The 288,358-nt window shown below is 44.4% G+C and overlaps 1 protein-coding gene across 6 annotated transcripts; it reads right to left on the reverse strand.

The window, feature by feature from the left end:
* Positions 1-50,762: 50,762 nt before the first annotated feature.
* ARHGEF37 (Rho guanine nucleotide exchange factor 37) lies at positions 50,763-223,569 on the reverse strand. 6 transcript variants are annotated; one of them, XM_077265757.1, is made up of 16 exons: positions 210,464-210,612; positions 176,991-177,233; positions 176,726-176,835; positions 149,176-149,385; positions 134,203-134,407; positions 132,729-132,852; positions 132,495-132,639; positions 110,140-110,348; positions 105,104-105,234; positions 96,630-96,734; positions 96,021-96,131; positions 92,693-93,022; positions 83,308-83,436; positions 71,635-71,830; positions 66,193-66,392; positions 50,763-51,945 (listed from the first exon to the last, which is right to left on the reverse strand). In XM_077265757.1, exons 4-16 carry the CDS (start codon positions 149,178-149,180, stop codon positions 51,718-51,720), a joined length of 2,118 nt encoding a protein of 705 aa, XP_077121872.1. In that variant the 5' UTR covers positions 149,181-149,385; positions 176,726-176,835; positions 176,991-177,233; positions 210,464-210,612; the 3' UTR covers positions 50,763-51,717. The 6 variants fall into 6 exon arrangements, with proteins under 6 accessions (XP_077121872.1, XP_077121869.1, XP_077121866.1 ...); XM_077265754.1 differs by having other exon boundaries at positions 210,420-210,592; XM_077265751.1 differs by lacking the exons at positions 176,726-176,835; positions 210,464-210,612 and adding an exon at positions 223,419-223,569.
* Positions 223,570-288,358: the final 64,789 nt, after the last annotated feature.

Raw genomic sequence — 288,358 nt, forward strand, 5'->3', positions numbered from 1 at the left:
AGTGTGGAAATTGTCTTTTTGTCCATCCTTCATCGTTTGTTCAATAAAAGTTATTTTTCCCTGTTGGAGTACAGCTGCCTTCCGGACCCTTATTTGCCTGGACTGCTCTGAGCAGAGAAAGAGAAGTAACCTATGGGGAAAAGCTGTGTTGGTCCTGTCTTTCTATGTGCAAGAGACCGGGGGTGCTCACTGACCATTTGCTCAGTGGACTCTGTCCATGTACTGTGCCTTTAAACAACTCGCCACAACTACCCCCAGTCACCCTTGTTACAAACCCCACACAGCCTCCCTATATACACTGCATGTCGCCCCATAGCCTCCCCATGTGCAGCACGTCACCCCCATATGCAGCACCATGTGCAGCATGTCGCCCCCATATGCAACACCATGTACACCATGTCGCCCCCATATGCAGCACCATGTGCAGCATGTCGCCCCTATAGCCTCCCCATGTGCAGCATGTCGCCCCCATATGCAGCACCTTGTGCAACATGTCGCCCCCATATGCAGCACCATGTGCACCATGTCACCCCCAAATGCAACACCTTGTGCAGCATGTCACCCCCATATGCAGCACTTTGTGCACCATGTCACCCCCATATGCAGCACCATGGGCACCATGTCACCCCCATATGCAGCACCATGTGCAGCATCTCACCCCATGTGCAGCATGTCACCCTCTTATGCAGCACCATGTGCAGCATGTCATTCCCATGTGCAGTACCATGTGCAGCACCATGTCACCCCCATATTCAGCACCATGTCACCCCATGTGCAGCACCATGTCACCCCCATGTGCAGCACCATGTCACCCTCATGTGCAGCACCATGTCATCACCCCCCATGTGCAGCACCATGTCATCACCCCCCCATGTGCAGCACCATGTCACCCTCCATTTGCAGCAAAATGTAACCCCCTATATGCAGCACCATGTCACCCCATATGCAGCACCATGTCACCCTCCATGTGCAGCACCATGTCACCCTCATGTGCAGCACCATGTCACCCTCATGTGCAGCACCATGTCACCCCCCAAGTGCAGCAAAATGTCACCCCCCCATGTGCAGCACCATGTCACCCCCATATGCAGCACCATGTCACCCCCCATTTGCCGCAAAATGTCACCCCCCATGTGCAGCACCATGTCACCCCCATATGCAGCACCATGTCACCCCCCCATGTGCAGCACCATGTCACCCCCATATGCAGCACCATGTCACCCCCCATGTGCAGCACCATGTCAACCCCCATGTGCAGCACCATGTCACCCCCCATGTGCAGCGCCATGTCACCCCCCATGTGCAGCGCCATGTCACCCCCCATGTGCAGCACCATGTCACCCCCCATGTGCAGCGCCATGTCACCCCGAATGTGAAGCGCCATGTCACCCCCCATGTGCAGCACCATGTAACCCCTCATGTGCAGCCCCATGTCACCCCCCATGTGCAGCGTCACGTCACCCCCCATGTGCAGCGCCATGTCACCCCCCATGTGAAGCGCCATGTCACCCCCCATATGCAGCACCATGTCACCCCGAATGTGCAGCACCATGTAACCCCACATGTGCAGCGCCATGTCACCCCCCATGTGCAGCGCCAAGGCCCCCCTCCATGTGAAGCGCCATGTCACCCCCATGTGCAGCACCATGTCACCCCGAATGTGCAGCACCATGTAACCCCACATGTGTAGCACCATGTAAACCCTCATGTGCAGCATGACACCCCATAACCTCCCCATGCCCACCCAAACACATGAAAAAAAAGACCACCTCATACTCACCTCGGTCCCGTTCCCCAGCGCTCTGCTTCTCTTTCTGCCTCTGGTGCGCTGACTCTGCAGTACACAGCTGACGCGATGAAATAACATCATCGCGTCAGCTGTTTCACCCTCTGATTGGTGGAGGAAGTGGCCGTAGACCCCTCCTCCACTAAAGGAGTCAGCGCAGATGGAGACAGTGAGCGGGCGGGCATGGTGCGGCCCATGGACCTCTGTTTCCAGCCCCACGGCTGTCTAGGTCTGCAGGCCGCTCTTTGCCCAGGTCTGCCATAGATGACAGAAGAGGAGTACGGAATATTGAGTGCAGATAATTGGAAGACCACAGAAATGACATTGTTTGATCTCATCATTTACATTATTTCTATACTATGGAATGACTGTTGCATGATATACATGTGTTGTTATTCCTGTACTGCGACATCATTGTCGGCGTTTTTGCGCTGTGACATACAATACTGTGCAAAGTATGATCTGATTAAGATTTCTCTTTTGTTCAGTCATTTTGTATCTTGCTAATTGATAAAAGGAAGCGACAGTTCTCACACTTCTACATTTTATAACATTCTTACTTTACTGCATTTTTTACAGACCTGTCTAAAACTTTTGCACAGTAAATATGTATTGTACAGTATATTATTCCATTGTTGTGAGAATGCATGGTTCCTGAGCTGTAATCAGGGCATTACCTACAGATCTACATTAACTTTCTAATGGATTCCTGTCATTGTTTATCAGAGATTCCCTTAGCACCTTGCCTCCTATCCAAATACTCCGGCAAAAAACTCAGAGTGGTTTGTTTTTACCCCTGACCATAATCAAACAGGACTCATGCTCCATCCTCCACCATCAACTCACCCTCCTTGACTAGTAATGGTTCTGCTCGTGCGGTTACATTTTAGGGGGTAGTTACCGTAAGCTCTTAATTTGCTTTATTTTTAGTAAAAAAAAAAAAATACCATTACCATCCCATTGAAATCTGGAGAAAACAAATGCATCAGGAAAATATATTCTTGTAGATTGCGAGCCCTCGCGGGCAGGGTCCTCCCTCCTCCTGTACCAGTTGTGACTTGTATTGTTTAAGATTATTGTACTTGTTTTTATTATGTATACCCCTCCTCACATGTAAAGCATCATGGAATAAATGGCGCTATAGTAATAAATAATAATAATTATTGGACACTAATGTTACATTGGTGATTTGCACCGCAGTAACTAGTATGTACTCATACATACATACAACATAGTGAACAATACATAACAGTCTTAAAGGGAATCTGTCAGCAGGTTTTTGCAGTTTAATAGGAGGGTGACATGAAGTAGGGGCTGAGACACTATTAGGCTGTCTGCAGTTGTTTCAATACAATGAGTGTTTTATCAGCAGGAAATGATTACTGTTTGGACTACAGCTCCTGTACATCCTGGTCAGACTCCGCCTCCACCACCGATTAGCAGCTCACTGTTAATAGACAATTTACACAGAAAGTTGTGGTGTGGGCGGCATTAGCTTTCTGAGCTCTGCTACATGCTATATCTGATTGTTACTGCATCCAGTAACCTAAGTGATACATTGCTGGAATCGTGGACTCTTTTCCTACATTAGTAGGTAGTAAAAAATTGCTGACAGATTCCCTTTGACCTTTGAAAAACTCGCAGGAGAACTGAATGTTCCAGCAATTAGTAATTTTCTTTCATTTATTCAGAATAACAAAGGATTTGTGAAAAACGTTGACTTAATTGTGGTATTTCTACAACCTCTAGATACATCACGCAGAGTCATAAAACAAGGCCAGCTGAACCTCATGGCCGAAAGACAGGACTTACAAGAACAGCCTGTGTTTACTTGAACTTTGATCCACATTCCTCAGCTCGGCAGGACATCAAGAGGGCCATAGCAAGAGGGAATGGGGACCTGGCGCTGTCACTCATTCTGCAGGCCCGTACATTGGAGCTGCACTATCTGCTTACACTAAACTACACGAGTGACACCTACATATGCACACTATCTGATAAGGTCCTTAGGAAAGGGTGGGAGACAAGTACCATCATCACTGTTTTTGATATTGGAGAGATATTTTGAGACCTAGTATCACCAGCTTGTCACTTCTTGAGCTGTGAAACATGTATCAGCTTCATACCCTGTCCCTGGTAAAGATAAGTGAACACAAGAGCCAAGAATATTCCAGCCTTACCCATGCCCTGCGATTGGCAGACGTCCCTTGGCATAAATAAATATAGCGATTTATTTCTGAATCGGTGACAAGATGGTGACTTAGACAGCACATTTTCATAAACAAATTAAGATTCTGACATTTTATCGGGACGGAACTTACAATCTGAGAACATTCTTCTGATGAAGGACATGGCTACTTTAGGGATGAGTGAATATTAGTGTAGTGTATCTTCTGCTATGTGACCTTCAGGCCTTTGTATTTCTCTCTATGAAGTTCATCAGTTTGTATGTGCGTTGGGAATTGACATGTGTAGTTGCATGACCTTTATTTGGTTGCTTACTTCCATAGAGAATACCTGCAGTTTACTGTGTAGTCTACTTGACCTTCACAGAGGAACATGATGTCTCTGCTGTGGGTAAATCCCAGTGTCACAGCTTGTAGACTGTATGTTCTGAAGACCTTGCCAGAGAATGGACTCGGACGAACAAGAATCCACAAATAGCAACGTAACTGTACCTGGACATCCACATGGGAATGGGCTGGAGGTCAGGATGCCGATGAGAATCGTTATCGCCTGACAAGTAAAAGATGAAGAAATGCGTCTTCATGTATTTCTATACCAAGCTGTTATACTGTTTAATTTCTGTTTAATGTCACAGAAAAGGCCTGGAATTGGCAAGTCTTTAAATAGGGAACAACAGTAATAAGCTGCTATTTGACATTGCGTTTTAGCAAAATTACATCATTTAATTAAAAACAGAAAAAAATGCAGAATTCAATTTTGCATTATTCAGGCTGTGTTCACATATTGTGATTTTTTTTCTTTTTCAAAATAACTGTTAATCCACAACATTTTTACTGCAATTTTGAAAACAAACTGGCCACGTCATGAAATAATGGCTGCAGAGCTGAGTAAAACCGATTGTTTCTTTATTTCTCCTCTCAGTTGTATAAATATTAGCTTTCAAAATTTTGCTGACAATTTCTGTTAAAGTTACCAGAAATCTGTCTATCAGGACATGTACTGTCCTACATGAGGTGTACCAATCATAAGCAGGCAGCGTCATGTAGAGGAGAGAAGAACACACCTTCCTGATCACTGCATTCACTGTGTAGAGAAACAGCACAGCTAAATTATATATCATTCCAAACACTTCTAGATCTCATCTCACGGCAGTCAGTGTGGGGGGAGGGTGAGAACTAACAGCACAGTGAGAAGAGATGTGAAGGTGTTACAGGACTCTGTTGTGCTCTATGTTTCTGCCTGCTTATGATTGGTCAGCCTCATGCCAGTGAAGAAGTACACTCCCCCAGAGGCTACAACTTACAGTCTCTTACTGTAGATTGTAAGCTCTCACGAGCAGGGTCGTTATATTTTTGCTATGAATAAATATATATAGATTATTATTATTATTATTCTTGAAAAAGATGCTGTGTGCGCACAGCCTAAAGGCAATGCTTTTTTATTTTTAAAAAAACCTTTTTAGGCCATGTAAACACTCACTTTTTTGTGCAGAAAATTTTCTGCATTGAACATTTCAAGCAAAGGTGATTTATTGAAAACTCCTGCCCACTCTGCGTTTAAAAGAGCCATTGAACTATGTATTTTTAATGTGTTTTTTTCCTATAGGCTTCTATAAGGAGCATGAAAAAATCAGGAGATTGATAAAAGCATTTGTGCACCGAAAAAATCATAAAAAAAACACTGTTTGAAGACTGCATCAAAAACTCATCCAAAAAGAAAACCAGGTCAGAAGCTGCACTTAAAGAGAGACTCTTCATTCTGAGTATGAGGGCTCCTTCTCACTTGCGTGAAATACGTCCGAGTCTCGCATGGTAACACCCGGCTCTGCCGCTGGCACTTGGGAGCGGACATCCGAGTGCAGCCCGATGTTTTACTCACACCCATAGACTTGTATGGTTGTGCGTGATCCAATCATCGATGGCTCTCCCAGCATGCTGTGATTGTTTTCTCATACCAAATCGGCATTAGAAAAAAATTATATGTCAATATGAGCAAGCCCTTAGTGGGTGACCACCAACTCTATGATTTATATCCAGTACTTATTTTATATGCTCTGCCTCCTTGGCACTGCTGTCACACAGCAGAGGGTTGAACTATGTCTTGCCAGGAAGGTGGTAGATGTCAGTTGTTACAGGATGTTGTACAGACACAGTAGCTCAGTCGATGGGTTGAAAAAGTCATTTATCGATATGCACAATCCCAACGCATTTCACACCTGGACCGGCTTATACTGTTTTCTAGAAGGAGCCGCCGGCTGCAGCTGTTTAAATTACCTGAGTGGGTCACATTAGTTGTGCACTCAGCACAAATACACCAAGTTAGTGTTTCACTTTAACCTACATCCCCCACATTATCTCCAGGTTGATGCCCTATGTGAAAGGGCACTTCTTTTTGTTTCTTTCATATAACTCTATGATGTAGATATTCTAAAAAAGAACAATGAATATGAACTGTACTTGTGAGACAGCCACGGGAGTATTCGCACATCGTGGTAAAAACGCCATGCCACATTTCGTACCAGTTCAGCTTATCAAGAGAAGAGCTGGGAATGGCGAGAGGTTCGCAAGCCTCCAGTTAAGTGGTCATAGATTACTGACCTGGCCCGATGGACTGGAGTCCTGCTTCACTCACTTTTTAATACATGTGTAAAATCTGTATTTAGTGAAGACAGACTTTCCAATTACCGAGATGGAGATGATGTTGAGGGCTCATAAATTTCTATGGAGATTGGAGGAGTTAGTAGAGGCAGACACAGATATTCTACTTCAAGTTCTCCTGAAATGGCAGATACAATTGAAAATATGATCTTTCTTCTTTTTAAGCTGTATTCAGCGTATCTGCTCCAAAATCTTCCTCCAAATACCTCGAAAACTCTTCCTATTAAATTCTATGGGAAATCCACTTTGCTGTTCATATGAGGAATTTTTGGAGTGTTTACCTGAAGAGGTCCTCAAAAAGGCCTGGTGGAAAAAAACAATTGCATGTACCTCCTTTGAAGCAGCTCTTGATGAAATCCATTCCAAACTAGGCACTACATGCCAAATAAGCTTTATGAAAAAAATCTCGTTCAAAAACTTCTTCAGATGATTCAGAAAAAAATAAAAATTCTTCCAAAAATTCAAGAAAAAGAAGAATTTCCTGAAGCGGTTTCTATTTGAAAAATATGTTGGATTTGCAAGCTTCAAAAAAATTATGTATGAACATAGGCCTTGGGTATAGCGCTCTCTTTTGCTGGGCTATACCCTGCAAAAAGGATTGTTTCTGTGCAAAAATGTGTAAATAGAACTAGGGCACATAAGTGATTATCTGCAGGCTCAGGCTGGGGTGACACTTGAGAGTGCAATGCGAGAAACTCGCATCAATACCCGGCACTGCCCCGGTACTCGGGACCAGAGAGTGTGGATGAATGTATTTCTATGTACCTGAACACTCCGGTCCAAGTGCCGGTGGCAGTGCCGGGTATTGATGCGCGAGTTTCTCACATTGCACTCGCAAGTTTGACACCGGCCTAAAGGTACCGTTACACTAAACGACTTACCAACGATGACGACCAGCGATACGACCTGGCCGTGATCGTTGGTAAGTCGTTGTGTGGTCGCTGGGCAGCTGTCACACAGACAGCTCTCTCCAGCAATCAACGATCAGGGGAACGACTTCGGCATCGTTGAAACTGTCTTCAACGATGCCGAAGTCCCCCTGCAGCACCCTGGTAACCAGGGTAAACATCGGGTTACTAAGTGCAGGGCCGCGCTTAGTAACCCGATATTTACCCTGGTTACCATTGTAAAAGTTTTTTAAAAAAACACTACATACTCACATTCTGATGTCTGTCACGTCCCCCGGCGTCCACAGGGTTAAAACTGCTTTCGGCAGGAGCGCTGGTAATGCACGCGCTGCTGCCGAGAGCTTCCCTGCACTGAATGTGTCAGCGCCGGCCGTAAAGCAGAGCACAGCGGTGCTCTGGCTTGCACTGACACATTCAGTGCAGGGAAGCTCTCGGCAGCAGCGCGTGCATTACCAGCGCTCCTGCCGAAAGCAGTTTTAACCCTGTGGACACCGGGGGACGTGACAAACATCAGAATGTGAATATGTAGTGTTTTTTTTTTTTACTTTTACAATGGTAACCAGGGTAAATATCGGGTTACTAAGCGCGGCCCTGCACTTAGTAACCCGATATTTACCCTGGTTACAAGTGAACACATCGCTGGATCGGCGTCACACACGCCGATCCAGCGATGACAGCGGGTGATCAGCGACCAAAAAAAGGTCCTGATCATTCCCATCGACCAACGATCTCCCAGCAGGGGCCTGATCGTTGGTCGCTGTCACACATAACGAGATCCTTAGCGGGATCGTTGCTACGTCACCAAAAGCGTGACGTTGCAACGATATCGTTATATGTGACTCAGCCTTTAGACTGGCCCACAGGGAAATCAGAGAATCCTCTGGTAGGCCCCTATGAAGGAGTTTTAATGAGTAGTACAATATTACACTTGATTCACAATTTGCATAAAAAGGTATCATTAAAAATCTAACCATATTAATATTATGTAGAAGCAAAAGTTAATTTGGGTACTAGGGTCAGATTATTTTTGCATGTAGCTGGACAGTGGGCCCCAAGAATCAATGTTACTGGTAGACCTTTGCCACCACAGACTGGCGCTGATTATGCGCTATAGGTGAAAGCACGCCTAGGTATTCCTGTTGTACGTTGCAAGTTGAACATTTTATGAAACATCTTCACTTTGATATTCAGATGTCAGTGATTTTTCTCATTGGCTATAAATGGACAGCTTTTTATCGGTATTTTGTCAGTTTTAACCATCCGTGATTTATTCGTTTTTTTCGTATGTAAAAAAAAATTATAGAGGTTTCTCCAGCTTCAAATAGTCAGTTATAAAAAAGGGCAAAACATCTGGATGGCACCTTGGTGCTGTCCAATTTTTCACATTTTCCTAGACTTGTATCGGCGAGTTTGGTTTGTGACTCGGATGTAACTTGGACATGTCTCCATGTTTTGGTGTGGACCACTTAGTCTGCAAGAAGACACAGATACATGAACAGCTCCATAGGCAATAGTAGGCATGAGATCGAAAAACACTGATAGAACCCGCACTTGAAAAACTGATGTGTGAATGAGGCCTAAAACAAAGTTCTCCTGTAGAAATATCATGACACCCTATTACAAATCATATGATTCTTGCCCCTTGGCCTCAGCCTGTATTTTATCAGTGAGTTATAAAGTGTGTGACAGACATGACTGGGCTGTGTGCATATGATAACATATGCTGCAAGTTTTAACACATATTCAACCTTTGGCCCAGTTGTTTCACAAGATGTCATCAGACAGAAGCACGAGGCTTTAACACAAGTTATTAAAGTAACAAAAGTTAAACGGGAAGGAGACATACAGTCCCAAGCCATAAAAAGAAAGCAAAAACTTCATTTTCTGAAGGATACCTTTGCTATTAGTTATCCTGCCATTTGCCCTGAGGCAGCTAAAGGTGTGCTCATACCGAGATTTTTTTTGCTGAGTTTTGGGGGCAGAAACATTCCAAAAACCACAAGGAGTAAACGGAATGGAGAGTTGGAGTATGTTCAGGTTGATTCAGTTTCAGCCTGAAAAACCTATAAAAAAACATTAAAAATAATGAGCCTAAGCAATTCTATGTAAAAACAACTTGCTGTACACATGTTCGGGCTTTTGAACTTCTTTTAACTACATAAGATTTCTAAAAAGGCTATGTGGTTAGGCTGCGTTCCCACGATTAGTATTTGGTGAGGTTTTTCACACTCCAGATTTTCTGCACCTATAAGGCCGGCGTCACACTAGAGAGTTTTACGGACGTATGAGAGGCGGAAAAACTACGCATTGCATATGGACCAATGTTTCTCTATTGGGCAGCTCCTATCTGCCGTATGTTTTGCAGCCGTATTTTACGGGCGTAGAAAATCGCAGCATGCTGCGTTTTTCAGCGTACTGTGCAAAAAATCCGCCAATGAAAGTCTATGGGGCAAGAAAAATACGGATTACACACGGACCATCAGTGTGACTTGCGAGAAATGCGCACCGGTGTTCTATAGAAAAGCCGGTAATTCAGCGCGGAGTACAGTAAAATCACACTGACAGGTTAGAATAGAATAGAGAAAATAAATGTCTACACATAGTATACCGTAGGTATATATATATATATATACACATATATATATATATATATATATATATATATATATATATATATATATAGTATCAAAAAAGAAGGCAGCACTCCATTATTTCCAAAAGATGCAGGGTTTATTCAGACCCACATATCAGTGCCAGTGCGACGTTTCAGCTCTACTGAGCTTTTCTCAAGCCCTCAAGGTGAAATTCAGCTCTCCGCCAGTTTCTGCCATGGGGCATGAAGTTACCCCCACAACCTCGGTCTTCCGGCTACCGGAATTCTGCACTTTAACGTGGAGGAAGCTCAGTCGCAGCCTCCCTCCAGCACTTTACTCTCCTTTGCTTCTCTTCCCTGTCAGTCACAGACTGCACTTGTCTCGTTCCTTCCAGGAGCTGCAGCACCTCACGTGGCTGCACGGCCCCAGCTTTCCTCTAAGACTCTCTCTGTCTGCTTCCACTCTCCTTTCTCTCCTCTCACAGACTAACTCCTTCCCTGTCTCTGACAGACTGCCTAACTCCAAGCCAGAATATATATTATCTAGGGAAGCTCCCCTGAAACCGGGTTCAGAGCTCCCCTTTATGGCCTGGAGTCAGAACCGTGTTGCATGTGCTGAATACCTGTTAAACGGATCCTTCCTCGCTTCCAAGCATGACATCACTCTCCGCGTGAGGAAAGCAATGCCACTGTAACAACCGGTTACCTGGCGTCTTACATGTTCGCAATAGAAATTGACATGTTGCAGATTTCAAACACGCGCCATAGGTCAGTTTACAAAAAAAAAACAAAGAACCAGAGAAAAAGAAGCACAGTGGGTATGAGATTTTGATAAATCCCATCCATTTTGCTGGAACTGTAAGACGCTGTGTTTTTTTGTGCTGCAAAAATGTGCAACGTAAAAAACTCACCAAATATTCATCATAGGAACTTAACCTTTAAAGAAGTGATTTGTCCATTCTTCTGGCATATTCCATTTGGAAGATGCTTTGTACTTTACAACACAAATTGAGGGAAAGCTCAAAAGACACCCAGATGTTTTTCTGGAAAAAATGACCAGAAAGCAACAGTAAAAAAGACTTCACAAAAATTATTGGAAAACCCTCTAAAAAAAACACCGTCAGAAAAAAGCTCAAGAAATGAATAAAAAACATCATGAAAGACACTTCAGGAAAAAATCCAGAGTTTCCTGAAGCATCTTCTGCTTAAAAAACTCTGCCATCTTGCCTGAGTTTAAAAGACGTCATATGTACATAACTTTGAAGCATGTGCCCACGGTGTCACTCAGACATGGGCGCAGCCACTGAGATTTTCCATGGGAAGCAGCTTCAGGAATAAGCCATTAGTAGTTTTACAGTAGTGTATGTGTCTGGTAAAACTCAACGGCTGTGCTGGTGTCTAAATGACACCATGTGCAAATATCCTCAGGGTATGTACATATAGGGAGGAGAGCCAAGCTAACAGTCTCTCCTGTGCGTTTGGGTCGCAACCGTTGGGGCTGTCTCCAGTGTTTCAGGGGGAAGAGATTGCTGACCGGAGCAGTTCAGGGCACCTGACTGATGGGGGTGGGTCCGACATAAATATCAGTTTGAGCGGGAAGACGGGACACTTGGCGGGGAACGAGCTTGTGAGTAGTGAGACGGTTAACTCCCTCTCCACGGACCCATGCCCGCTAGCTGTGCCTATACCCCCAGCTAGCCAGACTGCCAACACATCCTACTCTCAGCCCAGAGAGACTTCTACACCGGGTAGAGACCAGGATAGAGTACGCACCTTGGCTCCACTCACCACCGTGGAGGCATCGCTTAGTCCCATCCTTGCGGTGCCTGCTGAGGACCGGCCTATGCCTGTGACTGTGTCCGCTGGACTGTGCTTCTACTGCAGCCTTGCCTACTGAACTTTCTGCTTCTTCTTCTGTGCTCCGACCATCACCTCTATGCCACCGTGTGCCCGGATCAGGAGATCACGTGCAGAAGAACCCGGAGGATTCGTCGTCACAAGGAGAAAGTGCATCGCTCATCTGCGGGACCGGATCGGAGACATCTCGCGCCGCCTGCGGCACCACCGAGGGATCTTCCAGCCGCCTTCCTCCAGCGCACAGAAACTGATAAGTTAACCTGTTATATTCTATTGCATTTAACTTTCCCCCATCTTCCCAATCACATCCTTTACCCCCCTGCTTGTACCATTACTGTTCATATATATAAAGAACCTATTCACCCTTGCTCTGCCTCCTGTGTGTCATTGCATCATATGCACCTGCTAGCATCCTACATACACTCACAGTTTTTTGAAGAGTTTTTGGAGCAGAATCTGAGCAGAAATTGAGCAGTAACTCTCCAAATCCTTCTCAAAAACTCAAATCTCCTCACAGTTGAAGGTTCTGCTCAGTTTTCGCTCCCAAAACTCTGCCAAAAAGACTCCATGTGCATATATCCTAATAAGCTTTAACATCATCATCCCTCGTACCTCCAAAGCAGCTCACACTTATCTAGGCATGGACTCTGAGTGTGTCCTGTGGTTTCTGGCATCAGAACTTTAGCATAAAATCCTTTAAGTCCAGTAAGTCGTGAAGTGGGACCTCCTCTTATGTACTAGTACATTTCACAGATGCTTGATAGGATTGACACCTGAAGAATCTGTAGTACTAGTCAACACATTAAACTTTGTAATAGTTTTTAAACTATTCCAAAAAATTGTTTGCTGAATTTCAGGGTGCAAGGGCAGACATGCCACTTACTTGTACTACTGGTTCAGCTGCACATGGGCGCAGTCATAGTACATGTGTACAGGACCAGTGTTGGGGTCAGGCACATGAGGCAGCTGCCTAGGGCCCCCAGGGGTCCCAAGCCAGTGGCATGCTGCTAATAGTAGCACACCACGTGGCCGCTACAGGGTCCGTTAATAACATGGTCCCAGCACCACCCCCCACATCGCACATTCAACTTATCGGCAAAGTAGTGATGGAGGAGAGGGCATCAGATGATGCTCCATCCCCATCATTCCCCTCTTCTTGTAACTAAGCTGGCATGCAATGACTGCATTATACTGCGTGTGTGGGGGGGCTGCATTATACTGTGAGTAAGGGGCTGCATTACACTGTGTGTGGGGGGCTGCATTATACTGTGATTGGGGGGCTGCATTGTACTGTGTGTGAGGGGGCTGCATTATACTCTGAGGGAGGGCTGCATTAAACTCTGAGGAGGGCTGTATTATACTCTGAGGGGGCTGCAGTATACTCTGAGGGGTCTGAATTATACTGAGAGGGCTGCATTATAGTCTATGAGGGGGCTACATTATACTGTGTGTGTATGGGGCTGCATTACACTGTGCGTGGGGGGCCTGCATTATACTGTTTGTGGGAGGCTGCATTATACTGTGAGTGGGGGGCTGCATTATACTCTGAGGGAGGGCTGCATTAAAGGGGAAAAAAAAAACAATGATTTTTCATTCCTTCTCTCCAGCGAACGCTGCTGGGAAGAAGGAATGAATTCCGGCTTCAGCACCCAAAGCAGGGGACAGCGCTTACTATAGCGCTGTCTCCTGCACGGTCCGTGTGGTACTCAGTCGGCACACGGGCGGCACACGGCTGCCGCACGTGTGCCACACTGATGTGCCACGTGAGCACATGGACACACGGACACGGATAACTCCGGTACCGATTTTTCCGTTACCGGAATTATCTGGACGTGTGAGACTGGCCTGAAGCTGTAAGAGTGAGCCACAGACTACACTGTTGTTCATGACAGATTTTTTCTTCCTAAAAGGTTTTTGCTATTCTTATTTATAGGTTCATTATACGCAGATACGTATGCATATACCAGTACTTTATGCGCAAAAAAAATTATAACATTTTTCTTCTATAAAAATAGCTGTGCAAAAACAACTGCAATAATTGCATTTTTAATACACTTTTTAAAAAAATAAATGTCACAACACTAACTACCACAGACACTTTTGATATCCCTGTAATCGAAACAACCTGTACAGTACAGTGAGCACATTGATCCTGATTCATCAAAACTTGTACACCAGAATTCTTCGACGCTATGCTAAAATTTTGTGACGTTTGGAGGTCTCGTGCCATTTTTGACTAGTTGGGACTATGGGACTAGACAGGGCATGGCAATTCTCAAATTCATGATGAGCAGTGGTGTTCCTTATGCCACAAACCCAGTCAAGAACTAGAGCAAGTCTGGGTCACCCAGTCGGAGTCTAACGTAAGATTTTTTGTAGAGGCACATGCCACAAACGCACCACGTTCTTTAGAATGCTTACACCTCTTAATAAATAAGGAGTATCTAACTCCCCTTTATCAAGGCTGGAGTGAAAAATGCTGGTCTTGACTAATCGGGGCCTTAATATATGGTGAGTTGTAAATAGAGTAACTAAAAATGGTTCCATTGTTTTGGTATTTTTTTTATTCAACCCATAATGAAACTTAAAATACATGGTTGCCATGGCTTTAAATGTTGGAAGTTGAAAATAAATTCTTCTGGTTTTCTCAAGTGCAACATGAAAATTTCCAAATTGCGTCATACCGGTGAACTAATCACTGTCTACCAGGAGACCTGCCAGTTTGGAGATCCTCTGACCTAGTCGTCTATGTTATCATTTGGATTTGTGATGTCTACTCAGATCTTTACACTTTCCCATTTTTCTTCCTCCCAACATATGAACTTTAAGAACTAAATGTTGTTGAGAAATACACCCCATTCCTTCACAGTTTCTATTTCACAAGTTAATGAATGTCATTAACTAACCTTGCTATGGCGGACTGGTGTATATGTATATTTCAAGGAAATGTCTGATAAATTAAAAAAATGTACTCATACAATATTCAGAATTATATACTGGTTTACTGCTGGAGGCTAGAGGTGCACAAGTCTTGCAGTTCTACCTCACCCAGCAGCCACACCTTTTCATGAAAACATCTTGTACCCTTTCTAATAGCTACAAAATATTGAGCTTAGGAACTTCACGATCCGCCCTGATTAGAATAAGCTTGTTGAAATAGCAGTTTAAGTACTACACAATGTGTAGGGAATATCTACTGTAATTCCAAAGGCAGCTGTTTGCGTAAAACATTCTTATTTTTTTTACTTTGTATTTTTTTAATACATTTTTTTCGTAATGTAACTATTTTATTACCCTAGGCCTAGCCCTAACTTCAACACTGACCCTGGCCCTAACCATAACCATAGAGAAAGCACTCTTTTTAAATTTTGGATAGATCTCCCAATAGTCACCTGTCTTTCTCCTCACAAATGTGAGAAGAGATTCATACAGTGAAACACCCATAATTCAATATTTGTGCTGCCTGTGCTGATCTCAGCAGGAGAGATGAGTCTGTCATTAACTGCTGTGCTCTGAATAGGCAGCAAAACATATGCCATTACATAGGGCAGAAAAGTGGCTCAGTGGTTAGCACTGCAGTCTTGCAGCACTGGAGTCCTGGGTTCAAATACCACCATGGACAACATCTGCAAGGAGTTTGTATGTTCTCCATTTGTTCGCGTGGGTTTCTTCGCAAATTCCAAAGACATACTGATAGGGAATTTAGATTGTGAGCCCTAATGGGATCAGTGAGGTTACTATATATAAATGTATAGAATAGGATGGCCAGAGGTATAGCTAGTAGTGTTGAGCGATACCTTCCGATATTCAAAAGTATCGGTATCGGATTGGATCGGCCGATACCGGCAAAATATCGGATCTCGCCGATCCCGATACCAATACAAGTCAATGGGACACAAATATCGGAAGGTATCCTGGATGGTTCCCAGGGTCTGAAGGAGAGGAAACTCTCCTTCAGGCCCTGGGATCCATATTCATGTAAAGAATAAAAATAAAAAATATGGATATACTCACCCCTCCGGCGGACCCTGGACCTTAGCGATGTAACCGGCAGCCTCCGTTCCTAAGAATGCAGAGTGAAGGACCTTTGATGACGTCGCGGCTTGTGATTGGTCGCGTGACCGCTCATGTGACCGCTCACGCGACCAATCACAAGCCGCGACGTCATCGCAGGTCCTACACTCACTGCATTCTTAAGAACGGAGGCTCCCGGTTACACCGCTGAGGTCCAGGGTCCGCCGGAGGGGTGAGTATATCCATATTTTTTATTTTTATTCTTTATTTTTTACATGAATATGAATCCCAGGGCCTGAAGGAGAGTCTCCTCTCCTCCAGACCCTGGGAACCATACACTGGGAACTTCCGATTCCGATTTCCGATATCACAAAAATATCGGAACTCGGTATCGGAATTACGATACAGCAAATATCGGCTGATACCCGATACTTGCGGTATCGGAATGCTCAACACTAATAGCCAGAGATTCAACTCAGGGAGGTCAAAACATCCGAGTGGGCCTCTAAGCGGTAACCCTTTTTGCAACTGTGGTGGCACAATGATATTACTGCCATATGGTGACCATATAGTGGTAGATACCAGTGCTGCAGAACATACAAGTGATTATAGTACAATTACAGATATTGAATTACAACTGACATTCTTTCTGATAGAGTCATTCACTTTTCCCGTTTTTTCCACCTGGCCCAGACAGACATGACATCTTCTCCAGCCAGGACTCGTCTGCAGAGATTACAACAAAGACACATCTGACTTCTCAAATTTTTAGCATCGTCCCCATCTATTCCCAACCTGCACAATCTCTTTATCCTACTGATTCCAATACTGAGCCGCTGCTGCCATATGTGTCCCTATTACTGTAACTGCTGTTTGGCAGAATAACAGCTCCTCTTCCTGCCCCAAATAATGATACCCCCCCAGTGTACCCCTTATATCATAATGCCTCTTTTGTGCCCTCTAGATGGTAAAATTGCCCCCTAGAAAATATTAATGCCCCGTGCAAATGCCCTCCACCCTTTGCCCCTTTGACAGCCACAATACTCTGAGTGCCCCGATAACAATTCCTCTAAAGTGCTCACTTAACATTTAATAATGTCCACTGAGTCCCCAATGTACAGCACCTCTATACACAGTATGGTGGGCCCATAGCTCACCTATTCACAGTATGATGGGACCACAACTCCGTTATGCACAGTATGATGGATTTGCAGCTCCACTATACACAGCATGATGGGTCCACAGCTCTGCTATACACAGCATGATGGGTCCACAGCTCCGCTATACAGAGTATGCTGTCCCCATTACTCCCCAAAGACACAGAATAACGACCCCCACAGAAGTCCTCACGCTGTATAATGGCCCCCACAGTAGAACCCACACTGTATAATGGAACCTAACAAATTCCCCACACTAGCCCTCAAACTGCATAATTGCCCTTGCTTTAACCCCCAAACTGTGTAATGGCCCCTACATTAACTTCAATGCTGTATAATAGCCCTTACATTAGCCTCCAAACTGTATAATGGCCCAAGAATTAGCTACTACACTGTATAGTGGACCCCACAGTAAGCCCCAAACTGCATAATGGCCCTCACATAGATATTAAAGTAAATGCATTGCCATAATGGCGCTGGTATACTACTTTAATACATACCTTCAGTGAAGAAACCCGTAGCCTGGTTTTTATAAAATTCATCATTAGAAGTTTTGGTTTCCTGTGGAGCAGGACTGTGGGTAAGGTCTTTGGCTCTGTCATGGCTCCTCGGCTGTCTATCTTCTTCCTCATCTAAATTCTGCCCCTTTGTTGTCCTAGCCACGGCGGCGCTTGCACAGGTTATAATAAATCATTGAGAGCTTTGTTCTCTCACTGGCCACTGGGCAAACAGACATGTGGCGCTCTAAGAAGTGGGTCAGTGCAGTGGAGTCCTGGCTTTTTTGAAAGTGCTGGGTTAAACAACATTTTGCACTCCTGTAGGAAGATGGATTGGGCTAGTGGACTCTCTTACGTGTCCGGGCAGGAACTGTCGGGGAAATGGCGCCTGTGAGTGGTTCAACCGGACATTATTTCAAATGTTGAGAACTTTGGTAGAAGATCGGAAAGCCCGGTGGCCTGAGTATGTAGCAGTGTTGGTGTGGGTATACAACAATCGAGTACACCGAACCACGGGTTATACCCCCTATTCCCTCTTATTCGGCCGTGCAGGAAAAGGAATTACTGAGTTAGAGTTGGATCCACAAGAGGACTACCCACGGACGGGGGTGCCCAGCTGGGTTCGAGAACATCGTCATCACCTGCAGACTTTACATTGGTTGGCACACACCAGGCTTCAGGAGTTGGAGTATGCTGAGAGAACTCCGCCGCGGGCAACAGATCTTCAGGTTGGAGACCGTGTCTTAGTGCGAGAAAGATGTCCTCAAGACAAACTGGAAAATCGGTGGGAAAAGGATCCATGCTGGGTAAAGTGACGAGTCAGCTTCGAGGGGCCTGTGTATTAGATGAGATTCAACCTGAAGGAGAAAGAAGCTCTCCTACTCGGATAGTTCACCGGAATATGCTTTGGCGTTGCCTATCGAAAGATCATGTACGAGTAGGAGAGGTACCGGAGACTTTTGAGCCAGTTCCCACTGTGGTTGAGGAAGAAGAGGATGAGGAGAGTGAAAAACAAAGACCCGGGGTTCCCGAAGAATCTGATCCAGAGAGTACAGACACACCATTGCTCCCTCCTATGCAACCTAATTCTGCCACTCAAGGGGACTCCACTACTCCTTCCAACTTATGACGCTCCAAATGAACAACAGCTGGCAAACCTCCCAATCGTTACGATCAAGAACATTTCATTTGGCAGCAAAATATATGAAAGAGAGGAAGATGGCCACGTGTTTCACAAGATTCCTCGCCTGTGGAATGGCGAGCTAAAGGAGTAGGGGAATGTAGGAAGATGGATCGGGCTACTGGACTCTCTTGCGTGTCTGGGCCGGAACTGTTGGGGCTGCCATTGTTGCCGGGGGAAGGACTTTCTGACTGGAGCAGGCCTTTGCACCTGACTGTTGGGGGCAGGTCTGATATAAAAGAGACTGAGCACGTGGGAACAGGGCTTTTGGCGGGTACCCAGCGACAAGAGAAGGTTGACTCCCTCTCTGCTGACCGACACCAATCAGCAGGCCCGCGTTACACCCTTCGATTCTTTGCTCATAGAGACTGTGTATCTAAAGAGACTATTTCCCCGCAACCCTTTGACCTTGACAGTATTAACCGGTCTGTACCGCTGACAACTGCCGACACACAACGCAGTACCGATCCTTCGGTGCATGCTGATTGTAGTAGCGAGACCGCGGCCTCCACTCCGGGACTTTGCACATCACTTGTGGTGCTTCAGACCTCCCTTTGAACAGCACCTCATTCCAGGACCACGAGACCACTTGTAGGAAGGCCAGGAAACTTCGACGCTGGGCAAAGACAGTGTTTCACTTTCCTCCAGGACTGGCTCAGAGACTTCTCGCGTCACCTGCGTCACGCGTCACCTGCGGCACAATCATGGGATTTTCCAACCTCCACCATCCAGGAACCAGAAACTGATAAGTTAACTCTTTTTTTGACCCTCTGTTATTACGCCATTACCGTTAACACTTTGTGGTTCTATATACTCTCACCCCCTTACTCCCTGCGTGGAGTATTTACTGCTGTGATAACTTTATATAAGAAACCCGTTAACTCTTGGCTCTGTCTCCTGCTCGTCACTGCATCGTGCGTACCTGCTAGAACCCTACACTCCCATAGAATTGAATACATGGGACAACCGCCTCAGCAGCTCCCCTCCATGTTTTGTCACTATCAGACCCATCTACTATATAATTGTCTAAAGGGGTACTTCCGTCTTTCTGTCTGTCCTTCTGTCTTTCTGTCTGCAATTTCCGTCACGGAAATCCCGCGTCGCTGATTGGTCTCGCCAGCTGCCTGTCCTGGCTGCCACGACCAATCAGCGACGGGCACACAAGAATTAGTCCCTCCCTACTCTAGTCCAGTCACTGCCCAGAGCCCGCTCCATACTCCCCTCCACTCAGCGCTCACACAGGGTTAATGGCAGCGTTAACGGACCGCGTTATGCCGCGGGTAGCGCACTCCGTTTAACGCTGCTATTAACCCTGTGTGACCAACTTTTTACTATTGATGCTCCCTATGCAGCATCAATAGTAAAAAGATCTAATGTTAAAAATAATTTAAAAAAAACAAAAAACCTGCTATTCTCACCTTCCGTCGAGGCGCGCGCGGCTGTCGCCATCTTCCATTCCCAGAGATGCATTGCGAAATTACCCAGAAGACTTAGTGGTCTCTCGAGACCGCTACGTCATCTGGGTAATTTCGCAATGCATTCTGGGAACAGAAGATGGCGGCAGCCGCGCGCGCATCGACAGAGCTTCCGTGGACAATGGAGGGTGAGTATATAACTATTTCTTATTTCAATTATTTTTTTTAAACAGGGATATGGTGCCCACACTGATATATACTACGTGGGCTGTGTTATATACTGTGTGGGCTGCGTTATATACTACATGGCTGCTATATAGTGCGTGGGCTGCGTTATGTACTACATGGCTGTTATATACTACGTGGCCTGCGTTATATACTACATGGCTGCTATATACTGCGTGGGCTGCGTTATATACTACATGGCTGCTATATACTGTGTGGGCTGCGTTATATACTACGTAGGCTGCGTTATATACTACATGGCTGCTATATACTGCGCAGGCTGCGTTATATACTACATGGCTGCTATATACTGCGTGGGCTGCGTTATATACTACATGGCTGCTATATACTGCGTGGGCTGTGTTATATACTACATGGCTGCTATATACTACGTGGGCTGCGTTATATACTACATGGCTGCTATATACTACGTGGGCTGCGTTATATACTACATGGCTGTTATATACTACGTGGGCTGCGTTATATACTACATGGCTGCTATATACTGCGTGGGCTGCATTATATACTACATGGCTGCTATATACTATGTGGGCTGCGTTATATACTACATGGCTGCTATATACTACGTGGGCTGCGTTATATACTACATGGCTGCTATATACTGCGTGGGCTGCGTTATATACTACATGGCTGTTATATACTACGTGCGCTGCGTTATATACTACATGGCTGCTATATACTGCGTGGGCTGCATTATATACTACATGGTTGCTATATACTGCGTGGGCTGTGTTATATACTACGTGGGCTGCGTTATATACTACATGGCTGCTATATACTGCGTGGGCAGTGTTATATACTACGTGGGCTGCGTTATATACTACATGGGCAGTGTTATATACTATGTGGGCTATGTTATATACTGTTTGGGCTGTGTTATATACTACGTGGGCTGTGCTATATACAGCGTGGCTGCTATATACTACGTGGGCAATGTTATATACTACGTGGGCAGTGTTATATACTGCGTGGCCACTGTTATATACTGCGTGGCCTGTATTAACGCATCGGGTATTCTAAAATATGTCGAGGCCTGTGCTGTATACTATGTGGTTGCTATATACATACATACATACATATTCTAGAATACCCGATGCGTTAGAATCGGGCCACCATCTAGTCTGATGATAAAGAGACATTAATTTTGGTGCGCAATAATTTGTGTGTCTACAGAGAAATTAAGAATTTATTATCTATTCATAACATTTCTCCTGTTTTCTTATATTTGCCTCACAAGTGACCACCCATATTCCTACTTCACTATTTTGTGACCCTTGAAGGCTACTGTTAATCTTAAATGTGCCAGTCTTAAATTCTCAAAAGTGTATAAACCAAGGGCTACCAATAATGCCTGTCATAGTTTGCTCACAGTGCCCTTACAAAATGCAAACCACACCCCTAGAATCTTCGGACACACTACCCCCTAGACACACTGTCTGTTGTGAATTCCGTTCTCGGGCTCCCTCCTGTGGTCGTGAATGGTACTTTGGTGAGTTCTGTCCTTGGACACCCTCTGGTGGCTTTAAGTGGAACTGCTGATCTTTGAGGTTGGCTTTCTCAGCTGCCCTCGTTTATTGCTGCTGCTGGCTTCCCTATTTAACTCTGCACAGGTCGTTAGTTCATGCCAGCTGTCAATGTCTCAGTACTGGTTCAGATCTCTCTTGGATTTCTCAGATGACCGGTCTACTCCAGCAGAAGCTAAGTCCTCGCTAGTCCAGTTGCTGTTCATTGGTTTTTGAATATATTTTTCAGTACATGCTATGTTTCTAGTCCAGCTTGCTATTATGATATTTCCTTGCTAGCTGGAAGCTCTGGGGCTGCAGAGCTGCACCTCCACACCGTGAGTCGGTGTGGAGGTCTTTTTGCACACTCTGCGTGGTTTTTGTAGTTTTTAATACTGACCGCATAGTTCCCTTTCCTATCCTCTGTCTGTGTAGAGAAGATTCGGCCTCCTTTGCTAAAATCTGTTTCATTCCTGTGTTTGTTACTTCCTCTTAACTCACAGTCAATATTTGTGGGGGGCTACCTTTACTTTGGGGAAGTTCTCTGAGGCAAGGTAGGCTGCTATTTCTATCTTTAGGGGTAGTTAGCTCTTAGGCTGTGAAGAGGCGTCTAGGGAGAGTTAGGTACACTCCACGGCTATTTCTAGTGTGTGTGATAGGATTAGGGATTGCGGTCAGTAGAGTTACCACTTCCTCAGAGCTTGTGCAGCGCCCCAGAGTCCTGGTCGTTGCAGTACTGTGGCTCCGCCACTATGGGGAGCTACGGTGCGTCCGATGGCACTGAAGGAGTTCATCTGATCAGGTATCACAGACACCAATACATTTCACAGCTGGGCCTCCGGGGGGAGCTAAGGGTGCTATTCATTAGGCCACTCCCCACCATAGTGGGTAAACTGGGGGTCTGGCAGGAAGTTAGATGAGAAAGCTGACTGGATTGGACGAAGCAACACCTAGTGGCAGAGGGTGTTGTGGAGGAAGAGACAGTAGGGTCTCTGTCAGGGGTGGGATCCTGACAGAGGCTTGGCATTGAAAAGAACGTAACGGGTCCGCGCCAGCTCCGGGAAGCGGCGGGACCCAAGAAAGGACTAGAAGCGAGATAGATTGTGCTGAGTGAGAAACGAGATCAAGCAATAGGAGAATACCAGTAGGGGTCGTGCTGTAAGACCGGAGCAACATCCTACTGAGGCGCACTACCGGTGGCCGGAACGCCGAGGGAGTATTACAATAATCAGCTTCAAGCAATACTCTAAACAGCGGCAGGACAGTCAGTTTAAGGCGGGCTGTCTAACATATATCACCTATGAAGTCTTGGGAGGCAATTGCGGGAGAGGGGCGTCTCTAGGGTCCCGGAAGAACTCCAGGCCTATCCGACAAACGGGTGCCGTTCTAACTGTAACATCAGGAAGGGACGGAAGATTAGAAGAACATCATTTAATCGAGTTGTGAGGGAACTTAAGAAACAGACACAACGGTTGTGGGGTACTTTCCGTAAGCATAGCAGGGAAGGACTACAACACATAGCGCTAAGAAGGAAGGCACCGATTTCCACCTGTGAAGTGAACTCTGGAGGTGCCATTGGACCGGCCGGACTTGCGCAGCCTGGTGAACCATATTCTGGACTGAGGACTCAGAGATCTCCAGTAAAGAGGTAAAGAGACTGCAACCTGGTGTCCTCGTTATTTACCGCGACCTGCACCCCACAACTGCACCACCAACATCCACATCTAGCATTGACTGTGCGCCCCACAGCAGGGTCACGGACCGGGGCCTAGCCGCCGTGACAACCCTAGGAGCAGAGACTCAGAGGCCCGGTACCGGGTACCCCTCGGCCCTGCGGCGGTGGGGGCGCTACAACTTGGCGTCACGAACAGGATCTACTTAAGCCTGAAGAATCAGGTCATGTGTGCCTTGGAACTGTAATTTGTTGTGCTTGGACTGTACTTTATTGCAAAGACTGTGCTGCGCCATTTACCGCCAAAATCCGCCGCCATTGCAGCGCTGAGGAGAGCGCAGGAGAAGAAGAAGGGCGTGGAGTAGGCGTAGGCAAGCTGGAGAGCGCGAACAATAATGGCTGCCCAGTCTAAATATTGCTGCATCCTAAGGGCGGGCCCGTCGACAGGAGAGATCCGCCTCTTAATCTTCTATGGCGGGCGAAGACCGAAGAAACGAAACTATGACTCAGATGAGGTGGAACTGGAGACCAGGACAGGCCTACAGAAAAGGATGGCTCCGCATCGACCCCCGTCACCAGCGGATTATTCTGACATGCCTCCGCTGGAGGATTTGGATCCTTGGGAGCTGCCGCTGGAGCATCCCGGGCCTGGACGGTCCCCGACTCATACGCCTTCCCCAGGAGGGGCTACCGCAAGTGGAGGTACCCAGTGCCGCGATCCCCGGGATGGCCACCTCACTTCTGCACACGACCCGGTCACTGCTGCGACCGGTGGCGCCCCGATGTCCCCGCCGTCTAGCACCAATGCACCGGGGGGGCATGACCTCGGGCCCTTCCCCTGGGGGGAATATCGGAACCATCTAATCGCAGAGTTCCAGCGTGAAGTGGAGCGGGAGGCGCGAGGTGAGCTGCTGGAGGGCTCCTTGCCGAAGTGGGGCGTGGTGGTTGTATACCTGCCCCAGACGGGAAAGGGCTTCGTGCAGGAGATCGGGACTGCCCTAAGAGTCCGCATCACCCGGGAGGAAGTGGAGCCCTGCCTGAGTGGAGACGGCGCCAAGTCCTTCCTGAAGCCGGGGGATGTAGTCACCTACCGTCGGCACCTAAAGGGGAGCGGATGGTGGGCTCGGGACATGCAGCGCTGCACTGCCGTTCTGGCAGTATCCCGCACCGAGGGGGAGGAGCTTGCCGCTGAAGCCGCCGCTGCCGCTGCTGCTGCTGCTGCCAGCATTATTCATCGGCCCACACAGACCCTCATTGCAGCGCACGACCTGGTCGTGCAGGAGACCCGAACCCACGGGGTGCACCTGGCCGCGGGAGTGAACTTGGAGACCGACCTGCCTGGGCCGCAGAGGGCCACCTGCCAGGTAAAGCCTCGGTGGGGGCTACCGAAGGATGAGTAAGCATGAATGCTTTAAGAAAATGTAAATAGTTCTCCGTTTGACTGTTTGTTTACTGTTGCTGCTAAACCCGTCCAGGGTTAATTCCTTATGGATCCCTTTGTTGACCCGGGATCCTTGTTGATTTGTTTACTTTTCTTCAAGTTTGCACAAGATTGAAAGAACTGCAGTAATCATGGACCGTGCATGATACAAACTTTTTCCTGTATATAGTTTGCACCTTCTTAAAGGCGCTTCCTACTGGTTTTACTTAAAGACTCTTTGCGAAGATACCGCACTGGAACCTTTACTGAGTATGGACTGGTAGCTTGAGGAGATACGCTACCTCATAGAGACTTGGTCCCCTCTTAAAGGGGATGTTCATTTGTTACGCTTGAGCTGTGATATTGCTTTAAGACAGGAAGCAATAATGTCCTGATCAAAGGAAATGATGATAATGTTTATATGAGAAAAGTTATATGTGTTTAATTAGTTAAATGTGAAAGAATACTGATGATGTGCTCTGAGAAGTAAAAGGTGAAAGATAGAAGAAGGATGCAGTGGGCCCGGAGAGATAGATGGGGTGTCCAGCATGCAAGAAAGGAAGAAAGATAATGAGAAGGCTTAATGTTCGATAGAAAATGTTTTGATAATGCTGATAGAAAGTTAGGATAGAAGGTAAACCCTGAGTCCTCATAGGAGTCATGTAGAGATGGCTCAGTGCTCTTAAACTGAAAGTAATGTTATGTTCTATACTGTGTATAGTAGTTGAAAAGGCAGTAGGCCCTGGCTGAACGGGGCGGTCCTGTAACAGAAAGGAGAGGCAGTAGGTCTGGTGCCGATAGGACAGGTGGTCCTGCAGATTGAAAGAAGGAGAATGAGAAAGTTAAAATGCCTTATAATGTGATTATAGGAAGGTCTTTAGTGGATAAAGAGTGTAAGTCCTTAAAGGCAAAGTTAAATTATTGTTCAACAATTTTGCACTTAGTAGAATACCCGGTTGGGTAACAGGAGTTATTTATAACCTGTAATTTATAATGTTAACCATGTTTGTAACGTTCAAGTGTCCTCACCTCCCATAAAGGGAAGCTCTGTTCAAATATGCTTATTGTTATTGCACTCAACAAAATTGTATGTCTTTTTGCTAACTTGTATTGTTGTTTTCTTCCCAGTCCCGGAGTACTGTGTTTAACCAGGGGGGAGTGCAGCGCCCCAGAGTCCTGGTCGTTGCAGTACTGTGGCTCCGCCACTATGGGGAGCTACGGTGCGTCCGATGGCACTGAAGGAGTTCATCTGATCAGGTATCACAGACACCAATACATTTCACAGCTGGGCCTCCGGGGGGAGCTAAGGGTGCTATTCATTAGGCCACTCCCCACCATAGTGGGTAAACTGGGGGTCTGGCAGGAAGTTAGATGAGAAAGCTGACTGGATTGGACGAAGCAACACCTAGTGGCAGAGGGTGTTGTGGAGGAAGAGACAGTAGGGTCTCTGTCAGGGGTGGGATCCTGACAGAGGCTTGGCATTGAAAAGAACGTAACGGGTCCGCGCCAGCTCCGGGAAGCGGCGGGACCCAAGAAAGGACTAGAAGCGAGATAGATTGTGCTGAGTGAGAAACGAGATCAAGCAATAGGAGAATACCAGTAGGGGTCGTGCTGTAAGACCGGAGCAACATCCTACTGAGGCGCACTACCGGTGGCCGGAACGCCGAGGGAGTATTACAATAATCAGCTTCAAGCAATACTCTAAACAGCGGCAGGACAGTCAGTTTAAGGCGGGCTGTCTAACACATATCACCTATGAAGTCTTGGGAGGCAATTGCGGGAGAGGGGAGTCTCTAGGGTCCCGGAAGAACTCCAGGCCTATCCGACAAACGGGTGCCGTTCTAACTGTAACATCAGGAAGGGACGGAAGATTAGAAGAACATCATTTAATCGAGTTGTGAGGGAACTTAAGAAACAGACACAACGGTTGTGGGGTACTTTCCGTAAGCATAGCAGGGAAGGACTACAACACATAGCGCTAAGAAGGAAGGCACCGATTTCCACCTGTGAAGTGAACTCTGGAGGTGCCATTGGACCGGCCGGACTTGCGCAGCCTGGTGAACCATATTCTGGACTGAGGACTCAGAGATCTCCAGTAAAGAGGTAAAGAGACTGCAACCTGGTGTCCTCGTTATTTACCGCGACCTGCACCCCACAACTGCACCACCAACATCCACACCTAGCATTGACTGTGCGCCCCACGGCAGGGTCATGGACCGGGGCCTAGCCGCCGTGACAACCCTAGGAGCAGAGACTCAGAGGCCCGGTACCGGGTACCCCTCGGCCCTGCGGCGGTGGGGGCGCTACACTTGTCCCAGGTTTTTCCATTTTAACCATCAGGTCATTTCGGGTGCTCCTAACCACCAGGTCCATAACAACTGTCCCAATAACAGTGACAGAGACACAGTGCATTCCATGAGCATCAGCAGGGTCGGGACAAGGTATCTCAATGCCCTAGGCAGATGAAGCTTATGGAGCCACCCCCCCTGAGAGCCTTCAGCCCCCAAGTACAGAAAATTCAGAGACTAAAGGAAACAGGATCCCTAACACACCCACCCCATCCCTCTGATGGGTCAGGTAACAAGCTCTGATGACCACTCCCACTAGAATTGTTACATTTTTAATAAAAAAAAATACCAGAAGAGTAAAAAAAAGTGGTGTACATTAGAGGTGAGGCTAAACAGGAAGTGGGTTTTCAAAGTTAGATATAGAATCATTCATTGTTTGAAGACCATTTACACACTAACCGGGACAATTAGCGATATTCATCCCTGACATCCTATATTTTAAATGTCAGACCAAAGGACGGTCATGAAAAGTAACATAACTTAATTATAATGGATTTTTTCAACTAAGGTGTCCAGCATTTATCCTAATGAAAAGAAAACAGATCCAATTATAGATAAAGGAATATGTATATTTGTTTTTATGTCCGTCATTCGATAGATACAGTTTGCAACAAAACTGATGGTGGTTCTCATGCAATATTCCTGTACTGATCTTAGCTATGATGCAATTTTATATTATTTATATATTATATTTTGACATATTATTTGTTTTGGTGCTGAATGTCTGTATTACTGATGACGCTGGTGATATATTCATGTAGTGATGATGGTTCTGCTGCTGTATTCATCACCAGAACTATCATCAGTACTTGAATATGAAACCAAACTCATCATCAGTACATAAATAGAACACCAGAGCCAACAATAGTACATAAATGTGGTATCTTAAATATATGTAACTAGAAACACCATAGTACATGAATAATGCACTAGAACTACCATCATTACATAAATATGACACCAGAACCATCATTAATAGATAAATGTATCACCAGAACCACCATCAGTACATGAATACATGAATACATGACCAAAACCACCATCAGTACATTAATTCATCACCAGAACCTCAATCAGTGCATGAACATATCACAAAAGAAAGCCTCCATCAATAAATAAATTCAACACCAGTACCATCATCAGTACATTTATACATCACTAAAGCCACCATCAGTACATGAATACATTACAAAGCTTAGTACAGCAATCAATTGTAATACCATGTCAGGATTGTCCTACTATTGAATGTCATAGTCATTGCACAGTGGTTATTCTTCCATCACTTGGGTCATGGATTTGAATGTGCCCAAAGACAAGATCTGCAAAGAGTTTGTATGTTCTCACTCTATTTGACTGTTCTTTTTACTATTATTTTTATTCTCCAGTTTCTTCCAACAACTCAAAAATAGACTAAGAGGTTATTTGGCTTCCAATGAAATTATGTTGCTGCTATACAAGGAATGGGAATAAATAATAAAAAAACATAATGATGTTTTCTATTTAAATGCTGCTAAAAATAGAAAAATTGAAGAGTTACATTCATTCACACAGTACGAAGCCACCTAGTGTTCAAAGTGTATAGCAAACCACCAAAAAAGCCAAATGCTGGTAGATACCCAAGTTCAGTCACTTTCCCCACAGACAGTTGTCTGCATGGTACTCGTCGTTTACTAGCCTGCTTGTCACGACCATTTTATCTCTGGTCAGATAATGCTAATTAGACTCTGATCAGTGTTTGATTGTAGTGGGATCTTTTTTTCTTCTGAGATGGAGAGAAAAACAAAAGGTTCTCCACCCTCCCCACTCTGTCAGTCTGTGAAAATCGGACCGCACTCGGATGGGTACGAGTGCTATCCATCAAAACAACTGATAGCACTCGTCTGATTTACATGGTCGTCCGCAAGAGCCTTAAGCTGGGTAAGGGATACATTGTTAGCTGCAAGATGGGGAAGAAGACTGATTTATTCAGAGCTCACCCCCTGCAACACAGAATAGCAGCAGTCCCTATAGAGACACATCAAAAATGAACAAAACTTTACTTTTATGTTAGAAACACTGCAAGTTATTTTACATCAGCTAATAAGAGCATTTATTAGCATATTTCAAATTACACAAAGTTGCGGCATCCTACACATTTGCCTATATTAGATTTGGCAAACGAGGAGACACATGACAGAGGGCCAATAGTCGCACGTGCATACATAAAAATTTGCAACTAAATGACAATACTTGCATAAGTATTTGGAAATTTACAGACTTCTATTAATCAAATTGTGTTTTCTTTCAGATTTACTGCCTTAGTGAACTTCCAGCACTTAGTGTATTTCCATGGAGGGAATACAAGGGAAACTGCATAGGCTGCCTAATTGTCATTTATTTTCTTTCACCTTCCAATAGCCAAGGGGAGGATAAATTGGCCAACCTTGAATTAAGACACAACAGTTTTCCAACTAAGAAAAATCATTCCACTAGTCAAGGAGCAATTAACAACAGCCTGTCGGGTAAGGTCATTTATTCAGTTTAATAATTGCCGTTGTAAATAAGTAGCTAAAATGACATGGCCGGGCTACACTATCACCACAAGCAAAACAAATTAAAATGCTAATTATCCTGTCTACATTTTGGTAGGGACAATGTGGGGGAAATAAGTCAAAATGTCCTTCCTACTAGTTTAAGAGGCAGGGTCACTTAATTCTAGATTGACCAATGCATGGGTGGACATACTATTGGTGTGGCCTGGGCAGCTTCCTACTCCAAAGCAGCAAGCAACATCTGTAACAGACACGTTATTCGACTGTTTTTGCACAGGGGCTCTAATATGTCTGTGTCCGCCCCTTGACAAATATACTGAGATGTACAGTAAAACATTTTTCAAAGCACTACCAAAAATTCTGTTAAAGTGTTTTTTTTAAAATGAATAGTGTTCTCAAAAAAAGTAGTCAATTTGCATAATTTATGATGAAACTGCTCTGGATAAGTGAGTGATAGTCTCAAAGAAGTGCTCTTTTGGAGGGGTTTCATTTTCCATGTAACCTCTACATATGACCACTTCTTTTAGAAAACTATTTGTTGTTCTACACGGGATTTACAGATTTTCTGTTCAGTCAGTTCTATCAAATATTATTCAAAGCAATTTTTGTAGTCAGCTCAAAGACATTTAACTATATAACAAAGGTATATGATATTATGGGAATTATGGGGCAAGTGAAGGGGGTTAAGACTTAAGTACATCCTGCCAGAGGCAAATCTAAGTAACACCGGAGCCAGCATAAGTACATGTATATATCTCCAGAAGCACCATTACAACGTGAATACAACACCCGAACCATCACCTCTACATTCATACAGAACCTGACCTACCATCAGTACATAAATACATCACCTGGACCACCTTCAGTACATGAAAACATCTCCAAAATAAATATCAGTACATGAACATAACATCAGAAGCATTATGTGCACATGATTAAATCACCAAGACCAACATAAATACAGCACCAGAAACACCTTTAGGGCAGTAGTCTCAAACACACAGCCCACGGGCTGCCTGCGACCCCTGAAGCTGCTTCACGCGGCCCACAGGCACAATAGACCCATTGGCATCCCTGCCGGGTTCAGGGGGCCGGCGACAGCAGCGTTTTATTTTAGCTGAATGTGCATCCTTGGATGCACATTCAATTGAAATATTGTACCTGCTATGGATGGGAAGGTGTGGAGAGCGGCAGCGGCATAGCTGCGGGTCACAGGAGGCAGGAGACGGCTGCCTTGGCTAACCGAGGGGGAGGACCAGGCTGCAGGTGACTGTATTGAGCCGGGTCCAGAACTGTCGAGGCTGTGTCCCAGGGGAGTATGGAGCGGGCGCCGGGCACTGACTGCAGGGGAGTAGGGAGGGACTAATCAGACTGTGCCCGTCGCTGATTGGTCGCGGCAGCCATGACAGGCAGCTGGCGAGACCAATCAGCGACGCGGGATTTCCGTGACGGAAGTTGCCGACAGAAAGACGGAAGTACCCCTTAGACAATTATATATATATATAGATACTGTACTTGTGGAGTCATATTACCATCAAAAGTAAAAAGTAAGCAAATTATATTCTGTTGCATATAAAGGAGGTTTGTCACTATTCTATACAATGTTATTAATGTTCATATCTAATTATATTTGTACATTTTCAGCGTGTAAACCTTTCTTTCTTTTCATACACTCATATGCCATAGACTAGTGTCCTAAGTTAACAGAAGTTTTAACGGCTGCTGATGTCATGAAGCTGGCAGAGTTCCAGCTGCTCTTACAGAAAATGTGTGCTGAGCAATGCAGTTACGCAGGTTACTGAGACACAGTGGCACAAGCAATATTATTAACCTCTCTAGCCCGAAACTGATCTAAGACTGTAGAGGATAAAAATCATTGTGGAATGACTAAAGAATAACCATTATTTTAATTTATTGTATTTTTTCATAATGCAATAGTACAAATGAAAATAAGAAGCTTTGTGATATATCCTATTTATTTATTTTACTCATTTATATAGCGCCATTAATTCCACAGCGCTTTGCAGACATTATTGGCACTGTCCCCATTGTGACTCACAATATAAGTTCCCTATCAGAGTACCCAGAGGAAACCCACACAAACACGGAGAGAACATGCAAACTCCTTGCAGATGTTGTCCTTGGTGGGATTTGAACTCAGGACCCCAGCGCTGCAGTGCTAACCACTGAGCCACCGTGCTGCCCTATCAAAGAAATGTGCTTCTTTCTCCAGAGGTGAATCTAAGTTTTCCAGCATCTGGTGCAAAAATTCAATATTTAGAGAAAAATTACAGAGAGCAGGAGGAAGAGAAGGCACATTACCATGATTCTGAAAATTACATATTATATGTCATGTGATGATTGCTGGAATCGCAAATCAGAGACGAATCCTGACAGTGAGTATACTAGACACTGTTAGAATTCGGTACTACAGTGATAATTTTATAATTAATGCTCCTAACATTATTTGAGATGTATTAACCCTTACATTGTCAGACAACACAATATTTTATTAACATAGCCATAACACGTTATTTGACAAGTTATGGATTGCTATAACATTTCCTAAATACAGCATCACAACCACCATCAGTACATAAATACATTCATAAAACCACCATCAATGCAGGAATAGATCACCAGAACCCCCTCCATACAAGAATACTTTACCAGAACCATAATCAGTACATGAATTCAGCATCAGAAGTTCAATCAGTACATTAATAAATCACCAGAACCTCAAACAGTACAGAAATACACCACGAGAAGCACCATCAGTACAGAACAACATACAGTACGAAATTACTTTACCAGAGCCACTATCAATATAGAAATTTATCACCAGAACCATCAATGGTACACAAAAATATGTCAACAGAACCATCGGCACTGCAGAAATAGAGCATCACAAACACCATCAGTACAGGAATATATCACCAGAATCACCAACTGTACAAAAATACATCATCAGAACCACCATCAGTACAGAAATTTATACCCAGAACCTACGTAAGTGCATGATTACATCACCAGAACCATCACTAGTACATGAACACATCACCAGAACAAATATCATTACAGGAATACATTGTCACAACAGCCACAAGTACATAAATTCACCACTATAACCACCAACCAGCAGTGTAACTACTGAGGAGGCAGAGGGGGCAGTTTTCCCAGGCCCTGTGCTCAGAAGGACCAACTCAGAGCTACACACCACAAGCCAGGCCTGCACAACATGCGACCCACAAGAGTATCTCTTGCAGCCCATGGCTGGCTCCCTTTTCCCTTTATTAAGATGTATTCACATTTCTCAGGCACAAATACATTTGAACAACACTGTAGCATCAGGACAGGTGTAGAGGACCGCTCAACATCTCCCTGCCCTGACGTGGAGTGGCATGATGAGGTCAGCACATTGCTGACCTCATGACTCTGCCACTGTGATCTCTGTCCTGCAGAGGCAGCAATGATGCATCGGAAAAGTGAGTGCACATTATGGGGCAGTGGGGAGAATTGTGAGAGAGCAGCATGGAGGTGGAACATATGGAGATGTTGGGACCGTATGGAGAGGAGCGAGCATTGGGGACAATATGGAGGAGTGGGGGACTATATGGCGAAGTGGAGAGCATTATGGAGAGGTGGGAGCATGGGAGGACCATATGGAGAAGTGGGTGTACAACATAAAAAAGTGCGGGGACAGTATGGAAAGGTGTGAGCATAGGGGACAATATGGAGAAGCGAGGGAACAGGATGGAACATTGGGAACATAGGGGACAATATGGAAAAATGGGGGAACAGGATAAAGAATTGGTAGCTTGTCAGGACCTTATGGAGAAGTGGGAGTATGGGGAAATTGTATGGAGAAGTGGGGGCACAGTATGGAGAAGTGGTAGCATGAGGGACAATATGGAGAAGTAGGTGGACAGGATGGAGAATTGGGAGTCTGGTGGTACAGTATGGTGTGTTGGGGTAATAGTATGGAGATGTGAGGACACAGTATGGAGAAGTGTGTATGGGGACAATATAGAGAAGGGGGGACAGTATCGAGAAGTTGAATTCATGTACTGATGGTGAATCTGCTAATGGATTCATGTACTGACAGTGGATCTGTTCATCTACAAATGTAGCAATCCATAACTGATCAGAGGTCATCACCCGAGTGAGGCGGTCACCTTTCTGCCACTGTCAATCTACTGGGGCCATCACCCTGCTGAAGCGGTCACTCTGCAGAGTCCACCACTTGCTACCACAATCACTCTGCTGCCACTGCTACCCTGCAGCCGAAGTGGGAAAGGTAAGCGCCTTATAGAGCCGAAGGTTATAGGGATATTGTATATGAGGGATGTTAATGTGAAAGTACAGTATTGTGTGGGCAGTATGCAGAGGATGAAAATTGTGGTTCTAGTGCTGTATTCACCTATTGAGGTGGTTCTTGCACTACATTCATTTACCAATAGTGGTTCTGTTGCTACATTCATGTACTTATGATGGTTCTCATGCTGCATTCATGTACGGACAGTGGTTTTGCTGCTGCATTTATTTATCCACAGTCACTCTGGTGCTGAATTCATGCACTGATGTTGGTTCTCGTGCATCATTCATATACTGATGTTGGCTTTTGTGCAGCATTAATGTGCTGATGGTGGTTCTCGTGCAGCATTCATGGACTGACAGTGGTTCTGGTGAAGTATTCATGTACTGACAGTGGTTCTGGTGAGGTATTCATGTACTGACAATGGTTCTAGTGCTACATTCATGTACTCATTGAAAACAGGAAATATTTGGAGTAAACTAGAACCAAAAAGTATTGAGCCAATATAAAATAATGGAAGGACTTTATTAATACAAATTTCAAAAAAACTGACCATCACATCCAAACATGGATTAAGTGTAAACAGGTGATGAACCTAGAGCCACCAAGTCGTATAAATACAAACAAAAAAGGCAGCACTCTGTAGCGCCATAGCATGCAAATATGAAATATGACGGTCAGTTTTTTGAAATTTGTATTCATTAGCCTTCTGACTGAGCACTCCGCTTTTTAGCCAAAGGTGTTTTAATTACAGCAGGACCACTACCCATCCACAAATAGAGATTTTAGTCTAAGAGAGGACTCGCATTAGGTTCCCATTCAGATGAAGACTTTATACTAAGAGAGGAATGACAGTCTTAAGTCCTTGTAAAAGAGAAACGCCTTACCATGGCTACCAGGTACACATGAACTGGCCAATTTATGCGCTAAGCTTTCTTAATTTTTCATATTTCTAGTGCAGTAATGCAATTCAATTTAATATTTCATATTTGCCTGCTACGGTGCTACAGAGTGCTGACTTTTTTATTTGAATGTACACTACCGTTTAAAAGTTTAGGGTCAGACAATTTTGTGTTTTCCATACTTTTATTAATCAAATGAGTGGCCAAATGAATTGAAAATCTAGTCCAGACATTGACAAGGTTCCAAACAAAAGATTTTTATTTGAAATAATAATTTTCTCCTTCAAACTTTGCTTTCATCAAAGAATGCTCCCTTTGCAGCAATTACAGCATTGCAGACCTTTGGCATTCTAAGTTAATTTGTTGTGGTAATCTGGAGAAATTTCACCCCATGCTTCCAGAAGCCCCTCCCACAAGTTGGTTTGGCTTGATGGGCACTTTTTGTGTACCATATGGTCAAGCTGCTCCCACAACAGCTCAATGGGGTTGAGATCTGGTGACTGTGCTGGCCACTCCATTACAGTTAGAATACCAGCTGCCTGCTTCTTCCTTAAATAGTTTTTGCATCATTTGGAGGTGTGCTTTGGGTCAATGTCCTATTGTAGGATGAAATTGGCTCCAATCAAGCGCTGTTCACAGAGTATGGCATGGTGTTTCAAAATGGAGTGATAGTCTTCCTTATTCAAAATCTCTATTACCTTGTACAAATCTACCACTTTACCAGCACCAAAGCAACCACAGACCATCACATTACCTCTGCCATGCTTGACAGATGGTGTCAGGCATTCTTCCAGCATCTTTTCAGTTGTTCTGCGTCTCACAAAGGTTCTTCTGTGTGATCCAAACACCTCAAACTCGGATTTATCTGTCCATAACACTTTTTTCCAATCTTCCACTGTCCAATGTCTGTGTTCTTTTGCCCATATTAATCTTTTCCTTTTATTAGCCATTCTCAGATATGGCTTTTTCTTTGCCACTGTGCCCTGAAGGCCAGCATCCCAGAGTCACCTCTTCACTGTAGACGCTGACACTGGAGTTTTGCGTATACTATTTAATGAAGCTGCCAGTTGAGGACCTGTGTGGCGTCAATTTCTCAAACTACAGACTCTAGTGTACTTGTCTTGTTGCTCAGTTGTGTAGCAGGGCCTTCCACATCTCTTTCTACTCTGGTTAGAGCCTGTTTGTGCTCTCCTCTGAAGGAAGTAGTACACACCGTTGTAGGAAATCTTCAGTTTCTTGGCAATCTCTCACATAGAATAGCCTTCATTTCTAAGAACAAGAATAGACTGTCAAGTTTCACAAGAAAGTTCTTTTTTTCTGGCCATTTTGAGAGTTTAATGGAACTAACAAATGTAATGCTCCAGATTCTCAACTAGCTCAAAGGAAGGTCAGGTTTATAGATTCTCTAATCAGCCAAACTGTTTTCAGTTGTGCTAACATGCTTGCATAAGGGTTTTCAAGGGTATTGTAACCATCCATTAGCCTTCTTAGGCTGGTTTCACACTTGCGTTTTGATCTGCAGCGTTTTAGCGCTAAAAAACGCATGCGTTTTTTTCTATACTTAACATTAAAAAAACGCATGCGTTTTGTTAGCATGCATTTTGACGCGTTTTCGGCAACGCATGCGTTTTTTGACGCGTGCGTTTAGTTGCAGAAATGCAACCTGTAGTAATTTCTAGCTGCGTTTTTTTGCCACAAAAAAAGCATGCGTTTTTTCGCGGCAAAAAAATGTATTGCTGTCTATGTAAACGCATGCGTTTTTAAGCACATGCGTTTGCTTGCGTTAAAAACGCATGCGTTTTTATAGAAAAACACAAGAAAACACAAGAAAAAACAAGAAAACCCTAACCACAAGAAAAAACAAGAAAACCCTAACCCTAACCCTAGGGTTACTAGGGATCCTAACCCTAACCCTAAGGTTAGGATCCCTAGTAACCCTAGGGATCCTAACCCTAACCCTAGGGATCCCCTAGGGTTAGGGTTAGGGTTAGGGTTAGGATCCCTAGGGTTAGGGTTAGGATCCCTAGGGTTACTAGGGATCCTAACCCTAACCCTAGCTATTTCTGTTTATAGTGGGTTTTCTAGTTGATTTTGATGATTGGCAGCTGTCACACACTTCTTAGCATGCGTTTAAAAAACGCAAACGCAGGAAAAAACGCATGTAAACGCTGCAAAACGCCGCGTTTTTTTCTGCATGCAAAAACGTATGCGTCTAAAAAACACGGCATTTTGCCGCGTTTACATGCGTTTTTTCACCACATGCGTTTTTTTAAAAAACGCTGCAGATCAAAACGCAAGTGTGAAACCAGCCTTACACAGTTAGCAAACACAAAGTACCATAAGAACAATGGAGTGATGGTTGTTGGAAATGGGCTTCGATACACCTATGAAGATATTGCATTACAAACCAGACGTTTGCAGCTAAAATAGTCATTTACCACATTAACAATGTATAGAGTGTATTTCTGAACCATTTAATGTTAGCTTCATTGGAAAAAAATTTGCTTTTCTTTAAAAAATAAGGAAATTTCTAAGTGACCCTAAACCTTTTAATGGTAGTGTATACGAGTTGGTGACTCTAGGTTCAGCACCTGTTCACACTTAGTCTATGTTTGGATGTGACGGTCATTTTGTTTTACATTTAAATTCCAAAATGTTGTCATGAAAGGTAAGAAATTGTCATATGAGCGTGTCGATATGACTCACATAGAATCATAGAATGTTAGAGTTGGAAGGGACCTCCAGGGTCATTGTGCCCAACCCCCTTCTTCTTTTCTCCATAAGTGAACAACTGCCTTTTTTCTGTGCGCTGGATTCATTTTTTGGCCCATTTATCAATTTTAAGTCCTTCCTGATATTGGATGAAGAAGTGTGTGCAATGTTATGTCTTGGGCCTGATGCTATTAACCACTTAAATGCTGCTGCCAATATCTGGTAGCCAAAGGCTGTCATTAGCATGTGGTTTTACAATGAATTGCCATGGTTTTACAGAGTTTTTGGTTATTTAGCCACATTTTCGAAACTGAACAAATGGGCTGTAAAACTATGTGTTTCACGCCATTCTCAACCCTTTCTGTAATCTAATACAACATGTACAGGCAACTAATGGCGCTCTATAAAATGAAGTGCGGGCTGTAGGAATCATTAAGGAAGTCCCACAAATGGTCTCGCACTTGGGGAATCCAAATCTGCCAAATATGATCAGTCAAAGAAAAATCAAAAAAATCAGTCTCCTTTTACTGGGAAATGCAATAATGAACATTTCTCACTGATGGAACTGGATGGCCCCTTATACACGTTTCTCAGTGACTCAAATGAAAGAAGTGATCTGATTAATGTCCCCTGCACCCTGGTGCCTTTAGTGATCATGGCCAGATTTAGATTAATCAAAAGTTAATCTGAAAAGGTCACAGGTAGCACAAAATGCACCAAATGTACAGAAATACATTGATTGTACTGTATACACCTGCCTTTAAAAACAACATGTATACAGAAAATAGAAGATAATTCAGCCTGAAGTTTCAGCTCAGCAGCTGCAATATTTGGAAAGTCCACATCATAAATCTTCCATTTGCAGATATATTTTTCTAGGTAGCAAACTGTGATGTTTGGTAGATATTTTGTCATATGTTGGACAGCGGCTGTCATGTCAGAATGCAATGTACAGTGACAGCAAGTGACAGCCTGCCACAACAAATCCACAAGCAATGTTCGTTTCAATACTTAAATAAGCAATTATAGACAGTCTTCTGTATTTCTACTCCCAGAGGCAACAGGACAAGCACTACATATGCAAACGACTTTATAGGCGACATTTCATGGGTCCGATTTTACATGTGTTAATAAAAGTAAAACTTGAGATTGCGTGCAAGGACCAATACTATGGCTTCTCACACTGCGGCAATGTCATCCCGTGGTGACCCACGGAGGCTCTGGGCTTCCACAATCCTCATGCAGCCATATCAAACTCAACACAGTGCCATATCGGAAGGGCATTCTTCCCTAAAATTAATGGTGTCATTTATGTAGACCCTGCTTATCTTAACTTAGCTTAAGTAGTTGTCCAGTTCAATAGTTCAAACAAACTTGTAAATGGAATCTTTCAGCAGGTTTTCCCTCCCCTCCCCAAAACTATTTATATGTGCATGTAGCTTTATCACAGCCATGTCCAGCAATACCTTTACATGTCCAATCCATTTCTCCTATACCAAGAAATCAGCATTTGAATTGATATGCAAATTAGGTTATAGATCTGAAGCCTCTGTCACTCCAGCTCTATTCCCCGCCTCTTCCTGCTTAACTGATGATTCTTATGAATGAAGTGACACAGCATGGAGGCCCTCTGTCAAGGAGGAGGAGGAGGCGGCACTGTGTGGGGAACAGAGCTGGAGTGACAGAGGCCTCAGGTCTATAAATAGCTCTTTAGCCTCATTTGCATATCGATACAAATACTGATTTCTCTGTATCGGAGGACTGGACCGGACATGTAAAGGTATTGCAGGTCTACATGAATATGTACATAAACATATAAGTAATTTAAAGCTTGAAATCCTGCTGACAGATTCCCTTTAAGGGTATGTTCACACGTTGCGTTTTTCCATGGATTTTGGTGTGACAAACGCCGCATTTTACTGTCCTTGCTAAGTGAATGTCACTTCTGAAATCTCATGCCCATGTTGCTTATTTTAAAACGCATGCAACAAAGTTATTTTCCTGCCGAGACACTTTTTTGATGCTGAAATGTATGTAGCAAATACAAAGTGAGCACATACCCCAAGTTTAGAAGAAAACTTGCATATTTACAACATTCCAGAAGCCAAAACCAAATCACTTAGGCCCAGATTCATCAAGGCTTTTACACAAGAATTCTGGCGTAAAAAGCTTTAAAAAGCCGTAATTTTTTTCTGCAACTCAAGAGCCAAAATCCGTGCTACTGGGCTACCAGGGAATACCCCCAAACCTCCCAAAAAACCTACTGTGGACTGAGGCTTCCTAAACCCCTTTTTTGCTGTGGTTAGATGGAGTGTGCAAGTAAAATAGGGACTGCCGGATAGAGTGAACTTGGCATGAGCTTGTATGACGTCTTCCGTGAAATCAGTGGTATTAGGCTCAGCCATCTGCTGCCCTCAGCGACTTCAGCACACGAGCGAACCTGGTAATGAAAAGCAGTTGTCCAAACCACAACGTCCCTTTATTCATGTTAAAATGTATAATATATATATTTATAGTCAAAGGCCTAAAGGTCCACTAGTTAAAGACCAACCTCGGTGAGCCTAGCCAGAGACTATCACAGAAGAGATGCGCCAGGGTCTCTTTACACTTTTCTGTCCAGCTGTAGTTTTTCTTTTCCTCTTGATCAGCCCAGGACAAGGGATCCCTGCATGAGAAGGTCTGCAGATTGTATTTGTTGGGATCAATACTTGAATGCACATAGCTCTATAAACACGAGCCCTCAGCATGTAGAATAAATGAGCAAATATTGATTTTCCTTCAGCATGTTGGGGTGTTTGCAACTCCTTCACATCAGACCATGGTTTCTGCTTTGTAAAAACAGAACCTTTTTATTATCAAAACATTTACTCTGTTGGCCGCTGCTAAATCTGCGTTCTGCACCAAGCGATTGCTGCCACGGAATTGTTTTCACTAGCAAACCATCAGCCAGGAATATTTGGCTTTAATCTGGTGCCCTCTGCTGGATAATCTGGTAGTCAGCTGTTTCTTGTAAACTGCATTAATAATCTTTATTTATATAGCAGAAGTTTACAATTCAGTGGGTACATGTACACATAGAACCAAACAGGTGAAGCTCCAGATGATATGCTCCAGGTGACAACCAAAGAAATTTTACCTTCTTGTAGCAGATGAACAACACACTGGGTTTGTCTGCTAGAAATACCATTTCTGAGGCGCCCTCCAGAAAGGAGCATGCTATCTTCTGCTGCGATCCACGTATGTATGATGGCCAGCATATGAAGCATGGGGAGTGCGGGCGAACATGGGTTCTGAGTTTTAGAGTTGATTAGTAGAGGAAGATGCGGTGTTAAACTCCGGATGTCGTGGGAAGCAAGTTGAAATTCTGGATGTGATTATTGCACCTGTCTTATTTTTAAAGCACATTAATGCATTCACACATCCATATATCATTGACCATATGTATGGACTGTCTCCAGATCTGAACTTGAACACCTTATTTAAAGTCATGTCCGCGAGTGTTGGCACCCTTGAAATTGTTCCAGAAAATGAAGAATTTATCCCAGAAAATTATTGCAGTTACTTACACATGAAGAGAGCTGTCTGAGGACTTGAGAACCAAAATTATTGAGTAATATCAACAATCTGAAGGTTACAAGTCCATCTCCAGCGATCTAAATGTTCCTTTGTCCACGGTTTGCAACATAAACAAGAAGTTTACAATACATGGCATTGTAGCTAAATTTCCTTGGATGTGGAAAGCAGAGAACAATTTATGAAAGGTTGCAATGCAGGATAGTCAGGATAGTAGATACGTCAAGTTCCAAAGAAATTCAAGCTGTCCTGCAGGCTCAGAGTGCTTCAGTGTCAGTGAGAACTATTTATTGTCATTTTAATAAAATAAAATGCTATTTAGGAGACCATGGAGGTCCCCAATGCTGGCACAGAGACATAAAAAAGAAAGACTGCAGTTTGCCAAAATGTACATGAGTAAGCCAAAAGTACATAATTCTACTGTTTACCAAAAATGGAATGAGGCATACAAAGAAAAGAACACAGTACCTACAGTCAAATACGGAGGAGGTTCAAAGATGTTTTGAGGCTGTTTTGCACTGGGAGCCTTGACTGTGTGCAAATCATCATGAAATCTGAAGCGTACAAAGGATTTTGGGTTGGAATGTAGTGCCCAGTGTCAGAAAGCTGGGTTTGTGTCCAAGTCATGGGTTTTCCAGAAGGACAATGACCCCAAACATACTTCTAGTAGCACCCAGACATGGATGAAAGCAAAGTGCTGGATAGTTCTGAAGTGGCCAAAAATGAGTCCGCTTTCAAATCCAACTGAACACCTGTGGAGAGATCTTAAACTTGCTGTTGGGAGAAGGCACCTTTCAAATTTGAGAGACCTGGAGCAGTTTGAAAAAGAAGAGTGATACAAAATATTCCAGCCGAGAGATGTAAAAAGCTTGTTGATGGTTACAGGAAGTGATTGCAGTTATTTATTCCAATACTAATTTGAGGGTGCCAACAATTTTGACTGGATCAATTTTTGGGGTTTTGTGTGAAATAATGTTCAATTTGCCTTTTTTCTGTTTTTGGTATTGTTCCAAAGGAAATAAACATGCGCATAACAAAACATGTGTATTTGCAATCATTTTCTTGGAGAGATACTTCATTTTCTGAAACAATTTGAAGGGTGCCAACATTTTCAGCCATGATTGTGTATATACCTGTGACACTGTCAAGTTGGGGTAAGGAGTAGTGATGAGCGAGTACACTCATTACTGGGGTTTCCCCAAGCATGTTCAGGTGATCTCCGAGTATTTGGGTGTGCTCGGAAATTTAGTTTTCTTTGCAACTGTTAGACAGGCTGAATACATGTGTTTGTTATGGAATTCAAACATGTGTTCAGCCTGTCTAGCAGTCAGTAATAATGCAGCTGCGGCGAAGAAAACAATCTCCGAGCACATCCAAATACTCGGGAGATCACCCGAACATGCTCGAGAAAACCCGAGTAACGAGTACACTTTCTCATCAATAGCAAGCAGCCCGGCAGACAATCCATGTATCACACATGGAGACATGGATGTGTCAATGCGGCATTAGAATAGGATGCATGCACCACATCTGCCGGATGGTTAAAAGAACTGTCACATGGCCAACGATGCAATGACAGAAGTGCCTCTCAGCTCCTAATTTAAAACTGGAAGGCACTTGATACCCCTTTAAACTTTGAGGACGTGTTCCCATGTTGGATAAGCACTGTGGTTTCAATTCATCAAAGCAAACTGAATTCTGCTTTGAAAAGACGCAAAATTTTGGCGCCAATTCACGACTGGAGTAAGATTTCTGGTATGTCGTACACTACTCGTCTGTGCACTACTGATTCATCTAAGGTGAGACTAAAGAGCATAAGACTCCACCACGTAACCGAATAAAAGTCAGTAGAAAATCTCCTGCACTAATGAATCAGGACCTTCATCTTCACCTCTGTGTGGTTTGGGGCAGAAAATCTGCTGCATTTAAGTTCAAGCAAAGCAGACGTGATTGGAAAACTCATGCCTTCTCCAGCTACAGATGCTTTTGAACTCTGCGTTTCTGGTACATTTTTTTCCCTGTAGACTTCTGTTTGGAGCCTGAAAAAAACACATGTAAAAATGCTGCACTAAAAACAGCATTAAAAAATGTTGCATCATATCTGCATCAAAAATACATCAAATAGGGTGAAAAAGCAAAAACACACACTTTTGGGTATTTTGGTGCAGAAAATAATGTAGTAACAACTGATCGCCTTGGGGGACACATTTTGAAAGGTAGGTGGATAGTGTACTACGTAAAACCAAGCAAAGTTATTAATCAGATTGAGAAAGTAGCTATACTTTATTATGTGGTGAATATCTATGGTATATTTGGAGCGCCCCCAGACGCAGGGCCGCGGAATACTCGGCACGGGTCTCTCTGTCTCAGTTCTGGGGTTGTCACGGTGGCTAGACCCGGTCCGTGACCCTGCTAAGGGGCGTCCAATGGAAGTTGTGAGTGGTGGTGCGTGGTGCAGGTCGCGATGAATAACGAGGACACAGAATTGCAGTCTTTACCTCTTTACTGAAGGCTTCAAGGTCCTCAATCCAGAGTACGGTTAACAGGGCTGCAAGAGACCGGCCGTTCCGATGGCACCTCCAGAGTTCCCTTTGCAGGTGGAAATCTGTGCCTTCCTTCTAGCGCCTGTGTGTTGTAGTACTTCCCTGCTGAGCACCACGGGATAGTCCTCACAACTGTTGTGTCTGTTTCTGATGTTACTTCCCACAACTTATGTCTGTTCTGATGTTCTTCTCCGTCCTCCAGATGATATGGATAAGACGCATCCGTATGACGGGAAGGCCTGGCATTCTTCCGGGACCCTAGTGTCGCCCCTCTCCCACAGTTGCCCCCTATGTCTTCTTAGGTGATTTTGGTGAGACAGCCAACCTAAAATCAACTGTCCTGCCTCTGTTTGAAGTATTGCTTGGAGCCTAATACTTCCTCGGCGTTCTGGCCACCGGCTATGCGCCTCAATAGGATGTTGCCTCGATCTTACAGCACGACTCCTATTGGTGTTATCTCCTTATTGCTGCGATCTCGTTTCTCACTGCTTCACAATAAACCTCGCTTCTTGTCCTTTCTTGAGATACCGCTGCGATGTAGTGCAGGCGCGGTTCCTTAACGTTCTTTTCTGTTCGCTAGGCCTCTGTCAGGATCCCACCCCTGACAGGGACCCCCTGAATCTTCCCCTGCAACACCCTCTGCCACAGGATGTTGCTTGGTTCCAACTCGGTCAGCTTTCTCTCTAACCTTCTATCTAACCCCCAGTTTTACCAGATTGTGAGGAGTGGCCTAATACATAGCACCCTTAGCTCCCCCTGGAGGCCAGACTGTGAAGTGTATTGGTGCCTGTGATACCTGGTCAGGTGAACTCCTTCAGTGCCATCAAACGTACCATCACTCCCCTTAGTGGCGGACCATCAGTACTGCAACGACCAGGACTCTGGGGCGCTGCATATATAACTAGTTATCTGGCAGTAGTATGCTTACTCTACGGTTAGTAAAGAGAACGTGACTGCTGTCGCTCAGTTAATGGCAGTCTGTACAGTACACTGTATAGTTGTAATAGTATGCAGGTACTGAGTGTGTCACCACGGAACAGACAGACCAACAGTTGAGGGGTTTATTAACAGGAATCAGGTTCTCCTCGCAGGGAGGAAGCAGTGGAATATAACTAACAATATAACAGTGCAAAAATAAGGGAGTCAAACAGTGTAACAGTAGAAAGCGGAATTTCTTGAGAAAAGAACACTTATCAGTCTGATGAGGACTTGCTTGAAGGGTCGTCTTCTCCAACGTAGGCACCGAGATACAGCGGCACTTGTCGTCCCTCTGTTGTCCATGAGCTGAGTAGTCTGTAGGAACCCGCTGCCTGGGATTTCTGGAGTTAATGTGATATACACCGGCTGAGTCTAACTTTTACAGCACAGCCTATCCCAGGAAAACAATGGTCAGTTTATTATTAAGTCTCTCAACAGGAATCAAGGGCTCTGCACTGGTACCTTGGGTACCAGGGGTCACAGTCTCTGCCTGGGCCACTGTCTCCGCACGGGTGTCAAGGTGCCCCTCTCCAGTCACAGCAGAGTCTGCTTTCATGTACTCACAAGATGCAGTCTTTTTGGGCGATCGCCCTGTATTTGTCCTCTGACCAGGAGCTCTCTCTCTTTCCCGGAGTGCAGCTGCGTCCTGCTCTGACCGCTGCTCACGCTGCTCTGACCCTAGCACACTACTGTGGGAGGAGTCGAGGTTTCCTCTGATACATTGGTAGCTTCAGACACCAGCCCTGTTTCTGGGTTCCCTGGGAGAGATTGGGAGTCTTCCTCATCTTCCACATCAACATTAATCACTGGCGCAGCCAGTGGGGGCGCTGGAGCCAATTGGACTGATTCAGGATCTCGAGACAAACATGGACGCAACATATTCCTGTGCCGTGTGTGGGTGGGAGTCCCCTCTTCTGTTTCGGGCTGGACCTCATAAACGGGAAACCAATTGCCAAGCCACCGCTTCACTCGGTACGGCCTTTTCTCCTACCGGTACTCTAGTTTGTTGTGTGGGCGCTTTTCCCTCTCTAAGACTCGGTCTCCAGGCCACAGGGCTGTCCCCTTTTGAGGAGCTACCTGGGATGCTCCAATTCTGGCAGCCGGTTCTGCACTAAACGTTGAATTGTCCGCAGCCGACGACGATGTTCTTGAACCCAGGAGTACACCCCCATCCGTGTGTAGTCCTCCTTGGTTTCCAGCTCCAGCTCTGCCAGCCCCTTTCCGGGTCGGCCAAAGAACAAAGAGTAGGGGGTGAATCCGGTGGTGCTGTGTTTCCGATTGTTATACGCCCACACCAATACAGGGTCGGACTCAGTCCACTTTGATTCAAATGCTGAGGACACTGGAAGAGGACCAGAAGGCAGAGTGCAGTTAAATCTTTCACAAGCCCCATTCCCCTGTTGATGATAAGGGGTGGTCTGGGACTTATCGATTTTGTGCAGCTCCTCCATCACTCTTCCGAGGAAGCAGGCCCCTTGGTCAGAATGGATGCGCTTTGGACACCCGTACACCTGTATGAAGTGTTTGCAAATTGCGTGAGCAGCAGACTCGGCAATCTGGTCCCGCGTGGGCGTCACTACGGCAAAATTAGTAAAGTGGTCTATCATCACTAAGCAATGCTATTAGCCTTGGTGTGCTGGTCCAATTGTCAACTAATCTATTGCCAGTAGGTCCATGGGGCCAGAAGACATCATCGTCTCTGTGGGAGCTTGTTGTTCTGGTGGTTTGACCAGATCACAACTTCTGCATTGCTGACATACTTTCTCCACAATGTTCCTTAAGTGGGGATGATAAAATAGGCACTGTAACCACTGGAAAGCTTTTTCTGGCCCAAAGTGTGCTCCTTTCTCATGTGCTTCCTTAGCCACCTGATCTATTAAGGACGAGGGAATCACCGTCTGCCATACAAGACTGAGTTCTGTTTGCAGGAATACCTTCCGGTACAGGATACCATCTCGCAACTGGAGCCTCTCCCACTGGCGTAGCATCTTCAGTACTTCAGGTGACATGGACCTCCTCTCGTGCCGATTGGGCATTTGTTCAGACACGACCCACCTTCTCAACTGAGATAGCCCCGGATCCTCCTGCTGCACTCGGACCCACTCATCGCGGGGCTGCTCCAACAAATTCACACAGGCCTCTTCCTGTTCAGTTTCCTGCTCGCTGCCACCGTCCTTGCAGTCTCTCCAAAACCTGGAACCTCCACATCTTCCAGTTCCTCATCCTGGCTGGGTGCTGGTTTGTGATAGTTTACTCGGGAGAGGGCATCCGCATGAACATTCTCAGCTTTTCTTTTATATGATATTCTGTAATCGGAACTTGGCCATTCGGGCTACCCAATGTTGTTCTAGGGCCCCTAACTTGGCATTCTCGAGATGGGCCAACGGATTGTTATTGGGGTGTACATGAACTTCTGAGCCAGCCAGATATTCCACGAACTTCTCAGTCATTGCCCACACCAGCGCCAACAACTCCAGCTTAAACAAACTGTAGTTTTCTGGATTCTTTTCCGAGTCATGCAAAGACCGACTGGCGTATGCGATGACGCGCTCTTTCCTGTCCTGCATCTGCGATAGTACGGCCCCGAGGCCCTGCAGGCTCCCATCAGGGTGCAAGATGAACGTCTGTGTGAAGTCGGCGTAGGCCAGCCTGGGGTCTCCGTCAAAGCCTTCTTCAAAGCCAAGAATGCCTCTTCCTGACGCTTCCCCACTGTATGTTCCTGTTTTTGGTGCAAGAGGGCACTCCCCTTAACAACTCCTGGAGTGGATTAGCAAGGCGGGTAAAGTCTTTTACGAATGGTCTGAAGTATCCTGTGAGTCCCAGGAACGCACGCACATCTTTCACAGTTTTTGGAGTTGGCCACTCTTGTACCGCAGCAAGCTTCTCCTGGGAAGGCCTCACCCCCTCAGCAGAGACAACGTGTCCCAAGTATTCAATCTCGGTACGGAACAGGTGACATTTCTGGGGTTTCACATTCAAGCCGTACTTCTGTAGCCGACTCAGAACCTGCTCTAGTCTCTGCAGATGCTCCTCGAAGGTGGGGGCAAAGATGATATCATCCAAGTAAATCAAAGTGGCTTCAAAGTTCAGGTCTCCCAGACATCTCTCCATGAGTCGCTAAAATGTTCCTGGGGCGTTTGCTAGGCCGAAGGGCATCCGGTCGAACTCATACAGTCCCATCGGAAGGATGAAAGCAATCTTGGCTCAGTCTTGCTCAAACATGGGCACCTGCCAGTAGCCGCTGGCCAAGTCTAACGTGGAGAAATATCTGGCATTCCCTAGTGCAGTCAGGGACTCCTCTATCCTGGGCAGTGCGTATGAGTCTCGCACTGTGCAAGCATTGAGCCGGCGATAGTCCACACAGAACCGCAAGGACCCGTCTTTATTTCTCACCAAGACTATAGGGGCAGCCCGACTGGAATTTGCCAAACTACATGTTGACAAGCCACAAAGCTTCTGGGAGAATATCCTATGGACAGATGAGACAAAAATGGAACTTTTTGGCAAGGCACATCAGCTCTGTGTTCACAGATGAATAAATGAAGCATATCAAGAAAAGCACACTGTCCCTACTGTGAAACATGGAGGAAGCTCTGTTATGTTCTGGGGCTGCAGGGTACAATGAAATCTCAAGAATATCAAGGGATTCTACAGAGAAATGTGCTGCCCAGTGTCAGAAAGCTTGGTCTCAGTCGCAGGTCATGGGGCTTGCAACAGGATAATGACCCAAAACACACAGCTAAAAACACCCAAGAATGGCTAAGAGGAAAACATTGGACTATTCTGAAGTGGCCTTCTATGAGCACTGACCTAAATCCTATTGAGCATCTATGGAAAGAGCTGAAACATGCCATCTGGAAAAGGCAACCTTCAACCCTGAGACAACTGGAGCAGTTTGCTCTTGAGTGGGCCAAAATACATGTAGAGAGGTGCAGAAGTCTCATTGACAGTTACAGGAATCGTTTGATTACAGCGATTGCCTCAAAAGGTTGTGCAACAAAATATTAAGTTAAGGGTACCATCATTTCTGTCCAGGCCTATTTCATGAGGTGTTTTTTTTTTTTTTTTTTAAATTCTGTGGAAGTGGAGCGCCCCCATGGGGCCGTGGGGTACTCGGTACCGGATCCTTCGGTTCATAGGGGGATGTCACGGTGGCTGACCCGGTCCGTGGCCCTGGGACGACCATCTAAAAGGGAAAGGTCTTTAAAGGGATAAAGTTTGTATTCGTGACGCCACCTGTGGTATTCGGTCAGGGTGACAGACACTGCTTTAAGGGGTCTGCTGGGGTGATGTTATGGCAGCTAGATGGTATACCTTCCCACAGGTGAAGTATATCCCCAGGGCTTCCCGGTATGTAGATGGTGGATGGTGAGAGGCGCAGAGAAGAACGAGGATACAAGGTTGTAGTCTCTATCTTTACTGAAGACTTCAGCATCCACAGTCCAGGGCACCAGATCACAGGGCAGGCAGACTCCAGCCGGTTTGGAGGCAAGTCCAGAGTCCCCTTGTCCAGGTTGAAATCAGTAGCCTTCCCTTGCGCTGCAGTGTTGTAATTCCTTACTGCCTAAGGCTTCACATAAGGTCCTCACAACTGTTGTAGATGTTATATCTCTCTCTGTCCCCCAGATAGGATAGGACAAACCCATATGACTGGTGGCTTGAGGTGGTTTATAGGGACTCTATCATGCCCCAGCTTCTAAGGGGTGCCACCGTGCCTCCTGGGTGTAGAGTGGACAGGTAATGTGAAATTAGCTCTCTTGCCGGTCTCTGGATCAAGGCATAAAGGTCGGTACTCCCTCGGTGTTCAGGGTACTGGGATTCTGCACCTCAGAAGGAGGCAGCCTGTGTAGGGCTGGTCCCCTTCTGGTATCCACTCCTTTGCTACGACTTCCTTGCATGCTCGCTGCAATACAGTTCTGCCTTCGATATCTCTTCCTAAGAGTTGCAGCTCTGAGGGCATGCACAGCTCAGTGTCCTTCTCCTTTGTTCTCTGACAGGATCCCACCCCTGCCAGGGACCAACTAACTGAGCGGAGCTCAGCCAGCAACTGACTAACTCTCCCTACAGGCGACCAGTTTTACCTATGTGGGGAGTGACCTAATAAATAGGAGCAAGAGCTCCCCTGGTGTCCTGGAGTGTGAAATGTGTTGCATGTTTGTGATACCAGGATGCAGTTATCCTTCTTTGCCTCCAAACGTAGCATCACTCTCCCCGAGAGGAAATCAATACCACTGCGACGACCAGGACCGTGGGGCGCCGCAGAAGCATGGTTGAAAAGCAACGTCTGACTTTCATTTGTTCATTTTCATAGATCTTTTATTTATTACTTTTGTCAGAGTCAAGTTATTACTGTGACCATTGTGGGTTTTTCTGTCATTAAACGAGGGGTACCAACAATTTTGACCACGTGTGTATGTCCTTGTGTGTTACATCAATAACCTTCATGTGGCAGAGCTGCGTACACTTTACCAGGCACAATTTAGTTATTTGACTTACTTACATAGCACCATCTAAATTCTCTATCACTATGTCTTTGGCGTGTAGGAGGAAACCGGAGAACCCAGAGGAAACCCATTCAGAATATAGATGTTGTCCTTGGTGGGATTTGAGCCCAGGACCCCAGCGCTGCAAAACAGTGCTAACCACTGAGCCACCATGCTGCCCAGCAAATACACTGCACCCTGTGCGTATGGTGTCTGGTCCTGGGCTTCTTCATAATTACAAAGAGACGATATAATATCAGAAACAAATGAAAAAGGTCAATTCAGACACAGTGTAAAGAAGTATTTATTAAATTGCCAGCCAATAACGGGGTTGTCAGGGTTAGAAAAATATTAGGCGCTAGGCACATCTGGATCATTGCTCAATCTGGGAAGATCAACTTGCTTATTTTGTAGTTATACCTCCTTTCGGATAACCTCAATTGTACAACATTTTATTAAAATTCAAATTACAAAGCCATACAGGTTTGTCAGCTTAGGAAGAGGAGTGCAGAGAGTAACTTAAGTGTAACTTATAAAGTCCAACTATTCACAGCACATGCTTAAAGGGAATCTGTCACCAGGTTTGCGCTACCCCATCTGTGAGTAGCTTAATGTAAGGGCAGAGACCCTGATTCCAACATGTCTCATTTACTGAGCTACATGCTGTCATTTTGACAAAATCACTGTTTATCTGCACCAGGTCTAGCAGTTCTCTGAATGCTGAGCTCTGTATAACCCCGCCCACACTATTGTTTGGTAGCTGTCTGCGTATATTGTAGTTGAACAGAAAGCTGCCAATCAGTGATGGGGTGGGGTTACACAGAGCTTATTTATATGCCTGACTACCTGGCAGTAGGTATACTAGTTCTCTAGTGATAATCTCCTGCTGATAAAACGGATTTTAGTGAAACTACACTAAGCAGCCGAATAAGTAACACATCACTGGAATCAGGGTCTCTACATGATGCTGCTCTCAGATTAGTGACAAAAACCTAGTGACAGATTCCTTTTAAAATTATTTGCAAATGTTAACATTACATGGCGTGTCCTATTTCATGATGCAGAGGATTATATAGCAGAACACACAGTATTATGTTTGGTGTTTGGTTACATGATAGTTTCTGCTTACGTCACATTAAACCAGCGGCATCCATATATATGTTATTTTTTTAGCAATCAGAGATCCAATGATTTCTATTCGTGCACCATAGTAAATCTGCGGAGATGATCGTTGGAGTAGCTTAGCTGCTGTGTGTGCAATTTCCTAATGATGTCCTCCGGAATAGTTCTTGCACAGGTATTCTCACCAGGTAGCTGGAAGGTACGTAGCCCTTTTGTCCTTTCACTTCTACCAAGCTCCACTCTGGACTTCCATTCTTATCATGTGGCTCCAATACAGTCACTGGCTCCCCCTCGGTAATACTGACCTCATACTGGCTGCGAGCTGTAAATGAGTACCCTGCAACAATCTGAGGAGCATGAAATAACAATTAATATTTGGTGATATTGGATATTATGGAGAACTGAGAAAACCATACTTGTGTTACTACATGTAGATGTGGTTGGAAAATAATATATTACTATCAATTATCTTACCTTGTAATTGGGTTTAGTCATTTAATAAAAAACAAAACACTTTTTGACTAGTTTTAAATGTCATAAAAGTATATTTTTATAGTGTTTTTCCATATTAGATATTTTTTTCAATACTCTCAGTAATTATTTTGGGGTTTTTTTAGCTTAAAAACAATGGATTCTCACCTCCTGACACCATTCCAGTGACATTTCCAGAGCGTGACATGATGTCTCATGTGCCAGCTACAACCAATGAGCAGCTGCTTTTAGCGGCAGCCATTACTATTTCGTCAGAGCGGAATTGCACCGATACAGGAAGGGAGTATCCATTGTTTTTTTTATTTTAATAGTGGTCCTGAATTGATTAAGCTGGGGATGTGCAGTAGTGGACAACCCATGTAAGAATTGATATCTCTTCTTTAGAACAGACTATTAGTATGAGATCAGTGGGGATCTGATACCCGGGACCCCTAAAGTCAGAGGACATCTACTCCAGATGCAGCAGGATAGAAGCAAAGTGAAGGCGAAACACATAGTGCTGACTATTTCATACTAGTGAATTTAAACCAGGGCCACAATTTTACCCCACCAGTCCTGCCAAAGGAGTAAATAAACTAAAAAAAAGAACACACAAAATCAACCACAATTTTTTTTTAAAGTAAATTTTTATAATTGTTTGTGAGCATCCAGTGGTAAACTTCAGCATTTATACTCCAAAATAGGTCATGTAGTGCCAGGTCTATGTGCTGCCGAGAGCGAACATCTTTTGGGCAATCTAAAAGATTATTAAATCCTACTAACGAGTGTTTTTCTCACTTGGATGATCGGCCGCCTGTATGGTTATCATGAAACAAGCATTCCTTGGATCACTCATTCACAATCATGCAGTTTAAGATTATGATGGTACCAAGAAGATTATCTGTCATTCAAATATGAAAACACTCACGACAATGGGAAGATAGCACGAATGTGCTTTGTGTGCATGACTCAGCTTATCGCCCCTTCTATGTACAGTACATCACACGTGGTACAGTAAAAATAGGAATATAGGTAATGAATAGCCTTAATAAAATCTGTTTCCAAATTTGTGAAGTAGCAACTATAAAAGGAAGCAAGTATTTATTGTAAAAACAAGGCACAAAACAACAGGCTGAGCAACAAAATGACCTCAAATACATTTCTTAAGTACATAACACTCCTTATGACTGTCTCCAGTCATCAGCAAAAACCTTTTACCTATCGTACAAAAAAAGAACCGATAACCTCAAGTACAAGGGCAGACACCGATCACCACAAGTACAAGGGCAGACACCGATCACCACAAGTACAAGGGCAGACACCGATCACCACAAGTACAAGGGCAGACACCGATCACCACAAGTACAAGGGCAGACACCGATCACCACAAGTACAAGGGCAGACACCGATCACCACAAGTACAAGGGCAGACACCGATCACCACAAGTACAAGGGCAGACACCGATCACCACAAGTACAAGGGCAGACACCGATCACCACAAGTACAAGGGCAGACACCGATCACCACAAGTACAAGGGCAGACACCGATCACCACAAGTACAAGGGCAGACACCGATCACCACAAGTACAAGGGCAGACACCAATCACCACAAGTACAAGGGCAGACACCGATCACCACAAGTACAAGGGAGTACACCGATCACCACAAATACAAGGGCAGACACCGATCACCACAAATACAAGGGCAGACACCAATCACCACAAGTACAAGGGCAGACACCGACCACCACAAGTACAAGGGCAGATACCGATCACCACAAGTACAAGGGCAGACACCGATCACCACAAGTACAAGGGCAGACACCGATCACCACAAGTACAAGGGCAGACACCGATCACCACAAGTACAAGGGCAGACACCGATCACCACAAGTACAAGGGAGTACACCGATCACCACAAATACAAGGGCAGACACCGATCACCACAAATACAAGGGCAGACACCGATCACCACAAGTACAAGGGCAGACACCAATCACCACAAGTACAAGGGCAGACACCAATCACCACAAGTACAAGGGCAGATACCGATCACCACAAGTACAAGGGCAGACACCGATCACCACAAGTACAAGGGAGTACACCGATCACCACAAGTACAAGGGCAGACACCGATCACCACAAGTACAAGGGCAGACACCGATCACCACAAATACAAGGGCAGACACCGATCACCAGTAGTACAAGGGCAGACACCGATCACCACAAGCAGGGGTGGATTAAGGGTAGCCAGGGCCCCGGACTGTTCAGACACTGTGGGCCCCCCCGGTCATGTGACGGGGGTCATGTGACGGGGTCATGTTATACCTGAACCAGATTATTCCAGAAAAATGGCCGGGCCCTACTCTACTGTAATATATACAGCCCAGTATGGACAAAAGAGGATACGATCTCCTCCACACGCTCATAGCAATGTGTAAAGCGTATCAAAGACAACAGATATCGTATCACCAACCTATAACAAGGACACTCCTGCAAACATAGATAAATACCATAGAAAACAGAGTACACGTCCAAACCTTTGTTGTAAAAAGGATATAAAAATACTTTTTATTGAACACAATTCATATATATGTAACAACAGAGTAACAAAAAAAATAAATAACGATTCAATAAGGGAAAATTGGAAACACTGAAAAGGCAGTGATAGCCCAGAGGTACAGCTGCAATTATTTCATATGTAAAGTGCAAAGTAGTGCATCACAGACCCAAGGTAAGAGAGGAACAGCGGGTGCCTATCATAAACCCTATAGTAGGGCCAACGTCAAGATAGCAAGCATGTATCGTGCACTAGATGCCACCACCCACATCCTCCGATCTTACCCATCGTGCAGAGTACCAGGGATCACTGTCCACACCCCAACGCGCGTTTCGCGTTAGGCTTCGTCAGGGGGCAGTGCTGTATAGTGTGTCAGACCAGTTTATATAGGGTCAGAGATCCTCCTTCATGTGCCACAAATTGCGGCGCATGTCCGACGTCGGTCGCACCGGGAACTGCATCACCCACTGCGCCCATCATGGCGCCGCGCTCCATACTGACGTCGCACCGACGTCAGTGGAACGCAGACGTCACTAGCGGGCGCCGCAGCGATGCCCCAGGATACAGACCGCGGCCGACATGCGCACTGTGGATACTAGTAGGACACCTCCCATAATAACGTAATTGCGTCGCATGTCCGACGTCGGCCGCACCCGGATAAACACCGCCAAAGGCGTCCACCATGGCGCCGCGCCCCACACAACGCTGGACCGACGTCAGTGGAACGCAGATGTCACTAACGGGCGCCGAGGCGATGCTCCAGGATGCAGACCGCGACCGGCATGCGCACTGAGGAGGCCAATAAAGTACCTCCCATAAAGACGTGACCAAGAGGTAAGTAACGCCCAGCAAACAAGACCAGCCTCTAGCGAGAGTAAATGACCAAGGGGAAAAAAGGAAGAAGAAAGTGCATAACTGAACAACACAATATCCGATTGACATGTTTAAGCCATAATGAAAAAACATAAGTCCCATAGAAATAATATATATAAATATATACAAATGCATATATACATGTACGAATAAATATATGTGCACACAAAACAAAATATATGATAATGCCATAAAGACAGACATTACCAAAACTGGTATAGATAAAGCAGCACGAGACAGAAGTGAGAAAGTGCATCACATAGTGCAAATTAGGGCTTTTATCAGTCCCCTAAATCATTAAATAGAACACAAGTGACATCCATAAATACAGATAATAAATATAAAGTGCAATATGTGATAGAACAATGAGAAAATATAAAATAATCCCCGTGAATCATCACAACAGGCAACGATGGAGGGCCTCCCTGGGATCCAATCCTAGAACTTCACACGTTTTTTTCCTTATCCAGAGGATTCATGATATTCACACATACTCAATACAAGACAAGAAGCTGATAAAAAAATAATATACAAAATTAATAAAAGAAAGACAATTAGTATGACACAACTAACAAACACGAAAAATAAAAACCAATCTGGAACTGGTACACTATAAGAAGGAACTAAAACTCAATTGTTCATTTAGCCCATATGGGGCCATAGTATTCAGCAGACTGATCCACCTGCATTCGCATTGAGCCAATTTCTTTTTCAGATCACCCCCCCTGATGCCAGCACACACTTTATCAATGCCCCAGACCCTCAAATACTTCGGGTTGCATTGATGATGAGGGCAGTACGACCTTCGTGGTTTACTACGCGGTATGTACTTGCAAGTTGATATATGTGGGCTTAACATCAAGAGAATTGCGGGTTCGTGTACGTGAGCATATAAGAGACATTATAGGTGCTAAGGACGTCGAGGATGTGGACAATTTAAAGCCAATACCGAAACATTTTCGCCTTCATCATCAATGCAACCCGAAGTATTTGAGGGTCTAGGGCATTGATAAAGTGCGTGCTGGCATCAGGGGGGGTGATCTGAAAAAGAAATTGGCTCAATGCGAATGCAGGTGGATCAGTCTGCTGAATACTATGGCCCCATATGGGCTAAATGAACAATTGAGTTTTAGTTCCTTCTTATAGTGTACCAGTTCCAGATTGGTTTTTATTTTTCGTGTTTGTTAGTTGTGTCATACTAATTGTCTTTCTTTTATTAATTTTGTATATTATTTTTTTATCAGCTTCTTGTCTTGTATTGAGTATGTGTGAATATCATGAATCCTCTGGATAAGGAAAAAAACGTGTGAAGTTCTAGGATTGGATCCCAGGGAGGCCCTCCATCGTTGCCTGTTGTGATGATTCACGGGGATTATTTTATATTTTCTCATTGTTCTATCACATATTGCACTTTATATTTATTATCTGTATTTATGGATGTCACTTGTGTTCTATTTAATGATTTAGGGGACTGATAAAAGCCCTAATTTGCACTATGTGATGCACTTTCTCACTTCTGTCTTGTGCTGCTTTATCTATACCAGTTTTGGTAATGTCTGTCTTTATGGCATTATCATATATTTTGTTTTGTGTGCACATATATTTATTCGTACATGTATATATGCATTTGTATATATTTATATATATTATTTCTATGGGACTTATGTTTTTTCATTATGGCTTAAACATGTCAATCGGATATTGTGTTGTTCACAGTTATGCACTTTCTTCTTCCTTTTTTCCCCTTGGTCATTTACTCTCACTAGAGGCTGGTCTTGTTTGCTGGGCGTTACTTACCTCTTGGTCACGTCTTTATGGGAGGTACTTTATTGGCCTCCACAGTGCGCATGCCGGTCACGGTCTGCATCCTGGAGCATCGCCTTGGCGCCCGTTAGTGACGTCTGCGTTCCACTGACGTCGGTCCGGCGTTGTGTGGGGCGCGGCGCCATGGTGGACGCCTTTGGCGGTGTTTATCCGGGTGCGGCCGACGTCGGACATGCGACGCAATTACGTTATTATGGGAGGTGTCCTACTAGTATCCACAGTGCGCATGTCGGCCGCGGTCTGTATCCTGGGGCATCGCTGCGGCGCCCGCTAGGGACGTCTGCGTTCCACTGACGTCGGTGCGACGTCAGTATGGAGCGCGGCGCCATGATGGGCGCAGTGGGTGATGCAGTTCCCGGTGCGACCGACGTCGGACATGCGCCGCAATTTGTGGCACATGAAGGAGGATCTCTGACCCTATATAAACTGGTCTGACACACTATACAGCACTTCCCCCTGACGAAGCCTAACGCGAAACGCGCGTTGGGGTGTGGACAGTGATCCCTGGTACTCTGCACGATGGGTAAGATCGGAGGATGTGGGTGGTGGTATCTAGTGCACGATACATGCTTGCTATCTTGACGTTGGCCCTACTATAGGGTTTATGATAGGCACCCGCTGTTCCTCTCTTACCTTGGGTCTGTGATGCACTACTTTGCACTTTACATATGAAATAATTGCAGCTATACCTCTGGGCTATCACTGCCTTTTCAGTGTTTCCAATTTTCCCTTATTGAATCGTTATTTATTTTTTTTGTTACTCTGTTGTTACATATATATGAATTGTGTTCAATAAAAAGTATTTTTATATCCTTTTTACAACAAAGGTTTGGACGTGTACTCTGTTTTCTATGGTATTTACCTACTCTACTGTAACCTATTAAATATTTGTTAAAATATGCAATACAATTTAGGTATATTTTGACCAATATCACAAACAAGGAACAAATACCACCGAACCATGACCAGACCACAAATTACAACCACAGTGATCGAATAATATCACATACAAGGAACACCGCACCAAGTCAAGAACACATATTACCACCACTTGGTGACCAAACAGCACATACAAGGGACAAATACCACAACACCATTTCCAGACCACATATTACCACCACATAGTCACTGAATACTACAATACTGATCAGTAAAAAAAACAAAAAAACAAAACACAATACTATCACCATAAGTGCCAGTATTCACAGGAGATCTGTACTTAGTATGCAGTGTCTGTGTAGAGGTAATACAGAGATCACTGGTGGTATTATACACAGGAGCTCTGTATATAATGTATAGGTAATACAGTGATCACTGGTGACATTATACACAGGAGCTCTGTATATAGTATACAGTGTATAGTGTCAGTGTATAGGCAACACTGACTCACCAGTGATGTCTCTAGGTGAAGTCCTTCATCTTTCATCCAGCACAGACCGCCATCATTTCTTCCAGCCAGGACTCATTTCTGCAGGAAATAACACAGTTATCTCGAGCTCCGCTTGCAGAACACATTACTTAATTTTTCACAACTTCTACATTACACCACATGAAAAAAAAAAGGCGACAGTGTCACTCTACACAGTAACGGACCCCCCCCCCCCATTTAAAACAGTATACTCAAAAAATAAAATAAATACATCACTGCAGTAATAATATCCCTTAATTAGCCCCTATGGTAATAATATTCCCCATCCTGGCCCCGTTTATTTAATTCCTGGCTCCAGCCATATGTTCTCCCATCCTGCCCTCATGAGTATCCATTCTACCCCATATGATCTCCCCATCCTGCCCCATCTGTCTCCATCCTGCCCCATGATCCAATCCTGCCCCATGTCTTTCATTCTGCCCCGTCTCTCCAATTATGCCCCGTATCTACATTCTGCCCATGCCTCCAGTCCTGCCCCCAGTGTGTCCAGCAATCTGCCCCAGTATGTCCACCATATTGCCCCACTGTCCAGCAATCTGCCCGTGTCCAGCATTGCCCCCAGACAGTGTGTCCAGCAATCTGCCCCAGTGTCTGACTCCAGCATATTGCCCCCAGTGTGTCAAGCAATCTGCCCCAGTGTGTCCAGCATTGCACCCGACAGTGTGTCCAGCAATCTGCCCCAGTGTCTCCAGCATTGCCCCAGTGTCTCCAGCTATCATCTGCCCCAGTGTGTCCTCCAGCATTGCCCCCAGTGTGTCCAGCAATCTGCCCCAGTGTCTCCTCCAGCATTGCCACCAGTGTGTCCAGCAATCTGCCCCAGTGTCTCCAGCATTGCCCCAGTGTGTCCAGCAATCATCTGCCCCAGTGTGTCCTCCAGCATTGCCCCCAGTGTGTCCATAGTATATACATCACATAGCACTCAGCCGTATTCTAGGCTAGTGTGAGCGCCGACTAAGGGTATGTTTCCACGTTCAGTAAATGCTGTGGATTCGATGCTGCGTAGAGCCACAGCGTCCAATCTGCAGCGTCCAGCATAGTGGAGGGGATTTCAAGAAATCCCGTCTCCACTATGTGTGTACAGATGCCCACGGGTTCCCTGCGTATACGCACGTGCGGTGCGCCTTTATAGACATCAGTATGTCTATCTTGTGGAGACGATCAGTCTCAGCAAGATAAATATCACAGTCTAATTTATAGGGTACAGTGATTCCACACGGTTCAGTGAACACATCTGGAATCACCGCGTGTACAAAAGTCGGCAGCGCGGACATGTGCTGTGTCCAAAGCGCTGCCTAAGGCCATGTGCACACGCTGCGGATTCCGTTGCGGAATTTTCCACAGCGGATTTGATTAAAGGGAACCGGTCACCTGAATTTGGCGGGACCAGTTTTGGGTCATATGGGCGGGGTTTTCGGGTGTTTGATTCACCCTTTCCTCACCCGCTGGCTGCATGCTGGTCGCGATATTGGATTGAAGTTCATTCTCTGTCCTCCGGAGTACACGCCAGCGCAAGGCAATATTGCCTAGCACTGGCGTGTACTCCGGAGGACAGAGAATGAACTTCAATCCAATATTGCGTCCAGCATGCAGCCAGCGGGTAAGGAAAGGGTGAATCAAACACCCAAAAACCCCGCCCATATGACCCAAAACTGGTCCCGCCAAATTCAGGTGACAGGTTCCCTTTAAATCCGCAGTGCAAAAAGTACTGCAGATTTATCGCGGTTTTTTGTGCTGTTTCCACAGCGGTTTTAGACACCTGCGGATTTTTAATATGGAGCAGCTGCCAAACCGCTGCGGATTCCGCACAAAGAATTGACATGCTGCGGAAAATAAACCGCAGCGTTTCCGCGCGTTTTTTTCCGCAGCATGTGCACAGCGATTTTTGTTTTCCATAGGTTTACATTGTACTGTAAACGCATGGAAAACTGCTGCGGATCCGCGTCAAAAACCGCAACGTGTGCACATACCCCAATCCTGAACGTGTGCACATACCCTAATCCTGAACGTGTGCACATACCCTAAGAGCCTTTATTCCCCCTGCAAGATACAGTGCGTGTGATACGTATGATAGATATCTATACACAGTGTGTGGTGATGTGACATATCTCTGGAAGGTGAGCCTATTCTTCAGCTATAAAGCCGGATGCACAGTGTCCTACTGACCCCCTGCAGAGAAGGATGAGGCTGCTGTGTCCCATCTGCCCCCTGACAGGACTCAGCAGCTCCAGTCTGAACGTTTTTCAGAGCAGTTTGGAGAGACACCTGTGGGAATCTTCAGAGAGCGCTGCTGTGTCCTGAGGGGCAGAGTGGCTAGGCTTCTCTGCAGGAGGTGGGGGAGGGGGTCACCAGCACAGACTGCGCTGTGCTCTTATCTCCATCTATAGACAGGGGTCAGGACATAGTAATCCTCAGTGAGCGGCTCCTGTGCTGATAGTATGGACAGCGGCCAGCTCACCGATGATGCGTCTGCTGCAGGGACTGGACTGCTGCAGCCTGTCCTCACACCGTCCATACACCTCACCAGTGTCACCAGCACATGCATTGCTCACACACTCACCGGGGGCTGCGCTGCTCACTGACTGTGGAGAGAGAATGCTGCACGGAGCCCGCGCTCAGCAGGGAGCAGGGATTGGACGGTGGAGTCCCGCCCTCCTGTGGCTCAGCACTGGCTGCTTCAGCACAGCCATCTGTCACAGTGACGCTCCTCCTCCTCCCTCCTCACATCGCTGCGGCTTATGAAACTGACGGGGGGGGGGGCCCATAAACCAGTAAGGGACGAGTATAATAATGCCCTGACGGCGGCGGCCAATCTGTGCGGTAGCCCAGGGCCCCCCCACACCACTGGGCCCTGGGCTACCGCCCAGATTGACCCTCTTATAATCCGCCCCTGACCACAAGTACAAGGGAGTACACCGATCACCACAAGTACAGGGGCAGACACCGATCACCACAAGTACAGGGGCAGACACCGATCACCACAACAAATACAAGGGCAGACACCGATCACCACAAGGGCAGACACCGATCACCACAAGTACAAGGGCAGACAACGATCACCACAACAAATACAAGGGCAGACACCGATCACCACAAGTACAAGGGCAGACACCCATCACCACAAGTACAAGGGCAGACACCCATCACCACAAGTACAAGGGCAGACACCCATCACCAGAAGTACAAGGGCCGACTGTTGTGGATTCTGTTTTTGGGCTCCCTCTGGTGGTTACAGCTGGTACTGGGTGACTTTGGTGGGTTGCGGTCTCTGGTTTCCACCTGTCCATCAGAGGCTGGGTGTTTCCTATTTAACCTGGCTTTCCTGTCATTCCCTTGCCGGCTATCAATGTATCAGTTTGTCTCTGTTACCTTTGCTACCTGCTCCTAGGCCTTCAAGACAAGCTAAGTCTGGATTTCCCTGTTTCATGTTTGCTTTCATGTTTTTAGTCCAGCTTGCAGATATGTAATTCTCTGCTGCTGGTTGCTCTAGTGGGCTGAAATTACCACTCATGTACCATGAGTTGGCACATGAGTTCAAGTAATTTCAGGATGGTATTTTGAAGGGTTTTAAGCTGACCGCGCAGTTCACCTTTTGTATCCTCTGCTATCTAGCTTAAGCGGGCCTCATTTTGCTGAATCTGTTTTCATAACTACGTTTGTGCCTTCCTCTCATTTCACCGTCATTATATGTGGGGGGCTGCTATTTCTGTGGGAATATTTCTCTGGAGGCAAGATAGGTCTGTGATTCTTCTGATAGGGGTAGCTAGATCTCCGGCTGGCGCGAGACGTCTAGAGTCCCCCCAGGAACGTTCCCCGGCTGCTGTTAGTTGAGTGTTGAGGTTCAGGATCGCGGTCAGCTCAGGTTCCATCACCCTAGAGCTCGTCCTGTTTCTGCCCGTGTTATGTGTTTAATTCCCTGCCATTGGGAACATGACAGCCGACACCGATCACCACAAGTACAAGGGAGTACACCGATCACCACAAGTACAGGGGCAGACACCAATCACCACAAGTACAGGGGCAGACACCGATCACCACAACAAATACAAGGGCAGACACCGATCACCACAAGTACAAGGGCAGACACCGATCACCACAACAAATACAAGGGCAGACACCGATCACCACAAGTACAAGAGCAGACACCGATCACCACAAGTACAAGGGCAGACACCCATCACCACAAGTACAAGGGCATACACCGATCACCACAAGTACAAGGGCAGACACCGATCACCACAAGTACAAGGGCCGACACCGATCACCACAAGTACAAGGGAGTACACCGATCACCACAAGTACAGGGGCAGACACCGATCACCACAAGTACAGGGGCAGACACCGATCACCACAACAAATACAAGGGCAGACACCGATCACCACAAGTACAAGGGCAGACACCGATCACCACAACAAATACAAGGGCAGACACCGATCACCACAAGTACAAGAGCAGACACCGATCACCACAAGTACAAGGGCAGAAACCCATCACCACAAGTACAAGGGCAGACACCCATCACCAGAAGTACAATGGCGTACACCGATCACCACAACAAATACAAGGGCAGACACGATCACCACAAGTACAAGGGCAGACACCGATCACCACAAGTACAAGGGCAGACACCCATCACCACAAGTACAAGGGCAGACACCGATCACCACAAGTACAAGGGCAGACACCGATCACCACAAGTACAAGGGCAGACACCGATCACCACAAGTACAAGGGCAGACACCCATCACCAGAAGTACAATGGCGTACACCGATCACCACAACAAATACAAGGGCAGACACGATCACCACAAGTACAAGGGCAGACACCGATCACCACAAGTACAAGGGCAGACACCCATCACCACAAGTACAAGGGCAGACACCGATCACCACAAGTACAAGGGCAGACACCGATCACCACAAGTACAAGGGCAGACACCGATCACCACAAGTACAAGGGCAGACACCGATCACCACAAGTACAAGGGCAGACACCGATCACCACAAGTACAAGGGCAGACACCGATCACCACAAGTACAAGGGCAGACACCGATCACCACAAGTACAGGGGCAGACACCGATCACCACAAGTACAGGGGCAGACACCGATCACCACAACAAATACAAGGGCAGACACCGATCACCACAAGTACAAGGGCAGACACCGATCACCACAACAAATACAAGGGCAGAAACCCATCACCACAAGTACAAGGGCAGACACCCATCACCAGAAGTACAATGGCGTACACCGATCACCACAACAAATACAAGGGCAGACACCCATCACCACAAGTACAAGGGCAGACACCGATCACCACAAGTACAAGGGCAGACACCGATCACCACAAGTACAAGGGCAGACACCGATCACCACAAGTACAAGGGCAGACACCGATCACCACAAGTACAAGGGCAGACACCGATCACCACAAGTACAAGGGCAGACACCGATCACCACAAGTACAAGGGCAGACACCCATCACCACAAGTACAAGGACAGACACCGATCACCACAAGTACAATGGCGTACACCAATGTTAAAACGTTATTTTATTGTTGACCATTAAAAATAAGAGGAGTAAAAATAAAAAAGACATTCAGAATGGAAGATAGGAAGCGGGTCTACGTGTTTCGAGCAACCACTCAGTCCTAATAGTTGCCAATAAAATAATGTTTTAACATAACTAAATTCCTGTGAATGCTAAATTTACCTCTTTGCTGCAATAATAGAAGAATATACCTCCCAACGTTTACATATAGGGAGAGGGATATGTATTGTGGCATTTACACAGTAATTGTCCCCATATTGAAGTCCCTTTGAATTTTTACCCATTCCAATACCCCTTTCAAGCCTTATTAGAGTATGGTGCCCTCAAAATGCCCTTACACACAGGGGTGATACCTCAAAGTGAATTTCCCCCACAGTATCCCACACACATACAGTATGATGACACGACACTACCCTCAACAAATTAGATGCCCTCACAATGTCTTACAGTGCCTCCCATAAATTACAATGCTGTCACAGTGCCCCCAACATTATCTCATATCTCTAGTGACCCCCAACAAAGTATAATGCTCCCAATTGCCACTCAACACAATATTATGCCCCCATCACAGTATGATTCCTCTAAAGTGCCCCTACACATAATATGATGATCCCATAGTTCCCAACTCACAGTACAATGGCCCCCACTGCCCAACACATAATTTAATGGCACTACACAGTATGATGGCCCATACAGTCTCCTCACACAGAATGATGTATTGCACAGTCCCTCCACACAGTAGGATGCCCACCACAGTATGATGGCCTTCACACTCCCCCACACACAAACAATATGATGTCCCCACAGTCTCTCCCCACACATTATGATAGCCCCCACAACCCTCCGGCCAGTATAATAGCCCCCAAACAGTATGATGACCCTCACTCTGCAGAGTAGGATAGCTCTCCCACACAGAATGATTGCCCCTCCGCTAATGACATCATAGTGCCTGCTGCACTAAGACTGACACGACTCTCTGGCCACCACTGGATTCAACTATACCTGTATATATATTATATTATATATATATATATATATATATTATATTAGATATAATATATATAATATAAATACACATACAGACACTGTTGAAATTGAGACATCGGGCAGGGGTCTTGCAGCACTTCCAATCACTTAATATTAAGTGATTATTATTAATTATCTTGTTACAATCGGTTGATATATATTAGGTATCAAAAGAAGAATTAGTTCTTGAAGCTGATTTATTGGATGCAATAAAAAGGCTAAGCAGAAACCAACTACTGATCAACTACATGTTTGTATATTGGTGGTCTTTTCATACCCAGACATCAATTCTGATGAGCATAGAATGATTGGTAATAGCTTGTTCTGTGTGCATGAATATCATTGCTCCTGGTAGTATATGTCCTGGACCGACTAAACGGAGCGGTTTTCTCCAAGTCTGTAATTAATTGCCTATTGGAGTAGATGGATTCATAACATAAAGGGCCTGGAATAGTGTATGGCTGACTGGGAATCAGACTGCTGGTGCTTGTCTTGTATAGCACACACAGACAATACAGCCAAGGTAGCAGAAGTCTATGGACTATCATCCAGCTGTATTTAGATCTGGATTTGCCTTGGCCCACATGCTGTACACTTTACATCCACTGGGTGGCCACATATAAACATATGTAGCAAATACATCTTATGTGAATTATAAAATCAAGGGGGTTTTTTGTTTGTTCTGTTTCAGGCTGGTAATCTGGCACCACATATTTTAGAATATGTTGCAATAAAAAGTAAAATTAAAGAAAGGTACACCTGTACACCTAGCTTCAGACATAATGGATGTTACCAAAGGTAAGGGTTAACCATGGAAAATATCCTCTCGACATATCTGACATTAGTAGACTCCGCTCACCTGGAAGGCAGTACTGATATCCGGGACTGGTAAGGACGTTGGATATGGGCACACGGGCGCTCCAATGGAGTGTCTCCTTGTTTCTGACGTCTTCACTGTCAATAGGGAACTTTGCGTGCATCTTGGACTTTGGGAACGTGCAGGACTGTGTGCTTCTTGGTAAGGCTGTAGTTTGCTGCACAGAACGTAACCCCTTGATCCTGTTGTAAAAAAAATGAAATTGCCCTAATAAAAGTCTGAGCGGATATTTGTTCTAAATAGATATTATTGGCATTAATAACTGCATAAATACCCTGTATGTAGCCCCTTTTCTCATGTACAGCACAATGGAATTAATGGTGCTATATAAATAAATAATAATAATAATAATAAATAACAGCAACAGAAAAACAATAAAACAAACATAGTACAGAACTAAACATGCGCCTGTGGTCATTTACCTGTGCAAAATTTTGAGGCAAAATTAAGTACAGCTTAAAATACTTTACTACGGTACTTGCAGGGGCCGACACGTCATTGGTATTGGGGTCCAAGAGGTCGGGGTGCCCAATTCCACCCCCAAAGCAGCAATGAGCTTGGGTCATAGCAGAACTATTGGACTGCAAAGACCCCATATTCTGTTCTTACACAGGGGCCCTTTTCTGTGTGTGTCTGCCAGTGAGTACTTGGTACAGCGACAGCCATACTTTTTAGGCCGAGATTGGTATTGCAGCCTAGCCATGGTCAGTACTATTACATTCTATATGCAATGGAGTTTACCAGCTGCACAGGCGCTCGGCCATGCAACTAGAAAGGTAGCTCTGATCAGTGAGAACTAGTAGCACACTAGGGGTGTACTTACTTCTTAGAGAAGATTCTAGCTAGAGTACAGTATGCGCGGAATGGCAGCCATACCGATTTGTGCAGTAATAAAAACTCTGCGTGCCTCTGTAATTCTCCCATAATATTTTGCAATAAATTGACAATTTTTTCTATTTTCCTTGTTAAAGGGGTTTGTCTCTACATAATCAGTGCTGGTTAGTCAGTATCAGACCGACACGCCCCCATCTGGCAACACCCGATTGCCAATTTTTCTTTTTTCCTCTTCTAGGAGGAATAACTGGGGAACGGCACAATGTAGGACCCTAAGATAAGATGCTTCAGGATTATTATGTCATGGATAGGCCTGTCAGTAAGGATGACACGTACGCTTCTCTTGATGGCAATCTTAGACATTGTGATGGTGAACAAAAGGCGTGTTTATGCCTATATACCTATTCATACCAACTGCAATATAAAGCAGATTTTTATTTTTAGAAGTGCTGATATTTCATAATTCACCTATCCGAGATGACAAATCAGGAGCTTGCGGATTGTCTTCATGGACCATGAAAAATGACAGTCGAAATGTCAGTGGGCCATGATGACACCCTTGTCACACGCAGTACTTGTGCTGACCTTTATTGAAATCATTGGCTTATTAATCAAAGCCTAGAGCCAGATCTGCTTGACCTTCTCGTGTGAGCTCTTTGTGTCATCTGACAGGTATCTATCCGAGTTCGGTGTCTATTAACGGCAGTATAAAAATATACTTGAAAAGAGCGGTCAGATGAGGAATAATGGTGGGACAAATATAAAGACACATCCGCTCCTTTCCTCTCCATTGTGAAAGTTCACATTAGATAGGATTTACTTTAACCACGTCAAGACTGAATGCTTAGGGCAAAGACACCAATTCAGCTTTAGGAATGACATATCCTAAAAGTAGCTTTGTTCTTCATCAAGTGTGATGCCTCCTTTTTGTTTTATACACAGTAAAGTGAAACATTTTCCAATTAGGGGTTGTTCGTGTTTAATACAGAAACAATAGGAGTCATTTGTGAAAATCAGATCCAGAAATAGTGTTTGTGAAATGACCAGCGCTAGTTAATAGACTCATGGGAAGGAAGAGGACTATATATCTGGTGCCAGCTATTGGATGTAGCAATCCTAAGAGTCAATATCGGTCTTTTCACAAGCCTTGCCATATGACTTAGGATAAGAAGCCAAACCGGAAACTCCATGTGCAGACACGTGTTTCGGGGTTTTGCCCCTCCTCAGTGCAAAGCGGAAGATCTGTAGAGACACATCATGCACAATGTGCAGGTGTCTAATACATTATGCAAAGTATGACAGAGTGGTCCATAATGGACCTGAGCCCTGCTGAAGTTCTTAGGCCAGTGGAGTCCCTGATGTGGCAGACAATTTTTAACATGTAACATATAAATTAAATTACTAAAAACAAATTATAATCTAGGAACCTCAATTATGGATACGTTCGCGATAGGAACCTCCTTCACAAATTCCTGCATTATTTTTTCTAGCAAAGGGACAAATACCATGACATGACAGAAACAATGTTTTAGTCCGTGGGGCACATCAAGTGCTGTTTGTGACTGTTACGCTATGGATCAGAAAATAAACAAATTCTAGGTAAATTAATCTTCCCTGTTTACACAAATAAATTTGCTCAAAAATGGGGAAACAGCCCATGTATAATTGTGATTACTACTTTGATAACAGATTATTAAAAGGGAAATAAATAAAAACAAAGTCAAACTCTAAAAAATAAAATGAATAGTAGATTTTGTTTGGAGATCCCCTTCTTCTACATCCTGAAATATTATTTATCTATGTCAGGTCTCCCCTGTGTGTTCTTCCAGTTCATGGCACTATAGTCTTTGAAAAGACTCATTATCTACAAACTAGATGGAGGCCCGATGCTATCTCATCGGGAGGGTGGTAATGTCATGATGGGGCAGGCTTTACAGCGTTGAGAATCTCTCCCCCCATGTGCTCACCCACCTATCCACTCTCCCTTTCCCCATGTGCTGACTTCTCCCGTCTGTGCTCTCTTCTTTGACCTGTCTACCCCATGTCCTATCCTCCTTTTCTGCTGTCTCTCTCCTTCCTGTGCTGTGTTCTCCCCTCATGTGCTGTCCCGTTTGAGCCGTCTCCCCCCTGTGCTCTGTCTCTCTCACCCCTGTGCACTTTCTCTCTCCCCCATCTGCTGTCTTCTCCTCTCATGTCATCTCTTCTTTGACCTGTGTACCCCATGTGCTCTCCCACTTGTGAGCTCTCTCTCTCGCTCTCTCCACCACTGTGCTGTCTCCTTCCCTCATGTTCATTTTCATTGGCCTACTTTTTAGGAGGAGCCATGTTGGCGTTGATATTTGCTTTTTAAAGGGGTTTTCCCACGAACGAAAGTTCATTTTAAAGGGAACCTGTCACCACGTTTTTGGAAGATGGGATAAAAATAGCGTTAAATAGGGGCAGAGGTGGGCGTTACATTAGTGTGTGTGTTATGCGTTTATTACCCACCTAAGTTGCCGAAATAACTTTGCAAAGTCTCCGTTTTCGCCTGTCAATCAGGCTGGTCAGGTCGCATGGGCGTTGTCTTCCCCCAGATTTGGCGTAGTTTTCCGTTGGTGGCGTAGTGGTGTGCGCATGCCCAAAGTCCGGAATCCTCTTCCAGGGGATTTAAAATAGCGCGGTGTTCGTTATTGCATTGGTGATCGGTGGGCGCGGCCATCTTCCTTTGGCCGCGCGTGCGCAGAAGCGGCGCTCTGCTGGCCGCGGCTTCAGGAAAATGGCCGCCGCGATATCCATCTGCGCACGCGCGGCATCCCGCGGCCATTTTCCTGAAGCCGCGGCCAGCAGAGCGCCGCTTCTGCGCACGCACGGCCAAAGGAAGATGGCCGCGCCCACCGATCACCAATGCAATAACGAACACCGCGCTATTTTAAATCCCCTGGAAGAGGATTCCGGACTTTGGGCATGCGCACACCACTACGCCACCAACGGAAAACTACGCCAAATCTGGGTGAAGACACCACGCCCATGTGACCTGACCAGCCTGATTGACAGGCGAAAACGGAGACTTTGCAAAGTTATTTCGGCAACTTAGGTGGGTAATAAACGCATAACACACACACTAATGTAACGCCCACCTCTGCCCCTATTTAACGCTATTTTTATCCCATCTTCCAAAAACGTGGTGACAGGTTCCCTTTAAAATTTGTCTGTGTCTGACCATGTACAGAACATACCACAGCTCCTGGGCAGGGGAGGAAGCAAAAGTCATTACTGACATTAATTACAGCAGGAGATTGCAGAGGATACATTTTGTGAGGTAAAATATCATTTAAAAACAGTCAGTGAAATATTTTACCTGACAAAATGAATCCTCTGTGATCCCCTGCTGTATTGTCAGTATTGTCTTTTGCTTCCTCCCCTGCCCAGAAGATGTGGTATGCTCTGTACATGGTCAGACACAGATAATTTTTAAAATGAACTTTCCTTCGTGGGAAAACCCCTTTAAAAAAGCAAATGCATGGCAGCCAACTGGCCTAATCTCATAGTATGACTATGACCAATAGGCTGAAAGCCAGCACGTTGCAATACACATATATTTAGCCATGTAGATTAATACTAGGCAGTGACCACACATCCCCCATGGATGATAGGTGTGAGTAGTTGCTCAACAGTGTTTTGCCTCCATCTATTATCACTGGGGCCTGCACCATCCTACAGTATATTGGTACTTTGACCAAGTATTGGTAAGTATGCCTTCATTTATTCTGGTTTTTTTTTTTTTAAACTAAGTACATCCTCTTTGCATTCTAAAGGTTCTGTTAATCAAATGCCCTTGATTAATTGTTCATCAGCAAGTGTGACCACCTCTATAAAAGCCTAAGTTTTGGCAGTTTGCTTTTTGTGACTATTTAAAATGTGTCAGCACAATGCTAAGAAAAGACATCAGCTGTTGCTGTCAATCAGTCTGGGAAGAGTTATAAGGCCATTTCCAAACCCTTTGGAGTCCATCATTTACAGTAAAAATGAATATTTGCAAGTCAAAAACATTCAAGACAGTTGACAATCTTCCCAGGAGTGGACGTTGTAGTAAATTTATCTCAAGGGCAAATTGTGCAATAGTCTAGTTGCAGCTCATACTCCAAAGGTCTCAGTTATCAAGTTAAATGTTCAAGACATTGTAAATGTCACGCTGTGACTGTATGTAATTAGGGAAAGGGGCCCTGCACCATCCATAGATTTGAGGCCTTAACTATCCCTGCTTCCAAAGATGCCTCTAAAGGTGAGGAGGTTTGGTCCACCAGCCTTACTGTTCTCCTGGTAGGCCTGGGACAGATATGTTGGTGTATAAACACGTAAGTCAAACTGGTAACAAAAAACAACTTGCATACAAAAACACTCACCAAAGGTAGAGAGGAATATAGGAAAGGATAGTACAAACCAAATAGGAATTGGATAACGGAGAAAGCATACATCCCGTTCTATTGTTCCCGGACTTCTTGGTGACTGTATCATTTGCAGTAGGAGGACACACATTATTTGTAGAATTATTAGACTGTATATGATGACAAACAACTTCAGATACACTTTAAACTCTTTATTTGACTGTACCTCCAGTGTCAACCAGCCATCTGTTTTTATTTCCGCTGACGTCTGCAAATTGGATGACAGCCACCACGTCACCACGACTGAGTGTGAGTTCCATTTCACGGGTGCTTTTCACAGCGCTCATCACCTGGTAAAGCTTATTAGGACTATAACTTTTCAATAGTTGCTGAATTTGACGTTCAATGACTGGAATGTGCTCCTAATACAGGGGAAGCAGAAATAGTGCAACTTAAAATAGTTACCATTTTTTATTCTTATTAAAGTTAGTATAATAAAAAGACATTAAAGTAATAATCAGACATGAAAATAGTTAGTAGGATAATTAATCCCAGAACACATCAGTTATTAAGGATTTTAGTTGCAGTATTTTTTCACAAAATAAATCTATTCATATAAAGTGGTGTTTCGTTGTTCAGCAGTTGAATGAATGCTAGAAAAGGTGTCCTTTTGGCCAAATCAAAAATGCAGTCAGCGACACTTTTCTATATGATTGTATGCAAAGAACCCAGTACAGTATAATTTCTAGTATATTTTTACTTCAATGGAAGATGTATGAAAGTGTATAGTCATATAATCAATTACATTAGGAGGTCCTCCTGGTTATCTCTAATATAACGTTCAACTGCGGCACAAAGCTAGCCTTAAAGGGGTTTTCCAGGTTTGCGGTTCAAGTCTACAACGTGGACAGTGTGCGCTGTGAGGATTCTCTGGCAACAGGAGCAGCGGGTCATGTGACCTCAAGCATGCACTTTGCATGCTTCCAACCACATTTCGACAAGAAGTGCACAACCTCACTCAATTAACTTGAATTAAGCAAGGCTACGCCTATCTAGTCGACACGTGACTGCATGTATGCAAAGTTCATATTTTCGGTCCCATGCACATCCACTGCCGATGCCTGCGAATCATGACAGCGTGCACACTGAGCACTGTGAGGATTTACCTGTCTACAGTGACAGAGTGACTGTAGACTTGAACCCCAAGCCCACACAGCCCTTTTAAAGGGGTATTTCTATCTGCACAGATGAAGGTTTTGCAATTTACTGCTTATTATAATTTGAAGGAGATAACAGTGCACGCCAACGATCAAGCAGTGCTTACAAGCTTAATAGAAAGAGCTCTGTGCATGTTTGGCCCCATTGCTAGATAGCAGTGGTCATCAGTCACAAAGTCAATGAGCTATATACAAAAGAAAAGTGTTAAATTCACAAGAACAGCTACAAATTTTTAAATGCTTTATTTTACAAAAAATGTCCAAAGATACAGCTGTGTGAGGATAGGAGTAACCTTGTATATACAGTATATATATATATATACACATATTTATTTTAGATAGATATTGGATGGATAGATAGATAGATAGATAGATAGATAGATAGATAGATAGATAGATAGATAGATAGATAGAGACATTCACACCAAATATAGAAAGAATTGTGTGATTGTCCCATGTATCGCCTCCTTCATAATCCTTAGTTGCTGTGGTGGCTATTGATTATGGCATATAAGGAAAGAATTAGAGATTTCTCTAACATGCGGGTTTCTGTTGTTATGGCCAAGTATCACCACCACCGAGCTCCCATTGTTGATTGCATAAGTACAGCTTTGGTAGACTTGAGCACCGCATGTCAGAGGACAGGCTCAAATAGCATGGTCAGTCAGTCTAGCTTGGGTCATAAGTGAGCATCATGACTTTTTTCGCTAGAATTTTGACAAGTGTCAGGTTGGTGCCATTATACTGATTAAAATGATACCTTGGTCGATGAAATCCGTCTTATGGTTGGTGTTTAATCTTTATATTCTATGTAAATACTGAAAAAAAAAAAACCCTTCTGCATGCAGCGCCAGCCGTGACACCTGAGCTGCAGCATAATTGCATGAGTACTGTGTTTATAATTAATGTGCTTGAAGTTATCCTGATATTAAAAAAAAAATAATAATAATCCTTTTGAAAATACTGCCCGCCGCACCTGTGCAGTAGCAGCCATCAGTGTATATAGAGATGATCCAATAGCAGCTTTTGTGCAGGCACCATCTTGGAAGAGGATTTTTTGTTCTCTAACAAGATGGCGCCTGGGCAATAGCATCTATCGGATCACCTCTACATACACCGATAGCTGCTACTGCGGGCGCCATTTTCAAATGGATTTTTTTTTTTTTTTTAATATCAGTGTGGAGATCAGACTGAAAGAATCCATTGTGTCTTTCTCCTGAGACATCTGGCTTATATCAGGAAACTTAAGCAAAGTTGACATTTCCTTTTATGGACGCATTCCTTCTTGATATTGTAACCTTTTACCTACATACCAGAAACTGTACCTTATCTCTAGTATAGACTGTTTTTGTAAAAGGATGTGAAATATGAGCGCTTGTGCGCATGTCTGTAAATGAATAACTCTTTTCTATATAAAGGAGGGGTAGAGCCCAGTGAGTCAGACGTGCTCCTGGGCTTCCCCTGTATATGATCACACAACCTTTTGTGCTGCGTGTCATTTTACTCGGATCCCTACCTCTAGTAAGCCAGGGACTGAGAAGGACTTAACATTTCTTTGGTGCACCGAACAGGGACCCGAGGTGAGAGTATTTGCTCGAGATTTACCTGCGGATACGGACAACGGAGATCTGGGATAATGGACGGCAAATGAACTGAAAAACCTGGCCAGGTAAGAGACATTATTAGTTCTCTTTTATCTGCCCTGTATTATCCGAAAGATCTCTATGAGCCGTGTCACGCTGGGTTAGTCTAGTAGTGAGTAGATACCTATAAAACTCGGGTTACCATATTGTATAGATTTATGAGTCCTGTCCCTGGCAGTGTGTGAACAGTGTGAAGGTTGTGGTATGTTGTGAAAGAAGAGCAAAAGTGCGTAGAAAAATAAGCCGAAATAGTTGGGGTATAAGCCTTATACACGGAAGTCAGCCTAACTGGGTCATGTGGTTGCGTCCTTCTGGGAGACCTCCACCCATGCTTGACTCTCATTAAGTGCTTAACCTCCTTCATTTCTGGATAAGGTTTGATAGAATGAGCCCAGGACGCGGTTTCATGAGCCTGGGACAAGTATGCTAACTGACACAGAAAGTTTTGTGATCTGTATGGTGTTGCTGGGTCTGTTTGCGTGTATAATAGCACTTAAGTACGTTCTGCACGTTAGGAAGAACGGAGCAGACAAGCCTTTCAATATTTTAGCTCCCTAGGAGAGAAGGCAACGAGACATCACCATAGAGTAAGTGATTGTCCAAACGTCACCTGGGGTAGAAATAGCTAATATTGAAAAAGAAAAATGGGAAATAAACAGACAAAAACCGTCTTAGGACAAGTGGAAGCAGCAGATATCATACAGGAAAGATGTGGAAAGACAGTCAGAAGTCAGATTAGAAGGGTAAGAGAAAAATTGGGAATTTCAGAAGCACTTATGTTCAGTACAGAATGGGAAAAACTGAGTAAAGAACGAGGTGGAATTATCAAAGACAATGGGTGGGAAGAAATCATACATTGTATGATAGAGGTCTCAAAAACAGCTAAAGAGGAGAATTGGAAGTGCGATCCAGACACTTCCAAATGGATCATGGGGAAGGGAAAAAGTTGTGACATAATCCCGCCACCTTACCTAGATCCAAAAGCCCAATCATTTGTACCATCTGGAAGAGCAGAAGGAGGAAAACAATTTCCAGCCTTGTATCCCAATCTTGGTGGGGTAGGAGGATGGGAATGTTCACACTGTGGACAACAAAATCCAGATTGGAGAAATGATTGCCTAGCCTGTGGTACACCTAGATATGGCGCTGTACTTGCCCCTGTTAGGGTAGTACCAAGACCCTTTAGGGAACCTGGTGCTGACGGGGTAATGGGAACTAGATATCATCAGACCCGACAGTATTTTCCATGGTCTCCAGCCGAGGGTATGTCCCTCCTGCATAATGCGCCTGATCCCACTCAATATCCTATCCGATTTGCACAATACATACAACAAATCATGCAGACTCATGCTGGGGTCTGGGCGGACGGGGAAGAATTATGTAGAATGAAAATGTCCCCCGGACTTTTTCAGGAATTATTGACACACCTACAGCCCAATAGACCAGTGGCAGAAGGGGGTGCCTTACAGACAGAAGCATCAGGTACCCAGTTCACAGAGGCATTAATAATTTTCATGAGAGGAAAACAGAGGGAAAGGGGGTCTACAGGTGTGATTATGCAGAAATTTGGGCAAAGTATTGAAGAATATAGTCAAGAACTAGAAAATAGCTTTAGGGATGAAGGATTGGATTTGACTGATGCTTCAGTAAGGAGACTTTTTACAAAACAATTAATAGAGGGGCTAGATCCGAAAATCTGAGAAAAATTTAAATCCTCTACTCCAGATTGGAGAACAATTGAACAACCAAATATTGTGAAACAACGATGTTTAGGAATAGCCATGGATATGAGAGAGAATCGTAAGCCTGTTAGAATAGCACAAGCTAATACAGGAGGAAGAGTGAGACACAATTTTCCTTGCCACTACTGTAAAAAGCCAGGTCATTTTCAAAGAGAGTGCAGGAAGAAGTTGGCAGATATAAAGTCAGGCAAATTTGTTCCCAGAAATAACCCTCCCCAAACGGACAACCAGCAGAAATCTACCATCATAGATGGTCCCATACCAGATTCAGATTGACTCGATGTGTTACAAACTTCCCTACCAGCTAGAAGACCTATGATACAGGTGAATGTGGGGGGGAGAGAGATTCCATTTTTGATAGATACAGGTGCAACTTCCTCAATTTTGAATCAAGATTTTCTTCCGAATCCGGAAGATATTTCAGAACAAACAACTTTTGCTGAGGGTTATGATGGGGTAATTCGAACACTGCCATATACTGTGCCCCTAGAGGTCTCATTAGGACCTAAATGTTTTGCATCCAGATTTTTGTATGCCAGAGGTGCCCCAACATGTCTGTTAGGAACTGATGTACTAAAGAAATTAGAAGCTAACATCAATTTTAGGGAAGATGGCACAGTTATGCTGACTATCCCTGATGATGCAGAATCATTAGAACAATATGTCAGAATTCAGGCTTTTGAGGATTATACTGAAGAAAAAGAGTACACTACAGATCTAGACCTCTCAATGATCCCAGAAACACTGTGGGCACAGGGTGACACTGATGTGGGATTATTGCATATTTCTCCTGTAAAATTATCTGTGCAACCAGGAACTGTTCTCCCACAGCTCAGACAATACCCTGTGAGTGCCCAGCAGGAATTAGCGATTACAAAACAGATAGAGGGATATAGAGAGAAAGGAGTTTTGGTAGAGATACAATCACCTGCTAACACTCCTCTGTATCCAGTCAAGAAGAGAACTCTTGATAAGGGTTCTATGCCCAAATATCGTATGGTACATGATCTAAGAGAAATAAACAAAGTTCTAGATCCAATCACCCCAGTTGTACCCAATCCTCATACGTTACTATCACAGATACCAGCCAGTTCTCAAGTATTTACTGTAATAGATCTTTCAAATGCATTTTTCTCGGTTCCTTTACACCAAGATAGTTGGCATTTGTTTGCATTTACATTTAAGGGCAAACAGTTGGCGTGGACACGCCTTCCACAGGGAATGATACACTCCCCTACTCTTTATTCAAATGCCCTACAAACAGTTCTTCAAAGGTTTGAACCTGAACCACAGGTAGTAATTTTACAGTATGTGGATGACATACTACTTTGCTGCCCAGATCTAGAAACCGCAGAAAGGTCCACTGTAAGTTTACTATGTTTTCTAGAAAAAGAAGGGTGTAAAGTGAATAGACAAAAGCTACAAGTTTGTCAGACCAAAGTGGTCTTTCTAGGTCATTGCATTTCTCAAGGTAAAAAGCATCTTACACCTCAAAGAACTGAAGCAATAAGACAGATGAATGAGCCTAGAAATCAAACAGCTACGAGCATTTTTAGGAATAGTGTCTCATTGTAGACAATGGATTATACATGCCAGTCAACTAATGCAACCACTGTATGACTGTGTAAAAAGTGAACCTTATTTGTTGACAAAAGAAGGTCAGATTTCGTTCCAACAATTAAAAGATGCCCTTGTTTCAGCTCCAGCGTTAGGGCTACCAGACTACACCAAACCATTTCAGCTTATGGCTGCAGAAGTTGATTCTCATGCTACAGGAGTTCTTACCCAGAAGCATGCAGGGAAACAAAGACCAATTGCATATCTTTCAGCAAGGTTAGATCCCGTAGCTAGAGCAGCGCCAACCTGTGTACGTGTAGTTGTTGCTGTCTCACTATTGTTGGACAAAGCATCAGAAATTGTCCTAGAGTATCCACTCACAGTTCAAACTACGCATGATGTTTATGGGATATTAAACCAGGTCCAACCAAAACACATTTCCATGGCCAGACATTTGCGGCTACAGTGTTCTTTGCTGCTCCCCTCTACTATCACATTTGCAAGGCTTCAGACTCTTAATTTAGCAACACTGCTACCTCTCGAGTCTGAAGGGGGGAATAAGGACACTGATCCACACGCAAATTTTTTCCCTACAGACACACATGATTGTACAGAGCTCATTTTACAAGAAACGGCAGGCTTACCCAATGTATCCGAAACACCACTTCAAAATCCAGATTTAGAGCTGTTTATAGACGGTAGTAGGTTTGCAGATGACACAGGTAACTTCCATACAGGGTATAATAATAATAATAATAATAATTTTATTTATATAGCGCCAACATATTCCGCAGCGCTTTACAACTTATAGAGGGGACTTATACAGACAACAGACATTACAGCATAACAGAAATCACAGTTCAAAACAGATACCAGGAGGAAAGAGGGCCCTGCTGCTCGCAAGCTTACAATCTATGAGGAAAAGGGGAGACACAAGAGGTGGATGGTAACAATTGCTTTAGTTATTTGGACCAGCCATAGTGTAAGGCTCGGGTGTTCATGTAAAGCTGCATGAACCAGTTAACTGCCTAAGTATGTAACAGTACAGACACAGAGGCTATTAACTGCATAAAGTGTATGAGAACATGATGGAGGAACGTGATTATGTTGTTGTTTTTTATTAATAGGCCACACAGGGATAATTAGGTTAATGCGTTGAGGCGGTAGGCCAATCTGAACAAATGAGTTTTTAGTGCACGCTTAAAACTGTGGGGATTGGGGATTAATTGTATTAACCTAGGTAGTGCATTCCAAAGAATCGGCGCCGCACGTGTAAAGTCTTGGAGACGGGAGTGGGAGGTTCTGATTATTGAGGATGCTAACCTGAGGTCATTAGCAGAGCGGAGGGCACGGGTAGGTTGGTAGACTGAGACCAGAGAGGAGATGTAGGGTGGTGCTGAGCCATGGAGTGCTTTGTGGATGAGGGTAGTAGTTTTGTACTGGATTCTGGATTGGATGGGTAGCCAGTGTAATGACTGGCACAAGGGTATGCAGTTGTGTCAGAATCTGAAACTCTCAAAGCAGAACCACTTCCACCAAAACAGTCTGCACAAGAAGCAGAACTAACAGCATTGATCGAAGCGCTAAAAATAGCTGAGAATCAGACAGCTAATATATACACTGATTCTAGGTATGCACATGGTATTGTGTTTGACTTTGGAGTAATCTGGAGAGCTAGAGGTTACATGACAGCGTCAGGACAACCTGTAAAACATGCTTCTTTGATCAAACAGATCTTAGAGGCTGCACAAGAAACAAAAGAAGTAGCAGTAATTAAGGTAGCTGCACATGTGAGACTCGACACTAGGGAATCTAGGGGAAATGATAGGGCTGATAAAGCAGCCAAAGCAGCAGCAGTCAAACCCTTACAACAGGTTCATACTGTAAACCTCACAGAAAATACTGAAGATAGACTGAGACAAGCACAGGAAGATGCAGGAGAAGAGGAGAGGGACAGGTGGAAAAAGGAAGGGGCAGAAGAACAAGCGGGAATTTGGAAGAAAGATGGACTAATATGTCTACCTAGAGCCTGGTACCCGATTGTAGTTGGTGGACTACACCACCCTACTCATGTGTCTGCAAATGCAATGACACTACTGGCAAAGCAAGTCTGGTTGGCTCCAGGTTTTGGCAACTACGCAAGAGACTATTGTGCTGCATGCGTTATATGCCTGGCACATAATCCCGGACAGACAACAAAGACCCCTATGAAGCACCACGTCCGACCTCTCTATCCGTTTCAGCGATTACAAATAGACTTTATCCAGCTGCCAAAAAGTAATGGGTATGAGTATGTGTTGGTGTGTGTGGACATGTTCTCAGGGTGGCCAGAGGCCTATCCAGTTCGGAAGGCTTCACCTAAAAACACTGCTGTAAAGCTAGTTGCCGAACTGATACCCCGTTACGGTCTCCCTGAAGTGATCGAGTCAGATAGGGGTACTCATTTCACTGGAGAAATATTTCAAAATGTACTGAAAATGTTGGGTGTTGAAAGTCAGTTACACACTCCGTACCATCCTCAAAGTTCTGGTAAGGTGGAACGCATGAATGGAACTTTAAAATTAAAAATACAGAAAGCCATGGCTGAAACAGGAAAGCCTTGGACAGAATGCCTTCCACTGGCCCTTTACTCAATACGCAATACCCCAAGGGGTAAGACTAAACTGTCTCCATATGAAATTTTGTTTGGCAGGACTGCCAATTTAGGATGTTATTTTCCACAGCAACTTGTGTTAAATATTGAGTCATTGACTTCTTATGTGCAAAATCTTCAGAAACAATTAACTAAGGTGCATGCACAAGTTTTTGCTTCCCTTCCAGATCCTGACAACACAGAAGGAAGTCACAAGTTGGAACCAGGTGATCAAGTCCATGTAAAAAGACACACCAGAAAGGCTCTAGAACCAAGGTTTGACGGACCCTTCCAAGTCCTGTTGACAACACCTACATCAGTCAAGCTTGAAGGAAAGGCATCATGGATACATGCAAGCCATTGCAAAAAAAGCAGTATAAACTCATGATATTGATGTTAATAATGATAACCTCAACGGAGGCGTGGGATAGACTGAATTCTCTAGCCCCTTTGAACAATAGATTCGTACAACATCATAGAAAATTAGTGCATGACTTGTTAAACAATACACAAACCCTGACAGATTGTTGGATCTGTACCCATTCACCGGTATCAGCCATAAGTATACCTTTTCTAGCAGTTCCCGTATCAGCAGAAGAAATATTCGCTTGGCCTAATTGTTCAGACAACCTGGCCAACAACCAAACTGGTAATGCTAGGCTGTGGAATACTACAATCGCCATACCAATTGTGGGATGGGTAGAATTTCCTTGGTGGCAGGGTAATCTTTCAGGGACTAGTACACGTCTACAATATTTAGCATTTAATGGAGGAAAATGGGTACCTAGGAATAAGACTGGATTAACTAATTTAGGACAGGTCCCCACAGAAAATCTACAGCTCAGTTTCAGTACAACCGCCGATCCCTCTGATGCTTTCAAACCTGTAGTATTGGAAAGATACATACACAATAGAAATTGGGAACATTCTGAGTTGTTCCCTCAAGGTAATGCAAGCGATTGTACAAGCAAACCGGGGAACCTGGTTTGTAATGAATCTGATGAGTATGTCAATGGAATGCCTGTATGTGGGAATCCCGCAGCCGGGTACTGTAGCCCCTTGGGACAAAAACCCTCTTGGTGTATGCTTCAGGATGTATCTAGATTTGTGGATTTGGCTCACAGATTGGTATTGCAGCACTCAGCTCTATGGGATCTGCCTGAAGGTACATTTTGGATATGCGGAGAAGGAGCATATAAATGGCTTCCCGTAGGTATAAAGGGTACTTGTACATTAGGACGCCTAACCCCAGCTACATTCATAATTTCAAATAAACAAGTGAATATGCAAGCCGTGCCCAAGCACACACTATATAAAAGAGCTGCAGATAACTCACCACGTCCCTCGGGGAGGCCACATATAGTACAAATGGGAATTCCTAACAAAATTGCTAGTACCATTTTTTATTTATCCTATGTTAACACAAATGTGGGATAAATTAGTTAGAGCCACGGATTATTTAGATGATCAGATCTGGGATATATTGGATATACTAAACACTAGTATAGCTGTACAGAATCAGCTTATAATAGTCGTCAACCAACATACCCTGGTATTGGATTACCTAACTGCCTCACAAGGGGGTATGTGTCAAATCATCGGACCCACCTGCTGTCATTATATAGACCCGAATAGTACTATGAGTATGACATTTAAATTAAAGGACGTACAACGACTCAGAGATCAGTATGACAAAGATAATGACCAGAATAAGGATAGCTGGTGGTCAGATACCTTTTCTTTTCTTAACCCAGCCAACTGGTTCAGAGGAATCGGTGGGTGGGTTGCTGGGATTATGCAGAGCATAATACATATAGTTATGATTATTGTAGTCATATACGTACTATTCCAGATTGTGCTCAAGGGTATCTCAGTATGCACAGATAAACTTTGTGTAATAGATGCAAGAGTATAAATTTTTTTTTTCTTTATTCTTATGTTATCCTCTAGTGATTCTAATTAATATTACCGTACTAATTTTTGTTTTTATATTTTAGTATACTGCTAAAGAAGAAAATAATTTGCGATAGAAGAATTAATACTAGATTTGATTCTCTTATTAATAATATAAGTGTGTGCATGTGTAATACCAAAAATAAAGGCTTTGTCTTTGGCCCTGTGGTAATAAAAAAAGAATATGTCAAAGGGGGGAATTGTGGAGATCAGACTGAAAGAATCCATTGTGTCTTTCTCCTGAGACATCTGGCTTATATCAGGAAACTTAAGCAAAGTTGACATTTCCTTTTATGGACGCATTCCTTCTTGATATTGTAACCTTTTACCTACATACCAGAAACTGTACCTTATCTCTAGTATAGACTGTTTTTGTAAAAGGATGTGAAATATGAGCGCTTGTGCGCATGTCTGTAAATGAATAACTCTTTTCTATATAAAGGAGGGGTAGAGCCCAGTGAGTCAGACGTGCTCCTGGGCTTCCCCTGTATATGATCACACAACCTTTTGTGCTGCGTGTCATTTTACTCGGATCCCTACCTCTAGTAAGCCAGGGACTGAGAAGGACTTAACATCAGGATAAACTCAATCACATTACTTATAAACACAGTACACATGAGATTATGCTGCAGCGCAGGTGTCACGGCTGGCGCTGCATGCAGAAGGGTTTTTTTCAGTATATACATATAATATTCATTATATAAACTAGGGAGCAGGTCAGTGAGGGATCAGTGACCTATCAGAAGCCATACACATGAATACCTAAGCAGAGCCCCATATGAAGACCCACCATAGGTGCCCCTCAAGCACGGGCATATCATTAACTCAAAACTGAAAATAAAGATTAAACAACAACCACAAGACAGATTTCATCACCCCAGGTATCATTTTAATCAGTATAACGGCGCCGACATGACACTGTGTGTAGGTAACTGTGCACAATCCTGATGACAGGTTCCCTTTAAGGACAGCGTTTTGGTTTTTATGGGTCTATGAATGACATAGACTGACCCCAATGTACATATTAGAAAATCAGATACAACAAATAAAAACTAAAGTTGCAAGTGCGGCCATTTTTAAACAGTAAAATGTCGCACATGACACTGATAATAGTAATTCGAACCTTAAATCAGAACATTTCCATGTTGAAGTTACCTGTGATATTGGGACTTGCAATGGCTCATGAAAGCTTTTTGTGAATTCACTGATCTGTGAAACGGAATGGTGGATACAGTCTTCAACCCATTTCCTAAACTGTGGTTCAGGAGCTGTACTGCACTGCATCTGTAGAGGAATAATATAATGCATTCATTGAAATTGGTTAAAATAATATACATGCTAATTATAAAAATAAAATATATTCTTATCGATCATACTTGTTTCGAGAAATCTCATCTAAGAGGCTAAAACATCAACATCAAATGAACCCCTCTGATAATCAATATAATTGGCACAAATATGCAGTGTTAAATTAAGAATAATCTTTATTTTTATATAGCGCTAACATATTCCACAGCGCTTTACAGACATTATCATCGCTGTCCCCAATGGGGCTCACAGTCTAAATTCCCTATCAGTATGTCTTTGGAATGTGGGAGGAAGCCGGAGTACCCAGAGGAAACCCACGCAAACACGGAGAGAACATACAAACTCTTAGCAGATGTTGTCCACGGTGGGATTTGAACCCAGGACTCCAGCGCTGCAAGGCTGCTGTGCTAACCACTGAGCCACCATGCTGCCCATAAATTGTTAAATATTAGAATTTTTGTAACATACTAGTGGACTTACCAGTTTAGATCAGGTCTATTTGGTTTAACTGTTTGTTGGTTGTGTGTGGTTAAACTTTGTTTGCTACCGATATAAAGTTAACATTTCTGAGTTGTTATGCACAGAAATGTTACCGTATATCTCAAATGTGATACCCTGAAGAGATTTAAAGAATACTTTTAAATTCCTTTTTTTGTGAACACTTGAAGAACAGTACGTCCTAGAAAGTCATAACCTGGAGTAAAACCTTCCAGAGCTCATGATTTACTGATGTTGCAAATTTGGGACTGATTGATCTTTCTGTTTAGCCATAAATTAATATTTGAGTCTGTATTACAGTTTTTGTGGGGGTTAACATCTACTTGTTTAGGGAGGCAGAACAATACCATGCTACCTACTCACCAGTGTCGCCGAGAGCAGCGCTGTACAGAAATGTACAGGGTGATGTGGGCTGTACCATCAATGGAAGAGTCAATGAATGAAGCCTGTGCTCAAATTACTATTTTAGAAATAGGCTTCTTTTCACAAAACTAATCTTGACACTCAAAACCCCTAAACAAATGACCTTTTATTATCGGTATGGTATTTATTTATTACTAGATGGTGGCCCGATTCTAACGCATTGGGTATTCTAGAATATGTATGTATGTATGTATGTATGTATGTATGTATGTATGTATGTATGTACAGTATGTATGTATGTCGCGCTGTGAGTGGGGGTTAAATTCAGCGCCAATATCGCTGATTGGTAGCGCCCGGCTGGCCGATCAGCGAAGCATGGTTCAATTCTGGTGCCAATTCGCGGCCGGACTGCGCCTGTCGCTGATTGGTAGCTCACGGCCGGCCGCGACCAATCACTGAATCGGTGTTTAAATCCCGTGCCAATATTGCTGATTGGTCGCACCTGGTCGGCCGCGACCAATCAGCGAAGCGTCGTTTAAATCCCGCATCAATTCACGGCTGGACTGCATCTGTCGCTGATCGGTCGCAGGATGTTGGGGGTTCGGGGCGCTGGATGTCGGGGGTTTGGGGTGCAGGATATAGTACAGCCACATAGTATATAACACAGACAGCCACGTAGTATGGAGCAGAGCCACACAGTATGGAGCAGAGCCACACAGTATGGAGCAGAGCCACACAGTATGGAGCAGAGCCACACAGTATGGAGCAGAGCCACACAGTATGGAGCAGAGCCACACAGTATGGAGCAGAGCCACATAGTATGGAGCAGAGCCACATAGTATGGAGCAGAGCCACATAGTATGGAGCAGAGCCACGTGGTATATAGCAGCCACGTGGTATATAACACAGCCCACGCAGTATATAACACTGCCCACGTAGTATATATCAGTCACGCAGTATATAACATAGCCCACGTAGTATACAGCAGTGTGGGCACCATATCTCTGTTAAAAAAAAAAAAAGAATTAAAATAAAAAATAGTTATATACCCACCCTCCGGCGTCCACCGATGTGCGCGAGCGGCGAGGCTGCTGCCAGCTTCCATTCCCAGTGATGCATTGCAAAATTACCCAGATGACTTAGCGGTCTCGCGAGACCGCTAAGTCATCTGGGTAATTTCGCAATGCATCTCTGGGAACGGAAGCTGGCGGCAGCCTCACCGCTTGCGCGCATCGGTGGACAGCGGAGATTGAGAATAGCACCATTTTTTCTTTTTTTGTTTATTAACCCCTTCATAACCTTGGGATTTTCCTTTTTCCGTGTTCGTTTTTCGCTTCCCTCCTTCCCAGAGCCATGACTTTTTTATTTTTCCGTCAATTTGGCCATGTGAGGGCTTATTTTTTGCGGGACGAGTTGTACTTTTGAACGACATCATTGCTTTTACCATGTCGTGTACTAGAAAACGGGAAAAAAATCCAAGTGCGATGAAATTGCAAAAAAAGTGCAGTCCCACACTTGTTTTTTGTATGGCTTTTTTGCTAGGTTCACTAAATGCTAAAACTGACCTGCGATTATGATTCTCCAGGTCAGTACGAGTTCATAGACACCTAACATGTCTAGGTTATTTTTTGTCTAAGTGGTGAAAAAAATTCCAAACTTTGCTAAAAAAAAATAAAAATAATAATAATTGCACCATTTTCCGATACTCGTAGCGTCTCCATTTTTCATGATCTGGGGTCGGTTGAGGGCTTATTTTTTGCGTTCCGAGCTGGCGTTTTTAATGATACCATTTGGGTGCAGATATGTTCTTTTGATCGCCCATTATTGCATTTTAATGCAATGTCGCAGCAACCAAAAAAACGTAATTCTGGCATTTCGAATTTTTTTCTCGTTACGCCGTTTAGCGATCAGGTTAATGCTTTTTTTATTGATAGATCGGGCGATTCTGAACACGGCGATACCAAATATGTGTAGGTTTGATTATTTTTTTATTAATTTATTTTGAATGGGGCGAAAGGGGGGTGATTTAAACTTTTATATTTTTTTCACATTTTTTTTCACATTTTTTTTCACTTTTTTTTTTTTTTACTTTTGCCATGCTTCAATAGCCTCCATGGGAGGCTAAAAGCTGGCACAACACGATCGGCTCTGCTACATAGCAGCGATCATCAGATCGCTGCTATGCAGCAGAAATGCAGGTGTGCTGTGAGCGCCGACCACAGGGGATCAGCTGCCGAGGATCAGTAACCATAGAGGTCTCAAGGACCTCTATGGTTACTATTCAGAAGCATCGCCGACCTCCGATCATGTGACGGGGGTCGGCGATGCGCTCATTTCCGGCCGCCCGGCCGGAAGCGCCGGTTAAATGCCGGTCTGCGTTTGACAGCGGCATTTAACTAGTTAATAGCGGTGGGTGAATCGCGATTTCACCTGCCACTATTGCGGGCACATGTCAGCTGTTCAAAACAGCTGACATGTCCCGGCTTTGATGCGGGCTCACCGGAGCCCTGCATCAAAGCAGGGGATCTGACCTTGGACGTACTATCCCGTCCGAGGTCAGAAAGGGGTTAAATATTTTTAACATTATATCTTTTTTCTATTGATGCTGCAGACTGTTACACCGCGTTGTGCGGTGGACGCTGACCGGGGGGAGTATGGTAGGGGCACCGACTGCAGGGGAGTAGGGAGCGGCCATTTCGCGGCCCGCGACCAATCAGTGACTTGGGATTTCCATGACAGACAGACAAACAGACGGAAGTGCCCCTTAGACGATTATGTATATGGACTAGTATTTTTCAACCTCCCTTCCTTCTTCTTTCCCCTACTCTACTTCCCTCTCCTTTGTCCCTCCTTTATTACCACTCATCCTTCCTCCATCACGCTTTTTCATTATTTTACCTTTCTTTTTTTTAATGGTCCATTTCCGCCTGCCTACCTAGCCTTTCTTCCTCACATTTATCAACACATCCTCTCACCAATACTTCCTCTTTTCTCTCCTTCCTTTTTCCCTACCCTGTCTCTTTTCCTCTGTCTTTCTTAGACTTCCTACCTCCCATTCTCAATCCCTCTTTTCTTCAATCCTTCTGACCTTCCTCTGTCCCTATCAATCCCTCTACCACCTTTTCCTTCTTTCATTCCTTTCTCTCAGCTTTTCTTTCCTCTCCATTTCATTCCCATCCTACTCCTGCATTCACCCTCATCCATACTTGTTTCTTAGGCTGCTTTCACACATCAGGTTTTTTGTTTCAGGCAAATTCCGGATCTTCCGCCAAAAAACGGATTTGAAAACCGGAGAAACCGGATCCGGCTTTTCCCCCGTTGAATATTATTGGTGCCGGATTGCCCAGCGTTCCTTCTGGTTTGATGCCGGATCCGGCGGCGAGTCGATTCCGGCGTCTGGGAAAAACGTCTACTGTAACGTTTTTGGTCTCCGGCGAAAAAGCCGGAAAGTCCGGATCCGGCCTTTTGCAACAATGCATCTCAATGGACGCCGGAAAGTGCCGGATCCTGAAGAAGTCGGATCCGGCGGCCGGATCCGGCTTTTTACACTGAGCATGCTCCAAAAACTATGGTCAGCCCCCTGGACTATATATAAAGCAGGGCCATGAGGCCTTCATCCATTTCCAGACAAAAAGCAGAAGAGCCAACACCCTGCCAAGACGGAAGGAGCCAGAAACCTGCCAGAGAGCCTGCCACAGAGCTGAGAGCCAACCACAGAGCCAGCCACAGAGCTGAGAGCCTGCCACAGAGCTGAGAGCCTGCCACAGAGCCGAGAGCCTGCCACAGAGCCAGCCACAGAGCCTGCCACAGAGCAGAGAGCCTTCCACAGCCTGCCACAGAGCCTGCCACAGAACGGAGAGCCTGCCACAGCCTGCCACAGAGCTGAGAGCCAGCCACAGAGCCTGCCACAGAGTTGAGAGCCTGCCACACAGCTGAGAGCCTGCCACAGAGCTGAGAGCCAACCACAGAGCCAGCCACAGAGCTGAGAGCCTGCCACAGAGCAAAGAGCCTGCCACAGAGCCTGCCACAGAGCAGAGAGCCTGCCACAGCCTGCCACAGAGCCATGAGCCTGCCACAGAGCTGAGAGCCAGCCACAGAGCCTGCCACAGAACGGAGAGCCTGCCACAGCCTGCCACAGAGCTGAGAGCCAGCCACAGAGCCTGCCACAGAGCTGAGAGCCTGCCACAGAGCTGAGAGCCTGCCACAGAGCTGAGAGCCAGCCACAGAGCCTGACACACAGCTGAGAGCCTGCCACAGAGCTGAGAGCCAGCCACAGAGCCTGCCACAGAGCGGAGAGCCTGCCACAGCCTGCCAGAGCTGAGAGCCAGCCCCAGAACCTGCCACAGAGCGGAGAGCTTGCCACAGCCTGCCACAGAGCTGAGAGCCAGCCACAGAGCCTGACACAGAGCTGAGAGCCTGCCACAGAGCTGAGAGCCTGCCACAGCGCTGAGAGCCAGCCACAGCGCTGAGAGCCAGCCACAGCGCTGAGAGCCAGCCACAGCGCTGAGAGCCAGCCACAGAGCCTGCCACAGAGCGGAGAGTCTGCCACAGCCTGCCACAGAGCTGAGAGCCAGCCACAGAGCCTGCCACAGAGCTGAGAGCCTGCCACAGAGCCGAGAGCCTGCCACAGAGCTGAGAGCCTGCCACAGAGCTGAGAGCCAGCCACAGAACCTGCCACAGAGCGGAGAGCTTGCCACAGCCTGCCACAGAGCTGAGAGCCAGCCACACAGGTTGCCACAGAGCTGAGAGCCTGCTACAGCCTGCCACAGAGCTGAGAGCCATGTCTTCGGGGAGCCCTCCTCATCGTTGTCAACGCACAGAGGTAAATATGAACATAAGTTCTCTTGCTCCATCGTTGCTGAGTGTGAGTGTGTGTGTGTGTGTGTGTGTGTGTGTGTGTGTGTGTATCTATAATGTATTTTTTAATCTTTCATCGTAGGAAGCTGATGAAGCTGACTCCACAGTAGAAGAGGTGCTCTCCGAAGAAGAGGGAAGGTTGTGGAGAAACACACGGAGAGGGCTCACAATTGGTATGTATCTGTCATGTATTGTGGAAACACACCCTACACTACACACAAAACATAACACAAGATACAACACAAGATACAACAAAACACATAGAAACTGATACTTTCAAACCTCACACAACACATACAAAACATATAGATCACATGGCACACAACACATAGAATGGCTACCAATAAGCACATAATTTTTTTCATTTTTCTTCTAGAGTTTGGAATCTGGTGCCCAAGCAAGAGGTCCTTCCAGTGGCTCCCAGGGTCGTCGGCGTAATTCTCGTGGCGGCCGGCGTCGTGTAGGTTTTTTATTTTTGGGGGGAGGTTAGCAATGTTTCAAATTTGGTGTTAATTTTCTTTCCCCCTTTTCAAACAGGTTTCACAGCGTGCTCAAGATTCAGATGGTGAGGAGGTCGGCCTTGATATTGACCTCCTCATCAATCTTGTCAGAGACAGGGAGCCGTTGTTGAACATGGGTGACCGCCGCCATGCTGATCTCTCAGTGACCCGTCGACTCTGGGAGCAAATCTGTCGCGAACTGATACCGAGGTGGGAGGACCTTGATGATCGGGCCCAGATTAAAGAACGTAAGTATCCTCAGTTCAGTTTTGGTGATGCATTCCAAAATGCTGTTTCTAAACAATTGTCTTTCTCCTTTAAACAGGTGAGTGGATTGTGAAAAGGTGGCTGTCGATCAGGGATCGCTTTAAGAAGGAGTTCAACAAAGAGATGCGGGCCCCGAGTGGATCTGGAGGACGCAGGAGCACGTACAAATATGCAAGGGCCCTGTCGTTCCTCAGGTCAACGATGGTCACCCGAAGGTAAATATTACCCACCACATGTTTTACATGTCTAAACCTCTTTTGCTCTTTCAGCCAGGTCCATGCAATGACAGTATACTAATATTTTGTCCATCCCCACCACCAACCCATTCCTCTCTGCACACTCCCACTGTCGAAGTGTCCCTATCCGACAGCCCCTCCAACAGTATCTCCACCCCGACGTATGAAAACCTTTATTAAACAACCAAAAAAACATACAGGTAACTAATGTTTAATAAAACTTTTTGGTTTAAAACTCTCTTCATTAGGGACAATTACAATTACACTTTTGTTAAACAAGGTTTATTGGTAACAGATAAAGTACTTTGAGTACAACCCAAACAGATGCACATCTTGGATAAAAATTAAAAACAAACAGGTACCCAACATTGCTAAAAGGTAAACCCAAAGAGGCACACAACATGGGTAAAAGGTAAAAAACAAACAGGTACCCAACATTGCTAAAAGGTAAAAAACCAAACTAGTACACAACATGGGTAAAGGTAAAAACAACAGGTACACAACATGGGTAAAGGACAGTTATTACTAGGTACATACAAAGTGTTTAAACTCTCTCATCCTGCCAGTGTATTCTTCCTTGGGGTGAAATGAAATATTCTGCAAAGTGATCCCGTATTCTGGAAACTGTGGCAGAACTTTTGTATGTCTGGTTGCTATAATCCACCAAGGTGGTTTCGGAAGAGTGGTCCTCAATGGAAAGCTGTTCCTTGGATATAACATAATTGTGTAGGACAACACACGCTTTCACCACCTCATCCACAGTGTCTGTCTTCAAGTTAATGGATGTCAGTAGAACTCTCCATTTGGCAGTTAGGATCCCAAACACACACTCCACCATTCTCCTTGCACGTGTGAGTCTGTAGTTGAAAATTCTTTTAGTATTGGTTAATCCACGGCTGGAGTAGGGTTTCAAAAGATGCTCGGAAAGCTGAGAAGCTTCATCCCCAACATATACAAATGGCATTGGTGGCTCAGAGGTTTGAGGAAGTGGTCTTGGGGGGGGGGAAATTGAAAGGTTTGTCCATATAAATGCCGCCCCATAGAAGACAGTTTGAAAACTTGCGAATCATTAGAACGGCCATACGCCCCAATGTCCACCGCTACAAATTTATAATCCGCATCAGCAATGGCCATCAGCACTATGGAAAAGTACTTCTTGTAGTTGAAATACTGAGATCCAGAACCAGCCGGTTTCACAATACGGATGTGTTTCCCGTCCACCGCACCCAAGCAATTGGGAAACTGGCACTCTTCCAGGAATCTGTCAGCTACTTCCAACCATGTCTGCATTGTGGGATGTGGAATGTATTCTTCATGCAGAGAGTCCCACAGTGCACGGCAAGTGTGCCTCACTATTCCTGATATGGTTGAAATGCCCAGTCTGAACTGAAAATGTAATGAAGACAGGGATTCACCAGTTGCTAGGAATCTGTGAACAAAAGCAAGGCAGAAATTACTGCAAATTCAAAATATCAATCAATGAAAGTGCGCTACAAGAGTAGATACAAAAAGAATGCTTACCGGAGAGTGACCATCAGACGCTCAGCCGGGGTTATGGAGAATCGGCAATAGGTATCACTCCTTATCAGATGTTCAACCCGCTCCACCAATATATCAAAGTTCTCCGCTTTCATCCGAACATAGCTGAAAAACTTGTCAGGGTCACCTCGAAGCTCCATATACAAAGTGGAAAAGACTCCCCGGGTCATTCTCTGTGCCGTGATGGGGTGGATCCACAAACGGCGTCGTCGCAGACGCATGACACGCTGTCTCTCTCGCTCTTTCTCAATAACAATTGCTTTCAATCGATTCGCCTCTGTGATGAAATCCACGTTATTCTGCAGAATCTTTGCAATAATGCCGTCCATCTTGCTCTGTATCTTGCTCCTCTCCAACTCGTCACAGATGTGGGAACACTGTATATATAGTTTTACGCCGGCCAATCATCACCGCCTTTCAGGGGGCGTTTTTAAAAGCCAGATACGTAAAAAAACGGAAAGAAAACCGGACGAACCGGATGGCAACTGGATGAGATGGATCTGGTTTTTCCGTCTCATCCGGTTTCCTGAAAAAAAAAACCGGATCCGGCGATGCGGCGCGACGCCGGAAACGGCATCCGGCAAAAAACCTGATGTATGAAAGCAGCCTTACTTCTTTCTTTATCTTTTTCAATTTCCTGAATTCAGCTGTTTTTGCCTGAGACAATAGAACTATACATGGTACAGAGTGAAATGAATGTAGTGGAATTCTGTATATGCAATCCACAGAAAAGCCCGCCCTTCAGAATTAGAGATGGCCATTGTGGTGGCCCTCAGCTCTGCCCACCCTACCCATCTCAGTGCAATGCCTACCCTACCCATCTCAGTGCAATGCCTACCCTACCCATCTCATTGCAATCTATAGTGGACTTTTGAATACACTATTGCTCATAGACTGTATATTCTGTATAAAAGCAATGAGTCTATGAGCAATATACTGTATATTTTGCTTATATTTATTTATTTTTATTACCTGAGAAGAATGTTCTTCTGCTGCAAAAGATCCTTGAACAGCCAAATCTTTCTGCACAGCAATGAAACTGAGGAAAATACTATGAAGCAACTGATAGGACAGCTGGATGCAGCTGGGCAGCTCAGACAACAGCATGGAATGAATGGTCTTGTATGTGTTCACTATGTCCTCCTCTTCCCATGTCATCTTTCCAGTTTCACTGTGCCTCTCCTCCAAATTCTCATAGTCTAAAAGTTTATCCATTCTCTTCCGGATCAGGTTCTTTGGTCCCCTTAAGTATTCTGAAAGGTTACTCAGAGGCTGCAGAACCATTATTTGCAGTCTACTTTTCTGTAAGAAGAAGGTGATATCAGAATTTAGAGAACAAATTGAATAGAAAAATGAATCAAATCATGTTCTCATACAACAATTTACATATACAATCATCAGTAAGTGAAGCTACTAAAAATATTACAATTATCAAAGCAAGTCCTATAATGCTGAAGAATTGTCATACACTAGCAAATTAGAAAAGGTGAAAGATTTCTAGAATTTGATGAAAGTGCTGATGCCAGACTCCTCTGGCAGAGGCTTATTATTGAGTGCCAAAGGATCGGCTGTTGTGGAGGACATTGCTGGAGTTGGTGGGGCTATTCTAGTGAGAGCCTTTGCTGGATTCCTATCAACCTGGTAAGAAACAGGAAACAATGACTGCCGTGCTGAGCTCGGAGAGTCGAGTTGGGATGGACCACTTTGGCGATGCCCAGGAGGAGCTGCAGTGTAAGGCTAGTTTCCACTGAGTTAGAAGGGTTGACAGGTTCATTCTGTTGCATGGCTCTTTCCAATGACTAGGAATCCAAAAGGAGGGAAGTCCTGACCTAGTGGTGTGGATGCTATGTGACAACGGACAAGTTAAAGATTCCCAACTCACATCAGGACTACAAGATCCCAGATACTTTCAGTTGCATCACATCTAATGTAGGGTACTTAATTATATGTACCAAATGTCCAACTGGGGGATCTGTATGTAGGTGGGACAGGACAAAAACTTAGAACAAGGATAAATTGTCATTGCCACAGAATAAAAAAAATAGATCTACCTAAGGTCAAACATTTTTATAACTCTGATCACAGCATCATAAACATGAAATTGCTGGTATTGAAATCTAACTTCACATCCCAAAGAGAGAGAAGAATCTGGGAGTACAAACTTATGATGACCTTTGACACATTCAGAGCAGGAATGAATTTGTTGCATGTATTAATTTCTTTTTCATCCATTAAGGAATGAACTGCTCAGACTTTTTGAGGGCATCACAACCATGGATCAGACCTTAATCAGGAAAATAAACAATTTTCCCACCACACTCCTTATCTGTGAACTGCTCCAATATTTACGGCCACAACTGTTTCTCCCTGTCCCATATTGATAGTTCTGATTCACGTCACTGGTCTTATTTACTCCATTATTCCTGTGTCTTGTTGTGTATAAATATATGACTTTCCAGATTTTGTGTTATGCTAAGCCTGATGAAGAGACCCTGAGTAGTCCCGAAAGTTTGTTATTTTTTAGCATCTTTTCACTTAGTCATTAAGAGGTATCAACAACTGAGGACTCTCAAATTTTAACATTTTTCTACACAAGATTAAAATCTGTGAGATGCAGTTGTGCTTATGGTAGGTAATGCAGTCTCTCGAGTGAGACTTTTGTTGAGTGAAGAGCAGATAGGAACAGGAGAAAGTAGTATTGATTTTGTTATAGTTTGTTCAGTTAAAATTTGCAGGGTTTGGGCCAAAATGCCTTGTGTATGTTTTTTTGCAGTTGTACAGTAAAGTTGAATTGTGCACACTTGAAGAGTAACTATAGTTGTAATTTTTATATCATAAATCAAAAGTGCCCATGAAAATAAGCGACTTTGTAATCTATCTTATCAGAGAAATCTGCTTGTTTCTCCTCCTGGACTGATCTTTCATTTTTAAAACGCTCAGTAAAAATCGATGCAAAATGTTCAGTGATTTTTACATTAATGACATAGGAGGTGACAGTTGGTTTTATAACACTCTATATATAAGAAAGGGGAGAGGATGAAGGATGAGCTGTTTCTTCTCCTCTTCACTCCTGTCTACATAGAATATTATCAGTACCAACTGCCATCTCTTATCTCAGTAATGTAACAATCTGTCTTCACTGAATACAAATTTTACCTGTGAATTGATAGTTTCGAGAATGAATGATCAGTACAGGAGAAAGAAGAAATAAGCAGATTTCTCTGATAAGATATATTACTAAGGGTACCGTCTCACAGTGGCACTTTGGTCGCTACGACGGCACGATCCGTGACGTTCCAGCGATATACATACGATCTCGCTGTGTCTGACATGCTACTGCGATCAGGGACCCCGCTGAGAATCGTACGTCGTAGCAGATCGTTTGAAACTTTCTTTCGTCGCTGGATCACCCGCTGTCATCGCTGCATCGGCGTGTGTGACGCCGATCCAGCGATGTGTTCGCTTGTAACCAGGGTAAACATCGGGTTACTAAGCGCAGGGCCGCGCTTAGTAACCCGATGTTTACCCTGGTTACCATTGTAAATGTAAAAAAAAAAAAAATACTACATACTCACATTCCGGTGTCTGTCACGTCCCTCGCCGTCTGCTTCCCGCACTGACTCTGAGCGCCGGCCGTAAAGTAAAAGCAGAGCACAGCGGTGACGTCACCGCTGTGCTGTGCTTTACGGCCGGCACTCACATAGTCAGTGCGGGAAGCTGACGGCAAGGGATGTGACAGACACCGGAATGTGAGTATGTAGTATTTTTTTTTTTTTTACATTTACAATGGTAACCAGGGTAAACGTCGGGTTACTAAGCGCGGCCCTGCGCTTAGTAACCCGATGTTTACCCTGGTTACCCGGGACTTCAGCATCGTTGGTCGCTGGAGAGCTGTCTGTGTGACAGCTCCCCAGCGACCACACAACGACTTACCAACGATCACGGCCAGGTCGTATCGCTGGTCGTGATCGTTGGTAAGTCGTTTAGTGTAACGGTACCCAAAGTTTCTTAACTTCACGAGTACTGTTGATTTATGATATAAAAAGAAAGCAATGGTTACTCTTAAACTCAGCCGTGTAGGGAGAAGGGGAATAGTTGTGAGCTGATCACGTTGAGAATGTGTGTCGGTCCATTGCAGTGAAAGATACAAGGCGCATGTGCTGAGAATTACCTTCCATTTAATTTTTCTTTAAACTCAGTGTTTATCTTCTTTAAAGGGGAACCACCTGTGCAACTGCACTCACCAAGCACTTTGCTCTCCTGTGACTGAATGACTGAGCCTGAGACCTAGGGTACTTACATAAGTTGGGTAAATGCTGTTGCAGAGTTCTAGAGTATAGCTGTTCATTGGGTGGACTGATCCTTGCAGGAACTCTACAGGATAGGTCTCTGGCTGGATATGAAAATATGCCTTGAAACAGGAAAAAGATGTAGGTAAGTAGTGAATCATGGGAAGTATAATTATATTAACTGTCAGACAAAAAACAAAAATATAACAAGGTCAGTAAATACGAGATGAGCAAATGTACATATATGTGTCCATAGCAGAGTCTTTTTCTGTCTCAGCCCTGTCATGTGGTCGAATAAGTTGATTTTTGTCTGTATGATCCACCCTTCTAATATCAAATACAGAATTCAATAAGTGAATAGATTGAAAAACAGTACAAAGTATATACTATGGAAGGAAAGAGTCCGACGGCTGTATAACTCAGATGAGGATAGCAACTTAATGCTCAAACTGGCCATCGGCTCTCCCGACCCAAGCATGACTGCATATATTTCTATGCAAATGTCATGTTAGGGTCGGGTGAACCGACAGCCAGTCTGAGCATTGTGTTGCGATCCTCATCCAAATTTTACAGCTGTCTGACTCTTCTCTAACAGTTATCTACATGTAATCATCACTCACCTCCACATTCTTCACATGTAATACAAGGTTTTCTTCCAATCGGCTAACAGCAGCAGCCAGGGTATGAAATCTTTCAGCCAGTCTGTCAAACTCCTTGTCTTTGCTCTACCATAACAAAATATAAGTTTAATAGGCAGCAGTGGATAGAAACACATATGTTTTCTACATGGCACAAGTGTGTTAAACCAAACTGGGTTATCTGGGTATAGAGGATCACTGCGTATTGTGAATCGCAGATCTTCCATTTAACCTGTGTATTTGGATCCTGTTTTAAATTAATTTGGTTTCCTTTGGTGCTGAAGAGGTTAACAACCCATTTTATGCTGGTCAAAAACATGCAGCTCCTTTTCAGCTTCTGAACTGGTTGATAACTCTTCCTTTAAAACCTGGCCAGGCCCTCTGTGTTCTGCCAGTGAAAGAGCTGCTTCCTTGCTCTTTGGAGACGCTATGCTAGATAAGAGTTCGTTGCTGCTATTGGAGATTTGTCTTCCTGTGCTGTGTGCTTAAGCTAAGTGTTTTGGAGAGAAGTTGTAGAGGTGTTCTGTTGAACGTGTGTGTTTAACTCGTGGTCCTTGTTCCCATTTATTTTATTCCTCCCTGTCCCTATCCTCCTTCCTATTATTGCTTAGTGCGTATCCCTCTTTTGTCTTGTGGCTTGTTTACATTACATTTTTGTCCCAGGCTCCACAGGATGGGGGATGGGACAGACAGGAGGGGATTAACAGGAGCATAGTGAGGTCGAATAGAATCATAGAATGGTAGAGTTGGAAGGGACCTCCTGGGTCATCTGGTCCAACCCCCTGCTCAAAGCAGGATTCACTAAATCATCCCAGACAGAGGCCTGTCCAGCCTCTGTTTGAAGACTTCCATGGAAGGAGAACTCACCACCTCTCGTGGCAGCCTGTTCCACTCATTGATCACCCTAACTGTAAAAAAGTATTTTCTAATATCTAATCGGTGTCTCCTCCCATTCAGTTTCATCCTATTGTTTCTAGTCTTTCCAGTCATGGCCAAAAGTATTGACACCCCTGCAATTCTGTCAGATAATACTCAGTTTCTTCCTGAAAATGATTGCAAACACAAATTCTTTGGTATTATTATCTTCATTTAATTTGTCTTAAATGAAAAAACACAAAAGAGAATGAAGCAAAAAGCAAAACATTGATCATTTCACACAAAACTCAAAAATGGGCCAGACAAAAGTATTGGCACCCTCAGCCTAATACTTGGTTGCACAACCTTTAGCCAAAATAACTGCGACCAACCGCTTCCGTTAACCATCAATGAGTTTCTTACAATGTTCTGCTGGAATTTTAGACCATTCTTCTTTGGCAAACTGCTCCAGGTCCCTGATATTTGAAGGGTGCCTTCTCCTAACTGCCATTTTTAGATCTCTCCACAGGTGTTCAATGGGATTCAGGTCTGGACTCATTGCTAGCCACCTTAGAAGTCTCCAGTGCTTTCTCTCAAACCATTTTCTAGTGCTTTTTGAAGTGTGTTTTGGGTCATTGTCCTGCTGGAAGACCCATGACCTCTGAGGGAGACCCAGCTTTCTCATACTGGGCCCTACATTATGCTGCAAAATTTGTTGGTAGTCTTCAGACTTCATAATGCCATGCACACGATCAAGCAGTCCAGTGCCAGAGGCAGCAAAACAAAACATCAGGGAACCTCCGCCACGTTTGACTGTAGGGACCGTGTTCTTTTCTTTGAATGCCTCTTTTTTTCTCATGTAAACTCTATGTTGATGCCTTTGCCCAAAAAGCTCTACTTTTGTCTCATCTGACCAGAGAACATTCTTCCAAAACGTTTTAGGCTTTTTCCGGGAAGTTTTGGCAAACTCCAGCCTGGCTTTTTTATGTCTCAGGGTAAGAAGTGGGGTCTTCTTGGGTCTCCAACCATACAGTCCCTTTTCATTCAGACGCTGATGGATAGTAGGGGTTGACACTGTTGTACCCTCGGACTGCAGGGCAGCTTGAACTTGTTTGGATGTTAGTTGAGGTTCTTTATCCAACATCCGCACAATCTTGCGTTGAAATCTCTTGTCAATTTTTCTTTTCCGTCCACAGCTAGGGAAGTTAGCCACAGTGCCATGGGCTTTAAACTTCTTGATGACACTGCGCACGGTAGACACAGGAACATTCAGGTCTTTGGAGATGGACTTGTAGCCTTGAGATTGCTCATGCTTCCTCACAATTTGGTTTCTCAAGTCCTCAGACAGTTCTTTGGTCTTCTTTCTTTTCTCCATGCTCAATGTGGTACACACAAGGACACAGGACAGAGGTTAAGTCAACTTTAATCCATGTCAACTGGCTGCAAGTGTGATTTAGTTATTGCCAACACCTGTTAGGTGCCACAGGTAAGTTACAGGTGCTGTTAATTACACAAATTAGAGAAGCATCACATGATTTTTCGAACAGCGCCAATACTTTTGTCCACCCCCTTTTTTATGTTTGGTGTGAAATTATATCCAATTTGGCTTTAGGACAATTCTTTTTGTGTTTTTTCATTTAAGACAAATTAAATGAAGTTAATAATACCAAAGAATTTGTGTTTGCAATCATTTTCAGGAAGAAACTGAGTATTATCTGACAGAATTGCAGGGGTGTCAATACTTTTGGCCATGACTATACATTGTGACAGGCCTTGAGATATTTGTAGGCCGCTACTAAGTCTCCTCTCAGTCTTCTTTTCTGCAAGCTAAACATTCCCAAATCCTGAAACCGTTCTTCATAAGACATGGTTTGCAGACCGTTCACCATTCTGGTCGCTCTTCTCTGAACTGGCTCCAGTTTGTGGATGTCTTAAAATGTGGTGCCCAAAACTAGACACAGTATTCCAGATGAGGTCTGAACAAAGAGGACTAGAGGGCAATAATGACTTCGCGTGATCTAGACTGTATATATCTGTTAATACAACCCAGAATTGCATTTGCCTTTTTTGCTGCTGCATCACACTGTTGACTCATGTTCAGTTTATGATCTATTAGTATACCCAAGTCTTTTTCACATGTGCTGTTGCTTAGCCCTATTCCTCCCATTCTGTATATGCTTTTTTCATTTTTATTGCCCAGATGTAGTACTTTGCATTTTTCCTTGTTAAAGGCCATTCTGTTGGTTGCTGCCCACTGCTCCAGTTTATTTATATCTTTTTGAATCCTCTCTCTCTTCTCTAGTATTAGCTATCTCTCCTAACTTTGTGTCATCGGCAGATTTAATCAGTATACCCTCAATTGCTTCATCTAAATCATTGATAAAGATGTTGAAGAATACAGGGTCCAGGACATAACCCTGTGGTACCCCACTTGAGACATTCTTCCAACTGGATGTGCAGCCATTTATGACCACTCTTTGGGTCCAATCACTAAGCCAGTTATGAATCCACCTAACAGTTGCCTTGTCCATTCTATACTTAGTCATTTTTTCTATAAGGATGGTGTGAGATACTTTGTCAAATGCTTTGCTGAAGTCAAGATATACTATATCTACAGCATACTCGGGCCTCTCTACCAAAAGTGCCTTTGCCCAACAGCAATTTTAAGATCTTTCCACAGGTTTTTAATGGGATATAGATCCAGACTCATTGCTGGCCACTTCAGCAATTTGATTCCATCCGTTTCTGGGTGCTTCTTGAAGTATGTTTGGGGTTACTGCCCTGCTGGAAGATCCAGGACCTAGGACGCAGATCCAGCTTTCTGACGCTGGATACTGCATTGTGCCCCAAAATCCTTTGGTAATCTTCAGATTTCATGATGCCTTGTACACAGTCAAGGCATCCAGTGGCAGAGGAAGTGAAACAATCCAAAAAGATCTTTAAACCTTCATCATATTTGATTGTAGATATTGTGTTCTGTATCTGTGATCTTGACTGTATGCTACTGTTAATACATCCCAGAATTGCACTTGCCTTTTTTGCTGCTGCATCACACTGTTGACTCATGTTCAGTCTGTGATCTATTAAAATACCAAAGTCTTTTTCACATGTGCTGTTGCTTAGCCCTATTCCTCCCATTCTGTATATGCTTTTTCATTTTTATTGCCCAGATGTAGTACTTTGCATTTTTCCCTGTTAAACACCACTCTGCTAGTTGCTGCCCACTGCTCCAGTTTGTTTATATTTTTTAGAATCCTCTCTCTCTCTTCCCTAGTACTAGCTTTTCCCCCTATACCTCCTTCTTTGTGCAAAGGGGAACAGGAGGAGCAGGGCCAGAGCCCTGCAAAAAGACCTCCAGTTGGCCACTAACATCCATGTGTCTGCTCAAACTGTCAAAAACAGATTCCATGAGGGTGGTATAACTGCCCAATTTTCACAAGTGGGTGTTGTGCTTACGGCCCAACACCGTGCAGAACGATTGGCATTTGCCAGAGAACACCAAGATTGGCAGATTTGACACTGGTGCCCTGTGCATTTCATGGACGAGTGCAGGTTCACACTGAGCACATGTGACAGAGTCTGGAGACACCGTGGAGAACGTTATGCTGCCTGCAAAATTCTCCAGCTTGACCTTCAGTGTGTCAATGGTGTGGGGAGGCATTTTTTTTGGAGGGCTGCACAGCCCTCCATGGGCTAGCCAGAGGTACCCTGACTGCCATTATGTACCGGGACAAGATCCTCAGACCCACTATGAGACTATATGCAGGTGCAGTGGGCCCTGGGTTCCTTCTGATGCATGACAATGCTAGGCCTCATGTGGCTGAAGTGTGTCGGCAGTTCTTGCATTATGAAGGCATTGATGCTATGGACTGGCCGGTCCGTTCCCAAGACCAATGAAACACATCTGGAACATCATGTTTTGTGCCATTCACCAATGCCACGTTGCACCACAGACAGTCCAGGAGTTGACTGATGCTTAATCCAAGTTATTGAGGAGATCCCTCAGGTAAACATCTGCCACCTTATCAGGACCATGCCCAGGCATTGCTGGGAGGTCATGGAGGCATGTGGAGGCCACACAGACTACTGAGCAACATTTCCGTGTCTTGAGGTATATCCACTGAAGTTGAATCAGCTTGAAATTTGATTTTCCACTTTGATTTTTAGTATCATTGCAAACCCAGACCTCCATAGGATATTAATTTTAATTTACATTGATCTGAGCACAGGAACAATGTCCTAGATTTTGACCAGACTGAGTCTCAAATAGCATTTTTTAACTTATAACATAAAAGGTTGGTCACTGAATCACTTCACCTTGTTCTTCAGAAATGCTACAGGGACCTTTATTGTGTGTTTTGGATCACTCATGTTTGTAAATTGCACACCTACCATGGACACGGTGTGATGGTAGCATCTTCTCTTTCAATATTGAGCAGAAAATCTGAATTCATGACACCATCAATGAAACGTAGCTCCCTGACACCATGAGCACTCTTGGAGTCCCACATACGGACCCTGCCACCACTATATTTCAATGTAGCCACCATGCATTTAGAAAAAATGCCTGTCTACCAAGGGCATAGTGATGGTAGAATCTTCTTTTTCAATATAGAGGAGTACATCTGAGTTCAGGATACGATTAATGAAATGTAGCTCCCCAACACCAGAAGCACTTATGCAGCCTCACATAAGGATTGTCACCACCATATTTCCCTGTAGGCACAATGCTGTTTTCTGAATTAATTTTTCTATGCATGGTGCCAATAGTGGCATAGGCTGCATGAGTGCACCTGGTGTCAGGGAGCTACATTTCATTGATGGTATCATGAATTTAGAGTGTTCTGTGTTTCTCTTCTCCAGTCTCAGCTTGTACTTTGGCTCCCACTTCTCAGATGGCTCTTTCTCCTGTTTTAAATGTACTGATGCTTGACTGCCTGCTGTGTGGAAAGCAGACAGGGTGGACAGGGCTGAGGGCAAATCAGTTTGCTATTTGCCTGCTAGGTCAAAAAAGATCCTGGAGACTTGCTACAAGGTAGCGTTAACATGTGAAATTTCAGTTTGTCTTTAACCTTTCTGCCTCAATAAAGAGCAGCTATCGTTTTAACTTTTATTTCCTAAACAATAGTACACATGAAAGTGTCATCTCCCATCTCAGTGATGGGAAAGTTTGTCTTCAATGAATACAGTTTTACCTCAGAATTGAGAATTTTGATCATGATCAATCTTGTCAAAGAAAGAAGCAAATGTTTCTGATAAGAAATATTACAAATGTGCTTATTTTCATGTGTACTATTGATTTATGAAATAAAAATTAAAAAGACAGGTATGCATTAAAGGACTGATTCTGTAAGAATTTACTTATTGATATGCTCTCTCTTTTGCCAGCTTGATGATGATCTGATGATGGATCTGATGAGGACAAGAGCCATCAGTTTCAGAGATATCTGAATAAGCATTTTTGCTAACATGTTAGCTGAGAATCCTATTGGGAAATATTAGGTTTTTTTACATCACTTGGCCATTGTTCTGGATGCTTATAACAATTTTAGTGGTTCACGTAGATTTAATTAAGAAGAGAATTTCCACCAAAATTAACTGTGTATGCATCTTAGCTTTGGCGCTGCTCAAGTATGTTGGCCTTTGGCTGAATCTGATGGTTCCCAACAGAACCCCAAACACCAATCTACATGTAAGTATAGCCAGCAAGTGAGGTAAGTGAAAGGTGAACATAGAAAGCCCATCTCAAAAAGTGATAGGACAGAGTCAAAAGGGAAAATGAAAAACAGTGGGAGAGAAGCCAACTAAGAAAGGAAAACTAAAAACAAAAGAAGCGATCAGTATTTGAACGAGACAAAATGGACTGTAGCTCATCAGAGAGGGAAACCAATCATGGAGCAAAAGGTCACCGGATAGGATCCCAAATCCGAGCTATGACAAATTAGCTTTTATCTCTCTGTCTAATGGCATTCCTGATGCAATGACTTTTGGCATTTTTTCCATGAAATTTGATGTGCTAGTAAGTAGTATCACTTTTGGATTGCCAGTAAGGTTGTGGAGAATTATGAATTTACTAGAGTTATTTCCAATGGTTGTTTCTATTTCCCTTTAGGGTCAGCATTTGAAAAACAGGAACTTGTTGTAGGATAAAGATAACAAAGGGGAGATGTTTGCGATCATATGTCTTTTCTTTAAATGTGGTTTGGTTTTGGATTTATTATGCCATTTTGTATTGTTGTGTCTGCAGTTGAGTATTTAGTTTAAAACTGTGCACATTTTTGGTTTGTCCAATGAGAAGCCCTTTCATATTTTTAATTTGCCAGATTCCAAGAGCTGGTACTTTGGACCGATGTGGTGGGGGAAACTTGGCCACAAAAATCGGTAAATATGGTCATAATGATTCAGTTATTGCAGAGATCTGTTGATCTGGTTATTATCATGCTTGGTGCAGGTGGTATAATTTTGTTTCCAGTCTTCATTTTCTCTCCTTTTGTTGTGGTCAAGTACTCTGCTTTGGCATTTGCCATTGTTTGTTGGATGTTGGTGGGACTGTAATTTATTCTTAAACTGCTTGCAATCAAACTATTGAAGGGTTATAAAAATCCAATTGTTCGTTAGATAGCAAATGCCCTATCTCTGCAGAAATTTTGCTTAATCTATTGTGTATAAATAGTCTAGTCTGTTCTTCAGATTATGAGTATTTTTTTGTTTTCTACAGTCTATGGGTCCATTTTATCAAAGCTTTTATGCCAGCATTATAGCTTAAAAAGCTTTGAAAAACCACAGGTTCTAGGTTGTGCTGCAACTTTTGTTGTTCTCATGCCATTTTTGCCAACCTCCAATAAAGTAGGTGCGGCTGAGGCGGGACGGCTGTATGGCCATATGAATTTGACAAGCTGCAGCATTTGCTACTCCCCAAATCTTACCCCATCTGGGATGATCGGTGCAAAGGTATGTACACGCCTCTTAATGAATTAAGAGCATCTGATTTCATCACATCTCATCAAGGCCGGGGTGAACAATGCTTATTTTGATGAATCTGAGACTTTGTTTTTATATTCTTTGAGGCTCTGAGAATTAGGGAGTTGCTTCCTAGAAGCCATAGGGATTCTTCTGGCTTCTGGTATGTTTTTTTTCTTTTGTTTGTTTCCTAACTATGTGAAGTTTGTTCTCCACAAATCCAAGATGGATGAGTCGGGAAGAGGCACTTGAATATGATTAGGTGCAGTTCTCAGTTGTCCTGTCTGCCTGTTGAGTATGTGTCAATCTCTTTTGGTGATTGGGCCTCCGACTTGCTTCATATTTTTTAATTCATGAGAATGATTTCTCTTTAACCAAATTCCAATTTAGGTTATTTCTTCCTAAAGCCATTTTGGAACTGGGGGTTTTAGTCTGAATTGTTTTTCTTCACACTCATTTAAAATTGGTGAAACAATGGAGACCTTTCACTTGAGTTTCAGCTAATCTGATATTCAATCCTTGGTAAGATGAACGTCATATTGTTATATGCTACAGTAAATGCTCAACCGTCTATGCTGTTTATTTAAGGATTTACTTACTTATGTGTTTGAATTAGTGGAAACAGGGTTGAAAAGTCTTACCTTGGGTACAATGCCAGCCTCTTGCTTTATAAACAGACTCACACGTTGAGACTTCTTAGATATAGTACGAGTGTTCAGCGTTGAGACCTTTTCCTTTATAGTCCGCTGGTCAAACTGCAGGTACTTTTTGGCTGTTTCAAGAAAAAAAAAGAAAAAAAAAAAAAAAAAAGGAGGATAATGGTTTGTACATAATATTTGCTCCTATAATTCAGTCACAGTTTTGGTAAATGGAAGCTACAAAAACTAATGAGAAACAAGGAATTTAAAAACTTTACTTCTCATTAAGTTGAGCTATAAGGGGCTGCAGTCATAGTTGTAACTGGGCCCCAAAGCCAGAGGGCCATTGTGTTACCCATATCGCCTCTGCATGAAAGTGAGGATGCTGCATAAGAAAGTGAAAGAAAGCCTGCCAATCTGTTAGGGTCCTCTACAGAGCGGGTTGAATCCCTCAGGTTTGGAGTGCCTCTCACTTCTCTTGGGATCTGCTACATTTTTTAGAATTAACACTGCAAACTCCAGACATGGGAACACTACATTGTCTAACCTTCGAGATAAGACCGAATACATCATTCTAGATGTAGAAACATTCAATCTTTTAGTGTATATATAAACAGTCATTTCAGTTACACGTTGAAAGGTGTAAGAAGTTTGTTGATGGTTATAGGAAGCGATTGATTGCAGTTATTTATTATAAGGCTGTGTGTGCACGTTGCGGTTTTCTCGTGCTCTTTTCGCGTTTTTTTTGCTATAAAAACACATAAAAACGCATACATTATGCATCCCATCATTTAGAATGCATTCCGCAATTTTTGTGCATCCCATCATTTAGAATGCATTCCGCAGTTTTTGTGCACATGATGCGTTTTTTTCCATGAAAAAAAACGCATAGCCGTAAAAAACGCAGCATGTTCATTAATTTTGCAGATTTTTCGCATTTTTCCCGCTATGTAATGCATTGGGAAGCTCCGGGAAAAAAACGCGTCAAAAACGCACAAAAAAAAAAAAGTATAAAAAAAACGTGAAAAAACGCATGCGGAGTTCTTGCAGAAAATGTCTGGTTTTGCTCAGGAAATTTCTGCAAGAAATCCTGAACGTGTTCACATAGCCTAAAGGATGTGTAAAGGGTGTGCAACCAAATATTAAGTTGAGGGTGCCAACAGTTTTGTCTGGACCATTTTTGGGGTTTTGTGTTAAATTATGTACAATTTGCCTTTGTTTCTTTGTGTTGTTCCAATACACAAATGAAATAAATATTTGTATAAAAAACATTTGCAATTGCAACAATTTTCTGGGAGAAATACTTAATTTTCTGAAACAATTTAAAGGGTGCCAACACTTTCCGCCATGACTGTACACATGTAGAAACAGATCATTTAATGGCTAGAGCTAGAGATGTATGTGACTTTTGTAACAATAATTTATAATAATAAGATTGTAAGTATTCACCCTCTTGGCATTTTTCGAGTTTTGCTACCACACAACCTGGAATTTCACAGGTTTTTTTCAGGGTTTGCATCAGTTCATGGAAAGAACATGCCTACAACTGTGAACATTTGGTTTTCTTTCTATTGTGAAGCAAATAGGACAAAATAATTGAAAACTTCAGTGTGCATAACTATTCACTCCCTATAGTCAGTACTTTGTAGAGTCTCCTTTTGAGGCAACTGCAGCTTCAAGTCACTTTAGATAAGTCTCTATGAGCTTTCCATATCTTAACACTGGGATTTTTGCCCATTCCTCAACGCAAAATTGCTCCAGCTCCTTCAGGTTAGATGGTTTCCTCTAGTGAACAGCAATCTTCATGTCTGATCATAGATTCTCAATTGGATTAAGGTCTGGGCTGACTAGGCCACTTCCAAAACATTTACACGTTTCCCCTTAAACCACTTGAGTGCTTCTTTGGCTTTATGCTTTGGGTTATTATCTTGTTGGAAGATGAACGTCCGTCCCAGTCTCAAATCTCTGACAGATTGAAACAGGTTTTGCTCAAGAATATCCCTGTATTTCTCACCATCCAGTTTTTGTGGACAGCCCTCTCTTGACATGTTTGCTGTGGTACCATGTTTGTTTGTTATATTTGATGATAATGGATTTGATGGCGCTCCAAGGAATCATCAGAGATTAGGATATTTGTACTGTTTGCTGAGTGTTGCCTCTTGCATAATGGTGTTGCAGCCTGTGTGTCCTTTCAGGAAAGGTGTGTATATACTAAACAGACCATGACCTTTAGATTGCAATAAGGTTGACTTAATATCACTAAGCATGTGATTTATAAAGGTAATTGCTTGCACCAGAAATTTTTAGGGACTTAATGGAAAAGGGGCTGAATATATATGCACGTGCCACTTTTGAGTTAATTGATCATAAATTTAAGCCTACATTTTTCTCACTTCACCAGACTATTTAGTGCTGATGCATCACACACAAAATGGATTACAAAAACATTTAAACACAGGTTGTAATGTAACAAAATAAGCAAAAAGCCAAGAGGGTGAATACATTCGCAAGCCACTGTGGAAGGTGACGGCAACCCTGGCATACTATGCAGACACGTTTTCCTCAGCATTGCTCAAGGTGCGCTAAGCGTCAGTGGAAAAAAAAAGTCGCTTCTAGCAGAGGATTTCATTTACTATATGGTCATGCTCAAAACTTATAACTCTGCATTTCATCTGGCTAAACAATCCTACTTCACCACCCTCATCACTTCACTAGCTAACAATCCAAAATGAGTTTTTGAAACCTTACACTTCCTCTTGAGCCCTAAAGCACAGGCCTCCATCACAAACCTCAGCAGTGATGATATACCCACTCATTTCCTATAAAAAAATTTTTAAAAAAATCAACCACATCCAGAAGGATAATTTTGTCAAATCTCCTCAGTGCCTGGATCCCCTTCCCTGCTGCACTTCAAGCTCATTTGCAATCTTTTAGCCTGCTACAGAAGAAAAAGTTACCTGGCTCCTCGCTTCTTCTTGACCTACAACCTGCTACAGTGACCCTATTCCTTCACATCTCCTGCAGTCTCTCTCACCATTTGTCAACACTCACCTAACTAAAATATTTAACCTCTCTCTTTCTTCTGGTATCTTCCCTCCTCATTTAAACAAGTCATCATAATAACCCCTTTACTAACTATAGACCTGTTTCTATTCTTTCATTCATCTCTAAACTCCTGGACCACTTGGTCCACTCCCGTCTAATCCGCTATCTCTCAGATCACCCTCTTTTTGACCATCTACAATCTGGTTTCCTCTCTTCACATTCTACTGAAACTGCCCTTACTAAATTCTATAGTGATCTATTAACAGCTAAATCCAAAGGTCACTGCTCCCTGCGGATTCTCCTGAATCCTTTGCTGCATTTGGCCAGTGGATCATTAGCTCCTCCTCACTATGCTCTGCTCTATCATGCTCAAGGATACAATTCTCTGATGGCTCTCCTCTATCCTCACTGACTGCTCCTTTACTATATATTTTACAGGCTCTTACTCCTCTCCTCATCCCCTGTTTATTACAGTTGCTGGATCTGAAATAACAAGCACTTTTTTACCTATTGTGTCCTCCCCATTTTCTTGTAGATTGTAAGCTTGTAAGCAGGGTCCTCACTCCTAATGTCACTGTTGAAACGGTCTTACCTTGTATTGAATTTATTGTATGTGCTGCGGAATATGTTGGCACTATACAAACAAAATTATTATTATTTTTACATGTCCACATACTGGCTCAGTCCCATTCCTTCTATGTTAATTGCAGCCATAAGACTTTTTGACAGACCACCATTAATCTACCGTTACTTAGTCTTGATGTTAAGTAATACGTAAAATACACTAGTGTCCAGCGAATATAGGGAGGAGTTCTAATAACTACTGGCAGACCAATGAGCCCTGTTGGGTGGCCGGTGGATAGTGAGTCAAAATGAAAAAATTAGATACTGCTGTGCTGATAGATTGCACAAATGGAAAAGGAACAATTGGGAATAAAGGGACAAGTACATGAGTATGTAGATATGTGATGAACAGTGAAACAAACATGCAGATGAGAGCAATACACAAGTCCTACTTCCAGTAGTGTAAAGTAAATCTTAGTGCTCCGGCCAATAGCGTCCCTGGTAACCACTCGAGCCGAAGCTGGGAGATATTTCCTGACACTAGCTAAGACCGTCCCGATTGTGTACGCCCTGTCACTGGTAGAATGGCTTAAGGCTGTGTGCACACATTGCTGATTTTTCACGTTTTTTTCGTGTTTTTTCCAAGATAAAAATGCTATAAAACCGCAAAGATGCAGCATACAATATGCATCCCATCATTTGAATGAATTCCGCATGTTTTGTGCACATGATGCGTTTTTTTCCACAAAAAAAACGCATCGCGGTAAAAAACGCAGCATGTTCATTAATTTTGCGGGGTTTTTTGCGGAGTTCCCACTATAAAATGCATTGGGAAATGTCCGGAAAAAAACGCACCAAAAACGCAGCAAAAACGCATGCAGATTTCTTGCAGAAAATTTCAGGTTTTTCTCAGGAATTTTCTGCAAGAAATCCTGACGTGTGCACATAGCCTTAATGTTTTGTTTTTTTTAAATTATAAACAGTGTTTACTAAGTACCCGATGTTATTTATATGCACTAATAACTAACTTTTTACTTACTCAGAGAAGGCTATGTTCTAGTTTCTCTCTTAGGTATTGACATTATCTCTTCACAGACCATTGAACATCTTCGAGGGCTGGATATACTAGGTGAGCCCACTTCTAAACTTTAACTTTATGAATATTGTCATATTTATAAAGAATTCTTTTTAATCTATATAATAAAATGTAGGGAAAACGATTAGCTCCTTTCCACCTCTGCCTTGCAGCTCATCTTTAGTACACATTTCTAACCCACATTGAGCACTGTATTCTCCCAGGAAGGATTTAGCCAAGTATAACATATGCCAATATTTTAATATAAGATACCTTAAAATATATAATTTAGGATTCTACAATCCTTTAAATTTAAACCATTTCATTAAGTGTCATTTACTAAAACATTTCTCACCAACTTCTTTGCGTCTCTTATTCTCATTGATGTTGACATTCACCTCCTTCATGGTGTCGTGGGCTCTCTGCATTGCATCTCGTGAGTCTTTGTCCTGTGCATCTGTGCTCAAGATATTCTTTAGTAACAATGGATACTTCATGATACGTTGTACAGGCATGACAATGTAGAAGCTGAGATCTGTGTATTGTGATGATGATGATGGACTCCTTTGTGAAATAAAAGAATGCTGTTAGATTATAACATGGTGCACATGTAGAACAGTAAAATTACATAACTGTGACTTTTAGAAGAGTTATAAAAGAAGCAAGTTTATTCCAAACATTGTTACCAACAAAATACATGTTTGTACAGATAGTCATTTTCTAAAGATGTCATATAATGGACAATAATTAAAAGACGAATGTGCATGACCGATTGCTCAGAAGATAAGGTAAAAGCATTATCTGTCAAAAGGTTCACGCCCATGGAAGGTATGCAGATGTTACCATATGGCCATTTGGCATTTCACCTGTATCATTGTGCTTCCCTCACCAGCTGTGCACAGGGAGAATGTAAAAGGTTACTCGCAAAATAAGTTTGAACTTACTAATTGCTGGGAGTCTGACGGCTGGTATGTCCATCAATCCTGAGAACGGGGCACTGGAACCAGCTCTAGAACCCCATCCTGAATGGAGCGGAGGTCCACATGCTTATTCTCCACTCTTTTCATTTTTTATAGGACTGATAAAAATAGCAGAATATTGTGCTTGGCTACAGCAGTCCAATAAACAAAGATTGAACCAGAATTCACCACCACTTCATTCAAGATGAAACTGCAGATAGGATTTCATAAGGATTTAAGGAGAATATGGAGTTATGGTATGTCCTAGCCACACACCGGTTACATTTTCAAGATCTCTGGAATGGGTCGAACCCCATCCAGTATCTCGATCCGTTCTAGAACCGTAGGGCGGAGAGGTAGGCAGAGTGGCTAGTAGAAGCCTGGTAGTGAAGCCATGTTTGGTCTCTAAGTGTAACGGGGGCCCAGCTGCATCCGATGGCGCCAGAACCGCCAAACTATGACCTTCCATTGGGAAGTTATGATCTTTCAAAGATGTTGGGAGATTTAGCTACACACCGCCAGGGGAGGGGGATATAAACCATCCCAGGGGTGGGAAAAGGAATGACAGACAAAAAGGATAAAGGCTTGTGGAAGGCCATGTGTTCTCATGGTCATGCTTGCTCTTCACTTCTACAGGGAGCCACGTCGAGTAATGTGCTGAAGGACCTGGAACTAGCTGGATCCCCACACACCCATGCGGCCCAACACATGGTCGAACATCAAACTGGTAACTGACATATTTCATCTGCTTATACTTTTGTACTCTCTCCTGTATTTGCATATTTGACCATTGTATATCTATAGCCATTGCGTATATAGTGTTTTCTCTAGTGTGCCCTTAGGGCGATTAAATATATAATTTAACCTTGGGCTGTTCTTTTATCTAGGTCCACGATTCCACACATCTGTGCTCTCCATTTTAACTTGACATGCTACCAGGGCTGGTTTCTGGCCAGATATAATCCCGTTAACAGACTGGGTTTATAACTAATGAGGAACTGGTTGCAGTCCTACTGGGCTGATAAGGCTCTGTTTCACTGGTGTAAGTGAAAGAGGCCTCTCAGCCTGTCAGGGTTGTCAAAGCATGTTTTGCCAAGTCAGTGGCTGCATGGGCCACATTCTCTCTGTCTCCGAACCGCTCAGGGCCCATGTGGACAGGGAGTGTCTGTGTAAAACTGTGCCAAGAAAACCTTAAGTGTCTCTAGGGCGTGCAGAACATCACATTGATGCAAGTGGGGAAACCATACCGCGTGATCCCTCTGACATAATAGTGACATCAGGAGGGGTGGCGAAGTTTAGGTTTATCACTGCAACTATTGTTGAAGCCCAAAATGGAACATCATATATATCTAGACTAATCTCTGAAATTTCGTAGTTGTCACGGAGGATGACAATTTCCTTCAATCTTTACATAGTTATTACTCTTCCATACATTTATCTAAAAAGCAGTGCCTACCTCAAATGAAGCTATCTAAGAGTTCCTAAAAAACATCCCAGTAATGCAATTAGCAATTGAAGATAGAAACTTAGTAGAAAAGCTTCTAACTTTAGAAGAGTTTGTACTTCAAGAGGTTCAAAATGAAAAGGCCTTGGGTTTTGACACAATACCAGGGGAATTTTTTAACATGTACAGCGACATATTACCTTAATTGCTAAATGTCTTTGAAAAATCAGTTAAAACTGGACCTCTTCCACAATCCATGAAGGAAGCTGTAATAATCATATTAATACCTGTCAGTCTGATCCCGGATTCCAGACCAATCTCATTTCATTTCAATGAATGTCAAATTACTGGCAAAAGCATTAGCCAACAGACAGTTAAAAGTAATTACCAAAGTGATTAATGACAACTAGTGATGAGAGAGTACTCCTTGCTCGGGTTTTCCATAGCATGCTCGGGTGACCTCCGAGTATTTATGACTGCTCGGAGATTTAGTTTTCATTGCGGCAGCTGAATGATTTACAGCTACTAGCCAGGCTGAGTACATGTGGGGGTTGCCTGGTTGCTAGGGAATCCCCACACGTAATCAAGCTGGCTAGCAGCTGTAAATCATTCAGCTGCCGTTATGAAAACAATCTCCGAGCAGCCATAAATACTCGGAGGTCACCCGAGCGTGCTCGGGAAAACCAGAGCAACGAGTACACTTGCTCATCACTAATGACAACCAAACAGGCTTTATGCCACACAAGTCAACATCAGTTAATTTGGGGTTTACAACTAAGCTCAGAGTCTATTGGGTCCAGAGAAGTCTTTTCTCTTGACGCTGCCAAAGCTTTTGACAGCACAGAGTGGAATTTCCTGTGGGCGGTCTTCAGAGGCATGGGATTTGGTGATAAACTTATTTCATATATCCAACTCTTATATGTATCCCCTAGGACGAAACTCAGGGTAAATTGTTGCGCATCAGGGGCGTACGCGATGGGGAGAGAAACCAGACAGATGCCCCCTGTCGCCCCTTCTCTTCGTGATAGACAGAGCCATTAGCTTGTTTAATATAAGCCTCTACTGAAATAACCAGCTTCGGTTGTGGGTCACTGGAGATGAGAATCTCTTTATATGCGGAAGACACTCTTCTATTTTTAGGAAATGTGGTCTCCTCCATTTTTCTAGCAATGAGCCTTATTAAAATATTTGGAACTTGGCCAGGATTGTCAATTAATTGGGATAAATCAGTCCTCATGCCCGTAGATCCCTTACCAACAGATTTATCCCTGGAGAATACTTTGATACATGTAGCAAATACTTTAAAATATCATGGGGTAGTGCTTATCGCCAGGACCCAGGAATATTATTCTCTTAGCCTGGCTCCCAAATTACTAATATTCAGAACTAAAATAGATACTTGGTGTCAACTTCCAATGTCAGTAATCGAGAGAGGCAATTTGATCAAAATGATTCTCATGCCTCAACATTTATATCTCCTACATAATACCCCAGTATTATTTATATTTTTTATATTATTTATTTTATAAAATGCATAGCTTGTTCAGAGAACTTACGGTATATTGAAAAAGAAACAAGCAAAAATTAAACTAGAAATCCTGCAGAGAGGAAAAGATAATGGCAGATTAGCTATCCCGAATGCCTGGATCTATTTCTTGGCCTCACAAATGCAACATAGTTTCACAGTTGGGGAAAAACCGAACACTGTGGGATATCATGTCAACTACTTAGAGAAGGAACTAAATGGAAACTGCCAATGTCAGTATTAGGCTGGGTTCACATTGCGTTATGGCAGTCCGTTAATGCTGCCATTAACCCCTATTATCGGGTGCATCGCCAACATATGCCATAATGGGCATGCGCTAGCGATGTGCCATCATTCTGTGATGGACCCTTGGATGCGGGCTGCAGCATTTCCGGGTCCGTCACCGCTAGCGCAGATAGAGCATCTGCGCTAGCACGATTGCATAACACGATCTTTTTCGGTACTTGCGTTAACGCTGTCCGTTTAACGCATGCGTTAAACGGACTGCAGTAACGCAATGTGAACCCATCATTAGACATGAGTCCCCCTCAAGAGAATGTACCAAACTGCCCCACACTATACCTAATATATAAAGTGTGGGGAAGAGGCAAGAATATGCTGGGAATTGGTAAACTCAAACTACACACCTCTATGGTATAACTACAACATGCCAGAGATATAGTATAAGCTAAATGGCTTCAAAAATTGGGAAGATAGGAGTTGTGACAAAAGAAAAATACCCCTAAGTAAGGAAATATTTAAAAACTTTGAACAAATAAGAGGGGGCTACAATCTCACTCACAAAAAGGTTTTATTCATTTTTGCAAATAAGTCATGCGTATAATGCACAATTTAGAGTAAATGACATTATTATAAACACTATAATTCATACAATACACTATAATTCATACTATATGCCCCCCTTTGCTGCTGGTGGGCACTTGCCCCCCTGGGTCACTATATGTCCCCCTGTGCTGGCAGGCACATGCCCCCCAGTCACAATATGCCCCCTTGTGCTGGCAGGAACATGCCCCCCTGTGTTGCTGGCAGGCACATCCCCCCCCAGTCACAAAATGCCCCCCTGTGCTGCTGACAGGTACAGCCCCCCGGTCACTATATGCCCCCCAGTGCTGCTGGCAGGTACAGGCCCCCCCGGCCACTATATGCCCCCTGTGCTGCTGGAAGACACTTGCCCCCCCTGTGCTGCTGGCAGACGCATGCCCCCCTGTGCTGCTGGCAGACACATGCCCCCCCTGTGCTGCTGGCAGACACATGCCCCCCCTGTGCTGCTGGCAGACACATGCCCCCCCTGTGCTGCTGGCAGACACATGCCCCCCCTGTGCTGCTGGCAGACACATGCCCCCCCTGTGCTGCTGGCAGACACATGCCCCCCCGTGCTGCTGGCAGGCACATGCCACCCCCCCCTGCTGCTGGCAGACACATGCCACCCCTCTGCTGCTGGCAGACACATGCCCCCTCTCTGCTGCTGGCAGACACATGCCACCCCCTGCTGCTGGCAGACACATGCCCCCTCTGTGCTGCTGGCAGGCACATGCCCCCCCTGTACTGCTGGCAGGCACATGCCCCCCCTGTACTGCTGGCAGGCACATGCCCCCCCTGTACTGCTGGCAGGCACATGCCCCCCCTGTACTGCTGGCAGGCACATGCCCCCCCTGTACTGCTGGCAGGCACATGCCCCCCCCTGTACTGCTGGCAGGCACATGCCCCCCCCCTGTACTGCTGGCAGGCACATGCCCCCCCCTGTACTGCTGGCAGGCACATGCCCCCCCCTGTACTGCTGGCAGGCACATGATAAACTAACAAACACTTAACTCACCTTTCCCTGATGGCTCCATGCTCACAGCTCCTCGGTTGCGCTTCCTGTTTCCCAGGCATCGGATCATGTGACCTGGGCACACAGTGATGTCATCACTGTGCTGTGCCGATCACATGATCCGATGCCTGGGAAACAGGAAGCGCAACCGAGGAGCTGTGAGCATGGAGCCATCAGGGAAAGGTGAGTTAAGTGTTTGTTAGTTTATCATGTGCCTGCCAGCAGCAGGGGGGTATGTGTGTTCTGTCTCCACAATCCAATTTGTTCATACTTTATTTATCTGTGGTGCTTTGGCTCCCTCTAGCGGTCAGAGTCATGTTGACAGTTCTATTTTTCTGTTTTTGTATTTTCCATGTCTGATGCTCCTCCCCTTTGCAATGCATTGTGGTAGCTCAGCCTACATTTCCCTCCATTTTCCTTCACTTCCTCCAGTTTGCTTTCCAGGAAAGACACTTGCACTTCATCCCCCTTGCGATTGCATTGCCGGTATGTCTTTTTGCTCTCTGTAGATATTTCTGCTCTATATTAGCCTAGCTTAACCAGTTGCACTCCTAGTTCAGTTACTAGCTCTCTAAATGTCATGCATAACGTTTATCATGTGTAGTATGTATTTGTTCTATACCATGTACTGATTCTATGTATATCATTGTTCACAGTTTCACCGCATCAATATACCACTACGTTTAATAAAGCACAGACTCAACCACAGTCTCCTTATTGGACCCCGGTATAGCGGTTTAGCTGACTGGATAGCTACGTGGGCCTGTCTCATTTAGTGAGGACAGAACAGTGAAACGGCAGCCATCCAACTAGTGGGATTCAAGTCACCGGCTACTCAGAGACTAAATACAGCTACAGCAATCTCTGCACAGCCAAGCACTTTCCCAAGACACCATGTCTCACAAATCGCATAGAACAAGATCTGTTACTTCCGTCTCCTCAAAGACAACATCCATCAGCAGCGCGGTCGCCATTGCCCGCGCAAATGCTGAAGCCGCCAAAATACGAGCGAGCTTTGCTGACCAAGAGATGCAACTTAAATTAGAAAAGGCACGCCTAGACGACCAAGAGAGAAGGACGCAGATAGAGAAGGCACGTGTGGATGCCGCCTTAGAAAGCCTAGCAGCAAAAAGGGAAGCTGCCGAAGCAGAATCACTAGAAGCCGTACAAAACCCCAAGCTGCATAGCCAAAGCAGTATGTCGAGTCTGGAGTTTCCACTGCAAGACTCACCACAACGTACATCTCAGTATGTTAATGAACTTCCCGATCCAAACTATAACCCTGAACCAGTATCAAAACAAGAATACGACGTCTCCAGCGAAGTGAGCGAGAGTCATCACGAGGCTCAGCTCCAGGACAGAAACAAACTCGAAAACGTGAGGCAAAACAACTCTGCTAATGACTACCTTGCCCCTCACCAAGTAACCAACGTGGATCACCCTGCTGACACACCGTACGTCAGACCAAAGCAATACGACACCGGCTGGCGCCACCCTGAGGACACTAACAGGTACGAACACACCTCACATCACTATCAGGGCAATCCATCACCAGCATACTCTGCTGACAACCAGTTCACAACAGAATTTGCCAAGTTCTTCACACGACGTGAACTGGTTGCCAAGGGACTCATGAAATTCACTGACAGAGCTGAAGGTTACAGAGCTTGGAAAGCTTCCTTCCAAAATGTCACTAGAGACTTGGGGCTACAACACAGGGAAGAGATAGACCTGTTAGTCAAATACCTGGGAGAAGAGTCAGTCAAACACGCAGTAAGGATCAGAGACATTAATATAAACCGCCCTGAGTCTGGCCTCAAACAGATCTGGAAAAGGCTAGATGAGTGTTGCGGCTCAGCAGAAGTAATAGAAAGAGCCTTGTTCAAAAGAATTGATGACTTTCCTAAAATATCTAACAAAGGTCTCCAGAAACTTAGAGAGCTAAGCGACCTACTAAAGGAAGTCCAAGTTGCCAAATACGAGGACGACCTACAGGGACTTGCATTTCTCGACTCAGCCAGAGGTGTTAACCCTATAGTCCAGAAGTTGCCCTACAATCTACAGGAGAGGTGGCTCACACATGGTTCCACGTACAAATACAAACACAGCGTTCCATTCCCTCCCTTCTCCGTTTTTGTAGACTTCATACACCAACAAGCGAGAATTAGAAACGATCCCAGCTTTGACTCTGCAATGCCATATGCCACACCATCACCACCTGCAAATCCACGCAGAACATCTGTGGCAGTACACAAGACTTATGTTTCTTCTTCAGGTTCTAATTACAGGTCTGCTGACTGCTCCCAATCAGAGACAAAGGTGCAGGACCCTGACAAGCAGTGCCCACTTCATCAGAAGCCTCATCCTCTCCTGAAATGCAGAGCCTTCAGAGGAAAATCTATGCCAGATCGCAGAAGCTTCCTGAAAGAGAACGGTATCTGCTACAAGTGCTGCTCGTCCACAACTCATCTCGCCAAGGACTGCAAGGTCAGTGTAAAATGCACAGAATGTGGCACCACAGATCATAACACCGCTCTACACCCTGGCCCAGCTCCATGGAGTACACAAAACACGCCAGCTGACAGTGAGCATGGCGGGGAGGAAAGGAACACTGATACAGCTACGCCACAGATCACTTCACAATGTACCGAGGTCTGCAAAGGGACAATAGACAGTAGGTCCTGTTCAAAAATATGCCTCGTCAGTAGTGTTGAGCATTCCGATACCGCAAGTATCGGGTATCGGCCGATACTTGCGGGTATCGGAATTCCGATACCGAGATCCGATACTTTTGTGGTATCGGGTATCGGTATCGAAACAACATTAATGTGTAAAATTAAGAATTAAAATAAAAAATATTGCTATACTCACCTCTCCGACGCAGCCTGGACCTCACCGAGGGAACCGGCAGCGTTCTTTTCTTAAAATGCGCGCTTTTACTTCCTTCCGTGACGTCACGGCTTGTGATTGGTCGCGTGCCGCCCATGTGGCCGCGACGCGACCAATCACAGCAAGCCGTGACGTAATTTTCAGGTCCTCAATGCCTAATTCTAGGCATTCAGGAATTTAAAATTACGTTCCGGCTTGTGATTGGTCGCGTCGCGGTCACATGGGCGACGCGACCAATCACAAGCCGTGACGTCACGGGAGGCAGGAGACGCGCGCATTTTTAAAATTACGTCACGGCTTGTGATTGGTTGCGTGCCGCCCATGTGACCGCGACGCGACCAATCACAGCAAGCCGTGACGTAATTTCAGGTCCTGATGCCTATTTCTGCATTGAGGACCTGAAATTACGTCACGGCTTGCTGTGATTGGTCGCGTCGCGGTCACATGGGCGGCACGCAACCAATCACAAGCCGTGACGTAATTTTAAAAATGCGCACGTCTCCTGCCTCCCGTGACGTCACGGCTTGTGATTGGTCGCGTCGCCCATGTGACCGCGACGCGACCAATCACAAGCCGGAACGTAATTTTAAATTCCTGAATGCCTAGAATTAGGCATTGAGGACCTGAAAATTACGTCACGGCTTGCTGTGATTGGTCGCGTCGCGGCCACATGGGCGGCACGCGACCAATCACAAGCCGTGACGTCACGGAAGGAAGTAAAAGCGCGCATTTTAAGCAAAGAACGCTGCCGGTTCCCTCGGTGAGGTCCAGGCTGCGTCGGAGAGGTGAGTATAGCAATATTTTTTATTTTAATTCTTTATTTTACACATTAATATGGATCCCAGGGCCTGAAGGAGAGTTTCCTCTCCTTCAGACCCTGGGAACCATCAGGGATACCGTCCGATACTTGAGTCCCATTGACTTGTATTGGTATCGGGTATCGGATTAGATCCGATACTTTGCCGGTATCGGCCGATACTTTCCGATACTTTCAAGTATCGGACGGTATCGCTCAACACTACTCGTCAGAGTATACCCGAAGGGCCATAGAGACCAAGCTGTAAGACTGTATGCTATCTTGGATGATCGGAGTAATCGATCCTTGGCTAGATCAACGTTCTTTGACCTATTCAACATCAAAGGGCCAAGCACTCCCTACTCATTAAAGACGTGTGCAGGTACTGTGACAACAGCAGGCAGGAAAGCTACTGACTACCAAATCGAGTCATTAGAAGGACAATTCTGCCTACCGCTACCTACAATCATCGAATGTAACCAGATCCCAGACAACAGATCTGAAATCCCTACACCAGATGTAGCAATCCATCACGCTCACTTAAAGCGAATAGCACACCTTATACCGGAACTTGACCATCAGGCCCAGATAATTCTGCTGTTGGGGAGAGATATCCTGCAGGTTCATAAAGTGAGACGTCATATCAATGGACTCCACAATGCTCCCTATGCCCAAAAGCTAGACCTAGGATGGGTCATAATTGGCAAAGTATGCTTGGGACGCATGCATGCCCCATCTTCTGTGACAAGCATGCTGACAAATACATTGGAGAAAGGACGACCATCTCTGTTTCAACCTTGTAACAATGAGTTCCATGTCAGGGAACTGCCACACAGCATCCAACTGCCCAATCATTTAATAGACTTTACTCACGACAGCAGTATAGTGTCGGGAAGCTATGAGGATCAGTTAGGGTGCACAGTCTTCCAGAGAACTAAGGACAACTAAGTGGCAATGTCAGTAGAAGACAAGTTGTTCTTAGAGGTAATGGACAAGGGACTCGTTAAAGATGAGACCAACAGCTGGGTCGCACCTCTTCCCTTCAAAACCCACAGACCACGTCTACCGAACAACAGAAATCAGGCATTACGACGTTTTTCCTCTCTCAAACGTAATCTGAAAAAGAAACCAGAGATGAAAGATCACTTTTTCTCCTTCATGTCAAAGATTTTTGAAAACTGTCACGCAGAACTAGCTCCCACTCTCAAAGACTCTGAAGAATGCTGGTTCCTACCCATGTTCGGAGTATACCACCCTAAGAAACCAGGCCAGATCAGAGTTGTGTTTGATTCCAGTGCTAAATTTAATGATGTCTCCCTGAATGACGTTCTACTGACAGGACCAGACCTCAATAACAAACTGCTGGGTGTACTTATGTGCTTCCGCAAGGATTCCATTGCCTTCATCGCTGACATCCAGCAAATGTTCCATTGTTTCCTTGTGAGAGAGAGAGAGAGACAGGAACTTCCTAAGATTCTTCTGGTACAGAGACAATGATCCTACTAAAGAAGTCACAGAGTATCGCATGAGTGTGCACATCTTTGGCAACAGTCCTTCCCCTACAGTCGCCATTTACGGACTCAAAAGGTCGGCTCAGGAAGGAGAAACAGAATACGGAGCAGATGTCAGACGATTCATAGAAAAGGACTTTTATGTCGACGACTGTCTGAAAGCCATGCCTTCAAATGAGACTGCCATCAGTCTTCTCAGGAGAGCCCAGGACATGCTTGCCTGCTCGAACCTTAGGCTTCATAAAATAGCCTCAAACAGCCAAGAACTCATGGAAGCGTTCCCTTCTCAGGACCTATGTAATGGTATCAGAGACCTGGACCTGGGGTCAGACCCCGCACCAATGCAACGCAGCCTCGGGCTTCTCTGGAATCTACAGTCAGACACTTTCACCTTTCAGGTCAGCCAAGAAGAAAGGCCTTTCACACGTAGAGGCGTCCTTTCTACCATCAACAGTCTGTACGATCCCTTGGGTTTCGCAGCTCCTGTTACTATACAAGGCAAGGCCCTACTAAGAGACTTAACTAGGAAAACATCTGACTGGGATGCACCTCTGCCACCTGATAAGAGGATCCAGTGGGAAGAGTGGAAGAACTCGTTAGGGGCACTCTCCAACCTGAATGTGCCAAGACCATACGCCCCTGTGCAATCTACCGAGATACAGAGCCAAAGACTGTACGTATTTGCAGATGCTTCCGTCAAAGCAATTGCCGCTGTTGCCTACCTCAAAACCGTAGACTCCAAATGTCAGTGCCACATTGGTTTCATTATGGGAAAGGCCAAACTCGCACCACAACCAGAGCACACTATACCCAGGTTAGAGCTTTGTGCCGCAGTCCTAGCTGTTGAGTTAGCAGAGTTCATCACATCCGAAATGGATATCGACCTGACACAGGCCAAGTTCTACTCAGACAGCAAAGTAGTCCTGGGATATATCCACAACGAAACCAGGCGATTCTACGTTTATGTCAATAACAGAGTGCTACGAATCAGGAGATCAGTTCATCCAAAGCAGTGGCATTACATACCCACGGACCAGAATCCTGCATATCAAGCAACTAGAGCAGTTGATGCAAGTCGACTAGGAAGCACAACGTGGCTCTCAGGACCAAAACTATTGTACATTGAGGAATGTTTTCCAGACACCTTTGAACTAGTAGGAGAGGACTCAGATGCTGAAATCCGCCCTCAGGTGTCTACACTTCATACAATGACCTCTGTTATCCAGCTTGGATCTTGCAGGTTCGACAGATTCTCAAGTTGGAAGTCACTTACTCGAGCTATTACCTGCCTGACTCCTATAGCTCGCTCATTCAGGGCCACCAGAACTTGTGGAGCAGAAAAATGTAAAGGTTGGCATCTTTGTAAAAATACCTACATTACCTCCGACTTAGAGTTCTCTAGAAATCACATCATCCTCACTGTTCAAAGGGAAACCTACTTTGCAGAAATCCAATGTCTTATTAACAAAGCTCCAATACCAGTGAGCAGCGTATTGAGAAAACTCGACCCATTCATCGACAACAGCGGCCTACTCAAGAGTAGGAGGCCGACTCAAAGAAGCTGAGGTGGAGTTTGTGGAGAAATTCCCTCTTATACTTCCCGGAAAATGTCATGTTGCCTACCTAATCGTACAACATTACCACAATCTGGTCAAGCGCCAATGGAGACAGGTACAAAGTCTTGCAAATACTTTCTGGGACAGGTGGTGCAAACAATATTTGTCTACCCTGCAGCCACGTACGAAGTGGCAATCTACTAAACCTAATCTGAACATAGGTGACCTTGTTCTTGTGAAAGACTGTCAAATTCATCGGAACCAGTGGCCACTTGGTCTAGTTACTGCAACGTTCCCGAGCAAGGACGGCAACGTCCGCAAAATTGAGCTAAGGATGACCAAAGGGAATGAACCCAAGACATTTTCCAGACCAGTATCTGAACTGGTCCTATTGTTGCCTTCAGAAGAAAGGAGTAGTGACATCCGTTGATGTCAGACGGGGAGTGTTCTGTCTCCACAATCCAATTTGTTCATACTTTATCTGTGGTGCTTTGGCTCCCTCTAGCGGTCAGAGATATGTTGACAGTTCTATTTTTCTGTTTTTGTATTTTCCATGTCTGATGCTCCTCCCCTTTGCAATGCATTGTGGTAGCTCAGCCTACATTTCCCTCCATTTTCCTTCACTTCCTCCAGTTTGCTTTCCAGGAAAGACGCTTGCACTTCATCCCCCTTGCGATTGCATTGCCGGTATGTCTTTATGCTCTCTGTAGATATTTCTGCTCTATATTAGCCTAGCTTAACCAGTTCCACTCCTAGTTCAGTTACTAGCTCTCTAAATGTCATGCATAACGTTTATCATGTGTAGTATGTATTTGTTCCCTACCATGCACTGATTCTATGTATATCATTGTTCACAGTTTCACCGCATCAATATACCACTACGTTTAATAAAGCACAGACTCAACCACAGTCTCCTTATTGGACTCCGGTATAGCGGTTTAGCTGACTGTATAGCTACGTGGGCCTGTCTCATTTAGTGAGGACAGAACAATGTGTCTGCCAGCAGCACAGGGAGAGCATATAAGAGTGACTGGGGGCAATATCCATGATGGGAGTGGGGGGGGAGATGCAGGCACATGTAATATTCGCTGCTCCCCTGTGAATCAACTTGGCACAGGTCCGAGGTAATGGACAGCAGGTGCAGTGAATATTACATGAGGCTAATGAGCGGGAGCACAGCACCTCCTGCTATCTCAGCAGCCTGCAGGCAGCCCACCCCAGCCCCCTGACACCACTCCAGGGCCGCCCCCCTACTCTACAGCACAGCACACAGATTCGGATTATAAGATGCTCTCCCCACTTTCCCCAAAAAATTTTGAGGAACAAAAGTGTGTCTTATAGTCTGAAAAATACAGTATATTTAAATAAACACCCTTAAAAAAATGGATAAAGATATGGGAACAAAAGTTAACTACTCCAGGGATTGCATTGGAAAGCCTTCTCAGAAACACTGACCATCTGTACATTTCTTTGTCATAAATCTAAAAAATTTCTTAACTCATCTCAAGTCCCTAACTCACATACCAAAATTGTTAGATTTGGGTATAAACCAACCCGAATATAAGCCAATGCACCTAATTTTACCAGAAGAAAAGGGGAAAACTTATTGGCTCAAGTATAAGCCTGGTATGCATGGAATCCTCATCCCTTTCCTGGTGTGCATCGCATCCTCATCCCTTTCCTGGTACGCATGGCCTATTCATCCCCATCCGGCGCACTATGTCCCGGAAGTATTTCGCTGTGTTCCGGGACATAGTGCGCCGGCGCATGCGCACTAATGCTTTTCGGCTTTGCCCGCAGTTGGGCAAAGCATACTGCGCGTGCGCAAGGCAAGATTGCTTTGCGCAGGCATGTACTACAGAGGACAGAGAATGAACTTCAATCCAATATTGCGGCCAGCATGCAGCCAGCGGGTAAGGAAAGGGTGTATCAAACACCCGAAAACCCCGCCCATATGACCCAAAACTGGTCCCGCCAAATTCAGGTGACAGGTTCCCTTTAAGTAGCGGGCACACTTCAGAGCCCAGCAGCTGCAGGAAGCTGGGTGCTGTGGCTAACAGCGTGTCCACTATTAACCCCTTCCCGACATGTGACGGTATAGTACGTCACATGTCGGGACCCCCGCTTTGATGTGCGCTCCGGCGGTGAGCGCACATCAAAGCCGGGACATGTCAGCTGTTTTGAACAGCTGACATGTGCCCGCAATAGGCGCGAGCAGAATCGCGATCTGCGCGCGCCTATTAACTAGTTAAATGCCGCTGTCAAACGCAGACAGCGGCATTTAACTACCGCATCCGGCCGTGCGGCCGGATATGAGCGCATCGCCGACCCCCGTCACATGATCGGGGGTCGGCGATGCTCCTCCATTGTAACCATAGAGGTCCTTGAGACCTCTATGGTTACTGATTGCCGGTGGCTGTGAGCGCCCCCCTGTGGTCGGCGCTCACAGCACACCTGCAATTCTGCTATATAGCAGCGATCTTATGATCACTGCTGCATAGCAGAGCCGATCGGGCTGTGCCTGCTTCTAGCCTCCCATGGAGGCTATAGAAGCATGGCAAAAGTAAAAAAAAAAAGTTTTTAAAAATGTGAAAAAAATAAAAAAAATATAAAAGTTTAAATCACCCCCCTTTCGCCCCAATCAAAATAAATCAATAAAAAAAACCCAACCTACACATATTTGGTATCGCCGCGTTCAGAATCGCCCGATCTATCAATAAAAAAAAAGCATTAACCTGATCGCTAAATGGCGTAATGAAAAAAATTCGAAACGCCAGATTTACGTTTTTTTGGTCGCCACGACATTGCATTAAAATGCAATAACGGGCGATCAAAAGAACGTATCTACACCAAAATGCTATCATTAAAAACGCCAGCTCGGCACGCAAAAAATAAGCCCTCCCCTGACCCCAGATCACGAAAAATGGAGACGCTACGAGTATCGGAATATGGCGCAATTTTGTTTTGTTTTTTGCAAAGTTTGGAATTTTTTTTCACCACTTAGGTGAAAAATAACCTAGTCATGTTAGGTGTCTATGAACTCGTACTGACCTGGAGAATCATAATGGCAGGTCAGTTTTAGCATTTAGTGAACCTAGCAAAATACAAGTGTGGGATTGCACTTTTTTTGCAATTTCACTGCACTTGGAATTTTTTTCCCGTTTTCTAGTACACGACATGCTAAAACCAATGATGTCGTTCAAAAGTACAACTCGTCCCGCAAAAAATAAGCCCTCACATGGCCAAATTGACGGAAAAATAAAAAAGTTATGGCTCTGGGAAGGAGGGGAGCGAAAAACGAAAACGGAAAAAGCTCCGGGGGTGAAGGGGTTAAAGAGAAATGAATATTCACTGCTCTCCACTCCAATGGGCATGGAGAACAGTGAATATTCATTTATCTTTAGAAGCGGGCACAGGTGTTAGTCACAGCAGCCGGCTCATGTCTCCTATGACTTGCTGCTCCCCCTCTGTCTTTTAGTTGAAAAAAATACCGTATGTGAGACCCTCACTCAAGTATAAGCTGAGGGGAGCTTTTGCAGCATAAAAAATGTGCTGAAAAAACTCCGCTTATACACGAATAAATATGATAATTATATGTAAATGCTATAATTCTTTTTATTTTAATGCAATACACAAGCAGTCACATGATATTCATTTATATTTGTATTCATGTATGTAAATTGTAGTAAGCCAAGGATAATACCTATGATGAACATTAACATGAATCATTTTTTATTTGGTTCTCAATTACCTGGGTTTTTTTATTTGTGTGTTTGTTTTAATTAGTTTTGAAAAAAACAATTCAAATGTGAATGTATCTTGATACCTTTCACAACAAAAAAAACCATTTGATTGAAAAAAGAACTTGCTTTATTCTTTCTTTGGTGTTTCGCTATTTACTTTACTCATTCTGGGATCTTTCCTTTGTTCAGCACACTTCTCTTCTTTTAGGTAATTCACACACTGTTCTGCCCTCCAGTTCTTTAGTAAGAACTTGAAGACCAAAGTCTTGCAATTCAAATATCCTGTGTCTCTAGATACAGTACATAGGAAATAATGACCATTTGCTAATCCTCTGAAGCTTAGGGTATGGGAGCTGAGGTGCCATGTTTCACACGGCCAGCAAAAGCCCCTTTGTTGTACAAATACAATACAATACAAATACAGTTTGTCATTCTGTCAACTAAATCTAACTTTACACAAACCAATCCGAATAAACGGAAGCAAAATGCCAGTATAAAATTTAAATACTTTATTGTAGACAATATTTAATAACAAAAAATGCAAATATTAAAAAATGAAGATACAACTGCACAATACAGCCGCTTTACTAGGTGGCACATCCCTTTTGTATCCTAGCTGTCACCATTAAGTTGACGCCCATTAGGCTAGACACCATATATACACTAGAGATAATAAATCACTAATAAAGTGGCTCATCTCAAGCCTACAGAAAACTCTTATGGGTTCACTTTTAAAAGATTAGTGTGACTGTCAAACAGCTATACATATGATGCTAACAATAAACATAGATAGTTACTAATAAATAAATACCATAGAATAAAGTGCAAAGTGCTACCATGAAAACTGTCACATATCTTATATCAAATCTAGCAGGGTAACAAAAGATCCCGTATAGTTATAATGTGACAGTCTCAAATTATAATAAAATATACTGTGCTCAAATCAAGGCAAATGCCAGAATATAGTCACATTGTGACAGACACATAAAATGCATAAATTCAGAAAAAGCTGGAGCACACGTCTCCAGGGTAACAATAGCAGCAACCACATATGAGAGCAGTCTAAATGAGTAAAAGGTGGAAGGGTATACGACCTAGTATAGCGGCGTGGGTCCCCGACGCGCGTTTCGCGTTAAGCTTCTTCCTGGGGGTTTCTTACCGTTAGAAACCCCCAGGAAGGGGTACTTAAGAGCCAAATATGTGCCGCGCGATGAATTGCTGTATTCTGCTAAAAAGAGCATGAAAACCATTGAACAGCAAAATGTGGTAAGATTTATTTCCACTTACAATGGTGAATGGTCCACTATGAGGGAATGTCTCCAAAAACATTGGAGCATTCTCCATAGTGATCCATTGCTCTCTAAATGCCTGACAAAATGTCCCTCAATGACCGCAAGACGTAGTAGAAATCTTAAGGATCTGTTGGTGTCAAGTCACTATGTTCCCAAGGTAAATATATATAATTTCGGATCTGGTGGGCCACCTCATGGCTGTTTTCCATGTGGCGATTGTGTCTCTTGTCAAAATGTCTGTCGCATTGCTACTTTTGAGTCAGCGGATGGTAAAAATTTTTTTTATCAATTACCATATAACCTGCAATACCACTCAGGTTGTATATTACGCTGTATGCAGCTGCCCTAAGATCTATATCGGTTTAACGTCTCGCCGTTTGGGCACCCGTACTCGGGAACATGTGCGTGACATAATGGCTGCTGCAAATGTAACAGACATGACACAATTGAAAACAATACCACGCCATTTTCGACAGTTTCACGGGTGTAACCCGAAATCCCTCATGGTACGTGGAATTGATCTTGTCCAGTGTGGTAGTAGAGGTGGAAATATCAAGCGCATTCTGGCACAGAGAGAATGCCGCTGGATTACCACACTGGGCACAATGACGCCCATAGGCCTTAATGAAGCGCATGGATTCTCCTCTTATCTTTGATAGAGATATATATGCTTATTCTTTTTCCTGTAGTCCCCACCATGCCCTATCAGTTTTTTAATTTTGTGTCTTTGTCTCATACATTTTTTAGTGTGTTCATCATCCTGACTGTGTCCATGTGACGTCTGTTTTTGTTGACACTAATATGAAGATGAAGTGGGATTGAAATATTTATAAACTTACCCCTGAATTAAGGAGTATAAAGATCTGAAAGTGGACAATATACTGTGGCGTGTTCTGAATGCATAAAGTTATCAACAACAGTTACCGTAACAATAACCAACGGAAGACTTGTTATATATTGCTTCATTCTTCATCGTCCTAAATGTACATGTTGGATATTGTGTCACTATGTGTGTCCTCAATTGCGGGATTTCCTATGTACATCGTTGGGATATTTTATACTGTGGTTATTATTACCATTTACTATTGTTCTTTTCACTAATTTCGCAATGAGCACACCTCTTTTTATTTTTCCCCTGCCCAGTTCTCCTCTGGTCTGTGGATCTCGGTCTTGGGGTGGAGTTTATGGCCGAAATCCATTGCAGGACCATAGGGGTTGGACATTGGGGTTTTAGTCACTAATATTATTCATCACGCATGCGCATTATTCGGCGTTATACAAAGGATTATAAGATTGTTAATAGTTTTTAATTTAACGCACTGTTGCACTTTTCAGCACTGTCACTTTATACTTACATGCCGGCATGCGGTGCTTACTGCGTTCTCGGCCTCCCCTCTGATGGCGGTCCCGTGTCATGTGTTGTGGGCATGGCGCCTGCCCGCTCACATGACCGGTGTCGGCATGGTGGAGGTGAGGTCTGGGACGCATATAGTGGGTTCTGCATGCGGTTCACGCATGCGTAATCACCGTTTTCACCTGGTCACATGATCGGATGTGACAACTATTTATATGGGACTGAGATCTTAATTAAGCCACGCCCCCTGAGGAAGCGGTGACGTTCAAACGCGAAACGCGCGTTGGGGTATGTGACTGGGATCCGGACGGGACCTCTACTTCATTCCACATGGGTAATTAATATCTTTATTTGTATCATGTGCACTTTGGCTCCTGGCTACCACTGTAGCATTCATGCATGCGTTTATATTACTTAGCCAGGCTGCCTGACATAGGCAGATAGCTTTAAGTGCACTTATCGACAGCACATTTACTGCATGTTTTAGGGATTTAGTGTGCTATTGTCCCGTACTGGTGCTCTCAGCTCACCATTGTAACCACAGATTTAGTCACTTTACTGTTACTTTGTTGTAAATGGTAATATTTTATTCATGGCATTGATGTGCCTTCAATAAATTTTGTATTTGTTAAACTGTTTTTGGCATTTTTTGACTCATGGTTCTCCGATTTGTGCATGTCAATGACTGATGATGGCTGATGACAGATGTACATTACCTAAAACTAAAATTTCACCCTGAGGATTGACAGGGGTCCCAATATTAACCCCTTTACCCCCAAGGGTGGTTTGCACGTTAATGACCGGGTCAATTTTTACAATTCTGACCACTGTCCCTTTATGAGGTTATAACTCTGGAACGCTTCAACGGATCCTGGTGATTCTGACATTGTTTTCTCGTGACATATTGTACTTCCTGATAGCGGTAAAATTTCTTTCATATTACCTGCGTTTATTTGTGAAAAAAATGGAAATTTGGAGAAAAGCTTGAATTTTTATGCAATTAAATCACAGATATGTCACACAAAATACTTAATAAGTAACATTTCCCACATGTCTACTTTACAACAGGACAATTTTGAAACCAACATTTTTTTTTTTAGGGAGTTATAAGGGTTAAAAGTTGACAAGCAATTTCTCATTTTTACAACACCATTTTTTTTTTTTTAGGGACCACATCTCATTTGAAGTCATTTTGAGGGGTCTATATGATAGAAAATACCCAAGTGTGACACCATTCTAAAAACTGCACCCCTCAAGGTGCTCAAAACCACATTCAAGAAGTTTATTAACCCTTCAGGTGTTTCACAGGAATTTTTCGAATATTTAAATAAAAATGAACATTTAACTTTTGTTCACAAAAAATTTACTTCAGCTCCAATTTGTTTTATTTTACCAAGAGTTACAGGAGAAAATGGACCCCAAAAGTTGTTGTACAATTTGTCCTGAGTACGCCGATACCCCATATGTGGGGGTAAACCACTGTTTGGGCGCATGGCAGAGCTCGGAAGCGAAGGAGCGCCATTTGACTTTTCAATGCAAAATTGACTGGAATTGAGATGGGACGCCATGTTGCGTTTGGAGAGCCCCTGATGTGCCTAAACATTGAAACCCCCCACAAGTGACACCATTTTAGAAAGTAGACCCCCTAAGGAACTTATCTAGATGTGTGGTGAGCACTTTGACCCACCAAGTGTTTCACTATAGTTTATAACACAGAGCCGTGAAAATAATTTTTTTTTTTTCACAATAATTATTTTTAAGCCCCCAGTTTTGTATTTTTCTAAGGGTAACAGTTGAAATTGGACCCCAAAAGTTGTTGTCCAATGTGTCCTGAGTACGCCGATACCCCATATGTTGGGGCAAACCCCTGTTTGGGCGCACGGGAGAGCTTGGAAGGGAAGGAGCACCGATTTACTTTTTCAACGCAGAATTGGCTGGAATTGAGATCGGACGCCATGTCCCGTTTGGAGAGCCCCTGATGTGCCTAAACAGTGGAAACCCCCCAATTATAACTGAAACCCTAATCCAAACACATCCCTAACCCTAATCCCAATGGTAACCCTAACCACACCCCTAACCTTGACACACCCCTAACCCTAATCCCAACCCTATTCCCAACGGTAAATGTAATCCAAACCCTAACCCTAACTTTAGCCCTAACCCAAACTTTAGCCCCAACCCTAACTGCAGCCTTAACCCTAGCCCCAACTCTAACCCTAACCCTAGCCCTAACCCCAATCCCAACCCTAATGGGAAAATGGAAATAAATACATTTTTTTACTTTTTCACTAACTAAGGGGGTGATGAAGGGGGGTTTGATTTACTTTTATAGCGGGTTTTTTAGCAGATTTTTATGATTGGCAGCCGTCACACACTGAAAGATGCTTTTTATTGCAAAAAATATTTTTTGCATTACCACATTTTGAGAGCTATAATTTTTCCATATTTTGGTTCACAGAGTCATGTGATGTCATGTTTTTTGCGGGACGAGTTGACGTTTTTATTGGTAAAATTTTTGGGCACGTGACATTTTTTCATCGCTTTTTATTCCGATTTTTGTGAGGCAGAATGACCAAAAACCAGCTATTCATGAATTTCTTTTGGTGGAGGCGATTATACCGTTCTGCGTTTGGTAAAATGGATAAAGCAGTTTTATTCTTAGGGTCAGTACGATTACAGCGATACCTCATGTATATCATTTTTTTAATGTTTTGGCGCTTTTATACGATAAAAACCATTTTATATAAAAAATTATTTTTACATCACTTTATTCTGAGGACTATAACTTTATTTTTTCTTTGATGACGCTGTATGATGGCTCGTTTTTTGCGGGACAAGATGACTTTTCAGCGGTACCATGTATATTTATATCAGTCTTTTTGATCGCGTGTTATTCCACTTTTTCTTTGGCGGTATGATAATAAAGCGTTTTTTTGCCTTTTTTTTTACGGTGTTCACTGAAGGGGTTAACTAGTGTGACAGTTTTATAGGTCGGGTCGTTACGGACGTGGCGATACTAAATATGTGTACTTTTATTGTTTTTGTTTTCTTTATTTAGATAAAGAAATGTATTTATAGGAACAATGTTTTTTTGTTTTTTTTGGAATTTTTTTTTTTTTTTTTTTTACACATGTGAATATTTTCTTTTTTTACACTGTAACATTGCCCCGGGGGGGGGGGCATCATGTTATAGTGTAAGATCGCTGATCTGACACTTTGCTGTGCACTGTGTCAGATCGGCGATATGACGTGCACAGCTCCAGGCTTCCCGGCGCCTGCTCTGAGCAGGCGCTGGTAAACCACCTCCCTGCAGGACCCGGATGCCGCGGCCATTTTGGATCCGGGCCTGCTGCAGCGAGGAGGAGGTAAGAGACCCTCGGAGCAACGCTATCACATCGCATTGCTCTGGGGTCTCAGGGAAGCACGCAGGGAGCCCCCTCCCTGCGCGATGCTTCCCTATACCGCCGGAACACTGCGATCATGTTTGATCGCAGTGTGCTGGGGGTTAATGTGCCGGGGCGGTCCGTGACCGTTCCTGGCACATAGTGCCGGATGTCAGCTGCGATAGTCAGCTGACACCCGGCCGCGCTCCCCCCGTGAGCGCGGCCGATCGTTATGACGTACTATCCCGTCGAGGGTCAGATAGGCCCAGGTCACCTCGACGGGATAGTACTTCTAAGGTCAGAGAGGGGTTAAGGTACCAAATAAGGAGTACATGGTATACCCCATCATCAGACAACACCTCTACCTACATTTTAAGGAACAAGCATACAACCATAATGATACATGAGCTGTAGATATACTCACGATTTGGAACTCAGTGCATCTCGGATTAGTTCAGCTACATGTATCCCTTGGTAGTGTTGCAGCAGTGATGTAGCTCTGGTATATGTATAACAGTACACCGTGTACACAGTTTCCATATCTTTGCTGAATTCCTGAAATAGATTTCCTGAAAAAAAAATCAGAATGGATGCGGAGAATGTACATTAATTAATACGAGTTCTCCAATATAATGAATGATTTCATTCTGCTACTTACCAATACGAGTAAGCTGGTTTGGCTGGTCATTTTCTGTTTGTTTCAGTTCACGCAGAAATGATTCATGGACTATAAGGATTTCATCCAGATTGGAGAAAAGACCCATCACATCAATATCAGGGATCTGACAGAACACAGACTTAATTATTTTCCATTTGTTTTAGAATAATTGGTCTAAACATGGAACATTATTTCTAGGGGAATTCCGACAAAAATTTGCAAAGAAATATTTTTCTCTGTGTGTTAAAGAATAACAATTGCTAAGGACTCTTTCTGAAGAATCTCCTAAATCGTTTAAGTCAAAAATTTGTGATATACCTATGTATATACTTACATTTGTATACACATATCTATATTAAATTATCAATGATAACCTAATATTATGCTACAATCAGAGGTAAACAGGTTCTCCTTGAAGTAAGAGCCTATCCTACAAATATGACATAAGAAAGGTAGTTATATGTATCTCTTTAAAGGGTATCTGTCATCAGGTTTTTGCCACCTAATCTAAGTGTAGCATAATCTAAGAGACCCCGATTCCAGTGATATGTCACTTACTGAGCTGCTTATTGTAGTTTTCATAAAATCTGCTTTATCATCAGCAGATTATCATTAGAAGACTAGTTAACCCGCTGAGAGGTAGTCAAGCATATTCATGAGCTCTGTATAACTTCGACCCCACCACTGACTGTCAGTTATGCACATTATACAGAGAAAGCTGCCAATCAGTGGTGTAGGCTGGATTATACAGAGCTCAGCATTCAGAGAAAGCTAGATCCGCAGCGGATAAAACAGGGATTTTATCAGAATGGTAGAAGTAGCCTAGTAAATAATACATCACTGGAATCAGGGTATCTGCTCCTACATTATGCTGCTTGCAGTTGGGGGTAGTAAAAACCTGGTGACCGATGGGCCTTGAAACATGACCAGGGCTAAATCCCAGGGTATAAACTCTTCTACAGATACAATGGCAGCCTCTCTTAGGTGGTACATACAAGATAGTTTATTTGGTTCTGCAAGACATAACTTGCATAATATCAGAAGTAAAATTCTTTACATTTCGTAGGACGATTCTGTAAAAGTAGGGAGATCAGTCATCAGAAATGAATGAATGGAATTTGAGCCACAATAAACTGATTAAATCTATAAACTCCCATAGACTTCAGTGAACATTTCATAACAGAGCCAGACTGAGTGTTATGGACCTCTGGTTTTGATGAACTGAGTGGTCCAGATTCTCAAAACTAAAATGTTATTTCAGATATGTGAAAGGATCAATACATTAGATTGTCTAATGTATACAGGTCTCATGAATGTCCCTCCATATCAGATATCTAGAAAGCAAGCATCGGCCATTTTGGATTTGAACATGCCCTATTTTTCATTACCAGAGATGTTGATTTCTCCGATTCCTGTTTCCTCACTGCAATAAATTTACAAGTTTAATATGACGAAAAAAGGGGAACACACATACCTTCTCCAGTTTAGGCTTAATTTCTGAAGTTAGAAGACGCAGATATGTAACATAAGACAATTCTGAGGAAATCAGCTCTTCAACAGCAGGTTGAACAATTCTCAAACCATCCACCTCATCGTATATAGGCTCTTCACAAGGTGGGATATTTTCATATATTCCATCACTTCCTGATGGATCGGGGGTATCCATGTCGTCAAAGGACCTAAACAACAAACAAACCTCTAATTACAATATCATATGATATTAAAAACAACTAGAAAAAATGAATAACGATTATTAATTGGGAAAATAATAAAAGAAATGTATTAAATATGTGGCAAGTGGTCACTGATTTTATTTATCGGCATCAGACTATAGGGACTGAAGAAAAGTGCACACCACAATTTTCAGATTTACAATTTTTTAAATATGTAGAGAACCATATACCGTACCATATTTTTGGACTATAAGACGCACCTAGGTTTTAGAGGACGAAATTAGGGAAAAAAAATTGAAACAAAAATGTGGTCAATTCTGTACTTAATATCCCCTATCTTGGTATATATGGTCCCCTCATCCCCATTCTGATATACATGGCACCCTCATCCCTACCCTGGCAAGAATGATCGCCCTCATCACTATCGTAGTATGCAGGGCCCCCCATCTCTTCCTAGTATGCAGGGCCCCCCATCTCTTCCTAGTATGCAGGGCCCCCATCTCTTCCTAGTATGCAGGGCCCCCATCTCTTCCTAGTATGCAGGGCCCCCATTCCATCCTAGTATGCAGGGCCCCATCCCTATCCTGGTATGCATGGCCCCCATCTCATCCTAGTATGTGTGGCCCCATCCCTATCCTGGTATGCAGGGCCCCCATCTCCTAGTATACATGGCCCCATCCCTATTCTGGTATGATTGGCCAACACCCCCATCCTGGTATGCATGGCCCCATTTTTATCCTGGTATGCATGGCCCCCATCTTGTCCTAGTATGCATGGCCCCATTCTTATCCTGGTATGCAGAGCCCACATCTCCTCCTAGTATGCATGGCCCCCACCCCCACCCTGGTATGCATGGCCCCCATCCCCACCCTGGTATGCATGGCCCCCATCTCGTCCTAGTATGCATGGCCCCATCCTTATCCTGATATGCATGGCCCCCATCTTGTCCTAGTATGCATGGCCCCATTCTTATCCTGGTATGCAGGGTCCACATCTCCTCCTAGTATACATGGCCCCATGCCTATTCTGGTATGATTGGCCCCCACCCCCATCCTGGTATGCATGGCCCCCATCTCGTCCTAGTATGCATGGCCCCATCCTTATTCTGGTATGCAGGGCCCCCATCTCCTCCTAGTATACATGGCCCCACCCCTATTCTCGTATGATTGACCCCCACCCCCATCCTGGTATGCATGAGTAAGAGGGTGGTGCTGTTATGGACAGTAAGGAACACGCTGTCACTTTAAGAGACTGCACCCCCTTGTCTGGCGTGATGGAATGTTCTACTTCTCCCCTGCAATAGATTGTGTTAATGAGCTGGACTGTGCAGAGGGTGGGGGTGGAGCTTGTACAGCGCTTGTGAGCTGAAGCTGCTGCAGACAGAACTTTGTGCTGTTTTCTGCAAGAGAGGACCCACAGCCTGTAACGGAGTGGACTTGTGAAATCTGACAGACTTTTCCAGGTGCAGCGAGAGTGGCTGTCCTGTGCGAGTTTGAGAAGCCACGAAGATACAGAGAAAGGGATCTACAGTTTCCAGGAGCACCTCCACGACCCAGAAGCAAGGAGAAGACCACGTTTCACAGAGCTGGCAGAAAGCCGTGCGCACCACCGTACTAGACTGTTGGGGGCCCCTGGGACTGGATCTGAGTCCCCAACATCACCGTGAGTTTGTTCCCGTTTTGTGCACATGTTAGGGCCTAGTTTAGGCTTCAATAGTCAGTACACGGGAGCCGTGAGGCCTGCTTAGTAAAGGCCAGGGAGGTTATACGTAGAATAGCATCATTATTTGCTTATTGTTTGCATTTACTTGTGTGAAGTATGTTGATTCTGTAATAGTTGGAGCACCGTGCTATTTTACGGACAAGCTAAATAATATAACTCTTGTAAATGATCTTTTGCCATTGCATACCCGTTTGCATCTTCCTCATCCACTTCATTCCTTGCCTTACAATAAATCTACCCTTTGTTGTTTGCACCTCATCTTGTGTACGGTAGTCTTCCTGCACCGTGGTGGTCCCCGGCCATCGCTTCACATGGCCCCCATCTCCTCCTAGTATGCATGGCCCCATCCTTATTCTGGTATGCAGGGCTCCCCATCTCCTTCTAGTATACATGGCTCCATCCCTATTCTGGTATTATTGGCCCCCACCCTGGTATGCAGGGCCCCATCAGAAAACATTAACCCCTTCATGACCCAACCTATTTTGACCTTAATGACCTGGCCGTTTTTTGCAATTCTGACCAGTGTCCCTTTATGAGGTAATAACTCAGGAAGGCTTCAACGGATCCTAGCGGTTCTGAGATTGTTTTTTCGTGGCATATTGGGCTTCACGCTAGTGGTAAATTTAGGTTGATAATTTTTGCGTTTATTTGTAAAAAAAATGGAAATTTGGCAAAAAATGTGAAAATTTCGCAATTTTCAAATTTTGAATTTTTATTCTGTTAAACGAGAGTTATGTGACACAAAATAGTTAATAAATAACATTACCCACATGTCTACTTTACATCAGCACAATTTTGGAAACAATTTTTTTTTGCTAGGAAGTTATAAGGGTTAAAATTTCACCAGCGATTTCTCATTTTTACAACGAAATTTACAAAACCATTTTTTTTAGGGACCACCTCACATTTGAAGTCAGTTTGAGGGGTCTATATGGCTGAAAATACCCAAAAGTGACACCATTCTAAAAACTGCACCCCTCAAGGTACTCAAAACCACATTCAAGAAGTTTATTAACCCTTCAGGTGCTTCACAGCAGCAGAAGCAACATGGAAGGAAAAAATAGACATTTAACTTTTTAGTCACAAAAATGATCTTTTAGCAACAATTTTTTTATTTTCCCAAGGGTACAAAGAAAAAGAAACTGGACCACAAAAGTTATTACACAATTTGTCCTGAGTATGCCCATACCCCATATGTGTGGGGGAACCACTGTTTGGGTGCACGACAGGGAAGGGAAGGAGCCCCATTTGACTTTTTCAATGAAAAATTGGCTCCAATCTTTAGCGGACACCATGTCGCGTTTGGAGGGCCCCTGTGTGCCTAAACATTGGAGCTCCCCCACAAGTGACCCCATTTTGGAAACTAGACCCCCCAAGGAACTTATCTAGATAAGTGGTGAGCACTTTGAACCCCCAAGTGCTTCACAGAAGTTTACAACGCAGAGTGTTATGATCTGGTGGCCTAGGAGCAGCATGAGACGTACTCTGGAGAAGGTGGTACCTGTACTGACCGCAGACCCTGAACTTAACACCGCAACTAGAAGTAGCCGTGGAATGTACCCATCACTCCCTAGACATCTCGACACAGCCGGAGGACTAATTACCCCTAAAGAAAGAAACAGGAAAACTATCTTGCCTCAGAGAAAATCCCCAAAGGATAGACAGCCCCCCACAAATATTGACTGTGAGAGGAGAGGGAAATAACATACGCAGACTGAAATCAGAATTTAGCAAAGGAGGCCACTTCTAGCGAAATAGAAAAGATAGGACAGAGTACTATGCGGTCAGTATTAAAACACTAGAAAATATCCACCACAGAAAATACAAAATCTCCACATCTAACTAAAGATATGGAGGGTATATCTGCATCTCCAGAGATACCAGCTTGGATGAACAAATCCTTATATAGACCAAGCTGGACAAGACAAAACATGGAAAGTAACTTGAACGATCAGGCCCACAGCATGTGGACTGCAAAAAACAAAGCCAGAACTTATCTTTGTTGTTTGTTGAAATGAACAGCAAGCAAGAGAGACCAGGCAGGGAAGTGAATCCTCCAGGAAACAATGGACAACTGGCACTAAAGGGTCAAGCAAGACTAAATAGCCCAGTCAGAATTGCAATAAGTGGACACACCTGATGAATGCTGCGATCCAAAGACAGCAGCACTACCACTTATAACCACCGGAGGGAGCCCAAGAGCAGAATTCACAACAGCAGAGCCGTGAAAATAAAAAAATATTTTTCTTTCCTCAAAAATCATGTTTCAGCAAGCAATTTATTTTCTCTAGGGTAACAGGAGAAATTGGACCCCAATAGTTGTTGCCCAGTTTGTCCTGAATATGCTGGAACCCCATATGTGGGGGTAAACCACTGTTTGGGCGCACGTCGGGGCTCGGAAGGGAGGGAGCACCATTTGACTTTTTGAACGCAAGATTGGCTGGAATCAATGGTGGCGCCATGTTGCGTTTGGAGACCCCTGATGTGCCTAAACAGTGGAAACCCCTCAATTCTAACTCCAACACTAACCCAAACACACCCCTAACCCTAATCCCAACTCTAGCCATAACCCTAATCACAACCCTAACCCCAACACACCCCTAACCCCAACACACCCCTAACCCTAATCACAAGCATAATCTTAACCCTATTTCCAACCCTAGCCCTAATTCCAACCCTAACTCTAATTCCAACCCTAAGGCTATGTGCCCACGTTGCGGATTCATGTGAGATTTTTCCGCAGCATTTTTGAAAAATCCGCAGGTTAAAAGGCACTGCGTTTTACCTGCGGATTTACCGCGGATTTCCAGTGTTTTTTTGTGCGGATTTCAACTGCGGATTCCTATTGAGGAACAGGTGTAAAATGCTGCGGAATCCGCACAAAGAATTGACATGCTGCGGAAAATACAACACAGCGTTTCCGCGCAGTATTTTCCGCACCATGGGCACAGCTAATTTGGTTTTCCATAGGTTTACATGGTACTGTAAACCTGATGGAAAACTGCTATGAATCCGCAGCAGCCAATCCGCTGCGGATCCGCAGCCAAATCCGCACCGTGTGCACATAGCCTAATTCTAAGGGTATGTGCACATGCTGCGGAAAACGCTGCGGGTCCGCAGCAGTTTCCCATGAGTTTACAATTCAATGTAAACCTATGGGAAACAAAACGCTGTGCACATGCTGCGGAAAAAACTGCGCGGAAACGCAGCGGTTTACATTCCACAGCATGTCACTTCTTTCTGCGGATTCCGCAGCGGTTTTACAGCTGCTCCTATAGAAAACCGCAGTTGTAAAACCGCAGTGAAATCCGCAATAAATCAGCAGCAGTTTTGCACTGCGGATTTATCAAATCCACTGCGGAAAAATCTGCAGAGGACCAGAATACGTGTGCACATAGCCTTACCCTAACCCTAATTCTAACCCTAGCCCTAACCCTAGTTCTAACCCTAACCCTAGTGGAAAAATAAAAGTAAATATATTTTCTTCATTTTATTATTGTCCCTACCTATGGGGGTGATAAAGTTCATTTACTATTTTTTTATTTTGATCACTGTGATAAGGTTTTATCACAGTGACCAAAATGTACATGGAACGAATCTGTCGGCCGGCAGATTCGGCGGGCGCACTACGCATGCGCCCACCATTTTGGAAGATGGCGGTGCCCAAGGAACAGACGGACGGACACCGGGAGGCTCGGTAAGTATGAGGGGGGGGGATCGGAGCACAGGGGGGGGATCGGAGCACAGGGGGGTTCGGAGCACAGGGGGGTGGGAACAGGAGGACGGGGGAGCGGATAGGCGGGCGGAGGGGAGCGGAGCACAGGACGGAGGACTGGGGAGGAGATCGGTGGCAGATCAGGGTTTCCAGCCAATGTCCGATGGTATTGCAGCATCGGCCATGGCTGGATTATAATATTTCACCACTTTTCAGAGGTGAAATATTACAAATTGTTTTGATTGGCTGTTACACTTTCAACAGCCAATCAGAGCGATCGTAGCCATGTGGGGGCAAAGCCACCCCCCCTGGGCTAAAGTACCACTCCCCCTGTCCCTGCAGATCGGGGGAAATTGGAGTTAACCCTTTCACCCGATCTGCAGGGACGCGATCCCTCCATGACACCACATAGGCGTCACAGGTCGGATTGGCACCGACTTTCATGACGCCTACGTGGCGTCACAGGTCGGGAAGGGGTTAAAAAATCAAATCATTACATTTACCTTCCCAGCCCTCCCTCACAGCATCCTGCTCTGGTGCCAGCAGCCGCTTTATGCTTGTAAGCACTGCATGGCAGAGACGTCATGCGCTGCTCACAAGCAGAGCACAGCTGCCGGAATACTCACTGCTCTGCACAGTGTCAGTATTTTATCTCAGTGTGTATAAGCCAAAATCAGGAGTGGAAGAATCAGAGGAAAAGTATAATAGAAACACGTCACCACTTCTGTATTTATCACCCACTCCTGGTTTTGGCTTACAAATACTGAGGTAAAATACTGACCAAATACTGGTATTGTGAACGTGGCCTCAAACGGATAGCACTCAGATGACACATAGATAGCGTCCATGTACTCTGTTTTTTTTCACGGACCTACTAGGTGAGTTTGATAGGATCCAATATGGACACGCCTTTTTTTAGTGGACACTCAGTCTAGGAAAAAAAACAGACATACGAACAGCCCCACAGAATATAATGAGTATATGTTATACAAAAGTGAAGGTCATAAGAAACCCATAGACTATATATCCTTAAAAATATTTTTTATTTAAATAATTAAAGTAATGTAAAAAAATAACGCTTCCTATCAAAATGTGCATTGGGGCGGCGGAGACACTAACAAGTAACATTACATACTCGTAAGTACAGGTGCTTCTCACATAATTAGAATATCAAAAAGTTAAGTTATTTCAGTTCTTCAATACAAAAAGTGAAACTCATATTAGATAGATCACTCTGTTTGCAATGACTATTTCAAGTATTTATTTCTGTTAATGTTGATGATTATGGCTTACAGCCAATGAAAACCCAAAAGTAGTGTTGAGAATTCCGATACCGCAAGTATCGGGTATCAGCCGATATTTGCTGTATCGGAATTCCGATACTTTTGTGGTATCGGGTATCGGTTATCGAAACAACATTAATGTGTAAAATAAAGAATTAAAATTAAAAATATTGCTATACTCACCTCTCCGACGCAGCCTGCACCTTACCGAGGGAACCGGCAGCGTTGTTTGCTTAAAATTCACGCTTTAACTTCCTTATGCGAAGTCCCGGCTTGTGATTGGTCGCGCGCCGCCCATGTGGCCGGGACGCAACCAATCACAGCAAGCCGTGACGTAATTTCAGGTCCTTCAGGATTTTAAAATTACGTTCCGGCGTTGTGATTGGTTGCGTCGCGGTCACATGGGCGACGCAACCAATCACAAGCCGTGACGTCACGGGAGGCTGGACACGCGCGCATTTTAAAATGCGCGCGTCTCCTGCCTCCCGTGACGTCACGGCTTGTGATTGGTTGCGTCGTCCATGTGACCGCGACGCAACCAATCACAACGCCGGAACGTAATTTTAAAATCCTGAAGGACCTGAAATTACGTCACGGCTTGCTGTGATTGGTTGCGTCCCGGCCACATGGGCGGCGCGCGACCAATCACAAGCCGGGACTTCGCGTAAGGAAGTTAAAGCGCGAATTTTAAGCAAACAACGCTGCCGGTTCCCTCGGTAAGGTGCAGGCTGCGTCGGAGAGGTGAGTATAGCAATATTTTTTATTTTAATTCTTTATTTTACACATTAATATGGTTCCCAGGGCCTGAAGGAGAGTTTCCTCTCCTTCAGACCCTGGGAACCATCAGGGATACCGTCCGATACATGAGTCCCATTGACTTGTATTGGTATCGGGTATCGGTATCGGATTAGATCCGATACTTTGCCGGTATCGGCCGATACTTTCCGATACCGATACTTTCAAGTATCGGACGGTATCGCTCAACACTACCCAAAAGTCATTATCTCAGTAAATTAGAATACTTTATAACACCAGCCTGAAAAATGATTTTAAAACTGGCCTACTGAAATGCATGTTCAGTAAGTACTCTCAATACTTTGTCAGGGCTCCTTTTGCATCAATTACTGCATCAATACGGCGTGGCATGGAGGCAAAAAGCCTGTGGCACTGATGGTGTTATGGAAGCCCAGGTTGTTTTGATAGCAGCCTTCAGCTCGTCTGCATTGTTGGGTCTAGTGTCTCTCATCTTCCTCTTGACAATACCCCATAGATTCTCTATGGGGTTAAGGTCAGGTGAGTTTGCTGGCCAATCAAGCACAGTGATACTGTTAGTTTTAAACCAGGTATTGGTACTTTTGGCAGTGTGGACAGGTGCCAAGTCCTGCTGGAGATTGAAATTTCCATTTGCAAAAAGCTTGTCGGCAGAGGGAAGTATGAAGTGCTCTAACATTTCCTGCTAGACGGCTGCGCTGACTTTGGTCTTGATAAAACACAGTGGACCTACACCAGCAGATGACATGGTCCCCCAAACCATCACCGATTGTGGAAACTTCATACTAGACCTCAAGCAGCTTGGATTGTGGCTTCTTCACTCTTCCACCAGGCTCTGAGACCTTGATTTGCAAATGAAATGGAAAATTTACTTTCATCTGAAAACAATACCTTGGACCACTGAGCAACAGTCCAGTTCTTTTTCTCCTTGGCCCAGGTAAGACATTTCCGGTGTTGTCTATTGCTCATGAGTGGCTTGACACAAGGAATGCGACACTTGTAGCCCATGTCCTGGATATGTCTGTGTGTGGTGGCCCTTGAAGCAATGACTCCAGCAGCAGTCCACTCCTTGTGAATCTCCCCCCAAATTTTTGAATGGCCTTTTCTTAACAATTCTTTCAAGGCTCCGGTTCCTTTTGCACCTTTTTCTACCACACTTTCTCCTTCCATCCAACTTTCCATTAATATGCTTGGATACAGCACTCTGAACAGCCAGCTTCTTTAGCAATGAACTTTTGTGGCTTACCCTCCTTGTGGAGTGTGTCAATGACTGCCTACTGGACATGTGTCAAGTCAGCAGTCTTCCCCATGATTGTGGAGCCTACTGAAACAGACTAAGGAACCTTTTTAAACGCTTAGGAAGCCTTTCCTGGTGTTTTTTGTTAATTATTCTAATTTACTAAGATAATGACTTTTGGGTTTTCATTGGCTGCAAGCCATAATCATCAACATTAACAGAAATAAACACTTGAAATAGATCACTCTGTAATGACTCTATAATTATAGGAGTTTCACTTTTTGTATTGAAGAACTTAAATAATTGAACTTTACGAAGATATTCTAATTTTGTGAAAAGCACCTGTATATTACCTGTATCCAGGTCTATTCTGTCTAAATTCACTAGGGAATTTAACCTCTTCTATTACTATGGGATAGACTTTTGAAACACAGGTGTATTATACGTGGACCTTTGCAATTTGTACCTATGAGTGTTTATCCCTGCAAAAATGTTCAGCAGCCTTTGTGATACTACGGTCTATTCACCCAATTATTTAAATAAAAAATATCTTACAGGAGATATATATATACCCTCACTTTTGTGTAACATTTTATGAGTTCTTTTCCCAAAAATCTGTTTCCTTTCATATGGGTAATTCTGTCATATAATGGGTACATGTCCTATCTGTGAAAAACAACGATGGAACATGTACATGAATGAGGTCTGATTAAGAAAGTGAGAAAGTGATATGTAAGTGGCCTCCTTGTGCACATGCAACTTTCTCTTAGGCAACGTTCACATGGCCGCTGAATTTTTTGGACCACTTAATCCTCAAAATTGAGGCTGTGACTGGCTATGTGTGTAGATCCATATGGGATCTGCCCACTATTTAGATGCCCTAGTTTGGTATATATAAATCGGTCCAGACTAGAGCATGCTGTGATTTTTTTCACATAGATCAAAAATACGCCATGTGAATTACAGGATAAGTTATGAATATGTTGGATATATCTGGATTAAATCGATTTAAAGTGTTATATCTTGTTGCACTGCCATATAAGAGAGAATGTCTATGCTTTATTAATGTCTCCTTGAACCATTTTGAAGCTGTGAGACAAGGAGTACCTGGGGCTGTAAACTATTAAGGCCGAGATTATTTTGATAATCAGGTCATTTCTTACTGTCTCTTTAAGGGAAACGTATTTAAGGGGGGTGGATCTTGCTGCTCTGCAACAAATGTTACACATGGTCACGTTCACTATATATGTTTAGGTTTCTGGAGTGTGGACACTCAGAAGTCGTCAGTCGTATGACCATTGGTGTGCACAGTACGTGGAAAGCACCTATTCTGATGTGAAGTGCTAGGACTCTACAGTATGTCCATTATGGGCTTACTGTGCTTTTGAATTGCTGCACACCTACATACAGTGGGGGAAATAAGTATTTGATCCCTTGCTGATTTTGTAAGTTTGCCACTGACAAATACACGAACAGTCTATAATTTTAAAGGGTAGGTTAATTTTAACATTCAGGGATAGACTATCAGAAATAAAATCCCCCCCCCCCAAAAAAAAAAAAAAAAAAAAAAAAAAACATTGTATAAATTACATAAATTTATTTGCATTTTGCAGTGAGAAATAAGTATTTGATCCCTCTGGCAAACAAGACTTAATACCAATTATTATTATTAATTTTTGAGCTTAGTAATCACAATGCTGATGTCACTTGCAGATGCGCGCATTGGTGGTAAGTGCTCATGTGGAGCTGAAGACACCGAAGATTTAGTGTAATGGAGGGAAGATTTAGCGTGGGGGTAGATTTAGTGTGTGGTTGGGGGGAGATTTTATGTGGGAAGATTTAAAAATGTATGCAGACACAGTATGGGGAGCGAGGGGAAGAATGTATGCGGATACAGTATGGGGAGAGAGAGTGATGGGATGGGTGCAGACAGTATGGGGAATGGGGGGGGATGTGTGAGGAGGCAGTATGGAGAGTGAGGGGGTAAATATATGAGGCGACAGTATAGTTAGCTGGGGAGATGTGAGAGGAGATGGTATGAGGAGAGAGGGGGAAATGCATGAGGAGACTATTGAGGGGAATAGTGTGAGGAGACAGTATGGGGGGAGAAAAGTGTGAGTGGGCACAGAATAGAGACTAATTAGTGTGTGGTGGTAGCATGGGGGACAGTGTAAGGGCACAGCCATGAGGGGATAGTAAGCCAAGGAGGCGGGAATGTGATGAGGGGGAAACAGTATAGAGACTGAACCCTATAGGGGGGACACTGTGTGAGAGGACGATGTGAAGAGGGGGCCCAGTATGGAAAGTAGAGGGCAGCGTGGAGTACATGTACCATAAGGGATAGTGTGGTGGTAATATTCTGTGCAGAGAATAAAGTGAGGGGCAATTATTTAGGGGCTCAGCATAGGGCAGATAATTTTATTCAGGAATATTATTATGACACTGCTATTAGTAAAGGTATCATGTGGGGAAGTCTGCGGAAAACTGGAGAAGATGCAAGTCTGGAGAGACGAGCTGTGGATGGAAAAAGTCATCATGGCGTCTGGACAAGATGAAGAAAAGAAAGCGAATTACTCCAATCCGAGACAACATCATGTATCAGGTACCTGGATATACACACGCGTGGTCAAAATTGTTGGTTGATGTTCCTGTGACTACAGTTGCACATATTATTCAGAAATTTAAGATCCATGGGACTGTAGCCAACCTCCCTGGATGTGGCCGCAGGAGGAAAATTGATGACAAATCAAAGAGACGGATAATACGAATGGTAACAAAAGAGCCCAGAAAAACTTCGAAACAGATCAAAGGTGAACTTCAAGCTCAAAGAACATCAGTGTCAGATCGCACCATCTGTCGTTGTGTGAACCAAAGTGGACTTCATGGGAGACGACCAAAGGAGGATACCATTGATGATAAAAATCTTAAAGCCAGACTGGAATTTGCCAAACTACACGTTGACTAGCCACAAAGCTTCTGGGAGAATATCTTATGGACAGATGAGACAAAAATTGAACTTTTTGGCAAGGCACATCAGCTCTATGCTCACAGACGGAAAAATGAAACATATCAAGAAAAGAACACTGTCCCTACTGTTAAAACATGGTGAAGGCTCTGTTATGTTCTGGGGCAGCTTTGCTGCATCTGGCACAGGATATCTAGAATCTGTGCAGGGTACAATGAAATCTCAAGACTATCAAGGGATTCTAGAGAGAAAAGTGCTGCCCAGTGTCAGAAAACTTGGTCTCAGTCACAGGTCATCTGTCTTGCAAAAGGATCTTGACCCAAAACACACAGCTAAAAACACCCAAGAATGGCTAAGAGGAAAACATTGGACTATTATGAAGTGGCCTTCTATAAACCCTGACCTAAATCCTATTGAGCATCTTTGGAAAGAGCTGAAACATGCAGTCTGGAAAAGGCAACCTTCAAATATGAGACAACTGGAGCAGTTTGCTCTTGAGGAGTGGGCCAAAATACCTGTTTAGAGGTGCAGAAGTCTCATTCACAGTTACAGGAATCGTTTGATTGCGGTGATTGCCTCAAAAGGTTGTGAAACAAAATATTATGTTAAGGGTACCATCATTTCTGTCCAGGCCTATTTCATGAGTTTTATTTTTATTTTCTATTCTGTGGAAGCATGGTTGAAAACCAATCTCTGACTTTCGTTTGTTAATTTTCATAGATTTTTTTATTTATTAAATAAATGTATAGTTATTTGCGCAAATAATATCCCTTTAGTGTTAAAAAATCCCAACGTTTCAGATATATAGCCACTCAGAGCAATGCTTCAAGATCATACCAAAAAATACACCTTAATACTGGATAAAGTCAGGTATTATACCTTACTGGTGAATAGGTATCCGTAGCTCTGGAGTGGCAGTTGTGATGAGAAAGAGAAAGCCGTCCGGTTAAAGCGGGCTTCTGTATGTAAATCTTCCTGAGCGCTGCCCCGGCCGGTGGCAGATGCTCCACGGCTCCTGGCTCCCACATTGCGCCAGCGTGTAGTCGTGTAGTGCAGACTCTCTCCATGTCGTCAGCGGTCATGTGGTAAACCTGGGGCGTGTATCGGACCAATACCTTCTCCATTTTTACTTGCGCCTCCTATTACTTATTTTGGGACATTTTTTTTTATTTATTACTACGTTTGTCAGATTCAAGTTATTTCTGTGACCATTGTGGTTTTTTTTCTGTCATTAAATGAGGGGTACCAACAATTTTGACCACGTGTGTATGCTTTTTGTGACACTGACTAATTCCCATATTTTTATTTATGTTAGGTACATTAAAGGGGTTGTCCAAGTTTGTGATGAGTCTGCAGTCATTCTATGTGACTGCAGACTTTTGAATTCTCACAGTGCGTACTGCACAATATTAGGAATCTCAGGTGCCGGTGACTTGCATACATGCAGCCATGTGCCAACTAGACATGTGTGGCCTCACTCAATGAAAATGACTTGAGTGAGGTCGGACACATCTAGTCGGAATGTGGCCAGAAGTATACAAATCACATATTTGTGCTGATATGACCGTCCACTGAGTGACTAGAAACTTTCATCTCAAACCTGGGAAAGCCCTTTAATAATAAAATGAAACCCTGTAGCATGCCAATCCTAACAGTGGGTAATATACTCACTGTTAGGCCGGGGTCACACTTGCAAGTGTGATGCGAGAAACTCGCGCGAGTCTTTCGCATCAATACTCGGGACGGAAGTGTGCGGCTGCATAGAACTACGTGCAGCCGCATGCTCCTGTCCTGAGTGCTGGCGATATTGTCTGGTATTGATGAGAGTTTCTCGCATCACACTCACAAGTGTGACCCCGGCCTTAGAATTCAGCTCTGATTGCAGGCGCCATCAGGTTCACATGGACACTTCACTCATAAGTGATTTGAACACTAAGGCTATGTTCACACGTTGCGTTTTTGCTGTGTTTTTTCCCGAAGGCAAAACCTGCTCTCTTGGCAGTAAAGAAGCTTCTTACAAAAAGCAGCAGATTTTGTTGAGTTTTTGCTGCGTTTTTATTGTCTCTTGTGCATGTTGATAAAGTTTAGTGCCCCCCAAAAATATGATGCAACTTCCTTAGGTTATTGTCCCAAAACACAGCAAAACCGGATACCTACACTTAAGTTCTTGACCATTCTTACATTGCTTTCTGTGGGTGCAAAAACAATGCAAAAACTCTGAAAGTAGTGACATGTTGCACTTTACAAAAACGCAGCAGTTTTCCAAATCAGTCAAGAAAAAAATACTAATGTGTGTGCCTGAGATTTCTGAAATCTCAAAGCCTTTACTGGTACTGTAAAACGCTGCTTAAAATCTAATTTAAAGAATGCAGCAAAAACGGAACATGTGAATATGGCCTTACTGTCACGTGACAATTAGCTTCTCTTACGGCTTCTCTCAGTTTTTCCCTGAACATTGCGAGAATTAGGAAGAGCAGCTCGTCGGCAAGTGACTAAGTGGGCTAATCACATATGTGCTTCAGGGGGGTGCCAAACTGAATTACTGCCGGAAAACCTAGATAAACCTCTGAATACAGGACTAGTTGTCTTGTGCCTTCTGGTCAACTGCCCTGTTTAATCCGCCCCCACCACTGATTAGCAGCTTACTGTTAATGTACACAGGAAACTGCTAATTAGCGATGTGGGTGGGGTTATATAAGGCTCAGCATTGTGAGCTCTGCTAGATCTGCAGCAGAGAAAATTTTGATTGTATCAGTATGACAGCGTGCATACCAGCAGGTGACACATGACTGGAATCAGAGTCTCAGCTCCTACATGCTGCTCTCAGATTCCATAGAAAAATCTGCTGACAGATTCCTTTTGACTCCTAGGCCACTACTCTCCTGTAAGAAATCGTCTTAGAAATCATCTTATCCTCTGATTTTATAGACAGTTCCAATATTTCTATCATAGCCAGCTGTATTTTATAAGTGGACATAATTGTCATATTCTAAATCAACAGGTTCACAACTGACAGTGTAATGTGAATAACATGCAAGTACCATACTACTTTTAATGCAAATCTTCAAGCTTGGAACTTACCACATATCCAGACAACTCGATGTCTCATCAGTGTCAGCATCAGTCACAAATACAGAATCATCATTTTTCTGTTCAGTAAATGTGTTCACTTCATTTACAATATCGTCATCAGATGCGGATTCATGTCTGTCCCAAGTCAGGATTGAGGACGAAGAATCATCAAAACTTCTTTCAGTACTTGACTGTGAGCTCAGTGAAAGGGCAGGAGGCCTGTGAATGTAAAGAATGGCTTTAGAGAGTTTTATAATATTATAAAGACATTGATTAGAAACCTTTTTGTTTTTCCATTGATACTACAAACATTTAGATATAAAATTTAACAACAAAACCCCACTCAAAGTAAATGTGGGAAAGCAAGAAGAGATCCAAAGAATATAGTAAAAAATTATTATTTTTAATCAAATACTGTATATCAAAAACTTTTAATATAAAACCAAAAATGCCATTTGGCATGGCCCCTTACCAGCCTTAGAATACCAGCCCCCAGCTGTCTGTTTTAGCTTCGCTAATAGTCAAAAATGGACTCCACGCCATTTTTAAAAATTATTTAAATCATTAAACAATACAGCATGAGGACCCTTCTATTCTCGATAACCAGCCTTGATGAAGCTGACAACTGAGGGTTGCAGCCCCCAGCTGTGAGTTTTGCCTGACTGGTTATCAAAAATGTAGGGGAACCTATACCTTTTTTTATTATTATTATTCATTTACAGCACAGGTGCCCTCTGATGAATACTCCCATCACTGCTCTCATTGTTATTAGCAGCAGCAGACGTCAGCTGATGGGAGCAGTAGTGCCATCAGCTGACGCCAGTGACTGAAGGTAAACTTTATACCTCCGATCACAGCTGCGGGCTCACGTGTTCTTTTGACAGTCTGGGAACCGCAGCTGTCTGGCAGATGGTGATGATTTTACCACCGATTAGAAGCGGTGTTTGCCACGCTGTCATGCACATGACAGAGTAGCAAACATTAGATGTTCGGGCCCCCCATTCAATTGAATTGGGTCCAAGTTTGGGTTCCTTGTCTGGGTACTGTTCTGGTACCCTAACCCAAACTTTATGTAACTGATCGGCCAAACCCGCCAGACCCAACATACAGGTGTCTGCCCATCTCTGTACACTACCAATGCAGAAAGGGCAATTTTCCTTCTGTCCTCGCACTGTAAGGGCTTGTTCACATGCTGTGCTCTGGCTGCATTTTTTCCACGCATAAAAAGTGGAAGTGATTTCTGAAATCTCATGCACCTGCTGCATATTTTTTCATTCTGCATTTGACCCATCAAAGCATGTTTTGTTTTAAATCTGCAGTATGTGAATTCTCTCAGCATTTTTGCTATTTTTTTACCAATTCAATTGAATAGCAAAAAAAACACAAAATACACAAGTAAAAACGCATCGAAACTGGTTGTAAAAACGCACTTATTTTATGCATTCTTTTCCTGCCAAAACTCTGGATTTCGGTACAAAAAAATCTACTGCAAATACAAAACGTGTGCGCAAACCCCAACACAACGTAGAAAGAGCACTGGATAACATATACTAGGCATGTAATAGGTCTGCATTTTCTTGACATTTTCTCAATAAACATTGGGTAACCAAAACCCAAAATTGTAGTGTTGCATACCAGGTTTGATGTTAGGTGCGTTGGAGTAAGGTGCACCAAAATAATTTAGAGGTGCATGCTTCTTAATAAATTAGGCACACCATACAACAGTCTCTGCCAGAAATATAACTACAGCCACAGGCTAGAATATATTTGGCACAATTTATGCCACTTTTGTTTGGCAAATTTTCCTTAATTTAATGGATGGTCTTTACCCCACACCTTCCAAACTCCGGCCAACTTGGCTGAGCCGGCCGGGACTGGCAACAAATGCTAAAAGTCACAAAATAGGTGAAAACTACTTTTGATAAACCAGGGCTACAATGCAAACAGAGAATTATTTTTTTCGATTATCACTTTGCTAGATCGCCAAGAGGACTTTGGGAAAGAATATGGACAATTTCTGGTGAATTTATTATCCCTCAATGCATGTATTTTTGGTTAAAAATAATTTTGCTATCGAGTTTGATAAAATTTTGCCTTCTATAGCCTCTTTGCTGCAAGGCCTATTGCCAGCTTCATAATGAGTTAATTAAGACTTCATCAGTGAGCTTACTTTGTCAGAAAAGTTTATAACTTGTGTCTTCCTTCTAAGCTGCTCTGAGCTGATTTTTGTCCAGAAGCCAAGTTCAACTTTAAAACTGTAATAAATCAGCTGGGAGGAGCACAGAAAAAGGCACATAAGAGTTACAAATTCTCAGTTCAGAAAAAGATCAATGACAGATTCTCTGTTAACCTACTGTGCAGTCACCAGTATACAGTGCAACGCAGAATCTGTAGAAGGCAAACTGTGCAAACTTTTAACACAATTTCAAAAATACAGTGTGTCCGTAAAGTCATGGTGCACTTTTGACCAGTCACAGGATCTATTTATAGTTTACATTTTGGTTCCCTTTCTCTGGCCCAATCATATCAGACCTGTTCGTGAGGAGCGATAACAAGAACCAATCAAACAACACAAACTCATTTAAGCTGATGCTGAGCCCCCAGTCAGATTAACCCCTGATAAACTGAAATCTGATTAATACACTGCCAGGTCTGTGACATCATGCAACCACAAGCTTATACCAGCTGTGTGGTTTTCCATGCCAGTCGAGATGTGGACAGTACAGAGGAAAGTTCAGTGTGTTCTGTGGCTCACTAAATTGGTATCCGTGACCAAAGTGCTACGTGAATATCGGCGCGTTTATAACAAAGCGCCACCACATAGGAATAACATTACAAGTCTGTAGAGGCTATACGGGATAGCTACCTAAGGAGCCCTAAAAAGTCTGTGCGTGTGCTCAACAATTACACCTAGGCAAGACTAGAGTTCATAAGATGTTAAAGAAACGTCTCTGTTTTACGGGGTACAAATTGCGGCTGTTGCATGCTATCAAACCGGCAGATACACCCAAACGATGCGCGTTTGCTACAGATATGCTCCATGAAATCGACAATGATGCAAGATTTATGCAGAAGATTGTGTTTAGCGATGAGGCGACCTTCCATATCTGTTGGCATGTTCATCGCCATAATGTCCGAATATGGGCTGCTGAACATCCTCATGCCTACGTTGAGTATGAACATAACACCCCTAAAGTGAACATATGGCTTGGCCTGATGCATGATAAGGTGATAGGCCCATTTTTTTTGCTGAGCGGTCTGTGACAGCAAACACGTATTTTGAGATGTTGGAATTGTATGCAATGCCACAATTTCCAGAAGGTGTCATCTTTCAACAGGATGGCGCTCCTCCACACTATGCCACCATTGTTCGTGAATTTCTGGATAGAACATTCCCCCGGTGGTAAATAGGCAGGGGTTCTCTCAAGCCATGGCCACCACGATCCCCGGATCTGATTCCCTTAGACTTTTACTTTTGGGGTTACGTGAAGCAACATGTGTACTTTGAATGTATCAATGACATTAATCACTTAAAACAGAGAAACACAGAAATTATTCACTCTGTTACAACAGACGCCCTTACCCGTGTGTGGCAAGAACTTCACTATCATTTGGATGTGTGTAGGGCAATAAATGGAGTCCACATTGAACTGCACTGAATAGGTATGAAACTGGGAGAGTCTTTTTTTATTTGGAGCAGATTTCACATTTCTATACGTTTTTGTTGCTTTCCAGTGACTGGTCAAAAGTGCACCATGACTTTACGGACACACTGTATTTTTAACTGAAAAATGCATGCATATGCATAAAAAGGTGTCCATATCCTTTAGTCAATTATGTATTTTGATGTATTGACCTAGAGACAAGTGATCTTAAAGAAGCACTACTCCTATCAAAATATTTATCCTCTTAATATATTGTAGTAATCATATTATATAGCACTGTGTACATACAATTGCTCATTTTATCTTTCTACCCAGATAATTTTTCTCTTTTCCATGATCACCTGATTAACTGACTAGCTGAATCCTCCTAAGTTCTAGATAGAAACAGGAAGCCTGAAGAGGGGGATGACTCATGCAGGGAAAATAAACTTCCTGTTTCCACACAGAGCAGAGAAAAGTGAAGAATTAACTGGGTAGAAAGTGCCATATGATATGATGATTGCACTATGTTGATAGGATAAAATCATTGATGGGAGTGCTTCTTTAAAAGGGTATTTTCATGTTATTAAATTGCGTTAGTTAGACTGCAAGAAAATAAGCAAGTTTAACTTTTTCTACCTGCTGTTGTTCTCCTGGTGTGAGAGCGTATATCTTTCATAGTGTACAGCTGGTTTCCATGCCAGAAATCAGGAAGTAAGGAGACTGTTAGGAGACTACATAGATCTAAACTGCTCAAGAGACAATTAAGAATACCCCTGCAAGTAAATGTGCCTCTGTGGGATTATAAAGGGAGACTAAACTCATGATGTTTTCAGTATAACAAAGTTTTTGCTGTTTTTTTAAAAAAAACAATTGCTGGATTTTACAATTATATTTAGAATCCAGTCATTAGCTGTACTTTACTTATTGTGTCTATGGAAGCGATTTGCTTGCATAAATAAATAACAGTGCATCCATTATATTAAGTGTATGAAATAGGAAAGTACTGTATGTTTCTATGGAGTTATATCTGCAGAGTGCAATATGTTGTGCTTACACAGCAGGAATGTCTTTGTAACACAATGTCCTTTGTTAGTACTAACATAAAAACAAAATCCTGTTCCTAAATTTTCGAACACCTAAACAATTCTGGTTCCTGATTTGTCTAACTCTTTAGAAAGAACAAAGCAGTTCATAGAGGTCATTGTGGTCAACAAATCCATGCTCTTCCGCATAAAACAAGTGTTTGTTGATGTAGCAGCAGGCATGTAACATCACAAGATTCTTTTGTCTGCCCTAAGACTCCACCTTTCCCCTGTTTTATTATTTCAATGTCATTATTTAGGACCTTTAAGGAGTTCTTTTGCTAACGATATTTCCTAACACTATGAGCAAACAACCACGCTGACGCCTTCTTTATGTCAAACATTTTGTGGCTTTCGGTATTTTTATTCAAATGCCATTTTAGAACACAGAAAGAGGAGTCTGACCCAAACTGTCACGACTCAGCTGTCGGGTGACTTGGGACCATGGGATCTTCCCTGTCCCTAACACTAGGGGGGTGCCCTAGCTCGCCCTATTCCCCAGGATACTTTTAAAGGTGAAGATGCTGGGGCCGCCACCCTTGCCTTATGTCCTGAATCAGCCCTCCATCTGTTCTCTTCCCCCACCCAGGGAAGAGGGGCGCTGTTGTGCACCACAGTACACCAACCCGACAATCAAGGCTACACGAACAAGGGGTAACTGAAAATACCAGGCATACAAATATTCACTCACATATAAGAGAGGAATACACTTGGAAATGGAGGATGGGGCAAGACTAAAGTAGGAAGGGGTAAGGGAATTATCACAGCAGCCACAGATAACTCCTCCAAACTCCTCATATAAACACCTCTGCTCCAAGCCATGCAGCATAGCTAGCTCTGACATGGGTTTGAATTAGGACCCAGATTATAAAGGGGATAGGAGAGGTTAACCAAGCTCAGCTGAGAGCTCCGACTCTCAGAGCTCCCAACATGGCCAATTAACCCCTGTTCTGCCAAAAGAAATTAACACCATTTAAAAAGTAGCTGAAGTGCTTCTTTTCAGCGCAGGAGTAGGAGCAATCAGACGTTGTGGTCTTCTGTCTCCTCTCTGCTGTGGTAACCCCATGACACAAGCACAATGCAACACTCTCTGAGTTTGGGCCCTGCCTGCCCCCAGATCCAACTGCTTGTATCCAGGTCAGCCCTGCTGCCTGCCATGATTGCTCCTTTAACTCCATGTAGTTGCTAGCTCTCCATTTTTTATGACACTCATGATTGCCCAAGCCAAACATCCATAAGCCAGTAAGCGAACAGAACTTGAAATCCCACTTGGACCCATTAACTGAATATTTAGCATCAATCCCTTAAACTATTTAGCAGCTCCTGTATCCAAAATACAGATCATTCTGGACCTTGGTTCCACTGGTATCAGTTCTTACACACATTGTGCACTCACATGCTTTACAGTCATCACTGAAGAAAAAAGGAGATCTTGGAAATGCTGAGTGTGCGGTCTGCAAACTTCCACAGTACAAACATCACGTAATGTAACACTTATATAACGTCACAAGAACAACACTGGGTTCTTCAGTTCGGTTTTACAAACAAAACTCAATTTGCTAATGGATCGCCTCCAGTCGCAGGGCAATGGGGCACCCGGTACCGGGTCAGTCTGTCTCGGTTCTGGGGATGTCACGGTGGCCCGACCCGGTCCGTGGCCCTGCTAAGGGGCGCCCAATCAAAGGTGATGAAAGTTTGTCAAGTGTTCGTGACGCCACCTGTGGTGTTCGTTCAGAGTGACCGACGCTGCTAGGGGTCCGCTGGGGTGATGGAATGGCAGCTAGATGGTATACCTTCCCACAGGTGAAGTATGTCCCCAGGGCTTCCCAAGATGTGTGAATGGTGGACGTTGTAAGGCGCAATGAATAACGGGGACACAAAGGTTGCAGTCTCTTTACCTTTTACTGAAGACTTCAGGGTCCACAGTCCAGAGCACTGCTCACAGGGCTGGCCGAGTCTGGCCGGTCCGAAGGCACATCCAGAGTTCCCTTTGCAGGTGGAAATCAGTAGCCTTCCTACTAGCGCCTGTGTGTTGTAGTACCTCCCTGCTGAGCACCATGGGATAATCCTCACAACTTTCATATCTGTTTCTGATGTTCTCTCTCCGTCCCCCAGATGGTATGGATAGGACGCACCCGTATGACGGGGTAGGCCTGGAGCTATTTTATAGGGACCCTAGGGACGCCCCTCTCCCACAATTGCCTCCGTTGTCTTCATTAGGTGTAAAGGTTGGACAGCCAACTTGGAATTAACTGCCCTGCCGTAGTTCAGAGTAAAGCGTAGAGCCAATTACTCCCTCGGCGTTCCGGCCACCGGCTACGCGCCTCAGAAGGATGTTGCCGATCTTAAGGCAGAACTCCTCCCGGTATTATCTCCTTGTGCTGTGATCTCGTTTCTCACTTCTCCACAATATACTTCGCTTCTTGTCCTTTCTTAGGATGCTGCTGCAATGAGGTGCAGGCGCAGCTCCGTAACGTTCTATCTCGTGCTAGGCCACTGTCAGGATCCCACCCCTGACAGGTCCTCGCTGGGTCTCCCCAGTCAGCTTTCTGACTAACTTCCTATCCGACCCCCAGTTTTACCCGAGTGTGAGGACTGGCCTAATAGATAGAACCCTTTGCTCCCCCTGGTGGCCGGAGTGTGAAGTGTAGTGTGTGACTGATACCTGGTCAGTTGAACTCTTTTAGTACAATCAGACGTACCATCACTCCCCCTGGTGGGAGAGCGACATTACTGCAACGACCAGGACTCTGGGGCGCTGCACTAACTTGACCACAAATGACAGAAAAAAGGGTATCACAAAACTAACTTTTTATCTAAAATGTAAAATGCTGCAAAATAGGTTGTCGCTATAGAAATAAAATATTATTATACATTTTCCAAAACTGTGGCAAACAAAAATAAATGTATGTAATGTGTAGCTCACCAATCCCCAAGGAAGTGTTCTTAGTGTCCAGGCGCAGTTAGCCAGGTGGGAACCAAGGAGACTAGTACTATTTATGGTGGACCAGGGAGACATAGATTGGTGTGGCGTACCAGAAGTCAGAGCCTTCTCATCATGTCAGGCAGGGTGATGATGCCACTTAATTATGCTGCCTGTGTTGGGAGCAAAAAGATAACAGACTTGTTTAGTTCACACTCGGAGGAGCAAGGCGCAGAGTGTAGAGGGCTGGAAATTAAAAGACCCCACTGAACCTCGTGCCACTGGAGTGAGTTTTAATGTTTGATTTGCCACAAATATAAAATGGTAGATATTGTTAAGTGGGGCACTGAGATGGAATATTTTTAAAGGGGGGGTGCAAATCGAATAATAGTAAATGTAGATGCAAATGGGGGAATATTGCTGAGTGGGGATATGAATGGGAGAATATTATTAATTGGGGGCATAACTGGGGCAATATTAGTAAGTTGGGGTGTAAATGAGGGAATAGTAACAAGGAGGAGTGAAAATGGAGTAATATAAGTCAACAGTAGTGCAAATGGAGGAATATTATAAGATGGGGGTGCAAATGACAGAATATTACTACCTGGGGGCATAAATGGTGGGATATTGCCGATTGTGGATGCAAATGGGAAAATATTTCTACCACTACTGTGTGGGGGACTAAAAACATATTTTAGAACAGAAGTGGCACTATCACCGTTCAGGGGAACAAACACCATGGGAAAGCAGAATCAGCATTACTACCATATGGAAGGAAAGGAAACTACTACAGTGTGTACAAAAGATGCATTATTAATATGTAGAGGGCATAGAAGCAGCATTAATTCTGTGTGTAGGACACAAATTACAGCGAGAACATCACTGGTCAGATTTATCTGTACTAGTGATGAGCGAACGTGCGCGCCACTGCTCGTTACTCGCCCGAGTATCACTATGCTCGGTGTACTTGCCGAGCACTTCCACGATTATTCGGCGGTAACTGGTGTCTCAGTTACATAGTTACATAGTTATTAAGGTTGAAGGAAGACTTTAAGTCCATCTAGTCCAACCCATAGCCTAACCTAACATGCCCTAACATGTTGTCTCCACCCAGCATTTTTCGCAGACTTTAGAGACCCAATCACGCTGCAGGGATTGTCTGCCAGGCCATGAAACGCCGCAGGCATCTTTGTTGTGGTCGCGCAGTGATTGGCTTGGCCGCACAGCATCATCCCGAGTATAAGAGACCTGGAGCCGCCCTGCTCGCCGCATTCAGCTCCAGATTCAGCGAGAGTAGGGAGAGCTGCTGCCGAGATAGGGTCAGAATCGTGTTTTTTTTAGTTAGTGTAGGTCTGCAACTCTTAAATCCACAACTCCTGAGGAACCAACAGTCCTTTTTAGGGCTAATTCGTGGGTCCCGATATTGCAGCGCTAGGCAGGCAGGGCCCAGCATATTCACATCAGTGCAAGGCCTGCAGGCACTGTATGTGCGTATATTGCTCCCACTGCATCTCTCCCAAAGCTCCAGAACTGTCTGCTGCTTCTTTACTATACACCTGGTTCCTTTTATTTTTTTTTCAAAAAAATCCCCCCCCCCCAAAGAAAAAAAATACAGTGTGTTCTGTCAGACTGAGGCCTGTATAAAAATCATAGCTTGTCATGCATACGTAGCATAGTTGTGTGTGCTAGCCTTGTGCCACTTTTTTTTTTTGTGTTTTAAATTCACCAAAGAGGGCCTCATATCTGTGTGCTCCAAGTTTTGGCATTTTAGGCCGTTTTGCCACTGTTTTTGCTGTTTTGCTGTCTGCTACTCTAATTATATACAGCACTATTTGGCATTTAAAAAAAACAAACAGGCCACATATTTGCTAGTGTGGTATTTCCGTGACAGCCCTCATATACAGTACAGACCAAAAGTTTGGACACACCTTCTCATTTAAATATTTTTCTGTATTTTCATGACTATGAAAATTGTACATTCACACTGAAGGCATCAAAACTATGAATTAACACATGTGGAATTATGTACTTAACAAAAAAGTGTGAAACAACTGAAATTATGTCTTATATTCTAGGTTCTTCAAAGTAGCCACCTTTTGCTTTGATGACTGCTTTGCACACTCTTGGCATTCTCTTGATGAGCTTCAAGAGGTAGTCACTGGAAATGGTTTTCACTTCAGAGGTGTGCCCTGTCAGGTTTAATAAGTGGGATTTCTTGCCTTCTAAATGGGGTTGGGACCATCAGTTGTGTTGTGCAGAAGTCTGGTGGAAACACAGCTGATAGTCCTACTGAATAGACTGTTAGAATTTGTATTATGGCAAGACAAAAGCAACTAAGTAAAGAAAAACGAGTGGCCATCATTACTTTAAGAAATGAAGGTCAGTCAGTCTGAAAAATTGGGAAAACTTTGAAAGTGTCCCCAAGGGCAGTTGCAAAAACCATCAAGTGCTACAAAGAAACTGGCTCACATGAGGACCGCCCCAGGAAAGGAAGACCAAGAGTCACCACTGCTTCTGAGGATAAGTTTATCTGAGTCACCAGCCTCAGAATTCACAGGTTAACAGCAGCTCAGATTAGAGACCAGGTCAATGCCACACAGAGTTCTAGCAGCAGACACCTCTCTACAACTGTTAAGAGGAGACTTTGTGCAGAAGGCCTTCATGGTAAAATAGCTGCTAGGAAACCACTGCTAAGGACAGGCAACAAGCAGAAGAGACTTGTTTGGGCTAAAGAACACAAGGAATGGACATTAGACCAGTGGAAATCTGTGCTTTGGTCTGATGAGTCCAAATTTGAGATCTTTGGTTCCAACCACTGTCTTTGTGTGAGGCAGAAAAGGTGAATGGATGGACTCTACATGCCTGGTTCCCACCGTGAAGCATGGAGGAAGAGGTGTGATGGTGTGGGGGTGCTTTGCTGGTGACACTGTTGGGAATTTATTCAAAATTGAAGGCATACTGAACCAGCATGGCTATCACAGCATCTTGCAGCGGCATGCTAGTCCATCCGATTTGCGTTTAGTTGGACCATTATTTTTCAACAGGACAATGACCCCAAACACACCTCCAGGCTGTGTAAGGGCTATCTGACCAAGATGGAGAGTGATGGGGTGCTACGCCAGATGACCCGGCCTCCACAGTCACCTGACCTGAACCCAATCGAGATGTTTGGGGTGAGCTGGACCGCAGAGTAAAGGCAAAAGGGCCAACAAGTGCTAAGCATCTCTGGGAACTCCTTCAAGATTGTTGGAGGACCATTCCCGGTGACTACTTCTTAAAGCTCATCAAGAGAATGCAAAGAGTCTGCATCAAAGCAAAAGGTGGCTACTTTTGAAGAACCTAGAATATAAGACATAATTTCAGTAGTTTCACACTTTTTTAAGTATGTAATTTTACATGTGTTAATTCATAGTTTTGATGCCTTCAGTGTGAATGTACAATTTTCAGTCATGAAAATACAGAAAAATCTTTAAATGAGAAGGTTTGTCCAAACTTTTGGTCTGTACTGTATCTGCGTGCTCCAAGTTTGGGCATTGTAGGCCGGCGGACCACTTTTTTTGCTGTCTGTTACTCTACTTATATACAGCACTATTTTGCATAAATTAACTTCACAAAAAAAAAAAAATTGAATACAGTCTGTTATGTCAGGCTGAGGCCTGCCTGGTGTTTGGGTTTGAAAAATCGTAGAGTTGCAGACATACTGATCAGATATTATTTCGCTACTAATAAATATATTTGTGTTGAGCATTTGAAATAGTGCAGTAACATAGTAACATAGTTAGTAAGGCCGAAAAAAGACATTTGTCCATCCAGTTCAGCCTATATTCCTATATTCCATCATAATAAATCCCCAGATCTACATCCTTCTACAGAACCTAATAATTGTATGATACAATATTGTTCTGCTCCAGGAAGACATCCAGGCCTCTCTTGAACCCCTCGACTGAGTTCGCCATCACCACCTCCTCAGGCAAGCAATTCCAGATTCTCACTGCCCTAACAGTAAAGAATCCTCTTCTATGTTGGTGGAAAAACCTTCTCTCCTCCAGACGCAAAGAATGCCCCCTTGTGCCCGTCACCTTCCTCGGTATAAACAGATCCTCAGCGAGATATTTGTATTGTCCCCTTATATACTTATACATGGTTATTAGATCGCCCCTCAGTCGTCTTTTTTCTAGACTAAATAATCCTAATTTCGCTAATCTATCTGGGTATTGTAGTTCTCCCATCCCCTTTATTAACTTTGTTGCCCTCCTTTGTACTCTCTCTAGTTCCATTATATCCTTCCTGAGCACCGGTGCCCAAAACTGGACACAGTACTCCATGTGCGGTCTAACTAGGGATTTGTACAGAGGCAGTATAATGCTCTCATTATGTGTATCCAGACCTCTTTTAATGCACCCCATGATCCTGTTTGCCTTGGCAGCTGCTGCCTGGCACTGGCTGCTCCAGGTAAGTTTATCATTAACTAGGATCCCCAAGTCCTTCTCCCTGTCAGATTTACCCAGTGGTTTCCCGTTCAGTGTGTAATGGTGATATTGATTCCTTCTTCCCATGTGTATAACCTTACATTTATCATTGTTAAACCTCATCTGCCACCTTTCAGCCCAAGTTTCCAACTTATCCAGATCCATCTGTAGCAGAATACTATCTTCTCTTGTATTAACTGCTTTACATAGTTTTGTATCATCTGCAAATATCAATATTTTACTGTGTAAACCTTCTACCAGATCATTAATGAATATGTTGAAGAGAACAGGTCCCAATACCGACCCCTGCGGTACCCCACTGGTCACAGCGACCCAGTTAGAGACTATACCATTTATAACCACCCTCTGCTTTCTATCACTGAGCCAGTTACTAACCCATTTACACACATTCTCCCCCAGACCAAGCATTCTCATTTTGTGTACCAACCTCTTGTGTGGCACGGTATCAAACGCTTTGGAAAAATCGAGATATACCACGTCCAATGACTCACCGTGGTCTAGCCTATAGCTTACCTCTTCATAAAAACTGATTAGATTGGTTTGACATGAGCGATTTCTCATAAACCCATGCTGATATGGAGTTAAACAGTTATTCTCATTGAGATAATCCAGAATAACATCCTTCAGAAACCCTTCAAATATTTTACCAACAGTAGAGGTTAGACTTACTGGCCTATAATTTCCAGGTTCACTTTTAGAGCCCTTTTTGAATATTGGCACCACATTTGCTATGCGCCAGTCCTGCGGAACAGACCCCGTCGCTATAGAGTCCCTAAAAATAAGAAATAATGGTTTATCTATTACATTACTTAGTTCTCTTAGTACTCGTGGGTGTATGCCATCCGGACCCGGAGATTTATCTATTTTAATCTTATTTAGCCGGTTTCGCACCTCTTCTTGGGTTAGATTGGTGACCCTTAATATAGGGTTTTCATTGTTTCTTGGGATTTCACCTAGCATTTCATTTTCCACCGTGAATATCGTGGAGAAGAAGGTGTTTAATATGTTAGCCTTTTCCTCATCATCTACAACCATTCTTTCCTCACTATTTTTTAAGGGGCCTACATTTTCAGTTTTTATTCTTTTACTATTGATATAGTTGAAGAACAGTTTGGGATTAGTTTTACTCTCCTTAGCAATGTGCTTCTCTGTTTCCTTTTTGGCAGCTTTAAACTGAAGTGGGGACAGATGAGATCGCATGTAGAGATGCCCAAAGCTTTGACCAGCCCTGGTCATGCAAAGGCGATGGTGGGAAAGTGTCAGAAGAGGTGGACGATAAGACAATTGCCAGAAAGTCAGGAGGAGGAGCAGGGTGCAGATGTGGAAGAAGAGGTGGTGGATGACATAGTGACTGACCCAACCTGGCAGGAAGACATGCAGAGCGAGGGCAGCAGCAAACATGGGGAAGGAGGCATATCACCCCAACAGGCAGGAAGAAGCAGTGTGGTGGCCACAGACAGAAGGCGTGCATTTGTTCCCCATAACACCAACATGAGGGAAGTTGCCATACCAACTGTTAGATCATCCTGACTCTGGTTATTTTTTTAAAGACTCTGCCGATAACCCCAAACAGGCCATTTGCAGCACCTGCCATGTGCATATCAGCAGGGGTAGCAAAACAACCAGCCTGACCACCACCAGCATGATCAGGCACATGACAGTAAAGCACCTGACTGTGGGCCGAACCCCAGGCTCCAGGACCACTGCCTGCAAGTCACACCACTGCTTCTACCACTGTTTTGCATAGAAGCCAATCCCCAGTACACCGTGCATGTGAAGATGCCTCTAGCCCTGCACCTGTTGTGGCCCACAGTCAAGCAGCACCATCGTATAGCCCGTCCGCATCCTTGTCCCAGCACAGCCTTCAGTTGTCTATAACCCAGTCTTTGGAACACAAGTGGAAATACCCAGCCAACGCCCCCAGGCCAGAGTCCTAAATTCTAATATTTCTCTTCTGCTCGCGCTAGAAATGCTGCCTTTTAGGCTCATTGAGATGGAAGCTTTGCACAACCTGATGGCGGCGGCCATCCAAAGGTACTCGGTCCCCAGTTGCCACTATTTCTACCAGTGTGTCGTACCGGCATTACACCAGCATGTGTCCCACAACATTACCCGTGCCCTCAACAATGCTGTTACAGGGAAAGTCCACCTAACCACGGACACATGGACAAGTGCTTGTGGGCAGGGATGGTACATATCACTGACGGCACACTGAGTTAACATAGTGGAAGCCGGGACCCAGTCAGACCTTGGGAGGGAACACATCCTCCCCACGCCGAGGATTGCTGGCCCTATGTCAATCAAGGCTGCCCCCACAGTCTACATCTCCTGCACCTCCTCCTCATCCTCCATCTTTGAAATCAACACATCAGTCAGAAGCTGGAAGCACTGCAGCCCTGCCTCAGCCAAGCGGCAACAGGCTATGCTGAAGCTAGTCTGCATAGGTGACAAACTGCACAATGCAGAAGAGTTGTGGACAGCGCTGAAAGAGCAGTCACATGTTTGGATGACAACGCTGAACCTACAGCCCGGCATGGTCGTGTGTGACAATGGCCGTGACCTGGTGGCGGCTCTGAGGCAAGGTGAGCTCACACACGTACCTTGCTTGGCCCCTTGTGCTTAACCTCGTGGTTCAACGTTTTCTGAAAAGCTACCTGTAGCTGCTGGATCTGCTAGTGAAAGTATGCCGTCTGTCTGCCCATTTTAGAAAGTCAGCTACAGCTTCAACCGCCCTTGCCATGCTTCAGCAGCATTTGCAGCTTCCAGCTCACTGGCTGGTGTGTGATGTCCCCACGCACTGTAACTTTACGCCGCATGTTGGAAAGGATTTGTGAGCAGAAGAGGGCAGTTGTTGACTACCAACATCAACAAGGCCTTTGATATTCAGTTCAGACTCCACACATAAGACCTCAGAAGTGGACATGGATGTCTGACATATGTACCATCCTCCAAAACTTTGAGGACTGCACCAAGATTGTGAGCGGTGATGACGCCATAATTAGAGTCACCATCCTGCTTCTCACCATTCTGAAAACCTCTCTGCTCACAATTAAAGAGGATGCATTGCTGGCAGAGCATGAGGACATGGAGCAAGGAACCATACAGGGGGATTACACTCAGCCCAGCCTCATGTCTTCTCAACATGGATTGGTAGGCAAGGAGGAGGAGGAGGAAGAAGAACAGGAGCTACTCATGTGCTATAGTCGGTACTACAAACACAGCTGTCATGCCGTCTGTTCAGCGGGTATGGCCTGAGGACAGGGAGGAGGAGGATGAGGAGGACAGCATGTTAAGTCGTCCTGTTGGTGAGGACACGGAAGTCTTGCCTGTTAGCAGTCTGGCACGCATGGCTGACTTTATGTTGTGCTGCATTTCACGTGACCCTCGCATTTTAAAAATTTTGGGTGACACTCATTACTGGTTGGAGAACCTGCCCTTGTAGCAGAATTACTTAGAAAATTCCCATGTGAGAATACTGGCAGCAGATATAAACAAAGGAGTACGGGAGTACAAAATGAATATTTTGAAGTGGATTTTCATCCAGTATGTGGGTTCCAAGGCGTAATGGGGTGCATATATGACTGACTATGCAACAGGGCTCGCCTTGCTGCTAATGTGTAAAACAAAGGAGCATGGAGTACAAAATGCATATTGTGAAGTGGATTTTCATGGGCCCATCCAGTATGTGGGTTCCAAGGCGTAATGGGGTGCATATGACCGACTATGCAGCAGGGCTGGCCTCTGTTTTACACATTGGCAGCAAGGAGTAAAAAATGCATATTGTGAAGTGGATTTTCATGGGCCCATCCAGTATGTGGGTTCAAAGGCTTATTGGGGAGCATATGAATTGGTAGCAGGGCAGGCCTTGAATTCAATGCAACACTTTTTCAGGAGTCCCCCCTGGACATCTTATGAAAGGGGTATTGTGTGTCGTAATTCTTGGCAGCCCATCCACTCACAGCATAGGCTACAACAGCTTAGGAGAACCACTGTTTCATAATGGCCCTTTAAGAAGATTACTGCCGCCTGATGCACCAGTAAAAATAGGCTCTGAGCCTTTAAGAGTCCCTCCTTCGTAAATGAAACAAGATGGGTCTGCGTATGTGTCACACACACCACATGGCCAGCTAGGGTTGTTAAATGTTACAATAACATTTCCCAGTGAATGCATTTGTACTGGTTGAAAGCAATGTTAAAGTTCAAAAACGCTTCAAAAACGCTGCGTCTGAACTAAGCCCAAGTGGGAGAGGAAATTTTCGGTCTGGGGTTAATATTTGGCCTTACAGGCAAGTCATTAACCTGCAAGGATGTACCTTAACATATTTCCCAGCAAAATCCGTTTTGGTTTCGTTTTCATGTGTTTTTTTGTTGCACAGGGAAAAATGGCATGAATCTCGGGAAAAAATGATTAAGGCTGTGAACTAGGAGTCAGGAATGCTTCCAGGGGCGATCCCCATGATGCCCCTGTGTCATTTGAGCAGTGTTTCCAGCATTTTCAGACATTTTTAGACCTTAAATGGCCTCCAATGGGGATTGCGGTAAAAATACTCGGGTCTCCCATAGACTTATATTGGGCACGTTGTTCTGGCAGAGTACCCGAGTATTCCAATCTGCTCGACCCGAGCAACGAGCACCCGAGCATTTTAGTGCTCGCTCATCACTAATCTGTACATTATACACATCCACAGTATGTTCTACAAAGAACCAGGGTATATCAGGTATCTACCACTAAATCACTGTAGAGTTGTAATATTTGTCTTACTATAGTAGTTTGTTTATTACCAGTATGGTGGTATTGTGAGGTTATGGTCTGGTGGTATTATTGCTAATATTGGCCTTGGTATACTAGGTTTTGTAAACCATAGCAGAATAGTACATTTGATACATTAGGCTAGGTTCACATTGCGTTAGTGCAGTCTGTTCAACGCATGCGTTAAACGGACTGTGCCACACAAGTGCCTTTTAAAGACCGCGTTATGCGATCGCACTAGAGCAGATGCTCCATCTGTGCTAGCGGTGATGGACCCCGAAACGCTGTAGACCACGTCCGAGGGTCCGTCACAGAATGACGGCACATCACTAATGCATGCCGATTATGACATGTGTTAGCGATGCGCTACATAATGGCAGTCAATGGGCGCGCTAACGCATCCATTACATAGCGTTAGTGCCGCTATGTAACGGATGCCGTAAGCGGATTGCCATTAACGCAATGTGAACCTATCCTTATCCATAGAGTAGATAAACAAGCAATATTCAGCTCACCCAATGCTTGATTCGCTGTATGTAATGTACTGAACTGGAAATATTGTGAAGGAAGAAGGAAAGCAGATGTCCGATGTTAAAGAAAAACAATTACAACTTTAATTTCTTGACATTAAGATGTCACATGGATCATCTCCACACGCAGTTACAGATATCAACACCGATAAGTGCCAACATATTAATGTCAAGAAATAAAAGTCGCTATGGTTTTACTTGACCACTAGCTTTCCTTCCTTTAAAGACCGTTCAATTAAAGACCGTTTACAAATAAAATGAAAAAAAAGTCACCTATAAGTCCAAGGGTTCCTTTACGTGGGTCTCATGCATATATAACAAAGAATAGCATATCTAGTAAAAAGTTACATACCTAATTGAGCTAATATAATAAAGTCGTAGTTACTCACCGATAACGGTGTTTCTCAGAGCCCATGACAGCACTACCAGAGAGATGGAATCCGCCCTTCAGGGACAGGAAACCTACAGGATAAAAGGGCGGTACCTCTCTCCTGCCTCAGTTTTGTTTACAGAGCATCAGAGGTCCTCCAGGTTAGTGACAACAAGAAATACACATATATTTTTAGTAAAAAACTTATGAAGATTACACCGTGTCTAAATGAAAACACACACTTCGTATAATAAAGTGCTCACCGCACACGTGATAAGGGGGGGAATAAGCAGGTGCTGTCATGGGCTCTGAGAAACACTGTTATCGGTGAGTAACTATGACTTTCTCAGTCGCCCATGACAGCACTACCAGAGAGAATTGCAGAGATTATTGCTTTAGGGAGGGACCACAGCCTGCAAGCCCTTCTTCCGAAGGTTAAGTCCGACGAAGAGGCTAAGTCTAAGCGATAGTGCCTAAAGAAGGTTGAAGGTGTTGACCAGGTGGCCGCTTTACAGATTTTATCTATTGGTACCTCCGACCTTTCGGCCCAGGAGGTCGCCATAGCCCTTGTAGAGTGTGCCTTGAGTCCTTCAGGAACTGCGTTCCCCGTGGACGAGTATGCCAAGGCTATCGCATCAGTGACCCAACGAGCTATAGTGCTTTTGGAGGCTTTGAGTCCTTTCCTAGGCCCCTGAAAACAGATAAAAAGACAGCCTTCCTTCCTACACTGACGGGAGGACTCTAAGTAGTGTATTAGACACCTTCTTATGTCTAAGGTGTGGAATTTTTCCTCTTTTTGATTTTTCGGGTTTGGACAGAAGGAAGGAAGGATTATTTCCTGGGATCTATGAAAATTGGAAGCAACTTTGGGTAGATAAGCAGGGTCTGTCCTCAATACTACCCTATCTTCCATAATTTGTGTGAATGGAGGGTTCGCAGATAGGGCCTGAAGGTCACTAATCCTACGGGCAGATGTTAGAGCTGTAAGAAGGGCCATTTTAAGGGATAAGATTTTAAGCGGTATCGAATCTATGGGTTCGAATGGGGGTTCTGTCATAGCTGAAAGAACTAAATTTAAGTCCCAAGATGGAGGGCTTCTGATTTTTATTGGCCTAGAACGTGCAGCGGCTTTAATGAACCTTGCTACCCATGGGTTAGTGGCAACACTATGATTGTATAACGCCCCTAAGGCCCCTACTTGCACCTTTAAGGTGCTCACTGAGAGGCCCATATCCAAACCTTTCTGTAGGAAGTCTAATATTTTGGCTATTGGAACCCCATCTTGTAGTCTTACCCAGAGGTGGACAGGAACTTTTTCCAAGTTTTACCATAGATTCTAGTAGTTATTGTCTTCCTACTTTTTAATAGTGTGGAGACTAAATTATCTGAGAATCCTCTTGCCCTTAGCAGTGACCTTTCAAGTTCCACGCTGTCAAGTGTAGATTTGCCGACTGAGGGTGGAATACCGGCCCCTGTGATAGTAGGTCCGGAAGATCCGGAAGAACCCAGGGATCTGTGATAGATAGGATTCTCAGCCAGGAAAACCAGGCCCTTTTGGGCCAGAAGGGTGCTATTAGAATGATTCTCGCCCTGTCCTGTCTTATCTTCCGCAGGACTGCCGGTATAAGTATATGAGGGGGAAAGGCATATGTCAGACCGTGAGTCCAGGGAATCGAGAATGCATCCAGTGTTCTGGGGTTCCCTCTGTGATCTAGAGAACAAAACTGTTTTACTTTCCTGTTCTCTATAGTGGCGAAGAGGTCTATTACTGGAACTCCCCAAATTTTTGTGATCTGATCGAAGACCCCTTGGTTCAGAGCCCACTCCCCCTGTTTTAGCTGGGTACGGCTTAGGAAGTCTGCCTTTTTGTTCGTTACTCCTCTTATGTGTAATGCTGAGAGGGATAGGAAGTGATGTTCGGCTATGGTAAAGATTTGGGAAGTAGATTCCATCAGGGCTTGGGATCTGGTCCCCCCCTGGTGGTTCAGGTAGGCCACCACTACTTGATTGTCCGAGAAAACCCGGACATGTTGTCCCCGTAGTTTGGGAAGAAAAACTGACAGAGCATGGTTCACTGCACAAAGTTCTTTTTGATTTGAGGATACCTGGTATTCTTGATCTGTCCAGACCCCCTGAGTAACACTGTTTCCCAGGTGAGCTCCCCACCCCGTGGGACTGGCGTCCGTGGTAACTACTTGATGTACATCTATCACCCACGGAACCCCTTTTGACAGATTGTTGGAATCCAGCCACCAGTGTAGGGAACGAATAACGCCTGAACTTAGAGTCATGCGATCTTCCAGGCGTCCCCTCAGTGTAACCTGATTTCTCAGGACATCCCACTGGAGGTCTCTTGTGTGGATCTGAGCCCACTGTACTGCCGGGAGACAAGCAGAAAGGGACCCTAGTAGAGACATCGCTCCTCTTAAGGTCATATGAGGATTTGAGCGAGCTCCAGACACAATGCTTAGTATTTTTTGTTTCTTCAGGTCTGGAAGGCGACATTCCTGTAAAATCGAGTCCAGAGTTAGGCCCAGAAACTCTTGCACCATAGTCGGTTCTAGTTTTGACTTCTGGAGATTTAGGAGCCAACCTAATTCTGTTAGAGTTTTTATCACTCTGGTGCACTGTTGGCGACAATGTTGTGCTGTATCGCTGACAATCAGGAAGTCGTCTAGGTAAGGTATTATAATAACATCCTCCTCCCTTATATGGGCCATCATTTCTGCTACCACCTTGGTGAAAATACGGGGTGCTACTGAAATGCCATTTAAAATCCATGTATTGGAAGAGATTTTTTCCCAGGCCGGAAGGTATTGAGACAGTCTCCCTCCCACCCTGGGGGAGGTGTCACTTAGGGGCTTTTTTATTTCTGGGGGAGTTGCCAAAGAGGAAGCCCCTGTCTCTATTTCTCCCCTCCTCCCACCTGTTCTGTTCTTTAGGGGGGCGTCTGCAGAGAAAAATTTCCTGTTCCGAAAGGGCCGTCTGACATATGGTGCGGCCAGGTTAGGGAATCCCTTCTTTTTATCCCCTGCTTTTTGTAAAACGTCATCTAGGGTTTCCCCAAACAGAAATTTTCCCTCACATGGGATTGAGCAAAGTTTTTGCTTTGTCTGTAGATCGCCTGGCCAGTTTTTCAGCCACAGCGTTCTACGAGCTGCATTGGACAGGGCTGCCGATTTTGAAGTTAGTTTTATAGAGTCCGCCGAAGAGTCAGCCAAGAAGGCTGCCGCCCCCCTAATCATGGGAATTGATTCAATGATTTTTTGTCGGGATACTCCATCCCTTAACTGTTTCTCCAGATTGTCTAACCAAATCATTAGAGATCTGGAAGTACATGCGGCCGCTATGGCAGGTCTTAAACATCCCCCTGCTGACTCCCAGGCCCCTTTTAGGAAGGTGTCGGCTCTTTTGTCAAGGGGGTCTTTTAGCGTACCCATGTCCTCAAAGGGCAGAGCAAATTTCTTTGACGCCTTAGCGACTGCCACGTCAAGTTTAGGGGCTTTATCCCATGCTGTAGAGTCATCTTCCGCAAAAGGATATTTCCTTTTAAGGGAGGGTACAGATGAATTTTTCCTTTCTGGCTTCTCACACTCCTTTTTAATTAGGACCTGCACATTTTCATTAAGCGGAAAAACTCTGCGTTTTTTCTGGCCCAGGCCGCCAAACATAATGTCCTGTACCGTTTTGTCAGGACGTGGGTCTATAACCCCCATTGTAGATCTTACAGTCTTTACCAGGGCATCTATTTCATCTAAGGGGAAGCAGTGGCGGCCTCCACTCTCAGTCTGAGGAGGAGGAGGAACCTTTCTTATCTGACACATCCTCATCAGAGCTAGAAGGATCAGAATGAGACAGGGAGACAGGTGTTCTCTCCTTAACCCCCTCCCCTTTAAGGGATTTGAATGCTGTTTCTACCTCTGATCTTATTACCGAGCGTAATTCAGAGGCAAAACTGGGGGTTTCTTCACAGAGGACTTGACCTATACAGGAACCGCATAGTTTTTTATCCCAGCTCTGTGACAGGGGTTCTCCACATAAGGGGCAGTCTCTATGTTTGTTTTTTTCCGTTTTTTTTCTTGCCTAAAAAACAAACGGAAAGGGGGACCCTAATTATTTTGTGAACTTTCACGAAGATCACTCACCCATCTTGCGCAGCTACAAGTACCAATTCTGGAGGAGGAACGGGATCTTGAATGAGACCCGAAGTAGAAGGTGTCGGCTGGCTGGACATATTGGAGGCTTTACTCTGCGGCGTAGAATGGCTTCTGGAGCGGGTACTTCGGGTGCCTGCAGAGGTCCTTCCGCCCGACTTGCGCTGGTGGTGACGCTGCTGTTGCTGCGGCGGTGGCTGTAAGGGCTGCGCCGGCTGGAGCTGCTGGTTGCTGTCTGCCATAGTGGGACTGCATGCAGCGACAGGTGCTCTCACAGCTGTGGTTTTTAAAAAAGCGCGCCGATCACCCCTCCTCCAAGCTGCTTTGCAGGGAAGCGCTGGTGCCCAGTGCGCATGCGCGCTCCCCGGGACCCGGAAGTAGACGCATCTATATCCGGTGCGGCGGCCATCTTGGTGCTCTCACACACACCAGGCCGCCGCTCCGGACCAGGCCTCTCAGCAGAGGCACGCCGGGTCCCTAAAGCTCCTACCCCGATCCGGGGAGGCAGCGGCGCTTCCCTCCGCTCGCTCTGCAGCCCCATCGGACCCAGAAGCGGCGGCGGCGGACACCGAGCCAGCGATGACAGGGGCCTCCCCGCCGTCAAACCTCCACTGGTCGGCTCCGGATACAGGTACCGATCCTGAGGGTTTCCCTGTCAGGGACAGGAAACAAAACTGAGGCAGGAGAGAGGTACCGCCCTTTTATCCTGTAGGTTTCCTGTCCCTGAAGGGCGGATTCCATCTCTCTGGTAGTGCTGTCTGGTAGTGCTGTCATGGGCGACTGAGAAAATCAATATATAGAATCCACATAATATAAAGAAGAAGAAAAGCAGACAAGGGGAGGAGAAAGTTGAAAACCCCAAGGTCTGGTTATATGCTTATGTAAATAAGAATAAAAATAAGAATATACAGTCATGACCGAAAGTGTTGGCACCCTTGAAATTGTGCCAGAAAATTAAGTATTCCTCCCAGAAAATTATTGCCATTACAAGTTTTGTTATACACATGTTTATTTCCTTTGTGTGTATTGGGACAACACAAAAACTTCTAAAAAAAGGCAAATTGGATATAATCTCACACAAAACCCCAACAAAATTATTGGTACCCTTAACATAACAGTTGGCTGCACACCCTCTGCAATCAATCGCTTCCTATAACCATCAAGAAGCTTATTATACCTCTCAATTAGAATTCTAGACCGTTCTTCTTTTGCAAACTGCTCCAGGTCTCTCACATTTGAAGGGTGTCTTCTCCCAACAGCAATTTTAATATTTTTCCACAGATGCTCAATGGGATTTAGATTCTGACTCATTGCTGGACACTTAAGAATTCTACAGCGCTTTGTTTCCATCCATTTCTGGGTGCTTCTTAAAGTATGTTTGGGATCATTGTCCTGCTGGAAGACCCTTGACCTAGGACATAAACCCAGCTTTCTGACACTGGGCACTACATTGTGACCCAAAATCCGTTGGTAATCCTTTAGATTTCATGATGCCTTGCAATCAGTGCCAAAGGCACCTAAACAATCCCAATACTTCTTTGAACCTCCACCATATTTGACTGTAGATACTGTGTTCTTTTTTTTGGAGGCCTCATTCCATTTTCGATAAACAGTGGAACAATGTTCTTTATCAAAAAGCTATATCTTGGTCTTATCTGTCCACAAGATGCTTTCCCAGAAGGATTTTGGCTTACTCACATACATTTTGGCAGACTGCGGGAGCGATTACCTCCTGTCAGTGCATCGCTGGAGGCTGGGTAGAGTGGTCACATCTCCCAATGTGACTGTTCTCCACATGAAATTGTCGTGGGACACTCGTTATTAAATGAATTACGTGGACAGGGAGTATATGTTGGTTTATTATTTTTGATTCTTGAAGGAGACGCGGGTGTTGGGGATTAGGTGTTTGGTGAGTATGTATATTGTATGTAATTATGTAAATGTATTTAGTTGTTTTTTTTTTTTTTTTTACAAATGAACACAGGCTCCGGCTGATGGGACTAATCTCCCATCATGGGCTCATGCTGTCACTGTTATATGTGACAGCAGACATAGCCTGATGGGAGTAGTAGTCCCATCAGACAACGCTTGGGTACACACACCCGCAGACAGACACCCGCAGATAGACGCAGACACCCGCAGACCGATGCACACAAACACCCACAGACAGACACACACCCACAGATCGACAGACGCACATATTCTCCGCTCACACACGCACACACACACACACACTCTCCGCCCACACACTCTTCCTCCTTCTGACATCATTTCCTTCCTGCAGCATTTTTGGCACGCAAAGAATTGACAGGCTGCGGAAAATAAAACGCTGTGAATCAGGATGTAATTTTCAGCAGCATGCGCACACGAATTCTGTATTCCTATTGATTAACATTACTTGAGCAATCCTTTGTGGATTTGGTGCAATTCCGCGCAGAAATAACGCTATCCCTAACTTTCGATACTTAGTAAAGATGTGTCTTTACTATTGAATAAAATAAATGAGTCTCCAGTCAAAATTTCTCCCCGATTGGCTCTCCTTTTTCTGGAAGCAGATGACCTCCCTCAAAAAATTAAACAAGTTTCTTTACATATTTTTTCTGTCATAAAAACTTGTATTGCATCAAAGTGGAAATCGATGGACACTCTCTATTTCTGACATAATTGAGATTATGTTCTCTCATAACTCCTTTGAAATGTCCTTAGCTTTAAGGAATAACTACCTAAATGTAATTCCAAATGGTCCTCTTGGAACGTAATTTTTTCTCCAAGCAAGAAAAGCTTCTTTATTTGAGGTCTTATTACTTTGCCAGAATACTTTAATCTATACTTTATTTTATGTTGTTTTTGTACTTGGTATGTAAACTGTTGTGGTGCAACTATGCTAAGATGAGCTTAATGTCCTGACCTATTATCCCCTATACTGTAAAAATCCCCTAATAAGAATTTGAATGAAAAAGCATGTCCGCAACGTTTGCACATAGCCTAACACAGACATATAGATAATACACAATCAATAGCATAACATCAACCACAGTAGGAGAGGGGATGAAGATGCCTAACTCACCCAGAATAGAATGGAAGCTATGTAAAGGAGTTGCACTGACTGGAAAGTGAATTTGAGGAATAGATGAAAAGTTTTCTAAGTTTTGCATTTTGAAGGCCAATGAATAATAAAAACAATGCAATGGTATGCAAAGCCTTTATGTAAAAGAGTGTTTTAAAAGAGATCTTTAGGAAAAGAAAAAAAAATAAGCCAAAAATAAAGTGTCCTAAAAATTTTTATAAATACTTTTAAATTAGCAAATTGCACTTGTTTTGTCTAGGGAAATAATCACTGTAGAATTATATTGGCTGCTGTCTTGGTACCACAACAGAAAGCGGTCCTAGAATGATAGGACACATTTTTGTGAGCAGTTCAGTAGGAAGCTCTCCCTCCATGTGTAGCAAGACTTTCTCCCAGCCAATATTCTAATCTACAACAGATGATAGGGGTAGCTCACACTGCAGTCTACCCTGTCCTTCTGATCTAATACTGAAAATACCAGTTGTGCTGAGGTAAGAAGAGGTCACTCACCCGGATGCCCACCATGTCTTTCTGATTTAATGCTGGAGACACCAGGAATGCTGAGGTAAGAAGAGGCTGCTACCACTGCTGTCCACTCTATCGTTCTGATCTTTGGTTTTGTCTTCCAAGCTTCCCCTTTCATCCTACACCAAGCATGCTGAATGATGTTCATGTCTGGTGACTGGGCTGGCCAGTCCTTGAGCACCTTGATCTTTTTTGCCTGGAGGAACTTTGTTGTAGAGATTTATGTATGAGATGGAGCACCATCCTGCTGCAGAATTTGACCCCTTTTATGATTTGGAATATAAGAGGTAGTTAATACTTCTTGATATTTTAGGCTATTGATATTGCCTTCCACATTGCAAATGTTTCGCACACACCCATACTGAATGTAACCCCAGACCATGATGTTTCCACCACCAAATTTAACTGTCTTCTGGGTGTTTTTTGGATCCATACGGGCTCCAGTAGGTCTCCTGCAGTATTTGCGGCGGCTGTGGTGTAATTCTACTGAAGATTCAGCAGAGAAATCCACCTTCTGCCACTTTTCCAGTGTCCATCTGTTTAGCAGACTCTGGGACTTTGCAAATACTACATGGTTTTTTATTTGCCTTTTGTTTAGTGCTGGCTTCTGGGCACTGATTCGACCATGGAGGCCATTTCAAGACAGAATCCTACAAACTGTTCTAGTTGACACAGGGACTTGAGGTGACCAGGCCTGTTGGAGCTCTGCTGCAGTGGAAGAGGGGCTTGCTTTGGATTTTCTAACCAACAAACGTTCCACCTGAGCAATTGTCTTGCAGGGTCTGCCGGACTTGGGCTTGTCAAACACATCTCCAGTCTCTTCAAATCTTTTTTTTTTTTTTTTTTAAATCTTTGTACTTGACGCTGAGACACATTAAAGGTGCCAGCCACCTCTGCAGTGGATCTGGTCTTCAGCCTCTTGATAATCCAGGGTTTGGTCACAGGGTGGATTTTTGGCATATTGTCAGAGCTCAAGTTGCAGTTCAAGTGAAAGTCTGGGGTGCTGGATCTCTTTCTATACACACACACTAATTAACCAATCATTTACTGAGCACAGGTGAGGATGTAAGCTAGGATTGGGTGCATTATATGACCAGGCGACAAAACTTTTGTCTTGCCAAAATCTGACCATTCTATGTCCATTAACTGGTCAATATTTCTGCATTGATGCCAATTATTTTCTTAACCTAAACCACATTTCGGAGGGTTTCAGCTTTCAAAAGAATAATTTATACAACCAATGGATGAATTTAACGTCAGGTTATAAGCTTTTATTTACATAACATGGATAAGCGACATAACTTCTATCAGGGAGTGTAATACTGGAGATACCAGGAGTACTGATGTAAGTGATGTAAGATGATAAGGCTTATACTGCTGTGCACCCCATCTTTCTAATGTAATATTCAAGATATCAGGGGTGATAAGGCAAGAATAGACTGCTCACACTGCTGTGTGCACTAGCTTTTTGATCTAATACTGGAAATACCAAGGGTGCAGAAGTAAAAAGAGTTCACTCACACTGCTCTCCAACATGTCTTTCTGATCTAATACTGGAGATAACAGGGATGCGGAGGTAAAAAGAAGCTGCTCGCACTGCTGTCCACCCTGTGTTTCTGATCTTACACTGGTGATACCTGGGTTGCTGAGGTATAAAGAGACTGATCACATTGCTGTCTACTATTTTTATTTCATGTAACACTAGAGATACCAGGTGTGCTCAGGTAAGAAGAGGCTGCTAACACTGCTGTCCACCCTGTCTATCTGATCTAATACTTGAGATACCAGGGGTGTGAGGTAAGAACAAGCTGAACACTCTGATGTCTAATCTGTCTTTCTGTTCTAATACTGGAGATCTAAAACAAGGTGTGCTCAGATAAGAAGATACCGTTCACACTGCTGGCTACCTTTCTAATTTAATACTGAGATACAAAGAGGTGCTGAGTTAAGAAGAGGCTTGCTCACACTGATGTCCACCCTGACTTTCTGATTTAATACAGGAAATACTACAGGTTACTCACTCAGTCTACCCGTCTTTCTGAAGTACATGGTATAGGTTATCTCCAGAACACAGCAATGAAGTCTCGTACTCAGTATAACAAGGTGGCGGCCATTTTGATACATTACCTACCTAGACAAGACAAATGTGAATTGATAAAGATATTAAGGAATATGTTTATGATTAGATTTAATTATTTTTCTATTCCAGAAGAAACATTTTAAATAGAGTTCACACATCATTAATTTATCTGTTTGGACACGTCATAATGACCTCAAGAACCTTACCGATGAGATGAGTTGCTCACAGAAGATAAAATGCTCTCTAACTGGCTTTTAATGGCTTGAGTTTGCCCATGGTTTGTCAAGTTGGAGAGGTTTAACCTGTCATTGTCAGAATGGCTCTCTGATGAGACACTGATGCTTGATGATAAATAGCCAGGTGAATTAAGAGCGTTCCTTTTACTGTGATTTACGCTGCCTTGTCCTCTGTAAGACTGGTTACTACTTATAGAAAGTCTGTCTTCAGACCTGTAAAACAGAATAGACAAATCAAAAAAATAATGGAATAAACTACAGTTGTGCTCAAAAGTTTATATACTCCGGCAGAATTTTTGCTTTCTTGGCCTTTTTCAGGGAATATGAATGATGAACACCAAAACTGTTTCTCCACTCATGGCTAGTTGTTGGGTGAAGCCATTTATTGTCAAACTACTGTGTTTTCTCTTTTTAAATCATAATGACAATCCAAAACAGGTCACAGGTGAGGATGTTACCTTTAGTGGGCATTCATACCCATTTGTGTCAACTTCTGTGCATGTTATCAGGCCAAAATCACCAGGGTATGTGAACTTTTGATCAGGGTCATTTGGATGTTTTGGATTGTCATTACGATTTAAAAAGAGAAAACACAGTAGTTTGACAATAAATGGCTTCACCCAAGCAGTAACCATGAGTGGAGAACAGGGCCAGACTGGGACAAAAAAGCAGCTCTGCCACACAAACCCCACATATTATAACACTCCCCCCACACCCAAACAGTGGATTTTGCTATACTGTGCTGTGCCCTTACACTTCTCTTAAAGGTGTTATTTGAAGAGCCACATGTGAATGGCGCCGCAGTGTGCATGATCAACCACAGTTCCATTTGTCAGGGGGTCACAGAGACTGTTTTATACCCCAAGCACGTCCCATTTAAATGATGTTAATTGTTGTTAATTGTACATGTTTTAATACCTTATTCTGCTATGTATATACATGATGTGTGAATAGGGAAAGTGCAGTAAGTCAATTAGGACACTAGATGGAGATACCTTAGTACAATAGCTTTTATAGGAAAAGAGTAATAGTTAACATTGGAGGGGCCAGCTGTGGATAAGATAATATTTCCTTGTTGGAGTTTAGTGGGGCCAGGGAGCTGGGAGCCAAGGAGAGCCAAAGAGCCCAGGCAGTCCTGGAGGGCCTTAGAGCCCGGGGCAACACAGTGGGTCCCGTAACGTTGGAAGCTAGAAGCCCAGACATCCAAGGCCAGGAGTTCCAGAATTGCAGCAGCACAGGAACGCAGGTTGCTCTATCATGTGGCAGCCTACTATGTGGGCAGATGCCCTTTTGTCTGTCGTGAAGCGGACAGGGGAACTCCTAAGAGTTGTGAAGCTGGACAGGAAGGATGCTGCGAAACCGGACAAGACGGTGCGATCCAGGAATGTGCTGAAGGACATGAGGGAGACAAGGAAAGCGAAGGATGTAAACTGTGTGGAACCCTATGTTGATGCTGCAATAGACATGGATGTGCTGAGAGAAGAAACCAGTAAAGTTGTCTGTTTTAAGTTGAACTTGGACTCTGTCTCTTTATGCATAACAGCGCCAGCAGCAGAACTTCAGCAGCCCCGAGGGACCCTGATGTGCGAAGGTGAAGGAGAAGGTATGCTGAAAAGGGGACATTGTATTCATGTAACAGGGACCAGGGCGTGATTGAGCAATATATGTCAGCCACGACTATGGCCCTGGCTCCCCACACACATTTACATAGTGCTTTTTAGAACTCCAGTTCTGGGGATCATGGGGGTCCCAGAGGTTGGACCCCAGCGATTGGAAAGTTCTCGGTATAGGGGATTACTTGGGATAATCCATTTAAATGAGTTTTCCAAATTTTTTTTGTATTTTCCCATAGGAATATTGAAAATAATAAACCAATATTGATCCTCCCAGAGTCCAATGTCGCCTCTCCCACAACAGGACAGGAGAAGTGGTACTGTACAGTACATATATACAGGACAGAAGGAAAAGTGGCACTGTGCAGTATATATATATATATATATATATATATATATATATATATATATATATATATATATATATATATATACACACACACATATACATACATACATATACACACACATACATACCAGCCCAGATTTTTCTGTATTTTCATGACTACGAAAATTGTACATTCACACTGAAGGCATCAAGACTATGAATTAACACATGTGGAATTATATACTTGACAAAAAAGTGTGAAACACCTGAAATTATGTCTTATATTCTAGGTTCTTCAAAGTAGCCACCTTTTGCTTTGAAGACTGCTTTTGGATAGTTTTGATGTCTTCAGTGTGAATGTACAATTTTCATAGTCATGAAATTACAGAAAAATCTTTAAATGAGAAGGCGTGTCCAAGCTTTTGGTCTGTACTATATATAGATAGATAGATAGATATCATCTATACCAGCTTCTGGTTAGCTTATATCCCTAGTCATGTTTTAGGGTTCATTAAAAGGGTTGTGTGGCACTATATTTCTCTGCCATATCTGTGCATCATGAATCGTGGTACGTGTTAAAGGGGACCACTGAGATGTTTTCGCCTAGTGGCCATGTCCTATGCTGTATGATCGGCTATGCAAATGATTTCGCCTCTAGAAGTACAAACACTGTCACTCCAGTGCCTTTTACTGTTCGTGGCTATCCTGTAAGTCAATACACAACCCTTTTAATGAACCCTAAAACATGACTAGGGATATGAGCCAACCAGAAGCTGATATAGCTGATATCTCTAGTCACATTATAAGACTTATTCCTTCATAAATTCTATTTTGCACACTTTTCTACTATGGAGAATAGGCTGTATTACTCCATCCTTCAGCTTCATCTGCCCAGTGAGAGCCAGGATCCCCAAAAGTTAGGCCTTTATTTAACAGTTATCTTTCGGAGACATGAACGAAGACCAATGTATTCAGCACATGTGGTCTCAGCGTCACTAATAAGGCCCTTGGGTGTAAAAATGGTTGTCTTTTCTAAAATCTATTGCTTCATCTCTGCAAATAAAACAATGGTATGGTATGTCCCCCAAGAGTCATGCATTCAGCAGAACTGTCTTCGAGTGCTAGCTCAGTCTCACTTACTGTATGTTTACACAGGGTAATTTGCAGCAACTCTTTAATATCTCTGAATGGGTTTTTTTAAAATGCTGCAAAAACAAAATACATTTAAATATTTAGAATACAAAGATCTCCCATGTGTAAATATGGCCTTATGCTGCACTGGTGCCAAACTCTGGCACAGAAAAAGTGGAGAAACAGGTTGTAAATGATGATTTATAATTTGTCCTGCATATTAGGACAGAAAGAAATCTTGAAGTTTGGGAGATTATATATCTGAGAGGACAGTACAGAGATCTTTCTAATGATTTTTTTTTTACATCTAAGCCTGCATTGATGACAAGAAGAAATTCCTTTACATCTAGAGTAAAGAGGGTTCAAACGGAATGAGTCATCCCCCCAAAAAAATGTTCTTAATTGAAAAAATGTAAGGTATTAATTAAAACAAAAAATATTAAACATTTTATTATTCTAAAATATGAAAAATAATTTTAGACATTTTTGATAATTTCCACAGTTAAACACAAGAGGGCGCAGCTGCTGAAATTTGCAATGAAAACAGTGTAGTGCTAGCTCACATTACGACTGCACTAAATGTGGCTCTGCGGGCTGTATCACATATGACGGGATTAGATTCCTGGCTCTGTGAGCTGTATCACACATGATAGGATTAGATATGTGGCTCTACGGGCTGTATCACACATGACAGGATTAGATACCTGGCTCTGCGGGCTGTATCACACATGATGGGATTATATAGGTGGCTCTGCGGGCTGTATCACACATGATGGGATTATATAGGTGGCTCTGCGGGCTGTATCACACAGGATGGGATTAGCTATGTGGCTCTGTGGGCTGCATCACACGGGATGGGATTCGTTACGTGGCTCTGTGGGCTGTATCACACATGATGGGATTAGCTACGTGGCTCTGTGGGCTGTATCACACATGATGGGATTAGCTACGTGGCTAAGTGGGCTGTATCACACATGATGGGATTAGATACGTGGCTCTGCGGGCTGTATCACACATGATGGGAGTAATCTGTGAATCCGTGCCCTGTATCACACACGATGGGATTAGATACACGGCTCTGTGGCTGTATCACACATCTTGGACTTACATATGCAGCTTTGCAGGCCGCATCATACATGATGGGATTAGAAACACGGGTCTGTGGTGTGTATCATACATGATGGGATTAGATACACGACTCTGCTATGGCAGTATAAAGCCTCCTTTAGGGTATGTGTCCACGTTCAGGATTGCATCAGGATTTGGTCAGGACTCAGGATTTTACATCAGTATTTGTAAGCCAAAACCAGGAGTGGAACAATTAGAGGAAAAGTATAATAGAAACACGTCACCACTTCTGCATTTATCACCCACTCCTGGTTTTGGCTTACAAATACTGATGTAAAATCCTGACCAAATCCTGATGCAATCCTGAACGTGGACACATACCCTTAGAGGTCAGTAATGTAAAGACGTCTGAATGGGGCTTACACTGACAGAGTAGGAGAGCGGACTCAGTATTCAGAGTACAGGAGCATGATGATTACATTGATGTTCAGAGCGATAACAGTGGATATGAACACAGTTCGGGCAGCTTAACATTGCACTACTAATACCAGGCTACCCAGCTGTTCTCACCATTGCAAAAAGTCTCTGCCGTACAAAGGGTACTAACAGCTCAGAGCAGCCCTGCAGCGGTGACTTCTTCCAGTAGCCTGATAATAGTACAATGTCAGACTGACGATCATCACATCCCAGACCTCCACTTGTCGCTTCCCAGACCTCCTGTCACCACTGAACACTGAGGGGTGGCAGGGAGATATTTGCAGCTCACAGCACAACTGTGGACTACAACAAAATGGTTCCCGGCTCCCCCCTCAGCTGAGAACTGGACAATCTGAATTTCATTTTGCATTAAAAATAATTATATAATCAATAATTATTAATACAAAAATAATTCACTTTAATCATCATCATCATCACAGACGGTGATTCTTTACTGTAAGTGCAGTAAGACTAAGGAACGCTCAACTAAATATTCTGCAACTTTTTTCACTACAAAAGTACAAGGAGCATCTGGATGCCTTTCTTGAAAGATACATTACAGATTATGGGCACTAAATTCTGGGCTGGGAAGTTGACAGTCTGATTGCCGTATGTGGAGTCAGAAAGGAATTTTTCCCCTAATATGGAGCAAATAGCATCTGCTTTATTGGATTTTTGCCTTCCTCTGCATCAAAATGCAAAATTATAGGTTGAACTCTACGGATCTGTCTCCTTTCAGCCTTAAAATTACAGAACTTTAATAATAATACTTGACAAATCCAAAATAAGTGGTTCTTGGGAATTAATAAATGTTACTAGAACTGAACCCAAAAGATACAGTATTCTTTTGTGTGTTAGAATGTAGTCCTTGTTCTCAGATCTTAGAGGCCATAACTGAAGGTCTACGATATATTTACCTGCAAACACATGTCCATACAGCGAGCTATCTAGACACACGTTACATTGTCCTCACAGTATATACTACTGTAGAGATCTGTATAACGGTGTGACAAATACGACACCGGCCTATAACTGTGCTCTCTGAAATGTGGGTCACCCAAATCTTATTTATGAAAAACTTGGCAAGAATAAGAGGATTGGTAAGAATACATAGGATTAAATTGAAACAGCCAAAAGTGCAACATAAAATGCAAATATTTAACTTTCCCAAGCATCGATCTTCATTTATCCAGCAGCCGGAAGGAGAATCGAGAAATAAATAGATTGGGAAGAATAAATAACAGTCTAGGTCTAGGGCATCATACAGATGTACATTTTTCACTTGCGTGTTCTGTCTGTATTTTTTTACACACCTAAATGCCATCCGTGTGTAATCCAAATGCTGTCTCTTTCTGTCTGTTTTAATGGATAAGAGATTTTTTTTGCAAATGTGAAAAACTGATGCCACACGGATGGTAAAAATTAACATGTGGGCCTGCAATTAAAGGACATCTGAACGAGAGCTAACAGTAGTAACAGCTGCATACATATGACTGTGTTTCCGGTTTCTGTGTTGCCTTTGTATGCAATGGATAGCTCTGGACAGCACACGGACCAATTCAGCCCATCTGTCTGCGCGTATAAGCAAATTTATGTAACTAGATGGCAGCCCGATTCTAAAGAATCGGGAGTCTAGAATCCATATATACTTTATTTATTCAAATGTAAGAATAATACAATTAATAAATAATAGTAAGAAAGAACAAAAAATGGCTGCACTCACCAGCTCTTGACAATTCTTGTTATTTAAGGTACAGTTACACAGGATCCATGAACATGCTTATGAGGGGAGTGATGAAAGACATCAGACAACAACTTTGCGTGTTGTGGCAAATGCCACAACAACGGTTCTTTGCTTAAGAACAATAATGTAAATAATAAATAATATGTATCAATAACTATGTATATTGGTATGTTCTTTCTTGGCACAAATTGCAGGAAGTAGTATTCTAGGCAATTATATATTAGATGGGCATTGGTGCTTGAACAGCGCTACCAGCTTTACAGCAGCACTTCTCACACACGGGACTGGGGGGGGCGCGCTTACTTTTGCACCCGGGGGCGCACTTACTTTTGCACCCGGGGGCGCACTTACTTTTGCACCCGGGGGCGCACTTACTTTTGCACCCGGGGGCGCACTTACTTTTGCACCCGGACTTACTTTTGGGGCCGCACTTACTTTTGGTGGGCGGGGACCCTCGGCCTCCGATTTGGTGGGCGGGGACCCTCGGCCTCCGATTTGGTGGGCGGGGACCCTCGGCCTCCGATTTGGTGGGCGGGGACCCTCGGCCTCCGATTTGGTGGGCGGGGACCCTCGGCCTCCGATTTGGTGGGCGGGGACCCTCGGCCTCCGATTTGGTGGGCGGGGACCCTCGGCCTCCGATTTGGTGGGCGGGGACCCTCGGCCTCCGATTTGGTGGGCGGGGCTCCTCGGCCTCCGATTTGGTTGGCGGGGCCCCTCGGCCTCCGATTTGGTGTGTGCTCTGCCTGGGGCCACTGTGCTCTGCCTGGGGCCCCATATGCTGCCTGGGGCCCCTGTGCTCTGCCTGGGGCCCCATATGCTGCCTGGGGCCCCGTGCTCTGCCTGGGGCCCCTGTGCTCTGCCTGGGGCCCCTGTGCTCTGCCTGGGGCCCCTGTGCTCTGCCTGGGGCCCCTGTGCTCTGCCTGGGGCCCCTGTGCTCTGCCTGGGGCCCCATAAGCTGCCTGGGGCCCCATAAGCTGCCTGGGACCACTGTGCTCTGCCTGGGGCCCCATATGCTGCCTGGGGCCCCTGTGCTCTGCCTGGGGCCCCTGTGCTCTGCCTGGGGCCCCATATGCTGCCTGGGGCCCCTGTGCTCTGCCTGGGGCCCCATATGCTGCCTGGGGCCCCTGTGCTCTGCCTGGGGCCCCATATGCTGCCTGGGGCCCCTGTGCTCTGCCTGGGCCCCATATGCTGCCTAGGGCCCCTGTGCTCTGCCTGGGGCCCCATATGCTGCCTGGGGCCCCTGTGCTCTGCCTGGGGCCACTGTGCTCTGCCTGGGGCCCCATATGCTGCCTGGGGCCCCTGTGCTCTGCCTGGGGCCACTGTGCTCTGCCTGGGGCCCCATATGCTGCCTGGGGCCCCATATGCTGCCTGGGGCCCCTGTGCTCTGCCTGGGGCCCCATATGCTGCCTGGGGCCCCTGTGCTCTGCCTGGGGCCCCATATGCTGCCTGGGGCCCCATATGCTCTGCCTGGGGCCACTGTGCTCTGCCTGGGGCCCCATATGCTGCCTGGGGCCCCATATGCTGCCTGGGGCCCCTGTGCTCTGCCTGGCTGGGGCCCCTGTGCTCTGCCTGGCTGGGGCCCCTGTGCTCTGCCTGGCTGGGGCCCCTGTGCTCTGCCTGGCTGGGGCCCCTGTGCTCTGCCTGGCTGGGGCCCCTGTGCTCTGCCTGGCTGGGGCCCCTGTGCTCTGCCTGGCTGGGGCCCCTGTGCTCTGCCTGGCTGGGGCCCCTGTGCTCTGCCTGGCTGGGGCCCCATATGCTGCCTGGGGCCCCTGTGCTCTGCCTGGGGCCACTGTGCTCTGCCTGGGGCCCCATATGCTGCCTGGGGCCCCTGTGCTCTGCCTGGGTGTAGGACACTGGTGACGTCACTTATCTCCGGACATTAGCTCCGGACAAAGCCACGGAAGTTGGCACAAATTGCAGGAAGTAGTATTCTAGGCAATTATATATTAGATAGCATGCAAATCTTGCACCCATTCATGCATAAAACCAATGTGTGGAATTGACTGGTCCAATGGTTTAAGAACACATCTGAAATTAGTCTAAGTAGAATATCCCTTTAAATTTAATTATTTGACGGCAGCACAGAAAAGGGCCCTTGTGCAAGAACAAAACATGGGCCCTTTGCAGCCCAATATCTCTTAAAGAGAACCTGTCGCCTCAAATTGCCGGGATATTTAAATGAGTATTCACCGGTCCGATCGGCGGCGTTTCATCTTCATTTCTCCACCCGTCCGTCCCTGTTGTCCGCAATATGTTAGTGAATAAGAGTACGTGTGCTCCTTAGTTGGTGCGTGCGCAATGCAATCTTCGGTTGAGCATGCGCAGTATGCTTTGCCCAACTGAGGGCAAAGCCGAAAAGCATTGCTGCGCATGCGCCCGCGCACTATGTCCCGGAAGTATTTCACTGTGTTGCGGGACATAGTGCGCGGGAGCATGCGCAGCAATGCTTTTCGGCTTTGCCCGCAGTTGGGCAAAGCATACTGCGCATGCGCTACCGAAGTTGCATTACGCACGCGCCAACTATGGCACACAAGTACTCTAATTCACTACATATTGTGGACAACAGGGACGGACGGGGTGGAGAAATGAAGATGAAATGCCGCCAATCGGACCGGTAAAAACGCGTTTAAATATCCCGCCAATTTCAGGTGACAGGTTCTCTTTAAAAATGCAAAACTGTACCTGCTTTGGAGGTATAAATGGGTCCCCGTGGGGCTGCACAGGTTGCACCAATGATATGTCTGCCCAATGTATGATTATAACTTAGAAATATTTCTGTTTTAGTGTCACATACATTTAGCATTTAGGTACAAAATAATGCCAGCCATAGGAAATAATGAAATAAATTATGATTTCACAATGGCCTGTAGAACTCATTTCCATAAAAATGCATAGCAAGCCACGCTAATCTATAACCGACCTATTAACTAATATTCATAGAGTGAATGACTGCAATAACCGTAATGTCAGGTTAGTCAGTCAGCAGATGTGATGTAGTTAATTAATAGCTTGGCTCTATTTGTATAAAATGCTGTCATTATCTGTAACAGACATATATAAATAATCCTGAACGCTGGAGCTGGAATTTATACTGTGGGTAGGGCTGAACAGAACTGATGCCTTGTGCTTAGTGCGAGCCAACAATAAGGGCCTATGAGGCTGAGTCATCACAACAACAGGATATTGTTGCAGAAGAAAGCAAATAAAAAGCCTTCGTGACTGTCTAGCAAATGAATACAGCTCTAAATGTTCTAGGATCACGTGGAAAGCGTGAATCTATTTAAAATGCAAAATTAAAGAACATTTTGATTTCTAGTATACAATCATTTTGCTGGTTGTGGAGGAATTTAATATGGAATCTAAATATAAATAACTTCTGGATAGAATCAACATCAATCTTGCCTTACGCAGGCGTGTACTACGGAGGACAGAAAATGAACTTCAATCCAATATTGCAGCCAGCATGCAGCCAGCGGGTAAGGAAAGGGTGAATCAAACAGCTGAAAACTCCGCCTCTATGGCTGAAAATTGTTCCCTCCAAATTCAGGTGACAGAGTCCCTTTAATTGACTCTTTATACTAATTACTTATAGCCAACTCAGCTGGAAGCGGATATTCCACTCAGTCAGACTGGTGATCAAAGACACAATACCGTAGAAATGGCTTGAATGTCTGGTTGGCACGTTCAGTCTGACCATTGGTCTCTGGGTGTAAGCAGATGAAAAAAAAAAATCAATATCTTATTACAAAATTCTCTACAGAATTTAGAAGCAAACTGACTATCACAGTCTGGAAAAACATTTTTCAGAATCCCATGTAAATGCACATGTGTTTACTGAATAACCTATTTAAGGTTTGGGAGTTAGGGTACCGTCACACAGTGCCATTTTCATCGCTAAGACGGCACGATTCGTGACGTTGCAGCGTCGTATGATTATTGCTCCAGCGTCGTAGACTGCGGTCACACGTTGCAATACACGGCGCTGGAGCGATAATTTCATGACGTATTTGCGATGTAGAAGCCGTTGGTTACTGTGCGCACATCGTATACAACCTGTGTCACACGATGCAATCATGCCGCCACAGCGGGACACTAGACGACGAAAGAAAGTTTCAAACGATCTGCTACGACGTACGATTCTCAGTGGGGTTCCGGATCGCAGTAGCGTTTCAGACACAACGATATCGTAACGATATCGCTAGAACGTCACGAATCGTGCTGTCGTAGCGATGAAAATGGCACTGTGTGACGGTACCCTTAGGCAATCTAGACAAAGGAACAAAATGACACTGTTTACGGAATCTGCCCACTCCACCAACACCTAAACAACAATCTGCCTTTGGGAGAATGACAGGACAGTAATGAAGTCCATGTAGAAATGGGTCCAAGAACCTTTATATGTAAGTAAGGAATAAAAAAAATCCAAAAGTAAGGGGTCAGGGCGTTTTGGCTCAGGTGCAAATTTCACATGCAAGAACATAATCCTAACAAAACCTTCAGTTAGAATAGGAACTTGTTCAGAGTCTTTGGTTTTGGACAGCCAGCATATTGACTCTAACATTCTTAAGGCCCCGTCACACATAGCGAGATCGCTAGCGAGATCGCTGCTGAGTCACTAGTTTTGTGACGCAACAGCGACCTCAGTAGCGATCTCGCTATGTGTGACACGTACCAGCGATCAGGCCCCTGCTGTGAGATCGCTGGTCGTGTCGGAATGGCCTGGACCTTTTTTTGGTCGTTGAGGTCCCGCTGACATCACTGAATCGGTGTGTGTGACACCGATCCAGCGATGTCTTCACTGGTAACCAGGGTAAACATCGGGTTACGAAGCGCAGGGCCGCGCTTAGTAACCCGATGTTTACCATGGTTACCAGCGTAAATGTAAAAAAAAAAAAAAAACAGTACATACTCACCATCTGATGTCCGTCAGGTCCCTTGCCGTCCGCTTCCTGCTCTGACTGAGCGCCGCAAAGTGAAAGTGAAAGTACAGCACAGCGGTGACGTCACCGCTGCGCTCTGCTCTCACTGTACGGCGGCACTCAGTCAGAGCAGGAAGCAGACGGCAAGGGACCTGACGGACACCGAAAGGCGAGTATGTACTGTTTGTTTTTTTTGGTAACCAGGGTAAATATCGGGTTACTAAGCGCGGCCCTGCGCTTAGTAACCCGATGTTTACCCTGGTTACCCGGGTGCTGCAGGGGGACTTCGGCATCGTTGAAGACAGTTTCAACGATGCCGAAGTCGTTCCCCTGATCGTTGGTCGCTGGAGAGAGCTGTCTGTGTGACAGCTCCCCAGCGACCACACAACGACTTACCAACGATCACGGCCAGGTCGTATCGCTGGTCGTGATCGTTGGTAAATCGCTATGTAAGACGGGGCCTTTAGTGTCAGGGGTTACCGCAAAGGAGCGGAGCTAGAAGACCGCAGCACCTGGTTGCTCTACTCCACCGCTGAGAAGAAGCACTTCTCCGGTTTATTATATTATATATTACGTATTTATTAATGTTTTATTGTTATTGCTGTTTTATGTAAAATTGCATTTTATCCTTATGGCTAGTTTGTGCCAAAGTTTCCCTGGAGGATTTACTTCAAGGCTGTCCCTGAGGATTGGGGTGGGGTATCCATAGGGGAACCATTACAAGGCATAGCGATGAAGTTGCAGCAGTTGGGGGTAAGGTATAGTTAACAATCTTGGAATAGCCCACATCTGTGGAGGGGTTAGATCAGAACAAAAAAGGGAAGCACTTCCTGAAAAGAAAGTAGGGAAGTGTCAGTGTGAGGTGCAACAGTTTCAAGGTCAGCGGAGCGGATGCGTAGGCGGCAAAGTGTCATATCAGTCTCAAATCTCCCAAACATCATAAGGACACGTGAAGTTTCAAGCAGAACCTGGGTCGGTCAACAGCCTAGGGCCCATAAGAGGCATCAGATTCCATGGCTCTTTCTCCCCTAAATGGAAGAGGTCAGTTGGGTCACAGTGACAGGGAAAGATGGTGGGCCTCAGAGATGCTGTAATGTGGGTAGGAAGATCCTGGAGCCAACAGAGTAGATTGAGGCAGAGTCAGGTAGGGCAGAACAGAAGCAAGAACTGATAGTATACTAGGCAAAGGGGACACCAAACGGAGGGGACCCTGTCTCATTCTGTATGCTGAAGCCGTATGTATCTTACACAGTAAAGCTGAAGCTGTTGAAATGGACAAAAAGTCTCCTGTTATGTGTGCAGCTGCATCTGGTCCCAAGTACGGGGAAGTAACAAAGATTCTTGAACGACGAGTACAGAACAAATCTCACAGCACAACACACACGGCAGATTCCTGTTTAGAAGAGGGGTCCCATTGCGAAAAAAAAAACAGTACAGGCCCACAGCCCTCCCTTTACACATACAAATAATTTCTTCATATATTTTTAAGCTACTAATGATGACCTTAGTACAGTGTAAAAATAAAAACTAACAGATTGCTGCAGGCACTTTGACATTTTCTAATAGGCACCTGCCACCTGCAGAAATGAGAAAGCTGGTTCTGTCGCTAATTCTTCGGGCTGAAGTGAGGGCTACCAAAAGGGAAGTCTTAAAGGATAGAATCTTTAAGGGGAGTTCTTTTAAGGGCTCAAAGGGTGCCTTGGTGAGGGCTGTGAGAACTAGATTTAAGTCCCACTGTGGGGCTCTACGTGAGGGTAGAGGCCTAGATCTTTCTGCTGCTTTAACGAATCTGGATACCCAACGATTCTTTGCTAGATTGTAATTAAATAGTGCCCCCAGTGCAGCAATATGAACCTTCAGAGTGTTAGTGGCTAGGCCTTTTTCCAGCCCATTTTGCAGAAATTCTAACACTAATTTGAGAGGGATTCCTTCGGAGATTTTTGCCCCTGAGGAAGAGAGGAATTTCTTCCAGATTTTACCGTACTGTCTAGTGGTTGTTAATTTCCTACTTTTTAAGAGGGTTGACACTAGACCTTGGGAAAACCCTTTCTCTATCAGTAACCCCCTCTCAAATTCCAGGCTGTCATGTGTAACCTCGCTACCTGCGGGTGTGATACTGGACCCTGGAACAGGAGATTGGGCAGGTCTGGGAGTATCCAAGGGTCTGTTATGGACATCCTTCTGGCCCAGGAAAACCAAGTTCTCTTCGGCCAGTAAGGGGCAATCAATATCACCCGGGCGCTGTCCTCCCTTATTTTCCTGAGAACTGCTGGTATCAGTGTGGTAGGGGGAAATGCATATGCTAGTTTGTGCTTCCAAGGAATCATGAAAGCATCTAGCGCCACCGGGTTCCCTGCTGGGTTTATGGAACAAAAGGGGGTCACCTTCCGATTTAGATTGTTTGCGAAGAGATCTATTGTCGGAACCCCCCACATCTCCGTTATCCGATTGAATATGGACTGGTTCAGTTCCCATTCCCCCTGTTTTAGGCAGACCCGACTTAGGTAGTCTGCTTTGACATTGTCCACCCCTTTTATGTGAAGTGCCGTCAAAGATGCTAAATTTTCCTCGGCCATCTGTAAGATTGAGTGTGTGACTTCCATCAGTGGTTGAGAGTGTGTTCCCCCCTGATGGTTTATATAGGCTACTACCACTCTGTTGTCTGAAAACAGTCTTACATGATGTGAGTGAAGGGGTTTTTGGAATTTTGTAAGGGCGAATTTTACTGCCAGTAACTCCCTCATGTTGGAGGATGCCTCTTTTATGTCGTCTGACCATGTCCCCTGAACCACTAGATCGTGTAGGTGAGCCCCCCACCCGAAGGGACTTGCGTCTGTGGTTACCACCTTTGACACTGGGATGATCCATGGTAGACCGCGGGCTAAGTTGCTGTCTTTTGTCCACCAATCTAGCGAGAGAATTGTTTTTAATGAGAAGGTGAACCGACCTTCTAAATTTCCCTTCAGGAAAATTTCTTCCGCTAATGTCTGCCATTGCAGCTGCCTTGTATGTGCCTGGGCCCATTGGACGGCAGAGATGCAAGCTGTCATGGACCCGAGGAGAGACATTGCCTCTCGTAGTGATATAGAGGGGAGATCTCTTGCCCTGGACACTAACCCCACCATCTTTTGGATCTTTTCTTGGGGTAGGCGACATTCCTGGGAGATGGAATCCAATGTGATCCCCAGGTACTCCTGAATCTGACTCGGTATCAGTTTGGACTTCTTCAGATTCAGGAGCCACCCCAAGTTTCCCAAAGAGTCCATAACTAACTGTAGCTGATTTTTGCAATGTTGGGGAGAATTGCCTATTATCAGCAAATCGTCCAGGTATGGGACGATTAGGGTGTTTTGTTTCCTCAGGTCTGCCATGACTTCCGCTATCAATTTGGTAAATACCCTTGGGGCTATTGCGAGACCGAATGGTAGGGCTGTAAACTGGTAATGCTTTACCATCCCTCCTATTTCGATTGCCACCCTGAGGAATTTTTGGAAGTCTTTGTGAATGGGGACGTGGTAGTATGCGTCCTTTAAGTCGAGCACTACCATGAAACAATACGGAAACAACATTTTGACTGCTGTCTTTATTGTCTCCATTTTGAAGGGTTCCACAATCAGGTGTTTGTTTAAATTTTTTAAATTGATAATCGTCCTGAAAGAGCCGTCTGGCTTTTTCCTGAGAAAAATCGGGGAGTAGAACCCTCTCCCTCTTTCTCGGAGGGGGACTTCCAGAAGAACCCCTTTGCCTAGTAGTGTTGTGAGTTCCTGTTCCAGAGCTATCCGCTCCTGTGGAGAAGCTCTCTGGGATGTTATCAGGAAGGACGGCTGAGGGAACGTAAGAAATTTGAATTTTAGTCCCGACTGTACCAAATCCAGAATCCAGGCACTGCTGGTTATCTTTTCCCAGGCTGAGAGAAAGAGGGACAACCTTCCTCCCACCTGGGGCAAAAGTTCATTGTGATGGTTTTTTGGGATCGGTGGGGCTTTTGTTGAAGATAAACCCTTTGCTCTTGTTCTTTTTGTCTTCCCATCTGTCCTGCGGCCTAGGTGGCTTTCTACGGAAGAATTTTTTACTCCGAAAAGGACGTTTATAGGATGGATATTGTAGGACGGGAAAGGACTTCTTTTTGTCCCCTGCTTTCTCCAAAATGTCATCCAGAGTAGAGCCGAAAAGAAATTCTCCCTCACAAGGAATATTACAAAGTTTAGCCTTTGTTTGGAGGTCTCCGGGCCAACATTTGAGCCAGAGGGCTCTTCTGGCTGCATTGGAGAACACCGCTGACCTGGCCGAAAGCCTGATTGAGTCTGCCGACGCATCGGCCAGAAAAGCGGCTGCCCCTTTCATTACTGGTAGGGTATTCAGTATACTGTCTCTGGATGTTTTGTCTTTGAGCTGGGTTTCCAGCTGGTCAAGCCACACCATAAGGGAGCGGGACGTGCAAGCCGCAGCCACCGCTGGTTTAAGGCCCCCCCCTGCTGCTTCCCAGGAAGTTTTTAGGAAAGCATCTGCTTTCTTATCCATGGGATCCTTTAAGACCCCCATGTCTTCGAAAGGTAGGGCAAACTTTTTTGACGCTTTAGCGATTGCCACGTCTAATTTAGGTGCTTTTTCCCAACAGGAGCATGCAGGGTCTTCAAAAGGGTATTTCCTTTTGGGTGTAAGTAGGGCCTTTCTTAAAGGTTTTTTCCACTCTTTATTTATTAAGGTTTGTATTTTGTCATTAAGGGGAAACACCCTTCTTTTTTTCTGCTCCAGTCCACCGAACATTATGTCTTGGACAGATTTTTTGGTGTGGGAATCAGCGAGGCCCATGGTACTTCTGACTGCTTTAATTAGGGAGTCTGTTTCTTCTAATGGGAAACAACTACGACCTTTCTGAGAAGAGGATGATGAAGAGGACGATGAAGAAGAATCGGAGGAATCTGAACTAATCTCCCCACTATCTGAGGGACTAGAGTCAGATATAGGGATGCTATGTTTAATTTTTTTACGTTTTTTTCCCCCCTGGAGAGACTTAAAGGTATCTTCCACCTGAGTTTTAATTAATGTTTTTAGCTCTGTGGCGAACCCTGGAAGCCCTTCACATAGAGTCTCTTCTATACAAGATTTACATAATCTTTTTTCCCAGGAGGCAGGTAAATCTTCTTTACAAAGGGCGCAAATCCTATGTTTGGACTTCCCTGCGCTCTTCCTTCCCTAAAACAACAAAAGAAAGGTAGGCTCTATTAGCCGGAGCATTCACGGAGATCACTCACCACCTGTGTACCCTCAGTACCGGTTGTGGATGGTCCGTATCGACAGTATGATGCTCCTTCGACCCGGATGCAGCACTAGAATTTTTGCTGTGCTGAGATCCAGACCGTGCTCCAGTTGTACGCCGTTGGACCTGAGAGGTAACTTGCCCCTGCTGCCGGCGTTTTTGCTGCTGCTGCTGCTGCGGTGCCTGCGTTTGCTGCGCTGGTGAGTCCTGGAATTCAGGGTCACTCATGGCTGAGGAACGCTGGCTGTACTCCAATAGAGCAACTAGCCAGGAACGATAGTACTCATTTAAATAGTTAGTGCGCCGGTTTCGCGCGCTCCTCGCCGCTGGATTTGCGCATGCGCGAATCCCAGCATGCACCGCGCCGTCCCAGCAAGCTCTGCGCCGCCCAGAATGCCCTGCTCCAACCAGCAGGCATTGCGGCACCCGCGCATGCGCGATACCAACCCGGAAGTGCGGCACCATGCCGCTGATGCTTCCTGGAGCGCTGTTCACGCGCGCATTGTCGCGCCGTGTACCACCTTATGGAGGGACCCCTCACCGTGGCTTTCGCGGGTGTGCCATGTGGAATCCCCTGAGGATTCCTCTAGGAGCCGCAGCGCTGCTGCTGCAGCCCCCCGCTCACCCTAGAGACCTACTGATCCCAGCGGTGGCGCATCGGGTGGCCCAGCCTAGCCGAGGCAGGGAACCCCCGCTGCCTGAACCGGTCTGACTGGCCCCGGAATCCAACGACGATCTGAGGTAAGATCTGCTGCAGGTCCCGTCAAGGACAGGAAACCAAACTGATGCGGGAGAGAGGTACCGCCTTTTTATCTGTAGGTTTCCTGTCCTTGGTGGGCGGATCCCCTCTCTCCGTGGTGCCGTCATGGGGGACAGAGAAAACTGACTAGCTGAAACCTTCTAACTTCTATGTAGAAACAGGAAGTCTATTTTCCCTGCATGAGCAATAAGTTGCTGCAAAAGTCCCTGGCAGGGGGAGGAATTCAAATTTTTAACAACAGGTTCTGTGTTTGTGTGTAGGAAAAGCACACAAATTTTTAAGCCACACTCATTTACACACACCTTTTCCTCAAACATATACAAGTTGGGGCGCAGTCAAACAGTTGAAAAAAAGCTAAATTGGAATGAGATCAGAACAGTGCACATTCTGGCCAGTGGCTCTCCTGACCTGAGTGTGACAGCTGCATATATTTCTATGCAGCTGTCTCACTTGACTGACCGGCTGGTCACATGATGCTCCATACTGTATAATGACCACACGCTCCATACTGTATAATGGCCACACAGTGCTCCATACTGTATAATGGCCCTACATGATTCTCCATACTGTATAATGGCCACACAAGATGCTCCATACTGTATAATGGTCACACATGATGCTCCATACTGTATAATGGCCACACATGATGCTCCATACTGTATAATGGCCCTACATGATGCTCCATACTGTATAATGGCCACACATGATGCTTCATACTGTATAATGACCCTACATGATGCTCCATACTGTATAATGGCCACAGATGATGCTCCATACTGTATAATGGTCACACCTGATGCTCAATACTGTATAATGGCCACACCTGATGCTTCATACTGTATAATGGCCCTACATGATGCTCCATACTGTATAATGGCCACAGATGATGCTCCATACTGTATAATGGTCACACCTGATGCTCAATACTGTATAATGGCCACACCTGATGCTCCATACTGTATAATGGCCACACCTGATGCTCAATACTGTACAATGGCCATACAGTGTTCCATACTGTATAATAGCCACACATGATTCTGGGTACAGTATAATGACCCCACATGATGCTGGGTACAGTATAATGGCCCCATATGATGCGGAGTACAGTATAATGGCCACACATGTTTACCCCACCCCCATTATTACCTTCTCCATCACTACACACACATACCTTTCAACGCGTTCCCTCGCAGCAGCCAGCAGCTTCCACTCCCGCGGCGCTAAATGAGGTCATCCAGCCATGCCGCTGACTGCTCACATCGCTGCAGCTCTGGTACGCCATTGATAAAGACCTCTCCGTGTCTCCTGTGCCAGAGCGAGGAGCAATATCTGCTCTGATCCGACACAGCTAGCGTCCGCGCTGTACACTACACACGCGGCTCTGCTCCATACACCTCCGTACACACGTGGCTCTGCTCCATACACCTCCGTACACACGTGGCTCTGCTCCATACACCTCCGTACACACGTGGCTCTGCTCCATACACCTCCGTACACACGTGGCTCTGCTCCATACACCTCCGTACACACGTGGCTCTGCTCCATACACCTCCGTACACACGTGGCTCTGCTCCATACACCTCCGTACACACGTGGCTCTGCTCCATACACCTCGCACACACGTGGCTCTGCTCCATACACCTCGCACACACGTGGCTCTGCTCCATACACCTCGTACACACGTGGCTCTGCTCCATACACATTGTACACACGAGGCTGCGGTCTGTACACACACGGCTCCGCACCATACACCTCGTACACACGTGGCTCCACTCCATACACCTCGTACACACGCGGCTCCGCTCCATACACCTCGTACACACGCGGCTCCGCTCCATACACCTTGCACACGCGGCTCCGCTACGAACACGTGGCTCCGCTCCATACACCTCGTACACACAGGACTCTGCTACATCCACACTGTAAACCCCTCCTGACCCCACACAAACTTACCCTCATCCAGCACCATGACAACCAGCAGAATACTGCATACACGGAGGCCCCGATCATGTGACCCCTGACTCCTCCCTTCCTGTGACCTCATCACAGGTTCTGTGCACACAGAGCAGCCATATATGTGGTGTGCTGCTCTGCGGGTGGAGGGATGAGGCTGAGGCTGACATTGCAGTGCATGAGATTGGGAGGTGTGCATAAGTACCGGATCATGGCTCGGAATCTCCCCGGTTTGGAGAACCGGCTGTTTGTTTTTTTTAACAAGCGGTTCCATCGAACCTGGGAGAACCAGCCGAATACCACCCCTGAGAGGAACAAAGTAGCTCCCTCAGGACTTGAAGAGAGGAATGATTCATGCATGCAAAGAGACTTCCTGTTTCAATAAAGAGCAGAGAAAAGAGAAGAATTAGCTGGGTAGAAAGGCAAAATGAGCAATTGTACGTACTTGTACATACACAGTGCTATATATTATGATGATTAAAATATATTAAGAATATAAAAACTTTTATTGGAGGAGTGCTTCTTTAAAAGGGTTATCCAGTACTAAATATAGAAGGTCTATCATTTGGATAGGTCATGAATATCAGGATGAGATTTGACATCTGACTGATACCACCGCTGATCAGCTGTTCTTGGTGCTGGTCGGAAGTGCTCACTTGGGGCAGTAAATTACATAGCTCTGTTTAGTACATAGAGGATGCAGACATATTGCAGATCCACCCCAATTAATAGGCTTGGATCTATAGTACTCAGCTATGGCCTTGGACAGTTGACAGAACTGTGAAGTTCCACTCCTCAACTAAGAAAACTATCCACCATCAGCATCAGTGCCTGATACATGCTGCCCATTTATTGGGCAAAACTTTACCCTGCTCATGGCTCATATTAGGAAACATATTAAAACTCACTATTAGGCTGCTGTCACACTAGCAGTATTTGGTCAGTATTTTACATCAGTATTTGTAAGCCAAAACCAGGAGTGGGTGATAAATGCAGAAGTGGTGCATATGTTTCTAATATACTTTTCCTCTAATTGTTCCACTCCTGGTTTTGGCTTACACATACTGAGGTAAAATACTGACCAAATACTGCTAGTGTGACTGCAGCCTTAGTCTCTTACCTTTTTAACTTAGATGAATAGAAAAAAATATCATGCCTCCGAGAAACTGTCCCAATAGAACACCCAAAGTCCTTTTTAAACAAACATCACTCAATTGCCTTTCTATTGAATGTCAGACATCTCAGAATTGCTCCGTTTGCTAGCCAAAAGAACATTTCAACCTCTTGGATGCCATTCCTATTAGAAAGCTAACAAATTCATCCACTGGTCAGACTTCACCTTAGGCCGGAGACACACTGGTGCGAGAGACGGCCGAGTCTCGCTGGTTAAAAGCAAGCTGTGGCACCTGCACTCCGGAGCGGAGCGTGCGGCTCCATAGCAATACATGGAGCTGCACGCTCAGCTCCGGAATGCAGGTGCCACAGCTTGCTTTTAACCAGCGAGACTCGGCCGTCTCTCGCACCAGTGTGTCTCCGGCCTTACTCCCGCCATTGGTAGAACGACATGCTTATGGATATACATGTTACCTCCTTCTTGTGGCGCTCTAAACTTGCAACTAGTAAGTGATAAATTAGCCTTATTATCATTAGAGGCTCAATTAATGTGTGGTAAGATTTCAACGCTGCTCATAGACATTCAAGGTAAAAATGAGTCTATTAGAGCAATTACCTAACGGCATTCGTTCCTTGGTCCAAATTCCTCCATAAGTCCATTTAAGAGCCTGGATATACACTCCCTCTGTCCAGTGTCAGACTGAAGAACATTGGGCCCACCGGAGGATTTCATTCTGAGGGCCCACCTTTTTTTCCCACTGAAGAGCCCCATAGGAACTGCAAGGTTTGCACTATGAACTCTCCTGAAGGAGAAACTAGGGCCCACCTGAGGATTCTCTGCGTCTCTGGTGGGCTAGTCCAACCCTGCCCATGCCAAGCAATAAAGCCATTCTCTTTTCACTAAACACGTAGAACCATTTCACAAACCATCAAAAGACCCAATAAAGATGTTAACTGGCTAGAAAAATTCCCCACTTCCTCTAAACCCTGAACCCGTTCTATGACAAATGTATCTTGTTTTACCAGGGGCAGACATATCTTTGGAGCAGCTGCAGCAGAGCCCAGAGCTGGATGTTGGCCCGCCGGCACCAGCAACTATTTCAGCTGCTGGATGTGTGTATTAAAGCTCCCTGTGCTGCAATACACGCCACCAGCCAATCAGAGGCTGGCAGCTGATGTTGACATGCACGTGACTGGGGTGCATGGCATTGACGTCATGCGCCATGGCACGTAAACTAACGTAAACTGTTGGCTCCTGCGCCTCGTAAAGAAGACACTACACGGAATGAGGCCCGGGGAAGGGGAGTAGAATCATGTTTTTTTAATGTGTTGCAGAACACAGAGAATATCATGGTTAGGGGCTGGTTTTCAGAAAACAGCATTGGCAAACTTCATGTAGTTGACAGATGGATGAATGGACAAATGTACAGAGACATTCTTGATAAAAATCTGCTGCTGTCTACCAGGATGGTGAAGATGCAATGAGGGTGGTCCAAACTCACACCTGAGCAATGAATGCAACTAGTTTCTCCATACAGGAGGTGTCTTGAAGCTGTCATCACCAACAAAGACCTTTGTATGAAGCATTAAATACATTTCAGTGTGTTCAATACTTTTTTCTGTGTCATTTCTCCTTATTAGACACTAGATGGTGGCCCGATTCTAACGTATCGGGTATTCTAGAATATTTAGGTAGTATATAGCACAGGCTGCGTTCTATATTGCACAGTGACGTAGTATGTAACAGAGCGTACGTAGTATGTAACAGAGCGTACGTAGTATGTAACAGAGCGTACGTAGTATGTAACAGAGCGTACGTAGTATGTAACAGAGCGTACGTAGTATGTAACAGAGCGTACGTAGTATGTAACAGAGCGTACGTAGTATGTAACAGAGCGTACGTAGTATGTAACAGAGCGTACGTAGTATGTAACAGAGCGTACGTAGTATGTAACAGAGCGTACGTAGTATGTAACAGAGCGTACGTAGTATGTAACAGAGCGTACGTAGTATGTAACAGAGCGTACGTAGTATGTAACAGAGCGTACGTAGTATGTAACAGAGCGTACGTAGTATGTAACAGAGCGTACGTAGTATGTAACAGAGCGTACGTAGTATGTAACAGAGCGTACGTAGTATGTAACAGAGCGTACGTAGTATGTAACAGAGCGTACGTAGTATGTAACAGAGCGTACGTAGTATGTAACAGAGCGTACGTAGTATGTAACAGAGCGTACGTAGTATGTAACAGAGCGTACGTAGTATGTAACAGAGCGTACGTAGTATGTAACAGAGCGTACGTAGTATGTAACAGAGCGTACGTAGTATGTAACAGAGCGTACGTAGTATGTAACAGAGCGTACGTAGTATGTAACAGAGCGTACGTAGTATGTAACAGAGCGTACGTAGTATGTAACAGAGCGTACGTAGTATGTAACAGAGCGTACGTAGTATGTAACAGAGCGTACGTAGTATGTAACAGAGCGTACGTAGTATGTAACAGAGCGTACGTAGTATGTAACAGAGCGTACGTAGTATGTAACAGAGCGTACGTAGTATATAACATAGCTATGTAGTGTATTGCCCAGCCACGTAGTATATAGCAGAGCCACGTAGTATATAACATAGCCACGTAGTATATAACATAGCCACGTAGTATATTGCACAGCCACGTAGTATATAACACAGTCACGTAGTGTATTGCACAGCTACGTAGTGTATTGCACAGCTATGTAGTATATTGGTCAGTGATGTAGTATATAGCAGAGCCACGTAGTATATAACATAGCCACGTAGTATATTGTAGAGGCACGTAGTATATTGCACAGCCACGTAGTATATAACAGAGCCACGTAGTATATAACAGAGCCACGTAGTATATTGCACAGTCGACGTAGTATATAACAGAACCAACACAGCCACATAGTATATTGCACAGCTACGTAGTATATAACACAGAGCATGTAGTATATTGCCCAGCTACATAGTATATAGCACAGAGATGTAGTATATAACAGAACCCACGCAGTATGTAACACAGCCCACGCAGTATATAGCAATGTGGGCACTATATGCATGGTTAAAAAAAAAGACTTAAAATAAAAATAAACATATACTCACCTTCCGAAGGCCCCTTGAAGGTCTGGTGCCTGTGTGCGGTGTACGCGGCAGCTTCCGGTCCCAGGGTTGGTATGAGCGCAGGACCTGTGATGACGTCGCGGTCACATGACCGTGACATCATGGCAGGTCCTTCTCGCATAGCATCCTTGGCACCGGAACCTGCCGCTTGCACTGCCAAGGACAGTGCGCGACGTCGGAAGGTAATAACCTTTTTTTATTATTATTATTTGTAACATTAGATCTTTTTACTATTGATGCTGCATACGCAGCAATAGTAAAAAGTTGGTCACACAAGATTAATAGCTGCGTTAACAGAGTGCGTTACACCGCGGCATAACGCGGTCTGTTAACGCTGCCATTAACCCTGTGTGAGGGCTGACTGGAGGTGGATTATGGAGCGGACACTGACTGCAGGGAGGAAGGAGCGGCCATTTTGCCTCCGGACTGTGCCCGTCGCTGATTGGTCGCGGCAAAACAGCCACAACCAATCAGCGACATGGGATTTCCGTTACAGACAGAAAGACGGAAGTGACCCTTAGACAATTATATATTAGATAACCTAATTTATGAACATCTATGGTTTGATTTCTTTGGCTGTTTGGATTGTATGGGTTACTGACATCTGGTGAGAATTTCATGTCAAAACCACCTTTAGAAATATACTTACCGTATTTTCCGGCATATAAGACGACTGGGCGTATAAGACGACCCCCCAAGTTTTCCAGTTAAAATATAAAATCTTCTTAAAAGTCAGGGGTCTTCTTATACGCCGTATGTCGTCTTATAGGGCCGGTGACTAATGTGCCTTTTGGGGGGGAGTGGTCCTGATGACGAAGAGGGGGCATCTCACAGGAAAGTGTGAGTGGAGTATCCCCCATTACCTCATTGTAGCTGCAGTGTGGGGTGCTGGGGAGCAGTGCCGGCCACCGCCCCACAGCACAGCACCCATGCGGCACAAAGAGGAGCAGCAGCTGCCGCCTCTCCCCAGCACAGAGACCCCATGCTGCAGCTACAATGAGGTAATGGGGGATACTCCACTCATACTTTCCTGTGAGACGCCCCCTCTTCGTCATCGGGACCACTCCCCCCCACCCACCATATACACATTGGTGTCTGCACTCGGCGTACAAGATGGCACCCGGCGTATAAGACGACCCCCGACTTTTAAGAAGATTTTCAGGGGTTAAAAAGTAGTCTTATACGCCAGAAAATACAGTACTTAGAAAATTGGTGATGTGTTCAATACTTATTTCATTCACTGTATAGCATCCTATGTTATGTGCAGTGTCATCCATAGTATCATCTCGTCATGTACAGCACCAACCTTTACATAGCATATTCTCATTATTGCTAGTCACATTATCCTCTCTTTAAGGCCGGCCTCACACTCAGCGTATAAAAATACGGTCTGTTTTTTACGGCCGTAATACGCAGAAAAGTCCCCAAAATTGTGGTCCGTATGTCATCCGTAGGCAGGGTGCGTCAGCGTATTTTGCGCATGGCAAAATGAGAGAGCAATAAAATATTAAACCAACCTGTGTGTTTATTTCATTAAAATAATTTTTAATAATGTGTGTGTTTTTTTAACCCTTTCATACAATTGGATTAATAATGGATAGGTGACATAATTGACGCCTCTCCATTATTAATCTGGCTTAATGTCACCTTACAATAGCAAGGTGACATTAACCCTTCATTACCCCATATCCCACCGCTACACGGGAGTGGGAAGAGAGTGGCCAAGTGCCAGAATAGGCGCATCTTCCAGATGTGCCTTTTCTGGGGTGGCTGGGGGCAGATGTTTGTAGCCAGGGGGGGCCAATAACCATGGACCCTCTCTAGGCTATTAATATCTGCCCTCAGTCACTGGCTTTACCACTCTGGCGGAGAAAATTGCACGGGAGCCCACGCCAATTTTTTCCGCCATTTAACCCTTTATTTTAGCAGCTACAGCGCCCAAATTTTGCACATACACACTACTAACATTAGTAGTGTGGAATATGCAAAAAAAAAGGGGGATATGAGATGGTTTACTGTATGTAAACCATGTCTCATATCATGTCGGGTTTGGGAAGGAGAAATGAAAAGCCGGCAATTGAATTACCGGCTTTTCACTAACACCGCTGCGTATTTCTCACAAGTCACACTGCTGGTCCGTGTGGAATCCGTATTTTTCTCGCCCCCATAGACTTTCATTGGCGATTTTTTTGCACAATACGGTGACAAACGCAGCATGCTGCGATTTTCTACGGCCGTACAAGACCGTATATTACGGATGCGTAATATACGGCAGATATGAGCTGGGCCATAGAGATTCATTGGGCCGTGTGTAATGCGAGTTTTACGGACGTATTTTATGCGCTCTTACGTCCGTAAAACTCGCTAGTGTGACGGCGGCCTTAGATATAAAATGACTGCTGATGGATCATCCGGTGACCAGACCATCAGTCTCCTCCTTTAGAAAAGAATGTTTCCCATGATCCATCAGAAGCATTGCATTGAATTAGGATGCCATGCTATCATGGTCAGGTCAGTGCTAGGGGTATAATATCCTAGTACTACATTGCCATGGGTACACAGTAGTAGGACGCCATGCTGTCACGGTCAGGTCGGTGGTAGGAGTATAATACTCTAGTACTACATTACCATGGGTACACAGTAGTAGGATGCCATGCTGTCATGGTCAGGTCAGTGGTAGGAGTATAATACTCTAGTCTCTAGTACTACATTACCATGGGTACACAGTAGTAGGATGCCATGCTGTCACGGTCAGGTCGGTGGTAGGAGTATAATACTCTAGTACTACATTACCATGGGTACACAGTAGTAGGATGCCATGCTGTCATGGTCAGGTCAGTGGTAGGAGTATAATACTCTAGTACTACATTACCATGGGTACACAGTAGTAGGATGCCATGCTGTCATGGTCAGGTCAGTGGTAGGAGTATAATACTCTAGTACTACATTACCATGGGTACACAGTAGTAGGATGCCATGCTGTCATGGTCAGGTCAGTGGTAGGAGTATAATACTCTAGTCTCTAGTACTACATTACCATGGGTACACAGTAGTAGGATGCCATGCTGTCATGGTCAGGTCAGTGGTAGGAGTATAATACTCTAGTACTACATTACCATGGGTACACAGTAGTAGGATGCCATGCTGTCATGGTCAGGTCAGTGGTAGGAGTATAATACTCTAGTACTACATTACCATGGGTACACAGTAGTAGGATGTCATGCTGTCATGGTCAGGTCAGTGGTAGGAGTATAATACTCTAGTACTACATTACCATGGGTACACACAGTAGTAGGATGCGATGCTGTCATGGTCAGGTCGGTGGTAGGAGTATAATACTCTAGTCTCTAGTACTACATTGCCATGGGTACACAGTAGTAGGGTGCGATGCTGTCATGGTCAGGTCAGTGGTAGGAGTATAATACTCTAGTACTACATTACCATGGGTACACAGTAGTAGGATGCCATGCTGTCATGGTCAGGTCAGTGGTAGGAGTATAATACTCTAGTACTACATTACCATGGGTACACAGTAGTAGGATGTCATGCTGTCATGGTCAGGTCAGTGGTAGGAGTATAATACTCTAGTACTACATTACCATGGGTACACACAGTAGTAGGATGCGATGCTGTCATGGTCAGGTCGGTGGTAGGAGTATAATACTCTAGTCTCTAGTACTACATTGCCATGGGTACACAGTAGTAGGATGTCATGCTGTCATGGTCAGGTCAGTGGTAGGAGTATAATACTCTAGTCTCTAGTACTACATTACCATGGGTACACAGTAGTAGGGTGCGATGCTGTCATGGTCAGGTCAGTGGTAGGAGTATAATACTCTAGTCAGTAGCGTAGCTACTGGGGGGGCAGAGGGGGCCATCGCCCCGGGCCCTGTCACATGAAGGGGCCCACTGGGAGCCAGGGCCACTTCTGTGAGGAGGCAGAACACAGCATAGGAGCAGAACAGTATAATGTCTGCTCCCGTCTGACAAGCTGCAGGCTGGCTGCAAGCACAGTGGCAGCTGCAGAGTCTCCCCCCTGCAGTGAATGGTTTCGCCCGTCTGACCTGATCATGAAGCTTTTCCCGGCTGCAGTTTTTCCTCACTCTGTGCACGCTGGGATTGGCTCAGGCACGCTGGGTCCTAGTGCCCACCCTGCATTTCAGTGGGGATGGAACTGATTAGGTTTATTATATTTAGGTATGTCACTGAGACCGTTGGGGTATTGTGGGGGCGGAAAGTGAGTGAGGGGGGACAGGGCACTGGGGGGTGAATGTGATACCATGGGGGTATTGTGGGGGAGGGGAGACAGGGTACTGGGGGGTGAATGTGAGACCATGGGGGTATTGTGGGGGAGGGGAGACAGGGTACTGGGGGGTGAATGTGATACCATGGGGGTATTGTGGGGGAGGGGAGACAGGGTACTGGGGGGTGAATGTGAGACCATGGGGGTATTGTGGGGGAGGGGAGACAGGGTACTGGGGGGTGAATGTGAGACCATGGGGGTATTGTGGGGGAGGGGAGACAGGGTACTGGGGGGTGAATGTGAGACCATGGGGGTATTGTGGGGGAGGGGAGACAGGGTACTGGGGGGTGAATGTGAGACCATGGGGGTATTGTGGGGGAGGGGAGACAGGGTACTGGGGGGTGAATGTGAGACCATGGGGGTATTGTGGGGGAGGGGAGACAGGGTACTGGGAGGTGAATGTAAGACCATTTGGGGGTTGTGAGGGCAGAAGATGGGACAGGGCACTGAGGGGGTGGATGTGAGTTTATGGGGGTATTGGGGCTGAAGTGGGAGAGGGGAGACAGGGCACTGGGGGCTGAATATTATAATGTTTTGTTATGATATTATATGTACTCCATGTAACATTTGCTGTCTGGGGAGACTGGAGATGAGGGGGGGGGGGGTTTGAGCTGCGAGCCAATCATACTATGTATAAGGGAGCTGCGGGCCCATGATACTGTGTATAAGGGAGCTGCGGGCCCATCATACTGTGTATAAGGGAGCTGCGGGCCCATCATACTGTGTATAAGGGAGCTGCGGGCCCATCATACTGTGTATAAGGGAGCTGCGGGCCCATCATACTGTGTATAAGGGAGCTGCGGGCCCATCATACTGTGTATAAGGGAGCTGCGGGCCCATCATACTGTGTATAAGGGAGCTGCGGGCCCATCATACTGTGTATAAGGGAGCTGCGGGCCCATCATACTGTGTATAAGGGAGCTGCGGGCCCATCATACTGTGTATAAGGGAGCTGCGGGCCCATCATACTGTGTATAAGGGAGCTGCGGGCCCATCATACTGTGTATAAGGGAGCTGCGGGCCCATCATACTGTGTATAAGGGAGCTGCGGGCCCATCATACTGTGTATAAGGGAGCTGCGGGCCCATCATACTGTGTATAAGGGAGCTGCGGGCCCATCATACTGTGTATAAGGGAGCTGCGGGCCCATCATACTGTGTATAAGGGAGCTGCGGGCCCATCATACTGTGTATAAGGGAGCTGCGGGCCCATCATACTGTGTATAAGGGAGCTGTGAGTCCATCACACTGTGTATAAGGGAGCTGTGAGTCCATCACACTGTGTATAAGGGAGCTCCGGGCCCATCATACTGTGTATAACGGAGCTGCGGGTCCATGATACTGTGTATAAGGGAGCTGCGGGCCCATCATACTGTGTATAAGGGAGCTGCGGGCCCATCATACTGTGTATAAGGGGAGCTGCGAGCCATCATACTGTGTATAAGGGAACTGTGGGCCCATCATACTGTGTATAAGGGAGCTGCGGGCCCATCATACTGTGTATAAGGGAGCTGCGGGCTCATCATACTGTGTATAAGGGAGCTGTGGGGGACATCATACTGTTTGACGGGAGCTGCGGGCCCATCATACTGTGTATAGGGAACTGTGAAGGCATATTGTGCATATGGGAGCTGTTGTCCCATTACACTGTATATAGGGGAGCTCTGGGGGGCATTATACTTTCTATAGCAGAGTTCTGTCAGCATTATACTATACTATTATAGGGGAGCATTGGGCTCATACTATCTATGGGGGAGCAGTGGGATCATACTGTGTATAGGGGAGCTGTGGGGGCTTTAGACTGTGTATAGGGGAGCTATACACCAATACTGTGTATAATGGAGCAGTACATGGGGGAACTTAGGGGACATTATTAAAGGGCCACTGTCACCCCCTCCAGCCGTTATAAACTAAAAGAGCCACCTTGTGCAGCAGTAATGCTGCAGTCTAACAAGGTGGCTTTTTTAGTTTTTGATTCAGTTATTCCCTCAATAAAGCGTTTTAAAATTTGCCCTAAATACCTGTCTGTAGACCTGGAGGCGGTCCGAAGCCTCCTCGGTGAATCTCCCAACGGCCGTCACTCTTCTCTTCAGGGGCGATGGTCGCCGCCCCCTGAGCGCTGTTTCTTAAATCCAGCGCCTGCGCTGTGCGTGCCTGCCTGGTGCAGGCGCAGTCTTCATTGTCCTTCATAGCTCAGATGCCGGGTGCCTGACTGCGCCTGTGCGGGCAGTGCGGCCACCCTGTTGCTGAATCCCCGCCCCGCACTGTGTTATTCATTATGCACAGTGCGGGGCTGGGGTTCCTGGGCATGCGCACTGCGCTGTTCAGACGCTCCCCCAGCTCAGACGCTCCCCCCAGCTCCCCCGCCTTCCAGCGTTATTTGCGGCTGCTTCATTCCAAACGCTGGCAAGGAAACCTGTATATTACGGCAACGCTGGAAGGCGGGGGACTGGGGGAGCGTCTGAACAGCGCAGTGCGCATGCCCAGGAACCCCAGCCCCGCACTGTGCATAATGAATAACACAGTGCGGGGCGGGGATTCAGCAACAGGGTGGCCGCACTGCCCGCACAGGCGCAGTCAGGCACCCTGCATCTGACCTATGATGGACAATGAAGACTGCGCCTGCCCCAGGCAGGCACGCACAGCGCAGGCGCCGGATTTAAGAAGAAACAGCGCGAAGGGGGCGGCGACCATCGCCCCTGAAGAGAAGAGTGACGGCCGTTGGGAGATTCACAGAGGAGGCTTCGGACCTGCCTCCAGGTCTAAAGACAGGTATTTAGGGCAAATTTTAAAACGCTTTATTGAGGGAATAACTGAATCAAAAACTAAAAGAGACACCTTGTTAGACTGCAGCATTACTGCTGCACAAGGTGGCTCTTTTAGTTTATAACGGCTGGAGGGGGTGACAGTGGCCCTTTAAATGTTAAGTGGGCACTTAAGCATTATTGTTATAGGGGCACTCAGCGTATTGTGACCATCAAAGTTGCATATGGTCACAATATGGCGGTAAAGTCAATGTTCGTTTTTGTATATAGATTTATTTTCAATGACAGTAGGGTCATATTCTGAGGTTCCCCTATATTCACAATTAGAGTGCGCAACCGTAACTGTAATCAGGGTTAACTGGTTAGAAGCCCACTCAGATGTTTCGCCTCCCCTAAGTTGAAACCCTAGCTACGCCTCTGACTCTAGTACTACATCACCATAGGTACACAGTAGTAGGATGCGATGCTGTCATGGTCAGGTCAGTGGTAGGAGTATAATACTCTAGTCTCTAATACTACATTACCATGGGTACACAGTAGTAGGATGCGATGCTGTCATGGTCAGGTCGGTGGTAGGAGTATAATACTCTAGTACTACATTAACATGGGTACACAGTAGTAGGATGCCATGCTGTCACGGTCAGGTCGGTGGTAGGAATATAATACTCTAGTCTCTAGTACTACATTACCATGGGTACACAGTAGTAGGATGCCATGCTGACATGGTCAGGTCGGTGGTAGGAGTATAATGCTCTAATACTACATTACCATGGGTACACAGTAGTAGGATGCCATGCTGTCATGGTCAGGTCGGTGGTAGGAGTATAATACTCTAGTCTGTAGTACTACATCGCCATGGGTACACAGTAGTAGGATGCGATGCTGTCACGGTCAGGTCGGTGGTAGGAGTATAATACTCTAGTCTCTAGTACTACATTACCATGGGTACACAGTAGTAGGATGCCATGCTGTCACGGTCAGGTCGGTGGTAGGAGTATAATACTCTAGTCTCTAGTACTACATTACCATGGGTACACAGTAGTAGGATGCCATGCTGTCACGGTCAGGTCAGTGGTAGGAGTATAATACTCTAGTCTCTAGTACTACATTACCATGGGTACACAGTAGTAGGATGCCATGCTGACATGGTCAGGTCGGTGGTAGGAGTATAATGCTCTAATACTACATTACCATGGGTACACAGTAGTAGGATGCCATGCTGTCATGGTCAGGTCGGTGGTAGGAGTATAATACTCTAGTCTGTAGTACTACATTACCATGGGTACACAGTAGTAGGATGCCATGCTGTCACGGTCAGGTCAGTGGTAGGAGTATAATACTCTAGTACTACATTACCATGGGTACACAGTAGTAGGATGCCATGCTGACATGGTCAGGTCGGTGGTAGGAGTATAATGCTCTAATACTACATTACCATGGGTACACAGTAGTAGGATGCCATGCTGTCATGGTCAGGTCGGTGGTAGGAGTATAATACTCTAGTCTGTAGTACTACATTACCATGGGTACACAGTAGTAGGATGCCATGCTGACATGGTCAGGTCGGTGGTAGGAGTATAATGCTCTAGTCTGTAGTACTACATTACCATGGGTACACAGTAGTAGGATGCCATGCTGTCATGGTCAGGTCGGTGGTAGGAGTATAATACTCTAGTCTCTAGTACTACATTACCATGGGTACACAGTAGTAGGATGCCATGCTGACATGGTCAGGTCGGTGGTAGGAGTATAATGCTCTAATACTACATTACCATGGGTATACAGTAGTAGGATGCCATGCTGTCATGGTCAGGTCGGTGGTAGGAGTATAATACTCTAGTCTGTAGTACTACATTACCATGGGTACACAGTAGTAGGATGCCATGCTGTCACGGTCAGGTCAGTGGTAGGAGTATAATACTCTAGTACTACATTACCATGGGTACACAGTAGTAGGATGCCATGCTGTCATGGTCAGGTCGGTGGTAGGAATATAATACTCTAGTCTGTAGTACTACATCGCCATGGGTACACAGTAGTAGGATGCGATGCTGTCACGGTCAGGTCAGTGGTAGGAGTATAATACTCTAGTCTCTAGTACTACATTACCATGGGTACACAGTAGTAGGATGCCATGCTGACATGGTCAGGTCGGTGGTAGGAGTATAATGCTCTAAGACTACATTACCATGGGTACACAGTAGTAGGATGCCATGCTGTCACGGTCAGGTCGGTGGTAGGAGTATAATACTCTAGTCTCTAGTACTACATTACCATGGGTACACAGTAGTAGGATGCCATGCTGACATGGTCAGGTCAGTGGTAGGAGTATAATGCTCTAAGACTACATTACCATGGGTACACAGTAGTAGGATGCCATGCTGTCATGGTCAGGTCAGTGGTAGGAGTATAATGCTCTAGTACATTACCATGGGTACACAGTAGTAGGATGCCATGCTGTCACGGTCAGGTCGGTGGTAGGAGTATAATACTCTAGTCTGTAGTACTACATCGCCATGCTGTCAGTGCTCCCCACCTGTTCTCTGACCTGGGGAATGCATAACACACACACACATTCCTTGCTCCGATCCTGCCGGACAGGTTTGCTGGCTACACAGACATTCTGTACTGGTGACCACACTGCTCCTACATTACTGCAGTAATCAATGTCAGCTCTGTCACTAATCTTTAGACTCCATCTATGTCATGGCTATGCCTTACAAGCCCAGCGATCAGGTGAGAAGGCGCAGTGCACCTGTTCTCCATGACTCAGCACTGGCTCCCAGCTATGACAGCAGACTACGGGCAGCGTGCACACAGCGCCTTACCTCCATCCAGCTGCCTGCAGAGGGCTGAGCAATGCCGGCCTTACCCCAGCTGTCCACGGCGGTTAATGATAAACCCGATGCCATAGCAGCAGATCCGTGCAGCAGGGACTGCCTCCCTGGCATAGTGAGCAGGGTGCTGCAGCTGCCATTCCTGTGCTGAGGGAGGGGACAGCCCTGATCAGCTGCCTGCAGTTATGTAACCTGAGAGACTGACCATGTCCACATCACTGCCGGAGTCAAGGGTTTCCCCGGTATAAATCAGCTCATCCTAATACAACATGGAGGTGATTGGAGCAGTGTACTTACTCTTCAGACGTACATTGCACTATGTCTGTCAGACAGTAGGCTATAGTATATCATGTATATGATCAGCCAGAAAGAGAGATCAAGCCATAAGGCTACGTTCACACGATCCGGATTTTGATCCGGATCCGTAGCGGATTTTCAGCTGCGGATCCGGATCAGTTTTCCATGTTGGTTACAGTACAATGTAACCCAATGGAAAACCAAAACCGCTGTGCTAACGATCCGTTTTTCCGCTGGAAAATCCGCGCGGATTTTCCAGCGGAAAAAAGAAGTAGCATGTCAATTCTTTCAGCGGATTCCGCACCGGTTTTCCAGCAGCTCCAATAGGAAACTGCTATTGGAAACCCGCAGTGGAAAACGCTGAAGAATAAGGATCAGAAAACGCAGCTCAAATTCACTGCGGAATTTAGCTGCCGTTTTCCAAAAACGGGCAGGAAAAAAAAAGGATGGAAATCCTGATCGTGTGAACGTAGCCTAACTCTGAGACTATTCAGTTTTTCGGTGCGTTTTTTTTAAGGATCACTATTGGCAAGGTTTGGGGTTTCCACTTGTTTTCTGCTAGTAAATTGTCATCTAAATTTTGTATGAATGTCCTTCAATCCCCTCAGATTCCACCACCACTGGAATGATTTAATGCATGGCATAAAGTTTAGCCAAATGTTGCAGCATTTTAGTGGGTCAAGGCTCCGATTCATCATTTTGAAGTCAGATTTCTTTTTTTTCTTTGTAAAATAATGGCTACAAATACCACCAGATTCTTCAAAACGGCGCATGCAAATGAACATTTGCGGACCAATCCAAGCCGGTCCAAGAAAAAAGTCACAGCATGTCTGAGATTGATCTGATAATCAGATCACATTGGGCTATGCAAGTCAATGAGTCCGTGGAAATCATCAATAACATTAGAGTGCAGTCCAATTTCCACACACTGACACAATAGAAAAGATGGAGAAATTTTGTTCCCTTTCTTCTTTCTCCTCACCTGTGTTAGAATTCTCTCATCCGACAAAATCGGATGACAGTATGCGGACACTCTGATCAAACTATGATAGGAGTCCGAAACCATATACGGCCATCTCACCCTAGCATAAAACATCTGAGAATTCACCCCAAGCCTGTTTTCACCTTCCTAACCAGGTCAAATTGTACAATTCTGGTCATTTTCCCTTTATGTGGCAATAACTCTGGAACACTTCAATGGATCCCACTGATTCTGAGATTGTTTTCTCATGACATATTGTACTTCCTGTTAGTGGTAAATTTTAGCCGATATACTTTATTTCGTATTTATTTATGAAAATATAAAAAATTTGCCCATAAATTTTTAAACTTCGCAATATTAAAACTTTTAATTGTTATGCCCTTAATCCAGAGAATTGTGTCACGCAAAATAGTTAATAAATTACACTTACCACAGTTCCTACTACTACCTACTTTACATCTTCACCATTTTTGAAACATATGGTAATTTTTTTGTCACCGAGTTAAAAGTTTATCAACAGTTTCTCATTTTTCCAACAAAATTTACAAAACCAATATTTTTAAGGACCACATCACATTTGAAGTGAGTTTGAGGGGACTACGCAACAGAAAATACCCAAAAGTGACACCATTTTAAAAATGGCACCCCTGAAAGTGATCAAAACCACATTCAAGAAGTTTATTAATCCTTTACAGGAATCAAAACAACGTGGAAGGAAAAAATGAAAATTTTTATTTTTTCCCACCAAAATGTTGATTTAGCCCCAAATGTTTTACTTCATCATTTGACTTTAGGAGCGCAAATGTAGCTGGAATAGATAGCGGATGTCATGTCGCATTTGCAGAGCCCCTTATGGGCCATGCAAGTGACCCCATTTTGGAAACTCCACCCCTCAAGGAACTTACCAAGTAGTGTAGTGAGCACCTTGAAACCACCAGGTCCTTCACAGAATTTTATAACATTGCGCCGTCAAAATGAAAAAATACATGTCTCCAGCAAAAATGTTGCTTTATCACCAGATTTTTCCCTTTTATAAGGGTGACAGGAGAAAATGGACGATACAATTTGTTGTGCAATTTCTCCTGAGTACCCCATATGTGGTGGAAACCTATTGCTTGGGCTCAAGGCAGGGCTTAGAAGGGAAGGAGCAACAATTGAATTCTGGAGCACAATTGTGGCTAGAATAGATTGCGGATACCATGTCACATTTGAAGAGTCCCGGACATGACATGTCAAAACAGCAGAAACCCCCACAAGTGACCCCATTTTTGGAAGCTACGTCTCTTGAGGAATTGATCTAGGGGTGTAGTGGGCATTTTTAACCTTCAGGTGACTCAAAGAATTGTATAACATGGGGTAGTGTAAATTGAAAAGTACCACTAAAATTTTGCTTTGGTCTCAAGTTTTTAATTTTCAAACGGGATAAGATAAAATGAATGGTACAATTTGTTATGCAAGTTCTCCTGAGTACGCCAGTGGTTGAAAACTATTTTTGAAAAACAGTGCAAATTGAAGCGCCATATTGGAGTACAGATTTTGCTAGAATGGTTTGAGGGTGTTATGACACATTGGAAGAGCTCCTGAGGTACAAGAGCAGCGGAACCCTCCATTTCTGACCTTATTTTACGAACTACACTTATGAATTCATATAGGGGTGCAGTGAGCATGTTGACACCACATATGCCTCCCAGAATGTTATACCATTGGGAGATGAATAATGAAGAATTACATTTTTACCACTAAAATGTTGTTTTAGCCATGAGTTTTTAATTTTTGTAAGGGCTAATATGAAAATATGGACCTCATAGTTTGTTGAACATTTTATCCTGAGTGCGCCAATACTTACATGTAAGAGGGAACTACGTTTCAAGCACAGTGAAAAGCTCAGAAGGGAAGGAGCGCCATTTTATAGTGCACATATTACTGTTATGGTTTGCGGGTACTATGACCCACTGGAAGAGCCCCTGAGATACCAAAACAGCATAATCCCCACATAGGTGATCCTATTTAACAAACTACACCTCTTAATTAGTGATGAGCGAGTATGCTCGTTACTTGAGTTTCTCTGAGCACGCTCGGGTGGTCTCCGAGTATTTCGGCGTGCTTCGGGATTTAGTTTGTTGACGCAGCTTCATGATTTGCGGCTGCTAGACAGCTTGAATACATGTGGGGATTGCCTGTTTGTTACAATGTTGTAATGTTTGAAATGCTGTTTGTAACGCTGCTATAATACCAGAATTTCCCTCGGGATCAATAAAGTGTATCATATCGTAGTATCTTATCGTATAAAGCACCAGCATTGTATTGCATTATACCTGTAAGTGCTGCACAGACAGAACACCCGTTAGATCATGCTGTTGGCTAACAGTCCAACATAGGTGATTGAGGTCAGGAGGTCATCATTTTATATCCTGCTGTCATGGCAAGCATTGGGCCCCTGCGATAACACCGCGATGATGTCATGGGGGTGCCGCAATCGATATTGATTGTGGCAGTTAGAGGGTTTAATAGCTGGGAGGGCAGTGCAAGTACCGATCCAAGCTAGGACAGCCGGGTCTCAGCTATCATATAAGCTGAGCTCCCAGCAGGGACCCTGCAGGCACCACTCCTGAGCCCACACAATTGCCAGAACATAACGATATATCCAAAATAGGACATAACAATATGTCCAATGTAGAGAAGGAGTTAAAGTTGTCCACTATTCAGACAACCCCCTCTCAAATATTATATTCCCCCTTATAAAATAACAGCAGATTATTCTCACCTCTGGTAACGTTCCAGCGATGACAGCATTGGCTCTCCTGGGACACACGTGACGTCCTGAGGACATTGCAACATTTTTGAGCAACTGCAAAAAGAATTTGTGACTTTTCGTGTTTTTATCTCAGCTTTGCCAACATCTAAGGCTATGTACACACGTTGCGCATTGGTGTGCGGATTTTTCCACACTGTTTTTGCACAATCCGCAGGTAAACCGCACTGCGGATTACTTACTGCGTTTTTTGTGCGTTTTTTATGCGGATTCCACCTGCGGTTTTACACCTGCGGATTCCTATTGTGGAGCAGGTGTAAACCGCTGCGGAATCCGCACAAAGAATTGACATGCGGGAAAAACACTGCTGCGTTTCGATGCTTTTTTTTCCGCAGCATGTGCACTGCGGATTTTGTTTTCCATACGTTTACATGGTACTGTACAACACATGGAAAACAGCTGCACATAGCCTAAAGCTGGCAAAGCTTGACATGGAGGGGGCATGGCTGAGCACAGCCATCGTATTTATTAAAATTAATACTCCAAAAGTGGTGTAAAATATGACATATGTATTACAGTCCCTGGCTGGAATAAGCTTCTCATGCTGACACATCTCGACATCTGAAAGATGAACCAAAATCATTAAAGCACCACTCCAGTGGGGTGTTTTGTTGCACCGCTGGAGTGGTGCTTTAACCGCTTAATTCCATATGACGTACTATCCCGTCAAGGTGACCTGGGACTTAATTCCCAGGGACGGGATAGAATATCACAGCGATCGGCCATGCTCACGGGGGGAGCGCGGCCGAATGTCAGCTGACTATCGTAGCTGCCCCCGCCACATTAACCCCCGGCACACTGCTATCAAACATGATCGCAGCATTCAGGGGGCATAGGGAAGCATCGCGCAGGGAGGGAGCTCCCTTCAGGCTTCCCTGAGACCCTCGGCACAAGGCGATGTGCTCACCTTGTACCGAGCGTCTCCTCCCTGCAGGCCCCGGATCCAAAATAGCCACGGGGCTGCATCCGGGTCCTGCAGGGAGGTGGCTTACCCAGCGCCTGCTCAGAGCAGGCGCCGAGAAGCCTCCTGGAGTGCACGTCAGATCGCTGATCTGACATAGTGCAATGCAAAGTGTCAGATCAGCGATCTGACCTTATAATAACATGATGTCCCCCCCTGGGGCAATGTTATAAAGTAAAAAAAAATAATATTTAGATGTGTTTAAAAAAAAATAATAATAATAATTCCTAAATAAAGAAAAAAAAAATATTGTACCCATAAATACATTCCTTTATCTAAATAAAAAAAAAAACAATAAAAGTACACATATTTAGTATCGCCGTGTCCGTAACAACCCGACCTATACAACTGTCCCACTAGTTAACCCCTTCAGTGAACACTGTAAAAAAAAAAAGTGGCAAAAAACAACGCTTTATTATCATACCGCCGAACAAAAAGTGGAATAGCATGCGATCAAAAAGACAGATATAAATAACCATGGTACCGCTGAAAACGTCATCTTGTCCCGCAAAAAACAAGCCGCCATACAGCGTCAGCAGCAAAAAATAAAAAAGTTATAGTCCTCAGAATAAAGCGATGCAAAAATAATTTTTTCTATAAAATAGTTTTTATCGTATAAAAGCGCCAAAACATAAAAAAATGATATAAATGAGGTATCACTGTAATCGTACTGACCCGAAGAATAAAACTGCTTTATCCATTTTACCAAACGGGGACCGGTATAAACACCTCCCCCAAAAGATATTCATGAATAGCTGGTTTTTGGTCATACTGCCTCACAAAAATCGGAATAAAAAGCGATCAAAAAATGTCACATGCCCGAAAATGTTACCAATAAAAACGTCAACTCGTCCCGCAAAAAACAATACCTCACATGACTCTGTGGACCAAAATATGGAAAAATTATAGCTCTCAAAATGTGGTAAAAAGCATCTTTTAGTGTGTGACAGCTGCCAATCATAATAATCCGCTAAAAAACCCGCTATAAAAGTAAATCAAGCCCCCTTTCATCACTCCCTTAGTTAGGGAAAAATAAAAAAAATTGTGTGTTAGGGTTAGGGGTGTGGTTAGGGTTATGGTTGGGATTAGGGTTAGGGGTGTGTTGGAGCTAGGGGTGTGGTTAGGGTTGGGGGTGTGGTTGGGATTAGGGGTGTGTTTGGGTTAGGGTTTCAGTTAGAATTGGGGGTTTCCACTGTTTAGGCACATCAGAGCTCTCCAAACGCGACATGGCGTCCGATCTCAATTCCAGCCAATTCTGCGTTGAAAAAGTAAAACAGTGCTCCTTCCCTTCCGAGCTCTCCCGTGCGCCCAAACAGGGGTTTACCCCAACATATGGGGTATCAGCGTACTCAGGACAAATTGGACAACAACATCTGGGGTCCAATTTCTCTTGTTACCCTTGGGAAAATAAAAATTTGGGGGGCTAAATAAACATTTTTGTGGGAAACAAAAATGATTTTTTATTTTCACCGTGTGTTATAAACTGTAGTGAAATACTTGTGGGTTCAAAGTTCTCACAACACATCTACATAAGTTCCTTGGGGGGTCTAGTTTCCAATATGGGGTAACTTGTGGGTGGTTTCTACTGTTTAGGTACATAAGGGGCGCTGCAAATGCAACGTGACACCTGCAGGCTAAAAAATAAGTTTTGTGTAAAAAAATTTTTTTTATTTTCACGGCTCTGCGTTATAAACTGTAGTGAAACACTTGGAGGTTCAAAGCTCTTACAACACATCTAGATAAGATCACTAGGGCATCTACTTTCCAAAATGGTGTCACTTGTGGGGGGTTTCAATGTTTAGGCACATCAGGGGCTCCCCAACGCAACATGGTGTCCCACCTCAATTCCAGCCAATTTTGCATTGAAAAGTCAAATGGCGCTCCTTCCCTTCCGAGCTCTCCCATGCACCCAAACAGTGGTTTACCCCCACATATGGGGTATCATCGTACTCAGGACAAATTGCACAACAATTTTGGGGTACAATTTCTTCTGGTAACCTTGGGAAAATAAAGTGGGGGCGAGAAGTTCATTTTTGTGGAAAAATATTATTTTTTATTTTTACGGCTCTACATTATAAACTTCTGTGAAGCACTTGGTGGGTCAAAGTGCTCACCACACATCTAGATAAGTTCCTTAGGGGGTCTACTTTCCAAAATGGTGTCACTTGTGGGGGGTTTCAATGTTTAGGCACATCAGGGGCTCCCCAACGCAACATGGTGTCCCATCTCAATTCCAGCCAATTTTGCATTGAAAAGTCAAATAGCTCTCCTTCCCTTCCGAGCTCTGCCATGCACCCAAACAGTGGTTTACCTTCACATATGGGGTATCGAGGTACTCAGGACAAATTGTGCAACAACTTTTGGGGTCCATTTTCTCCTGATACCCTTGGTAAAATAAAACAACTGGAGCTGAAGTAAATTTTTTGTGAAAAAAAATTAAATGTTCATTTTTATTTAAACATTCCAAAAATTCCTGTGAACACCTAAAGGGTTAATAAACTTCTTGAATGTGGTTTTGAGCACGTTGAGGGGTGCAGTTTTTAGAATGGTGTCACACTTGGTTATTTTCTATCATATAGACCCCTCAAAATGACTTCAAATGTGATGTGGTCCCTAAAAATAAATGGTGTTGTAAAAATGAGAAATTGCTGGGCAACTTTTAACACTTATAACTCCCTAACAACAAAAATTGTTTCCAAAATTGTGCTGATGTAAAGTAGACATGTGGGAAATGTTACTTATTAAGTATTTTGTGTGACATATCTCTGTGATTTAAAGGCATAAAAATTCAAAGTTGGAAAATTTTTGCGAAATTTTCAAAATTTTCTCCAAATTTCCATTGTTTTTCACAAATAAACGCAGGTAATATCAAAGAAATTTTACCACTATCATGAAGTACAATATGTCTCGAGAAAAAAGTCAGAATCACCGGGATCCGTTGAAGCGTTCCAGAGTTATAACCTCATAAAGGGAGAGTGGTCAGAATTGTAAAAATTGGCCCGGTCATTAACGTGCAAACCACCCTAGGGGCTTAAGGGGTTAAATGTCATTCCCCTGCCCCCTATCTCATACTCACCTGCCACCTTTATCATTTTACAGCGTCGCTCCGGACGGTCTCTGGCGAAAAGTGATCTGTAGACAGCTCCAGTGTTTCATGGAGCTGCATGGAGGTCACTTTTCAAGACAAGTCTATGAGAGCCTCGTTCTGGCTCTCATAGAATTGCATTGAGAGCTTGTGGCATAGCTTCAGAATTCTGCCTAGTCAGAAGTGTTGCGAGATTGAAGCAACACCGAAAAACAGGTGAGTGTATGACCGGGGTCAGGGGATTTACATTTAAAGTGCCACTCCAGAGCTGAACAAAAAAATGCTGGAATGGTGCTTTAACTAATTAATAAGACTTTTTTTGTATCTAACTCCTTGGACCTTTTATCAAGACTGTAGTATAAAACATCAGACTTGATTAATCAGGCCTGAGTATAGATTATTTCAATCCAGTTTTACACTCAGCGTTTGATACTTTCTTGATGGTCATTTTCATCTATATTGTTGGGGGTTTTTTTTGGGGGGGGGGAGTGAAACTTTGTGGCTGAATGATAATTCAAGGGCTAAAGTGAAATAAAAGAAAGTCTATACACTAAGGACCCAATTCAAAATTATTTTTTTTGTCACTTTTGTGTGGTGGCATTTATGTTTTTGTTTTTTTTTAACACAAGTGGTTAATGAATGTTGTTAAAAATAAAAAATGTTCTTTTGTCTTTAACTTTGTAGAACAAAGGATTATTCAGGACTCTGCATAAACCATCACCAGTGCCGGCAGGCCTCTCGCTTTCAGAACATTCAAGTGCACATACTGTACTGTGGTCACTGTCAGAAGCATATCTCCTGAGCATATATGCCTGTGATTTTATCTTAAGGGTATGGGCACACATCAGGATTTCTTGCAGAAATTTTCCTGACAAAATCCGGACATTTCTGCCAGAAATCCGCATGCGTTTTTTCGTTTTTTGCACGTTTTTTATGCATTTTTGTGCGTTTTTTTGCGGAATTTGTGTTTTTTTTCCTGACACTCCAATTTCATGGGAAATCCGCGAAAAATCCGCAAAAATAATGAACATGTTGCTTCTTTTTCCAGAATGCGTTTTTTTTGCGGAAGAAAAAGCAACATTTGCACAAAAAATGCGGAATGCATTCTAAATGATAGGATGCATAATGTATGCATTTTTTATGCGGTATTATAGCGTTTTTATTGGGGAAATCCGCAAAAAACCTGCAAAAAATCCTGAAGAAATCCTGACGTGTGCACATACCCTAAACGTGTTGTAAGACAACATTTTTGAAAACACAGCTAAAACAAAAAATGCAGTGCATGTGATAACAAAATAAATAGACGTTATAGTTCCCTGCTCTAACTCCCCTTATGCCAGAGCAAACTGCTCCAGAGGGCTTCCATACATTGGTCACAGATCATCAATCTGAAGCACATCCTGATTGCCAGAGCCAAACACGGGCCTCAGCGGTCCGATGCCTGAAGAATGTAATGTCTTCACTTCCTGTCCTGGTAGCGACCTCCTTAGGAGGCTGTGCTGGAGTGAGGGGGGCTATAGTATCATTTATTATGTTAACAGAACATAAGTTATAGCTAAGGCTACTTTCACACTAGCGTCGTGCGCTGCACGTCGCTATGCGACGTTGCGGCGCACCGACGCTAGCTGTGGAAGCGCCGCACAACGGGGGCTGCGGATGCTGTTTTTCAACGCATCCGCTGCCCCATTGTGAGGTGCGGGGAGGCGGGGGCAGAGTTCCGGCCTCGCATGCATGGTCGGAAAAGACGGGAACGAAGCACCAAAAAACGTTACAAGCAACGTTTTTTGGTGGCGACGGTCCGACGCAACACGACGCAACCGTCGCACGACAGTTGCGATGTGTGGCAATGCGTCGCACTGCGTAGTTAATAAAAGTCTATGGAGAAAAAACGCATCCTGCAAGCACTTTTGCAGGATGCGTTTTTTTCTCCAAAACGACACATAGCGACGTGCAGTGCACAAAGCTAGTGTGAAAGTAGCCTAAGTCAGATACCTTTAACTATTTTACTGACTTAAGACGCAGGTGTTTTTTTAATAAGTTTATTAATAACAATCTAATAACTCTCACACAGGCTGGTGCTACTTGGCAAATTTTGCTTCATTGTGTGCCATAGTTACATTGCACCACATTGACCACAGGTTGCTGTGACTGTGACTCAAAGTTAAGATTTTTACTAAATTGCAAGCCTGCAAAAGCCACACCTATAAGAAAGGTTATGTGCACATGGCGTATTTTAAATGCCAGTGTACCCACATTGTTTTTGAAACAGACAATGCTTCTGGAACGGTGACAGTGTTTTTCCTGTAATGCTTTTTCTGTAGTCCTTTGGGATGACTTTTGCAACCACTTTATTTTTTAGAATATATATATATATATATATATATATATATATATATATAACAGTGGAAATCGACAGTATAATGGACAAGTCACTTCTTTTAGCCGCTTCACAGCTTTCAAAGCGGGAGTGGGAAGAGAGTGGCCAAGTGCCAGAATAGGCGCATCTTCCAGATGTGCCTTTTCTGGGGTGGCTGGGGGCAGATGTTTTTAGCCAGGGGGGCCAATAACCATGGACCCTCTCTAGGCTATTAATATCTGCCCTCAGTCACTGGCTTTACCACTCTGGCGGAGAAAATTGCGCGGGAGCCCACGCCAATTTTTTCTGCGATTTAACCGTTTATTTTACAAGCTACGGCGCCCAAATTTTGCACATACACACTACTAACATTAGTAGTGTGGAATATGCAAAAAAAAAGGGATATGAGATGGTTTACTGTATGTAAACCATGTCTCATATCATGTCGGGTTTGTGAAAGAGAAAGAAAAAGCCGGCAATTGAATTACCAGCTTTTCTATAGAACACCGCTGCGTATTTCTCGCAAGTCACACTGCTGGTCCGTGTGTAATCTGTATTTTTCTCGCCCCCATAGACTTTCATTGGCGATTTTTTTTGCGCAATACGGTGACAAATGCAGCATGCTGCGATTTTCTACGGCCGTACAAGACCATATAATACGGATCAGTAAAATACGGCAGATAGGAGCTGGGACATAGAGAATCATTGTACCGTATGCAATCCGTATTTTCTGCACCTCTCATACGTCCGTAAAACTCGCTAGTGTGACGCCGGCCTCACTCTGCGTTTTATGTGCAGATTTTCTCCATATAACTGCATTGGATGTGGAAAATCCACCAGTAAAAAATGCACATGCATTTTTAGTGTGTTTCTGCTGCGGTAACACGCTAAAACCACATGTGATCCACTCATGATGTTTTGTAAAGCTCAAATAGCAGGCAGTATCAAAAACAAAGCAGATTTATTTAGAACATGACATACCAAACAAGAGACAAAAACACAGTGTCAAAAATGAAATAAAAACTTTTTTAAAATGCACCAAAAAACAATATGAAAAAACAAACGTAATCTTATTCACCTAATAGATGCAAACATGCTTCTGAAAATCTGCAGCATTAAAAACTCACCAAATACTCCTGGTGAGACAAAATTTGTCTGGAAGAAATCCTATCTGCTTTTTTATGAAGTCAGAGAGTGAACCAGAAAAATTTATTTCTGTGCGCCATGAAACAAGATACTTTTTGTACATAGTTACAGGACTTTCTTTTCAAGCGTCCTATACCATTTCCACGAGCACAACAAATACTGTATGTAACTCGATACCTAATACATTTTATTATTTCAGCCCATACTGAAGTAGGAAAAACATATAAGGCTACGTTCACACTAGCGTTGTGCGCCGTTGCGTCGGCGATGCAACGCACAACGCACGCAAAAACGCGTCAAAACGCACGCAAAAAACGCTGCGTTTTGCGACGCATGCGTCGGTTTTTGCCGAAAATCGGACGCAAGAAAAATGCAACTTGTTGCGTTTTCTTGGTCCGACGCTTGCGGCAAAAAAGACGCATGTGTCGCACAACGCAACAAAAAAAAACGCATGCGTCCCCCATGTTAAGTATAGGGGCGCATGACGCATGCGTCGCCGCTGCGTCGCCGACGCAAACCCGACGCACATTAGCTTAACGCTAATGTGAACGTAGCCTAATTTACAAAAAATTATTTACAAGCCTATAAATATGACACCTGTCAAATCAAATGAATTAGGTATGTTAAAGCTAAATAACTATATATGACATACACAATATAAATAGAGATGCCTTTTCCTAGATAAAAAATGTTATGCAGTGTATTAGTTTTCCCTAAACACATCAGGATCAGATTCAAAATGGAAGAAATTACTCTTATTTATTTAATAGGGATTTTCAGGGCACATGGAGTAAGTGCAGAAATTTCTCTTGAGCCTGGAAAACGCCTTTACATTGCCCATACTTCTAGGGTACTATACATGTAAAAACAAGGCTACATTACATAACAAGGTACAAAACAACTAAAGACGGCTAAGCATGTGATAGAGAGATACAATGAGAGAGTATATACTTTCCCTGTTGGATCTGATTCTGGAAAACATGCAGCACTGAACTGCAGCAATAAGAGAACACATCCTACATTACCATTTTCTACAGGTTTTTAGTATATGAAGATGAATTGAATATGTCCCTTTTACCCTTTGTTTACAGGCAAGGGCGTGATCAGACGGCAGTGTAAATCGGACCGAGATCGGACCCCAATGCTTGGACTGGCCGGCGGCTCTCCCGACCCGAGTGTAACAGCTTCATGTATTTCTATGCAGCATTCACACTCAGGTCGATATAGCTTTGGCCAGTCCGAGCATTGCGGTCTGATTTATACAGCAGTCTGACTGCGCACTAATGCTAAGCAATGTATCATCATAGTAAATGCCTGCACATACAAGGTGGCATTTATCCTGGACACTTACCTTCCTCTCATTAGCTGATTCTGGATCTGGACTATTTTGTTAACAGCCATGATCTACCATAGCAGGTTGATAAAGATTTCTGAGGACACTTGTGTATCTGACAAAAGAGGTGACACATTTCTTCCTCATTCTAATGGACTGACACAACTGGCTGGGCTGCATTTTCTGACCGACTAAAGCTGCAATGGACAATTTAGGAGGAGCAAATATGGATGTCAAAGATTAGAAAAAGGATAGGTAAGTAGGTTTATAGAGGGTTTGTGACATTAGTAATAGAGTAAGGCCCCATACTCAGTAGACTTACATAGGCAGAACCCGCTAATATCGACAGTCTAAGGCTAGTTTCACATTAGCGTTTAAATTCGCAGCGTTTAAAACGCATCCGCAAGTGGTGGAAAAACAGCATATAAACGCGTACAAACGCGGCGTTTTTTAGATGCATGCGGGATCGCATGAGGTTAAGAAAACGCTGCGTTTGTACGCGTTTATATGCGTTTTTTTCTGCGTTTGCGTTTTTGGTGCGCATGATGAGAAATTTCACAAGAGAAAAATCAAGATAACCAGACACCGCCAATGGGACTACAGAGGGCGTGTATTATGGAATCTCTATATATAGACCCTAGGGCTACTGAAATCTTAACAGTTTGCTACTGTATCCTGTGTCATGATGGATCTTCGCATGGAGAGCTTTTATTTCAACCTGGATTTAAGCATCAAGCTGTTTCTTGCCTGTGCTTTTGCTTGGGAGCAAGACAGAAATCACGAAAGATGGAGAAGAAGACAACGTAGGCGTTTTTGGAGACACCCCATTATCGAACTACGTGAGAGCCGTGGAGCCTATCACACGCTCTATGCCGAGCTTAATGCCAACCCGGAGAAATTCCAGGAATACAAAAGGATGTCGCAAGACTCGTTCCGGGATTTGCTTGCTCGTGTCCAAGGAGCCATACGGCGACAGGACACCCCGCTCCGTAGAGCGATTCCACCGGAGGAACGTCTGCTGGTTACATTAAGGTACGTTCCAAATAAACCAATGACAGTCCAAATATTTTGTTTTCTGAGATGTATTTTGGGGGTATTTTCCTTTCTTTCTTTAGCGTAACCACACCATAAGTAGAATAGATTGTAATGTTTCTTGGGTTTGTTTTACAGATTTCTGGCAACCGGAGAGAGTTTATCATCCCTCCACTTCCAATACCGGCTTGGAATATCCACCCTGTCCGGAATAGTTGCGGACACCTGCCGGGCTTTGTGGAATGTACTCCGGGATGAGTTTATACCCCTACCCACCGTCGACATGTGGCTTGAAATTGCGGAAAAATTCTGGAGTGTTTGTGATTTCCCCAACTGTTTAGGAGCAGTGGATGTAAAGCACATCCGCATTATCAAACCTGCCAGAACAGGATCGGAGTATTTCAACTATAAAAAATATTTTTTGGTTGTGCTCATGGCAATAGCTGATGCGAACTGTCGCTTCATCGCCGTGGACATTGGAGCTTTTGGTCGTGGCAATGATTCACAAACTTTCAAGAACTCGGATATGGGCCGCCGTGTGTATGGCAAAAATTTCAAATTTCCCCCGCCACAACCTCTCTCCAACACTCAAGGTCCACCGATGCCATTTGTTATGGTTGGGGATGAGGCATTTCAGATGTGTGAAAACCTACTGAAGCCCTATTCCAGTCGGGACTTGAACCACACTAGAAGGATCTTTAACTACAGACTGACAAGGGCCCGAAGAACAGTAGAGTGTACCTTTGGCATTCTGGTAGCTAAATGGCGCATTCTTGTATCAGCCATAAATCTAAAAGTGGAAACAGTTGACGAGGTGGTCAAAGCTTGTGTGGTTCTGCATAATTATATAATGGCTAAGGAGCAACCCAACATTGAACTGGATGAACCAGTTGCACACCCAGTGCCCGATTTCCAGCATCACCCGCTGCGGTCAACTGCGGCAGTTGGTTACATGCGGGACCAATTTGCTGCCTTTTTTGATTCAGATATTGGACGTGTGTCATGGCAGGACGATGTTGTGTAAATGTCCTCTTGTAATTACATCTGTACCATTAATTTTCTGATATGAAAATAATATTTCTCATTAATAAACTTTAGTTTTGTTTGTGTTGACCGTGTCTCCTATGTTTTTCCTCTACAAACCAAGGCTGTCCTAAAACTAGCAGTATTTGGTCTGTATTTAATATCAGTTTTTGTAATCCAAAACCAGGAGTGGGTGATAAAGGCAGAGGTGCTAGTTATTATGTTAATATCATAATTTACCTCTAATTGTTCCACTCCTTGTTTTGGCTTACAAATACTGATATAAAACACTGGCCACATACTGCTAGTGTTATAGCAGCCATGTTGCTTTATTGGTAAGCTTGTTGACGTCATTGCGTCCTGATTCTGTTCTGCTGTATCCATTGGACACAGACTGAAGAGACAATGACTGTCACACTAAAGAGATCTATACTCATCAAGTCAGGTGTCAGAAATAATTAATTCATGATGCACATATAACAGCCTCATGAATTCACTGTTTCTGACACCTGTGCAGGTGAGCATAGATATGCAGTGTGTGACCACAATTGTCCCTCAATTTGTGTGTAATAGATTATGTATAAAGAAGAGAAAATGGTGGTTATACAAGGCAGCTCTCTACTCACCAGGTCATGTGTCATAACTGATGAGTTTTTTGACACCTGACCTGTTCAGTAGAGGTCTGCACTGTATTTCCACCATTTTCTCTTCAGACTGCCACACTAGTAACAGACAAGAAGAGATTATGGAGATAATACATCTAATATTTTTTGGGCCCACCTCATATCTGTATACTAAAGACACACAAACCTGCAGTCTTTTTTTTATTTATAACTACTATGATGTGGGCCAAAAAGTAAGTGTGTGGCGAAGTTTCTTGGCGCACGGTGTGTGTTACCGGCGGCGGAAGACACAATAAACCAAACATAATTGTGGCAAATCAAATTGTTTTTATTTTTTAACAACCCAAAAATTTATTTATTGTGCCGGCTTGGGGTAGAGTGATGTAAACGGGGGGTGTGAAGCACTGAGGCCTGGCTAACCGTGGACGACGCAGAGGTGGCAGGAGAAGGGGCAATGAAACTAGAAGGGTCTGGAAGTTCGGGGATGGGGCTTGACACATGAGAGGCTTGAGACGCACTGGAAGGGTGAGACAAACCTGACATTACAGACACATTGGGAGGTGAAGGGGGAAGAATGCTAAGAGTCCTCTGTTTTTTTTTGTGTGTTTTTTTTTGCTTTGCCTGGTTGTGGGAGGTCTTGGTGGGCTCATATGGCGTGGCGTGGTGGTGGGTGACCTGTCAGGGTCCGGCTGCACCGTGTCAGAGTCCATAGTGCTCGTAGATCGTGCAGCCATGCCAAAGTCCATAGTGCTCGTAGAGCGTGCAGCCATGCCAGAGTCCATAGTGCTCGTAGAGCGTGCAGCCATGCCAGAGTCCATAGTGCTCGTAGAACGTGCAGCCATGCCAGAGTCCATAGTGCTCGTAGAACGTGCAGCCATGCCAGAGTCCATAGTGCTCGTAGAACGTGCAGCCATGCCAAAGTCCATAGTGCTCGTAGAGCGTGCAGCCATGCCAGAGTCCATAGCGCTTGTAGAGCGGAAGGCCATGCCAGGGTTCTGCTGCATCGTGGTGGTGACGGTACGGAAGGCCATGCCAGGGTCCTGCTGCATCATGGTGGTGGCGGTACGGAAGGCCATGCCAGGGTCTTGCTGCATTGTGGTGGTGGCGGTACGGAAGGCCATGCCAGGGTCCTGCTGCATCGTGGTGGTGGTAGCGGTACGGAAGGCCATGCCAGGGTCCTGCTGCATCGTGGTGGTGGCGGAGGATGTCCAAACAGGAGCAGCGGATGTCATGGTGGTGGCGGTGGGATGTCCAACTGCACTCGGCATGGTGGTGGTGCTGTAGTGGTGTCCGGCTGTGGAAGGAATTGAGGTGGCCGTGCAGTGGGATGCAGCAGAGGTCGGCATTGAGGTCAATCGTGACAGTGAAGGCACAGGTGGATATGCCGCCACTGTCTGCTGGAAATACCGACTCTGCTGCATAGCCTGCACGTTAGCAGCATTGCAGGCCTGCATGACACTCAGCTGGAGATCAGGAGTAAGGTGTTCCGATATGCCCTGCTCAATTTGGTTAAAAAAATGATGTGCTGGCCTCTGGAGGTCGGCTTTCACTTGATCAAGGCTTTTGCTGACCTCCTGGATACGTGCATTCAAGAGGTTATGTGAAACATCCATTCAGTCACCCAAAGCCTTGATTGCTTCGTGTAAAACCGAGCTCAAGTGCAAAAACTCGGGCATGAGTGACCTGTCCGAAGCCCTCTGCCGCTGCCGGGAGGAGCCCAAAAAAAAGGAGCAGTGGAAGAGGACTGCGAAAGGGGAAGACCTGATGTACCAGCTCCCTGGTCTCCAGTTAGTGTGGAAGGCCCACTTGCTGCTGCGCTGCTGGATGGCTGGGACGGATCCGTGGCTGTCGGATGAAGGACCGCTCCAGAACCTGGGCCAACAGTAGTGTTGTATGTGCTGTGAAAAAATGAAAAAGAAAATTAATATCAAATATTTACCAGACGCAAAATCCTGTGGAATATAAAAATACAGATTATGGCAGTACAATACAACCTGATGCACGTGATAAATACTTACGTTCTCTGGGCAAGGACCGGTCTTAAAAATGCCAGAACTCGATGGTATTTGTATCGTCTGATCCTTGCTCCTGAACCACTGGGAACACGGCTCTCTTGACGCAGGTCCTTGTTGAAGCGGTCCTTCATCGAACGCCAATGTGTTTTGACTTTGGATACTGTTAAAAAAAAATGGTCAGAAAAAGGACTTTTGGCCGTGCTCACACAACTGTGTGTGATAAGAGAAACTCCAGAGAGTTTCTTTCATCACACACAGTTGAGTGAGCACGGCCAAGGTCTCTGCTGCTTCACACTGCAGTGCAATACTTACCAAATGCATTTCGGACCCATGTCGGGGCGTTGTCCCTGATGAGGAAATTAATTAATTTAAACCCTTTCCCATGTCCCTTTAAATGTTCTTTTAAGCAGAATAAAACATAGATTATAGTTAGTAAAATCATGTCCTCAATCTATCAGTAATCACTAAGCAAAGATACAATGTTGACAGAAGCTACTGTGGTATTTACAGAAAGCTATGTGCCCTGGTCACGCTGACCTTAGGTTAGTATGGTCGAGGGTATCAACCTTGAACATCAAAAACAACTTGTCACTGTATCTTTTACCTTTAACTTAAAATACCCTGTTGTAATATGATTGGTTGTTAATTGTTTGTTCTGTACAATGATTGGTTGTTTCATGATTCTCCTATGTTCCCCATACCTGTACTCCCACCTATGAAATTACTATAAGAGTTGTACCTCGAGACAATGGAAGGAGTTCTGTTCTAATCTAGATCAGAGCTCTTGTGGCTACAATAAATCCTTTAACCCTTACAAAGGTTGTGACGTCATCCTTGGGAGATTGAGAAGTTATTCCCTATCATTTGGTGCCGAAACCCGGGACTCAGCGAGCATCACACGGGGATCTTCAAGGCAAGGCTCAGGCGGAAAAGTGGATCGCTGCTAAAAGCGCGCAGCAGGTGAGATTCTCCTGTTTTATGTGGTCATCCACTTTGCCTGCTGATAATTGCTTGATCCTGTCTGGTGTCGCCTGAGGTACCTTTTATGTTTAATATTTATGTCCACTCTCCCAAGTGATTAATTTTAATTAGTGTAAAGTTATAAGTGTGTTATAAGTGTGCATATAAGGCATATAAAGAGTATATATGTATTAAGATAAGATAATATACTTGGTATCTTTAAAGTTATTTGTTCTGTTACAAGTATAAATTAAGGGTACTGTAAGTTTTAAGTTCATCTTGAATAACCATATAAGTATCTTTCATATCTTTAAGACTGAACATTGTTAGCTAATATAGCTGGTCTGACGAGACCCACATTTGTTTCCTGGTGCGGTGACTCCACGAGATTAAAATACTATGGGAAATATCAGTAGTAGTTGTGCAAAACCTACTGAAACCCCACAGAAGGAAACTAAATGTGTACAATTTTCAGAAGGGAGTCCGATGATTTATATGATTGATACCTATGGACAGCCTGCTTACACCATATGGAATAGATGGAGGGCCGTGTTACCTGATTTACCAGTTGAAGGTACATTAGATGTTCCTTTGTTAAAAACAATCTCAAAACACTGTAAAACTGGGGCTGAGAATGCAATGTATTGTGCCTGGCTAGAAAGAGCTGCATCAGTGGGTACCCCTACTGTTCATCCTGCACCCATTACTCCCCCTTTGCCAAATGCCCCACCGTCATATTCTGCTAACAAACCTAGATTAATGAATATGATGGATTGTGAGGATGACATGATGCTAGCCTGCATAGCTCAGAGTATATTGGATCGAGCACGTGCAACCCCGTTTGCTCCTATCACCTCACAAGTAGGAGCTACTGCACAATCAGGCGTCCAACCCATCTCAGAAGTTGAAACTGTAAAATTTAGTCCCCCTGTAATGAAACAAGAAGAAATTGGTGTTGCACAGGCTAGAGCCAGCAACATTTACCCTCATCAGGATGTGCAGCAGCATGCTGAGAAAGTGGCCTTAATGGATAAGAATTATACCAACATTAGTACTGATAATATAATGCCCATTGGTAGACGGAATACTACCCTTCCCACAGTATCTCAGGCACAATTATATCCTTTACAGGAGATGACAGGTCCAGGTAACCAATCCTGGAAAATGAGAAAGCCCTATTCCTGTACAGATTTGTTTGAGATTAGTAAGCAAGTTGGGGCATATAAAAAGAACCCTAGAAAATCATGGGAAGTATTGGATAAGCTTTTTCATACTCATCAAATGTATGGCCAAGATATATTACAAGTTCTGCATACTGTATTCACTCCTGCAGAGGTAGTTGAACTTCTAAAGGATACCAGCTATGCTGGTCCTGCTCCTACATTTAATATTGATGATGTAGCAGATCAATGGGCAAGAGTACGAAACAACTACTTTCTCACTTTTAAACAGACCCCTGATTGGAATGCAATAGCTAATATCCAACAAGGACTTAATGAGTCCATAAGAGAATACCATCACCGGTTTAGTCAACTTGTTAAAGATCAAAGTGCAGATAAGGACTTGTTTACTGTACCGGAGGTGGCTGTTATATTGATACAAGCCTTTGTTGAAGGGCTACGGCCAGTACTAAAAACCAGGTTAACTACAAAGATGCCCCATTGGAAAAACACACAAATTGCAGCTGTAGTAGATGATCTATATCATCACGAGAGAAATCTTGAAGGTGCTCAGAAAAAGAAAGAAGAAAAATTAATGCAATTGCAAATTGCAGCTACTAAGTGGTCTTTAAATAAATCTAAGAGCGATGCAGGTAAGGATGGTGATGGAAGGAACAGAGATTTCAAATGTTATAACTGTAATGGTAAAGGTCACATTGCAAGGTATTGCAAGAAACCAAAAAGACAACAAGTGCAGACAGAGAATAAGCAGGATTGACTAGATGATAGTGATGTTATGTGTGACATTACCCCTTTAATGTCTTTACACAGGTCTCCTGTTCCAGCCAAAGAACCTGTACTGCACTGTGACGTTGCAGGAACTAACATTCCCTTTCTTGTTGATACAGGTGCATCTGTCTCCCTGATAAATGATACTTTTCTCCCAAAAACAGGGGAAAAGCTGAAAACAGTAGGAGTTACCGGAAGACCTAACTTTCTTTCCATTTCAGATCCTGCACCTGTGACCATAGGTCCAATAACAACAGAGCATTCTTTCCTCTTGTCAGCAGATGCCCCGATAAGCCTTCTGGGACGGGACCTGCTATGTAAGCTCAATTGTACTATCTTTTGTACCCCGGATGGAGTACATATCCAAGTACCAAATGGCAACACTGAGGAGGTAGTAACTTTGTTGTACATGAATCCAGATGTCGGCCCAGAGAGCAAAGGTCTGGATCCCGAAGTAGAATCCATGTTGATGAATGTCCCCAGTAAATTGTGGAATGCAGATTCTACCGAAGTGGGTCAAATGAGTCATGTCCAGCCAGTACAAATTGCATTAAAACCGCATTGTATTCTCCCATGTAAGCCTCAATATCCACTAAAACCTGAGGCAGAAATTGGCATAGGGCCAACCATTCAGTCTCTCCTGAAACAAGGAGTCCTGCGGAAAATTCAGAGCCCTTGCAACAGTCCAATTTACCCAATAAAGAAAGCTGGGGGAAAGGGTGCGTGGAGAATGGTGCAGGATTTAAGGACCATCAATGAAGTTGTGGTGCCACTGCATCCAGTGGTCCCAAATCCTGCTACCATTTTAATGCAGATACCGTCAGACAGCAAGTATTTTTTGGTTGTTGATTTGTGTTCTGCCTTTTTCTCCATTCCAATTCACCCTGACTCACAATATCTTTTTGCTTTCACCTACAGAGGACTGCAGTACACTTGGACGAGATTACCACAGGGTTTTCTGAACTCCCCTACCATCTTTAGTCAAGCACTGAGTAACAACTTGGCCGATTTAAGTCTCCCATGTGGGTCAGTTCTGATCCAGTATGTGGATGACCTGCTGCTGTGCTCCATGACAAAAGAAGAAAGTCTGAAAGATACGGAAGCCCTTCTGTGCTTTCTGGCAGAGAATGGACACAAAGCAGCAAAAGCTAAGTTGCAACTTTGTCAGATTAAAGTCAAATATGTTGGGAGTTGTTTGACACAGGGACAGAGACATCTTTTGACTGACAGAGTCAATGCCATACAGCGTCTATCCATTCCCCTTAACAAAAAGCAGATGAAACAGTTTTTGGGGACGGTGGGATACTGTAGACAGTGGATTTTGTGTTTTTCTGTCCATGCGACTCCTTTGTATGCTCTGACCCAAGACTCAGTTCCAGAACCCTTTGAACATACTGAAGAGACTCAGACTGCTTTCCAAGAACTGAAGACTGCGCTTTTAACCGCACCTGCGCTTGGACTGCCGAATTATGCTCTCCCTTTTCATCTTTTTTGCCATGAGGTTCAAGGGCACGCTCAAGCTGTATTGACACAAAGGCATAACGACGCAAACCGACCAGTTGCCTATTACAGCGCCCAGTTGGACCCAGTCGCCAGGGGGATGCATGCCTGCCTCAAAGCTGTTGCAGCAACTGCATACTCTGTAGAAAAATCTGCAGATTTGGTTCTCATGCATTCACTGACTGTATGGGTTCCTCACTCCGTGTATGCGTTGCTCAACTGTCAGAGGACCAGACATGTCACCCAAGCCCGACTGACCAAGTGGGAAGTGACTCTTTTGCAGCCCAGTCACATCACCCTCCGCAGGTGTTCACAGCTTAACCCTGCTACTCTTCTTCCTTATGAGACAGGATTGTCTCAGAGAGAGGAAGATGGGGGGGTTAGTGACACAGATTTTCCTGGCGAAACTGATTTTTTTGTGAATACAGCAGACGACCATGACTGCATACTTCACACGCAGACGTTGACATTGCCAAGGGCAGACCTACGTGAAGAACCATTACAAAATCCAGACTTGGTGTTTTATGTAGATGGGAGTTGCCACAGACAGACAGACACTGGAGAATTGAATTCTGGTTTTGCAGTAGTGGATGATCATACTGTGATACATGCTGAAGCACTGGGACCCCCACATTCAGCCCAAAGAGCAGAGTTAGTTGCACTCACAAAAGCATGTCAACTAGCTGAAGGGAAACATGTGAACATTTACACAGATTCACGATATGCTTTTGGGGTGACACATGACTTTCGTACCATCTGGAAGATGAGAAATTTCCTTACTGCAACGGGTTCCCCAATAAGCCATGCAAAGGAAATTACTCAATTACTTGATGCTATACATCTCCCAAAGGAGATTGCGGTTATCAAATGTCAGGCTCACACTTCTGGACAGGATCCAATAGCAAAAGGAAACAGCCGAGCTGATGCTGCTGCAAAAGAGGCAGCAAGCAAAACAGTAAAAACACTCTTACTGAGCCTGAAAGAAATCCCAAGTTGGGAAAAACTCAAAACAATGCAAAATAATTGTTCTCCACAGGAAAAGGCCCGATGGAAGGATAAACGGTGCACCCAGGATTCTGATGGCCTCTGGAGAGACAGCGAAGGTAAACCAGTGGCCCCAAAATCACTGCTCACAGCGCTAGCAGACATTTCCCATGGTTTAACCCATGGGGGAAAAAATGCGATGCGAAATTTGATATACACGTACTGGTGTGCACCTGGGTTCACAGCCATCGCGAAAAAGAAGTGTTTGTCTTGCCAAACATGCCTCCAGCAAAACGCTGGAGGAGCTGTGAAAGCCCCACCTTCGCACCTTCCATCAACCGAGGGTCCTTTCCAGATTCTGCAGATTGACTACATCCAGTTACCCAAGGTTGGTAGACTGCAATATGTCTTGGTATGTGTTGATCAATTTTCAGGATGGGTAGAGGCTTATCCAACAGCCTCACAGACAGCAGAAGTAACAGCATCTAAGATCTGCAAGGAATTTGTATGTAGGTATGGTATTCCCCAGGTAATCTCGAGTGACCAAGGCCCTGCTTTCACAGGTAAAGTGTTTCAACAAGTGTGTTCAATGATAGGGGTAAAACAGCAACTGCACACCCCCTATCACCCACAAGCTAGTGGGAAAGTTGAAAGGTACAATCGAACAATAAAAGAGAAATTGGCTAAATGTTGCAGAGAAACAGGAATGAAATGGCCAGATGCATTACCTTTAATATTGATGGATATTAGTACCACTCCACGTGGTCAATTGCAATTGTCACCATTTGAGGTTCTGTATGGAAAATTACCTAATCATCCACTTTCACCCCCAGAAACCATTCACACTGCTCAGAATACCCTGAATGTGGACTACGTCTTACGTCTACAACAACAGTTGAAAGACATTCACCGGAGCGTTCATTTGCAGCAACCACAAGCTAACTTGACTTGTCATACGGTGCAGCCAGGAGACTACGTTTTGGTGCGTAAGTTCTTGCGATCTGGTTCTCTTACAGAAAGGTGGGAGGGTCCCTATCAAGTCCTGTTGACAACGCCTACCAGTATCAAGGTAGAAGGAAGAGGGGCTTGGATCCACGCATCTCACTGCAAGCGAGTGCATCCCACAGCTGAGACGACATCTGAGTCTACGACAGCCAAAGAGGGACCACTGGACATCATCAGCACCACCCACCCTGAGCTGCACCCGTAAGTGTTGCCGTGGTCTGAGGTGAAGCAGAAATACGTTTCCCTCAGACTGCCACCTAAGTCACAGCTGAAACAGCTGAAGATTTATCCAGCACTGTTTCTTCCTTCGTGTGAAGAGGACATTCAACAGAAGAAGATGACACTATATGAGCAGTTGTATGGTCCACATGCTAACAAAAGACTATGGGGAGCGGTGATTAGTATATGGTGCCTCTTGGTAGTAATCATAATATTGCAAATTGGTAATGAACATGGTTTTTCTTCAGGTATTAATGATCCAGCAGACCAGTCTGATCCTCCCTTTGAGAGACGAAACAAGAGAGGATTATCTGACGTCCATGATTGCATTGAGTACTATTGTAAGCCTAATGGTTATGAAGCTAGATGTATAGTATGGTGCTTTGATCAGAGAGAATTTGTTAGAGGTAAAAGAGATTTACATGAGCACCTACAAGAACCTTGGGACAATAGGTTACTAAACATGCATGACACCATAGCTAAGCGGACAGGAGTAAAAGATTGTTGGATCTGTACACACGCACCCATTTCTTCCAAATCAATGCCATTTCTAGCTACCCCAGTTCCAATGGATGAATTAGTATTGGGCTTGGATGATGCATTTTCCTTCCCTACAAATTTAAGTGCATCAAGATACAATAACACTCGAGTAGCCTTACCCATAGCTGGGTGGACCGCCCCACCATGGTGGGTTGCTATCAGAGACTTGTCCCTTATATCTCCTCATAGCATAGCTGTGTGCGGCCCTGGGTCCACTAGTATTCGGTGTAATAGGATTAACATTTCAAACAATGACTTGGGAACCATACCTGTAAATTTAGAGTCATTACAAGTAATATTCGTACCAAGCCGTGTTTCCTATACAGTGAACAATGAAGAATCCACTATATTTGGGGGACTGATATATGAGTTAACTGAAGGAACTTCTGGTTTCTTGCGCGATTTAATCAATGGTTCAGGATATAATAACAACGAAAACAAATGCAATGAAACAGTAAGAGGTATATTGAAGTTCCCTTGGTGCCCATCCCAAAGATTACAGCCCTTAATATGGTATGCTTCTGAAATTTCTTACAGGTTGCTGTCCCATTTAGGAGGTGAACACATTATACTTCCTGAAAATATGTATTACGTTTGTGGAACTTTTGCTTACAAATTTCTACCTTATGACGGAGTTGGCACATGTACACTAGCAAGATTGACTCTAGCTACATGGACCATCTCTCATGATGAGATAGACCTTGATCAGATACCAAGACATATGATGCAAAAACGGAGAACAAAGACAAAACCACTTGTACACACTCCATGGTATACAAAGTTTGGTCTTACTTTAACCATCACAGGTTTGGCTATACATAACTCGCACACTATAGAGCAATTGGCTGAGTTGTTTGATAATGTAACTGATGAGGTATTTGATGCTATTTCAATATTGAATAATCAGACTAAGTTTCATGCCAAAGTACTTAATCAACACACGATTGTCCTAGACTATCTTACAGCCAGTCAAGGAGGTATGTGTCAGATAATTGGACCAGCATGTTGTAACTACGTAGACACTAACTTTTCTGTACGAGTAGATAAGCACATAGCAAAAGCTATAGAGCTAAAAGAAAGGTTTAGAGAAGAAAACTCCCAGGACGATGACTTCTCTCTGGGAAGCTGGTTTCAGTGGCTGAACCCATCCACCTGGTTCAAAGGCATAGGAGGATGGTTTACAGGCATTGGACACATGTTCCTACAGCTATGTCTAATAGCCATCGTTATTGCCTTCCTGATAAAGATTATCAAATGTATCATAAGAAAAATACGTAAGCCAAGACATGTCCTGAACGTACATTTGCTGCCAGATAATGAACATTCCGACATCCCTCTTCTCGCTCCACCCACTCAAAGAGAAGGCCGCAGATATTACTACTTTGACGTAGAGGTATAAGTGATAAAATAATTATCAGAGAGAGGAATGATGAGGAAATTAATAAACTATATTCTACCTCCCCTTTAAACCCTTTCCCATGTCCCTTTAAATGTTCTTTTAAGCAGAATAAAACATAGATTATAGTTAGTAAAATCATGTCCTCAATCTATCAGTAATCACTAAGCAAAGATACAATGTTGACAGAAGCTACTGTGGTATTTACAGAAAGCTATGTGCCCTGGTCACGCTGACCTTAGGTTAGTATGGTCGAGGGTATCAACCTTAAACATCAAAAACAACTTGTCGCTGTATCTTTTACCTTTAACTTAAAATACCGTGTTGTAATATGATTGGTTGTTAATTGTTTGTTCTGTACAATGATTGGTTGTTTCATGATTCTCCTATGTTCCCCATACCTGTACTCCCACCTATGAAATTACTATAAGAGTTGTACCTCGAGACAATGGAAGGAGTTCTGTTCTAATCTAGATCAGAGCTCTTGTGGCTACAATAAATCCTTTAACCCTTACAAAGGTTGTGACGTCATCCTTGGGAGATTGAGAAGTTATTCCCTATCAGTCCCAGCCATCCCACATCGCTTGGGCCACCTCAGTCCATAAGCGCCGGATCGTGATGTTGTTTGAGTGCAGTGGATCCCGGGTGTCCCACAACGGGACTCGCTCCTGGACAAGTGAGATGAGGAGGTAATTCTCGATTAGATCCTCCTCCCATTGTGAAACCTACAAATTAAATAAAGTCATTAAAGTTTGCTCAATTAACATAAGGAAAAGAAAGAAAAAAGATGATGAGAAATGTCATGAATAGGAAAGTCAACATACAAAAGGATTCCAGAAGAAAAAAGTAAAGAAATACGAATAGAAAGAAAGAAAGATTCAAGAATATTCAACTGAGGATACAGTAAACAGTCAGCCTTGTATATGTACCCACTGCCGTCTTTCCACCGGACCTTGACTTCGCTGCTCCTGCCCTGTCTCTGCCGCAGTAGAAGAGCTCTAAAAAAAAAAGGAAAAATCAAATTGTCACATGTGTCGATGTGACAATGAATACTTACCAATCTGACGATGCAAGTACTCACCTCACTGACATGCTCCACTTCTGACTGTCCTGGACGAAACTCCTCATTCTGATGCATGTAGAAAGAAAGAAATGGCAGAAATTAGGACATGTAGAGAAAGAAAATAGAAAATAAAGGCATTGGCTAGGATATACTCACATTGTTCAGAGGCTTGTTTGCTCCAAGGTGCTGGGGTCTGTCTGCTCTGCTTGGCTGTCCGCTGTGGTCTGTCTGCTCTGCTTGGCTGTCTGCTGAGAAGTGACCAGCAACTGTCCACACCCTCCCTTTATCACCTTGATGGTGGGGGGTGGCTTATCAGTGTCTAGACATGTTTTTCTCTATTGAAACGCATGCGTTCACGAACGCAACCAAATGCATGTACTTATAAACGCATGCGTTCATATAGACAGCATTGCGTTTTTTTGCCGCAATCCTTGCGCAATCGACCGCATGCGTTTCCCGGCGGCAAAATGGCGCCTCTAAAAATTACTACATGTTGCATTTCCGCGCCAAGCCGCAAGCGACGAGACGACGCATGCGTCGTCAACTGCGGCAAAACGCGGACAAATAAAAATGCATGCGTCCTTAATGTTAAATATAGGAATACACAACGCATGCGGATATATGCGGTACAAACGCTGCGGACACAACCGCAAATGTGAAACCAGCCTAATGTATATAAGTTCCGTCAACTTTAACTCTTACTCCAACAGATGATGTTGGGTGACTGTCTGGCATGTCAGACTTCGGACTGCCAATACTTTTCTTCTCTGTGAGATAAATTGCCACCAGAATAGGATGGCTGCGACTCTTTCATAGGGAACACCAGAGTGCTCCTGTGCATTGAGGAGTCAGAAGAAGAGTAGCCAGACAGATGATCAACTTGATCAATTGACTGACAGACACCTATTGTGTATTAGTCTTTTGTTTTGCCAGGGGTTACAAATTTCCTAATCCCGTAGGTTACAGTTTTGATGTTTTGTCTGAGCCACAGCAAGCATAGCACAGTCTTAAAGAAGAGACTCCTCCCATCAAAGTTTTTATCACTTTTATATATTGCAGTCATCATATTATACAGCACTGCATACTTACAATTGCTCATTTTGCCTTTCTACCCAGTGAATTCTTCTCTTTTCTCTGTTCTATGTAGAAAGAGGAAGTTTCTTGTCCCTGCATTTATCATTCCCTTCTTTAAATCCTAATTCAACTGCTCCCACCTCGTCCCTGACAGAGATTCTTGCAGTGACACATGACTAATACAGGGAAAATTTACCTCCTGTTTCTACATAGAGCTTAGAAGAATTCAGCCAGTTCGTTTTTAATCATGTGATGCTATAGGCCTAATGGAAAAGAGAAGAATTATCTGGGTAGAAAGGCAAAATGAGCAATTGTAAGTACACAGCGCTATGTAATATGATGATTGCACTATATTAAGAGTATACAAATCTTGATGGGATTGTTTCTTTAAGGCTACTTTCACACATCAGGTTTTTGTTTCAGGCACAATCCGGCAAGTTTTGAAAAAAACGGATCCATTGCAAATAGTAAAAAAACTGATGCAACGGATCCCTTTTTCTGCCGGATCCATTTTTATTTTTAACATGGATGCTAATTCACGCGCTGCTGCGGAGAGCTTCCCTGCACTGAATGTGTCAGCGCCGGCAGTAACAGCGGTGACGTCACCGCTGTGCTCTGCTTTACAGCCGGCGCTGACACAGTCAGTGCAGGGAAGCTCTCCACAGCAGCGAGTGCATTAGCAGCGCTCCTGCCGAAAGCAGTTTTAACCCTGTGGACGCCGGGGGACGTGACAGACATCAGAATGTGAGTATGTACTGTTTTTTTAACTTTTACAATGGTAACCAGGGTAAATATCGGGTTACTAAGTGCGGCCCTGCGCTTAGTAACCCGATATTTACCCTGGTTACAAGTGAACACATCGCTGGATCGGCGTCACACACGCCGATCCAGCGATGACAGCGGGTGATCAGTGACCAAAAAATGGTCCTGATCATTCCCCAACGACCAACGATCTCCCAGCAGGGAACTGATCGTTGGTCGCTGTCACACATAAGAGATCGTTAGCGGGATCGTTGCTACATCACCAAAAGCGTGACGTTGCAACGATATCGTTAACGATATCGTTATGTGTGACTCAGCCTTAAGAGGCCACGTGTTAATTAATGTGAGGAGGAACAAAGCTGGGACTCCCTGTTGTCTTTTGTGCAAGGCGGCCAGCTATCAATCAGCAATCAATGGAAGGCATAGACTGTTAGGCACCGACACATAAAGATGATTATGAGAGTGCCGTGCATCTCAGGGTTTAGTCTAATATACCACCAAAATCCTGGGAGCCCTCCGTACACACACCTGTGTCTCATCTTTATCTAGCTGTCCCAAATACCGAACTATCGAGACTGGCTCTCCAGAACCACTTAACCAACCCAAGTTTGGATTCTCCATATCGGCCCAATGAACTTGTTGAGACGTCAGTCATCCTGTTTGGAACTCCCACTGGGAAATTATGACCCATCCTAGGTATTGGGAATTATTTCAGCTAGGAGGTCAGGGGAGGAGATTTCAGTTCAGCCTAGAGGTGCAGTGGCAAATATGGGAGGGGGCGAGCTAAGGGTTAAGAGCTAGCTACCCACTTTTAGCTGGGGCCATTGTTCTGCCATGGAAGCTGCATCAGGTCATGTGTGGAGAAATACCAGAAACTAAGAAAGTACCTGTGGACTTGAGTGCCTCCCTGGGCCAACATGCTATAAGGAATGGTAACTTGACACATACAGCTAACTGTAATCCCATACCTGTACCCTACCTTTATATGTACTTCTGGCTGTAATATCTGTATATTACTCTGTAAATATTTGTATTATCTAGTGCACCTTTCGGAAATTAAAATATCAATTAATTTTGGGCTGATCTTGTATTTCGAATCCCGATTTCCCACGTCCGTGAGTCCGGCTAGTACTTATACACTACCTGGGGTTGGTTTCTGACCCGATATAAGCTTGTTAACAGACTGGGCTTATATCTAACAAGGAACTGGTGGCAGCATACCATTCTGGTGTTATTGGGGGATCCTGGCAGTGACGGACCGGAGGTTTATGTATATATTCCCATCCTGGGACTGGTGATATATATACTGCACTGTAGAGTGCCTCGATAATCAGTACGTAACAAGGTAGCCTCTCCAGCGACTACTTATCCTAGGTACAGTTCCCTGACTGACCTGAGGGTAAGGGGGCACCAGAGGTGTGACTGTGTAAACTCTGTCACAGATTGGCGACAGCAGGGGGATATCTGTATCCCCTCTTCTCTCGTTCTAATAGATGAATGTGGATAAAATCTGCGCTGCTATGACAAATAATGAATCCAGATATAGTTGTAAGGTGTTCGGGTGGTTTATTCAACGCGTTTCGAAGCTCATGGCTTCTTCTTCAGGAAGTTTCCACACAAAGATATCTTAGCAGCGCAGATTTTATCCACATTCATCTATTATAACGTCTCTAAGAGGTCGCAGCGCCGACCTGTGGATCTGCAGCAGCTGACAAATTACACGCCTTTACTTTGCACCATCAGGTGAGCAGTTCTCTCATAATTCTTTAAGAGCAGTCCTGAGGATAAGACCCTATTTGCGCTTTTTTGTCTCCTATTCTTCTATACTAGTAACTCTTCTCTCGTTCGTCACTGTATTTTTTAAATTCAGGCCACATACACACAGTGAGAATTTGGTCAGTATTTCACATCAGCATTTGTAATCCAAAACCAGGAGTGGGTGAAAAATATAGAAGTGGTGACGTGTTTCTATAATACTTTTCCTTAGATTGTTCCACTCCTGGTTTTGGCTTACAAATACTGATATAAAATACTGGCCAAATACTGAACGTGTGACTGTGGCCTTAAAATAAGTATCTGATTAAACTGCATTGCCACTGGCTCACTGATTCTGGAACAGATTTTGTTTTTATTCTATTTCTCTCTGTTCCAAAATTATGCCGATTTTTTTCATTCAACCAACTAGGCGTATAGCATAGAACTCTGTGGACACAGCCGTCTTTTGATTGGCCAACAATCAGAGTATAAAAAGCAAAAGTCCACATAGAAACCTGTGCTGTACACCCAGTTTTGTTAAGGAAAAATTTGCACCATTACTGCACGGGGAGCATAACTTCGAAACTGAACAGTACAGAAGAAAAATAAAAGAAAAACAAATTGGTCCAGAAAAAGGACCCTTTTAAAGCTACACATTTGGATGATCCTGTTTGTGGGGTTGATCAGCAGCTACCAGCTCAGTGCATGAGGGCATGTGGACCCTAAAAGTGTTTGACAGCTCTTAGATATTTTGATATTTAAATGTGATTTTATTCAGACAAAATAGACCTGGAACAGATAACAGTACTCAAAGTTTCGATCCTTTAGGCTATGTGCACACGTCAGGATTTCTGGCAGAAATTTTCCTGACAAAAACCGGACATTTCTGCCAGAAATCCGCATGCGCTTTTACAGCGATTTTACCACGTTTTTACCGCGTTTTTGATGCGGTTTTTTTTGCGTTTTTCCCCAATGCATAGAATAACGGAAAAAACGCAAAAAAAAGCAAAATTAATGAACATGCTGCTTTTTTACCGCGATGCGTTTTTTTCGCGGAAAAAAAGCATCATGTGCACAAAAATTGCAGAATGCATTCTAAATGATAGGATGCATAATGCATGCTTTTTGATTAGTTTTTATAGCATTTTTATCGCAAAAAAACCTGAACGTGTGCACATACCCTAACAGTTCTAATGAGCATCTATTCATTGAAGTTAACAAACAGTAGTCAGCGGGTTGTGTAACAGGTAATCTCAGTGTTCTGTCATATTGTCAGAGAATGCTGAGGTTACTAACATGTACATCGTCCCATAAACCTATTTACAAATCAGCGGGTTGTGTAATAGGTAATCTCAGTGTTATCTCATATTGTCAGAGAACTCTGAGATTACGACACATACTTCCTCCCAAAACTCTCTTTACAAACGATTGCCAGATCAGTTGGTTAAGAGAAACTGTTTAATGTTCTTTAAACTGCTGCTATAGAAAAACACATCTAAAGAGAGTTAAATTTGAAAACTATCTCTGTATAGAGATCAGTGGGAGTATAACATACTGTGGAATTCTACAGAAACAATCCAACCCGGTGCCACATAGTGTAATTGCCCATTCTTACGGTATGTTCCTTTTACTTCTATGTAGCATTGACAGCTGCAACAACAAAAAAAAGTTGTCTTACTGAAAAATTTCATTACACATTCAGAGAAGTCAGATGACATCCTGAACTTGTCAGACAGCATTCCATTCATTCATCTTTTAAATAATTTTCATACCATATTGTCTACCCACATTATCATATGGTTTATGTTATTTACTAGAAAATGGCATAACAGATACATTATGGCAGTTTCAGCTTTGTTACAAATTAGTAGAATTCAATGATGACCCATATACAGTATGCCGCACTCATTCAGGGTCCCATCTGGACTTCTCTCGCCATGCATGTCTTCAGGGCCGGACTGGGACCAAAAAGCAGCCCTGGCACAAATAAAAATTCACCAGCCCACATACGAGTGTCGTAGAATCAAATCGTAAAGCACTGACAGGCTGTGCCGACTTTTTTGCTTTATTTGTTAAACCAATCAAATGTGTTATACCACTCTACATATGTAACCTGCAGTGGCCATAGGGGGAATAGACATGAATTCAACACAGACGGCCTACAGACTATTATCACATTGCAGAATATGCTAAAAAATACAGCACTGAGCACACACATAACACACACTACAGTTACAGGAATTATACACGGCACTCGAGGCTCCTGGGTGGTGCTCAAGTAAGGTTTCCAACCCGTCAATAAATGAATAAAAAACTTGGCACTCAAGAGTTCTTTTTGCAAAAATGAAGAAGTAATTGTTCGTTTATTGGTGCAACCAGTTCAGTAATTGATGATGTATAAACGTTTTCGGTCACAAGACCTTCATCAGAAACATCATATATGAAACTGGAAGCAGGGCTGCAATATTGTATAGGCACAAGAGGCCTGCGTACAGGTGTTACCGGGCAGATGAACCTGGAGACTCCTGGGGAGACTGTGAGGTGGGGCGCACTGGGGAAGCAAGGTCCCGCTGTAAAGGACTAGCGCTTATGTGTCCAGGTCCAGGGAACGCTGTGTAACCGGAAGAACCAGAAGACGCTTCTGGTTCTTCCGGTTACACAGCGTTCCCTGGACCTGGACACATAAGCGCTAGTCCTTTACAGCGGGACCTTGCTTCCCCAGTGCGCCCCACCTCACAGTCTCCCCAGGAGTCTCCAGGTTCATCTGCCCGGTAACACCTGTACGCAGGCCTCTTGTGCCTATACAATATTACAGCCCTGCTTCCAGTTTCATATATGATGTTTCTGATGAAGGTCTTGTGACCGAAAACGTTTATACATCATCAATTACTGAACTGGTTGCACCAATAAACGAACAATTACTTCTTCATTTTTGCAAAAAGAACTCTTGAGTGCCAAGTTTTTTATTCATTCACACACTACAGTTACCTCACACACATGTAACAAATACACACTGCAGATACCTCACACACAAGTAACACACACTACAGATATCTCACACACATGTAACACACTACAGATACCTCACACACATGTAACACATACACACTACAGATACCGCACACACGTAACACACACTAGTTACTTCACACACATGTAACATATACACACTACAGATACCGCACACACAAGTAACACACACTACAGATACTTCACACACATGTAACACACACTACAGATACGTCACACACATGTAACACACACTACAGTTACCTCACACACATGTAACACACACTACAGATACGTCACACACATGTAACACATACACACTACAGTTACCGCACACACAAGTAACACACACTACAGTTACCTCACACACATGTAACACACACTACAGATACCGCACACACAAGTAACACACACTACAGTTACCGCACACACATGTAACACACACTACAGTTACCGCACACACATGTAACACACACTACAGATACGTCACACACATGTAACACATACACACTACAGTTACCGCACACACAAGTAACACACACTACAGTTACTGCACACACATGTAACACACACTATAGATACCTCACACACACGTGTAACACACACTACAGTTAGGCTACGTTCACATTTGCGGCCAGCGCCGCAGCGTCGGGCGCCGCAGCGGCGCCGCATGCGTCATGCGCCCCTATATTTAACATGGGGGCGCATGGACATGCGGCGCACTTGCGTTTTGCGCCGCATGCGTCGCTGCGGCGCCCGCGTCGGGGCGCAGAGGACGCAGCAAGTTGCATTTTTGCTGCGTCCAAATTCAATGAAAAAAACGACGCATGCGGCGCAAAACGCAGCGTTGTGCATGCGTTTTGCTGCGTTTTTGTTTGCGTTGTGCGCTGCGGCGCCGACGCTGCGGCGCACAACGCAAATGTGAACGTAGCCTTACCTCACACACATGTAACACACACTACAGATACGTCACACACATGTAACACATACACACTACAGTTACCGCACAAGTAACACACACTAGTTACCTCACACATGTAACGCACACACACACTACAGATACCTCACGCACATGTAACACACACACACATCATGTGACACATACACACTACAGATAACACACACACTCTGTGCTGCAGCAGAGGCTGATATACATGTACAGCTCCTTCTGCTCACAGCAAGCACTTTCTCAGCACCTCCCCGCTCTCTCCTTCTCTGTCGGGGCTGTGTACCAGAGCAGGAGAAGATGTGACGGTGGGGAATTGAGCTGCTTCTCTATTGGTCCCTCGGAGCACACACAAGATATTCCTGACCTTGCAGCTTGATTGCAGGCTCTCTCCCTCAGAGGCGCCCAGTGCAGGAGGACAGGAGCACTGGCCAATCAGCTCTTCTATCAATCTGATGCTCATTGGCCAGTGTTCTTCTCCAGCATGGCATGCCCCTTTTTTGAATGGCTGAACCCGGCGCAGCAAAAAAAAAAAATCAGTGCATAGAAAAATGTTTGCACCCCCTCATGCCCTGTCACCTCACTGGACAGGAAGAAGTGGGCAGTCTGATGTCCTGATCACAGGCTGCAGCGGGAGGCATGGCCGGAGCAGCACAGCACAGCGCGGCCCCTCATCCTGTTTCTATGTTACCTCACTGCAGTGCTAGTGATCAGGACATCAGACCGCCCACTTCCTCCTAATACGGCGCGATCAAGTGTGCAAGGAAAGCAAATGCCGCCCGGCGTGCTGGCTGCTGAAGTGAACTCGAACACCCACTGACAACGCGGAGGGGGCGATATGTCTAGCGGCCCATTACAAGGACCGGCCCTTCTGGCATTTGCCAGAAATGCCCGATGGCCAGTCCGGCCCTGCATGTCTTCATCCCTCTAGTCAATGCCAGACAAAAATAAACTTACATAGTCAAATAATTTCTTATTTAGTGAGTTGAAAAAAAGTTCAGCTTATTTTTATATTTACAAACCCAAGTTCAAAGAATCATAGAATGTTAGAGTTAGAAGGGACCTCCAGGGTCATCATGTCCAACCCCCTGCTCAATGCAGGATTCACTAAAGTTGATCCAGAGGATGGCAGAAACCCTATTTTAATGGCAGATACCCAATTCACCATAAGGTAGAAAAATAAGGACAAGTCAGGAGGAGGTATCAGAATCTCAAAAGCTAACTTACAAAGCTAGGAATTATCTAGAATAGGATATATCATAAATATAGGAACTAAGGGTCATATCAAAGTCAAAGATCCAAAACAGTACTCAGGACATCTGCATAGGACATGATGCAAGAGAATAATATGGCCTCATAGCAAAACCTGGAACAGTCCCTTTTTCCCACTATAAGCTCTTGCAGATGTAGAATGAATATGGAAGTAATATAGGACTAAATATTAAGAGCTACAGTAGAACAGCATTTGTTTATCGGTATAATTACACTACAGGAGGAATGTACAGGGTGGGCCATTTATATGGAGACAACTAAATAAAATGGGAATGGTTGATGATATCAACTTTCTGTTTGTGGCACACTAGTATATGGGAGGGGGAAAACTTTTCAAGATGGGTGGTGACCATGGTGGCCATTTTGAAGTCGGACATTTTGGATTCAACTTTATTTTTTTCAATGGGAAGAGGGTCATGTGTTATGATCTGGTGGCCTAAGAGCAGCATGGGACGTACTCTGGAGAAGGTGGTACCTGTACTGACCGCAGACCCCTGAACCTAACACCGCAACTAGAAGTAGCCGTGGAATGTACCTAGCGCTCCCTAGACATCTCGACACAGCCGGAGGACTAATTACCCCTAGAGATAGAAAAGGGAAAACTATCTTGCCTCAGAGAAAATCCCCAAAGAACAGGCAGCCCCCCACAAATATTGACTGTGAGAGGAGAGGGAAAAAACATACACAGACTGAAATGAGAATTTAGCAAAGGAGGCCACTTCTAGCTAAATAGAAAGGACAGGACAGAGTACTATGCGGTCAGTATTAAAACACTAGAAAATATCCACCACAGAAAATACAAAAACTCCACAGCTAACTAAAGACATGGAGGGTATATCTGCTGTTGTGAATTCTGTTCTCGAACTCCCTCCGGTGGTTATGAATGGTACTTCGGTGAGTTCTGTCCATGGACTCCCTCTGGTGGCTGTTAGTGGAGCTGCTGGCTTTGAGGTTCTTTCCTCAAGCTGACCTCGTTTAGTTCTAGGCTGCTGCTCTATTTAACTCCACTTAGATCGTTACTTGATGCCAGCTGTCAATGTTCTAGTACTGGTTCAGTTCTCTCTTGGATCTTTCAGATGACCTGTCTACTCCAGCAAAAGCTAAGTCCCTGCTAGCTTATTTGTTTACCACTGTTTTTTCTTGTCCAGCTTGCTTTCATGATTTTGTCCGGCTAGCTGGAAGCTCTGGGATGCAGAGTGGCACCTCCACACCGTGAGTCGGTGCGGGGGTCTCTTTTGCACACTCTGCGTGGTTTTTTGGTAGTTTTTTATGCTGACCGCAAAGATACCTTTTCTATCCTCAGTCTGTTTAGTCAAGTCTGGCCTCCTTTGCTGAAACCTATTTCATTCCTGTGTTTGTGACTTCCATCTTAACTCACAGTCAATATTTGTGGGGGGCTGCTTATTTCTTTGGGGAATTTCTCTGAGGCAAGTTAGGCTTTATTTTCTATCTTTAGGGGTAGTTAGCTCTTAGGCTGTGAAGAGGCGTCTAGGCAGAGTCAGGTACGCTCCACGGCTATTTCTAGTTGTTTGTGATAGGATTAGGGGTTGCGGTCAGCAGAGCTCCCACTTCCCAGAGCTTGTCCTGTATTACTAGTTTGCTCATCAGGTCATTCCTAGTGCTCCTAACCACCAGGTCATCATAACAGTACAGCTGGCCCGTAAAGTGTTAATGCATCTCAATAGAGAGATAAGAGAAGTTCTGAGACCATTTTTTTTTCCTCTGCAGCGTGTTTTGTTTTTCTTTTCCCCTAAATCTCTGGGTGGTTCAGGACACAGGTGTAGATATGGACATTCAAGGTCTGTCCTCTTGTGTGGATCAACTCACTGCAAGGGTACAAGGCATTCAAGATTATGTAGTTCAGAACCCGATGTTAGAACCCAGAATTCCAATTCCTGATTTGTTTTCTGGGGATAGATCTAAGTTCCTGAATTTCAAAAATAATTGTAGACTGTTTTTTGCTTTGAAACCCCGCTCCTCTGGTGACCCCATTCAGCAAGTAAAAATCATTATTTCTTTGCTACGTGGCGACCCTCAAGACTGGGCATTTTCCCTTGCGCCAGGGGATCCTGCATTGCGTAATGTAGATGCGTTTTTTCTGGCGCTTGGGTTGCTTTATGATGAACCAGATTCAGTGGATCAGGCAGAGAAAATCTTGCTGGCTTTGTGTCAGGGTCAGGATGAAGCGGAGGTATATTGTCAGAAGTTTAGAAAGTGGTCTGTGCTTACTCAGTGGAATGAGTGTGCCCTGGCGGCAGTTTTCAGAAAGGGTCTTTCTGAAGCCTTTAAGGATGTTATGGTGGGATTCCCCACGCCTGCTGGTCTGAATGAGTCTATGTCCTTGGCCATTCAGATCGATCGACGCTTACGTGAGCGCAAAACTGTGCACCATTTGGCGGTATCTTCTCAGCAGAGGCCTGAGCCTATGCAATGTGATAGGACCTTGACCAGAGCTGAACGGCAAGAATACAGACGTCAGAATGGGCTGTGTTTTTACTGTGGTGACTCCTCTCATGCTATCTCTGATTGTCCTAAACGCACTAAGCGGTTCGCTAGGTCTGCCACCATTGGTACGGTACAGCCAAAATTTCTTTTGTCCGTTACTCTGATCTGCTCTTTGTCGTCCTATTCTGTTATGGCATTTGTGGATTCAGGCGCTGCCCTGAATTTGATGGACTTGGAGTTTGCCAGGCGCTGTGGTTTTTTCTTGGAGCCTTTACAGTATCCTATTCCATTGAGAGGAATTGATGCTACGCCTTTGGCCAAGAATAAGCCTCAGTACTGGACTCAATTGACCATGTGCATGGCTCCTGCACATCAGGAGGATATTCGCTTTTTGGTGTTGCATAATCTGCATGATGTGGTCGTTTTGGGTTTGCCATGGCTACAGGTCCATAATCCAGTATTGGATTGGAAATCAATGTCTGTATCCAGTTGGGGTTGTCAAGGGGTACATGGGGATGTCCCATTGTTGTCAATTTCGTCTTTCCATCCTTCTGAAGTCCCTGAGTTCTTGTCAGATTACCGGGATGTATTTGATGAGCCCAAATCCAGTGCCCTACCTCCTCATAGGGATTGCGATTGTGCTATTAATTTGATTCCTGGTAGTAAGTTTCCGAAGGGCTGACTGTTCAATTTATCTGTGCCAGAACACGTCGCTATGCGGAGTTATGTAAAGGAGTCCTTGGAGAAAGGGCATATTCACCCGTCGTCGTCACCGCTGGGAGCAGGGGTTTTTTTTGTGGCCAAGAAGGATGGTTCTCTGAGACCTTGTATAGATTACCGTCTTCTCAATAAAATCACCGTCAAATTTCAGTACCCCTTGCCGTTACTGTCTGATTTGTTTGCTCGGATTAAGGGGGCTAGCTGGTTCACCAAGATAGATCTTCGAGGGGCGTATAATCTTGTGCGTATTAAACAGGGCGGCGAATGGAAAACAGCATTTAATACGCCCGAGGGCCATTTTGAGTACCTGGTGATGCCATTCGGGCTTTCTAATGCTCCATCTGTGTTTCAGTCCTTTATGCATGACATCTTCCGAAAGTACCTGGATAGATTCATGATTGTATATTTGGATGATATTTTGTTTTTTTTGGACGATTGGGAGTCTCATGTGAAGCAGGTCAGAATGGTGTTCCAGGTCCTTCGTGCTAATTCCTTGTTTGTGAAGGGGTCTAAATGTCTCTTTGGAGTTCAGAAGGTTTCATTTTTGGGCTTCATTTTTTCCCCTTCTACTATCGAGATGGACCCTGTTAAAGTTCAGGCCATTTATGATTGGACTCAGCCTACTTCTGTGAAGAGCCTTCAGAAATTCCTGGGTTTTGCTAATTTTTACTGTCGCTTCATCGATATTTTTTCTAGTGTTGTTAAACCATTGACTGATTTAACCAAGAAAGGTGCGGATGTGGTCAATTGGTCCTCTGCGGCCGTTGAGGCTTTTCAGGAGTTGAAGCGGTGATTTTCTTCTGCCCCTGTGTTGTGTCAGCCAGATGTTTCGCTCCTGTTTCAGGTCGAGGTGGATGCTTCTAAGATTGGTGCAGGGGCTGTTCTATCTCAAAGAAGTTCTGATGGCTCGGTGATGAAACCATGTGCTTTCTTTTCTAGAAAGTTTTCGCCTGCTGAGCGCAATTATGATGTGGGCAATCGAGAGTTGTTGGCCATGAAGTGGGCGTTCGAGGAGTGGCGACATTGGCTTGAAGGAGCCAAGCATCGCGTGGTGGTCTTGACTGATCACAAGAATCTGACTTATCTCGAGTCTGCCAAGCGGTTGAATCCTAGACAGGCTCGATGGTCGCTGTTTTTCTCCCGCTTCGATTTGTGGTTTCGTACCTTCCGGGCTCTAAGAATGTGAAGGCTGATGCCCTTTCAAGGAGTTTTGTGCCTGATTCTCCCGCAGTTCCTGAGTCGGCTGGTATTCTCAAAGAGGGGGTAATTTTGTCTGCCATCTCCCCTGATTTGCGGCGGGTAGCTGCAGGAGTTTCAGGCTGATAGACCTGACCGTTGCCCAGCGGAGAAACTGTTTGTACCTGATAGATGGACTAGTAGAGTTATCTCTGAGGTTCATTGTTCTGTGTTGGCTGGTCATCCTGGAATCTTTGGTACCAGGGATTTGGTGGCTAGATCCTTTTGGTGGCCTTCCTTGTCACGGGATGTGCATTCTTTTGTGCAGTCCTGTGGGACTTGTGCTCGGGCAAAGCCCTGCTGTTCTCGTGCCAGTGGGTTGCTTTTGCCCTTGCCGGTCCCGGAAAGGCCCTGGACGCATATTTCCATGGATTTTATTTCAGATCTTCCTGTCTCTCAAAGGATGTCGGTTATCTGGGTGGTTTGTGATCGCTTCTCTAAGATGGTCCATTTGGTACCTTTGCCTAAATTGCCTTCCTCCTCTGATTTGGTTCCATTATTTTTCCAGCACGTGGTTCGTTTACATGGCATTCTGGAGAATATCGTGTCGGACAGAGGTTCCCAGTTTGTTTCGAGGTTTTGGCGGTCCTTTTGTGCTAAGATGGGCATTGATTTGTCTTTTTCTTCAGCTTTCCATCCTCAGACAAATGGCCAAACCGAACGAACTAATCAGACTTTGGAGACATATCTGAGGTGCTTTGTTTCTGCTGATCAGGATGATTGGGTGTCCTTCTTGCCTTTGGCTGAGTTCGCCCTTAATAATCGGGCCAGCTCGGCCACTTTGGTTTCGCCTTTTTTCTGTAATTCTGGTTTCCACCCTCGTTTTTCTTCAGGACAGGTTGAGCCTTCGGACTGTCCTGGTGTGGATTCTGTGGTGGACAGGTTGCAGCAGATTTGGACTCATGTGGTCCCAGGAGAAGGCTCAGCGTTTCGCTAACCGCCGTCGCTGTGTTGGTCCCCGACTTCGTGTTGGGGATTTGGTTTGGTTATCGTCTCGTTATGTTCCTATGAAGGTTTCGTCTCCTAAGTTTAAGCCTCGTTTCATTGGTCCTTATAAGATTTCTGAAATTCTTAATCCTGTGTCATTTCGTTTGGACCTTCCAGCTTCTTTTGCCATCCATAATGTGTTCCATAGGTCGTTGTTGCGGAGATATGTGGCTCCTATGGTTCCCTCCGTCGACCCTCCTGCCCCGGTGTTGGTTGAGGGGGAGTTGGAGTATGTGGTGGAGAAGATTTTGGATTCTCGTATTTCGAGACGGAAACTTCAGTACCTAGTCAAGTGGAAAGGTTATGGTCAGGAGGATAATTCCTGGGTGGTTGCCTCTGATGTTCATGCTGCCGATCTTGTTCGTGCCTTTCATTTGGCTCGTCCTGATTGGCCTGGGGGCTCTGGTGAGGGTTCGGTGACCCCTCCTCAAGGGGGGGCTACTGTTGTGAATTCTGTTCTCGAACTCCCTCCAGTGGTTATGAATGGTACTTCGGTGAGTTCTGTCCATGGACTCCCTCTGGTGGCTGTGAGTGGAGCTACTGGCTTTGAGGTTCTTTCCTCAAGCTGACCTCGTTTAGTTCTAGGCTGCTGCTCTATTTAACTCCACTTAGATCGTTACTTGATGCCAGCTGTCAATGTTCTAGTACTGGTTCAGTTCTCTCTTGGATCTTTCAGATGACCTGTCTACTCCAGCAAAAGCTAAGTCCCTGCTAGCTTATTTGTTTACCACTGTTTTTTCTTGTCCAGCTTGCTTTCATGATTTTGTCCGGCTAGCTGGAAGCTCTGGGATGCAGAGTGGCACCTCCACGCCGTGAGTCGGTGCAGGGGTCTCTTTTGCACACTCTGCGTGGTTTTTTGGTAGTTTTTTATGCTGACCGCAAATATACCTTTTCTATCCTCAGTCTGTTTAGTCAAGTCTGGCCTCCTTTGCTGAAACCTATTTCATTCCTGTGTTTGTGACTTCCATCTTAACTCACAGTCAATATTTGTGGGGGGCTGCTTATTTCTTTGGGGAATTTCTCTGAGGCAAGTTAGGCTTTATTTTCTATCTTTAGGGGTAGTTAGCTCTTAGGGTACCGTCACACAGTGCCATTTTCATTGCTACGACGGCACGATTCGTGACGTTCTAGCGATATCGTTACGATATCGTTGTGTCTGACACGCTACTGCGATCCGGAACCCCGCTGAGAATCGTACGTCGTAGCAGATCATTTGAAACTTTCTTTCGTCGTCTAGTATCCCGCTGTGGCGGCATGATTGCATTGTGTGACACAGGTTGTATACGATGTGCGCACAGTAACCAACAGCTTCTACATCGCAAATACGTCATGAAATTATCGCTCCAGCGACGTGTATTGCAACGTGTGACCGCAGTATACGACGCTGGAGCGATAATCATACGACGCTGCAACGTCACGAATCGTGCCGTCGTAGCGATGAAAATGGCACTGTGTGACGGTACCCTTAGGCTGTGAAGAGGCATCTAGGCAGAGTCAGGTACGCTCCACGGCTATTTCTAGTTGTTTGTGATAGGATTAGGGGTTGCGGGCAGCAGAGCTCCCACTTCCCAGAGCTTGTCCTGTATTACTAGTTTGCTCATCAGGTCATTCCTAGTGCTCCTAACCACCAGGTCATCATAACAATCTGCATCTCCAGAGATACCAGCTTGGCTAAACAAATCCTTATACAGACCAAGCTGGACAAGACAAAACATGGAAAATAACTGAACAATAAGACCACAGCATGTGGACAGCAAAATCAAGGCCAGAACTTATCTTTGATGAAAAGAACTGCAAAGCAGAAGAGACCAGGCAGGGATGTGAATCCTCCAGGAACAATGGACAACTGGCACTGACTAAAGGGTGAAGCAAGACTAAATAGCCCTGTCCAAATTGCAAAAAGTGAAAACACCTGATAAATGCTGTGATTCAGAGACAGCAGCGCTACCACTTACAACCACCGGAGGGAGCCCAAGAGCAGAATTCACAACAGTACCCCCCCCCCCCTTGAGGAGGGGTCACAGAACCCTCACCGGAGCCCCCAGGCCGATCCGGACGAGCCAAATGAAAGGCACGAACCAAATCATCAGCATGAACATCGGGCAACCACCCAAGAATTATCCTCCTGGCCATAACCCTTCCATTTGACAAGCTACTGAAGCCTCCGCCTCGAAAAACGAGAATCCAAAATCTTCTCAACCACATACTCCAACTCCCCATCAATCAACACCGGGGCAGGAGGATCAACAGAGGGAACAACGGGCACCACATATTTCTGCAACAAAGATCTATGAAAAACATTATGGATGGAAAAAGAGGCTGGAAGGGCCAAACGAAAAGACACTGGATTGATAATCTCAGAAATCCTATAAGGGCCAATAAACCGAGGCTTAAACTTAGGGGAAGAAACCTTCATAGGGACATGACGGGAAGACAACCAGACCAAATCCCCAAACCGAAGCCGGGAACCAACACAGCGACGACGGTTAACAAAACGCTGAGCCCCTTCCTGAGACAACACCAAATTGTCAACAACATGAGCCCAAATTTGCTGCAACCTGTCAACCACAGAGTCCACCCCAGGACAATCAGAAGGCTCAACCTGCCCTGAAGAAAAACGTGGATGAAAACCACAGTTACAAAAGAAGGGTGAAACCAAGGTTGCAGAACTAGCCCGATTATTAAGGGCAAACTCGGCCAATGGCAAGAAAGCCACCCAATCATCCTGATCAGCAGACACAAAGCATCTCAAATAAGTTTCCAAAGTCTGATTAGTTTGCTCGGTTTGGCCATTTGTCTGAGGATGAAATGCGGAAGAAAAAGACAAATCAATGCCCAGCCTAGCACAAAAGGCCCGCCAAAACCTAGAAAAAAACTGGGAACCTCTATCGGACACAATATTCTCCGGAATGCCATGCAAACGAACCACATGCTGAAAAAACAACGGAACCAAATCAGAAGAGGAAGGCAACTTAGGCAAAGGTACCAAATGAACCATCTTAGAAAACCGGTCACAAACCACCCAGATAACTGACATACTCTGGGAAACCGGAAGATCCGAAATAAAATCCATAGAAATATGCGTCCAAGGCCTCTCTGGGACCGGCAAAGGCAAAAGCAACCCACTAGCGCGGGAACAGCAAGGCTTGGCCCGCGCACAAGTCCCACAGGACTGCACAAAAGAACGCACATCCCGTGACAAAGAAGGCCACCAAAAGGACCTACCAACCAAATCTCTGGTACCAAAAATCCCAGGATGACCGGCCAACACAGAACAATGAACCTCCGAAATCACTTTACTAGTCCATCTGTCAGGAACAAACAATTTCCCCACTGGACAGCGGTCAGGTTTATCAGCCTGAAATTTCTGAAGAACCCGTCGTAAATCAGGGGAGATGGCAGAAAGAATCACCCCTTCCTTCAGAATACCGACCGGCTCAAGGACCCCAGGAGAATCAGGCAAAAAGCTCCTAGAGAGGGCATCAGCCTTAACATTCTTAGAACCCGGAAGATACGAGACCACAAAATCAAAACGGGAAAAAAACAGGGACCATCGGGCCTGTCTAGGATTCAGCCGTTTGGCAGACTCGAGGTAAATCAGATTCTTATGATCGGTCAAGACCACAATATGGTGCTTGGCCCCCTCAAGCCAATGTCGCCACTCCTCAAATGCCCACTTCATAGCCAACAACTCACGATTGCCGACATCATAATTGCGTTCCGCAGGCGAAAACTTTCGAGAAAAGAAGGCACACGGTTTCATCAAGGAACCATCAGAATTCCTCTGAGACAAAACGGCCCCTGCCCCAATCTCAGAAGCATCAACCTCAACCTGAAAAGGAAGAGAAACATCCGGCTGACGCAACACAGGGGCAGAAGTAAATCGGCGTTTAAGCTCCTGAAAGGCAGAAACAGCCGCAGAGGACCAATTCGTAACATCAGCGCCTTTCTTCGTCAAATCGGTCAGGGGTTTAACCACACTGGAGAAGTTGGCATTGAAACGGCGATAAAAATTAGCAAAGCCCAAAAATTTCTGAAGGCTCTTCATGGATGCGGGCTGGATCCAATCATGAATGGCCTGAACCTTAACCGGATCCATTTCTATAGATGAGGGAGAAAAAATGAAGCCCAAAAAAGAAATCTTCTGTACTCCAAAGAGGCACTTAGACCCCTTCACAAACAAGGCATTATCACAAAGAATCTGAAATACCATCCTGACTTGTTTCACATGAGACTCCCAATCATCTGAAAAAATCAAAATATCATCCAAATATACAATCATGACTTTATCAAGATAATTCCGAAATATATCATGCATGAAGGACTGAAACACAGATGGAGCATTAGAGAGTCCGAATGGCATCACAAGGTATTCAAAATGGCCTTCGGGCGTATTAAACGCAGTTTTCCATTCGACCCCCTGCTTAATACGAACCAGATTATATGCCCCTCGAAGGTCAATCTTAGTAAACCAACTAGCCCCCTTAATCCTGGCAAACAGATCAGAAAGCAAAGGCAAAGGGTATTGGAATTTGACCGTGATGTTATTCAAGAGGCGATAATCAATACAGGGTCTCAAGGAGCCATCTTTTTTGGCAACAAAGAAAAAACCTGCTCCCAATGGTGAAGAAGATGGCCGAATATGCCCCTTCTCCAAGGACTCCTTCACATAGCTCCGCATGGCGGTATGTTCTGGCACAGACAGGTTGAAAAGTTGGCCTTTAGGGAACTTACAGCCTGGAATCAAGTCAATAGCACAATCACAGTCCCTATGCGGTGGAAGGGAACTGGACTTGGGCTCATTGAATACATCCTGGAAATCTGACAAAAACTCAGGAATTTCAGAAGAGGGGGAGGAGGCAATTGACATCACAGGAACGTCACCATGAACCCCCTGACAACCCCAACTAGTCACAGACATAGATTTCCAATCTAATACCGGATTTTGCACCTGTAACCATGGGAAACCCAGCACAATAGCATCATGCAAATTATGCAACACCAGAAAACGACAATCTTCCTGATGGGCTGGCGCCATGCACATGGTCAGCTGTGTCCAAAACTGAGGTTTATTTTTAGCCAACGGTGTAGCATCAATGCCCCTCAAAGGAATAGGACTCTGCAAAGGCTGCAAGGGGGAACCACAACGTCTGGCAAATTCTAAGTCCATTAAATTTAGAGCGGCGCCTGAATCCACAAATGCCATGACAGAAAATGACGATAATGAGCAGATCAGGGTCACAGATAACAGAAATTTAGGTTGTACAGTACTGATGGTAACAGAACCAGCGATTCTCTTGGTACGCTTAGGGCAATCAGAAATAACATGAGCAGAATCGCCGCAGTAAAAACACAACCTATTCTGACGTCCGAATCCTTGTTGCTCAGCTCTAGACACAATCCTATCACACTGCCTAGGCTCAGGACTCCGCTCGGAAGACAATGCCATAGTGTGCAGAACTCTGCGCTCGCGCAAGCGCCGATCAATCTGAATGGCCAGAGACATAGAATCACTCAGACCAGCAGGTGTGGGGAACCCCACCATAACATCTTTAACGGATTCAGAAAGACCCTTTCTGAAGATTGCCGCCAAGGCATCCTCGTTCCATTTAGTCAGTACAGACCATTTTCTAAACTTCTGGCAATATGATTCTGCCGCTTCTTGACCCTGAGACAGGGCCAACAAGGTCTTCTCAGCATGATCCACTGAATTAGGTTCGTCATACAATAACCCAAGAGCCTGAAAAAAGGTGTCTACATTAAGCAACGCCGGATTCCCAGGTTCCAGGTCAAATGCCCAATCCTGGGGGTCACCACGCAGCAGAGATATAATAATTTTAACCTGCTGGATGGGATCACCAGAGGAACGGGGTTTCAGAGAAAAAAACAGTTTACAGTTATTTTTAAAGCTCAGAAATTTGGACCTATCCCCAAAAAACAAATCAGGAGTTGGAATTCTAGGCTCTAAAACTGGAGTCTGAACGATATAATCGGAAATACCCTGTACTCTAGCAGCAAGTTGATCCACACGAGAAGCCAATCCCTGAACATCCATACCAGCGCCGAACTCCTGAGCCACCCAGAGGCAAAGAGGGAAGAGAAAAAAAAAACACAACAGACTACAGAAAAAAAAATGTCTCAGCACTTTCCTTCCCTTCTTCTGAGATGCGGTTAACTCATTGTTGGCCAGTTGTACTGTTATGATCTGGTGGCCTAAGAGCAGCATGGGACGTACTCTGGAGAAGGTGGTACCTGTACTGACCGCAGACCCCTGAACCTAACACCGCAACTAGAAGTAGCCGTGGAATGTACCTAGCGCTCCCTAGACATCTCGACACAGCCGGAGGACTAATTACCCCTAGAGATAGAAAAGGGAAAACTATCTTGCCTCAGAGAAAATCCCCAAAGAACAGGCAGCCCCCCACAAATATTGACTGTGAGAGGAGAGGGAAAAAACATACACAGACTGAAATGAGAATTTAGCAAAGGAGGCCACTTCTAGCTAAATAGAAAGGACAGGACAGAGTACTATGCGGTCAGTATTAAAACACTAGAAAATATCCACCACAGAAAATACAAAAACTCCACAGCTAACTAAAGACATGGAGGGTATATCTGCATCTCCAGAGATACCAGCTTGGCTAAACAAATCCTTATACAGACCAAGCTGGACAAGACAAAACATGGAAAATAACTGAACAATAAGACCACAGCATGTGGACAGCAAAATCAAGGCCAGAACTTATCTTTGATGAAAAGAACTGCAAAGCAGAAGAGACCAGGCAGGGATGTGAATCCTCCAGGAACAATGGACAACTGGCACTGACTAAAGGGTGAAGCAAGACTAAATAGCCCTGTCCAAATTGCAAAAAGTGAAAACACCTGATAAATGCTGTGATTCAGAGACAGCAGCGCTACCACTTACAACCACCAGAGGGAGCCCAAGAGCAGAATTCACAACAGTCATGTGACACATCAAACTCATTGAGAATTTCACAAGAAAAACAAACAATTGTGTGCTTGGTTTTAACGTAACTTTATTCTTTCATGATTTATTTACAAGTTTATGACCACTTATAAAATATGTTCAAGGTGTTGCTCATTGTGTTGGATTGTCAATGCAACCCTCTTCTCCCACTCTTGACACACTGAGAGCAACACCACAGAAGAAATGCTAGCACAGGCTTCCAGTATACTTTGTTTCAGATGCTGCACATCTCGTATCTTCACAGCATAGACAATTGCCTTCAGATGACCCCAAAGATAAAAGTCTAAGGGGGTCAGATCGGGAGACCTTGGCGGCCATTCAACTGGCCCACGACGACCAATCCACTTTCCAGGAAACTGTTCATGTAGGAATGCTTGGACCTGACACCCAAGATGGTGCACCACCACATTATATTTGCATATGGCTTCTACACAAGATTTCTCATGACAGGCACCTCAAATGTACAAAAAGATATCATTTTAATATGGGGACAAGTGACTTTGCAGCTATACCACTACTTCCATATGTTTATGGAGCGCCCCCAGACGCAGGGCCGCGGGGTACTCGATACCGGGCCTCTCAGTCTCAGTCCTGGGGTTGTCACGGTGGCTAGACCCGGTCCGTGACCCTGCTAAGGGGCGTCCAATGAAAGGTGTGATGGTGGTGCGTGGTGCGAGGCGCGGTGAATAACGAGGACACAGGGTTGCAGTCTCTTTGCCTCTTTACTGAAGGCTTCAGGATCCGCAATCCAGAGTACTGCTAACAGGGCTGGCTGAGACCGGCCGGTCCGAAGGCACATCCAGAGTTCCCTTTGCAGGTGGAAATCAGTGCCTACCTTCTAGCGCCTGTGTGTTGTAGTACCTCCCTGCTGAGCACCACGGGATAGTTCTCACAACTGTTGTGTCTGTTTCTGATGTTCTTTCTCACAACTCGTATCTGTTCTGATGTTCTTCTCCGTCCCCCAGATGATATGGCTAGGACGCACCCGTATGACGAGTAGGCCTGGAGTTCTTCCGGGACCCTAGCGTCGCCCCTCTCCCACAATTGCCCCCTATGTCTGCTTAGGTGATTTAGGTGAGACAGCCAACCTATAATCAACTGTCCTGCCACTGTTTGAAGTAATGCTTGGAGCCCAATACTTCCTCGGCGTTCCGGCCACCGGCTACGTACCTCAGCAGGATGTTGCCACGATCTTAAGGCACGACTCCTACTGGCTTTATCTCCTTTTTACTGCGATCTTGTTTCTCACTTCTCCACAATAAACCTCGCTTCATTTCCTTTCTTAGGATGCCACCGCAACGGGTGCAGGCGCGGCTCCGTAACGTTCTGTTCTTTTCGCTAGGCCACTGTCAGGATCCCACCCCTGACAGAGACCCCCCTGAATCTTCCCCTGCAACACCCTCTGCCTCAGGATGTTGCCTGGATCCAACCCAGTCAGCTTCTGGCTAACTTCCTATCCAGCCCCCAGTTTTACCAGATTGTGAGGAGTGGCCTAATACATAGAACCCTTTGCTCCCCCTGGTGGCCAGAGTGTGAAGTGTAATGTGTGACTGTGATACCTGGTCGGGTGAACTCCTTTAGTGCCATCAGACGTACCATCACTCCCCTTAGTGGCGGAGCGTCAGTACTGCAACGACCAGGACTCTGGGGCGCTGCACTCCCCCCCGGTTAAATCCAGTACTCCCGGACTGGGAAGAAAACAACAATACATGTCAGCAAAAGACATACAAAATTTTGAAATGCAATAAACAAATAAATATAACAGTGCTTCCCTTCATGGGAGGTGAGGACTCTTGAACGTTACAAACAAAACACGGTTAAATATTTTAAATAACATACTATAAATAACTTCTATTACCCAGCCAGGTATTCTACCAAGTGCAAATTCTGAACAATAATTTAACTTTTCCTTTAATGGCGTATAGGTTGAACCCACTAAAGGCTTACTATAAAACTCTGAAATATAAATTAACTTTTTCTTTACTTCTCTTTTCTAAGTGCAACATTTTTCTTTTTACTCTCTGATTTTTCATATGCGGGACCGCCTGTCTATCTGCCCAGGCCTACTGCCTCTTTTCTTAGTATAGGATCAATTAACCATCTCTCTATGGCTCTCAGGAGGACTCACTAACTAACCCCTACGGGCTTACTTTATTGAAATTCGGCTTTCAACTCTTTCCTGTCCTCAATCTCTAGTAACATTTAACATTCTCTATAACTATCTAGCTAACTACATATTACTTCTATGTAAACCATTATTACCATTTACTTTCTTTAAGGCAACATTATACTTTAAGTGCAACTAGTGAACGTTCCTTTTAAGAGGGAACCAAGTCTCTTTGAGGTAATGCAGACTCTCTCTATCTGCAAGTCCAGTTAAGGCAAGAGCTTCCATGCTGTACTCAGGAACAGTCTCTTCAAAAAGCTCTCTCCTTTGTAAAACCAGTTGAGGGCACCTTTAACCCCTTAACGACCGCCGATACGCCTTTTAACGGCGGCAGTTAAGGGTACTTAAACCACAGCGCCGTTAATTAACGGCGCTGTGGAAAAAGTGAATAGCGCCCCCCAGAGTTGGATTTTCTGGGGGTTTTTACCGACCCCCGAGTTGCGATCGCCGGTAATTAACTGTTTACCGGCGATCGCAAAAAAAAACCAAAAACGCGATTTCCCATTTAATTTCTCTGTCCTCCGATGTGATCGCACATCGGAGGACAGAGAAATGGGGTCCCCGGTCGCCCCCGATGCCCCCCCAATACTCACCTGTCTCCCCCGGTGCTCCTCGTGGCTCCCCATGGGCGCCGCCATCTTAAAAATGGCGGGCGCACGCGCAGTGCGCCCGCCGGCCGGCACCTGGGAGATCTTTGGGGTCTCGGCTGCTGGGGGTAGCCGAGACCCCAAAGAACATGATCGAGGTCGGTTTTTACCGACCCCTGTTTTGCGATCGCCGGTAATTAACTGTTTACCGGCGACCGCAAAAAAAAAAAAAAAAAAAGTGATGTGTAATTCTCTGTCCTCTGATGTGATCGCACATCAGAGGACAGAGAAATAGGGGGATTCGGGGACCCTATCATACTTACCGGTGTCCCTGGGTCCTCCTGTGTCTTCTCCTGCCGGCCGGCTTCTTCCTATAGAAAGAAAATGGTGGGCGCATGCGCAGTGCGCCCGCTCTCTGCTGCCATCTGCCGGCCGGAGAGAAGAGTTGGGGCTAAAATTAGGGTTAGGGTTAGGGCTAGGGTTAGGGTTAGGGCTAGGGTTAGGGTTAGGGCTAGGGTTGGGGCTAAATTTAGGGTTAGGGTTGGAGCTAAATTTAGGGTTAGGGTTGGGGCTAAATTTAGGGTTAGGGCTGGGGCTAAATTTAGGGTTAGGGTTGGGGCTAAAGTTAGGGCTATAGTTAGAGTTGGGGCTAAAGTTAGGACTAGGGTTGCGGCTAAAGTTAGGGTTAGGGTTGGGATTAGGATTAGGGTTGGCATTAGGGTTACGTTTGGGATTACGGTTAGGTTTGGGATTAGGGTTAAGGGTAGGGTTGGGATTAGGGGTGTATTGGGATTAGGATTAGGTTTGAGGTTAGGGTTGAGATTAGGATTAGGGGTGTGTTGGATTTAGGGTTCTGATTAGGGTTATGGTTGTTTTGAGGTTAGGGTTGCGATTATCCTTAGGGTTGTGATTAGGATTATGGATCGGGTTGGCATTAGGGTTAGGCCTCTTTCACACTTCAGTCTTTTGGCGTCAGTCTGAAACCGCCATTTTCATCAAATAGCGGATCCGCCATTTTTTTTGGCGGTTCCGCTATTTTCCCACAGACATGCATTAGCGACGGATTGTGGCGGATGGTCGTCCGTTCCATCCGCCATGTGACGGATCCGTCGAGATTTGGCGGATGTCATCTAGACATTGACGGCCATTGTAACATTTTTTGTCTGCGCCGAAATGGCGGTTCGCGTTCGTCATTCCATAGAATGGCCGCCTATGGGCGACGGATCCGTTGTTACCGTCATTTCGGCGGATCCGTCGCCCCAATCCGCTTTTTCAATTGCGCATGCTCCAAAAAGTAGATACTTTTCCCAGACAACCCCCAAGTAACGGATCCGTCAAAAAAACGGATCCGTTAATACCGTTTTCTCAACAATTGTGATGGATCCGTCACTATGTCGGAGCTAACTGACGCCAAACAACTGAAATGTGAAAGAAGCCTTAGGGGTGTGTTGGGGTTAGGGTTGGAGTTAGATTTGGGGGGTTTCCACTGTTTAGGTACATCAGGGGGTCACTAAACGCCACAGCCAATTTTGCGCTCAAAAAGTCAAATGTTGCTCCCTCCCTTCCGAGCTCTGCCGTGCACCCAAACAGTGGTTTACCCCCACATATGGGGCATCAGCGTATTCGGGATAAATTGGACAACAACTTTTGGGGTCCAGTTTCTCCTGTTACCCTTGTAAAAATAAAAACTTGGGGGCTAAAAAATCTTTTTTGTGGAAAAAAAATATATTTTTTATTTTCACAACTCTGCATTATAAACGTCTGTGAAGCACTTGGGCATTCAAAGTTCTCACCACACATCTAGATAAGTTCCTTGGGGCTCTAGTTTCCAAAATGGGGTCACTTGTGGGGGGTTTCTACTGTTTAGGTACATCAGGGTCTCTGCAAACGCAACATAATGCCCGCAGACCATTCTATCAAAGTCCGCATTCCAAAATGGGGTTCCTTCCCTTCCGAGCTCTGCCATGTGCTCAAACAGTGGTCCCCACCACACATGGGGTATCAGTGTACTCAGCACAAATTGGACAACAACTTTTGGGGTCCAACTTCTCTTGTTACCCTTGTCAAAATAAAAATTTGGGGGCTCAAAAATCTTTTTTGTGGAAAAAATTTTTTATTTTTATTTTCACGACTCTGCATTATAAACTTCTGTGAAGCACTTGGGCATTCAAAGTTCTCACCACACATCTAGATAAGTTCCCTGGGGGGGTCTAGTTTCCAAAATGGGGTCACTTGTGGGGGGTTTCTACTGTTTAGGCACATCAGGGGCTCTGCAAATGCAACATAACGCCCGCAGACCATTCTATCAAAGTCTGCATTCCAAAACGGCGCTCCTTCCCTTCCGAGCTCTGCCGTGCACCCAAACAGTGGTCCCCCCCCACACATGGGGTATCAGTGTACTCAGGACAAATTGGACAACAACTCTTGGGGTCTAATTTCTCTTGTTCTTTTGTGAAAATAAAAACTTGGGGGCTTAAAAATCTTTTTTGTGGAAAAAAAAATATTTTTTATTTTCACGACTCTGCATTATAAACTTCTGTGAAGCAGTTGGGCATTCAAAGTTCTCACCACACATCTAGATAAGTTTCTTGGGGGGTCTAGTTTCCAAAATGGGGTCACTTGTGGGGGGTTTCTACTGTTTAGGTACATCAAGGGCTCTGCAAACGCAACATAACGCCCGCAGACCATTCTATCAAAGTCTGCATTCCAAAACGGCGCTCCTTCCCTTCCGAGCTCTGCCATGCGCCCAAACAGTGGTTTACCCCAACATATGGGGTATCAGCCTACTCAGCATAAATTGCACAATAAATTTTGGGGTCCAATTTCTCCTGTTACCCTTGAGAAAATAAAAAATTGCAGGCTAAAAAATCATTTTTGAGGAAAAAAAAAAGGATTTTTTATTTTCACGGCTCTACTTAATAAATTTCTGTGAAGAACTTGGGGGTTTAAAGTGCTCACCGCACATCTAGATAAGTTCCTTAAGTGGTCTAGTTTCCAAAATGGGGTCACTTGTGGGGGGTTTCTACTGTTTAGGCACATCAGGGGCTCTCCAAACGCGACATGGTGTCCGATCTCAATTCCAGCCAATTCTACATTGAAAAAGTAAAACGGCACTCCTTCTCTTCCAAGCTCTGCGGTGCGCCCAAACAGTGGTTTACCCCCACATATGGAGTATCGCCACACTCAGGAGAAATTGCACAACAACTTTTGTGGTCTAATTTCTCCTGTTACCCTTGTCAAAATAAAAATTTGGGGGCAAAAATATCATTTTTGAAAAAAAAAATGCGACTTTTTATTTTCACGGCTCTACGCTATAACCTTCCGTGAAGCACCTGGGGGTTTAAAGTGCTCACCGCACATCTAGATAAGTTCCTTGGGGCTCTAGATTCCAAAATGGGGTCACTTGTGGGGGGTTTCTACTGTTTAGGTACATCAGGGTCTCTGCAAACGCAACATAATGCCCGCAGACCATTCTATCAAAGTCTGCATTCCAAAATGGGGTTCCTTCCCTTCCGAGCTCTGCCATGCGCTCAAACAGTGGTCCCCACCACACATGGGGTATCAGTGTACTCAGCACAAATTGGACAACAACTTTTGGGGTCCAACTTCTCTTGTTACCCTTGTCAAAATAAAAATTTGGGGGCTCAAAAATCTTTTTTGTGGAAAAAATTTTTTATTTTTATTTTCACGACTCTGCATTATAAACTTCTGTGAAGCACTTGGGCATTCAAAGTTCTCACCACACATCTAGATAAGTTCCCTGGGGGGGTCTAGTTTCCAAAATGGGGTCACTTGTGGGGGGTTTCTACTGTTTAGGCACATCAGTTGCTCTGCAAATGCAACATAACGCCCGCAGACCATTCTATCAAAGTCTGCATTCCAAAACGGTGCTCCTTCCCTTCCGAGCTCTGCCGTGCACCCAAACAGTGGTCCCCCCCACACATGGGGTATCAGTGTACTCAGGACAAATTGGACAACAACTCTTGGGGTCTAATTTCTCTTGTTCCCTTGTGAAAATAAAAACTTGGGGGCTAAAAAAATCTTTTTTGTGGAAAAAAAAATATTTTTTATTTTCACGACTCTGCGTTATAAACTTCTGTGAAGCAGTTGGGCATTCAAAGTTCTCACCACACATCTAGATAAGTTTCTTGGGGGGTCTAGTTTCCAAAATGGGGTCACTTGTGGGGGGTTTCTACTGTTTAGGTACATCAAGGGCTCTGCAAACGCAACATAACGCCCGCAGACCATTCTATCAAAGTCTGCATTCCAAAACGGCGCTCCTTCCCTTCCGAGCTCTGCCATGCGCCCAAACAGTGGTTTACTCCCACATATGGGGTATCGATGTACTCAGGAGAAATTGCACAACAACTTTTGTGGTCTAATTTCTCCTGTTACCCTTGTGAAAATAAATATTTTGGGGCAAAAAGATCATTTTTGTAGAAAAAATGCAATTTTTTATTTTCATGGCTCTACGTTATAAACTTCTGAGAAGCACCTGGGGGTTTAAAGTGCTCACCACACATCTAGTTAAGTTCCTTAAGGGGTCTAGTTTCCAAAATGGGGTCACTTGTGGGGGGCTTCTACTGTTTAGGCACATCAGGGGCTCTCCAAACGCGACATGGTGTCCGATCTCAATTCCAGCCAATTCTGCATTGAAAAAGTCAAAAGGCACTCCTTCTCTTCCAAGCTCTGCGGTGCGCCCAAACAGTGGTTTACCCCCACATATGAGGTATCGGCATATTCAGGAGAAATTGCACCACAACATTTATGGTTAAATTTCTGTTTTTACACTTGTGAAAATAAAAAAAATGGTTCTGAAGCAAAATGTTTGCAAAAAAAAGTTAAATGTTCATTTTTGCCTTCCACATTGTTTCAGTTCCTGTGAAGCACGTAAAGGGTTAATAAACTTCTTGAATGTGGTTTTGAGCACCTTGAGGGGTGCAGTTTTTAGAATGGTGTCACACTTGGTTATTTTCTATCGTATTGACCCCTCAAAATGACTTCAAATGTGATGTGGTCCCTAAAAAAAAATGGTGTTGTAAAAATGAGAAATTGCTGGTCAACTTTTAACCCTTATAACTCCCTAACAAAAAAAAATGTTGGTTCCAAAATTGTGCTGATGTAAAGTAGACATGTGGGAAATGTTATTTATTAACTATTTTTTGTGACATATCTCTCTGATTTAAGGGCATAAAAATCCAAAGTTTGAAAATTGCTAAATTTTAAATTTTTTTGCCATATTTCCATTTTTTTCATAAATAATCGCAAGTAATATCGAAGAAATGTTACCACTAGCATGAAGTACAATATGTCACGAAAAAACAATCTCAGAATCAGCAGGATGCGTTGAAGCGTTCCAGAGTTATAACCTCATAAAGTGACAGTGGTCAGAATTGTAAAAATTGGCCTGGTCATTAACCCCTTCCTGACATCTGACGTACTATCCCGTCGAGGTGGGGTGGGCCCGTATGACCGCCGACGGGATAGTACGTCATACGCGATCAGCGGCGCTCACGGGGGGAGCGCCGCCGATCGCGGCCGGGTGTCAGCTGATTATCACAGCTGACATCCGGCACTATGTGCCAGGAGCGGTCACGGACCGCCCCCGGCACATTAACCCCCGGCACACCGCGATCAAACATGATCGCGATGTGCCGGCGGTGCAGGGAAGCATCGCGCAGGGAGGTGGCTCCCTGCGGGCTTCCCTGAGCCCCCCGCAGCAACGCGATGTGATCGCGTTGCTGCGAGGGTCTTACCTCCCTCCCTGCAGCTCCCAGACCCGGATCCAAGATGGCCGCGGATCCGGGTCCTGCAGGGAGGGAGGTGGCTTCACAGACGCCTGCTCAGAGCAGGCACTGTGAAGCAGCCTGCACTTTCCTCAGATCGGTGATCTGTCAGAGTGCTATGCAAACTGGCAGATCACCGATCTGTATTGTCCCCCCCTGGGGCAAAGTAAAAAAGTTAAAAAAAAATTTTTCCAAATGTGTAAAAAAAAAAAAAAAAAATATTCCAAAATAATGAAAAAAAAAAAAAAATATTATTCCCATAAATACATTTCTTTATCTAAATAAAATAAAAAAAACAATAAAAGTACACATATTTAGTATCGCCGCGTCCGTAACGACCCAACCTATAAAACTGCCCCACTAGTTAACCCCTTCAGTAAACACCGTAAGAAAAAAAAAAAAAAAACGAGGCAAAAAACAACGCTTTATTACCATACCGCCGAACAAAAAGTGGAATAACACGCGATCAAAAAGACGGATATAAATAACCATGGTACCGCTGAAAACGTCATCTTGTCCCGCAAAAAACGAGCCGCCATACAGCATCATCAGCAAAAAAATAAAAAAGTTATAGTCCTGAGAATAAAGCGATACCAAAATAATTATTTTTTCTATAAAATAGTTTTTATCGTATAAAAGCGCCAAAACATAAAAAAATTATATAAATGAGATATCGCTGTAATCGTACTGACCCGACGAATAAAACTGCTTTATCAATTTTACCAAACGCGGAACGGTATAAACGCCTCTCCCAAAAGAAATTCATGAATAGCTGGTTTTTGGTCCTTCTGCCTCACAAAAATCGGAATAAAAAGTGATCAAAAATGGTCACGTGTCCGAAAATGTTACCAATAAAAACGTCAACTCGTCCCACAAAAAACAAGACCTCACATGACTCTGTGGACCAAAATGTGGAAAAATTATAGGTCTCAAAATGTGGAGACGCAAAAACTTTTTTGCTATAAAAAGCGTCTTTTAGGCTGGTTTCACACTTGCGTTTTTATCTGCATGCGTTTTTTAAAAAAACGCATGTGTGAAAAAACGCATGTAAACGTGGTAAAACGCATGCGTTTTTAGACGCATGCGTTTTTATAGAAAAACACAAGAAAACAAACAAAAAAAAAAAACCCTACCCCTAACCCTACCCCTAACCTGAAATACGTGGCACTAAAATATACGTTTATATACGTATATAAGTGCCACGATATTTCAGTGGCCACGTATATAAGTGCCACGTATATAAGTGCCACGTATATAAGTGCCACGTACTTAAGTGCCACGTACTTAAGTGCCACGTACTTAAGTGCCACGTACTTAAGTGCCACGTACTTAAGTGCCACATATTTACGTGCCACGTATTTACGTGCCACGTATTTAAGTGCCACGTACTTAAGTGCCACGTACTTAAGTGCCACGTATTTACGTGCCACGATATTTCAGTGCCACGTATAACCACATAGTTATAGTATTTATAGTACGTGGCACTGAAATACGTGGCACTGAAATATCGTGGCACTGAAACACGTGGCACTGAAACACGTGGCACTGAAACACGTGGCACTTAAATATGTGGCACTTAAATATGTGGCACTTAAATACGTGGCACTTAAATACGTGGCACTTATGACTGTCAGAAAATGTTCATTAAACGGTTAGAGGTGAGGTTAGGGGTAGGGTTAGGGTTACCGTTGGGATTAGGGTTAGGGGTGTGTTTGGGTTAGGGTTTCAGGTAGAATTGGGGAGTTTCCACTGTTCAGGCACATCAGGGGCTCTCCAAACGCGACATGGCGTCCGATCTCAATTCCAGCCAATTCTGCGTTGAAAAAGTAAAACAGTGCTCCTTCCCTTCCGAGCTCTCCCGTGCGTCCAAAAAGGGGTTTATCCCAACATATGGGTTATCAGCGTACTCGGGACAAATTGAACAACAACTTCTGGGGTCCAAGTTCTCTTGTTATCCTTGGGAAAATAAAAATTTGGGGGGCTAAAAATCATTTTTGTGGGAAAAAAATATGTTTTATTTTCACGGCTCTGCGTTGTAAACTGTAGTGAAACACTTGGGGGTTCAAAGTTCTCACAACACATCTAGATAAGTTCCTTGGGAGGTCTAGTTTCCAATATGGGGTCACTTGTGGGGGGTTTGTACTGTTTGGGTACATCAGGGGCTCTGCAAATGCAACGTGACGCCTGCAGACCAATCCATTTAAGTCTGCATTCCAAATGGCGCTCCTTCCCTTCCGAGCTCTGTCATGCGCCCAAACAGTGGTTACCCTCCATATATGGGGTATCAGCGTACTCAGGACAAATTGGACAACAACTTTTGGGGTCCAGTTTATTCTGTTACTCTTGTAAAAATACAAAAGCTGGGGGCTAAAAAATCATTTTTGTGAAAAAAAAAAAAAGAATTTTTATTTTCACGGCTCTGCGTTATAATCTGTAGTGAAACACTTGGGGGTGCAAAGCTCTCAAAACACATCTAGATAAGTTCCTTAGGGGGTCTAATTTCCAAAATGGTGTCATTTGTGGGGGGTTTCAATGTTTAGGCACATCAGGGGCTCTCCAAACGCAACATGGCGTCCCATCTCAATTCCAGTCAATTTTGCATTGAAAAGTCAAATGGCGCTCCTTCCCTTCCAAGCTCTGCCATGCGCCCAAACAGTGGTTTACCCCAACATATGGGGTATCTGCGTACTCAGGACAAATTGCACAACGTTTTTTGGGGACCAATTTCTTCTCTTACCCTTGGGAAAATAAAAAATTGGGGGCGAAAAGATCATTTTTGTGAAAAAATATGATTTTTTATTTTTACGGCTCTGCATTATAAACTTCTGTGAAGCACTTGGTGGGTCAAAGTGCTCACCACACATCTAGATAAGTTCCTTAGGGGGTCTACTTTCCAAAATGGTGTCACTTGTAGGAGGTTTCAATGTTTAGGCACATCAGGGGCTCTCCAAACGCAACATGGCGTCCCATCTCAATTCCAGTCAATTTTGCATTGAAAAGTCAAATGGCGCTCCTTCACTTCCGAGCTCTGCCATGCGCCCAAACAGTGGTTTACCCCAACATATGGGGTATCTGCGTACTCAGGACAAATTGCACAACATTTTTTGGGGACCAATTTCTTCTCTTACCCTTGGGAAAATAAAAAATTGGGGGCGAAAAGATCATTTTTGTGAAAAAATATGATTTTTTATTTTTACGGCTCTGCATTATAAACTTCTGTGAAGCACTTGGTGGGTCAAAGTGCTCACCACACATCTAGATAAGTTCCTTAGGGGGTCTACTTTCCAAAATGGTGTCACTTGTAGGGGGTTTCAATGTTTAGGCACATCAGGGGCTCTCCAAACGCAACATGGCGTCCCATCTCAATTCCAGTCAATTTTGCATTGAAAAGTCAAATGGCGCTCCTTCCCTTCCAAGCTCTGCCATGCGCCCAAACAGTGGTTTACCCCAACATATGGGGTATCTGCGTACTCAGGACAAATTGCACAACATTTTTTGGGGACCAATTTCTTCTCTTACCATTGGGAAAATAAAAAATTGGGGGCGAAAAGATCATTTTTGTGAAAAAATATGATTTTTTATTTTTACGGCTCTGCATTATAAACTTCTGTGAAGCACTTGGTGGGTCAAAGTGCTCACCACACATCTAGATAAGTTCCTTAGGGGGTCTACTTTCCAAAATGGTGTCACTTGTAGGGGGTTTCAATGTTTAGGCACATCAGGGGCTCTCCAAACGCAACATGGCGTCCCATCTCAATTCCAGTCAATTTTGCATTGAAAAGTCAAATGGCGCTCCTTCCCTTCCAAGCTCTGCCATGCGCCCAAACAATGGTTTACACCCACATATGGGGTATCAGCGTACTCAGGACAAATTGTACAACAACTTTTGCAGTCTATTTTCTCCTGTTACCCTTGGTAAAATAAAACAAATTGGAGCTGAAATAAATTTTGTGTGAAAAAAAATTAAATGTTCATTTTTATTTAAACATTCCAAAAATTCCTGTGAAACACCTGAAGGGTTAATAAACTTCTTGAGTGTGGTTTTGAGCACCTTGAGGGGTGCAGTTTTTAGAATGGTGTCACACTTGGGTATTTTCTATCATACAGACCCCTCAAAATGACTTCAAATGAGATGTGGTCCCTAAAAAAAAATGGTGTTGTAAAAATGAGAAATTTCTGGTCAACTTTTAACCCTTATAACTCCCTAACAAAAAAAAATTTTGGTTCCAAAATTGTGCTGATGTAAAGTAGACATGTGGGAAATGTTACTTATTAAGTATTTTGCGTGACATATGTCTGTGATTTAAGGGCATAAAAATTCAAAGTTGGAAAATTGCAAAATTTTCAAAATTTTCGCCAAATTTCCGTTTTTTTCACAAATAAACGCAAGTTATATCGAAGAAATTTTACCACTATCATGAAGTACAATATGTCACAAGAAAACAATGTCAGAATCGCCAAGATCCGTTGAAGCGTTCCAGAGTTATAACCTCCTAAAGGGACAGTGGTCAGAATTGTAAAAATTGGCCCGGTCATTAACGTGCAAACCACCCTTGGGGGTGAAGGGGTTAAGTACCAAATTGGCTCTGTCACTAAGGGGTTAAGAAGGTGCGAACTATTTACAATACAGTTTGTGAACCATTCACCGTCCATGGTTCGGCAGTTTTTGTAAACATTGATGAACAAAAGCAAAAATAAAAACGAGCAAAAATAAAAAGCAATAGGGATCCCGGGTAAACAAAGGGATCTGTTTAAGAATAACCCTGGTCGGGTAATAGCAGCAAAAAGCAGGAAAACAAACAGTCAGCTATGTACAGTTTCAGAGCATTAGGATCTACTCTGGTTCTGGTGGCCGTAGCTCTGCAGGCAGCAGTGGGCGGGGCCATCCGCCCGGGTACCTGCGGCTACCAAGTGTTGTACCAGAAGCCCCCTCGCTCCAGGCAGGGGTCTGGGTACCCACAGTCTTGGATCCTGAAACGACCTGGGTACTGGTCCTCACTGCGGCCAAGCTTCCAGCTACCACAGTGGTAGCAACAGTGCAGGTGGTGGTCTTGACAACGGTGCAGGTTGGGGTAACCACAGTGGTCTTTGTGGTAATGGTAGACCGGTCACAAGAGGGTGCCTTCGCCACAGGGGACAGCTTCACCGGCACCTTAGTCGGGGGCGTCACGGAGTCTCGCCTCTTGTGGACGTTCAAGGCGAACCACCCCTTTTCCCCAAAGTGCCGGGTGTAGGTGACTTCATCCCCCGGGTAGAGATCCCGATCCGGGTGGCCCTCTCTTAGGTGGGACTCTACATCCCTCCGATTCACGAACACTTCGGCGTACAGGCCCGGATCCTTAATAAAGCCCCAGCCCCCGCAGAGTTTAAAGGTGATGATAATGCCCTGCCGACGCGGGGCCTGGTGAGTGGTGCGGTCCTTGCAGGCCCGGTCCTTTACCGCTAGGTCCCGCTGGTGATGGGCCTCCCACCCGGCCTGGTACTCTTTCTCCTTCTTCTCCCACTGTTGGTTTAGCTGGACCTGGTACTCTTCCCAGCTGAGGGCCTCCACCATCTCCCCTTCCTGCGTCTTCACCCCGGGGAACCCCATGAAGTTGGACCCTGGGTTCACCCAGCGGCACACCGTGCGCATAGACCGCGCCCGGCAAGGTGATTGGCGAGATCGGGGCCTTTAGGAGGTGCTCCATGCCCGTGGCCTGGTCCCAGGGAAGGAGGTGCTGGAGTCGATAGGTCCCAGGGGGAGGTGGCGCTGCAACTGGGCCTATCAGCAGGTCCTCCGCTAGCGGGGCAGGGTCAGCGGGCTTACCGGCCGGTGCGGTGTCCTCCCTCGCGGTTGACTCCGCTGGTGGTGATGTCAGTGGAGACATCGGCAGCAACTCGAGCAGCGGTACAGGAACCGATGTCGGGGAATCCTCCGCTGGCGTCTCCTGGGGTGCAGCCTTGGTCTCCACCAGCAGTTGGAGGAGTTGTTCAATTAAGTCCTCTATCTCGAGCTGCAGGAGACCCGCATCGGCTGTGGAGACTGGGCCGCTATGCTCCTCCGGGTAGCGGGGGAGTTCTCCACTTCAACCCCACACTCTGGGTCTGAGCGGTCAGCCATCGCGTCCTCCACGTGGGTCACTTCCTGGCCTTTTTCCCGCTCTCTCCTTCGTGGGCGGTTTCTTTTTCTTTGTCTACGCCCTCCATTGAGGATTAGGAGGTGGATCTCGGCTGCTGACGGACACGTCCTCAAGGTACAGAAATATTTAGACTGGGCGGCCATTGTCTTTCGCGCTCTTCAGCTTGTCTACGCCCAATTCCACGCCCTTCTTCTTCTCCTGCGCCCCTCTTAGCGCTGTAATGGCGGCGGTTTTGGTGGGAATCGGCAATGCACAGTCTTTGCAATAAATCACAGTTCAAGCACAATTCAGTCACAGTTCCAAGGCACACATGACCTGATTTTTCAGGCTTAAGTAGATCCTGTTCGTGACGCCAAGTTGGAGCGCCCCCAGATGCAGGGCCGCGGGGTACTCGATACCGGGCCTCTCAGTCTCAGTCCTGGGGTTGTCACAGTGGCTACACCCAGTCCGTGACCCTGCTAAGGGGCGTCCAATGAAAGGTGTGATGGTGGTGCGTGGTGCGAGGCGCGGTGAATAACGAGGACACAGGGTTGCAGTCTCTTTACCTCTTTACTGAAGGCTTCAGGATCCGCAATCCAGAGTACTGCTAACAGGGCTGGCTGAGACCGGCCGGTCCGAAGGCACATCCAGAGTTTCCTTTGCAGGTGGGAATCAGTGCCTACCTTCTAGCGCCTGTGTGTTGTAGTACCTCCCTGCTGAGCACCACGGGATAGTCTTCAGAACTGTTGTGTCTGTTTCTGATGTTCTTTCTCACAACTCGTATCCGTTCTGATGTTCTTCTCCATCCCCCAGATGATATGGCTAGGACGCACCCGTATGACGGGTAGGCCTGGAGTTCTTCCGGGACCCTAGCATCGCCCCTCTCCCACAATTGCCCCCTATGTCTGCTTAGGTGATTTAGGTGAGACAGCCAACCTATAATCAACTGTCCTGCCGCTGTTTGAAGTAATGCTTGGAGCCCAATACTTCCTCGGCGTTCCGGCCACCGGCTACGCGCCTCAATAGGATGTTGCCACGATCTTAAGGCACGACTCCTACTGGCTTTATCTCCTTTTTGCTGCGATCTCGTTTCTCACTTCTCCACAATAAACCTCGCTTCGTTTCCTTTCTTAGGATGCCACCGCAACGGGTGCAAGCGCGGCTCTGTGACGTTCTGTTCTTTTCGCTAGGCCACTGTCAGGATCCCACCCCTGACAGAGACCCCCCTGAATCTTCCCCTGCAACACCCTCTGCCACAGGATGTTGCCTGGATCCAACCCAGTCAGCTTCTGGCTAACTTCCTATCCAGCCCCCAGTTTTACCAGATGGTGAGGAGTGGCCTAATACATAGAACCCTTTGCTCCCCCTGGTGGCCAGAGTGTGAAGTGTAATGTGTGACTGTGATACCTGGTCAGGTGAACTCCTTTAGTGCCATCAGACGTACCATCACTCCTCTTAGTGGCGGAGCGTCAGTACTGCAACGACCAGGACTCTGGGGCGCTGCATTTATATGTATATTACGAATAGTTTACTATTATGAATGATTTATCAATGACTGAGGTAACAGACACAAATCATGATTCTATTAAGTTGTAGTGATCTCAAGACATCATTTTATCTGATATCTACAGTGGCTTTCGAAAGTATTTACACCCCTTGGCATTTTTCGAGTGTTCCTTTCTCACAATCTAGAATTTCAAAATTTTTTTGAGCATTTGCATCAGTTCATGTAAAGAACATAGCTACGATTGTAAACATTTGGTTTTCTTTTTATTGTGAAGCAAATAGGACAAAATAACTGAAAACTTCAGTGTGCATAACTATTCAACCCCCTAAAGTAAGTATGTTATAGAACCTCCTTTTGTGGCAATTACAGCTGCAAGTCGCTTTGGATAAGTCTCTGACCTTTCCACATCTTATCACTAGGATTTTTGGACATTTCTCAAAACAAAACTGCTCCACCTTTTTCAAGTTAGAAGCTTTCCTCTGGTGAACAGTAATCTTCCAGCCTAACCACAGATTCTCAAATAGATTAAGTTTAGGGCTTTGATTAGACCACTCCAAAACATTTAAACATTTCCCTTAAACCACAAAGTGTTCCTTTAGCAGCATGCTTTGGGTCATTGTCTTGTTGGAAGGTGGACCTCCATCCCAGTCTCAAATCACTGACAGACAAACAGGTTTTGCTCAAGAATATCCTTGTATTTCTCACCATCTATCTTACTCTCGACTAGGAACATTTTCCATGTCCCTGCTGTCAAAAAACATCCCTACAACATGATGCTGCCATCGCAATGTTTCACTGTGGAGATGGTGTTCTTAAGGTACCGTCACACTCAGCAACTTTGCAAAGAGAACGACAACAATCCGTGACGTTGCAGCGTCCTGGATAGCGATCTCGTTGTGTTTGACATGCAGCAGCGATCTGGATCCCGCTGTGCCATCGCTGGTCGGAGCTAGAAGTCCAGAACTTTATTTCGTCGCCAGGTTGGCCTGTATCGTCATGTTTGACATCAAAAGCAACGATGCCAGCAACGAGCATAGGGGGCGTCGCAGCGTCTCCTTCTAGCCAGTCGGTACACTCCGGCTGTTTGACATGGAGCTAACAACCAGCGAGAACGAGAAGTGAGTCGCCGTTACATCACTGGATCGCTCCTGCATCGTTCTGGAGTTGCTGTGTTTGACGTCTCTACAGCGACCTAAACAGCGACGCTCCAGCGATCTAGTTTAGGTCGGCTCGTTGTCTATATCGCCGCAGCGTCGCTGAGTGTGACGGTATCTTTAGAGTGATGAGCTGTGTTGGATTGGCGCCAGAAATAGTGTTTACCTTGGTGGCAAAAAAGTTTAATTTTAGTCTCATCTGACCACACCACCTTCCTCCATACATTTGGGTTGGGGAGTCTCCCACGTCTTTTGGCAAACTAAAAAGGGGCCTTACAATTTTTGTGTGTAAGTAAAGGCTTTTTTCTTCCCACTCTTCCATAAAGGCCACCTCTACGTCATAATACAGCTCTGTCACATATATTTATTACTATAAAAACAAAAATAATAAAAAATCATATTCCTCACCTGCCCGAGGAGATGAGCGGTAACATCATAGAGGTTACCGCCGGTCACTGCCAGCTGTTCCCACACTCAGTTCTGTGATTGGCCTCATTAACTGCAGTGACCTCAATGAGATCACCGCTAGCACAGTGAGAAAATTTTCATGAAGGTTACCCCAGTTCATCGGGCTGCTTACAGTAAACTGAGCATAAGAACAGCTGGCAGTGACAGGTGGTAACCTCTATGATGTTATCACTAGTGATGGGCGAGCACTAAAATGCTCGAGTGCTCGTTGCTCGGGTCGAGCAAATTGGAATGCTCAGGTGCTCGACCCGAGCAATGAGCCCAATGTAAGTCTATGGGAAACTCTAGCATTTTTACCGCGGCCCCCTCGGCGGTCTTTAGAGGGACAAGAAATTGCAGAAATCGATGGGAAGAGTGCTCAAATAACACTGCAAAAAAATTTAACAGTAGCCCAGAAATGGCAGAATTTACAGCACTCTGAGATGTGATCCGTGTGACGGCCAAACCCCTGTTTAAAATAGCTGGCCTGTAGGTAACTTTTTTTTTTTAGCAAACTGGTGTCAATAACTTGGCTAAGACACTGTAACAAAATTTAACAGTAGGCCAAAAATGGCAGATTTTTCAGCGCACTGAGATGTGATCCATGTGACGGCCAAACCACTGTTTAATATAGCCGTCACACGGATCACATCTCAGTGCGCTTAAAAATCTACCATTTCTGACCTACTGTTATAAGGAAAGGATCTGGCTGTATTCTGCTGTGCCAACAAGCAAATGGAGCAGAAAAACGGTGTTCTCTGGATTGATTTTACAGCAAATAATCAGGATTCAGATAAAAAAAAGTTATTCCTTGCCCTTGATACCTGGGGCTATGTCTACAAATATCTGTTATAGCAGCAGCAGACAGAACTGCAATGGACCCTCTTGCTATATGCACTGCAGTCTGTCACATACACTGCCTGCCTGCCTAGCACTGATATCTATGCGGCTTTATTAGTCCTCAGAAGGACTGTTTGTTGAGATGGATATGTGTATTAGATTTGGTAAACCAACACTAAGTATGAAGCAAGGAAATCTCTCCCTAGCTCAGCAGCAACTGGCAGATTCAGAATCTGGCTACACTGCCAGATTCAGGAGACTGTGACGAGCAGGGTGGCGCCAGGTATGATACAGACCTTTTGACGCTGTGCGGCCAGCCAATCACTGTAATGCCACAACCAACATGGCTGCGGCATTACAGTGTGTGGCAGACAATCCCTACATGTTCATTGGCTCTCTAAAGAGCACCAAACATGCAGGGCAGTGACCCAAGCTCCCGCTGAGCAAAACCGGAAATACTCGGTGAGCTCAGAGAATCACAAGCACTGCGATGCTCGGGTGAGCACCGAGTATGCTCGCTCATCACTAGTTACCACTCATCACTGAAGCTGTGCCCCAAGTTCAGCTCAGTGTCTCCTGGAAGTCCGGGTGAATGGTCGCATCATGCCACCGTTCATTAAGACATCCTGATGTAGCCCAGATTTATTATGGCATGGGACAAACAGACGATCTTCTCATTGAACAGATGAGCAATATTTTTTTTATTATTTTTTATTTTAGGGTAATAAATGGGAAAAAGAGGGTCAGGGAGTATTAATTTCAAATAAAGGATTTTATTCTTGATGTGTATTTATTTCAAAACATAGTAACATAGTTAGTAAGTAAGGCCGAAAAAAGACATTTGTCCATCCAGTTCAGCCTATATTCCTATATTCCATCATAATAAATCCCCAGATCTACATCCTTCTACAGAACCTAATAATTGTATGATACAATATTGTTCTGCTCCAGGAAGACATCCAGGCCTCTCTTGAACCCCTCGACTGAGTTCGCCATCACCACCTCCTCAGGCAAGCAATTCCAGATTCTCACTGCCCTAACAGTAAAGAATCCTCTTCTATGTTGGTGGAAAAACCTTCTCTCCTCCAGACGCAAAGAATGCCCCCTTGTGCCCGTCACCTTCCTTGGAATAAACAGATCCTCAGCGAGATATTTGTATTGTCCCCTTATATACTTATACATGGTTATTAGATCGCCCCTCAGTCGTCTTTTTTCTAGACTAAATAATCCTAATTTCGCTAATCTATCTGGGTATTGTAGTTCTCCCATCCCCTTTATTAACGTTGTTGCCCTCCTTTGTACTCTCTCTAGTTCCATTATATCCTTCCTGAGCACCGGTGCCCAAAACTGGACACAGTACTCCATGTGCGGTCTAACTAGGGATTTGTACAGAGGCAGTATAATGCTCTCATCATGTGTATCCAGACCTCTTTTAATGCACCCCATGATCCTGTTTGCCTTGGCAGCTGCTGCCTGGCACTGGCTGCTCCAGGTAAGTTTATCATTAACTAGGATCCCCAAGTCCTTCTCCCTGTCAGATTTACCCAGTGGTTTCCCGTTCAGTGTGTAATGGTGATATTGATTCCTTCTTCCCATGTGTATAACCTTACATTTATCATTGTTAAACCTCATCTGCCACCTTTCAGCCCAAGTTTCCAACTTATCCAGATCCATCTGTAGCAGAATACTATCTTCTCTTGTATTAACTGCTTTACATAGTTTTGTATCATCTGCAAATATCAATATTTTACTGTGTAAACCTTCTACCAGATCATTAATGAATATGTTGATGAGAACAGGTCCCAATACCGACCCCTGCGGTACCCCACTGGTCACAGTGACCCAGTTAGAGACTATACCATTTATAACCACCCTCTGCTTTCTATCACTAAGCCAGTTACTAACCCATTTACACACATTTTCCCCCAGACCAAGCATTCTCATTTTGTGTACCAACCTCTTGTGTGGCACGGTATCAAACGCTTTGGAAAAATCGAGATATACCACGTCCAATGACTCACCGTGGTCTAGCCTATAGCTTACCTCTTCATAAAAACTGATTAGATTGGTTTGACAGGAGCGATTTCTCATAAACCCATGCTGATATGGAGTTAAACAGTTATTCTCATTGAGATAATCAAGAATAACATCCTTCAGAAACCCTTCAAATATTTTACCAACAGTAGAGGTTAGACTTACTGGCCTATAATTTCCAGGTTCACTTTTAGAGCCCTTTTTGAATATTGGCACCACATTTGCTATGCGCCAGTCCTGCGGAACAGACCCTGTCGCTATAGAGTCCCTAAAAATAAGAAATAATGGTTTATCTATTACATTACTTAGTTCTCTTAGTACTCGTGGTGTATGCCATCCGGACCCGGAGATTTATCTATTTTAATCTTATTTAGCCGGTTTCGCACCTCTTCTTGGGTTAGATTGGTGACCCTTAATATAGGGTTTTCATTGTTTCTTGGGATTTCACCTAGCATTTCATTTTCCACCGTGAATACCGTGGAGAAGAAGGTGTTTAATATGTTAGCCTTTTCCTCGTCATCTACAACCATTCTTTCCTCACTATTTTTTAAGGGGCCTACATTTTCAGTTTTTATTCTTTTACTATTGATATAGTTGAAGAACAGTTTGGGATTAGTTTTACTCTCCTTAGCAATGTGCTTCTCTGTTTGCTTTTTGGCAGCTTTAATTAATTTTTTAGATAAAGTATTTTTCTCCCTATAGTTTTTTAGAGCTTCAATGGTGCCATCCTGCTTTAGTAGTGCAAATGCTTTCTTTTTACTGTTAATTGCCTGTCTTACTTCTTTGTTTAGCCACATTGGGTTTTTCCTATTTCTAGTCCTTTTATTCCCACAAGGTATAAACCGCTTACAGTGCCTATTTAGGATGGTCTTAAACATTTTCCATTTATTATCTGTATTCTTATTTCTGAGGATATTGTCCCAGTCTACCAGATTAAGGGCATCTCTAAGCTGGTCAAACTTTGCCTTCCTAAAGTTCAGTGTTTTTGTGACTCCTTGACAAGTCCCCCTAGTGAAAGACAGGTGAAACTGTACAATATTGTGGTCGCTATTTCCTAGATGCCCGACCACCTGCAGATTTGTTATTCTGTCAGGTCTATTAGATAGTATTAGGTCTAAAAGTGCTGCTCCTCTGGTTGGATTCTGCACCAATTGTGAAAGATAATTTTTCTTGGTTATTAGCAGAAACCTGTTGCCTTTATGGGTTTCACAGGTTTCTGTTTCCCAGTTAATATCCGGGTAGTTAAAGTCCCCCATAACCAGGACCTCATTATGGGTTGCAGCTTCATCTATCTGCTTTAGAAGTAGACTTTCCATGATTTCTGTTATATTTGGGGGTTTGTAACAGACCCCAATGAAAATTTTGTTACCATTTTTCACCCCATGAATTTCGACCCATATGGACTCAACATCCTCATTCCCTTCGCTAATATCCTCCCTTAAAGTGGACTTTAGACAAGACTTTACATAGAGACAAACCCCTCCTCCTCTCCGATTTTTACGATCCTTTCTAAACAGACTGTAACCCTGTAAGTTAACTGCCCAGTCATAGCTTTCATCTAACCATGTCTCGGTTATTCCCACTATGTCAAAGTTACCTGTAGATATTTCTGCTTCTAGTTCTTCCATCTTGTTTGTCAGGCTTCTGGCATTTGCGAGCATGCAGTTTAGAGGATTTTGTTTTGTTCCAATCTCCTCGCTGTGGATTGTTTTAGAAATGTTCTTACCTCCCTTCTGAGTATGTTTTCCTGGGTCTTCTTTGTTCGAGTCTAATGTTTTTCTTCCCGTCCCCTCTTCTTCTAGTTTAACGCCCTCCTGATGAGTGTAGCGAGTCTTCTGGCGAATGTGTGTTTCCCAGGTTTGTTGAGGTGTAGTCCGTCTCTGGCGAGGACTCCATCGTACAAGTAATTCACACCGTGGTCCAGGAATCCGAATCCTTGTTGTCTGCACCATCGTCTTAGCCAGTTGTTCGCATCAAGGATCCTGTTCCATCTCCTGGTGCCATGCCCGTCTACTGGAAGGATAGAAGAAAAAACTACCTGTGCATCCAGTTCCTTTACTTTCTTCCCCAACTCTTCAAAGTCCTTGCAGATTGTCGGTAGGTCCTTCCTTGCGGTGTCATTGGTGCCAACATGTATCAGAAGAAATGGGTGGACGTCCTTGGAGCTGAAGAGCTTTGGTATCCTATCAGTCACATCCTTGATCATCGCACCTGGAAGGCAGCATACTTCTCTTGCGGTTATGTCCGGTCTGCAGATGGCTGCTTCTGTGCCTCTCAGTAGTGAGTCTCCCACCACCACCACTCTTCGTTGCTTCTTGGCTGTACTTTTTGCTGTCACTTGTTGCTGCGTACCCTTTTCTTTTTTACTTGCTGGTAGTGCTTCATCCGTAGGTGTGCCATCTTCAACCTCTACAAAGATTTGATATCGGTTCTTCAGTTGTGTGGTTGGTGATTTCTCCATGGTCTTCTTGCTTCTTTTGGTCACATGCTTCCACTCATCTGCTTTTGGAGGTTCTCTGACACTTTTTTCACCTTCTGTGACCAGTAGAGATGCTTCTGTTCTGTCTAGGAAGTCTTCATTCTCTTTGATGAGTTTCAAAGTTGCTATTCTTTCTTCCAGACCCCGCACCTTTTCTTCTAAAAGGGCCACTAGTCTACACTTCTGACAGGTGAAATTGGATTCTTCTTCTGGTCGATCTGCGAACATGTAGCACGTGCTGCAGCTCACCATGTAGGTTGTCACATCTGCCATGTTGCTCCCAGATCCTGCTGACTTGCTGTGTGCTTTCCTTCTTGTGTAGTCTACTCAGCCAAGCTTTCTTGCAATAATGTCCTACAGGCAAAAGTTTGCGCGCCGTGAGGCGCGCGGTTTGGTGATGCTTTCCAAGCAGCTGGTCCCGGCTGTACCCAACGATCTTCTTGCTGAGGGAGACTCTTCGCTTTTCCCAGAAGGCACCTGGAATATGCAAATTATCCTCCTCAAGCTTGAATCCCTGGTTTGGTGATGCTTTCCAAGCAGCTGGTCCCGGCTGTACCCAACGATCTTCTTGCTGAGGAAGACTCTTCGCTTTTCCCAGAAGGCACCTGGAATATGCAAATTATCCTCCTCAAGCTTGAATCCCTGGTTTGGTGATGCTTTCCAAGCAGCTGGTCTCGGCTGTACCCAACGATCTTCTTGCTGAGGGAGACTCTTCGCTTTTCCCAGAAGGCACCTGGAATATGCAAATTATCCTCCTCAAGCTTGAATCCCTGGTTTGGTGATGCTTTCCAAGCAGCTGGTCCCGGCTGTACCCAACGATCTTCTTGCTGAGGGAGACTCTTCGCTTTTCCCAGAAGGCACCTGGAATATGCAAATTATCCTCCTCAAGCTTGAATCCCTGGTTTGGTGATGCTTTCCAAGCAGCTGGTCCCGGCTGTACCCAACGATCTTCTTGCTGAGGGAGACTCTTCGCTTTTCCCAGAAGGCACCTGGAATATGCAAATTATCCTCCTCAAGCTTGAATCTCTGGTTACTTACTATGAGGTTAGAAATTGGGGCATCTTATAGACACCTTGCCATTATTAATCCCTGGACTTGATGTCAGCTGACAATACAAAGCTGACATCAACCCCGAACCTATTACTCCACTTGCCTCCACCACAGGGCAAGTTGAAAGAGTGAGGCTAAGCACCAGATTTGACGCATCTTATTGATGCGCCATTTCGGGGGCAGCAAGAGGGCTGTGTTGGTAGCCTGGGAGGGTGGCAATAGTTCTGGCCACTTCCCAGGCTATTAATATCAACCAACAGTTGTCTGTTTAGCCTTTGCTGGTCTGAATTTATATGGGATCCCTATGTCATTTTCTTTCTGGGGTCCCCCGTAAACTAACCAGTTAAGGCTAATCAAACAGCTGTGAGCTGTTATTATTAGCCTGGGATCCTTTTTTGGAACATTGTCCCCTTTCCCAGATTAGTAACATCAGCCCCCAGCCGTGGGCTTTCCCTCTGCTGGTTATCAAAATTATGCGGGAGCCCACGCCATTTTCGGCGTACACAGCGGGTGCTGAATTCAACTCCCATTATTGTCGCCTGGTCACACTGATCACAGGTAGACCAGGCGACAATGATTAGAGCTCCCTTCAGCATCTGGAATGTGTCATGCTGATGACACGATTGTCATCTGTGTGTCACGGTGCACGTGTGCAGCATGCATTTTGTCTGTGGTGTGTGTAAAAAAACTGACATGTCTGCTGGTTTTTCATATGGACACATTGTCCATGTGAAAAACCTGACGTGTGCACCACCAATGAATACAATAAGTGTGCGTGTGTCTGTATTTGCAGTCCTTAAAAACGGACCGCATACAGACAAAAAAAGAAGTGTAAAGGGGGCCTAATGGAAATCACTGTTCAGTGTTTCATCTATGTCTGTTTTAACCATCAGTAGTTCATCAGTGATTTTCACATATGGATAAATAAATAAATGACAAAGTTTCTCCTATACATGGCAATATTAATCATGGACTTCACACAGACTGTGTGCCATCCATGTGCTGTCCATGATTTTCACAGACCCGTAGACTTGCATGTGTATTTTTCATTTGTGATGCTGATAAAAACCAGACATGTCTCCATGATTCTTGCATGGACACACGTTCTGAACAAAAACAGAACATCCGCATAGTCAATAGTGGCTATGTGTTCTATCTGTGAAATACGGACGTCTGAATGAGGTTGCAGCGATCACGCTCCGTACTTCTTTTTTTTTAGCATCAGTTCTCAGCAGTAATCAGAGACCCTGACTTCTGCCCATTAGGGAAATTGCAATAATAAATCTAGATAATCCTTGAGTCAGGCAGCAAAATGGATCAATGTAGTTTACCCACTCATGGGATCAGTGAAATGAGTAGGGATGTAATAAATTGATATTGTCAAGAGAACTAGCTTTATTGCCATCATATACCTAAACAGGCGTTTATGTGTTTATTGATATGTCCTTTTCTCATTTTGAGGAAAGGAATTTGAGCTTTGTCAAATAAAAGTTCCCTTTAACTAAATCCTAGGTATCAAAGTAAAAAAAAAATAGAGGATAATAAGCTTACTTTCAAATATTGTACCACCACAACATTACTGACCACAAACTTACTCATCTATTTGATAAAAATTATGGAACAATTACAGTTGTCTGTTATCAAGCAGCAAATCAGAAATCAATCCTTCCCAAGTTTTGTGATAGTAAAAGCAGAGCCGCAGCTATGCTGTTCTTTGCCCAGTGCAAAGGCTCAGTTTACAACCCTAGCCCTGAATTAAATGACCCTGACCAAGGCAAAGTGATTTGTTGGCATCCTAACTCTGACACCAAGCACCCCTTAGCTAGGCTACTGCAAAGAAATACATTAGGGTTTACTGTGTAACAGGTCAAATTTCTTATGTACTTTGAAAGAGTTAAATAGTTTATTTTTACATAGTAGATTGTTTTAACCCCATCACCACCTTGCGATTTTTGCCTTTTCGTTTTTTCTCTATCCTTCCCAGAGCGCCATCCTCTTTATTTTTCTGTGTAATATATATATATATATATATATATATATATATATATATATATATATATATATATATATATATATGGGCTTGTTTTTTGCGGGACGAGTTGTACTTTTGAAGGACACCATTGATTTTACCATATAGTGTACTGGAAGATTGGGAAAAAATTCCAAGTGTGGTGAAATTGCAAAAAAGAAAAAGTGTAATTCCACAATTGTTTTTTGGATTTTCTATTTACCATGTTCCCTAAATGCTAAAACTGACCCGGTGACCTGTCACCATTTTCCGAGACCTTTAGCATCTCCATTTTTTGGGATCTGGGGCTAGATGAGGGCTTATTTTTTGCGCGCTGAGCTTACATCTTTATTGATACCATTTGGGGGTAGATGCGATGTTATTGCATTTTATTGCAATGTTGCGGCGTCCAAAAATTTTTTAATTCTGGTGTTTCGATTACTTTTTCTCATTGTACCGTTTATTGGAGTAATTTACGTTATGTTTTGATAGATCAGACATTTCTGAACGCAACTGTCATGATTCACAGGGAGGAAAACGTTATCATCCCCACTGCTCACACCAATATGTCATGAACCGGGGTTGTTTGGTTGCCCCTGGTTCTTCTCTGAAGTGGATTTATCTATATCCCACTTCCGGTTTGGAACTTGCAGCTCTCTGGCGCCCCCTTACCCTCAAGTCAGACAGGGTACTGCACCTAGGGTAATTAGTCGTCAGGCTGCCTTACTTTGTACTGGCTAATGGGCACACTGCAGCGAGGGTGATATAACTACTCCCACTCAGGCGGGAACAATAATTATTAACGCCGTCTGTCGCTGCCAGTTTCCCCCAAAGCACAGGACAATTTCTGCTGCCACCAGCTCCAATTTCTTAATTAATAACGGGTCCGGAGCCAACCAAAATTAGTAGCGTATTTAACTTCAGATGACGTGACAGTACATTATAGAGCAAAGAGAAATGAAGCTAGTAATTTTATATATTTTACTCCAAAAAGGTAGCCAGTGTTTACAAAATGGCAAAAGGATATTATAAAAGAAGACAAGTATCGTATGTACAAACAATTACAAACAAAAAGAGATTAAAGTTGAAAAAACACTTACAGTTCTCTCATATCATTTCAGGTCATGGCAAACCATGTGGCTGGGGGAGGGGCGAACATCAGAATGCATCGGAGCAGCTTGCAGAGCTGCTGTTAGCTCATTTCCTGGGCAAAGACAGTGAAAAATGAGCTCTCATGGTCTTATACCCCTTGGTCGTGACATCACTGAGTGGACAGAGCTATGGAATGCACTCCTACTTTCTCAGAGGGAATCAGAGTTATGGAACATTCATATCCATCGTAGCTCCAGGATGCAACCTTGTATAGCGACGACTGAATTACCATTGATCTTGTTTTGCGGCTAGCATTCTATTAAGACCAAACATGACCTGGCTATGCATTGTGAGTAAGTAGTAATTCATTTCTCAGATACCTAGGGTACAGGAAATTGGAAAACGCACTGGGTGATGGCCCGGCCGATGCACATACCAAATATATAACTTTTATATCTCTATCACTAATTCGGGTCAAGTTATGCCTTACTATTAAGTTTGTACATGAACAAAAGAGCACATGGTTTCAGACAAAGGACTGGTTTTCTGTTCACTCCTGCCTTCGAGAGGGAGGGGGGACAGAGTCCCACACTGGAGTTTCAAGTTACAGCTGTATTGTCAGCAGGGAGCAAGAGTTGGGAGGAAGGGGGGCTCGGAAAGCCTGCAGCGTGTGTCTGTGCTCAGCTTTAATGAACGTAGCAGAGCTCCGTGTGCATGATCATAGACAATCAAATATATCATATTCCTGACAGCAACCATACCAAACGTGTATTATTATTACTATTGTTTTATTCTGAATGAGGCAAAACGGGGGTGATTTGAACTTTTGTGTTTTTTTAATTAAATTTTTTTGCACTCTTAAAAACTGTTTATTAGCTTCCATAGTCCCCTTATGAGACTTGAAGCTGCGATCGTGAGGTTTACAATGACAGGCACGGAGGTCTTCTTCAGACCCCCGGCTGTCATGATAAGGGCTGTCCCACACGTCCAGATAATTCCGGTACCGGAATAAATCGGTACCGGAGTTATCCGTGTCCGTGTGCCTGGGAACTCACGGAGGCCATACGAGCGGGACACGTGTGCCGCCCGTATGGCGAGTGGGTACCACACGGAGCGTGTGGTACCCACTCTGCATGGTGCTGAAGCTGCGATTCATATCCTCTCTGCAGTAGCGTTTGCTGCAGAGAAAATATGAAGAATAGTGTTAAAAATAAAGATTTAGGTGTCCGCCACCCCCCCACCCCCTGTGCGCCCCCCCGCTGGTCAGAAAATACTTACCCGCCTCCCTCGCTGCTTCCTGGTCTGGCCGCGGCTTCTCCTGCATGCGGTCACGTGGGCCCGATCATTTACAGTCATGAATATGTGGCTCCACCTCCCATAGGGGCGGAGCCGACTATTCATGATTGTAAATGATCGGCCCCACGTGACCGCATACAGTAGGAGGCGCGGCCAGACCAGGAAGGAGCGAGTAAGTATTTTCTGACCAGCGGGGGGGCGCACAGGGGGTGGGGGGGCGGCGGACACATGGATCTTTATTTTTAACACTATTCTTCATATTTTCTCTATAGCAAACGCTGCTACAGGGAAGATATGAATACCGGCTTCAGCACCATGTGGGGGGGACAGCGCTTACTGTAGCGCTGTCTCCGGCACGCACACGGACCCCAGACGGAGAATGTCCGTGTGAGGTCCGTGTTTTACGCGGACCCATTGACTCTATTGGGTCCGTGTAAAACGTGCGCTCCCACGAACACTGACATGTCTCCGTGTTTGGCACACGGAGACACGGTCCGCAAAAAATCAATGACATCTGCACAGATGCATTGATTTTTATGGGTCTACGTGTGTCAGTGTCTCCGGTACGTGAGGAAACTGTCACCTCACGTACCGGAATCACTGACGTGTGAAACCGGCCTAACACATGGGTACCTCGCGATCACGTGACACGGGTGCTGATGGGAGGGTCTTCTGACGTGCTTCCAGTTAGCGCATGTTTACTGACACTGTCAGAGATTGACAGCGGGATTTAACTTAATTTAGAGTTTGATTTTCATTAGTTAATATTCAGTAAACTTAAATAGAAAATTACTTTATCAGTTTCAAGTTATTTCAGTGACCATTGTGCATTTTTCTTACGTGAATAGAAGGGTACCAGGAATTTTGTTCATGTCTGTAGAATCTTATCAGTACCTGCCATCTCCTATCT

The sequence above is a fragment of the Ranitomeya variabilis genome, chromosome 5 (genome assembly GCF_051348905.1).
Source record: "Ranitomeya variabilis isolate aRanVar5 chromosome 5, aRanVar5.hap1, whole genome shotgun sequence".
NCBI classification, from domain to species: domain Eukaryota; kingdom Metazoa; phylum Chordata; class Amphibia; order Anura; family Dendrobatidae; genus Ranitomeya; species Ranitomeya variabilis.

Bases quoted from the DNA above. Each gene is read 5' to 3' on its own strand.
- ARHGEF37 (XM_077265751.1), bottom strand. From the start codon at position 223,468: ATGGCTGTTAACAAAATAGTCCAGATCCAGAATCAGCTAATGAGAGGA. The intron at 149,386-176,990 runs GTAAGGTTCTTG...TTACATTCACAG, and splicing joins GTGAGCAACTCATCTCATCG to GCCTCCTGCCCTTTCACTGA. The intron at 132,853-134,202 runs GTATGTGTGTTC...GTGTTCTGTCAG, and splicing joins TTAAGCCTAAACTGGAGAAG to ATCCCTGATATTGATGTGAT.